We start from the raw sequence: 277,712 nt of genomic DNA on the forward strand, positions 1-277,712 counted from the left end.
TTGGAGGCAATTATAGTACACAGGCTCCTTCCTTTGCCACTGTTTCTCTGAATTCATAACATCCAGTACGTCTTTATTGCCATATTGGGCAAAGACACCACTGCGCCGTACTACAGTGCGATCTGTTCTTGCTGTGGTGTACCGTGGTACAGTTATATTATGCCAGCTCCACACTCCCGCAGGAGAGAAAACACTGTGGACAAAGCAGAGGTCTGCGTGTAGTGATACATAGTCCCAAGGAGGTCACTGCTCTGACAGAATCCCAGCTCAAGCTGCGTCTCATGTACACTAACCCTCTTTCAAGCTGGGCTGCTGAATTCCATGACAGTTCTTTTCTCCAGCTCCTCCTCGATTGCTGATGTCATGTGCAGCGCCTGGGTGAATAAAGCAATTGAGGATCAGTTCAGAACTTGGCGTAGTGGAAGGATCAAAGTCCTGGAGCAGCGTGGAATCCAGATGCTAAAGTTGGACACCTCTGGTCTAAGAGGATAACACAAGTCTAGCTACAGTATCACTCTCTCTTGCCCTGTTAAGTTATTGCTCTAAATGCTCTAACATATTTTGTCTACTGTAACATTAGTGGGGTGGCATGGTGCCGCAGTGTTGGGGCCCTGGTTTAAATTCCAGACTTGGGGTCCTATTTGTGTGGAGTTTGTGTGTTCTCCCCTTGTTTCCTCCCACAGTCCAGGAGTGGTAAGTGAATTTGCTTCTGTGAAAAGTGGCTCTGATCTGAGTGTGTGCACTGTGATGGTCCCATCCAGGGTGTACTCTGCCTCATGCCCATTGCTTGCTGGGATAGGCTCTGAACCCTGAACAACCCTGAACTGGAAGAAGCGGTAAGAAAATAAATGGATGGTATCACAACAATACAGTATTGAGCTGCTCTATGGCTGGTATTCTGTGTAGAGGATTTTATTAAAAGATGCTACACCATAATATCAAAGAAAATGATCGCTGTCTCTCTTAATGGGTATAGGTCTGAAATTGGTCTGGTTAAGTCTGGTGTTCTTCAGGGCTCAATACTGGGGCCTTTGCTTTTCAGCGTTTACATGTTTCCACTTGGTCAGCTTTTAAGTTCACATGGCCTCAGCTATCATTTCTATGCTGATGATACGCAAATATACATCCATACCAAAGCTGACACTGATGTGGCTGTCTCTATTCTATCTAATTGCATCTCTGACATAAAAACTTGGATGACTAAAAATATTCTTCATCTTAACTGTGCCAAGACTGAAGTCATGCTTATTGGGATCCCCCATCAACTTCGTAAAGCCAATCCTGTAACCCTATCTGTAGATGGTTCTGCACTTGAGCTTCAGTCTAAATTGAAAAACCTTGGGGTGATATTCTATTCTGGCTTAACATTCGACTCACGTGTGCAGCATATTGCCAAAACATATTTTTTTTTAACCTCAGAAATATCGCTAGACTACGCCCTATGTTATCACTACCCGTTGCTGAAAAGGTGATCAACACATTTGTGTTTTCCCGAATTGACTATTGTAATGCTCTACTCGTTGGGGTATCTAAATCTACTCTATGCAGTATGTCCAAAATTCAGCAGCCAGGATCCTGACCAGGTCTAGTGCAAGTGATCACATTACTCCAGTCCTGGATTCCTTGCACTGGCTTCCTGTCAAATTCCATATGGACTTTAAAATCCTCTTGCTCACCTGACAGGCTCTGCATGTCTTGGCACCTCAATACCTGTCTGAACTATTATCGCCCAACTCCCCACCTCACAGCCTTCGCTCTTCTAATTCTGGCCTCCTAACTGTCCCCCAAGCCCGTCTACAGTGTATGGGTGACAGGGCCTTCTCCTGTGATGCCCCCAAGCTCTGGAACTCTCTCCACAAGGATATCAGAGAGTCACCTTCGCTAAACTCCAGACTCAAAACCTTCTTCTTTAGAAGAGCCTTTACTTAACTGGTTCCATTCTTTACCCCTCTGCTCCTACTATACTTAGTACCACCATCCACAGTCTCCCCTGTGTGTTGTGTATGTGTTTTATCTTGTGTATTTTTTATTTATTGTTGTTGTTGTTCTTCTGTAAAGCGCTTTGAGAAGCCACCTTTAAAGGCGCTATATAAAATAAAGTTTATTAGTAGTAGTATAAAATTGGAACAGTTCCAAACGAGAGGAGGCCATTCAGCCCATTTAGTCTGTTTGGTAAGGGCAGGGAAGGCGAGGTGAGCCTCCGTCTCTGTCCTCACCTCTCCTGATCAGCACAGAGTTTCACAAGCCCTCACCCTGACACACCCTGAGTCCTATCTCATGGTCGCTGATACACCCTGCAGTTTTGCAAGAAAAGAAAGAAAAAATCGAGGAGAATGCTGTAAACCTCTGACCGCCTCACCCACACCCCTCCACCCCCAGCCCAGTGTCCCAGGAGCTATATAATCCTGCCTCACCCCCGGCCTCGTCCTCGTCTCCTGCTGACTGCCTGGCCGATTGGGATAGTCCTTGGGCATCATGCGCTGCTGTTACCGCGGGTTCCTGTTGTTTTTTGCCTGGATAGGCAGGATCCACACACTGGGACATGGGAGCCACAGGTAAGAGGAGCCAGTGGATGATTTCAGCCCCTTTTCTGCCTGGCTGGCAGCAGCGTCCTGCGGGATCTCTCCTTCTGCTAGTGTAGCCGTCACCTGGGTGCGACACGGGGCTCCTATCCCTCCTGGTCTGCGCCCCTGGGTCGCGGGTTCTTTTTAGGGCTGCTGCGTGTCTTCTCTGCTGCGGTTTTGGAAATGATTGCGTCCAGCTGGCGCAGTCCAGCTAACTGATTCCGGGATCCCATCCAGCTGTTTCTTGAAAGGAGCCAGGGAATCGGCTCCGACGACATGGCTGGATAGCTGATTCCACACTCCCACCACTCTTTTTGTAGAGTCGTGTCTCCTGTTCTTGGTTTTAAAGGCACTTCCACTAATTTTCACTTGTGCCCTCCGCTTTGTGTTAAACTGCTGATTCTGCAGACATGTGCTGAGTTTCTGCCATTGCTGGTGTACCAAGGTGCCCATTCACATTATAAGGGTTTACAGACGTGTCTGCTTTGGCTGTTGATTCAAGGACATTCTGCCATTGCTTGGTCTTTATTGAGGCAGCAGACAGGAGAGCTTTGAAACGGAATAAAGTGTCCCAAATGGTGAACTTGGGGCCCCAAAATCTGTTGGTTTGCCTTCTGGTTGTGGTTACTCTTACTTCATTGAACGTACAAGTTTGATGCAGTTTGGGAACATAAAGAGTAACAGGCTTGAATGAATTGCATGTTCAGGCATGTTGCTTGAGATTTGCAGCTTTTTCTATGTTTTGAGACAGGCAGGACATAAACTGATAATGGATTTGATTAAGGCTGTCATTCACAGAGGGCTCAGCTGCAATAAAGGCTGAAGAACTGTGGTAAACAGAAGAGTAAAAATGAGTACAAAATAGTAAAAATCCTTCCATTTCCAAAGGATTCCCCAAATTCTTCCCTTGTCCAGGAGAGGACACTTCATTCCACATCATGGTTCTGCCCCCCCTGGGCGCCACACAGATCCGGGGGGGTACTTCAGGGAGGACAACTGTCCCGCCAAGAGGGGGAGTTTGGGCTAGAAATTTGGGAATGTTGATGATATTTTCGTATAGGACTGTTAAAGACGCATAGCGGCCTCCCTGATTGGAGTGAGAAGCAAAGTTAGATCGAGACGGACCAGGCTGGCACCTGTTTGTCAGCGCCGAAGAATTTCCACTAAAAAGATGAAATCTTGAGCTGTGGAGCGAGGCACGTGCGCGTGAAATAACCTGACTTCGTTGTCTAAGGGTTGTGCGGGCTTTACTTTTCTGGAGCAAAACTGCGGAGTTAAAGCGTTGCGTTAATCGGGGCATATTAATATAAATCACACGGCCATGTCTGTTACGGGTTAGCCGAATGTGGATAATGTGCTGGTATATTAGTACGGGACAGCGCACAAGAGAAGACTATTTCAAATCGCTGTTTATAGGCATATTAACCACGTTTCACATCCATTATCTGCTTGAGTGTAGACGTTTTTTTAAATTTCACTACATTAAGTCCCTTGAAGTCTATTTTACTGATTGTTCCAGCAGAAAATCTGTGAACACTTTAATGAATATGAACCGTATTTTTCCAGTTTTATATGTTTACAAGTTCATACTAGTCATTGGTTATATTTGATACCTTTTGAAGCCAGTGTTGGTTTTCTTCACACATTTGGATACTGAAACATGCTGTATTCCCACCTCGTGTAATTCGTACATTTATCGGTTCCAAAACAAAACTATGGAACTACACTTGTAAAGTTTTGTAAATACGGATTTAACGTCACTCCAGACAGATTCTAAAACATGAAAAGTCTTAGCTATTTTTAATTTTTTAATCACTGGCCTGAAGTCTTTTTTTTTCGAATAACACCAATAAACAGACGGTTACATACTGTATAAATATTTTTTTATTTATATTAGCATTGATTCCTTTTGTTTTGATATCGCATACACTACATTAATTTGTCATTATCAGAGCGCATTGCTGAGCATACAATTACTCCTTATCTTTGAAGATAATGGTGTAATAATCTGAGAGATCACCTATAGTGCCCTGAAGCATTCTAAGAATGGATTCAAGATCACACTCGGCACATTGTCCGTAATTGAAATCACATGGTTACACGTGGATAACAAACAATTCACCCCGAGACATGACCTTTTCAACCTGAGATAAGAAATTGTAACTAAATTATTGCGACTGCCACAGGGCTCAGTGTGCTGAGCGAGTTTCAGAAGTGACGTCAGCCCACTGTCCCTGAGTGAGACTCTCTGTGCAACTCTGACTTTATTCCCCTCTTCTGTTACACAGAGAGGAGAAAGGCCGCTGTTCAGCTGGGGGTGGTGCAAGAAGAGAACGAGGGGAGCGTGGGGGTCCATTTTTATAGAGGGGCAGGGGAGAGAGTGAGCTTGATCAAAGGGGCAAAAGGTCAGAGTTGAGAGGGTGCCTGCCCGGACAGACCTCTATCAGGGAAGAATGCTACAGTATTCTGGGATAGGATTATTACTGGGTGGAGTGTCCAGAAGTGTGCCAAATATGTGTAAGGAATTATTATTATTATTAAACCTGTTAATAATACCTATAAGCAAGAAGTCTTACAATAGTTGTTGTATTGTTCTGTGGTAAAGGCAGAGGGATGGGCAGTGAAATCAAACCACAGCAATGCTAGACACATTGTAAAGTACTATTCCTGGCACAGTGACCTAAATGCACAGTCTTAAGCATGTTACTAGTCTTTTTTTCTCTCTACAGATATCAACTTTCAGTTTCTGACTATGGAGGAGGAACAGTACTGCACACCCCCAGGGACAACAGTAAGTGGACTTCTCGACAGAAGCTGCTATACTGTAGCTCCAATGCAGCATGGGCTGCATAGAGTACATATTGGTGGAATACATCTGGAAACTGCAGTAGTCCTGGCTCAAAGACAGTAGATGGTGGAAAAAGAGCCAAAATGGCGGCTCTATTCTGTTGTAACACCAAACAGGTATTGCGAACAGATAGTCTCTACATAACGCTGTTAAATAATTATTGCATCACCATAATTTAACCCAATTCTCTTAAATCAGATCTAAGATCAATAAAATAGATCATAGATGTTCCCTGTTTAATTAACAGTGGTGACAGCGACAAGGCGGTCAGTATGGGTAACAGCAGCGCAGCACTGTTGCTAAGCTGAAGTGTGTTGCTTGACCACCTGCTTTGTCCCAAGGTGTGCTGGGAATTGATAGATCAGGAGCTCACTTAGGTGGTGTGCTCTACAGAAGACACCAGATGAGTGTTATGACTTTATGGCTCTCTGGGCATGGAGGTGTGGTGCTTTGCCCCAGACTCTGTGATTGACTCCTGGTGGTGTGTCTCCCTGCAGCGGTGCTGACTTCCTGCGACTTCAACAACAACAGCTCCCCCTTCTGTGACTTCCGACAGGATGTGCAGGATCACAGCGACTGGATACGGCACCGTGGCGCCACGCCCACTGAAGGCACGGGGCCCAGCGGAGACTTCCCTGATGGGAGTGAGTACGGTGCATGCTTTTCTAGCACCATCGACTTGTTACTGGTCTACCCAGCATTATGGTATGCCTAATTACAGCGCTGTGGATGAGTCGTGCATGATTACAGCTCTACGGGTCAGTTGTGCACAATTACAGCCCTATGGCTCAATTGTGCACGATGACAACACTATAGCTCGGTTGTGCACAATTACAGCCCTATGGCTCAATTGTGCAGGATTCCAACACTATAGCTCAGTTGTGCACAATTACAGCTCTATGGCTCAATTGTGCACGATGACAACACTATAGCTCAGTTGTGCACAATTACAGCTCTATGGCTCAGTTGTGCACGATGACAACACTATAGCTCGGTTGTGTACAATTACAGCTCCATGACTCAGTTGAGTTGGCTCAGTTTTTCTAAAAGTATCCTGAATATCTTCTACTGCGCTAACTGCTTGTGTTTCTTATGTGCATATTCTGTAATTCGCTGTCCTTACAACTGGTTTTAGACTTACTTTAAAGCTCTTTGAGATGCTACTTTTAAAAGTGCAATATAAAATAATGTTTATTATTATCCTCTCATATTGTCAACCCCTCTTTCTCCCCCTCATTCCAATGCCTTTTCTCCTCTGCTCCTACTGTATCTCCTCGCTCCCTTTCCCAGACGGCTACTACATCTACCACGAGGCTGACAATGTGGTCAGCGGCCAGGGCGCACGGCTGCTGAGCCCGGTTCTGAGGCCGAGGGACAGCCAGCTGTGTGTGCAGTTCTGGTTCTACATGTACGGGCTGGAGTCTGATAATCGGCTGGCCCTGCTGGTCCAGAAGCCCGGCGCGGCGGAGCAGCTCCTGTGGGAGAGACAGGGAATCCAGAGCCGCTCCTGGCTGGGGGAGGCTGTCACAGTCTCTGCCTCTCCCGGGCAGGACCTCACTGTGAGTCTTGGTCAGCCAGGCCTGGGCTCAGCGCCTGCTGCTGAGGGTGTGCTGGGGGAACGAGGGGTGTGCCAGGGAGGAACGAGGGGTGTACCAGGGAGGAATGAGGGTTGTGCAAGGGGGAACAAGGGGCCTCCCAGGGGGTACCAACAGTGTGTCAAGGTAACAGGGCTGTGTCAGGGAGATAACAGGAAAGTGCCAGAGGCATGCCAATGGGTACCAGGAGTGTGCCCGGGGGGTGCAAGGAAGGTGCTAGGGGCATATCAGGAGGGCAACATGGGTTTGCTAGGGCGGTAACAGGATGTGTGCTGGGTGGGGGGGTGCCTGGGTGCTCTGGCGCTCTGGCACTTCTGTTAGTGATCATGAAGGGAGCACGCAGAATTCATTCAAGAGAAGCTCCGCAGTCTGTGTTCCATCCCAGGCAGGATTGTATTCCTGGTTTCCTAAGCTGCGGGCATGTTTTGCAGCAGGGCCGGCTGGATCATTGTCCTGCAACAGGGTGGAGCTGAAATTCCAACCTTTGTACAAAAACTCATTTTATAAACACGTCACAGCACAGCACCACTACAAATTTGATTAGTAATACACTGAAAGGGTTCAAGAAACAAACTGTTTGATTATCTTAACTATTATTTTAACTAGTACCGTGATCCATAACCCTGTATATACAGAACTGGTTCAGTACCTCCCTGTTAGAAGGCAATAGGTCCAGACAAGATGGAGACTTTTGCCTGGACTACACTCCCCACAGCCTTCTGCCTTTATGAGTTATATTCTTGTTGGGACTCTTTTAAATGCTGTGGAATAGCACACTTGTGTCTTGATATGTCTCTGTGATTAACAGTAAATCATTCTATAACTGTGCCATGACGTTACTAGTCCACAGTGTGCTGGACTGTAACAACACCGTGATTTGCCCTGTCCATTCAGTGAATCCTCTTGTGTGTCTGTGTGCCCAGGTGGTGTTCGAGGCCGTGCGGGGCTTCAGCGCATCCTGTGACACGGCGTTGGACAACATCACCATCAGCAGTGGCGCCTGTCCTGGTAGAGTTCATTTCCACTCAGACATGATCCGATCATCTGCAGGCACTCACTATACCACCAGGGCAATGCCAGTCAGAGAGTGCCTCAGTGTGCCAGGGGCGACAGTCAGTCACTGTGCCAGTTAGATGCCAGGTGTCATAACGCCTTTCAGTCACTGTGCCAGTGTGAGATAATGCCAGTGATTCTCTGTGCCAGTGTGTGATGATGCCAGTCAGAGAGTGTATCAGTGTGCCAGTTAGGCAATGGGCCAGTAAGGTACTGTGCCAATCGGTCTGTGTGTTAGCCAGTCAGCATGCCTATTAGTCTCCAGTGTGCGATCATGCCAGTCATGCCCTGTGCCAATAAGTGAGACAGCCAGTGTTTCAGTTCGCCAGTGTGCCAGTCACTTACATGGGCTGGCTGGTCAGAGTGTGGGGGAGTGATTACGTGTCAGTTAGAGCTGCGGCTGTGCTCGTCTCAGCTGACCTGTCTTTGTACGTGTCCCTCTGCAGGCTGCCTGTCTGGCTGTGATTTTGACACTGATATGGACCGGTGTGGCTGGACAACCCAGAGTGAGCCCAGTATTACGGGCTGGGAACAGTGGAACGGACAGACTGATACCGAGGGCACCGGGCCTGAGGACGACTTCTCCAAACCAGGCTGTGAGTCCGATAGGGCTCTCTGTGGGAATGTGTGTCTGACATTGACATGACATGACGTGACATGACCACGTGTGTGAAAGACAATGTTTCCCACATGGAATAAATTCACAAATAATTGGGCCTAGGGAATCATACAAAGCTGTATGTGACCTATACAGAACTACTCTATATAGCACTTTCAGTGAGTTAAGCTTAAAAGCTTTTCAAAGTTCACAATTCCAATTCTTAAAATCCAGAAACTCTGAGGTCTCTTGAATACCTGAACTGTAAGAGACAGCTGATCAAATAACCGGAGTGTGACAACACTGGCACATGCATTATGGGTGAGCTGGAAGTGATTCCTGAGTGGAATTAATCGATTTAATCGCTCAGCAATACTCTTCAGGCTCTTTGTCTTTAACAACTGATGAATTGCAGACAAATAGCGAACCTGTAGTATGTCAGATTTCCTGGACAGGAATTCGCTAACCTCTGTCTTGACTAGATAGCGCAGACACTCCTACATGGATCAGTATGCTACTAGCAGGTGAAGCAAAGCTCCTTCTTTGTATTTGTAAGGTGAGGAACTAACTCTGGGGGTGCCACTAGGAGGCTCTGTGTATAAGAAATGGTGATCACATGCCTACCACAGACAGCATTCTTTTAGATTTTTCTAAACTGAATATCATGGGAGCAACCATTTTGTCAAAAGAACAACAATAATTTATCTCTCACAACAACTTATCCAAACCAACGAATGAGCACATTACAAGGAGATAGGATGTTTTACACAGATTTAGAAGGACATAACTCTTACCTTCACAAAATTAAAGTTCTGTTCTGACCACTCAGAGGCAGAAGCACCAGTTGTGAAGACATGTCATTACCTCCATCACTCTTATATGGCGCCTCCTAGTGGCATCCCATAGTTAGTCCTCCAAGGGCTTGATAACGTTTTAAGGTTGGTAGCTTCTTACACTGTCTTGGCCTCTCTTGCCCATCATGACAGTTGGGAGATACATGCTGTTGGACTCCACGTTTGGTGTACCGGGTGCAAAATCAGAGCTGTGGAGTCCAGCTGTGAGCAATGGGGGCTGCCTCCAGCTCTCCTTCTACTACTACATGTACGGCACAGCCACCACCATGAGGCTCAGCGCCTATGCCGCTGCTGCTGGTAAGTCCCCTCGCATTCAAGTGAATACTCCATAATAATAAATGATACACTGAAAAAAAATAGATTTGAAAGTTTCCTTACCATAAGGCCTTTCTGATTAATAAGAAAGGAATTCGTTATTTTGCTCATATCCCTGATGGGAAAATTTGTCTTATATGCACACAGTACCATGCCTATGCAGTGTGACACAGTTGTCAGAACTCTAGACTCATAACTGCAGGGTTGCAGGTTCAAATCCAAGGTGGGAGACAGCATTTTTTTTTTTACCCTTGAGAGAGGTACCTCACTTGGATTGTACGTTTAAATCATCAAGCAGAATGAATAGATAGAAGATACTTTGGATACAAGTAGAAGACACTTTGGCTAATATCAGCTGTTGAACATGACATCTTCTCCATTAGCAAATTAATATCTTCCCCCTTCCTCAATTCTGGAGGCTCTTTGGGACCCCCCCTGTTCAAGCTGCAAGGCAACCAAGGGCAGGGCTGGAAGAAGGCAGAGGTTCGCTACACCGGCAACATACAGGACATACAGGTGAGGCCTGAGTGTGCTTTCCTCCGAAACAAGCTCTTTTAAGTAAGAGACGTGCTTTTTCTGTCCCTCGGGACCACACGGTGCCCACAAGACAGGAACGATCCAGCTCTTGCTGACAGGACTGACAGCAGGCTACTATCTAGTCCTAGGAGGCGCTGGTGCATGGCAAGCATGCGATACCCTAGCTGTCTCAAGCACCCCGGACACCTGATGTATGTGGCCAAGTGTGTATTCTCCAGGGAAACAGTTGTGCACACAGCCCCTTAATTGTGCATTGACAGTATCATCAGTGACATAGATGTGCACATTACCCCCTAGCTGTGCTTTGACAGTGTCTGCAGTGGAAGTCTATGTGGACTGTCCCCTAGCTGTGCTATGATAGTGTCTGCACTGAAAGGCTATGTGCGCTGCCCCCTAACTGTACTATGACAGTGTCTGCAGTGAAAGGCTATGTGCGCTGTCCCCTAGATGTGCTATGACAGTGTCTGCTGTGAAAGGCTATGTGCGCTGTCCCCTAGCTGTGCTATGACAGTGTCTGCAGTGAAAGGCTATGTGTGCTGTCCCCTAGCTGTGCTTTGACAGTGTCTGCAGTGAAAGGCTATTCACACTGCTCCCTAACTGTACTATGATAGTCTCAGCCGTGACCTAGATGTGCACAGTGTCCCCTAACTATTCTGTGATGGTTTTGCCACTGGTGTCTTTCAGTTTGTGATTGAGGGGGTGTACGGAGAGACGGACAAGACTGACATTGCTGTGGACAGCGTCTGCATCACTGCTTGTCAAGGTACAGCAGCATCAGGGGTCCCAGGGCTGCCCTGAAGTAGCCAAAAGTAAACACTAGTGGGGGACAGATACCAGCATCAACATTCTGTAATCATTTCACTCACTTGTCACAAGAGCTGTTCTGATTGGGAACCTCTGTTTGAAATGACTGGGGGTTGGCACTGGTTGGAGCAATTGCGTCTGTTTCTGAAAATCAAAAGTTTGCCTTTTGTGTGCTTCTGCTTTCCTTCAGGTGAGAAATGCATCAGGGAGGAAACAGCTTCTTTCTATGTTATTTTTGCAAGCGCCTCTGCGTCAAGAATCTCCAAAAATGGGCCATGTACCAAACAATGGCTCCAATGAGCCAAATCTCTAGAAAAGCATCATGCACAGAGGGGTTTGCTCCTTTTTTAACACTCTGTGTCATGTCCTGTGATTGTGATACAGAAGCTTGGATTCATGGCTAGGATTCTATACGGGAGAGTCACAGGTTCAAGACCCAGGGAGGACACAGTTGTTGTGCCCTTGAACAAGGGTCTGTGACTCCAGGTTTGACTCCAGTTCCGTTTGTCTTGTTTCTGCACTGAAGTCTGAAATCGATTGAAGGTCTTTAATTTTAATTTTCTGTGCTTTTAAGAACAATATAAATTCTTGTATCTCACAACTGCTTGTATTTTTTTTAACAGTTTCTCCAACTACAACAGCAAAGCCCACCACAAGCTCCACCACATCCACAACCAAGCCCACCACAAGCTCCACCACGTCCACAAACAAGCCCACCACAAGCTCCACAACCAAGCCCACCACAAGCTCCACCACGTCCACAACCAAGCCCACCACAAGCTCCACCACCAAGCCCACCACAAGCTCCACCATATCCACAACCAAGCACACCACAAGCTCCACCACCAAGCCCACCACAAGCTCCACCACCAAGCCCACCACAAGCTCCACCATATCCACAACCAAGCCCACCACAAGCTCCACCACCACATCCACAACCAAGCCCATCACAAGCTCCATCACCACATCCACAACCAAGCCCACCACAAGCTCCACCACCACATCCACAACCAAACCCATCACAAGCTCCACCACCAAGCCCACCACAAGCTCCACCACCACATCCACAACCAAGCCCACCACAAGCTCCACCACCACATCCACAACCAAGCCCATCACAAACTCCACCATGTCCACAACCAAGCCCACCACAAGCTCCACCACATCCACAACCAAGCCCATCACAAGCTCCACCACCACATCCACAACCAAGCCCATCACAAGCTCCACCACCACGTCCACAACCAAGCCCACCACAAGCTCCACCACCACGTCCACAACTAAGCCCACCACAAGCTCCACCACCACGTCCACAACCAAGCCAACCACAAGCTCCACCACGTCCACAACCAAACCCATCACAAGCTCCACCACGTCCACAACCAAGCCCACCACCACATCCACAACCAAGCCCACCACAAGCTCCACCACCACGTCCACAACTAAGCCCACCACAACTACCACCAGCAAGCCTCCAGGTAAATATTTTGTTGCATTTGGGAGCCAGGGGGTAAGCTGAGGCAGGGTGCAGAGAAGGTGAAGTGTGGAAGACGGTTAAATGAGCCGCCTGCAGAGGAGGTGGCGTTGGGAAAGAGGTTAGATAGTTAGGCAGAGCTACTTGCAGGGGAGGCAGAGTTTCATGTTGCCCATTGAAATGAAGAGGGTGGCCTTTGCCAAGCGCTCACTGTGGTCCTCTCTGTGTTTCAGTGGAGTGCCCCCCCAACTCCCACTACGTCGTGTGTGGGCCTGCCTGCATGCCCACCTGCCAGGCCCCCTCTTACAACTGCACGGGCTCCTGTATCACCGGCTGCTTCTGCGACCCCGGCTACGTGTACCGCGGGCGCCGCTGCGTGCCCCTGCACCAGTGCGGCTGCCTGGACGAGGAAAGGAACTACTACGAGGTGAGGAAGAAGCCCATGTGCCGCCCCCCCCGGGACAGGGCATCCACTTTACCTCGCTTCTCCACTCCTTCCTCAGGCCTGATCACGGTCCTACCTTATGGAATTATACTGTGATTTACTGTAGTAAAACAAGCAGTATCGCAGCTCCCTACAGCAGATAAGAGGAGGCCATGTGATCCATCCTCTGCATTCTGACTGTTTAGGGGCTCAAAGATCTTGTAAAGCACCAGTTTGACTCTGACCATCCTGAAGCAATCCAGTGAGTTGACTTCATCACTCCCCATATTGATTAATTTAAAATAGAGCTGCACAGCTCCAGTTTTTGCAGGTTTTCAGCTCTTAGCTACCTGCGTGATTGATACTGGACCAGTTTTATTTAACTCCGAGCACACAACTCAGACTGCAAGTGGCATTTTACATTACACATCTCACGTACAGAGTGATGTACAAATTATGGAGAGTCGCGCCTGGGCTGGCTGTTTTTGGCTGTTGTGGCGTCTCTTTCTAAACCTCCCCTTCACCTCCTTTATCTCGCGGTTTCTCTCAGCCTGGGCAGCTGGTGTTCGGAAACGGTTGCTCGAAGATGTGCCGTTGCCTTGGTAACTACACACTGGAGTGCGTCAGTAATAATAATAATAATAGCTTACACTTATATAGCGCTTTTCTGGACACTCCACTCAAAGCGCTTTACAGGTAATGGGGACTCCCCTCCACCACCACCAATGTGCAGCATCCACCTGGATGATGCGACGGCAGCCATAGTGCGCCAGAACGCTCACCACACATCAGCTATCAGTGGGGAGGAGAGCAGAGTAATGTAGCCAATTCATAGAGGGGGATTATTAGGAGGCCATGATTAGTAAGGGCCAATTGGAAATTTGGCCAGGACACCGGGGTACACCCCTACTCTTTTCGAGAAGAGCCCTGGGATTTTTAATGACCACAGAGAGTCAGGACCTCGGTTTTACGTCTCATCCGAAGGACGGCGCCTGTTTACAGTATAGTGTCCCCATCACTATTCTGGGGCATTAGGACCCACATGGACCACAGGGTGAGCGCCCCCTGCTGGCCCCACTAACACCTCTTCCAGCAGCAACCTTAGTTTTTCCCAGGAGGTCTCTCATCCAGGTACTGACCAGGCTCACACCTGCTTAGCTTCAGTGGGTTGCCAGTTGTGAGTTGCAGGGTGATATGGCTGCTGGCTTAATGCAGTAGCCCGTGCAGTAATGAGTGCCTGCCCACCGAGGAGTGCCGCGAGGTCAGTGGGGTGCCAGGCTGCTATCCCAAAGGTATGGAGTCCCCCGTCTCCTAGTCTCACTCTCTCATTGGTGCCGTGCCAAATGAGCTATAAACTCCGTCTCATCTTTATCAGGCTCAACACAGTGATAGTGTGACTGTGTTCACGCCCTGCCCTCCCTCTCTCTCTCTCAGACTCCTCCACCTGTATAGTGGCAGGCGACCCTCATTACTCCACATTCGACCGCCGGCACTACAGCTTCATGGGGAACTGCACCTACCTGCTGTCCAAGACCTGCAATTCCAGTCAGGTCCCCACCTTCGCCGTGTTCACCGACAACGAGCATCGCTTCGGCCTGCTCCACGTGACCTACATCAAGGCCGTGCACGTGCACGTGGGGGGCTTCCCCATCTCACTGATCAAGGGTGGCACAGTGATGGTGAGAGACTCTGTTTATTGGCCATCATCACTTTCACATCCAATCTGGAAATGCTAATTACTTTTCAACATGATCAAACCATTCTACAGGGAGAATGGGAACCTGTGAACAAGTTTGTTTGTTCCTCTTACAAACTCAGCCTATCCAAGCTATTTATCATTTGTTTTTTACTTTTATTGTCAAGTGACATGTCTCCCTTTAAACCATAATTGGTGTAGATGAGCAATCTATTTGTCCTAATTACATGAACAGTTGGTAATGCTGGCTGCTCTTTAGATCTTCAACCTAACAATTTGAAAAACTGCAATTCTGTAGTGCAGACAGCATACAGTTACACAGGTGCCATATGCTGGATTCACATTTGCCAGCAGATCTTGTTGTCAGCTCTGTTAGTGCAGACAGAAGGGGTGGGGCCTTTCTTAATGGCATCACTGCCAGCTTTCACACTTGGTTGTGCCTCCTCATTCTCTGCTCAGACCTGTGCAAATCCACCTATACAATGAGGAAGTCTGCAAGAATTTCATTGTTGCGTGCCTCTCTTTCTTGTGATCTGTGTTGGGCACACCCCAGTCATACGGAAATCTTACCTCCTGTGATCCCGTTTCCACTCTTTCCCTCTTCTTCAAGGTGAATGGGTCAAAGGTGAACATCCCAATAAGCCCTGCACCTGGAGTGTCCGTGTTTAAAGTGGGGACACACTTCACTGTATCAGCGGACTTTGGGGTGACAGTGCGATATGATGGCAACCACTACATGGATATCAAGGTCACCAGCGAGTGAGTGTCATGAGCATATTGAGTAAAGCCTGTTAGGGCTTATGTTTATCCGTATAGCAGAAAGCTCATTTATTTGAACTCCTTAATTACACTGTACAATTATTGGCTCGCTCTGGGACAGTTGGGGGATGTGAGCATCTAGTACATTACAGTACACATGTTGTAGTTCATCATTTAAATTGGAAAAGATCCCTTTGCCATATAAAGTAGTTCCTCTCGTGTCTGTCAGCTTTGGAGGTGTGGCGTAGGAATATGTTGGTACTTTGGTGACATCACAGATCCAGTACTGGATTGACCAATCAGAGGTCGGCATTCTGTCTTGCAACTGCAGCTGTAGAGACTGCAACACAAACTGAGCACTACAGGTGGTGCTCTGTGTGTTGAATGACGTCTACCCTTTCCAACAAGTTCCTACAGTTACGAAAAGGTGACAGCTTCAAATAAGAAATGTACATGTTGATCTTGGCTAGAGGCAACGAAGAAACAACATATAACTCTTCCCTCTGGGGACAAGGAAGGGGCTGCAGGTTTTAAATCAGGTGTAAATTCTAGCGCCTCCTGTTGGCTCCTCCCTGCAGTTACCAAGGCAAGCTCTGTGGACTGTGCGGGGACTACAACGGCAACGCCATGGATGACTTCCGCACGCCAGCCGGGGAGCTGGTCAGCACGCCCAACGACTTTGGAAACAGCTGGAACACAGACGCCAAGTAAGACACCTGATGAACACACACACAAACAGAAATATACACAAATATACACACATCCACACAACCTGTGACACTCCTAGCTGTGGGATGTCTTAAAATAGGGAAATTTAGCCGTCGGGTCAGGGCGAAACAGTAGACGTAAGGCATAAACCAGGTACCGTTTATTTACAGCAAAGGAGACTTTAAACCAATTTAGTTTTACAGTCAATCTCTGTGCCACTTGATTCCTCCAGATGTTACCAGACGTCCAATGAGACTATCCCACAATGCACTGATGAGGAACAGGATGTGTATGAAAGTCCCGCCTACTGTGGAATCCTGTTGAACCCCAAGGGACCCTTTGCTGTCTGTCATCCCCGAGTGAACCCCAATGTGAGTTTTTACTGGTAATATTATTGTCATATGGCTATGTCTTGTGATATCAGTGTTTCTCCACACTGGAAGCTCCTTTTAACTTGTTTTATTTCCACAGGTTTGAAAAGTTTAAACAAAACCAAGGCAAACTACAAAACAGAACCTGACTCCCTTTCTGGAGTCCTGCATATATTTTAGGTTGTCTCTTCTTCTTACTATAAGTTGGGTTACACCAGAAACGATACACGGTAGTGGGTTGTTCACTTTTTCCTCAAATATCTTCTATCTTCTCATGTCTTTTCCAAATCACAGTCCTACACTGCTTTATGGGGCTTATACACACCTTAGCTAAGCCTAATTATCCCTGTTGGCACCTGCGCTCAATAATTGGGCTGTTGGCAGCCATGTTAGCTCGATAACTCCTCTTGGCCCACTTAAGAGCCAAAATGTCTGCCTCCTATGGAAGCCGCCCAGGGACATCTCAGGTGACTCTTCCATTCAGGGATGTAACCTCCCTCGCAATAATAATTATCTACTGCGGCTGGTATAACTACTACAGCTTCCACTGATACTGCCGCTACTAATATTAGTAAGACTAACAACAACTCAGTCTGCCGGTGTCTGTCTGTCCTCTTAGAGTTTCTTCAGGGACTGTGTGTTCGACGTGTGTGAGCTGGACGGAGCCCAGACGTCACTCTGCGAGGCTCTGGAGTCCTATGTGAACGAATGCCAGGATCGCAACATCTCATTGGGACCCTGGAGGAACAGCACTTTTTGTCGTAAGTATGACCACACCCAGGGACCCAGGAGACCCGTAGACGGACAGCTACACACTGACAGGCCGAGGGAATCAATAACTGAGCATGACCAGCGTGGGACTCTCTCCCTGAGACTGCTGGAGACTTTACTGCCTTTCTGCTTCTTCATACAGAACGAGAGAATAGATGCTCAATCACATAGCTCTTTGAGTGCAGCATTAAGGCTGTGAAGAAGACTCTCTGAACCTCTTGAGGTCAAAGCTTGTTGCAGACTCTTACCCCTGTTTGTGTAAATACAATTTTGAATTGTGTTTTGTGTTTTGTTGACTGTTTACTGAAAACAGTTGACATTTTAGTGCTGTGGTGAATGCTGACACAATTCTCTCTGTCTCCTCCTCCAGCTCTCCTCTGCCCCTCCAATAGTCACTACGAGCCCTGTGTCCCCCCATGCCCGCTGTCTTGTGCCATGTCCAGTCATGGGCAGTGCCAGGGGCCTTGTGCAGAGGGCTGTGTGTGTGACTCAGGTTTTATTCAAAGTGCCGGAATCTGTGTCAGGCAAGAGAGCTGTGGTTGTCAGTATAATGGAAAATACTACCAGGTGGGGGTGCTATTTCTCCATTTTTTGTTAATGTACTGCAGTGTCCAGTCAGTGTGTCTGTATTAACCCTTCTCTTTCAGTGCAGTGTTAATGGACTGTAGTGTCCAGTCAGTGTGTCTGTATTAACCCCTCTCTCTCTCAGTGCAGTGTTAATGGACTGTAGTGTCCAGTGTGTCTGTATTAACCTCTCTCTCAGTGCAGTGTTAATGTACTGTAGTGTCCAGTCAGTGTGTCTGTATTAACCCCTCTCTCTCTCAGTGTAGTGTTAATGGACTGTAGTGTCCAGTCAGTGTGTCTGTATTAATCCCTTTCTCTCTCAGTGCAATGTTAATGGACTGTAGCGTCCAGTGTCTGTATAAAAGCTGTATTCCTCTCTATCTCAGTCGGGCGAGGAGTTCTTCACCCCTGGGTGCCAGTCAAAATGCCGCTGTGAGTTGGGGTTGCCAGTGTGCGTTCCCTGGAATTGTTCAGACCAAGAGTACTGTGGAGTTCAGGACGGGGTACTGAGCTGCCACCCCAAAGGTAAGAAGTCACTCTCACTGTTCCTTTGTCTCTCTCAGGACTGGACTGTTACAGCTGGGCTCCAGCCTGTGTCACAGCAGTTCTTTTGTTCGGTCTAGAGACACACTAAAGTCTTGCATGTTTCCCCATCTCTGGATCTCCTCACAGGCTTAGCATCCCATCTCTGGGTCTCTGGATCTCTGGGTCTCCTCACAGGCTCACTGCTCTCTCTGTCCATCCACAGGCTCGGCTCACTGCTATGTATCAGGAGATCCTCACTACATGACATTTGATGGGCGTCTCTACAGCTTCATGGGCACTTGTACCTACACCCTGGCCAGGACCTGCCGCAACAACAATGGTACTGGTGTCTGTCCCTCACACTGATTGCTAAAGGCCTTGTTCCAGTCTCATCTGGGAGCGTGCTGTGCGAATTTGTATACGTGGAACATAATCAGGGAAATCCTGTTGTTACCTTGCAAATTCACTTGGACGAAAAGTCTTTAAGGCTATAGCAGCTTTTAATTGTAATATAAGTCTACAAGAAAATCAGGATCAAAGACTTCCATGGATAAGTGTATGTTTGCACTAGGCTAAAAAGGTTCTTGAGGTGCTATCTGTTCATGTGCCAGATTTGATGTGCTGTCTCTCGGTACTAAGATGCTGCATTTTGTCTTGTCTAGGTCCCTGGTTTTCAGTAGAGGGAAAGAATGAGGAGAGAGGGATGCCGGGCGTCTCCTACCTGCGCAAAATCTACGTCACAGTCAATGGAGTTACTGTCACGTTGATGAAGAGCCGCCGGACCTTGGTCAGTGTAGACACAGTACAGTCTGTATGGTCAGTGTAGCCTGTGTGGTCAGTAAAGCTGTAGATGCAGTAAGACTATATGGTCAGTATAGACAGTTCTGCCTGTGCAGACAATGAAGCTGTAGACACAGTAGGGCGTGTATGATCAGTAAAGCGGTAGACGCAGAAGGGTCTATATGGTCAGTATAGACAGTTCTGCCTGTGTGGTCAGTAAAGCTGTAGACACAGTAGGGCCTGTACAGTCCGTATAGACAGTTCTGCCTGTGTGGTCAGTAAAGCTGTAGACACAGTAGGGCCTGTACAGTCCGTATAGACAGTTCTGCCTGTGTGGTCAGTAAAGCTGTAAATGCAGTAGGGACTGTACCGTCAGAAAAGACAGTTCTGTCTGTATGGTCAGTAAAGCTGTAGATGCAGTAGGGCCTGTACCGTCAGTAAGACAGTTCTGCCTGTATGGTCAGTAAAGCTGTAGATGCAGTAGGGCCTGTACCGTCAGTAAGACAGTTCTGCCTGTATGGTCAGTAAAGCTGTAGACACAGTAGGGCCTGTACAGTCCGTATAGACAGTTCTGCCTGTGTGGTCAGTAAACCTGTAGATGCAGTAGGGCCTGTACCGTCAGTAAGACAGTTCTGCCTGTATGGTCAGTAAAGCTGTAGATGCAGTAGGGCCTGTTCTGTCAGTAAGACAGTTCTGCCTGTATGGTCAGTAAAGCTGTAAATGCAGTAGGGACTGTACCGTCAGAAAAGACAGTTCTGTCTGTATGGTCAGTAAAGCTGTAGATGCAGTAGGGCCTGTACCGTCAGTAAGACAGTTCTGCCTGTATGGTCAGTAAAGCTGTAGATGCAGTAGGGCCTGTACCGTCAGTAAGACAGTTCTGCCTGTATGGTCAGTAAAGCTGTAGACACAGTAGGGCCTGTACAGTCCGTATAGACAGTTCTGCCTGTGTGGTCAGTAAACCTGTAGATGCAGTAGGGCCTGTACCGTCAGTAAGACAGTTCTGCCTGTATGGTCAGTAAAGCTGTAGATGCAGTAGGGCCTGTTCTGTCAGTAAGACAGTTCTGCCTGTATGGTCAGTAAAGCTGTAGATGCAGTAGGGCCTGTACTGTCAGTAAGACAGTTCTGCCTGTATGGTCAGTAAAGCTGTAAATGCAGTAGGGACTGTACCGTCAGAAAAGACAGTTCTGCCTGTATGGTCAGTAAAGCTGTAGATGCAGTAGGGCCTGTACCGTCAGTAAGACAGTTCTGCCTGTATGGTCAGTAAAGCTGTAGACTCAGTTGAACCTGCATGGTCAGTGTAACTAAAAACACAGTATATTGAGTGTAAGTTACAGTAAGTCTATGTATAGAAACAATCCAGTATACCAGCAGGTTCTGTAGAGTCTACAGTGCAATCTGTAAACACAGATAATGCAGTGAGCATCTGTGGTCCTATAAAGCAGCTGGAAACCGAATCCCTCTCACTGTCCCCTCAGGTAAATGGTCTGAGCGTGGCCCTGCCCCACTCCCCCTCCCCCTGGATGTCCCTCTTCCTGTCAGGGCAGTACGTCACTGTGAGCACCCCCTTCGGGCTGACAGTGCGCTGGGACGGCAACCACTACGCTCACATCACTGTGCCCAGGTGAGCCAGCGCGTCAGGGTGTGATCTGCTGTGCTGTGTTTCTCCATTGGGCAGGTCACAACAGGGCTCCTTAAAAAAAGACAATAAATATCACCACACAAATAAGCTTCCAGACCAGTGCTCATTAATTACAAAGCGAAGGAAATCAAAACCAGCCACCAAAAAGCAAAACAATATAAAGGAAAACCTGGCTCTGCTTCGAGCAGCTTACTAAACTTCTACCTGCTTCAACACACAACAGAGTCCCTGAGACCTAGTTCCCCATGGGATCCAGTCCCTTACTGAGACCTCTTCGCAAACTCTTCAAAATGAAACACTCACAATTTTCATGGTCCAATGTTCCTGAGTTTCAGGCCTCTGGTCAGACAGTCTGAAACAGAATATCTCCCTTCAGCTTCTAGCTAGATGCATTAACTAACACAGAAAGCTTCTGATTCCTGCTGTGTAAACATTCACCTGACCAATCACCTTCCTTGGACTGGTCAGGTGATTGAGGGCAGCGACAGTTAATTCCCCCCAAAGCCTTCTGGGGAATGTAGTCCAGACACTATGTGAGAGTGGGTAAGTGTGAGTGATTGTATGTCAGGGTGTAAAAGAGTGTGTGAGGTTTTGTTCAAGAATGTGAGTGTGTAAGATATGTGAGTCTAAGGGAGAGCGAGAGTGACTGTGGCTTCTATTTGAAAGCCTCACCCTCCTAATCTGGTGTCTGTTCCTCTGGAACGCCCCTCCCTCCCCTCAGCTCCTACTATGACCAGATGTGTGGCCTATGCGGTAACTATGACAACGATCCCGGAAACGACTTAACGCTGCCAGACGGCAGTCAGGCGATAAACTCGGATGACTTTGGCAACAGCTGGCAAACTGACAAAGACGAGGACAAAACGTGAGTACAAAGAGTTTGAGGGTGTCCGAACCGGAGACCACCATGGACTGCTGTGTGCATTTTATGCCACATTCCGATTTTCCAACTGGGAATTCTCAGTTACAATTCTACTCTCCAGTCTAAAATTCTCTACCAAAATCCCATTCTCCCTATACTGAAGAGTAGGGAATTCTTTTCCACAATCCCAAACTCATTTACCAAGTGCTCCAGGACCCAAGACCCGAGCCTCCCGTTATCCCACCCTGGGCTTGTGGTATTGCCTGTCCCACTTTCCTCTCAACCAGGCTGCTTTTCTTAGAGGCTGCAGCTGCAACATTCCCATTGCTTCCCTGCAGGGCCTTGAGGTGCCCTGTCATGAATGGCCCAGGGTACGATGTGTGTGACTTTTGAATTACAGGGATTGTGGGACAAGAGTCTCACTTCCACTTTCTGTTTCCCTCCACAGCTGTCGCCCTGGCAACGACACGAACCACCCCTGTGACGAACACCTGGGCGCAGAAGTGGCCAAACCGGAAAAATGTGGCAAACTGACCAACAAACAGGGTCCTTTCAGGTACTCTGAGGCACTGAAACACACACACAGTGGAACCCCTATATACACACTTACACAACGATAACATACAGAAACATCAACACACACACTGAGACAATGACATACATACACAGAGTTGTGCACTGTGGTATGATTGTGAAATACATGCACTGAGTCATGAGTCTGGTGTAATTGTGGATATTTGTGCTGAGTTGTGTGTCTGGTGTAATTGTGGGATATTCACACTGAGTTGTGCATCGTAGTATGATTGTGAGATACATGCGCTGAGTTGTGAGTCTGGTGTGATTGTGGATATTGGTGCTGAGTTGTGAGTCTGGTGTGATTGTGGATATCCGTGCTGAGTTGTGAGTATGGTGTGATTGTGGATATCTGTGTTGAGTTGTGAGTCTGGTGTGATTGTGGATATCCGTGCTGAGTTGTGAGTCTGGTGTGATTGTGGATATCCGTGCTGAGTTGTGAGTCTGGTGTGATTGTGGATATTGGTGCTGAGTTGTGAGTCTGGTGTGATTGTGGATATCCGTGCTGAGTTGTGAGTATGGTGTGATTGTGGATATCTGTGTTGAGTTGTGAGTCTGGTGTGATTGTGGATATCCGTGCTGAGTTGTGAGTCTGGTGTGATTTTGGATATCCGTGCTGAGTTGTGAGTATGGTGTGATTGTGGATATCTGTGTTGAGTTGTGAGTCTGGTGTGATTGTGGATATCCGTGCTGAGTTGTGAGTCTGGTGTGATTGTGGATATCCGTGCTGAGTTGTGAGTCTGGTGTGATTGTGGATATTGGTGCTGAGTTGTGAGTCTGGTGTGATTGTGGATATCCGTGCTGAGTTGTGAGTATGGTGTGATTGTGGATATCCGTGCTGAGTTGTGCGTCTGTTCTGCAGGGACTGTATCGCTGTGGTAGACCCCAACCCTTATTTCTGGAGCTGCGTGTACGACATGTGTCGCTACGAGGGGCTGCTGCAGACTCTGTGTGACCAGCTGCAGGCCTACACTGATGCCTGTCTGGCTGCAGGAGCCACTGTCCACCAGTGGAGGGCGCCAGACTTTTGTCGTGAGTGCCAGTACCCCTCTCTCCTTGTGTCACCTTTTCTCTCTCTCGCTTAGCTTTAGTGCACAGATCATGTACGGTGGTCTTCATCCATCCATGAGCCTGTCCTGGAACCATGGGACACAAGGCAGGACACACCCTCACTGGGCGGGACGCCAGTCCATCACAGGACACAAGGCAGGACTACACCCTAGATGTGGCCGCCACTTCGTCGCTGGTGCTCTCACATATATTGGGGACAGTTTAAAGTCTCCAAATAGCCCAGCCTGTCTGTCTCTGGCATGAGAGAGGAATCCAGAGCACTAAGAGAAAACCCATTCAAAGCAGTGATAGTGAAAGTGATAGTGATAGTGCTATAGTATTCAACATCCCTAGAAGAGTTCCCTTGTTTAACCATTTCCTGTCTTTCTTGCATCACACATGACCCGTGACTATGGCTGGGCATGGGTACACGTCTGTCACGGGACAGATGTGACACTGAGGTGAACAATGAGGTGCCAGTGTGTGTGGATTAATCCCCCTCCTCTCCCCTCTCTCCCCTCTCTCCCCAGCTCTGCTGTGCCCTCCCAACAGTCACTACACCCTGTGTGGCAGCCAGTGCCCCGAGACGTGTGTGTCCAGCCATCTGCCAGTGGGGGGGTGCAGCTCGCGGTGTGTGGAGGGATGCCAGTGTGACCCGGGCTTCGTGTTGAGCGACGAGAGCTGTGTGCCCTTGAGAGACTGCGGCTGTGTGGACCCCCAGGGCTCATACCACCCTGTGAGTGCCCCCCACTGCCCTCTGGGCTCTTCACTCAGATTTCATTTTGCCCGGCTCAGACTGTTGCTTTCCTGCATCAAGGGGTTATTAAAAGCCACATCACTCTTCAGCTCACAACTGACAACCCTCTGAGCCTGGTCAGTATCTGGACCAGAGACCTCCTAGGATAGCTAAGGTTGCTGCTGGCAGAGGTGTCAGTGGGCCAGCAAGGGGCTCTCACCCTGCGGTTATGTGGGTCCTAATATCCCAGTACAGTGACGGGGACACTATACTGTAAAATAGGCGCCATCCTTTGGATGAGATGTAATCAAAAATGGATCAAACTATTACCCTGCGTCCATCTGCTGTCAGTACTCAATCACACTACTCCTCTGTCTCAGTCTCAATATCTAATCATACTGCTCCCATGTCTCCATCTATAACCAATAAATCATTCTGTGATTCAATCTTTAATCAGTAACTCTTCATTGACAGTACTGCCTCTGCCTCCAACTATAAGTCAATAATGTATTAAATAATCTCCGTACACCAATCTGTAATCAATAACTAATCACACTATCATGCTGTCAGGTGATTGAGACTCTGCAGTCCTGTCTCTCACATCAGTCTATGACTCTGTGCTGCAGGTGAATGAGACTCCTGTCTCTGTTCATCAGTCTGTGACTCAGTGCTGCAGGTGATTGAGACTGAAATTCTGTCTCTGCACATCTCAGTCTGTCTGTGACTCTGTGCTGCAGGTGGATGAGAGCTGGTATCTGCCAGGCTGTACCCAGCGCTGTGTATGCCAGGGAGAGGGTGTAATCCACTGCGATAACAGCAGCTGTTCCCAGATGGAGATTTGTCAGCTGCAAAATGGGCAGTATGGCTGCCAGGGACTGGGTAAGATGTATTATACTCTCTTAAACTATATTGCATTAATCTGTAGTGTAACAGACCACACTGCCCTGTACTGTGCACTATTAATCTATACTGTATTGTACTAGACTGTACTGTGTTAGTGAGCACTGGTATATTGAATGGACAACCCCCTCTGTCTCAGACAGGGCCACGTGCTCGGCCACAGGTGACCCTCACTACACCACCTACGACGGGAAGGTCCACCACTTCCAGGGCTCCTGCTCCTACACGCTGTCCCAGCCGTGCAACGCCTCCTCCCACCTGCCATACTTCTCTGTGGTGACCGAAAACGAGCACCGTGGCAACAACAAGCATGTGTCCTACGTGAAGGCCGTGAGGGTCAGAGTTCACCAGCACACCATCGTCATGAGCAAAGGCCGCAGAGTGCAGGTCAGCCACACTTGAGAGGTCCCCCTGTAATTTGGTGTGACGTTTTTAGAGATGACAGTATAGGTTGGGTGCTACTGTCTCCCCAATCTATTAAACCTGTATCCAGTTCTAGGTGACACTAGAAGCATTTCTGACAGGCCAGAATAATGAGGAAGGAGAGGGCCTAATTCTTTTCCTCTTGAAGGAAAGGACCAGAATCAAGCTTCGAGAGGGATCTTTTATTTTTATTTTTAATCAATAATTAAATATATAATCAAAACATTAGTTTTTGTCATGTGCAACCGATGTGGAATGGGCTATTATGTGCTAAACATGTCTTGGTTGCAGTTCCAAAGCCCGTGACCGAACACGGGGAAGAAGGTGGAAGTCTGGGCCATTCCTCAGCCCAGCCCACCTTGCAGCCACTCATCTTTTGACACATCATAGGTAGCCCCTCTCCCTACTGGAGGATCAACTCTGATTGGAGGAGACGTGCGTCTTTCACTGACAGCACTGGGTGACTACAAGCTCCCAGGAGGCCACAGGAAGAGAGCCAGGAGAGAGTGGAGGCTGACTAATCCCCTTCCTTCCCTTGGTGAATGCTGGTCATGGTCAGTTATTGACATGACCCAGGCTTGAACTTGCGATCAAAGTGTTTAAGCCACGAAGGGAAACTCTCCACAGAGCAGCACTCAATTGCTGAATCAGATACAGGGCCTTGTAGCTGGGATGTAGCCCCTGGTAGTTTTTAGAACAACTTCACATCAGCACTTATAATTCTGTTCATCCTCCATGCCCCCTCCCTTTTGAGGGAGCCAACTATCACTTGGCTGGTCTCACTGTAGCCCCCTCTCATTCCATATGGCCTGGGTGAGGAGAGTGCTTCACCCTCCTCCTCTGACAAGGTGAGCTCACAGGCCTCACAGAGCCCCCTGGAGGGCGAGGACTGTCACTGACAACCCTTCCAGCCCTGTAGGGGTCAGCCTACACTCTGCAAGAGCACTGGAGATTGCCTGTATAAGCTGTGTTTGATGGAAAAAACAAGCTTTCTAAATTAAGTATTTTAAGTATTGCTCTATTGGTTAAGACTTATTGCTATATGCATGAAGAAGGAAAGAACCTGCATTCTTCAAGAATATCAGACCCTGTGCATGTGTGTCTCCCAGGTGGATGGGGTACAGATGACCCCTCCAGTGTTCCTGGATCAGGGGGTGACCGTGCGTCTGAGCGGGGTCTTTGTCACAGTGGAGACGGATTTTGGGCTACGTGTGCGTTTTGATGGAAACCACCATGCGGACGTCAGTGTGCTGTCCACCTATAGCGAGCAGCTTTGTGGGCTGTGCGGTGAGGGCCTTCTTCGTCGTCATCATCATCATCTTCCTTGCACTCATACCAAAGAGGCCTCTGGGACCTTCCTGGTTCAGACACAGATTCACTCTCCTTCACTGTCGTGGGTGCTAGGTGTGATCATGATCATAGCAGCTGTAAGTCTTCAGAATGGTCCACTGTGCCTTACAAGTACATTTATCAGGGCACCAGGGTGTGTTACGCTCTGACTGGGAGCAGCTTGTTTCCCGGCGTTGCCCTGGGCAACCCGAACATTTACAGGGGCTCTCAACCTCCCTCCGATCCTGTGTGATCCTTTGTGGTCAGGACACATTTCTCAAAAAGCTCATGTCTCAATCTCGATCCCAAAACCAATCGATTAATTAAGCAGGCTATTTAAGGCTTTCTTCCCCACTGATTCAGTGCTCTGACATTGAGATAGAGCTTTCGGTGCTAGCTCTCACTTCCACTTTATGCTTGCCCAAACTGACACCTTTTTCCCAAATCTCCGAGCACTGATTCAGCAGAGTCTCAGTGACAGTGTGTGTCCCGGCAACAGTGTGTGTCCCGGCGATAGTGTGTGTGTCTCAGAGACAGTGCGCGTATCCCAGCAACAGTGTGCGTATCTTTCATTGACAGTGTGTTTCCCCCAGTCACAGTGTATCTCAGTCTCTTTAACAATGTATCTCTCCTGCCCCACAGGCAACTATAATGGCAGACCCGGTGATGACAATCTGAGGCCAGATGGCAGGCCAGCAGACAGCTCCAGTGAGCTGGGCGAGAGTTGGCAGGTCCCAGACAACCGCACCGAGTGAGTCTGACTGCTGTGTATTACTCTGCATTATTCGGTCATGCATTCTCGGTGCAGATGACCTGCGTTGTGCCAGGTGCTCCTGTATGGCTGACCCAGTTAAGGTGCTCACTTCCAGCTCAGGTTGAGTCCTGTACTCTGTTGCTTGCCAGTTTGGAGGCCTGGACCATTGGCTAACAGTGGGTCCTGAATGGTGCCAGTCCCTGGACTTGAGGGTTCCTGAGCAGGAATGTCAGCCAGCAATGAGCCACTGCAGCAGCTCTCTCCTGCTCCACTGTGGAGCTGGCAGGTGCTTCACAGCAGTTCAGCTGATTCCTAGTGGGAGTGTGGGAGGAGAGCTTTCACAGCCCATGCTGGTATAGGAGTTGCAACACCATGAGGAAGTGATCAACTGTAGGCATCTCCACATTGGGAGAGTACAAAAATAGTGCAAACTGTCAGTCCCTCTCACCATGATGACAGGAAGGGTCATAGTGGAATGTAGTCTACATAGTGGAACCTAGGCATCTGCTGAGTCTTGATTTCAGAATCGCTCATGTCAAGAGTATCTCAGATGGGTTTTAGTTTCCTACAAGACACTTCATTCTCCTCCTGCCCACCACTTTCTGTCTCTCAGGTGTTCCCACGATGGAGGGGTGGATGTCTGTGACAAGAACATTGAGGCTGAAGCCAAGAAGCCCACCAGCTGTGGGATGATCATAGACCCCCAGGGTGAGTGCTGCCTCTGGGCGCCTGCCTTGTGCCAAACTGAACCCCACTTCACCATCACACACTGCCCCACACAACACCTCACATCCACTGACCCCACTCCATTCTCTCGCACTCCACTGTCACATACTGCTCCTCACAACATCTCACATCCACTATCCCCACTCCTACTCCACTCTCACTCAGTATCCATCACACTGACCACACTCCCACTCCACTCTCCCTCAGTATCCATCACACTGACCCCACTCCCACTCCACTCTCCCTCGAGCCATTAGAAACCAGATGAATGGATCAGAACCCAGGAATCATTGTCTCTCATTCCTGCATTGCCCAGCAGTTAGCAAGCCCCCATCCCTGTGTTTCTCCTGGCAGGAGTGTTCCAGCCCTGCCACAGCGTGGTGCCCCCGGAGGTGTTCCTGGAGAGCTGTGTGTACGACCAGTGTGGCACAGGGGGCGACACCGTGGCTCTGTGCCTCACCTTGCAGTCCTATGCTGCCCTCTGCGCCCAGGCCGGTGTGCCCATTGATTGGCGCAACAAAACCTTCTGCCGTGAGTACTTGTTCTGAGGCTGCTGCTGTGCGTGGTGTTGGTGGACCAGTAGGTGGCGCTCCTAGTGCAGTCACTAAGCTGCATGAGTGCCGTTCTTTAAATGAGATGCTAAAATGAGGTTCTGATATTCGCTCAACTAAGATCCCCCTGGCACTGGGTGCAGAGAACAGCCAAGTTAACATATAACCAAGTCCATCCCTATACTGTTGCATAATGTACTACAGTATATGGTATGTATGGTTAAAAGACATAAGCAACCATGATAATTTAAGGATGAATGCATTGGCTTGAAGTTGATTAAAATAACATTGAACAACTAAAAGAAGTAACAGTAATCACAAACTTAATCAGCTAAAATAAACAACATAGACTCTGCGTCTAGCTTGAATTTCTCTGTGATCATCACACCCCACACCCCAGTGAGCCTTTAAAGTCGTCCCCAGCCTGTGATTCCCCACACTGCTGACACAGAACCTGGAGCGTTCGTGACAATATGAGCACAAGACCATGCTGTGATGCGGATGCTGTGCAGGGGGTGCTTGGTCAGGGGGGCAGGGAGAGGCTCACTCACTAGATTCGTCTCATGATCCCAGTCTGTTATGCAGCTGATCTGAAAGTTGTGTTTAATAACCTTCTGCTCGGTTTCATCCCGCTCTGCTTTTTTTTTATCCAAGGCCCTGTTGTCCAGACCGATTACTAATAAGTGAAATCGTAAATGGTAAAATGACAGTTGTCAAGACCTACTGTAATCCCCATCTCACTCTCTCACTCTTTCCCTCTTGTTGGTAATCCCCTCTTACTCTGCCCCCTCTCTCAGTGTCTTTTTAAATTGTAGCACCCAGATTTGTCCGTATTAACCCCCCTTCTCTCCCCCCAGCTCTCACATGCCCGGTTGGCAGTCATTACTCCCCCTGTGGTAACGCCTGCCCTGCCAGCTGCACTGAACCCGGAGCCCCCAACTCCTGTGACCTCCCCTGCGTGGAGGGGTGCGTGTGTGACCCTGGCATGGTGCTCAGTGGGGACAAGTGTGTCCCCTTCAACCAGTGCGGCTGTGTGGACAAGGATGGCAGCTACCGCCCGGTATGCAGCACACATGATGGGTAGCTCTAGCCTCACAGGGTCACAGGGTCAAAGGGTCACAGGTCACAGGTCACAGTGTCCTGTGACCTTCATTTAATCACTTATCAAAGCTCCTTAATTAAGCTAATTAGCATAAGAAGTTACCTGAAATCTGTAGGTGTTAAGAGAGGCACCTGTAAGATCTGCAGGCTTGGATCAGATCAGAGCATTGTGTGTGAACAAGCTCACATTGCAAAAGCTGTTCTGAAAGTGACAGGTTTCCTCATAATCATCTTAACAATCTTTGAGAAGAGCAATGTGCATATCTGTTCCGGCAATCCTTTCTGTTTGTAATTTGTTTTTACTGCATTTCTGTGTGTATCTGGCTTGTGCTGTGTGTTTACCCATGTGTGTGTCCACCTCTGTGTATTTGCCTGTGTATCTTTACCTGTGTTCACCTATGTGTTCCCTGTATGTGTGCTCCAGATGGGGCACAGCTGGTTCCCTGTGTCTGACTGCTCCGAACGCTGTGTGTGTGTTTACCTGTGTTCACCTGTGTGTTCCCTGTGTGTGTGTGCTCCAGGTGGGGGACAGCTGGTTCCCTGTGTCTGACTGCTCCGACCACTGTGTGTGTGTTCCCTGTGTGTGTGTGCTCCAGGTGGGGGACAGCTGGTTCCCTGTGACTGACTGCTCCGAACGCTGTGTGTGTGTTTACCTGTGTTCACCTGTGTGTTCCCTGTGTGTGTGTGCTCCAGGTGGGGGACAGCTGGTTCCCTGTGTCTGACTGCTCCGAGCACTGTGTGTGTGTGTTCCCTGTGTGTGTGTGCTCCAGGTGGGGGACAGCTGGTTCCCTGTGTCTGACTGCTCCGAACGCTGTGTGTGTGTTTACCTGTGTTCACCTGTGTGTTCCCTGTGTGTGTGTGCTCCAGGTGGGGGACAGCTGGTTCCCTGTGTCTGACTGCTCCGAGCACTGTGTGTGTGTGTTCCCTGTGTGTGTGTGCTCCAGGTGGGGGACAGCTGGTTCCCTGTGTCTGACTGCTCCGAACGCTGTGTGTGTGTTTACCTGTGTTCACCTGTGTGTTCCCTGTGTGTGTGTGCTCCAGGTGGGGGACAGCTGGTTCCCTGTGTCTGACTGCTCTGAGCACTGTGTGTGTGTGTTCCCTGTGTGTGTGTGCTCCAGGTGGGGACAGCTGGTTCCCTGTGTCTGACTGCTCCGAGCACTGTGTGTGTGTGTTCCCTGTGTGTGTGTGCTCCAGGTGGGGGTTAGCTGGTTCCCTGTGTCTGACTGCTCCGAACGCTGTGTGTGTGTGTTTACCTGTGTTCACCTGTGTGTTCCCTGTGTGTGTGTGCTCCAGGTGGGGGACAGCTGGTTCCCTGTGTCTGACTGCTCCGAACGCTGTGTGTGTGTGTGTTTACCTGTGTTCACCTGTGTGTTCCCTGTGTGTGTGTGCTCCAGGTGGGGGACAGCTGGTTCCCTGTGTCTGACTGCTCTGAACGCTGTGTGTGCTCCTCCTCTAACAACATCACCTGTGAGCCCTGGCGGTGCAGCCCAGCAGAGGCCTGTAGTGTCCAGGAGGGGACATTGGGCTGCCACACTACAGGTGAGGCCTCATCACACACAGCCCTGATACGACACACTGAACACTTACAGCACTGATGCACTGGGACATCGAATACACACAGCATTGATGTACTGCCACACTGAACACACAGCACTGATGCACTGACGAACTGACTCAGCATTGATACTGACACACTAAACACTCATAGCACTGATACACTGACAGTCTGAACACAGGCAGCACTCATGCACTGACATACTGAACACTTACAACACCAACACACTGACCACATACAGCACTGATACTGACACACTGAACACTCAGCTCTGACACTGAACACATGCCGCTCTGACATGGACAGGTGATATAGTGTACAGATGCACAACACCACATAGATACACAGTAAGAAAATATTATTTTTCCCAAAGTAAATATTTAAATTTAAACAATATTTAAATATTTAAGCAATACAAATAATTGAAAAATATTTGTAAAAACAGTTCAAGTTGTTACTGTAACACTAACATTTGTGGGCTTCAGCTTTTCGTTTGTCTCATACACTGTGCAGCCTCATTATACTTCAGATCCATTCGCTGTGCAGTAGACTGAAAGGCAGCAGAGCTGAGCAGGAGCCTGTGCCCCGGTCCTCTGAGGTCCGAGCTCGGGGATAAGGCTGCGCTACCCCTGTATCCCACAGGTATGGGAGTGTGCCACATAGCTGGGGACCCTCACTACTACACCTTCGATGGCGTGATGCACACCTTCATGGGCACCTGCACCTACACCTTGGTGGATGTGTGCAACACCAGTCTGGTGACGCCCTTCACCATCGTAGCCAAGAACGAAGAGAGGGGTCAACCAGAAGCCTCCTACCTGCGCTCCGTCACCATCCAGCTGCAGGGAGCCACCGTGACTCTGAGCAAGAACAGGAGAGTGCTGGTGAGACAGAGGGAGAGAGAGGGAGCGGGCAGGGTGTCCACACAGGGCATGAGGGGGAGGGAAAGGTGTGCCTGAGTACTACAGCACAGTACCACAATCTGGCCCTACCTAGAACCCACTTAAGCACAGTACCACACTCTGGCCCTAGCTAGAGCCCACAACAGCACGGTACATCATTCTGACCCTACCTAGAACTCACTACAGCACAGTACCACAATCTGGCCCTACCTAGAACCCACTAAAGCACAGTACCACACTCTGGCCCTATCTAGAACCCACTACAGCACAGTACCACACTCTGGCCCTATCTAGAACCCACTAAAGCACAGTACCACACTCTGGCCCTATCTAGAACCCACTACAGCACAGTACCACACTCTGGCCCTATCTAGAACCCACTACAGCATAGTACCACACTCTGAAAAGCAACAGAAATGGTAAGTTTTGTACTATTGGACCCATTGATTGTATACACAATATAGTAAATAGAACAAAGTTAAGAAGGTACTGTAGTTCTGAGTAACTGTTGTAAAGAATGTGTGTTTCTGATATGTGTTAGTTGTGTCTAAACTTTTTCTCTGCATCTCTCTAGCTGGATGGTCGTAGGGTGTTGACTCCTCTGACCATTAGTGGGACAGGGGCAAGCCTGTCCACTAGTGGGGTGTACAGTGTCCTGGACACAGATTTTGGGCTGACTGTGAGGTTTGATGGGGTGCATCATCTGGAAATCACGCTTCCTGGAGCTTACTACAATAAGGTACTAAACTCTGACACAAAGCCTGAACACTACTACAGCAAAGTGCCACACACTGACACTACCTAGAACCCACTACAGCACAGTACACACAGTGACACTACCTAGAACCCACTACAGCACAGTACCACACAGTGACACTACCTAGAACCCACTACAGCACAGTACCACACAGTGACACTACCTAGAACCCACTACAGCACAGTACCACACAGTGACACTACCTAGAACCTACTACAGCACAGTACCACACAGTGACACTACCTAGAACCCACTACAGCACAGTACACACAGTGACACTACCTAGAACCTAGTACAGCTCAGTACACACAGTGACACTACCTAGAACCCACTACAGCACAGTACACACAGTGACACTACCTAGAACCCACTACAGTACAGTGCCCCAATCTGTGCCAGTGTGTGCCAGTATTAACGTCTTCTCTCTGCAGGTCTGTGGCATGTGTGGCAATTTCAATAACAACGGCAGTGATGACAACCTGATGCCAGACGGGCTCCCTGCCAAGGATGTGGTCCAGCTGGGCAACAGCTGGAAGGCAGAAGGCGACAGTGATGAGGGGTGAGAGATCTAACACTACCCCTGATCACAGGATAGAGCACTACTGAACACAGAGCAGCATCCTCAATCACAGAATACTGTCCCTGAACACAGGGCAGCGTCCTTGATCACAGAGTATTGTCTCTGAACACAGGATAGAGCACTACTGAACACAGGGCACTGTCCTCAATCACAAAGTACTGTCCCTTAACACAGAATAGAGCACTCCTGAACACAGGCAGGGCACTGTCCCTGAACACAGAGTACTGTCCCTGAACACAGCATAGAGCCTGCAGCGGGTACAGTGTGTCTTCCCTGGCTCTCTCAGGTGCCAGCCTGATGACAGGGAGGATCTGGACCCCAAGTGCACACAGGAGGAGGAGTCCCACTACACCGCCCTCTGCATGGAGCTGCTCTTCGACAAGCGCTTCCAGGAGTGCCATGCCCTCCTGCTGCAGGAGCCCTTCCTGCAGAACTGCGTGTACGACATGTGCGAGTACGAGGGCATGCTGGGAACACTGTGCGACAACGTGGGGGCCTACGCCCAGGCCTGCCAGAGTCTGGGGATCACTGTGTCCTGGAGAAACTCCACCTTCTGCCGTGAGTCTGACCGGCCCTCTGCGTTCTCCCTTAACAAACAACAATCAAAACCCAGATTGTTTGTGTAGTTTTTACTTTTTTAATGTTCAAAGGTGCTGTGCAGAGTCCCAGGGTGAGTGATCTGACAGGGGGTGTCAGAGAAGGGTGTGCACAGTCCTCATTCTCTCTTTGCAATAAAAAAGTTGGAGATGCAAAGTCGGGTTCTAAAAACCTGGTGAATCCAAATTTACAATATAAAAAAGTCTGTTTTTGTAGATTTGTTTAACATTTTTTTTGTTTTTAGTCATCACAATTACTACTCCATAATAAATCTTGTCTGATGTGCTAAAACTTGATGTTTTCTTCTAAAGAGCTTTTGAGTGAAATGAAACACAGAACAAACCGATCTCTTCCTCTCTCTCTCAGCCCTACCATGTCCCCCCAACAGCCAGTACTCCCCCTGCACGGCCCCCTGCCCCCCCACCTGCGCCAACCTGTATGCTGATGCCAGCTGCCCTCGCCCCCCCAGTGCCTGCGTGGAGGGCTGCCAGTGTAACCCTGGCTTCGTGCTGAGCGGCGACCAGTGTGTGGCGCTGTCGAGCTGTGGCTGTGTGGACAGCAAGGGGGAATACCACGATGTAAGTGTCCCCCATAAACTGGAGGGAAATTTCAGTCTAGTATTGATGGCAAACTTGAAATCATCACATTACTATTCTTTAACAAACAAGTCCTGCTTCAAGAGTGAAATACGAGTAGTGAGATAGTGAGAGAGACCCTGGAACACCCCCAGTTAAACAGTATGTTAGTGTTAAATAATACTGGAATACTCCATGTATCTCGGGTAAGCAGTAAAGGAGCAGTGTGCCGAGAGACAGGCTTTATTAAATGAAAATTGCATTTTTAATAACATGGCTGGCAAACAAGGATTGTGCTCACTTCTGATTAAACTCCAAGTAATAAAATTCAAACTGGGTTCCCTACCCTGCTTAGAGGCTAATTTGTGACATTCATGCAGAAAAAGACACTCATCACAGAACTGTGGCAACACATTATGTCATTGCAAATCTTATTTTCAGTCCATCCACGTTCTCTACACCCAACCTCAATAGACTTGACTAACAGTTCCTACAGCGGCTCTAGAACCTAGAGCAGCTCAGAGGCCCAGTTTAAAGCATGACAGTAAAAATATCTCAGCTCTGATGTCCTTTGTGTTCCTGGGCTTGATTTGATTGGGGCCTCCTTGATTTGTTGACTGAGCTGGGGGCTGTCTCCAAGGTCACTGGCGATGTGTGCCTTGGGGGCTGTAGCCCAGCTGATAACCAATTACTGAACCATAAAACAGAAGATAATTGGTAATCCAGTGTGGTCATACACCACCACTTGTATCACCTTCCCAGCCCCCAGGGTCCTAATGTCCCTGTCCACTTGACCACTATTTAAACTCCATTTCACCTCACTTAAACACACAGCAAGCAGAACAGGGTCCTGAACACAGTTACAGCACTACAGAGTGCATGAAACACATCTAAAACAACTGCTGTATTTCCATGAACAAGGGAATGGAGGGACCACTAATTTCCACAAAGTCAGTATTTATTTTCTGTCTCGCAAAGCTGTTAAAATAATCAGCAATTAGTATTTCATTCCTTTATTGGAAAGGATCTTATTCCTGATAGGACCTGCAACAACCTTGAGCTCTATCCAGACACTGCATGGGATGCCAGTGGATCACAGGGCACAAATACAGACAATGTAGTGACAGGAATCAACGTAGCCATTAGCAAAGCCTCATCTTTTTTGGGAGGAAACTGGAGCACCCCGAAAAATCCCACATTGATACAGGGAGGACATGCAAACTCCACACCGATACAGGTAGTATTAATCCCAGAACCCCCAGAGGTGTTAGGCAGCATCTCTGACCCACAGGAATGGATATTTTCAGTGAAAAGTTTGATGTTCCAGCTCCCTGATTACAGGGCTGGGGCTTTGTGGTAGGGGAAGATCTTTTGATCTGGGGGGCAGGTCTCTCTATTAGGAGGGCAGATCTCTTGATTTGGGGGACAGTTCTCTTGATTTGGGGGGCAGTGTTAGAGGCATGTCTGAAGTCAGAAATGGGAGGAGAATCTTAAAGAACCCTCTTGGAACACTAAATAATGGCACGCCAGAAATTCTGCATTGCCCCAGTTGTGGATTTATCACGGCTCCCTTTACGAGTGGAGATGTGGCGGATTCCCCTGTGGAGTCACTGGCTGGGCCTCGGCTTGACCACGCTCTGACCTCTCTCAGGTGGGAGACTCCTGGTTGAGCGATCACTGCGAGAGGAGGTGCTCATGCACGCCAGGCGGCGTCCTGAACTGCGTGGCGTTCCAGTGCAGCGAGAAGTCGGTCTGCGCCCTGGACAGCGAGGGGATCCGCTACTGCAAGCCAGCCAGTGAGTGGGCCATCTCCTCTCCGAGCCTCACCCGCACCTCCTGGTTTCACCACTCATTAGAGTTACAAGGGAACAAGTCATGATACACACCAGAGACAATGAGGGCTAGGAAACATCAGGGAGGTTGTTTGGCCCCGGGTCTAGGTCTCGGTCTAGCTCGTTTGATTAATGGGTGGACAGTAGTGCAGTAGAGGTTCTGGACCCAGACTGGAAGGGTGTGGGATTAGAACCTGAGTGGGAAGCTGCTGTTTCAGCCTTGAACAAAGTACTGCAGGGTCTCAACATTTGCTTGAGGAGAATTGCTCATTTAGATCAATGATCCAGACCCTTAAAGATGTGTTCTAAATTAGTGGGGCTGCCACTTGAGCAGAGCTTTCAATCTTCTTACATTAAGAGTGTGCTGAGGCTATCTGTTCATATCTCCTCTGATCCCTCATGTGTTCTGCATGACCAATACCAACTTATGCCGTCAAACAAAGGTTTTAGAGTTCCTCAATGCAAACGTAACAAAATGTAGAATTCCTTTGTCCCACACTCATTCAACTGCTCAATAAATGCATTGTCAATAAAGCAGTATTGGTTTATGGGCGAGTGCAATCAGTGGTTCGGTGCAAAACAAGGGGGTAATGCATAATTATAGGGGCTCGGGGTTATTGTTGGGGGAGTAAACTTACAGGTTATAGGAACCTTTGTGGATTCTTGTAGGAGTGATGCATAAGGACTTTGTATGGGTTGAGGTCTTTTATGGAATGTTATATTTTACATTTTTAATGTAATATTTAATGGTACTATTTGTATCTTTTTTGTAAGTCTCAATGTGTTAAAAACAGAGCTGATTGGATGCTTTTCAATCAGACTTTCCAACAGGATACTTTCTGAGAAATTATATAATCAAGGTTTATCATATCTAGATTCTGGTATAGGCAGTAAACTAGTCAACAAGTCGTGTATGCAGATGATAGCATAATAGGATCTGTGAACATTGTAGAAGCTGTGAAAGAAGTTCGAAAGATGTAGATGAGATTCAGTCTGGACACACTGTAATGTAGACGAGTGTCGAGTGTTGGTAGTGTGTATCCCAAGCCACTGTGACCACCAGCCTGCAGTGCCAGTTTTAACCAGGATCGTTGCTCCCTTTCCCTGCCTCCAGAGTTTGACAAGTGCAGCATTTCTGGGGATCCCCACTACCGCACCTTCGACCGGTTTGTTCACCACTACCAGGGCCCCAACACCTACATCCTGACCCAGACCCACGAGCTGCCCGCCTCTCTGGCGCCCTTCACGGTTCGGGGAAAGAACACGCGCAGAGGCATCAACCGGAGGGTGTCCTTCCCGAAGGAAGTCTATATTGACATATATGGGATCAACGTCCGCTTCTTGCAGCAGAGGAAAGTACTGGTGAGTCCAACGGACATACACTGTGTAGAGAAACTGTATAACGTGATATACATCTTATAATGGGATTACAAAGTAGCATTTGCAATGCACACTTGAATTATGGGTATGAATATTAATGTTATATGAGCCTGTTGTCCAATCACAGAGCTTCTGGAGACAACTTTGATCTGATTTCTTTGGAGTGTGGCCACTGTACAGAAACACAAAAGCATTGTTCAACTTTAAACAAATATGTGATAAAGCTCCAATCATATTCTGACTTTAGTAAACTTGCTCTTCCAGTCTGTCTTGTGTTTTTGGGCTGAATTAAATGTCTTTTGCCCAGTGCGTATAGACCATCCATTAAGCAGCAGCATATCATACCACTTTATGCCCAGTGCTTGAACCCCAGCCTCCTCTCTGTGACAGGTGCTGTGCATTAAAGGTTTGTTTCTGATCCCCATGTGCAGGTGAATGGGGAGAGAGTGAGACCCCCTTTCCAGCCCCTCCAGGGTCTGAGGTTGTCCCAGCGGTCACGCTTTGTTCAGCTGCACACTGACTTTGGCCTCTCGGTCAGCTTTGATGGGAAATACCATGCAGGTGAGATTCCACGCACTGACACAGGATAAAAAGGTCGGATGGTCCCATGCACTATGGGTGCAAATGCATGATTACACAAAAGAGACAGTCCCTCAGAGTGACTGAACCTGCGTGATGTCACAAAGGAGTCTGACTGACAGAGTGACTGAGCCTGTGTGATGTCACAAAGGAGACAGTCCCTCAGAGTGACTGAGCCTCCGTGATGTCACAAAGGAGTCTGACTGACAGAGTGACTGAGCCTGTGTGATGTCACAAAGGAGACAGTCCCTCAGAGTGACTGAGCCGGCGTGATGTCACAAAGGAGTCAGACTGATTAGATTTAAAAGACGTGTCCCATTTAGGATGTGGTCCTTCCTTGCACTCTGTGCTTCCAGGACAATCCAGGTCTCTTCCACCCTCAGCAGGAAAAGTGGTTTTCTGGCAAAGAATGAGTTGTGATCCTGCACTGGCAGCAATACATGTCCAAACAGACAGACCATACTCACAGGCACCCAAATTGACGCTGATGCTTTCTCAAACTTAGATTTGCTGTAAAAGTTCTGGGGATTTCAGGCTCAAAGTTTCTCCCTCCTGTCTCTTCTTCCTCTTTCTCTTCAACTTTTGAACATTTTCCTCCTCCTCCCCTCTGCCCTGCACTGGCCCCTGAAACAGAGGTGGTCCTGCCCAGCACCTACCAATCTCACGTGCGAGGCCTTTGTGGGAACTACGATGGCCGTTCCAACAACGAGTACATGAAACCTGATGGCAGTCTGACCCGCAATATCAACGAGTTTGGGAACAGCTGGCAAGTGAGTGACAGGGAGCTACCAGGACAGAAGACCCCTCCTTCTCACCCTGCAGCCTGGCGTCTCCACAGGTAAAGATAAGAGGTCCTGCACAGAACTCCAAGCAAAAAGATCCAAAGCACTTCACTAACAGGGGAGGACACACTTCCTCTGGAGTGAGCCTGAGTGACGCCACCACTGTCACCACTACATAGGAAACTGGCAAAATATTACTTCAGCAGGTGAACTGAGGGGGAAATTCAGACAGGCTAGAGCAGGCCTCAGCAAAGCTGTAGTGGAATTTAATCCAGCTGGAATCTTTCAAGAGCACAGGAAGTCAGGACATCTGTTTAATGTGTCACCTGAAGGACTGACCCTCCTACTTCAGTGTCTGCTGTCATCATACCAATTTGGGCAAAGTCAAACAGCGCCATCTGCTGGTCCTACACCTCGACTTCCATCAGAGGCCTGTTTTTCCTTAGATGTCAGCCATCCAAGTCTTGACCAGCCAAGCCTTGATTATTCTCCGACATCTTACCAGATCTGCAAGGCAAGGCTGCAAGGCGCTATAGCTTCTGGTTTTCTGTAGGGCGTGGAGGTCAGTTGTAGCCAACAACACAATTATCACCTGAATTGCTTTTGGCCAGTGCGCCATATGCATCAGAGTGAACCTTTTTGAATTTTTGTCCAAACTTTGATTCAGGCATGAAAACCTGGCGTCCTGTCCAGGTTGTAGACCCACATTGTAGCCTACAGGTCTGTAGTGTTTCCGGAAAGGGGGGCCAGGAACCTCATCATTAATGAGCAGGTTTCTGATGGTGGATGGATGGAAGCATTTCAAAGAACTGTCAAATCTGAGTATTTTTGTGTTTTGCGTTTGAAATGATATGCTGATTCTGTGGCAAGAGGAAGACTGTTGTGAGGTGTGAAGGTTCTTGCAGATTACCGTGTGCCAGTATGTCTGACTTCAGCCCTATGGCAACCCTACCCATATTGCAGGCGCGCCCTGGAAGAAAACCTGGAGACCGGGTTCGAGACAGGAGATTGCAGTGTGGACCAGCTGACCGTGGTGAATGGGTCTTCGCAATGTGGGGCTCTCGCCGACCCCCAGGGGCCCTTTGCACCTTGCCACCCCAGGCTGGACCCCGTGCAGTTCCAGGAGTGAGTGTGGCAAACTGGCAGTCCGATGTTAGTCCAGCCTGAGCGTCTACCTGTGTGTTTAACACAGGATGTGTGTGAGCTGTGTGTGTTTAACATGGGATGTGTGAGTGTCAGCTGTTTATTAATACTATTAGTAGTGTGTGTGTGTTAACTGTGTGTCTCTGTAGAAGCTACCTGGAGAAGCTCTGCTCAGGTGGGTAGCTGTGTCAGCATGCGTAGGCTGCAAAGGAACAAGTAATAGGTTTATTCCATGCTGAAAAAAAAGAAGAAAGAGAACACAACGTTTTGGCCGTGGAGCCTTCTTCAGGCTTGTTGTTTGTGTGTGAGACCTTGTATTAATGGTTTGTTCCTTGCCTGAGAATTTGTGTATCAATGTTGTGTATGTGGGTGCTACAGCTGTGTCTTAATGTGTTGCTGTGTCTGGCATGCTGTGTGCTGCAGGTGTGTATATCTGGTGGTCTGTCAGTCGCAGATGTGTATTACTGTGTTTCTGTGCCTCAGGAGCTGTGTGTTAATGTTTTTTCTAGCGGGGAGGGGGGGTTGCAGGAGTGTTTTAATGTTGTGTATCTGGAGGGTCACGGGTGTGTGTTAATGTGTTTCTGTGCCTCAGGAGCTGTGTGTTTGACCTGTGCGCCGAGCAGAATGATGCCACCCTGCTCTGTGCCAGCTATACAGTGTACGCACAGGCCTGCCAGGAGCTAGGAGTCACCCTGGGGCCGTGGAGACAGAAGCTGAATTGCGGTGAGACACTCAAGCGTGTGACACTGACTTAGAAACAGTATATCTTGCCCTCAGTAGTCCCAATCAGACAGAGGTTGGGTGCTCTCTCCAGCCCAACAGGGCACCTTGTACATTTCAAGACTCTGCACACACAAAGGAGTCACACACCCATACCCTGGTGCCCAGGATCACCAGGACATTAAAGATAACCTTTCCACTAAACTTCGGAGAGGTGAGATCTTCTGGTTTTAAGGACTTGCCCTACAACTTTGTGCAGTTTGGGCAGAGGGTTACCCAAAAATAATTTTGAGCACCAATCAAGAAGTTGTTTTGACATCTAGAGAGCATTTCAGGCCACAATTTAAGTACCCTTCAGCCCTCAAATGGAGTTTTTTTTAAATTTCTAATCAGTTTCTTCTGTTCTCGATCCTTAGAAAGTTTTCATTCTAACTGGACTCATAGCTCTGAGGTCCCGGACTGGGGAATCTACTGTGTGGAGTTTTTCCCTATACTTCTCCAGTGCTTCAGTTTCCACCCATTCTTAACAGACATGTTGGTTAGAAGCACTGTTGTCTCTAAATTGTGCCAGTGTGTGCACTGTGATAGACTGTGTGTCCAGGATGGGCTGTGGGTTGCTGTGAATAACTACCTTCTGATAATGGGTGGATGAAGTGGGTTGCAATACAAAGGAATACTACAGTGGTGTCTTGGCCCCCGTCTGCTGTATAACTGACACCGTCCTTGTTCTTCTTCCAGCTCTCAGCTGCCCACCCAACAGTGTGTACAATTCCTGCATATCAGCCTGCCCGGCGTCCTGTGCTGACCTGGCTGCCCCCTCAGAGTGCGACACCTCTGTGTGTGTGGAAGGATGTCACTGCAACCCAGGCTTCGTCCTGAGTGGGCTGGACTGTGTGCCTTATTCTCAGTGCGGTTGTACCTTCCAGGGGCATTACTATCTGGTTAGTCTGATTGTCTGAGCATGACTGTATGTCTCTATGGTCAGACTACAGATTCAGAGCACCCATCTCTGCCACCCATTAAGTGATAACTGTATTAATCCCTCTCTCTCAGCGCAGTGTTAATGTACTGTAGTGTCCAGTGTGACTGTGTTAACCCTTCTCTCTCAGTGCAGTGTTAATGGACTGTAATGTCCAGTGTGACTGTATTAATCCCTCTCTCTCAGCGCAGTGTTAATGTACTGTAGTGTCCAGTGTGACTGTGTTAACCCTTCTCTCTCAGTGCAGTGTTAATGGACTGTAATGTCCAGTGTGACTGTATTAACCCCTCTCTCTAAGTGCAGTGTTAATGTACTGTAGTGTTCAGTCTGTTCTGAGTCTGTCTTTGTCTTTCAGCTGAATGAGAAATTTGTGTCGGAGGACTGTAGTCAGAGTTGTCAGTGTACAGTCACAGGAGCCGCGTGTGAACCCAAGACCTGCCCAGTGGGCCACATCTGTACAGTGTACAACGACACACGCAACTGCTACAAAGGTGAGATACTGCGTGTGAGTAACTGCACAAGTACAACTTAGTCTGCAATACATGTTTTTCTGAAGTGCCCTTAAGAGATGTGTGGTACAGAGCATTAAAACTGTGAAAGTAGGGCAGTAAAAATGCAGTCATGCAGATGTTTTTCCTCAAGCATGATATGGAATGCATAACCTGTCTCTGTATAAGCAGTGGGGCTCTGAACTGACTCTCTAAAAACATAAACAGGCTACATGCTATATGCAACATGATTCCACCTAAGTGTAAGACCTAGTTTAAGAGCACCCACGTATCTCTGCCTTCATGGCCAGTCCCACTAATCTGTTCCATACATTAACAATTCTGTTGTATCCTAACAATGTCTTAAAAATGACCTTCCTTAAAAACTCCTTAATATGTAAAGTGGGGCCCAGAACTGTAGCAGTACTCCAGATGTGGTCTAATTAGCACTGCAGTTTCAGCATAACCTCTCTTGCCTTGTATTGTGTACTCTGTGATACATAGCCAAGCATGTTAGCCTTTTTTGTTGTTTGTGCGGACTGTCCAGACGCTGAGAACGTGGAGTCTAATCATCTAGTCTTTATTTCACTTTGTGTACTTTCCCATTCTGTGCCAAACCCTTGTCTCTCTTGCTATATATGTACGTCGCTACGGAGCGTGAAATGTCTTCCTCCCGACCTGATTCAGATCTCGCTGTAGTGTAAAAGATGTCTCTGTACTGTGTCAAGTGTCATGACTCTCTTCACCCTCAGGTCTCTCTCTATAGTGTGACAGGTGTCGCTGCAGGGAATCATCACACAGACCTGTCACACAGGAGAGACACCTGTGAGCAGTGGGTCATTTCTCCTGCATGTCTCTGCAGAAAGTCCGTGTCTGAGCATGCCATGCTGGAATGACGGAATCTGTCAAGAGCTGCCAGAAGGCATTGGCTTCAACTGTCAGTGTCTTGAGGGATTTGAAGGCCCACTTTGTGAAGGAGAGAAGCTTCCTCCCAGCAGCAACCAGCTCGGTTAGTTTCTGAAGCCACTCTTCAACCGTGTCTGATGAGGCTCTACTAACATGCCAGTCAGACTCCCAGTTTCTGTGTACAGTAGCGTACAGCACATAAGAATTATCCCTTACTCTCCCTCTCTCCAGACGAGAAGACAATCATCCTGATTGGAGTTCTCGTCCCTCTCGTGGTGATCCTCCTGGCAGTGCTGTTTGTTTGTGTGCACCAGCACAGAGTGAGGTAGTATGTCTGTCCTCTCTCTCCCTCCCTGCTGTCTCTGTCCAATCGTTTTCTCCCTGTCCTCAGTCTCTCTCTCTCTGGGCCTCCCTGGGGTCTCTGTCTAAGGGCTGCCAATACACAAGAGTGTACAATCCGAGCACTAACTTATGTATCTCTCTCTTCGGCTGTAGTAAGAAACGATGGAAATATGATACAAGCAAAGAGGACTTGGCTTACCTGGAAAGTAAGTGTATGACACCATGGAGAGTGTTTTAGATTTGGGCTTGCTCTCAGTCTGGAAACAGGCATGTCCCGGCAACTCCTGTTTGCTTTATAGCAGGATTTTAAATATCTGCTGCCACATTCCTTCTATTTCATCCAGGGCGATGGCTGAAAGTTGTTGGGGGGGATAGTAGTGTGCCTGTTGTTCTGGCCAACATAGGTGAACAGAGCCTTTCTCCTGTTCCTCCAACCCAACCACACCCAGTACCTAACACATGAAGTCTGTTCATGGGACTGGGAGGTTCCTTATATTTTAACCCGTGGCTGTGTTTAAAGAATTTTCACAGGACTGTCTTGTTTTAATCTTCTCGTCAGTACGTCAAAGTGCTAAACCCTTACCCCCAGCCTATTCTTGTTCTGTTCTTGCAGATAAGAATTACAAGCCAGAGAAAACCAAGGTGACAAAGTTTTGAAGACGTGGTCTCCTGGGCCCAGACCCCCCACAGCTCTCAACATCCAGAAGGACAGAAATCTCCACAGCCGTCTTAGTAGCAGAGTCCTCTTGCACAGAGACTGGAATGTGACAAAAAGCTGGACCATAGCAATGAATCCCTTATATAAAGCAGGCTATTTCTTCTGCAAAACCTCATTAAAAAGATTATCATGTTCAGCTCCAGGCCTGCACAGGCTTTTTCCTTGCTGGAATTGTCCTAATTAATTCCTGCTTTATTACTAAGGATACAATTCCCAGTGGTCTTCATGGAGCACTTATCCCAGCACTGTGTCCCTCTGCCACAGTTTTTAGAGATGGCTTGTTCTTCCCCCTCCTTCTATTCTGCTTCTGTCCTCTTGCCTCCTCTTTTTTCCCTGTTCCCTGTCTGTTCTCCTTCAATTGCGCATCCCAGAGATCATGTGACCTTTGCTGCCCTGATTGCCAAAGGTAGCATGACCTGTGCCGCTTCACAGAGGATATGAGACTTCTGCATCCTAGAGGTCACTTGACCCTTTCCCTCCCATTTCTTCTCCTCTTTCTGGCCTTTTAGATCTGAGGAAAACCCCACAAGACAAAGCCACAAAAACCGATTAAGACTTCCTTCTTAAAGAAAGACTGCAAGATAAATGAGGAAGAAAAGCAGAAACATCAGCTGGTTTTACTGCAGCTGCTGTTTCCAAGAACTGAAGACCTGCCTTTGAAAATGGTCTTGTCCCATGACCTTTGACCTGCCAAGGACTGGTGGAGTTGAGAGCTGTAACATTCCTGGATATTTTTATTATTAACTTATTTAAACCTTAATATTCCAAAACTTAATATCTCCATATTAAAGACTTACAGTGAAATTATGAACACTTTTTTTCATTGTTGCTGGTCTATCTATCATGACAAATGTGGAGTTGAAGGGGATAAAAACCCTCATGTTACCAGAAGGTCTGTTTGATTTAAGAATCCTGTTGCTTGTGATGCAGGCTCAGTTGTGGAGCAACAGTGTAACTACAAAATGAATTACATCATCCTCAACCGGGTCGCCAGCAGTCATATCACCCTGCAACTCACAACTGGCAACCCACAGAAGCTAAGCAGGTGTGAGCCTGGTCAGTACCTGGATGGGAGACCTCCTGGGAACTTAAGGTTGCTGCTGGAAGAGGTGTTAGTGGGGCCAGCAGGGGACACTCACCCTGCGGTCCATGTGGGTTCTAATGCCCCAGTATAGTGATGGGGACACTATACTGTAAACAGGCGCCGTCCTTCGGATAAGACGTAAAACCGAGGTCCTGACTCTCTGTGGTCATTAAAAATCCTAGGGCGTTTCTCGAAAAGAGTAGGGGTGTAACCCTGGCATCCTGGCCAAATTTCCCATTTGCCCTTTCTTTTACCAAAGGTACATTACATACTTCATTACCAAACTTCATTAGCCAGTAACACAGAGAGACAAAGAGTGACAAATCTGCAGGCTTCCCACCTGTTACCCAATCAGCTTTATTCATCTGGACAAGGGGCAAAGCAGTCAGCGACAGCTTTACAACCGTGCAAGCTTGGTGCCTGAGAGATTGTTCCAGTTTTAACATTCTTTTAAACAAAATCAGCAAAACGAAAACAGTTTTCAATAAGTTACATTTAAATAAAGTGCTTGAACACAGACAAACATGGTTTTGTTAAAAAACAAAAAATGCACAACATTAAAAAAAAGTTTTTTTTTAAAAAGAAGGGCCTTCTGTCATTTCCTGTGGAAATGTGGCACAGTCACAGTCTTGGTTAATGAGATTGTTAAAGGTGGGGCTCCGAATGAGGGTCAATGTGGGGGAGTCTGCATCCCTCCCAGTCACAACACATTTCTAACCCTGTTTTAAACACATTGTCTGCAAGTACCTTCTTGATTCTTTTGATTCCTGTGGGATGTCCAGTGGGCTACTGACCCAGTCCCTGACGTAAGCAAGTTGATCCTCTTAGTGCTGCAAACAGCACAACCCTACATGCTCAAGTCACGCTCCCTTTTCAGAAAGTGAACCAGCACAGAGGGCTCCTCCACTCTCTTTCAAACCATCCATCCATTTTCTAACTAATCCAATTCAGGATCACGGGGAAGTATCTCAGCAAGCAATGGGTACAAGGCAGGATAGGACGCCAGTGCAGTTGCAGGGCACACACAAATCCACACACACCAGGGTCAATTCTCCCAAAACCCAATACTCCAAACACTATGTCTTTGGACTGTGGGAGGAAACTGAAGAACCCAGAGGAAGCCCACACAAACACCGAACGCAGGGAGAACACACAAATTCCACGCTGACAGCACCCCGGGAATTCAACCCAAGGCCCCAGCATCTGTGAGGCTGCGATCCCAACAACTGCACCACCATGCCCATCTCCACTCTGTTTCATCAATTGAGCTTCTATGTGGAGACAGATGGCTGGGCTCTCTCTCAAGTCAGAACCTCTCTTCTATCATTAGAAACATCTAGCCAGGGGTTCCTACTGTCCATGTGATTATCTTCTTTCACAGACTGAGAGATGTGTGCAGCATGAGACTTATCTGGTTTTCAATTCAACAGAGCTCTGAATAGTCACTGCACAGGTTCAGTTGGAGAATTGGTCCATTTTCTCCTCAGACGGAGCGCAGCTGCTTGGGACTGGAGGGTCTCCAGCAGAGCCAGTCTCAAGGTGTCTATGAGCTTGAGTGTGCGGCTGTCTATCTGCATTAACCCCGACAGCATGGTCCCCACCTTCCTATGTACCTCTCGTTTTCCTCCTTTGGGAGACAGCCCAAAGAGCTTTTAGACCGAACCATCTACTGCAAGGAGGTTCCTCAACATCCTGTGTTCAGGTGCCGACTTGAATGGGCCCTGAACATCAATTACCCAGAATATCAATGCAGCCATTCATAATCCAACAACCCACTGACACAGCAAAAGCTGTGAAAAATCCCTAATATCACACCATTTTTGCCCCAGGTATAATGGCACATACAAGACAGAGAGAGATGCTTAAATCTCAAGTTTAAACTGACACGCCTCTTCCTACTTGTAAAAAAACAATGTTGTGTGGGGATTGTGCAAATTTACTAGAACATGTCCATGCTTGCAGGTTATCGAGTCAGTTACTAAAACAGACAAAACGACCTTTCACGAGAGCAGCATAAAGGACGAAAATACTGTTGGATGTTTACCGATCCAAGAATCCACCTATCATGAAAAAGTGATTCCTAAAGATACTAAACCAGCAGTACAGTGGCGGCACCAACCGTTTCTTTTAGGGAGACGATCCATGATGTGCCAGTAGAGACAGAGGCCTGATTTCAGTGGCCAAAGCATCAGATGAACAAAAGCAAAAGGAGTGTGTGAATAATTGTGTGCCTACTTCTCAACCACAAACTGATTTTCAAAATCATATTTCATGGGCAATCAAAAGGCCTGAGGGTTGGGTTGAGGGGGTAACTGACTGTACTCACAGGTGGAGAGATAGCAGCTCGGGCGCGAGACAGACAGATGGGATTGTGAGAAGTGAACGAGCAGACAGAGAAACTCAAAAACAGTGGCCCCCAGAACAGAAGCCATCTTGTAAACACACAGCCCCCAGGAGTGGTTATAATGGAAGATGGGAACCCAGCAGAAAAGAGCTGGCTGAGAGGTGAAACAGGGTCTCGCTGTACCCAAATTCACACACACACCCTCACACCACTCACCCAGACGACGGTGACAGCACTCATAATACAGCATTGGAATTTACAGTGATGACAAATAAAACTGTAATCATAACAATTATTGTTTTCGAGAAAAACGCATATAAAAAAAACATGTTTCAGATAAGTGTTTACACACCAGGTCTATTTACAGTAACTCCAGTGAATTTCTGAACGACATTGACAACAAAAAGTATTAACCATAAAATATTTCGTTTATACAACTCATTTCACCTTTTTCAGTAGTTTCAAGTATTTTACGAGCTTCGTCATTTAATACGATACATTTGTACTGTCCTAAAGAGCTGCGGTGTTATCGGCTATCGGGAGAGTTGATAAGGTTATGACCTCTGTCCTTTCATCTGTGGTCTCCATTTTTGCGGCGTGTGCGTGGTCACTGTGTCTTTGCGGTTAACTATCGCTCACCATTACATTTACACCAAACAATACAACCGCTGACTGGCTAGTGGAGGGACGAACACAAAAATATAACATTTTAATCGCCAAGACAACACACATACCGTTAACCCTCCCCCACAATGAACCAGCATAAAATACAGTAATATAAAATAAAGTAGTAAAAACTGCAACATATTTCAGTTTTCCAAGTCTGCGACGAATTTAAGGAGAAGAAGAAGAATACAAACCTTGTGGCATTTTGAGCATATCCCTGTCGGCATGCGTACCTGCTGTGCAGCGCGGGAGCGGGAATGCGCGCGAGCGGCGGAGCTGTTTCATGGAGTCATTCTGGAACCGGTGCGGTTTAACTGACAGACTCGAGGACCAATACTTTACACTCCCTCTTGGCAATCTTGTCCAATGAGAGGACGGCTTTGTCCTGGGGGTGGTACAGCGGGCGGCCAATGGGAGAGCCGACGGGAGGGGTGATGGCACGACGCTCCATAACACTGCCAGTCCTGCAATTCCACAAACACCAGTGGTCACTGTCTAACAGCATCCCAGCCTTTTGAAACTGGTGTACTAGGATGTAAATACTGTATATTCATACACGGTGTAAATGTATGTGAATGGCCTATCAACAGGCTAAAAGAACGTCTTGAATAAGGAGTATGAGGAGAACTGAGTCTAAGTATTCAAAATCCCCAAAGGCACTGACAAATTCAATCCAGGGGATTTCTGCAGAATCAGCAGTGAAACACAAACCAGAGGGCAGGGAAACTTCTGAGGTGCGTGCGTTCAAAACACCCGTTTCCACAAAGGGTTGTGGGGGCATGGAACGAGATACCCAGCTGTTCTGGCAAAGCAAATACCCTGGCTTCTTTCAAGACACAGCTGGACCAGATCCTCCAATCAGGACAGGGGGCATGGGTATACAGGTGGTGGGAGTTTGGAACAGTATAACCAGTTATATTTTGAAACTGATGCCTTGGCTTCTTTCACTAAACAGCTGGGGCAGTTCCTCCAAGGAGGCACATCTTTACACAAAGGGATGTAGGAGTCTGGAACAAGCTGCCCTGCCATGGCCACCTCGAATGGCCTCCTCTCGTTTCCGACCCGTCCTGTGCGCCGCCTTACACGCCAGGACAGCGTGCGAACAGGCTCAGCGCAGTGGTGGGCACCAACAGGACTCTAGATGGTGAGTGCAGGCAGTGCCCTGTACCCCCGTACCCCCCGTACCTCATGAGGTGTGACCGCGAGGGCTGCTGATGGGAGAAGGACTGCGACCTGCCCAGGCTGGCCTGGTGCCGATCCAGGATGTCCCTCACGGCCGGGCTGGAGGGGCTGTTCTTGCGGGACAGGGGCCGAGCGTCGGGCGGCGGGTTCGACACAGAGGCGGTGAACTGCAGCTTCAGCTTCATGTGCTGACTGAGCTGGAGGGAGGAGGGAGGGGGGAGAGAGGAGCAGTTCAGATGACGGGCCGGGACACAGAGAAACTCCCTGTGGGAGGGCGAGGAAATCTGGACCACATGGTGCGGAAATAAGGAAAAAATGGGATGATCCGCTCCCTGCACTCAGTCTGACAGGAGAGCCCACTTTACTGAGGATTAAAGGTCTGACGGACACCCTACCACACTTTAATTGGGACCTGTGACTTCATTCCCTCCCAGTGCTGACAGATCCCATTTTGTTAGTTTTCTAAAAAAATCTGGAGGAAACGTATGTGTGGAAAAACACTCCTCTCGCACAGCCTAGTACAGTAGGGTCTCTTGAATTTAACACTGGCACAGTCGCTTATTCACGATTCGGTCTGGCCGACTGGGTCTTCGATGGAAGAAGCTGTTGAACGCAACTTTAAAATTAGCGACGGCGATCATGAGATGAAACCAGTGAGCCTCTCTCTGCTGTCTGCCCAAGTCCCCCCGACTCAGCGTCCAAATCACAGCGAGCTCTTGTGTTCACAGTGTAACAGACGCTCCGGGTTCTGTCAGCAGCGGGGGGAATCACAGGCTGGAGAAGAGCTTACAGGCTCACTGCCAGTTTTATTGTGGCATTTCATTACAGTGGGGTATGGTGTTCATGGACACATAAGAAAGTGTAAGTGGTATACAGAGAAGGGATTCATGTTTATTTTAGCTGATTACTATGGGTTTCTGATTTTTGTTGTTTCTTTTAGTTGATCGATGTGATTTAAATTAACTTCAGGCCAATGCATTAGTACTTTAATAATCTTATAATGGAAGATTTCTTATGTCTTTTAGCCATCCTGGTTTAACCAGGACACAGGCTCCATTCTGGGCCAGGGCTACAATCTGCACCAGTGCTCAACCGGGACCTATATGCTGTAGGACATTACGTGACAACACAGGGCTGGACTTGGTTAGAAGTGAATCTGGCTGCTCTCTGCTCCCAACCCTCGCGAACGTCGAGACCCTGCTGTACTGACAGCTCGTATCCAGCTCAGCAGCTGCTGCAGTCAGTCCTCGCCGCAGTAGTGGATGCCAATGTCTTTGTCTCCCGCTAGGCCTGATCCCTGTGATCAGGACAGACGCAGTTCCAGGCAAAGGCACTGTGAGCGCATGGGTGTCCGGCCAGCCACAAGGGGGCAGTGTTGCACCGCAAACCTATCACAACCCTGAGTGCCGTAAACTCACCCACCCAGCCCCCGGAAATTTTCAGCCAGTTCTGCGCTGACTTCCTGGGGGAATCGCCATCTTAGCTGTTTAACAGCCGGGCCCACGAAGGTCGGACCTGTAAAGCCCATTTTGTGTTGCGCAAGTCCAAGGCAGGCGGCCGGTACCTCAAATAGTCCGGCGCGCAGTATCTGGAAGGCCACGGTGAAGGACAGGGTGCTGCCCTTGCGACAGTACCCCAGGTTGCTGAGGGGAGTGTGGCACACCACCGAGCTGACTGACTGGCACTCCTCCGCACACTGGCCTCGCCCTGGGGGCAGAAACAGAACACAGAGCTTAAAACCACATCAGCACGCAATGCAGTCCTCACACCTGCAGCTTGACCTCTCCTTCCCCTCTCCTCCATCCTCCTCGTTCCCTCCCTCTCAGCCCAGTCTCTGCCGGAGACAAGTGGAAACGAGACGAAGTGCTTTTAAAACTGGGAAATGGAACCAGTTCATTACACAAAGGGGGGGTGGGAGTGTGGAACAAGCCACCAAGCCTCGTTGTTGAAGCCAATACCCTGGTTTCTTTAAGGAATGGGTGGATAACACCTTGGGATCAATTAACAACAATCTAATAAATGGGCTAGAGAGGCACAGTGGCCTCTCGTTTGTGACCGGTCTTAGTTCTTATGCCTTACAGCACTGCAAGGCCTCAGCTCCTCTGCTTTCCAGGTGTGATGCTGTAGTCCCCGTGGGGCAGAGGCCAACACCAAACCAACACAGGCAAACCGCGGGCCCTCATGACAAGCCACAGGGAGTCCTGATCTGCGGCCAGGGGCGTCACTTCCTTCAGGAACAGCTAAAGGCTCTTCAAAAAGTCCAGTCCAGGTCCCACCACGTCGGGCCTGCCCAGTCACGAATTGGGAACAGCGGACCGAGGGAGGGGCCAGGACGGGCACACCTCTCTCCCCCCCAGGACTCTGCTTCAGTCCTGCTGTGGACAGGCAACACAGCTGCCTCTCGGGACAGTGCAAAGGTGACGAGCAATGAATGGGTGCTGGAACCCCCAGGAGCGGCTGGGATACATGGGCCCCCCAGGTTTGAGGTGTAAAGCACCCACTCACAAGCAGTCAGCTTCTCCTTAGACAGCAGCACTAAACACCTGCTAGAGGGCATCTAGAGTGTCACAAAGAAGGAGGAACTGCAAGCACTGATGTCTTACTGTGCATTGACACCTGCCAGCAAGCACCGACAAGCTCCTGAATACGTTCAGGGAAAAGATCCAGGTCTCCGTCCCGCCGGATCTCAATGGGTCAACATGGGAGCACGAGATGTTCTCACTGGATCAGATGTGGCCGGATAAGAGCTGGATTTTCAGGACAAACTCTTTCTCTACCTCAACCACGTGGGTTCTGTTCCTGTGGAACGCCATTCAAAAAATGACACTTGACCAGGTCACCTTTCAGGGTTCAGGTCTAAACAGGCCTCCAGTCCAGACTAGGGCTACAGACTAGGGCTACAAGCTGGATCAGGGCTACAATCTGGATAACAGTTCAACCTGGACCAGGGCTAAATCTAGATCACCACTCAGCCTGCACATAAGCTCCAGTCTGGATCAGTGCACAACCTGGACAAAGGCTCCACTTCTGGACCAAGACACAACCTGGACAAATGCTCCAGTCTGGACCAGGGCTTCAATCTGGGCATCAGGTTTCGATGGCTAACTCTATCAGAACACTGCTCTACCATTATCTACCATTATTATGCTGATTTCACTGAATGTTCTTTCTTCAGCCAGCAGTATAACATCTGGAGGATCTGGAGTCTGTCCCTCACCGCTGTGTGCTCCTTCAGGTGTCCACACCAGCCTGACCGCTAGGAAGTCCTGCAGGTTGTTCAGCAGGGTGTATCTGACCCGGAAACGCTCCCTGACCCTGACTGGAGACTCGCAACTCGCTGTCATCACGAACCGCGGTCGGTCCAGACGAATACTGGGCAACCTGAGAGAGAGAGGGGTTCCATTAACAGTGCTCTCACTGAGAGAAAAGGGTGAATTAATATATACTGGACACTACAGTCCACTGACACTGGACTGAGAGAGAAAGGGGTTAATACAGACACACTGATTGGACACTACAGCCCATTAACATGCACTGAGAGAGAGGGGTTAATACAGACACACTGACTGGACAGTACAGTATATTAACACTGCACTGAGAGTGAGGGGTTAATACAGATACAATGACTGGACACTTCAACACTTAAAGGGTAACACAAAAAGACAGAAGAGAAGAGAGTTAAAAGAGAGACACTGGACATTACAGTTGTGCTGAAGAGAGAAAAAGGAATTAATCTAGTCTGACCTGTAATGGGTGTAGATGCTGTTGGTAAAAGGCAGCTTGGGAGTGGACCACTGCAGAACAGCAACCAGGGGCACCTCCAGACCCTGAGACACACAGAGACACCATTACTGACACCCTGTCCCCTCCAGACCCTGAGACACACAGAGACACCGTTACTGATACCCTGTCCCCTCCAGACCCTGAGACACACAGAGACACCGTTACTGACATCCTGTCCCCTCCAGACCCTGAGACACACAGAGACACCCTTACTGACACCCTGTCCCCTCCAGACCCTGAGACACACAGAGACACCCTTACTGACACCCTGTCCCCTCCAGACCCTGAGACACACAGAGACACCCTTACTGACACCCTGTCCCCTCCAGACCCTGAGACAAACAGAGGCACCCTTACTGACACCCTATCCCCTCCAGACCCGGAGACAAACAGAGGCACCCTTACTGACACCCTATCCCCTCCAGACCCGGAGACAAACAGAGGCACCCTTACTGACACCCTGTCCCCTCCAGACCCTGAGACACACAGATACCGTTACTGACATCCTGTCCCCTCCAGACCCGGAGACACACAGAGACACCTTTACTGACACCCTGTCCCCTCCAGACCCTGAGACACACAGAGACACCCTTACTGACACCCTGTCCCCTCCAGACCCTGAGACACACAGAGACACCCTTACTGACACCCTGTCCTCTCCAGACCCTGAGACACACAGAGACACCGTTACTGACACCCTGTCCCCTCCAGACTCTGAGACACACAGACACACTGTTATTGACTAACTGTTTAAATTGTTCCTGCCCTCCATCCAGCTGGGTAGTGGTCTCACCTCTTTGGTATCTTCCTGTAACTGCTCATTGACCTGTAGCTGAAACAGGAAGTTGTGCTCCTCCAGGGCGCTCAGCATGCTGGGTAGGCGGCAGGAGAGGCTGTCCATTCTGTAGAATGATGCCATGGTAACCTCACCTGATTGGTGGCTGCATGGGATACGATAATCCAATTCAAACAAAATGGACCAGATAGCCTGGGGCAATTAACACTGTACACACAGTCAGCTGTCTGTTATCTAGCTGAACCTCTGGCTAGCCCTCATAGGACCTTCCTGAACTCAGTTTAAACCCTGCTGGGGAACCCTCTGACCGTGGACCAAGGATTAAGACGAAGAACTAAAACTATATTACTGCATTAGAGACAAATTGCGCATACCTGTGCAAAATTGTATGTGGTAGTTAGCACTCAATAGAATTCTCCCATAGTTTCTGTGGAATTTACTCTGGATGCTTCCACATCCCAAAGACACACAACTAGGTCGATTGCAGTTTCTAAATTGCATGTGCCGTTGTGCCCTGTGATGGACTGGTGTCTCTGTGTTTTTGCTCTGGGTTACTGTGGCCCTGACCAGGAAAGAGAGGCTTCCTGATCGTGGCTGGACGGCTTGATCTCCGTTTCTCCGTGCGGCTCGTCATACTCGCACTGAGAAATGGTGAGGGGCCAGGTGTTTCCTTTCAGAAGGACAAGACCATACTGAATGGGGACTGCATACAGAACGCTTATTTTGTGATCAGGTTTTTGACTTATTTACCCTGGAACAAAACAGATTGCAAAAGCAGAAATCAAGGTAGCGTCATCACTCTTTCTCCCCAAAAACCTTTACTACTCTACTTCCCCCATTCCCAAATGGGACCCTCCTCCCGGACTGACTCCAAAGCCACCCTGCCAGTCTGAATCAGAGAACGGAGCCGAGATCTTTTAGGGCTGCACAGTGCCCCCTACCGGCCCCTCAGATGTGAGCGCCAGACCATACAGCCTAACGCCAGCCAGCCTCACTCCTGCCTACACTCACTGAAGTAAGAGATACACTGACTGATGTGAAAAGAAATATGGACACAGAGACTGACCAGACGTTGTCAACAAGGAGCACCGAGCCATCGGGCATCATGGGAAGGTAGGAAGCGTTGAAGTTGGGCAGGATCCTGACATCACGAATACAGACCTCTTCCTGAGAGGATGCATTGAGGACTGAGGCAGAGGGGGAGAGAGAGTTAATACAGTGGATACCCCACACTGGATATCACAGTCTATTAACAGTGCTCTCAGCGAGAGAGAAGGGTTAATGATATAAGATATACTGGACACTACAGTCTATTAACACTGCACTGAGAGACTGGTTAATACAGACACACTGGACACTACAGTACATTAACACTGCACTGAGAGAGAGGTCAATACAGACACACTGACTGGACCGTACAGTCCATTCACACTACACTGAGAGAGAGGGGGGTTAATACATACTCACTGGACACTGTGTCAAATGCTATACTGAAAGGAAGGCAGAAAACATAGTGTCTTTCATGCTCATCAGTGAGGTGTTAAGACACTCGGACACAGGCAGCAGTAGAGCAGTAACCACTATATGCTCAGAGCTGCCGCCTACCTTTCAGCATGGTGAGGTGTTTCCCAGAGACTGTCATCTGCTGGCACTTCACTGAGGGGGGTGGGAGGACTGTCAGGGTTGTGCTCACTGGAGGAGGTCAAAGAGCAAAGGTCAGGCTAGCATGAACAATTGCACAGTTACAGAGCTCAACACCTGTAACAGACACTGCAGATGAAAGGCGATGGCTTTAACAAAGCTCTATTTAACCTGAACATCATCCGTTACTATGAGTTAAATGCAAGTATGCATGACTGGCCCACCCTGCGCTTTGAAGGTGTTCAGGTCGTCCCGGAATATGTGGGCAGGGCTGCGGTGCTGCAGGATGGTCAGATAGCCATGTTCCTGGACCTCTGCCTTCTCTACTTCCTGCTTCCACACCGTCACGATGACCTGCAGCCAGATGCTGGATTAACACACCCTGAGCACAGCAGCGCACCGGAATAACACACGCTGGACACTCTGGATTGTCACACCCTGAACACACCAGGACACTGGAACAAGACACACTGCACACTCTGGATTGTCACACCCTGAACACACCAGGACACTGGAACAAGACACACTGGACACTCTGGATTGTCACACCCTGAACACACCAGCACACTGGAACAAGACACACTGGACACTCTGGATTATCACACCCTGAACACACCAGCACACTGGAACAACACACCCTGAACACACTGGATTAGCACACATTAATGACCCGCAACCCACTCAGCACAATCTGTATGCCCGATACACTGGATTAATACACTTCATCGATGCGCACAGCGTCAGCATAGAGCACTCATCCAAATGCACCAGATGATCCCCCTGTCCTCCCCCACCATGGCTCTGACCTCACCTTGACCTTGAGAGTGCTGACCGGCAGCTTGTCCAGGGACACGGTCAGAGGGAAGATGACCTCATCGCTGAGCACCACCGGCTCGTCCAGAGGAGACTGCCGCACACAAACACAGACAGAGTGAGGCTTTAACATGCTGCTCCTTGCAGACAGGGCCACTGGCTTGCGTACAGCCCATCGACTGCACAGCATTGCCAAGCACTGCACCACAAGTCTCCTCCTTCAGAGTTCTTTTCATGGAAAGTAGACAGCAGGTACACTTTTTGCTACTATATACAGCAAAACAAAACTAATGTCGTACACAAGAGCTGCACTGCATACACAACTTTAAACTGTTAAGAATGAACAGCAGCATGCACAAGATCTTCAAAACCGCGCTGGTGCTGGTAAGTGTCCCGATTAAAGCATTTCACTTCAGAGAGACAGCCGCCGAGACGCCACGAGTGCCTGTTCTTTCCAGCCCAGACATCTGAACAGCCAGTGGTACGGTAATGTTCACAACCACTTTGCCCCCTCCCACCCCGCTGCACTGGCGAATACGCACACACGCACCCTGGCAGAGAGCCAGAGGAAACAGGCAGACAGCACACTGGTGTCTGCAAGCAGGGAGCTGTGAGCCTGCGCTGCGGAAACGCTCCACATTTCCCTGTGCAAATTTACTCAGAACACACCGATGAGCCTGAACCTTCCAGCTTCAAACCTTCTGCAAAGCTCCACTGTGAGGGCCAAAAAAACCCTGTATCTATCGGGACCTCCAGCCTGGTCCTGCAGAGCCACAATCCAGCTGCTTTTATTGGTCATTTCTAAATTGTTACATGCTAAACGTGTGGCACCGCTTAAATATGCAAGCAGCTGAACCGCTGAGATGTTGAATTCAATCATTTCGAAATCACTGGAACACAAACGGGTGGCATGGAGGCATTGCTACCTCGCGGCACTGAGACCCTGGGTTCAATTCCTGGCGTGCTATCTGCGGGGAGTTTGCATGTTGTCTTCCCGTTCCCGTGGGTCTTCTCCAGGTGCTCTGTTTTCCTTCTGCAGTCTAAAGACATGCTAGTAGCATAACCGGCTTCTGGGAAAAATGGCCCTTGTGCGAGCGTGTCTGTGTGTGTCCCGAGACTGACGGGCGGCCCATCCAGGATGTACCCTGCCTTGCTCCTTTGCTTGCTGGGATAGACTGCGGCTCTCCCGCGACCATGAATGGGATAAAGTGGTAACAAAAGGGAGGAATGGAACAAAAATCAGAAATCCTTTCGGATCTTAAGGATTTACAGGCGCTCCTAATCTTACAAATCTGTGCTTTACAGGTGAACTGTAAGGAAAGTTGGAATGGAGCTCTCCAAAATTAAGATTTGAGACCCAACAGTATTCCGTTCAGTAGTTTATAGAGAGATGTCTCATCCTAGCTACTGTTTGCACTCAGGTTATAATAGGGGTGAAAGTGTGCAGGGCTCTTTGTACAACTGGGAAGCTGTAGACAAAATACAAGCTATCTCCCGAGTCCAAATATTCTACACAAAGGTGAGCGTGCTCACACGAGGACAGGTGCTGCATTAACATTCTGGAAAAAAATAAAATAAAATAAAAGGCACAGTCAAAGTTAATCCTGGGCAACTGCTCAGGGTCAGCAGTGAAATATGAACCAAGAGGCACAAGTGGAAAATAAGGATAAGTGCAGTTAAAACTGAGAGCAGGATGCCCTTCTTTGCACAAAAGGTGGTGGGAGTGTGGAACAAGTTGCCCTTGCAAGATGTCAAAATTGTTACCCAGGACTGAAAGAGTGCACAGTGTAAAAACAAAAATCATTTCTACGTGTGCTTTAAGGCATAGAGTTGCCATATTTTCACAAGGGGATTTAAATCGATTAAATTAAGGCGTGGAAGAAGCCAGGATTCTGCTGGAGTGAGTTAAGCAGGATCTGAGTCACCATTAATAGTGCTGACATCACTTCTTAAGCACAAAGGTACACATAGGATCCGTGTGCTCCCGTGGTTTTTAATTACACAAAAGCCTGGGAATTTTTTCCAAGCCAAAGGGCTGATTTGATCCCTTTTCCCCTTAAAACCTTACCAAGTGACGCGCAAGATTCCGATCATCTCACGCAACAGAATGTGGATCAGCAGCAGGGCGTTGTTTGTTGTTTCTGATAATCTGGGCTGCCGAGTTCTGACCCGATTAAGCGGATCCTCTCGTTGCGATCCTTACACCACAACGCCTAAATATGCGTCCAAGGGAAGGGTGAATGATATTTTCTGTTCTGAGTATTACACAAGAAAAGCCCAATAAAGATGAAAAGCGATATCTCTGCTCGATATTTTCACAGCTTTCTCTGGCTCTCACGTCTTTGGCTCTACGGTGCTCTGCTACAGCCCACATGACGCTCACGACACCTCGCCCCTCTCCCTTCTCTTCCCGCCGGTAGGGGAGCGTGTACAAATTCCCTCACATCTCGCAAAGCGTCTGGGGACACGTTTAGGGCTGGCCTGCGAGAGCAGGAGCGGATACACCCCTCGAGGTGGGCCTGCAGTCCTGTTAGCTGAAACTAGCAATCAATACACTGAAGAGCACAAGTCTCAAGACATTTTGCATTTTTCCACTCTTTTCAGTCATTCTGTATTTTTTCTACTTTCAGAAACGCAATTCCATGGTGAATCTTCTCCTGACATTGGAGCCGCTCAATTTCACACTAATGGCCAACCCTGAAAGATTTTGCTATACTTTGGTAAACAAATAACGACCTTTTAACTCTGGGATTACTGGTGTGTAGAGAGGAACCCCCGCTGTCACTGATGTTTAGTTGATTAAAAGCGATGGATTATTCATTTGTGGATGACTTATCTTGGGCAGCTGTGGTTAAATCTTCGTGGATTCCGATCAGCGGGAATTGAAGTTGCTTAATGACAAGCTTCAGGGAGTCTTGTTGCCAAACTAAGATTGATTTATAAAGTTCAAAGTTGTTTAAATAGTGGCAAAAAACAGTAGTGGAGAACATAAGGAAACTGTCACTGCTCAGAATGTGATCTATTACCTCTGAATGCCCTTCAACTTTGACACAGCCACACAAATAGCACCCCCAGCTCTGAAACTGAACCCAGGACCCCAGCACTGCGAAGCAGCAATACTAACCCATGCCCCACCAGGCTGCCCTGCTTGCAGAGCCATTAGTGGTTATTTGGAAAGTCAGAGGGGAAGGGACAGGAGCACCTTTTTTGTTCTCCTCTCCCCACTTCTGCTTTCTCTCTTGCAAACAGGCCCTACTCAGTTTAAAAGACATAAGACCGGTAACAGACAAGAGAAAGTCATCTGGCCCATCCAGCCCATTTGGTTGTTAGTAACTAATTTAACCCACGAGCTCATGTAGGGGATTCTTGCATGCAGCCAGGGTATCAGTTCCAACAACACGTCTGACCAGCTTGTTCCACACTCCCGCCACCCTTTGCGTAAAGCAGTGCCTCCTGTTTCTGGTTATAAATGCAATTCACTTCTGTCCTGGGAATCACCAGGTAATGATGAGAAACGTGAGCTCTGGGGGGCTACAGTGCAGTAAGAGGGTGATTCTTTGGACTGGGCAGTGTATTCTACACTCCTACAGCATCTTCTGTGAAGAAGTGCTTCCTGTCCTGATTCGAAGATCTAATCCAAAGATTCTTGAGGATACTAGGATACTGGCTTCAACAACATGGCTGGGCATGTTCCACGCCCCCACCACCCTTTGTGTACAGAAGTGCTTCCTGCTCTCAGTTTTAAATATGCTCCCCCTTTTTTCCCCTCTTGTGTCCCCTGGTTCGTGCTCAGGTGCCCAGGACTGACTTTGATAGCGCCTTCTGTTGTATGCGTATCCAGAGCGTGAAAGCAGAGCCCGATCACTTGTGTATGTGCTCACCTCTCCACAGATTATATCTGAACTCAGGGGAAAACAAATAAGGAACTGGAAGGCTTCAGTCACGTCTCACTGGGCAAACACAGGGCGCCACCTGAGCAGCTGTCTGCAGAGCGTGCAGATTTCAACACCCGGCCCCCCGAGCAAGCTGAGACTGGCCCGCTGGGCGCCGCGGGGCTCAGAGAGGAGCCGAGGCAGGGCGGAGGGCTCATGCTGGGCTGGGAAACCGATCCACCCAGGAACCGCTCCCTGCAATCAGAGCAGCCCTGCGGTGGGCTACACGAGGAGGCCCGGCCGGGACGCTGAGAAATCCCAGCCTGGGCTCACACTGCCACACTGCTCTGCGGTGCGACCTCCCGGTCAGCACAGGGCAAAGGGGCAGAGAGAGCTTTGCAACAGGTGGGCCTGACACTGTTACTCACGCCTGGGGGGGTCAGCCAGTGTGGATGAGAGCAGATCTCCGACCTTTCGGTGAACTCAGAAGCCAAAGCAGACTCGGGGTCTGGCCCAGGCTGCTCCTGGCGCCCTGGCCGTTCACCCGATGCAGTGGAGAGCCCCTACTGTCCGCCCCAAAGCAGAAATCGCCCTGGTAGCGCTACTGCCGCCTGTACAATTAATACGAAGCGTAAAACAAGCGTCTAGCAACATGACTCTACAATTACCGATGAAGACGCGTTTAGAGAGTGACACTCCAACCACAAGCTGCAGCGTGACGCAGCGGTTCGGGACTGTACCGGTTTCGGTTGCTGGGCCAACGGGGTCCTAAAACAGCCGGTTATCAAAGCTAACGGGGCCATCTGGGCTCGAGGCTGTCCGGTGACACAGCGCCTCCGATCGCCGTCTGAAACGGTGACAGCAGCTGCCACGGAGGGAGATTCTGCAATTAGTCAGTCAATTAGCGAGGAATGCTTTTGAAAAGGGCTTCCCAGTGCAAATCGCACTGCATAGGAATTTTTCATCCCCTCCGAAGAAACCGAAATCTTCTCCTTTTTAATGTGCGGATAGACCGGGCACATTTAATGTAACCTGCACGGTGCTGTACATGTCAGTTGCACAAACAGGAAACGCAAACTTCCTAGTTTGCAAAGCAAATACTAACATTTAATAGCACCTATCTCAATACAAGTAAGGTTTAATCGCCAATTCAACATTTATTTGAAGCTGCGATCTTGATATGTTTCGCTGCCTTCACCTGCAAGGGCGCCCGCCGGTACTCCCTCCCGCCGCTGCCGGTGTTGTTGTGAATGAGCAGCGGCTTGCAGTCCCGGAACCCCCGGCACCGCGCGTCCGTCCTGCCCGGCGCAGGGTCCTCCTCCTCGGCCTCCGCCGCCCCTTCGTCCCCGCTGCTGTGGTAGTCGTGATGCGGCTGGGATCGCTGCCTGCCCTCGCCGGGGCTCACGCTGGCCACCGCGCACAGCGAGCCGGCCAGTTCCCTCCAAGCCCGGCTGCTAGGCGAGTCCGCCGCGGATCCGTCACCGCCGCTCCCCGCCGCGTCCCGGCAGCGCAGCACCAAAAGGAAGCGCACCGTCTCGCCGAGGTAGAGGTGACTCCGGCGGGGCAAAGAGCGGTACCTCGCCGGGTCCGATAAGTCTGAAATAGGCACGGCAGGGAAATACATGAAATACTCGCACTGGGATTCCATCATTAAAACCATTTCCCTCCAGTAAATTCAATGCAATGTGATTCCTATATTTTTATCTCCTTTTTAACGAAGGTTTTCTGCAGCCCTTTGCCGCAATCCATGAGCACTGTCATTGCGGAACAGCACAAACGCCCCGATTTGACACATTCACCCAAAAAACACACACAGGCGCAGTAGCCGAGCGCCGCGCGTCGCACGCACTAGGCTGCGGTAGAAGAAAGCCAGGGGAAAGCAATCCATCCTCGAAAATTCCACCTCGTGACCCAATTTCCTACTCTCAACACGTGAAAGGTAACATGTAAAAGGAGGCCTTTTGTCCAGTCTTGCCCGTTTGGTGGTAAGTAGATAATCGATCCGAGGACCTCATCCAGCCCTTGACGGAAGCCAGGGTATCAGCTTCAACTACTTTAAAGGGCAGCTTGTTCTCCACTCCCACCATCCTTTGAGTAGAGAGTGCTTCCTGTTCTCAGTTTGACATACACTTGAGTGACCTCTGGTTTTTGTTTCATTGTTCATTCTAGAGAAGCCCACTGGGCTGGCTTGACTTTTTTTCAATACCTTTGCAGATTTTAAGCGCTGCAATCAGGTCACCTCATGGACTTTCCTGTTCTGAACTAAAGATAATTAGTTCCTTTGCTTCAGTGATTCTTAGCCTACAGGCACCCTGTTGGTTCTCCAAATCTGTTCTCGCATCCCTGATCAAAAAATCGTTGACGTAGGTCAGTTCTTTAAACCTAAAATATATCATAACTATAGAATGAAAAAGATAGAATGAATTATTTAAATTTCACAGTAATTACACACGATTACACGAGGAATTACACGTTATTAAAGTTTCCTTTAAAATGCCTTGGTCTGCTGAAACCAAGTAGTTGTGTTTATGTGTCTGTCGTTTTAGACGATTTACTTTCTGAAATAATCTGGCCCGTGTCACGCCGCCAGGGGGCACACGCGCCCCGGTTAAGAGCCATGGCTCTAGTCTACCGGTTTAGGTAGGACATTCCTCTAAACCTGGAATTCCGGCCGCCGAAACGTTGTGTTTTCTTTCTTCCCCTTTCAGCATGGAATAAACCTATTTCTTGTTTCTTTGCAGCCTACGCATGCTGACGCAGCTACCCGCCTGAACTGATATATACCAGTATCTACATGTACATTGTGTTGCAGAGTATTTTTCCCGGTTGGGAAGTTCAGTATTAGTCCTCCAGATGAGTGCTGTGACCCCGGCCCCTGCTCCTCATATGGAAATCTGCCCTTGTAGTCGTGCGGGTCGGCGCCTCCTATGCAAACCGAGATTCAAATTCGGTTCGCATTTGAGTCAAACGTTCGCTACGGAACCTAAGCCCTCAATAATCACACAGCCCGCAGTTCGTCATACTCTCTATCACCTCTCACTGTGGCCATAAATATTGAAACCTCTTTCCCTCCTTTTCCAACCTTTCAAGTCTCGGTTTGGACCGAGCGCTTGGTGCAAAAGCAGATGGTTGAATGGCATTTTAGTGCAGTCATGCGGTACTTGCAGCGACCTGCGGAACCAACATCGCTATAATAGTTTTATTTCTTCTCTGCCTACGGGGCGATCTGCACGCAAAACTCAAATCTAATGTGTCTTGTTAATAACCTTGTTAATGCTTACCTCCAGGGAGCGATCTGTAATTAAAACATGAACGTAAAAACTAGATATTTTTAGTTTAAACCACAATACACGAAGCGCATCTTTCTCGGAATGGATAAATCTTAATCTGCATTACAAATATCACAATACGTAAAAGGCAGACATTTGAATGTAATATAATAATCTGTTTACGAAGTATGCACTGCAATAGCGTTCACCTTCGCAATTTCTTTGAAATTTGTCACGTGTGCCATTCCTGATTCCGATTTAAACTGGATCTATGTTATCGGTGATCGGCTTATATAAAGTAAATAGCTACGAGTCATATTGTTTCTTTGTGACATTTATCCAGCTACCGCTACTACTAATTTTAGATTAGACAGTGTAAGTCCGACAGGTACTGAGGCGCCAAGCCATGCAGAGCCTTATCGGTGAGCATGAGGATTTTTAAGTCAATACGAAACCTGACAGGAAGCCAGTGCAAAGACTCCAGGATAGGAGTAATGGGATCACTTGCACAAGAGAGGGTCAGGATTCTGGCTGCCGAGATCTGGACATTCTGAACTTTGTTTAGTGTGGATTTAGGTACCCCAGCAAGTAGGGCGTTACAGTAATCAATTCAAGAGAAAACAACAGTGTTGGCCATTTTTTCAGCTACAGTTAGTGACAACATATACATAGTCTGGCGATATTCCTGAGGCGGCAGAATAAGAATTCCTCGTTTCGAAAACGAGATTTGTAATTTCTGAGAACAAGGAATAAAATGTGTCAATGGAAGGTGCGCGGTGAGATTCGAACCCTCACCTCAATTGAGCTCAAAAGTTTGTAATTGGACATAAGTGGAGCCTTTTTCTTGCTCTCAGTAAGTGACCTAGAAAGCCTTTAGGACAGCAGTTGAGCAGCAGCTGGTCTGCTAGCTGCAGCCTGGATACGTGCAACAGTGACACATGACAGACGCCAGCCTTCCTTTACTACAAAGTTCCATTTATTTCAGCTCTGTACAGTGGTAATAATAATTAAAAAAACAGGAAATACACTAGCACTCAAGTTCGCCACCCGCATAATGAAATTTTCAAGTAAAAAGACACAAAAAAACCTCACGCCTCACACTTGCTCTGAGTTTGGGTTACCGTATTTAAATATTCAAAACAGAGGGTACTCCCGTCAAGAGTGGGGAGAGGGTAATTTAAACTGTCCATTCATTTTCTCACGGGTTTATTCAGAACAGCGTCGTGGGAGAGCCGGACTCGCAAACTCAATGTCACTCGCACTAAGGCCAGTTTTCCCAGAAGCCAATTAACCTCCCAGTGTGTCTTTGGACTGTGGAAGGAAACCAGAGCACTCAGAGGAAACTCACACAAATAAAGAGAGAACATGCAAACTCCACACAGATAGCACCACAGGAACTGAACCCAGGACCCCAGCAATAATGTTAACCACGGCACCAGCCGCTGGTAGTTTTAACAGTTTCTTCTTAAGTGTGTTGTATTAATGCAATACAACATGCTATTTAATAAATCTAACTTTTCTATCTGACATATACAGTATGACACAGCAAGGGTTGGTGCCGTGGCTGAGCCAGGGGTGGTGGCTGTGGAAAATCGGTACCTGCTCAGAATGGAAACTGACCGGGGTGGCGAACTAGACAAGCACACGACTATAATCAACACACTATCTCTCTCTCTTGAACAATCGACACCCTCTTCATCCCTACAGCCATTCACACTGATAATCCTTGGAGTAAGACAATAGGGGGAAAATCCAGATTGTTCTAAAATATTAGAAAATTAGAAGATGTACCTAATGAGATGACCATTGTCACCAATGTGCCTCATGACTGACTGCTTGTCTGAGATCCCACAAGAAATATATAGCCAACATCTTACTCCCAACACAGCCATTAAATCCACAACCCCAGTCATGAACATACTCCTCATTGGTGTCGTAAAACACAGGGATTAACAAATGCAAACACACATACAGACAACAAGAGATACAAAGTCTCTAGCAGCAGTTAAAGCTCTGTGTTGGAGTGTCGCATCCTTAAGGCACACCAGTGGCGCTGATCAAACCATTTTCTTTTTGGGATAGTTTTGTAAACAAAGAGGCTCTGTCTTGCTTGACGAAGTGCTTGTTATTAAAGAGTGGGTACACTGGTACATTACCTTATATTGCTATTTGACTGGAGAGTTCCAAAAGTTTTGGCCAGTGTGTGTCTAAGGGTTATTACTGTGTCTGAAACTCCAGGGGACATCAGCTCAAGGACATGATGTCCACAACCCAGCAGTCTGTCAGTCATCAGAACACCGATAAATTATTCCAGATGTGAAGGTAACATCACAAAATCCTTCCTCCAATAGGTCCGGTGGATGAGGATGGCAGGTCATTCCTCTGTGCTCTCTGGGGAATGTAGTTCAGACAAGATCTGCCATCTTGACTCCACCTACCACCCCCTTACATATGGAAACAGGAAAGTCATAAGAGAAATCTACTAAGTATTAAGCAAGTGGTATCTGGCACACTCAGAAACAGAAGACTGAACAGTATTATGAGAGGTATGGTTACAGAATTTCCCAGACCTTACGTGCAGCAGGACACATGACAGTGGGATTCAGCTACTGGAGATCACAGACCTCTCAGGCTGCTGTAGCACAGATGTGTCAAACTGTTCAGACTCAGAAGTTCTGTGAGACTGTGCTGAACCCTTCCTGATGTCGCCCAGAACTACACAAAATACTTCACAGCCCCAAAACAGCCTCAACACACCCACTTGTCCTCCAGGGCAAATTCTGAATGTGCTTGTGTATGGAATTGAAGCAAAGTTGCGTCACTTTTTTTACATTCCCACATGAGAGGAGAAAACAAAAACATCAAAGTGGAATGTGTTCGCATGACAGAACTTATTCACCTCAGTTGACATGTGGGACTTCTTTCCACAACTTGTTCAGGAGGGACACACAACTGTCCCCAGATTAACTGATTATCTTTTAAACCACTCCTGAAAAATGTTGCTTCAGCCCAGAATTAAGACCCCCACATTTCTTTAAGAAAACTCCCAAAAACCTGAGGAGAAACACAAAGCTGTTGTAAAGCTGACCTTCCCAGCATGCTCTGCAGGGATGCCAGTTTCCTGTACTTTCCAATGGGGCTTCAAATTCCAAACATTTTGTGACAACTTGGATTTTCAAACGCAACAATCTCAAGACTGTAACACTGGAGGCAGGGCTGGGGATCAGGGAGGGGGGGGGCAGTCTTAAATACAGCCTTTCTTGTTTAATTTCGCTGAGCTTTTTTTCTACTGTGGTAAGCAACATCTTTGTCAAAAGATTCCCCAACGTCATGCTCCCTGGGCGACGTGGTTTCTAGTGAGCGAGTCTTGCCCAACGTTTGAGGAGAATCTGTTGGATTGTCTGATTTTGGAAAAGGGGAAACTGGCGATGATTTTTAACCAGAACTCAGCCATCCAGAATGAATACGGTAAAAACGATTTGGGTCGGAGGCGCCATGGTTAATTATACAGCTAGTGATCACAGTTTGACTCATTCCAGACTTCACCACTGGGGTGGGGGGGGGTCTTGCCCAATGTGCAGACTGGTAAACAACAGTAAAACAGTAACACAACAAATTTTTGGGGTGTCTTGTGGGTTTCAGTGGCTTGTGGTTTTGCCCAGCTTTTCTCCCTCCAAGAATACAGCTGACATCTGTTCCAGACATCCGTCCTGCTCTGTTACAATGCAGATCTGCACTGAGAGGTTTTCCTGCTTTATGTTACAGATATTCCCTGCTTGGCAACAAAACTAACTTGTAGGATTTGCCAAAGCCTTTTTCCATTTACAAGCAAAATGCAAATAAGTATCTTGCATTTGAATACTGAGATAAAGTAGAATACAATTAACATTTTATGATGTCTTGCTGCCATCACTAAACATAACTATATTCATTTTTAGAACTACTGCATTATATATTACTTTTAGGTGAGTTTCTCATGGAAATTTGTAATCTCTATGCAGTTTCGACATTCTCCTTGTGAACACTAGCCTGATAAATTCTATGGGTCAATTTAGGTGCCCAAAATTCTAAGGAGCTGAGGTTCTATTTAAAGCAATGTATTGGTCTTGTACAATATATGTACAGCATCCAAATGATAAAAAAGGGATTTAGTATTTCTAGATCTCATCGCAGGTCTCTGAGGAACTGTATAGGGGTTACTACTAACCCTCTGTGTCTCTGTTGCAAATGCAGTAGACTACAGTCTTCAACAGGTATCAGCTGACTTCCTAAAAGAGAGAGTTGGGCCTCTAGTCTAGAGAGTCCAAGGTTCCTTGTTTGATGTTCACTCAGGAAGAGCAAGACACCTCGCCAGAGCTTGGATAAAGAAGTGACCCAGCATCAGTGCTTCAGCACTTGGAACACGAGTGACCAAGTCAGTACCTCAGCCCCTGGAATTATAGTGATCAGAACAGTGCTTCAGCACTTGGAACAGGAGTGACGAAGTCACTACCTCAGCTCCAGGAATAAGAGTGATCAGATCAGTGCCTCCGCATTTGGAAGGGGGTGATCGAGTCAGGGATTCCAGTACCTTTAATAGGAGTGACCACATCATTGCCAATCACCAAGGGGTGATCAGATTTTGGATTACAGTAGCTGGAATAGGAGTTTGCCAGCAGTTATCCTGCAACTTACAAATGACAGCCCACTGAAGCTCAGCAAGTGTGAGCCTGGTCAGCACCTGGATGGGAGACCTCCTGGGAAACACTGAGGTTGCTGCTGGAAGAGGTGTTAGTGGGGCCAGTAGGAGGTGCTCACCCTGCAGTCTGTGTGGGTTCTAATGCCCCAGTATAGTGATGGGGAGTGTAAAAAGACATAAAACCAAGGGCCTGACTCTCTGTGGTCATTCAAAGTCCCAGGGTGTTTCTTGAAAAGAGTAGGGGTGTTATCCCACCATCCTGGCCAAATTTCCCCATGGCCTTTACCAATCATGGCCTCCTAATAATTCCCATCTATGAACTGGCTTCATCACTCTGTTCTCCTCCCCACTAAGAGCTAGTGTGTGTTGAGCATACAGGCGCACTATGGCTTCTGTTGCATTATCAAGGTGAGGCTGAACACTGGTGGTGGTGGAGGGGAGTCCCCATTATTGTAAAAATAAGCAATTTGTGTGAAGTGTCCAGAAAAGCACTATATAAGTGTAAGGAATCATTATTATTAGGAGTGACCAGATCAGCACCTCATCTCTTGGAATAAGAGTGACCAGATCAGGGATTCCAGTACTTTGAAAAGGGGACCAGGTTGGGAATACGTCTATGCTAAAACTTACTGGAAAAAGGTGAAACGATCATGGAAATCTCCCATTGCTTACACATCACTATCAGGGCCAGGAACTACGGTACTTTTCCTTAGCAGCTTGTTAAGGCATGCCAAGAAAAAAAAGGTTATTTTGGAGCAGAAAAGAAGATATTCAGGTCAACTTTGCAGGTGGATGTGAAGGAAACCTGAAAACCACACTGGCCTGGCTTGTGTAGCATTATAGAAAACATGTCACGTCCCATAGATCTCTGTGTGGGCTGGAGACTGAGTCACAGGCAGTAGTGTCAGCACTTCCCCTGATCACGGTTTCCTCTTTCTTAAAACACTGCTGCATAATGAGGACGCTGTGTTGCAGAACGGGGCTGGTATCAGCGTGCTTGGGCAGTTGTGTTTTTCTTTAAGCAAAAACAACTGGTAATCCTCAGTTATTTTTCTTTTCCTAAAACCCGGGTGACACACAGAAGCCCCACTGCCCAGCGGATCCAGGGGTTGAAAACTTTAGGGAGGCCAGACTGTGTACCCCAGAATGGGATTTACCAGGACACTGGGGTTCACAATCCTATTCTGACAAACAACCAAGCAGCCATGAGCTTTGTGTCTCCATACAGCTCCGTGTCCCCATTCCCATTGATCTGGAAATCCTGGTCCAGTGAGAAGAGCGTCACCTACAGGCCCACAAACACCACTTACAGCAGTAGCCTGGTTTTCCTTAGAGGTCAGATGAGAAGGTGGTAACACAGCTGTCGAACACTATATTCAAATGGGAAGAAAAACACAATTTAAAGCTTTTTCAAGGTGCACGTTTAGCACATTTCCCCTGCTGCTGAGACTTTTGGAGGATGCTGAGCACACTTTCACTTTGGAGAGCAAAACTCCCAATAGTTATGCTGATCTTGTGGCCTGTTTTTGTTTGCGAGAGTCCCATGTTTAAGGCCTGTCCCCGGGTGCTCAACGTTTTAGATAAAATGAGGTCTCCAGATGTGTATGTACAGTCTGCTGTGCCTGCGTGTTGATCTGTTAATGCATATAAAACACAAACGCATGTTTTGGTATCTTCTGGGGCTTTTCAAGATAGTTCCACTTTCTGTGACACTTTTTCCATTTATGGCAATTTTGTTTTCAATTTTCCAGGGTTTTGGAGAGCGGAGGGGATCCTGTGAGCACAGCAGCTCCTTGGTATTGACAGAATAATCCTTCCTTTTCACCCTCACAGGAGGGAATACTGAGCCAGTCTGGCCCCAACTATTTGTGTTTACTATGCTACAGAGAACTGGAGCATCCTGCAACTCTGACCAGCCCTCTGTTCTTGGAGCGTTTGTTCCTTGGCTTTTTGATTATTGATTGCCTAAGCTTTAAAGTCCATTTCCGTAATAAGAAGACAGTGGAGCTTAAAGTGGTCAAATCTTTAAGACCGAGCAGGTCTGAGTGCACACAGCCAGGGCTGGGACAGGAGTGTTGAAGATGGAGTTATTCCACCAGCAGGTGGTGCTGTCTGTCCCAATCCCATGGGCTTGCTGTAATGTTTGGTGTTTCCTGTTCATTTTGCGGTGTGACAGACCAATCATGTCACTTTGTGTTTGTGCATGATCACGTTATTCTGTGTGTGTGTACTTCTCCTGTTTCTGTTGTGTCAAGTGACACTCTGATCACATCACTGTGTGCAAGAGCTTGCTGTTCAAATGGTTCTGTGACATTGTGCTTTTGTGCGCCTCTGCAAACATGACAGCTGTGCAGCACAATTGCCTCAGAGTTCCCCCATAGTGGGATTTTCCCTTTGTCATAGAGACCGTTTTGGAGGTTCCTTAAAAAAAAGACGCTCTTTTCTATAAAAGGAGATAAATAGCTGCAATAAAAAAATAAATAGATAATTTAAGCCACTGTGGTCAAGGTATGATCCTCAGTAGCCTGAGCAGGGAGGAGACGTCAGGGGTGAGGGCACAAGGGTTGCTTCTGAGCATACTCATTGAGTGCTTACATCACACAAGGGGCAGGTTCTACACAGCACGCCTACTGATGATGCTGGCGGCCGCTGGTTCCTAAAGTACAGGCAAACGTGCAGATCGCCTGACTGCAAACATAATACGGGACAATCTCAAGCCACAGGAAGCTAATCCAACAACGGCACAGCACAGCAAGAGAAATTATCCTGATGAGAGTTCAGCTGGGCATCGAGGCATCATCATGCCAGCCTGAGCTGTGAACATCCTTGCCTTCTGTACCCGCGTACCAAGGTCAGCAGGGACAGGGGAGAACAGTTTCTGATGGGCACCCCACTCCCCTTTCCCTCAAGAGCTGGGGATAGGCCAAAGGTGAGTCAGTGGACCATCTGCTGGGGGCGGAAGAGTTACAGGTGGCCCCTGGGATTTCTTAAGTGTGGCCATCCCTGGTCCCCCAGTCTTGTATCTCCAGACTCTGATCCATGAAGAGAGAACGCAGGGATACTCGGCCTCCCGCATGTGTCTGTGAATTCCTCAGTCATGTAGTAACCAGGTCACCTGCTGGGGCAGTGGGCAGGCTTTAGCTATCTTAGAAGGTTCCCTCCTTTCCCTGTCTCTGCTGTCTGGTTGATCTTCTGCTCCCTGATCTGGAGATCCTGTCGATCTCCCCCTTTCTCAAATTTGGGGGACTGTTTCTTCGGGGTTGCCGCTGGACCCGGAGGCCTTGGGAACTGTTTGGAATCCAGCACGTCCTTGTACTGGATTTCGGGGCGCACCAACCGGAGGCAGAAGTCGCGCGTGAGGTTGCTCAGGCCTGGTTGCAGCTCGTAGCCCAGGATCTTGACCAGTCCGCTTTGGAAGGGCCGGATGGCCTTGTCCTGGATGCGGCTGGCTTCTACGGGCTGCCCCCCGTCCCGCAGGCAGAGCTGGGCCAGTTCCTCCCGCCGGGACCTCAGCGCCCCCACTTCGCGGTCCATGCGCTCCCTGCCGAAACGCTCCACCTGGGCCCAGAAGGTCTGGTTGAAGGCGCGGTAGAGGTGCCAGTCCAGGGCGTTCCACTCGCGGAGCTTCTGCCTCTGCTCCTCGGACAGCACCGGCTGGGCACTCGAGCCCGCCCTCTGCTGCCGGGCATTCAGGCTGAAGGAGACGACGGCGTCCAGCGGCCAGCAGAGGGCGTGCCGCAGCAGCACCATGGACTGGTCGAAGTGCTCGGCCAGCAGCACCAGCTGGAAGCTGCGGCGCACCTCCGCCTCCCCGGCCCGCGCCAGCTCAGCGGTGAAGTTGGCGTCATGCGGCAGGCCGAAGTCGAACCACAGCAGGTTTCGGGCGTAGTGGTTGTTCCGCAGCCGCGGGTCATAGTGGCGCCAGGGGTCGTCGATAAAGTCCGCCAGCCCTTTTGCCCGCCGGAAGGCTGGAGCTACTGCCTTGTAGTAGGTGTAGGAGGACTCGGCCAGGAGGGCAGGGTCCCGCAGGATGGAGAAGTAGAAGGTGTCGGGGGGCATCACCTTCTCGACCTGTGGGCATAGTGGAGGAGGAAAGGGAAAAGAACGTCAATGCTCTGCACTGCAGCACAGTGCTCATTTCTTTTAGGGACCCCCTTCATTAACAGAACCACATTAATTAAAGTACAGAGTTCCAAGCATCAAAGAAACTAAACTTGACATCTCTGCGGAAAAGAAGTGACATAGTCATTAGCGGGGACTGCAGTTCTGCACCATGTGATGTGCTTTAAAGACTTTCTTCAAAAACGAAAGGAGTTTGAACAGCGTTCCTCTGCTCCCAGAAGACAGGCATCCCATCCAGGCTGTGGTCCTGCCTGCACTTTTGGGATCAGCTCTGGGCTGCCGAGACCCTTCAATTGCAGATGGATTTGCCTGTTTTCTCAGAGTTACTCTTACATTTCTGGGGCCCAGAGCTCCAGCTGAACTCTAGAGGGTTACAGTGTCGCTTCCTGCCTTCATGATTATTTATGAAGGGACTCTAGGTATGAACTAAAAAACAAACTAATAGTTCTGACCAGCCAGTAACAACATAATGACTGTGTTATGCAGTTTAGGTTAAAAACATAACACACCCCAAGTACAGCTCAGGAAACAGTGGTGTGTTAGCATCTTTAAACGAGACCCACTTCAGTCAAATTCCCTGACTGGTGCAAAAATCCCAGATCTCCTGACTGAACCAGGTGGAAGGCTAGCTCAATCCCCCTCACCTGAAGGCCATCTGTTCATTTACAACACTCTGTGAGGCGAAACAGTAAAGATGTTGGCCGATCTCGGTATCGCTTGGAAATGTTTTTGCTGTTCTATAAAGAGTACAGACAGAACTAAAGCTATTAACTTGCTGACTTCAAGAAAACAAGCGGAAGTAAAACCTCCTGAGTTTATGGGCTTGATAGTGATTTTTGTATTACATCTTCATTTCAAACCACTATCACAAACATTAGTCTAATTGTAATCTACCTTAGTAGTATCCACCTACAGAGGCAATGTGCAGGCTTTATGGTCTAAAATATAAGGCCCTTAATGTTCAGCGTAACCGTTCTATCGTGGGCAGAAGGGATGGAGGGGGCTGTCCTGTGATAGGGAGGGGGGCTGGGGAGAAGGGGTGAGAGGCACTGTTCACAATGATTTGCCCCAAAATCTGCCCCTTCCCTCCCCAGGGCAGCTCTGATCATTGGTGAAATAATTTGAATGATTATGAAATGCAACAGGAGTCCTGACGTGTATACTGAAAATTGGGTAGTCTTACGGATTTATAATATGGAATCCTGGGGTGAGAAAAATTCCCTTTGAACGCGCTAGTGGTGTGCTTTGTGTTAGGAATTGGCCCTTACTGTGAGCCAGTACTGCTGCAGTGCAGTGTGGTCCTCCGGCCACTAGGGGTCAGGCCAGAGCTGACTGCCATGATCGTGCCCGGCAGCAGACACCACTGTCGCTACTTGCCTCCTTCTTGTTGAAGCGCATGTGGTTTCCCATGATGCTGAACTCCACTGCCCCAGGCCCCCTGTAGCCCTTTACCCTGTGGGCGCTGAAGCGCATCGGGTAGCCGAACTGGTACCCCAGGGGCAGGGCGAAGCGCAGCCCCCTCTCCTCGCCGAAGCGGTACAGCATGTTGAGCACCGTGCTGCTGGCCGTCTTGTGGGTCTTCAGGAACATGACGTGGGTGTGCGGCCTGCAGGGGGCGCTGGCGTCTGCTAGAAGCCTAAGGGGCTGCCTGGGGTCGCCAGCTGAAAACGGAGCCGGGCGCTCTAGCTGCAGACTGTGGTTGGGAGAGGAAGAAGAGATCAATCCCAGGATTCCAAGAGAAGGGCACAGACACAGACGTACGGGCAGAGCATAATGTTGTCAATCGATTACTGTGAAGCCCAACTGGCTGGGGTATCTACTGTAAATCCGCCCTGGACAAGCTTCAGTATGTCCAGAATTCGACAGCCAGAATCCTGACCAGGTCACGTAAACGTGATCATGACTCCTATCCCGAAGTCAATCAGGCACTGGCTTCCTGTCAGGTTTCCTGTCGACTTAAAATACCATCTGCTCACTGACTTACCCTTGTCTTACTCCTCACCTCGCAACCTTTGCTCTTCTGATTCTGGTCTCCTGGTTTGTCCTCCAAGCCTGTCCATGTACAGGCTTGTGTCACAAAGCCTTTTCTACCCCAAAGCTCTGGAGCTCTATCCCTAACATATCGGAGAGTCACCTTCCCTGAGCTCTTTCATATCTGGGCTCAACACTTTCTTCTTTAGAAGGGCCTTTACTGAACTGGTTCTGTGCCTGGCCCATTACTTTCCTACTATATTCCAGTATTGAAATATCAATATGAATAAAACAATAATAGCAACAATAGTGGTGGGATCATTCAATAATAATAATAATAATAATAATAATAATAATAATAATAATAATAATAATAATAAGTATTATTATTATTATTATTATTATTATTATTATTTTGAATGATTCCACTGCATCACTCCAGTATCACACAGAAATTGATTTCTGACAAATTCCCAGTTTGTGCTACTCTTCCTGAATAAATCACGGACTGTGAAGCAAGCAGTCCTAATTCATCAGCACCTCTTATTGACTCCCAGCAGCTGCCCGGCAAAACCGATGGCCACGAAGAGGACCAGCGCTTTCCACAGCAGACCCAGGCGACAGCACCCCAGCCAGCGCATCCTCCTGGGACAGAGAGAGGCAGGGTTAGCGTACCTCCGCCTGGGTCCCGGTGCAGACAGCGTCCTGGCAGGGAGCCAGGAGCACAGCCCGACACTCCAGCCTGTTCTGGATTTATGAAAATCACAGTTTAAGTACATTTTTATCGAGTGTAGTAACATTCGGTGGCGAAAATATGCCAAACTCTGAGAATCTGAAAGGGTGTGAATACTTTTTCACGGAACTGTAAGCGTGCCTAGCACAAGTTAGTGTTCGACAAAATCACACGTACATTTTTCTTTGCCTGCATTTGCTTTAGGAATTGTATTAGAAATGACACCATGGTAGACTATAGTACTGACTTTGACAGCAGCTGAAGCCCGCAAAGCAGGATTCATTATCACCACAACACTGCTAATACGGCTGTCAGGAAACTGTGGTCTAAACGTATGAGAGAGGACATTCAGAAGCAGCAGACAGCAGATTTTCCCCTATCTTTGATCTCAGCAGCTTCCGAAAGACATCGCGGGTAAAATGCGAACACAGGTCTCTATAAACAGACTGCGGTTACTAGTCCGCTGTTCTCAACACCTGTGTTGACAAGACTGCTTGTGTTCAGATTTACCCCTTAGGAGATCTGCGCCCTTCGCATTCGTGCTCAAACAGGAACGCCACAATTTGGCATTCGAAACAGCAGCCGCCGGTACAAGGGCATGTTCAAGTGGAGAGAAGCCCCGATCATCCGTTACGACAGGCACTGCTGACACATTAGCACTGCAATTCTGAACATGTTTCAGTGTTGCTGCACTTAATGTATTCTTTAAACTACATCTACAGCAAACCTGTAGTAACAGCAAAAATACTTTGATACATTTCTGGTTTTCCGAAGAATACGCTGTTGCAAACCACCTTTCAGTACTTTCTACACCTGTCCACCCACCACATCGTCAGCAGACGAGGTGGCCGAGTGGTTAAGGCGATGGACTGCTAATCCATTGTGCTCTGCACGCGTGGGTTCGAATCCCATCCTCGTCGAGCGCTTTTTAGTCTGAATATCTTGCTCTACATTAATTCTAATAAAACTATGCGTTGCCCTGCTTTGAAATACGATGCAATCATCATGCGGAACACTTACGAGCCTCATTTTCATAAAACACGCATAAGGACTGCTCCAGCTGAACCGCTCTTTCAGACAGAACCATCCCCTTACCGGTACTAAACGCTAACGATTCCACTATCTTTGTTTTTGTTATACGCTAATAATAGCCAGCTATGTCTTTTTATGATGTCAGGATTGTGCAGCATTTGAATACCAAGGGGTCATAAACACGCGTTTTTTTGTAATGGCACCTCCAACACCAAATCGGTACCCCTACCAGACAAATAACAAACCCACCCCGCTGTCTCCGGGACTGTTTGTTTTGTAAGCAGCCTTGCCAGGCGCGATCAGATTCTGACAACGTTGCGAAACGCGAACAGATAAAACCGCACCATATCACCGCACATCGCAAGAGCGGCGAACGGTGGCAGCCTTCCCCGGCGCTGTCTCGCCACTGCCGGAGCCCGCTTGCCTACCTACCTCGCTGTCCGTCTGAACGCCATGGCAGTCGGGGGATGCTGTCCTGCGAGCGGCGCATCTCGGACAAGTGGCAGACAGTGGGAGGGGAGCGCACATTAGGATCTGGGAAGGCTACAGCAAGCCGGCTGCATTCGCCGCAGAGTCCGACTTCAGTCTTTGTTTACTGTTCCGCTGTCAGCTCCCTCGGTATCCCTCTCCTATTTCCCTGCGCTGACAAGCGGAGACGTTTTCCACAGTGGCTCTCGAAGGCTTGGGTAGCGCACTGACGTCAACGAGAGCCACAGTCTGTGGAGCTCCGCGACCAGCCCCGTGGGACTGAAATAAAATGAAGAAGCTGGCCGCGTTCGAAGTGGAGTCGCTTCAAGCACCGTATGCGTCAGGGAAATATAAAGTCTTTCAGTCTAGCCGAGACATCAATAGTCACATTGAGTAACCATACCCACTTCCTCCTACTCAACACAGCGCTTTCATCGGCGCTGCAGAGCACCGGAACATCGGAAGGCAAGTGAACCTATCGCATCCGCTAGTTCAGCCTCGTTTCGCAGTTGACAAAGCTGCGAAAATAAACCACCGAAGACCGCAGACTCAGTCGACCGTGTCCAAATCAGTGTCAGATTAACATTTCGTTGTCAGATCTGTAGAAGAGCAACGCTACAATAATAAGGTTAATTCTAGAAACGACTCCTTTGGATTATTGAACGAAAAAAATCACGTTATATTTGGAAGATGTCGTAAACAGCATGACAACAACAACAAAAACTGTTTTCGCGAATTCAACATTGTCTGCAGTCGAGAGTGGGTGGCTTCTGGACGTTGTTCCAGACATTAATATCTGTAAAATTAGGATAATGAAGAAGCAGTCAAAATAGCGCTCCTTTTCAGAACCGTTCTCAAAGTTGTATGGTCCGCGGACCACTTACACCACGTCACAGATGCGGTGGACCACCTATGCCTACATCCAATTCTTACCCTGTACAAATCATCACCTATCAATGTACTAAAAATAACCAATATTGAAATTTGATGAAAAGTACTAATATTTTTACAAACAAAGCTGCATATTTTGCAAATGTTTTTATTACATTAAAAGTTAATGTGAAGAATGGAGCTGCTTTTGTTGAGCAATCAGAGAAGTGATATCTGGATCCAAGCTGGACAAGTCTCATGTCCGGAGGCAGACGGAGACTTCACATCAAGCACTTCTCCTTCCTTGCACATCACAGTTGTCAAGCTGTTGGAATTGGAGTTACAGCACTGCTGGTATGGTTCACAAATGACCTCACTCGCTTTTTCACTTCCGTCCAGCGTCTTACTCGCACCTGCGCTGTCACTGTCGTGACTATATTTGCTTTTCAGAGTCCCAGATCTGAGCCAGTGATCCATAATGACCCTTCTACTTCGACTGCTTCTTTAAATTACACCTTGAACTTTCAAACTCAAAGTAAGATATTCAAAAGTAAGAGCGAAACGATACGAACAATAATTGCAACGGGCGAGGTACACCGGTGATGCACCGGTTGACTCGGGTTGATATACTGCATGACCAAAAGCAAAATATTGCAGAAAACCGATCATTTGTATCTTAACAAATGAATTTAAGTGATTTAAGTTTAGTGATTTTAAGGTTTAAAACTGACGTTTTTTTTTCCATATTTAAGCTCCAATTGGTTGTATCACAAGGCAAAGCGGGAGAAAACAGACAACAGTGTATTACAAAGAAAAAAAACATAATGGCAACCTCGTTAGAGCAGATCAGGACACAACTCCAGAACAGTGAGATACAAATAAAGAAGAGAGAGCGACAAAAGAGCCAGGTGGGAGAAGTTTGGCGAGCTTGTCAGCGCAACAGAAGGAAAAAGCACAGGTTATCTGCATCGATTGTGAAGCACTTTACAAAAATGACAGTCACAAGACTGCACACCTGAAGAGGGCTCCGCAGCCGAAACGTTGCGTTTCCTTTCTTCTCTTTTCAGCATGGAATAAACCCGTTACCTGGTACTTTGCAGCCTACGCATGCTGACGCAGCTCCCTACTTGAAATGTCTCAAGACTGGGCTACTTTAGGTGTTTAAAACAAGGAATCTGGATATGCTGCTTCTATAAATGTTGATCAGATGAATGTTCGAATACTGTTCGGTGTAATTTCTAATGGAGCGGCTTCGGACTGGCTTCGGGTCAGTACTTGTATCATTTTAAATCGGGTCGGGCAGGTGCGGGTCAAAAGAAAGCCGACCCGGGCATCACTAACCACAGTAGACTGCTGCAGGGCGGCAAGGACATCGCCGCCAAACTGACTGTCTCGTTTTCAGTGTGTGACATCGTTTCATTCGTGGTGCATAAAAGAAAAACACTGAAGCGATAGGCGCTGTTGGGGAGAATGAAGAGGCGAGGTGGTCCGCCATAACTCAAGCTTCATTAAAACACCAAGGCAACAGAAGGGTACAGCCCCTCAAGCCAGCCAAGACGACTAGGCTGGTTCTCGCCCCATTACTGACACACACAGTCCCCTTAACTGCTCGTGAAACCCCGATACCTAGAATCAACACACAAGTCCCTCCTTCTACTATTTACAGCTTGCAATTCTTAACATTGCTCCTAGGGGGGGCCCCTTCTTAGCGGACACTACAATATCCTTTCCTCTGACTTAGCGTAGACTTCCTTTAAGAATGGTTATTCGATTTTTTTTGCTTTGTTTCATGTTAAGTTTATTTTTATTTGCTTTGGCAAAACTGATTGTACTCATCGGTCGTGCCAATAAAGCATCTTGAATTGAAATTGATTAGATCAGCCTTTGAGAACCACTGGATAGAGTACCGTATCTACAGAGCAAAAGTGTATTCGCTCTGTTCGGAACATTTACTCCTTTCATTCATTCACTGGTTTAAGATAAAGAGTAAATCCATCTCCCTGTATATCTCACTTCTAACTTAATTAGGACTTTTTTAGAACCCTGAAGGGAAACTCCTAGTATCCGGTTTGCCATTAGAACGGAATATCCAGAAGAGCCGTTAGATGCAAACATGTTAGATGCATACCTGAACAAATCAGCGTACAGCGTTTTCCAAATGCGGTTAATTGCGTAATGTCAACTAAGCAGACAGGTTTTATTAGTATTAACCGAAAGTACGAACTCTTCAGTAAAAGCGATCCGACGAGGATGGGATTCGAACCCACGCGTGCAGAGCACAATGGATTAGCAATCCATCGCCTTAACCACTCGGCCACCTCGTCCGGTTCGACAAAGGGGTGCGCTCATAGATATATATATCTATTTGCTAATATGCGCGTTTAGCGTTTCTTATTTTGTAAAACTGATTCTGTTGAGCGTTACATTTCCCCTTGCTCTTATTTAATAACTTAAAATGTAAAATAAGTTTAAAACGTGCATCCAAACATACATTTTACCGGTAGTATAGTATTGTGAATGCATAAATGGTACGAACAATATTGACTGACGAAATTTAGCATTTTACACGCCGAAATGTTTTACCTGTAGTTTTATTTTGATTATGTGCACCCATGACGCAGACATATGTCGGGGCTCGTATTTTTTATATTGGTTTTGTTCTGTCATTGCATTCTGTCTTCACTTTAAGCTGCATTGCTTTTGTTTCCCTTTTTTAGTATGGGTTAGAGTCTATGATTCATCCCTGCATTGCAATTTCAGTTCCTTGTCTTGCATTTTGTCCTTAACTATATCACAGTTTTGAAGGTTTTCATTGCAAATCGGGCAGCACAGTGGTGCAGTGATTAGTATTGTTGCCTTGCAGCACTGGGGCCCTGGAATGTTATGGGGTGCACCTGGGGTGCTATCTGTGTGGAGTTTGTATGTTCTCCCTGTGTGTTTCCTCCCACAGTGCAGGTTAATTGGCTTTTGGGAAAGCTGACCCTGGGGCAAGTGTGCCGGTGTTTGCGTCTGTCTGTGTGTCTGCCTCACAATGGCCTGACATCCCATCCAGGGCGTACCCCCCTTGGGCCCGACAGGCTCCAGCTCTCCCGTGACCCTGAACTAGAAGAAGAGATTAGAAAATGGAAGGGTGGATGATTGCGAATCTGCTTCTTATCTGCACTGGTCAACACTGGGCACTGACATTGACGGGCATCACTGTGCAGTCTGCAGTCAAGCTCGGAGTATCTCTGCTGCACGGAGGGGTGGAGGCTCATGGTCACTTCTCAGATATTGCCTCTGGACTTCTTCCCTGTCTGGCCACGGCAAGCCTGCTTCCTCTGATGTGATCCTGATCTGGATAAGACTGCCTGGTCTCCAGCTGTTGGCCTGGCGACTTGACCTGTGAGCCATTAGTCTGGCCAGTCATGACCACACTCTGCGGCTAAGGCGGGGATTGGGTGATATGGCCGCACCTGATTGGCAGACTGACGTTCCTGATCAGTGCAGGAGTGGCAGGACACATTCCGCAGGAATTAATAACTACATTTCTTTTCAAGGACCAGGGTGATAATCGGAAGCTGTCAACTTCGGGCATGATCAGGCAGGACTTTCCAACCATCTGCCCTCGGGTTCTGTACATATTAGAAAACAAAACATTTTTCAGCAACTTGTATGGTGCTCATCAGCCTTTCAGAGGAGGTCTAGTCAGCAACAGGATATGTACAAAAACAGGCAACTCAATTTTGAGCATTAGCCTGCAAGAGCCCTGCTTTCAAGAACCTAAGGTGATAAATAAGAAGATCCATCTGGCCCATTCAGCCAATTTGGTTTTGATGGGTTAATTGATCTGAGCATCTCAATCAGCAGCTTTGGCTTCAAAGTGCCTGGGTAGCTTGTTCCACACTCCCACGACTATTTGTGTAAAGAAGTGCCTCCTGTCCTAATTAGACAATCTCAACCAGCTGTTCTCGAAAGAAGCCAGGGTATCAGCATCAGCAACATGGCTGGAAAGCTTGTTCCAGGCTCCCACCACTCATTGTGAACACCATATTCCAAATTTAGTTTAAAAAAATATATGAATGCAGTTTGGATTTCTCTCTTCTGGCTTGAAGATGAAGATGACAAGCTTTTTTTGTATGCAATGCCAGATCTCATATTTGTTCAGAAAAACAAAAATGATAGAATGAGTTGCTTGGAGTAGCTGGATGACTGGAATAGACAACATGACTGTATCCCTGAAAGAGATCCTTCCCAAGAACAGGGATCTAATTGGGTAAAAACCCTGTTGCACATTGTACCATTATTGGAAAATGCAGAGCAAGCAAACAGACACGCCGGCAGACAAAGAAAAAGGCCAGCTGTGCACATGTGATACTGCACACCCACAGAAATCAGAGCAGAGGAAAAAGGATCCTAATTGAGGCTTCCTTTACACAAGGCACCAGGCCGCCAGCAGTAAGCATCTCCTAATCACACAGCATCATTGCAAAGTCTTACAGCTCAGATTCTGATGAGCACTGCAGGAGCAAGGAAAGATAGGCACAGGGGTGAAATTACAAAATCCCCAAACATAAAGCCTTATTATGTAAGCACTTGCCAATGTGTTTCTTCTAATTCTAGACTTCTAACCATCTCCCGGAGCTCAGACATCTTGATTGCTTGCAACACAGACGCTTAAGTCAGTGTCTGCCTCAGGTGAGCGTTCGGTTTTCGTCACAGGGAGAGATCTGAGGATCATCCCTGACGTCAGCCACCCGGATCTGTGCGACAGGCCATCAGCTACCGTACATCTCTCACGTCGACAGCGAAATCAAAAGTCGGCCCGTCTCCAAAACCCCTTCAGATGAGCTCTGCCGTCCCTGTCAGATCTGCCGAATCCTGGAGAGAAATTCCGTCATCTGCCAAAACCGAACAATAGTGTAAAGAATCTCAAAGACTCAGAGACTCATCTGTCACTTCACATTAAAGCTCTCCCTCATATCTCCGCAGTTTCGCAAAGAAACTCCGAGATACTCCTCGGTCACCGCGAGTTTCCACTCTCATCACCATCCGATTTGTGAAACACAGCAGAAAAATGATCTCGGCTGTCTTCACCGATTAACGTCAAAGGAAAACTCTAGACTCTTGCTAGCTCTAGCTAGCCCTCCGCTGACTAGATCTGGGAGAGATCGGGTCTAGTGCACCAACACCCAACCTCACCTTGTCTCTGTGGGAAAGAAAAGCCGCACATCCAGGGGAAAGCAGGAATAAAACTAAGAGGCTTGAGCTCCTGGGGTGCCAGTTCTCTTGAGGAATAGAAGCCTGAATTCATTGAAGGCTGCAAAATCCTGTTGACATGAACATAAAAGACCCTGTGCGTCTCACAGCTGTGTTTGCCATGTGGCGCATTGCGAGACGCGTGGCTGTCACCATGCTTTGAGAGCTACAGTAAATGGTCACTTCAGTAATGTCCTTGACAATCGTGCAAGACGGCTGGTGAATAATTGCTAATCAGATCTTGCTTCCCTCACATGCTATATTTAGCTTTAATGCTGCTTAATCTTGTAACTGTCAGCCATGAAAGCCATCAATGACATGAAACGCATCCAGTTGCTGACCTGCTGATGACTGGAATCCGTAAGAAATAGTGGCGCTCAGTGATGCCAACTCTACCCAAGTGCCCAAAGCACATGGCACCCTAAATACTGGAAACAGGAACAAAGGGTGGGGGCAGCACTTCAGTGGAGGATGAAGTGGATCTCTTCCTGTATGTCAAGTGTGCTGGAATCCCTCCAGCATTTCCACCCGGGGGATGAAAATAACTATACAACTACAGACAATAATTTTCTTGAAATGGAATAGAATTAATTAGTGACAAAGGCTAGGAAACGAGACATTTGGTCCATCGGGCTCGTCACTGAGCGACTGAAGGTTTCGGATCCAGATGTGTCTCTGGAGAAGCCAGAGTACCAGCTTTAATAACATGGCGGGGCAATTTTGTTCCAGGCTCCCACCACTCTTTGTGGAAAGATGTTTCTTCTGTTCTCAGATTTAAAAACACTTCCCGTAGTTTCCACTCTGGTTCACTCTCAAGACGTCTGTTGGATTTGTCTTGTTTCCTGGATTGTCTTGAATCATGTTCAGGATCATTTATTCACCCCACTTTGTCCAATTCAGGATCGCGGGGGAGCTGGAGCTTATCCTGGCAAGCAATGGGCACAAGGCAGGACACACCCTGGATGGGACATAAGGGTCAATCTTCCCAGACGCTAATGCCTTAGGACCAGTATGCCTTTAGACTGTGTGAAGAAACTGGAGCACCCAGAGGAAAGCCACATACACATGAGGAAAACATGTAAACTCCACACAGATAGCTCCCTAGGTCCATTACTCAACTCAGGGCCCCAGCACTGCGAAGCAGTCAAACTAACCATCAAACCACTGTGCCACCCCAAAACTGTACACAATCACCTAAATGAGATCTAAGTGTATTGCTCAACAATTTTAACATAGCGTCACCTGACTTTAATCCTACGCATGCATTGAACCTACACCTTTTATACATTTAGTCAATCAGTGAAGGTCAAGGATAGATCTGCCCTATACCACTCCAGTTCACTCTGCTTTCACCTGGGTTTACCACAATAAACCCACAAACCACTGGCAGTTATGGCCATTAGCAGACAGGACGCCTCTTCTGCTGGCACTGCACTTTAATAGAGTTGCAGATGCGTGACCCCCTTTTAAGGATGAGTGTGTCACAGTGCACTTTGAAGAGGTTACATCTGACAAATAAAGTCCGACAACTAACAAATGAACTAACAGGATTTAACAGCAAGTCAGCTTGTTTTATACACGAGGACGGATGCTTCTGTCAGCCTGTCAGCTCAGTGCTGCCTCTGACAGGCTGTGGATGAACTGGTGGGCTGTCCCTAGACTCAGGGGTACGTTCTCTAATTGCCTTCTCTAACAGCAGATTTGCAGTCATGCTCCTTCTGAGGAATGAGCACAAGGAAGCCTAAATCTCTTGCTAGCTGCCTCCATTACATACTGTACAGAGAACTGGAGCTTGGCTCCTCTTGCAATCATGTGGCTTTGAGCCCAATAGCTCCATCCATGATCAGGTTAGTCCACTGGTAACCAGTGTCATTAAAAAATGGTTTTAGTTACATTCACATAAAAATTCCATAAAGCCTGGCCCACTTGAATTTGAAAGATCAGACACTTCCTTTCTGCTCTCTGTCCACATCCAGTTCAGCTTAAGACTACTTGAGACTGAGTCTAAAGGAAAAATACCTTTTGAGTGTGCTATCTTGTTGATTCAGGAATTGCAGCTGGAGTGTTCTTTAGACCAATTGCGTATTCTTGACTTTAATTTTCTAATGAACTCTGTGAAGCTACCCCACATGTACTACTGTATATAAAATGAACCTGCACAGTATTGTAAAGTTACCATCCCTTGCACAGTGGGTTGATTTAGTCTACCCAGATTCAAGTGCAATAGAACTAGCCTGCTTCATTTGTACAAATATTCATTTGTATATTTGAATTAATGAATTCTCTTTTTCATCATACATGTATGTCTGAGATTTGTTAACAGATTCACGTTGTGCTAAATATTGTGTATGATGTTGTCGTTTTAACTGCCTGCAAAGCAAATTTCCCATCTGGGACAATAAATGAAGGTAAACACGGTCTTGCTTTTATAGAAACAGGTGTTGCCAAAGGAAGAAGGAGTTGTGATTCTCAGACACAGCAACACTCCACAGCAGGAAGTCTTGGTGAATAAGCCCTCTGGGATGTTTAAAGGGATGGAGAATCAGCCCTGTAGGTGCGGGTGCAGATTTTCTCTTTCACTGCAGGTGCCCACTGCACGTTCACGTTCAGATGACAACACTACTAACCAGTGCGAAGAGCACCAACATTTGTGCTGGCATGCCGATGGGAACACATGTGATCATACACGCCACGTCACGCCTGCAAAATCTTGTGCTCCAAGATGTTCTTTCACTTCAGCAGGCAAGAACACAATAACAGGGCAAACCACAGGAAAGGGAACACATGACATGGCAATTTATCTGACGGGACAGAGGTCAGAGAATGGCATGTGATATACTGTAGCGAAGCAGGCAGATGCACTGCAACCATGACAATGCTGCATTTAGATCCACAGGATCTTACAATTTAGATGCAGGTCAACTCTTTCCATCCACCAGAAAGTTATATATAGATCTGTTTATACTTGTGGCTGAATCACCACTCCTACAGCTGGGCCAGAGAACTTGGCCTCTTCCCATATTAATGAGAGAGGATAAATCCCATTCCCATTTACTGCAAACTCGTTCTGCATCGCGATCCTCCTCTGGGAGAATTACAACTGTTCCCTGTTCCATCTTCTCCCAGTTGGCCATGGTAAACGAAGCCGCAGGTGGTAGTTTTGGATGATTGACAACAGTGTCTGGCTGGGGCTCCAGTGGGTTTAGTAAGGTGGCAGTGGATTCTGACACACTGAGGTCCATACTGCTGTTCTGTCCTGAACGATCTCTGGGAGCTTTAACTCTGGACAGTTTACAAAGGCTCTCTCTGCAGGCCAAAGCAGAAGGGATTTGACATTTTCTGCTGGTGTCTCTCCATTTTGATAAGTTTCATTTCGGGGGAGACAGATGCATTTGCACATTTCAAACCCATGGATCAGAGCAGGGATGCCACATCCTGGTCCTGGGCACCCAATTCATTACTGAACCCCTAATACACCTACAAAACAGGGCTCAAAACTTCTTTCGCGCTCCTCAATTGTTTTGAGTGTCCAACCTTTGAGTAGAATGTTGCAAAGGATCCAACCAAGCAACTTCCTGGTGCAGTCTAGGATCCCCAGCAATTTCTAGAGTTGAAGAATCAACTTTAAATGAAGTCATTTAGAGACCAATTAGGATTAAAATAAAAGCACACTTCAGCCCCCAAGAACGAAAGTTCTCTTAATTGAACAGACGCTCTAGGGCTAGTAACCCCTGTTCCAACTAGACTGGGGCTGGTGACCCCTGTAATAACTGGACTGTACTGGTGACCCCTGTTCCAACTGGACTGGAGCCGGTGACCCCTGTACTGACTGGACTGTACTGGTGAGCTTTGTAATAACTGGACTGTACTGGTGACCCCTGTTCCAACTGGACTGGAGCCGGTGACCCCTGTAATAACTGGGCCGTACTGGTGACCCCTGTACTGATTGGACTGGGGCTGGTGACCCCTGTAATAACTATACTGGGACTGGTGACCCCTGTACCAACTGTATCGGGCCTGGTGATCCCCGAACAAAATGAAATAGGGCATTCCAGGACCAGGCCAATTCAAATCCCACGGCCAGCAGAGGAATCTTACTCCACTGGGCCCTTGACCAAGGCCATTAACCCCAGCTGTTCTAGGGGTGCTGTGGAAATGGCTGACCCTGCGCTCTGACCTCAGAGCACCCCACTCCGTGTGTGTGTGTGTGTGTGTGTGTGTGTGTGTGTGTGTGTGTGTGTGTGTGTGTGTGTGTGTGTGTGTGTGTGTGTCTCACGGAGAGCAAGCTGGAGTATGTGAAAAGACAAATTCCTAATGCAAGAATTGTATTTGGCCAATAAAGTGATCTGATCTTAAGATCTATGTGTCAGTGAAATTTAACACATCTTTTTTGAGAGACCTTGAAGAATGTTCACTATCATTTTCAGAGCCAAATCACAATATTGACTATTCAATTTTGAAGCCTGGGGAAAACTGGGTTTTAATTCCTCATACACCTGGTTCCTCAATAGTAAGAGTGTTCCTCTTTAACAGGGACAAACAGAAAGACTATCCTTGTGTGGACATCACCTGACTGGAGTTCCCCTTCCTGGCGTGTCTGGACAGGTGCTAGTGTCAATCAGTCATGAGTCTGCACTAACGTCAGTGGACTGAAAAACTGAGCAATGGAGAGAGAAAGAGGAGAAGCTGAGTGAGAAAGAAGAAGAGAAAAGGATAAAAGAGTTAATACAGACACATTACAGTAAATTAGTTAATACTGGATACTGCAGTCCATTAACACTGCACTGAAAGAGAGGGGTTCATACAGACACACTGGACACTAAAGTACATTAACACTGCACTGAGAGAGAGGGGTTAATACAGACACACTGGACTCTACAGTCCATTAACACTGCACTGAGAGAGAGGGGTTAATACAGACACACTGACTCGACACTACAGTACATTAACACTGCACTGAGAGAGAGGGGTTAATACAGACACACTGGACACTACAGTACATTAACACTGCACCGAGAGAGAGGGGTTAATACAGAAACACTGGACTCTACAGTACATTAACACTGCACTGAGAGAGAGAGGTTAATACAGACACACTGGACACTATAGTACATTAACACTGCACTGAAAGAGAGGGGTTAATACAGACACACTGGACACTATAGTACATTAACACTGCACTGAGAGAGAGGGGTTAATACAGACACACTGGACACTACAGCACATTAACACTGCACTGAGAGATACAAAAGCGGAAGACACTATGACTTGCAAGTGAGGAAGGGGGTTAATCCACAGAAAAGAGCTCATTGAGCAGAGATCCTACAAGGCAGAAAGTCCATTGTGAAAAAAGTGAAGGAGTTCCTATTGATCATGCCCTGTACTTCTTGAATCCAGAGCCAGACTCATGCATGAGAGTAGTTCAATGGGAAAACGTGTGAGCAAACGTGCGAGTGATGGAGAGACTGAAAAAAAGACATGGAGACACTTGTCAGCCATAAGAATGACAAGCAGTGAATATGACCCCGTTTGAATCACACAAAGCCCACTTTAAGAGCATAAATATTTCATGGGCAATGAGACCACTTTGTAGAGCCGGTCGTGTATAATTCAACAACCCTGGATAGGTTACTGACTGCGGGGGAGATGGAGAGACTTACGGAGGGAATAGTACTGATACACTAAACAGAAGAGTGCATTGACACTGCTCTGAGGAGAGTGGGGTAAATAGTGGAATGAAGGGGAAAAGCTAATGAAGATAATGGTTTTATCAGGGGTTTCCAACCCTGGTCCTGCAGAGCCACAGTCAGGTAGGTTTTGTGGGTTACCATTCATCACCAATAGCTAAATTGGATCGGATTGGGGCTGGAGACCCTGTACTGACTGGACTGTTGCTGGTGACCCCTGTACTGACTGGAATAGGACTGGAGGTCCTGTACTGACTGGACCGGGGCTGGAGACCCCTGTACTGACTGGACCGGGGCTGGAGACCCCTGTACTGACTGCACTAGGACTGCAGACCCCTGTACTGACTGGACCAGGACTGGAGACCCCTGTACTGACTGGACTGCGGTGAAAAGGAATGTAGAAATGTGATTTTGAAGACAGCCTCTCCATCTTCCTTACTAGTCAAACTATAAAAAACAGTGATTATCATTATCAGAGGCACTTTCATTTTAAAAGACAGACATATGAATTAAACTTGAATTAAGGTAGACGCCAACAGCAATGTGATTGTCTGTTTCCACAAACTGCTTGGAAAGCTCACATGGGCAGCCTGTCTTTGTGTCTGCGCTTCTTAATGCCACAGGTCTGCTCATGAAATCAACACCGCTCTTTCACTTAATTACCCTCCAATCCCCTACAATTAAAAGAAAACTGTGAGGCTGGCATGATTTAGCTAAGGCCAATAAATCTTCCTTACTAATTAACATTCCTATCCCAACACACACACCAGCCCCGACTGCAGTAAACAGTAATGCGCAAAGTAACTCAACCCCTCAAGATCTGCCATTTACTGAACTTTTCTTACACAGCTAATATTCAAACCCTGCAGAAATGACTGGATGTCTCTGGACTGCAGAAGGAAGCTGTAGCACCTGGAGGAAACCCATGTGAACACAGGGCATGCAACTCGGGAGCTGAACCCAGGGCCCCAGCACTGCACTGCTCCACTGCACCACCTCACCACCCTATTTTCCACTCCACTTCTTCACAATTAAAGGCATCACTCGATCTTTACAAAACTAAAAACACTGCCTGACATTTCTGAGCTGCTGGGTCGCTGGAGGAACTCTGCCCAATAAGCTCCATGGAGCCACCGGACGGACTGATGTACAAGCACGACTCTGATCCCCGAATCCATCGACTGTGTGAGGGCAGAGCCCCACTCTGAGGGAACCTCCAGGCCTTTCCCTGTTACACAGCACAGCTGCCTCACTCATAATGTTGGTCTTCTTTCTGTTATATGTAACCTGCATGTTGGCTGTTATCCACCCATCCATTTTCTCCCCACTTCATCCATTTCAGGATCACGGGAGGGCCGGAGCCTATCCCCACAAGCACCCGGTGCAAGACGGGATACAAACCTGGATGGGACACCAGCCCATCTCAGATCCGGCTTAATCCCAGACCAAATATTTATATACATGTCAGACAGTAATGTACCACCACAGCTGCAGAGATACAATAAAGGCAGTCACAGCGCCAAGATGCAGAAGTAATTGTCTGTTTCTGCTCCTTGACAAGGAATGTATGGTCTGGGAAGTCACTCAAGGAAATTTGAGGACCAAACATTTTCCGTTTGGAAGCAACACAGAGAGACCAAAGCTCTGACGGGGACGCTGAGTTTAACAACCCTGCTAGCCCTTAATACAGCAACTGTCGATCTGCTGTAGATCCCATTTTGCAGGTTGGGAAAATTACGTTCGAAGTTTTCTTCCCTTGCCCTTCCCACACATACACAAACTAAATATTCAGCAAGGGGTTTGTTTCTTGTCCTCTACAGCACACAGCAGCAATAGGAGCAAAAGGCTGAAGCAGAGATCTTTCCCCGTGCTGTGCGTGTCAGCGCGGAGTCTTTACGGCGCAAAGCGGTCACGTTATCACATATGATCATAATTTTCCGGTGATCGTATAATGATTTTCTGTGATTTCGGCTCCACATCAAAACGAAAACAACAGCCCCGGAGCTGGGGCTGGTAGACGTGAATACGGCTGCGAAACGGCATGGACGCACAAAGACATCGCGGACTCTGCAATGCTGAGGCTGTAGTAGTTAAGGAACAGATTATCCGGTAAAGGAAATCCGACTGCGGGGTGGTCAGGGGAGGGAAATAATGTTTCAGAATTTGACTGTTATGCAATGTTACCCGAAGTGGCGCGCAGGTAAACAACTTTTGATGTGGTCACAGTTAACCAGCTGAACTCTTATGGTTTACAAAGTATGGGATGGATTGACAAGTGTAACACAGCAGTTGACAAAGTCACCCCGATTTACAGGTAATTGAAGTTACAGAATAGTTCTACAGTATCGCCAGCTCCCGCTAAATTCACTTCTCCGTAGCTCATTGCGTTTCCATGGATGTGTTTGTCGGACACGATCCCGGTTACATCCATTATGTTCTATGTCTTGGGTGCCAGCCGGATCGCAGCATTGGGATTCCGGACTCAGTAGCCTGCATCACTGGGGCTCGTTAAATACCCCGTTTGAGAAGAGGATGTCAGCGGGGGAGGCGGAAAGTGTTTATTAAGCACTCCTTCTCGGGAGTAGGTGGGTTCTTTCCACTCAACTGAACACGAGTGGGAGAGCGAGCAGGACGCGCTGTTTATTTAAGACTTCGTGTGCTGTGGCTGTTTGGCTAAGTATGTCAATCAATACAACAGAACTCAAAGCACCGAACGGCGCACGTCTTTCCTGCGATTAGCATTGTTAGCATGTGCTCCGTGTTCTTCCCCGCCCTTGATTCGCTCGGACTCACCTTAGACTTGGACTTTCAATCCGCGATGGTGTGGATTACCCCCGGTTTGCGTCTTTAATTCTCTCTCGCAGTCCGGCCGGTGCCTCTCTGCCCGCGGCGACTCCCCTGATAAACAACCCCCAACCCGCCGCGAACTCACAGCCGCTCCGCCTCGCCGCCGCTGAGAGAAACGCGGAGTTCGTGTCTCCCAGCTGGTAACCCTTGGCGGAGAAGAAACATAAGAACGGCGGAAAAAAAAGAAGTTTCCCTCCGTCTCCTACCCCCCTCCTCCTCTTCTCTGGGCTGTAGGGGGTCTCTGTCTGCTCCCTCTCCCTCTTTCGAGGCTATTAATACAGTGGGCTCTGCTTCCTCCCCTCTAGAACAATCATCTCTCCACCCTCCTCTCTGTCGGCCCTCTCAATCCCATTCCTCCTCTCTCCTCTCCTCTCTCTCCCTCCCTCTTTCTCCACTCTGTGGCTGAGCTGGCCGGCGTGCCTGCGCGCCGGAGAGGGTCTGTGAGCGCGCATGTCCCCCCCCTGCGTTGCGGACTGTGTCCGCAGCTCTATTAATATTCCAATTTGTGGAAAATAGGCCCGTATTAATATCACCAAGTAAATTAAGCACAGGCCTCGAAGGAAGGAATTTTAGGCACGCAATATAAGAAGGAATATATTTAGCTTAATCGAAAACTGGGATTCAGATCGCTGTTACCCCGAAGTATATAACTGAAGACGTTATGATGGATCCATTAAAATATTTTAAGAATTGTCCAATTCAATGAACACATGCATTACGATTTCTCAGCTATTGATCTTGGTACACACAATTAGAAGTGAAACTAGCTCATTATTACGAACTATTGATAAGTGAATAAATTCACCAACCAAGCCTCGAAAGTGAATGTGTTTCAGGGGAGGAGGGACGTTGTCTTTGTGGGTTATTGTCGTCTTGTTTCGTGGACTGCGCCGCAGTAGCCATACACACACGCAGCAGCTATGCCGTGGCACAGCTATGGTATGGAAACAATTTTGGAAGTTAAGTGCCTCCTTGCTCCGCTCGCATTCCACTTTCTCCCCTGGCTCGCTCGCTTCAACCCCGCTCTCCCTCCGCCTTTCCGAATAACAACACTCCCCTTCGCTTCGAAAAGTGCGCCTCTCCCCCTTCCCGGCCTCCCCTGCCTCCCGGCTCGCCTGCCCCGAAACGCTACAATCCCGAATACTTTAATAGGGATTAGAGCTGCATCGTTTCCACCCGCGCTCTCTCTCTTCCCATCTGTCCCCCACAGTTCTCAAGAACAAAAGTGCCATTCATCCTGCGCTCGTGACGGACAGGAAAAAGAGTATGGGCTCGCGGGAGCACATCAAGTCCACCGCTTTTGCGAGGTTTGGAAACTGCAACCGCGCCCAATACAGTGTTTTAACTCCACGGCACAGAAAATAATGTGCAGTACGTGGATCGGCGTCCACTAACTGCAGATTATATCAAATATATTGTACTTGGCGGCTTCACAATTAATAGTTTACTGACGTGTTCACGGTAGTCCGTACTTGCTGTTTGTGATATAAACGGAAGGTAAACGCATAGGTGGTTACTGTAAAATCTAAAAAAAAAATCAAATGATGAGTGGAATATCTACCGGATTATGAAGAACGGCGGTAATTTGCCTTTGTAGGGCAGCAGCTATATAACCCCGCAGCTCACTGAAGTTCAGCAGGTGTGAGCCTGGTCAGTACCTGGATAGAGACCTCCGGGAAAAAACTAAGGTTGCTGCTGGAAGAGGTGTTAGTGGGGCCAGTAGGGGGCACTCACCCTGTAGTCTGTGTGGGTCCTAATGCTTCACAATAGTGGTGGGAACACTATACTATAAAAAGCTGCTGTCCTTTGCATGGGACTTAAAACATGAGTTCCTGACTTTCTGTGGTCATTAAAAATCCCAGGCTGTTTCTCAGAAAGAGTAGGGGTGTTGCCCTGATATTGCCTTATCAATAATATTGCCTCTAATCCCCATCTCTGAACTGGCTTCATCACTGGGTTCTCTTCCCCACTGAGAGCTGGTGTGTGGTGAGTGTAGTGGTGCACTGTGGCTGCTGTTGTATCATCCAGGTGGGGCTGCACACTGGTGGTGGTGGAGGGGAGTCCCCATTACCTGTCAAGCGCTTTGAGTGGAGTGTCCAGAAAGCACTATATAAGTGTATTTGTGGGTGTGGTCCCGTAGAAGATTCCTGATTACTATAGTAACCTATATAGTAAATATAGTAAAACACTAATATAGTAACCTGGTCATCCCAAGAAGAACTGGGAATGACCCAAACATGCAGCAGTCACCATTTAAACCATCTTACCAGTGTCACTAATCACCCTCTCCTGCTGCCGACAGTGCCAGCACAGTGAATTAGAACCACCCTGCATCGCAAATACTGTATTCAGAACATTCAGAGTCCACTGGCTTGGGGGAAGAAAACCAGAGCTGGTGCATCAGTCTTATGGGTGGAACTGTTATACCCTGCAGGTTACTGCCTCATTACTGCCTCCAATAGAAGGCACCTGGCCAGAAGCTGGTAGAATCCTGATGGGATTAGGCTGTACATATGTCAGGGAGGCCCTGAGTTCAATTCCTGGGGTGCTGTGTGTGTGGAGCTTGCATGTTCTCCCTGGGTGTTCTGGTTTCCTCCCACAGCTCATGCTGGTAGCTGAATTGGCTTCTGGGAAAATTGGCCCTGGTTTGTGTCCATGTGTGTCCTGTGGCCATGAATTGGATCGACCTTTGATATGATGAGGTGAAAGTTCAGGTTCAGATTGTTCAAGTGGGGGTCTATTATTTTGGCCGGTGGGTGTACCACTACAACTACTACTCCTTTTGGTCATATCCAAGCGGCTTACATGTGCACACAGCATTGTGAAACACAGCAGGTGGACAAGATTGGAAGAAGATGAACCCCAATCTGTAGGAAAGAGAGGGAGAGGAAGCTGAAATTACACCTCAGAAACCGGGGAACAGTGCCCCTGTAGTGTCCGCTCTTATTTCCTTTCCACTAACGCAGGGTCAACCTGTAACTCTGCCTTCTGTCCCTCTGATTAATTCATGCAATTTCCCATAACTGTCTCAGGTAACTGTCGCCTCCGTCCTTGTATCTCTGAGAGGGCTTTGATTTCAGGTCTCTTGCTGACATTCATGAGGTATCAACTTGAGACCTACAGTACATCGCAAGGATCTGAGTCAAGCTGTTCTCATCCTGAATGGCTCTGAATAAGACCTAAATTAAATCTGGCTTAAAAAAAAAGGCAGTCTCTTTCACTTATTACTGAGCAGAATGAAATGATTGGGCGGGGGCAGAAACTAATTAGTCTGATTGAAGTGCACATTCTGTGGAACTCTTATCGGAAGGATCAGATTCTATCAGCAGTGCGTCTCATGTGACTTCATGGCTGTTCTGCCCCTGCAGAAAGGTTTCCCCATCGCTGATCTTGAGCCAGGAGAAATACAATGATCTCATTAAACCACTGGCCCCTTCTGTGTATGACCGCAGGCACTGAAATCAAAACAGCAGAACCACAAAACGAATGTCCAACTTTTATGCAAGGTGACTTTGAGAAAGACACAGCAAGGAAATGCAGAGCATTAGAAACACAACTACATGAAGGTATAGAATCACAAAATGCTACAATGTTCAGTCAGTTCCAATAGGTGTTACAAAAGACTACAAAGAGCACACAATCATATAGGAATACAGCAGCAAAATAGAGCTTTACTTCCCTACCAGGTAGTACTCCTTTAGTTGGCCACCACACATCAATTGATACTTAGATCTGCTACAGGTTGTGGAGATATGAGACCACTCAGCCAACAGCAGCTGATACATGCCTCTTGCGAGATCCCTTCCATCAACTTTCTTACCCATAATACAGCACAATGGCCCCGTCTGCTACTGCTTTACATTCCTCAGGAACCATGGGAGAAATTGTTTCTTGGGTAATATATAACCTTAGGGCTGGTTAATAGTTTTTCACAGGAAATAGCTGCCAGGATGGGGAGGAGACCCACAGATCTTGTCCTTGTGTCAAGCAATACAAGTAGGAAAGTAGGAAAAAGAAACTGACAGATACTGATCTTCAGTTTCTCAAATATGTGCCTTTATGTCACGAGACAGCTTTCTTCTTAAGCGTCAGACATAAACTTAAGTGCTGATTTTTTATAAGTGCATGCAAAATTTTTTCACTGTATTAAGACTCAATTTACATCTGACATTGTGAGTGTTGGGAGTTATTCTGTGATAATGCTCCCACTACATATGCAACTAGCAAGCTATAAGAATTTAATTTATATTCCACTTTTTCATGGTGACTACCACCTCTTGGTGCTTTACGTAGTTAGAGCACAATAGGATGAAGGGTGTGTACAGTACCAGAGGTAAGTACCACAAGCCATCGAGTTCTTGGTAACATTAAAATGTGGAAGAAAACAGGATTACCTTGAAAACTAACAAGTATTATAGCAAAGGTTCTCCAATATCGACAGGTACTGAAGCTAGGAAGAGAAGAAAGGGGTCAGTATGACATCAGATGCAAACTGACAGTGAGAAAATGTGAGGGGGAAGGGAATTGGAGTTGCACACAACTCTGAATCCCATTGGTACTGATTGTGCCTTAAAGCTTGTGCGGCATTTATGTTGTCCCCTTGCTACACCTCACCACATTCCTCCTGCAGGAACAAAAGCACTTCTGTGGCGTAGTGCCCGGGGAGAGGTGAGTGTTTTGCAGAGTACAGTAATGTGTGTGTAACCCTGCTTCTGGGTATGTGCGTCAGGAAGTGGGCGTGTGCCTGCGAAAAGCTGTGTGCGATTGTCTGGGCTTGACTCTCTACGGCCTGGGGGCAACAGAAAGTGGAGGGGGCTGGGGAAGCATCACATGCCTAACGAGCCCTGACCCAGACACCAGCACAGCTCACGCACAACCACTTGAGCCCTGACTGCGCTGTTTCCGCCTCAGTTCATTCAATTTCAATTCAAGGTGCTTTATTCGCATGACCGATGGGTACAACCAGTGTTGCCAAAGCAAATAAAAATAATGAAATTCACATGAAACAAAACAAAAAATAAAAGTAAAATAAAATCTACCGACATATTACAGACATTTACAACAAAGACATTTAATAAAATATTTACATATACTGTAAACATATTGAGCATTATTGGGAGACAGTCTCACTGTTCCTCAGGCTGTGACAGGAGATCACATACTGGGCTGCCAGTTCCACTGAGTTCCCTCCTCCCTCTCCCAGTAGGATTGGGACCCGTTGTGATTCTGGCAGGGGTGGGAACTCTGGGATTAGATTTCTGAATTTAGGGAAGACTGGTTTCTCTAATCCCAGAGTATCTGTCACAGTGCAGTCTCTCTCCAGCGTTTACTCCTCGCGGCTCTGCCCGGGTCAGAGGTCAAGAGACATGCCCTTCTGGACTTCCGACAGTCATCTGTGCGAGCGCGGCGACCTCATTAATTAATGGGGCACGATCGATAGACGGATCGAAATAAATGAATACAAGGTCGACGGCGTGGGCAACAGCGAGGGAGAGGACGTGTGGGCTGCTTTGGAATAAAATCGTTAATGTACATTCACAAGTGTGGCTGAAAGTGTTTGTCGCGTTCTTTTCCCTCCGTGGCTGACGTCCTGCGTGTAAATGAATTAAGATTTACTCGCCTAGTTGCCGTAGAACTGGTATATTATCCGCTCATTTCTAAACGTGCGCTATAAGCGTAAATAACATAACAACCCTCCCAAATTCTCCTTCTCAACGACAAAAGTCCGTGAACATGTTTCTCGTGGTTGGTATAATCGCAGTTGTAATTCATAGACTCCAGCGCGAGTGTTTATTCGGCTGCAGGGAGCGCTGGCGGGCGGCCGCTCGACCCCCAGCGCTGAGCGGTTTAGCGCTCACCCGGGAGGCCGGGACAGCGGATTAGGAGCGGGCGGTGGGGGCGGAGAAGAAGCGCTCCACACCACGAGGGGATGAACAGTCCGGCCTCTGGCTTTCTACTGCTTCTGCTGTTACGGCTACTCCTATAACTTTTGTTACTGCAACACCTAATACTGTCACTGCTACTCCTACCCCTCCTACTAGTATTGTTACTGCCAATACTACTGCTGCTCCTACTACTACTGCTTCTGCTGCTACTCCTACTACTGCAGCTAGAAAGACTACTCATAATCCTACCACTGCTGCTAATACTCCTCTTATTGCTGCTTCTATTATTACTGCTACTCCTACGGCTATTATTGCAGTTACTATTACTCCTACTACAGTTTCTACTACTGGAGTTCCTATTACTACTACTAGAACTAGTACAGCTACTGTTACGCCTACTACAGGTGATACAGCTACACAAGCTCAGAAATGTCTTGGTTTGCCGTATCTGAACATTTAAAAAAGAGGGGAGTCAGCACTTCATCCCAAGAGCCTCTTGCATCAAAAATCTCGGGGGAAAGAGAACAAGAGAAAAATCCCAGATGTGTTTAAGATATTTGAAAATTCCTCCCAGAGGGAGAGTTAAGGACCACAAAGGAGAACATGTGCAAGGAAAAAAAAAACAGATGTATGGTCCCCTTAGTTTTGCCATAATTCTAATTGTAAAATATTTTGTGGGTGGAGCATATCAAAATCAGGGTGTTTTATTCTCAAATGTCTGTGTCCCGTGTGCTCTAGCGAGTTCATTGTCAACAGAAAACAAGCTCCAGTTGTGCTCTCTACACTGTGAAGGAGAGCTTCTCTCTCATTTCTGAGTTGTTCTTAGCCTTCAAACAGTAATTGGACATTTCATTTTGGGACTATGATTACGGAAAGCCTCAAGATGCTTAGGAGGTAAACTGATTGGTGGTGCGATTAGATTCAGCAACATTACTTCAGTTGCCATTTGCAATGATCTTGTATCTGGTCTGTCCTTCTAAAAGCAACATTTTAAAAGCTGATCATTTTGCTTCTTGCAACTCCATCTAGATAAGAATGATAGAAATCTGCAGCTAAAGGCCAAAACAAGGGAGCTCAACGCCAGCGTTTCTTCCACCTGAGCCCTAATTGAATTCATTATTTGCTTAATTGGACTGGTTGGAGCATCTCCTTTCTCTTAAGGAGATGACGATTTAAAGAGACCTATTGAATCTGCTGGATAGTGCTGCACAGGGACAAACATTGGCTCTCCTGGTCAATTGACAGCATTAAACCATAATAATCAGTTTGTTTAGAGAAACAGATAAATCCATCAAGCCTGATGGGGCCATTGCAGTAGCTGGCTTGCAGAATGTGTGGATGCAGGTATCCAAGGGGACCACGTCTGTGAACGAAGTGGGTTGTGTGCTTTGAATCCCAGACGCATGGACCTGAGGAACAGCCGGTTGACCGGTCCACAGGAGGGAGGGAACAGAAGGGACTAGTCAGCATCCTGTGGAGATCTTGTGGGCACTCTTGCCAAGAGTAGCAAGAGGAGGAGGGGGGCAATCTTCAGAGCAGCCAGAGAGATTGCAGGACATACTGTGCACAGCCCACGGAGATGAGAGTTCCAGTTAGCCATGTCCTACTAGCTCCAGCCCTTGCTGGAGGTACTTGGAGAACCCAGTTATTCAGAGGTGAACGTGAGGGTCAAAGTGCTCCACCCCCCCTACTCCCCCTATAAGCAGAGAGTTAGTGATAGCAGGGGGCTTGTTTTGAAGTGATACAGTCTATGTGCATACTGCGTCCCAGGAGTCACACTAAGCCTTAAACCCTTCCTCCAGGTCTTCACTTTTGTGATGTAGAGCAGGTGAGAACTCAAGGTACGAGAGCATTTGAGGGACACTCTTAGAACAAGTGTCTTTGGACACCCTCGGATGACATCACTCATTGACTACAGCTCACAGTCTACATAAGGCAAACATGGCTACACCTCTATTTGTTTATTCAAAGCTTGGTACAATTAAGTGTTCCATCTTTCCATGTACAAAATACACCATAGGTAAACAAATATTCATCAGTTAAAATAACATAGGCAGTTAAAATAATAGCCTTATGTCAACAATTTGTACCTAGAATACTTAAATCTAAAGCAGCTTAATGAAATTGTTTATTTTACATACAATATAATGAGTTTTCAAATATTCAGGTGTTAGTAAAACTTAACTATTTTTGCTAACGAATATTTTCTTCTCCATGGCAACTTCACTCTGCTTTGATAGGCTAGACAGTGGACTTATGAGAAGAGTGCATGAAAGGCTTATTGAGGGCGCTCATGAGATTACATTCAAATGACATTATATTCAATAACTACTTCACTGATATCTTTACTCACGAAGAGGTCACACATCAGCCATGTGCATGTAGACGTGGATATCTTTGAAATAGCAGAAACTTATGTATTAGATAAAAACACTAGGCTATCAAGTCCCGATGATATATTTATACCCAAGATTTCCTAAAAACATCAGTGTAGTGATTTATAGAGCACTTACAGGTGTATTTTATCAGGCAATAAAACCTGGAGAATTTCCAAATGATTGGAAGATTGGTAATATAATACAGATGTATAAATCTGGGAAAACCAAGTTATTTTTATAGCTGAACCAAGTTATTATTATAAGCCAGTCAATTTAATGTGGATCATCTAAAATACTAGAGTGAAATATTTTGAACAGACCAGACTAGGCACAGTCCACATGGATGGCTCAGAAGGAAAGCTACCTAAATGGGTCTTTTAGTGTTTTTGTTGGAGCCACAATACATATGAACACTTGTGCTTATGACATTGTGTATGTGAACCTTCAGAAACATTAAACAAGGTTCTTACCAGCAGCTCAGGTCTAGTGCTAAGCTCAGAACTGTGGGAACTGGTACCATGTAGATTGATTCCAAGCTGTGCAGGACAAGGTGAGAACATAGATATGGCTAAAACTCAGGAAAACTGAATAGAACTCAGTGCTGCCAATTGTGAACATCAGTAAGAAACATTGGTGACCATAATTGTACGAGAATCGGAACGCCTGCAGAGGGAAAACAGTCCAGGGGTGTGTGGAGTCAGGGGGGAAAACACACAGACAAGGAAGAAGGCAAACACAAAGCTTGGCTGGAGAGTCTGGAGATGTTGCTTCAGTTACTGGACAGTTACAGTACTTGGAAACGGCATGGCAGTGGTCAGTCCACATCTGGAGCACTGCTGCAGTTCAGACTTTAACAAAGGGATGAGGGAATATTGGAAAAAATCCATAGAAGAGCACAAGACGCCTACCAGGGCTAAGGAAATGTGCTATATGAGAACAGCCTGAAGGAACTCACACTCTTCAGACTCAGTACATGATTTCTGAGAGGGGATCTGATTGTGCTCTTCAGCATTTTAACGGGAGTCAGTAACAGATGAGCACTTTTAGCAACAGACTGCTCCTGCTACCCTGTTCAAGGGAATGTTTCTGCAGGTCCTTCCTCCCAGCGGCTGTCAGGGTGTATACCACTGGCCTAGGCTAGGACTGCTAGCCCTTCATCAGCTCATCTACAGTATGGACAGCATGTTGCACTTCTTGGACACTGCATTAATATACTGTTTATACTGTGGTACTTTCAATCTGTATATACCTGTGCACATTTTGCACATATTTTATTGTTTTACAGTGACTATGAGCATATTTTGCACACACCTAACTCTATATATTTATTTCGTATTGCTTTACTTGTCTCGGGCTGGGCTGCTGTAACACCTCATTTTCCCTTCGGGATCAATCAAGTCTTATCTATCGTCTCTACCAGCGGCCATTTCAAGCTCAGTGAACAGAATCGCAGATGACTGGAAACGAGTTTAAAGACAATATTGCACTGATTTTGGAAAATACTTTTTTTTTTACGAAGAGTTATTACTGCGAGGGAGATGTGGCCGGGACAATAGGAAATGTAGGTTTTATTCTACTTGATTTATACTCCTCGTCGGCTTTTTTAGGCCCTTATCCGTTGAAACGAGCGGCACTTACAAGTTTCGTTACAGGGCTAAACGGGTCCAGGTACGTTTTAGTTCGGCTAATTTTTCTCTCCCCCCCTTCCTAGCCAGGTCTCGAAGAGTTGAACGGTGCGAGGCCAAGAAAACTCCGCACGGCAGCGGAATTTGGAGGAAACCGCTCTTTGTTTAACCGGACAGCGACGTCTAGTGAGAAAAGAGAGAAATGACTCTTCGGCACGGAGCCGCCTACTGTACGTCAATGTGTACACCGTTTGCAATGTGGTATACATTTAAATTTGGTTTTAAACAAGCCCGAACCTTGCAAAACTGTATTCTAGAGACACTGAAGAACGTTCCACTGACGACAGAATCCAGCACTGGGAAATAGTAAAGGGAAGAACATCGTTGCCGTACTTCGGATGAGATGTAAAACCGAGGTCCTGATTCTCTGTGGTCATTAAAAATCCCAGGGCGTTTCTCGAAAAGAGTAGGGGGGTAACCCCGGCGTCCTGGCCAAAGTTCCCATTGGCCTTTGCCAATCATGGCCTCCTAATAATCCCCATCTATGAATTGGCTTCATTACTCTGCTCTCCTCCCCACTAATAGCTGATGTGTGGTGAGTGTTCTGGCGCACTATGGCTGCCGTCGCATCATCCAGGTGGATGCTGCACATTGGTGGTGGTGGAGGGGAGTCCCCATTACCTGTAAAGCGCTTTGAGTGGAGTGTCTAGAAAAGCTCCATTGAATTATTAACATAACGTTGTACATGTATAGGACCGTACAAACTCTCCAGCGTCTGTTTTAATAGTCAATGTAACGTTTTCACCACAGCTCCGCAAGTTAGGGAAGGACATGGATTGTAGCAGTATAAAGAATAGTAATTTCTTTGTTATCACGACTTATAATTAAAAAAAACAATACATATGTTTTCGATAAATTGTTTTTGTTGAGAAAATGAACACTTTTGGTTTTTTTTCTGACGAAGGATAAACTGTTATTACCAAGTGCCCAGAATGAACAAAGAAATAACCGACAGACCAAATTGAGCGTTTCCTATCGTTTTTTTGAACGCAGGGTCGTTAAAATGACCCGTAGGAAACGAATAACTCGCCAAAGGAGCTCAATACGTAAGAATATAAAACACAATACATTCTGTAACACCGAGACTTGATCACCGGCATATATGGGCCTCATTCACTCACCCACCTGTTTTTACTGGTCGAAAGGAGACTTCATAAACCAAAGACTCTTGGTTCACCCCTGGAAAAGCGGTTAAGCGGCTCTCTGACAATAGACGGGTGCATTCAAACACAGCCCCTGTGTCTGTAGCCGTGCACTGAATTCTGACAGGTGTAAAGACTACCTGGATGAAAACGTGCAGGAAGCGGCATCGGCAGACGAGGTGGCCGAGTGGTTAAGGCGATGGACTGCTAATCCATTGTGCTCTGCACGCGTGGGTTCGAATCCCATCTTCGTCGGATGACCGTGGTGTTTTGTGAAATTAAACCTCTGAATTAAAAATCAATTCCCTAAATCACTGCTTTGAAATTTTAAGGTGAATCATTAAAAGCCTTTAACTCTTTTTTAAAACTGTTAATTTATAGATCCTCTCCAGTAACAGCTGGGACAGTAGCAGATTTTATCAGTATTCAGAATCTTGGCAGTGGTGTACTAGAGTATATTTGTGGACCAGACAAGAATGTATAAACCAATGCCCCAGTATAGTGTATATAGGTACTCTCCTATGGTTAAAATGTTAAACTGAGGTCCTGATTATTGGTCCGTTAAGGTTCCCAGGTCGATGTTTGTAAAAGGAGTTGGGTGTTAACCACAGTGTCCTGTCTAAATTTGAACAAAGCGTAGGCCTCTTCATTGGCCACCTTTTGCCTGAGACGTCCTTAGGGGAAACAAGCACTATCTAGACCAAAGGAACAAGTAAAGGTTTATTCCATGCTGAAAAGAGAAGAAAAGAAATACAAAGTTTCGGCTGGAGAGTCTTTTTCAGGTGTCTTCAGACTTAAATGGATTAATTATTTGTTAAATATTTTATATATATATACTATATCGGCAAGTATATGCCCATGTTATCAAAATAATTTTAAATATGGGAAAAAACAAGGATTCCTAAAATCTGTGGAAAATATAGGATTTATGTTAAGACTATATTTTTGTGGTGATTTTTTCTTACCAGTGCTGCCCCTGAGTAACACAGTCCACTTAACTCAATAAATCACAGATTTGATGCCTCCTGTCCTTCCTCCTGAAAAATATCCCACAAACCCCCCAAAATGACACAAGGTAGAAAAGCCAGAAAAGCTGAATGCAAGGGGAATCCCCAGAACTCCAAAAATGAGATCCCATATACCCCCAAGTCCTGCCCAGCCCCCACAGAAAAACTATCAAGCTCAGGGGAGTGGAGCTTGTCTGTGAAGCAAAGACCAAAATTGAAGTGGACAAACCAGAGTTCGCCACAAGAATCTTCAGAACATGAGCCTAAGAAAGAACTCATGAACATGCTGGTTGCATCACACCTCACCACCCAGCTTTTATTATTTAAAAGCAAAATCTACTACTTGGTGTAAGAAACTGAAGACCCACAATCCATCACCCTCTTGGTCAGAACATGCAAGGTACTTTTGTGGACATCAAAGCTTGGTGACAAAGAAACTCCAGGTGGCACCCTCTGTGCTGAAAATAATCCTAGTTTCTCTTCCACCCACGATCCTTGGACAATGACTTGTAATCTTCAGGAGGATCCATAACACTAATGAAAGTGCAAATGGAACACTGTGATCTCTATAGTCCGTTTGCATTCTTGTTGTGATTACTTGAATATTTTTCACTGGTCTTGCATCTCCTTAACATGGGGTAGAGGGAATGAGAACAGTCAGAGCTGACCAGCCAATACTGTCACTATGTCCTGAACTATCCTGAGTCACACACTGGAGGGAGGACAGCGATGGACTCAGATGGGCTTTCCTCTTGATCTTCCTGCTTAGTCTGGTTCATCTTCTGCCCAGTGATCTGGTCTCCTTTATCCTCTTTGTGTGCTTGGGGGAGGGCTGGGTGCTGCTACTTCTCTGATATTGCTGCTTCCGGGACCCATACTGCTCGGCATACAGCATATCTTTGTACTGGAGCTCAGGCCGCACCATCTTCAGGCAGATGTCCCGGGTGGCGTTGTCCAGCCCAGGACTGAGGTTATAGCCAAGGATTGGGTCCAGTCCACTTTGGAAGGGCTGGATGGCTTGATCTTTAATATGTCTGGCCTGTATCATCTTTCCGTTGTCCTGCAGGCAGAGCTGGGCCAGCTCCTCCCGCCGGGACCTCAGCGCCCCCACTTCGCGGTCCATGCGCTCCCTGCCGAAACGCTCCACCTGGGCCCAGAAGGTCTGGTTGAAGGCGCGGTAGAGGTGCCAGTCCAGGGCGTTCCACTCGCGGAGCTTCTGCCTCTGCTCCTCGGACAGCACCGGCTGGGCACTCGAGCCCGCCCTCTGCTGCCGGGCGTTCAGGCGGAAGGAGACAACGGCGTCCAGCGGCCAGCAGAGGGCGTGCTGCAGCAGCACCATGGACTGGTCGAAGTGCTCGGCCAGCAGCACCAGCTGGAAGCTGCGGCGCACCTCCGCCTCCCCGGCCCGCGCCAGCTCAGCGGTGAAGTTGGCGTCATGCGGCAGGCCGAAATCGAACCACAGCGAGTTTCGGGCGTAGTGGTTGTTCCGCAGCCGCGGGTCATAGTGGCGCCAGGGGTCGTCGATAAACTCTGACAGGTTCTGAACTTGCTTGAAGGCTGGAGCTACTGCCTTGTAGTAGGTGTAGGAGGACTCGGCCAGGAGGGCAGGGTCCCGCAGGATGGAGAAGTAGAAGGTGTCGGGGGGCATCACCTTCTCGACCTGTGGGCACAGGCGTGGAGAGGGAGAGAGAGATGAGATGCATCTGTGACACAGTGGTGGGATGGCAGGTACAATGAATCCTGTTGGGAATGATTTTAGTTTATTTGAAACCGATCGGTCCCGTTCTTTTATTTTTTTGACAAATAATTTCATGTCCATCAGCACACATGATTCCCACCCTTGAACACATGGTAGTGGACACTTATATAGGGCCTGCTTCTCCTTTCCCTCCTCCAGAAGCACTTTAGCCTGAACACATAATATCAAGTTACCTACAATGAGACAGGAGCTGCACAATGGATGTGTTACTGCATTGTGAAGGCAGTGGAATTGTACAGGACGACTTCTGCACAACAGGAGGGAAGGAGGGAAGCTGCCCTTACTGCTCCAGTAACATGGCCTTGGCAACAGGCACCCTACCCTACTACAGAGTAAACAGGTGTAGGGGTCTTGTCCAGGGGAAAGCTCTGAACTTTGAAGAAGAATGTCAACTACTCTACTGTGTAAAAAATCTATTTTAACACAGCTTTCAAATGACTCAAAAAGGGTCTGTTAGAGAGGTACTCCCTATCAGAGAAAAGTCACGCCGATTAAGAGGGCAAAACTTGCTTAGGAAGCAAATGTCTTTTGTTTTCTATTTCACTAACATCACAACAGCAGTCTTATTTAAGTAGATTCCTTACACACCTAACTCTCCAGCCAAATCAGGGAGGGTCACACAAGTGTCACAGTTGTTAGCTTGATGCTTTACTCTTGCACAGGTCTTGCCTGTTGACTGGGATCTAAACCCAGTTAGACTTTCATAGAAAGCCATCAAATGGTGAACACTGTCTTCATTGATTCCACCACATGGATAGAGCAACAGGAAATTGGTCCATCGTTCAAGGTGTAATGCCTGGAGAAATGGGGGAGGGACCAGTCACTTTTCTCTGAACGCCGAGGGTAATCTAAAGTGAGGTAATGAGTGAAAATCCTTTGGAATGCACACATTGCATGGCCTCTTGCAGGAAGGGTGGAGAGAGAAGGTGCGGTAGCAGCACAGAGCAGTGAGGAGAGGCGAGATTGAAGCACCCTGATCATCCCTGAAAGAAGGCCTGGAGATCTCTGTGTACCTCTGACTTGTTGAAGCGCATGTGATGTCCCATGATGCTGAACTCTTGTGTCCTGTTGGACTCGTTGTTGCCCTTCACCATTTTTGCTTTGAAAGGCAACGGGTAGCCGAACTGGTACCCCAGGGGCAGGGCGAAGCGCAGCCCCCTCTCCTCGCCGAAGCGGCACAGGATGTTGAGCACCGTGCTGCTGGCCGTCTTGTGGGTCTTCAGGAACATGACGTGGGTGTGCGGCCTGCAGGGGGCGCTGATGGGTTCCCAACTGCAAGAGAGGACAAAGGGTGAGGAAGATAAATTTAAAGCAGGGTTTTTCAGAGCTGGAATGTTACACAGAATCAAAGTCACAATCCCTGAAATGTCTTTACGCCGTAGCATGTACTGTATGCAAACAAAGACACTACAGTGTGAGTTGTATGTGTCAAAGTTCCTTGTGTCACACTGAGGCAGTGAGTGGTTTAATGACCAAGACTACAATTGTTACATTAGAAGTGACTCAGGCAAGCATGCAGTTTCATATGTGCCTGGTGAGTCTGGTCGGAACTCATTAAGAAAACCCTCTCTGATGTGCCAGTCTCACACTCACGTCATATTCCTGAATACCACAATAAAGTGACTCCTAGGGTCACTATTATTATATCAACAATATCGATGTGGCTCATGGGAATAAAAGCCTGTTACACTTTTAAGGGAGATGGTCATCAACCTTTCTTCAAAAACTGTGACACTTGCACAATCTTCACAAACTGGGGAACAAATTGACTGGAGCAAACACCACAGAGGATGCAGCTTTGGTGACTAGATCTTAGACTTTCTTTGCATTTGTCCACACAGCTGCAAACCTTTGGAAATAGGGCTCTTAATGCTGTTTGCGTGTCAAGGTTTTCTGATTAAACTGGCACACATTCTCAGTCAAGGGACAATATGAACTGTAGGCGAGGACATCACCTCTTACTGAAAATGAGGTCTCTGAGCTGTTTGGCAAACCAGATGGCGAAGATGAATATCACCACTTTGCCCTGATGCCCAAGTTGCCTCATCGTCAGGCAGTGTATCCTGTAAAGTGAAGAGAGAATTACACACCTCACTGCACCATAGGCACCCCACCTGGAGACACAAGAGCAATAGCGTGCACACTGGCTCATCCTCCTATGGCACAGAGCAAAGTTCTATTAATAAGAGGTACTTCTCACAGAGGGCAGCACTGGGGCCCTGGGTTCAATTCTGGACCTGGGGTACTATCTGTGTGGAGTTTGTATGATCTCCCCATGTTTGCATGCATTTCCTCTGAGTGCGCTGGTTTCCCCCCATAGCCTAATAACTTACCCGTACTGGTAAGTTAATTGGCTTCTGGGAAAAGTGGCCCTGGTGTGAGCATCTGTGTGTGCCCTGTGATGACAGGTATCTTGTCCAGCATGTACCTTACCATGTGCCTGCTGCTTGCTGGGATAGGATCCAGCTCCCCCATGAGCCCAAATTGGAAGAAGCGGTTGGAAATTGGATGGACGGATTGACTTCTCGTGGGACAGCAAACGTGAAATAAATATGCGCGACAGGGGTCTGTCAAGTGCTGGAGGGTGGAGAATATGGGTGTGACGTAGCCCTATTCTCAACCAGGGTTGTCCCAAGGGTCAGCAGGCATAAAAACTCCAGATGGCCCTGAAGCAATGACCAGATGGTATATTTTCCAGCCTTTTCAGACTCTACAAGAAAACATATTAGGACTTCCCAATCACCACTACTATAAATTTCAAAAGCTTTTCCAGTTTTCCAATAACTAAGGCAATCGTCCCTGGTGTGGCTATTTACAAGAAATTAGAGAATTGTATAGCACCTGTGTAAATAAATATAAAAAAGTTATCCTTACACTTAAGGCTCAAAAAATCTTTCCCACTCAAAGCATTGGTAATGATAATACGCCAGCACCAATGTGGAGCCCCCACCTGGATGATGCGACAGCTCCCAATGTGCACCAGGACACTCATCACACGATTTACCACAATTGGTAAAGGCCGGGTGGAAATTTGGCCAGGACACAGGGTGGGTAACACCCCTACTCTTTCAGAGAAACACACTGGGATGTTTCATGATCACTCCATACTGTTCCCACTAACACCTCTTCCAGCACCAACCTTTCCCAGGAGGTCTCCCATCAAGGTATTGGCCAGGCTCAGCCCCGCCGAGCTTTAGTGGGCTGTGGCTCTATCAGACCTCTGCAAACCTCTTTGGAGAAATATTACAATTATACAATCAAGCAGTGAGTTAAACCCACTGTTACCAAAAGCTAAGGTGGAACAAAACACAGAATATACCAAGTCCTGCAGGATCAGAGCCTTCCAGTCCTGCTCTAATCTCACCAGGATTTAGATTCACCTGCGTGAGAAGTTAGGACAGTGAGAGTTTCACACCCTTATGTACAGTACTGTTTCTTTCTGTATTTGTCCAGAGGGCTGACTAATTCAAAACTTGACCTTGACATTGGCTTTGAGTAACACACAGTTCTATAAAATTATTTTGCATCAAGCAGCAATAAGTATCTCAATAATGAGTAAAACTGGGTTTATGTATACATGTTGCACTTCATTTCATTTTCCTTTAATTGCATTTGATGTGTACAATTGCATTCGTTTTATAAAACAGCTTTATGTCTCATACTGCCCCAGGATCCCTTTTCTGAGACTTATGAAACCTCGGGCCAGGTATGATACCGTCGACACTGAATTGAACATTCAATTGCACGCACATCGAGCAATCGAAGATTAATTGCAAGATACGAATTGAACATTCCGTTGCACGAACATCGAGCAATCGAAGATTAATTGCAAGATACGAATTGAACATTCCGTTGCACGAACATCGAGCAATCGAAGATACAGTAAACCCCTAATTGGCAGGGCTTGGTAATGCAAGACAGAAAGTTCGAATTCGGATTCTGGCTGTATATGAAATACTTATTCAATAAATTGAAGTACTGTAGAAGCAAGAAACCTTCCACATCTAACCTGCACTTTCAGCAACGTTCGGCCAAGTTACAGTTAATCGTCAAAATACAACAAATGTCGACGGCAAGAGGTAATCTTGCAAAGGAACGGGTAACGGGTTGATTCTACGCTGAAAAGAGAAGAAAGGAATCACAACGTTTTAACTGGGGAGCCCTTTTCTGGTGTTTCATTTCGTCTCTTTTCAGCAGGGAATAAACATTTACTTCCTTGCAGCCTACGCGCGCTGACGGAGCTACCTACTTGAACTACTAAGAGGTGTTGTTGTAGCGTTTTTAAAAACAAGGATCTCACTTAATGCATACAGTATACTTGGCGGTGTGTAATTTTGTTTCAGCGCACAACCGTACAGGAGAATCAAAACTGATGCGATAACTCTGATTTAATACGATAGTCGAATCTTTTCTAATATTATATATTGAAATACTGATAGCAGGATAGAAAAGTGTATATGTATACTATAATATTCGTGTCTCCTTTCTCATGGATGTCCTAAAAAAACATGGTAAGTGTCGAACACCCAGATTATTTCGAACTGAACGAGTCTTTCCGCTAAAACGTGGTAGAGATATTTAAACATTCGCCCAGACTTGCTGTGTTTTTTAATTAATAAAAAGGTGAAGCTAAAATCGCATTTAGGAATTAAAAAACACATTTTATATATACATTAAGTTAAAATTCGTTTCTGAGCATGTTACGACACGCTACAGAAATGGGTTTCGTTCACAATACGAATGTGGAGTGCTGAAACGATTAATAAGGAATAACATATAAATAACGGGGGCAGCAGAGCAGAGCGGGGTTTAGGCGGCTTTACAGGTGGGACGGAGGGAATCTTTCTAAAAAAATCCGCTTCTTCTCCTTAGACGGATCTCACCTCATTCTGCAGCGCGCCGTGCCGATCGGGTTTGCCGATGCTGGGTGAGGTCAGACTGAGGATTAATGCTAGCGCATCCCGCGGTGCTCCACCTTCTGTGGAAGAACTTGTCTACAGGTGTGTCTCCTCGACTTTCTCTTAATTTGACCTTCTCACAGTCTCTCCCTGCACCCCTGTGTTTGTGTTAGTTGGTTTCAGTACTCGTCCAATGCTCTCTGCCTCCTTTTAGTCTCTCTTTTTCAGTAGCGTATTTATTATAATATAAAGTCTGTTCCAACACAGGAGATTTAACTTTTCTTTTCCCCCCTCTATCATCCTTGTCCCTCCCACTTCTTATTCTCCGACCTATCTCGTTCTCTTGTGTGTTGGGTATCGTCTTCGTCTATACCTTGGTTGAACACCGCAATAAAGTTAGCTCGAAGTTCGATATTCGTTTTGGAACTTCAATAGCGTTTTCACGAAACCACCTAGAGGTATGAAAACACTTGCAGTGTGCATAAAGTGTACTGTGGATGTTTTACAGCCGTCCGTTTGTCGTTTTTACGCCTTTTTTTTGTCCACACACAAATATTCTGTTGCCAATATCGTTGCAAAGGAAACACATAAAGTCTTCAAACCAAACGCAAAGACCTTTGCATTAAGTTAGCAGTCAACTAATTGTCTCTTCAGAAACCTTAGCTTTTTGATTGATGCGCAGTTACGTACTATCTGGAACATTGCTGGACCGCTTTGTACATAAGTTCACAATGCAAGAAATACTGGTCAGTAGGTGTTCGGGAGACCCACCTGCATACTCTATGACTATAGGAAGCAGAACACCAAAGAGACAAACTCAAAGTAGTTTTCAAGTTTCACAAATCAAAGCAAGGTTGTAAAAAGTCAGAGGGCCTGCCTAGTGTGAAATACGCTTGGTTACAGCGTTGTGAGTTTTGTGGTGAAAAAGCTATTGACTCGTGAAGAGCACCCCCCTATCCCAGTGTATTGCCTGTCTAATGGTGCCATATACAAAAAAATCCTCCAAAAATAAAGTTTCACAAAGCAAAGCTGTGAAAAGTCAGTCTTCTGTGTAAAATATTTGGTTTGAACATCATGAGTGCTGTTTTTAAAAAGCTGTTGAGCACAGAAAAGGATGTTTCCTGCTGACAGCAGTATTGCACATGTAGTTGACCCTTACCTGAATGAAAACAGGACATTAAAAAAAGGGTTTCAGAAATAAAACAAACTTTAACCGCAGTCCTTACAGGCTGGATAATTGGAGACTACTTTGAGTTTGTCTCCATGCTGTTCTGCTTCCTATAGTCATACAGAATGGAGGTGGGTCTCATGAACACCTATTGAGCAGTAATTTTTACATTGTAATTGTGCATCAGTCAAAAAGCTAAGGTTTATAAGAAGACAATTTGCTGACTGCTAAGCATATTGCAACACTCCAGGGTTCACATGGGTATATGCCCTTACCTCTGCCACCTCAGGTCGGCCCCCCACCGTCAGGGACTCGAACCCAGGACTCCAGTGTCACTCACCAGGGACCCAGCCACTTGAGCCGAAGGGAAATCTCCCATCAGCCTGGCGGCTGCGGTCCCTGCTATTCACAGGGACACACGGCAGCTATCCATATCTTTCTTCCAATCACCAGGCCAGTCTCTGTTTGATTCTGTCAGCTACCGTTTTCATAACCTCGATTTCATAACCAGTTCTCGAACTGTATGTCGTCATATAATATTTATTACATAATTATATTTTATGAAAAATCGAAAAGAAGGTTTTCTGCCTTTCGAGTTACACAGGACGATCACACGGTATTTATTTAAGATGCTTCTTAAGGAACGTTTCTGGGAGCAGTGTAGCATTGCTGTATTTATTTGATTTTGGTTGCTTGTATTTCTCGCCAACAGTAAAGCCAGCTGGTTTTATTGGCGAAGATTAATTTGGTTTAAGCATATTTACCATTGTTATTTTACATTCTGAAAGACAGTTTCCACTTTAAAGGTTGAATATTACCCCTGGATCATGGATGACAGCCAGTGTTATAAAACAATTTGCATACTGTGTGCTTGCCCTTGATCAACAAAGATTTCAACAATAATCCAGGATATGCATACTGCATGTTTAATTTTGGATCAAGGCTTGGTTTTCTTAAAATGAATGTTCCATTATTGCTACCTTTGTCTTGGATTAGCATACAGTAGTTTTAATTCATTTGTTTGTATATAAATATATACTGAGGGACTTTAAAAAGGCAACAACAAATGATTTTGGCTCCCAATGCATTTTTAGTCTTTCCTAGTTTACAGTGCTTTGCAGATTTATTAATGCTTCCAATGAAAAAGGAACAAAACATACAATCTACCTGAAAAAAAAAACAGATTAAATAATGTGTCTTGCTTAACACAAAGATGTTATACTGTAGTCTTAATAGCATTCCACAGAACTTAACATGTCATAACATTTGTTTACAGTACATCTCTAAGTATATGTTTAACTAAACTCTAATAAAAACAAATCTACCGTAACATTCTCCTCTTTGGAAGTGTATATTGGCCTCCCAAAGTGTCTTTTTTCCCTGGGGCATTTGGAAGCAACACACAGAAGACAGTGAAAGGTGTCTTTGCTTTTCTAAACTGTTGTCCTTCATGATCACAGTTGTGATATAGGATGAGACCCCTCACTGTCATGCCAAGCTCTGTAATTGGGTTTGGCTGTCTCAAACCCACCACCTTTATTGGAAAAAAACCTCACCGAGTTGCTGAATCTCAGTGACTTTGTCCCTCAGGGTTGAGTGTAGGTCTTTGGTCACAATGTTATCTTCCAGCTCAGCTGCTTCGAGCACCATAGAGGGACAATGTCCCCAATTCCAAGCTCCCTAATTTCCTCCTTTGTGCTTTTTTGGGATGCACCCACTTCTGATAGAAGCTCTTCCAGCTGCATAGTCAAAACTCTGAGCCACAAATGGCAAGTGGTCGCACCAATCTCATTTGCTCAAGACAGCTGCCTTTACCTTGATGTAGTTCAGGGTCTCATTTGCAACCATAGCAAACACATGTACTGTGCGTTTTCCCAGTTTGGTAAGTGGCTCACTCTGCTTTGTCCTATGTACAGTACATGTTGTGTCAGCTCTCTCAAAGAGTGAGACTCCTCCAGTTTCAACAAGCTTTGGTCTTCTCCGCCCTCCCTTCAAAGGCACTGCCATTTGGTTTGGTTCATCCCCGACACTCTCACTGGTGTGGAGACTTTGCCTGCTCCCCCTGCTGCTTCTGACTGTTCTCTTCATCGCTGCTCATCAGGCAACATGAAGAAGATGTTGGCCAACACCATCACACTGGGCTGGGACTTCACCAAATCCCCTGGTCACTTCTTCTTGGCCCAACTCCAGATAGGAGAAGTGCACCCTGCGTGGTCAACACGAATCCCCCAGTGGAAACCAGGAACAAACATAGGAACTGGCGAACAAGAAGACAGGAGAGGGCTTTGGATGGGGGAGGAAACCACAGATCCAAAATATGAACAAACAAAAACAGGAACATGTAGAACAAACTGTAGGAGATAAAACAATGCTGGAGGTGGAGAATAAGCTAGAGAAGGGGATAAAAGGCAACACAAATCTTTAAGCAGGAATTCAAACATAGCTTTGATAGCACTTCACCAAAGTTAATTTTCCGTTGAGCCATAGAATTGAGACTGCTCTCATGAGGGAGACATTCAATCACAGCATGCAAGATTGAGGGCAGAGCACTCAGAGAATGCAGACAAGTACTCATTAACAACATCAAGGTTCTGAATGGTTGAACATATCAATAATTTTGTAAAAGAATAAACCCTTTACTGCAGTAATGCATCTGGTATCTTATGATCTTTTATGTAACTTGGCAACTGCTATGGTACACAGTATTCAAAAGGAGTTGCTAATAATGTAAACATGTTTAACATATCCTGTCCTGTTTTGTTTGCCTCTTCAATTTATCTACACATTGCCTGGAGATGAAAAGGATGTCAACAAAAACACCCTTTTCTATACTTGTCTACTTTTAAGTCATGTGTCAGATGTGTGCCCAGCCTAAGCCAGCTTGTGAAACAGACTGTTTTTTATATACCAGAACCCAGATAATTGATGTAAATTAGTAGTGTAACAGATCCCTGTTGTACTCTACTAAATAGGACATCCCAATTGGAGTATTATACTGGTCCTCTGTTTCCTCTCTATTAAACAATTCAAGCACACACATTACCTTGAAAGCCTGCTGTGTGAGATAATTCTATAATTTCATCAAGTCTTCTGCACCTCTTTAAGTCACAAACCATACGTTCTGTTTGTTTCCATTGTTGTGGTAGATTTTTTAAAGAAAAAGTTAAGCAAGACTACATTTTTAAGTCTGTATTAAGTAAACCCCTAGGATCTTGCTGTCACAGAGTGGGTCCTCTAGATTAGACTTAATTTAATGATATTAGTCTGTGGCTACTTATTACTTGGAACTGACACCTGTTCTATGGAAGGGCAATATAGCAGCACTTTTCCAGTTCATATGTACTTACCATTGTCTCAGGTGACTGTTGTGCTAACAGGCCATGAATAACATTTCATTTAAGTACTAAAGTCACACTAGGGACTTGGGTATTTGCTGAACTGCTTCAAATACCTGTAACCTTTTAATCACTTCTCTGATAATATTGACATTCCAGATCCATCCTGGCTACACACAAGAGCTAAATATTAATTTACCACATCAGCCATTTCACTTGTTAATATCTTGGTTGCCCATTTTTATCTCCGAGACACTACTTTATTTAAGCAGCTCATTAGACATTTCTTTAACTAGAACCCATCAAGCCCATGCCGATTTGGTCTCCCTACTGAAGATGCACCAGAAAAGTAGCAATAAAAGACAAAGGTATCGCCTTGGCAGGAGCCATACTCCCTTCCCTGCAAACAAAGCCTGTATTGACTGTGGGAACGGACCCCTGTTGGAAAATAAAGTGAGCTCACAGAAAAACCCAATTTGCCCCCAGAAGGTTTGTTTGTTGCTCATGTTAATAGAGAGAAGTGTGGATAGAAAAGATAACAGCTTTTTTTGTAAACTACTGAACATGAGAAGAAACCAAATAGAAGTACTACATGGACATGATAATCCTTGTCCTTTGCTTTAATATTAAGAGATTTTTTTGTATATACCCAACATCCCCAAGGTCCAGGTCCTTCTGTGAACTTCCCTGTGGAATTTGCATGTTCTCACCATATCAAGAACAGTTCTCTCTGGGTGCCCTCTGTTCCCACCACAACACACACTAATCAGTCTTAGTTTAGATCTTTAAACCACACCCTCAAAGCATGTCTGTGAGCCTTGTGACCAAGTGGTGTCCTCTCTAAATTAGGATCCCACCCAACACCTTGTACCTACTAAGCTAGGCTCACTACAGCCCTTTCAGTAATGCAAACGAAAATATATGGAATTAACCCCCCCCCCACCCCCCATCTATATGCACTTTCCCTTCTCAAAACATTAACTGAAGCACTGGGAAGATAAGAGCTGTGGGCAGTACAGGACTTCTGTTGACAAAGGTACCAAGGACTAGTTAGGTAGCCATCTTGGTTTGCACAGAATCTCCAGCTCTTACAAGAGGCCACTGTTGAAAAGAACTTTGCCAACAGCAATTCACCAGGATTATAGTGGCTCTCCTACATCCAGTCCTAGAATCTGGAAAACGCACTGTCTGCATAGTCATAAAATTAATCTGTTAAACAATTTTTGCCACCATTCCGTCTAGAATGTGTGCAGCCATAAGCATCTTGGACATTAAGAAAGTGAAAAAGAAAAAGGCTGAGGAGGACCAGAGTTCACTTCTCCCTTTATTATGCTCCAGTTACAGCTTTGTTCTGTGTACAAGGTCTGAATCTCCACACAGCTACCAGCAGCAGAGCAGAGACCACAAGCACAGTGGAGGCAGCTACTGCCAGCAAGCCATAGCTGAAGACCTGGGGCACTGAGGAGAGAGCAGGCAGCAGTCAGTACACAGCCAGAGCAACACGCCAACACCGCTCACACAGTGGAGCCTCTCACCTTCAGACCAGAGCCGATGCGCTTCACCCTGGGCTGGGAGCTCAGAGGCAGTCAGGATCACCTCTCCACTAGAGACCACTGCAGTGTCTTTGGAGGAGCCCCCGCGTGCTGCAGCAGCTGCCCTTCCTGGAAGAGGAACAGAAGAACTGCTGGGAGGACTGACGACCAGGATTCAGCAGCCAACAGGTACCCCTCAGCTGGAGCACTGGAGCCGACATGCGACAGGTACTCACTCCTCCTGCTGCAGGTTGGGACACAGCGGTCAGTAGCAGTCGGCTGGCACACTGCTGCACTGCAGTGGATGTAGACCTGGAGAGAGCAGAGCAGGGGTGAGAGAAGGTCAGCTGCCCTCAGGGATCAAGCTGGTGCCTCCCAGCCATGGCTCCTTACCGTCTCCTTCAGGGGGAGCTGGGAGGCAGGGTCCACAAAAGTGAACATCCGGACCATGAAGCGCTGGTAGTGCGTTGGGTACAGCAGCCCTGAGGAGCCGCCCACAGGGATCAGAGTGGTCTGGTAGTTGTCATCTCTGTATGGGCACCTGCAGCAGGAGGAGAAGGGTGAGAGCTCTGCCAGCAGGGGTCAGCAGTGGGGAATCCAGCAAGAGCTACAGGAGGACAGGTTACCCAGCAACCAGGAGGCTCCACTGGGGCTGGCTCAGAGGGCTTGGGGTGGAAGTGGCCCAGCAGTCTCCCAGCGTCAGGACAATATTGGGATCCGTCCTCTGCAAGATGTGAACCTCCACATACACAGGATCCTGCAGGACCTTGGTCACAGGGTAGTCACCCTCACTGTAGTAGGAGTCATACTGCTCTCCTGAGGAGGAGGAGGAGGGAGCTTTAGCACTATTTCACCCTGCAGGGCAGCCGAGCAGAGCTGAAGGCTCAGCACAGGTACCTCTTGCCAGTTGGAGCTCCACACGGAGAGGTCCTGGGGACACTGCTGGAGGGGGTGGAGAGACTGTATAGACCACTGCCTGCAGAGGAACCAGCTCATCTGCATACCTGCACTGGAAGAACAGCCTGCAGGAAGAAGCCAGCCATCAGGAACTGGCACAGGCCGAGGAAGGAGAAGGCAACCTGCCCACCTGTAGGCACTGTCCCTCGTGATGGAGCCATCAGGTCCCAGCCTCACCTCGAAGCTGGAGTTCATCAGGTTCTCATACACTACAGCACCAGCCTCCACCTGGAACAGGGGTGGGGACATGACACGCACAGCCTGCACACACTGGCACTCTGGGAACCAGACACTGGCTGCAACTCACCCTCATCCTGGTGCCACAGGCACTGACTGGGAACTTGAACATGGCAAAGCCAGCAGTGGTGCCAACAGGGCCACAGGCTGCACTGCCACCCCCCAGCAGACTGACCGAGTCCAGGCTCAGCGGAGGGCTGGTGGCATTCCTGGACACCACAACCACAAACTGACCATCCCTGGTGCACTGCACAGTCACTGAGGGGATACAAAGGCTGGATTCAGTCCCATTATAAAAAAAGGAGTCCTGCTCTGAAGTGCTCAGGTTACACAAACCCACCATCATTCCCATAGTAGCAGTGCCTCTGGCTTGTCTGATCAAAGCAACAGTTTCCTGCTTCACAGTCGGCTCTCGTGACGGTCGGGTCTCCACACACCACCTTGTCATTATCGCTCACCAGACATTTCTGATTCTGGCTAGAGCCACATCCAGCAACACAAAAAGCAAAGCACACAGACTCCACACTTTCCCACTAACCCCAGACTTCTCCATGGCGGAACTCGGAGAGGAACTAGAGGAAAGCCGCGCTCAGCGCCTTAAGTTCTCTCTGCGCGCTGATTGGCTGAGCTCGGCGATTGGACAGCAGCAGGCTGAAGCGGGCGCACGAGGACGTCAGACGCTCTGCGCGTCTCCAGGGTCAGGAATTGAGTCCAGGTGCGCAGATCGCTCTGCTGGTTCCCTCCAGCGTCATTCTTAAGAATTGTCTTCATCCGTGATGTGGAAACAAGTGAGGAAACAGAACCTCAGCGGTGATTCTTAAATCCAATTAAAATCAGCACTGCTTAAAATTTCACATCATTGGGCTGCTAATATATTTGGATGTTTAAACCAGGAATCGTTTGATCTTGCTTTTTGCTGGTTTAACGAAACACGACTCGAAACACTGATTCGCAACTGCTTCGATTCATTTGGAGCATAGCGTTACCATACTGTCCACTGCTCCGAAGTCCGTATCAGAAGGCGCGTGACCAGACTGAACGCGACTTCATGGCGTCACACTGTTTCGAAATGCTTCAAATGTTTTGCCGGGATTAGGGATAGGAAAAATTAAGAGCAAGCTGGTGATCTGGGATCACAACGTTTTGACCCAATACACATACTGTAAATGGAAAGTACACAAATATCTCTCTGTTCCCCGATTTGTGATTGGGTGCTACCTGTCATCACGTTATTTGCCACACCCTCGAAAAGTTTGTAACTTTATATAAAGCCTGTCTAAGCCTCGTTTTTTTCGCGAAGTCTTGCCTCAACCTCCTGAGTGCCTTGTACTGAGCCGTGTTCTTCCAGTGAGCCTGTTTTCCTGCCTCCACCTAGTTTCTTTCTTTGACTCCGAGCCTGCCTTGTCCACAGTACCCTGGGAGCTCCTGTTTGAACCTTCGCCTGTACACTGACCTTGATGTGTGAGAATTCATAACAAATAGGATCTCCGCTTCGTAAGAATGATAGCAAATCATAACTTAAAAAGTACTGCACTGAAACCTTTGTGGAAAGCAATTGCAGAAATAAAGATGAAGGTAAAACGCCTAAATCGAGAGCCATCAGTAGCAAGGGAGGTGAGATCAGCAAAGCTGTGAAGATGGGAAAGTTTGATCAAAAACGTTCTAGAACTGTGCCTGGGTTGTGGACCTCAGGTATGCTTTAATCCGCTTGAGCTCTGACGAGAGCGGCTACAGGTTGAATTCACACCTCCATTTAGTAAAATACGGGAGAAGCCGCACGGAAAGCAATGCGTTTTAATGCCGGTTGTAATCGCTGAACTGCGCTTTCACGCTATTGTCTGGGTAGGGCCGATTTGTAGACGTACGGCATGTGTACAATTGCGGCCAACGAGAATCTGCTAACTTCTAGCAAGAAAAACCTATAATAGTCAACGTCTCTAGCTTGACAATGGGCCATGTCTACTGTTTGTTAGTTACATGGATGTAACGGACCCCAAACAAAATGAAATACAAATGATTACATTTTATGCATTTTTACAATGGCTGGTTTCGGCGTTCCCCTCTTTCGAGATCTCTTATCCCGATTTTCTTTTCTACGCTTCAGAAACAAATTACGATCTCAGTGCTAATGGGCCATTTTCGGACCTTAGTATAATCCTCAGCTGCAACAGAAAGAGGTAGCAGAAGGAATTTTCCACTCGCATCATGTCTGAGAGACACAGGAAGCTGGAGCGGCGGTTTTCAGCCTTCGTTTACATCTCTTCTGCTCATGCAAGCTAATATTGTTTAGGCTCTTGTCTTAGACTGTACTGTGTATTAGAACGAAAGCTTAAGTACAATAATGTTTAGAAAAATCTAAACTCCATCCACACACTTAGTTTGATCATACTGTAGAGCCATGCGCACGCAAGGCGGGCTAGGAAGAGCGCTTGGGGGCGGGACTAGGGGACTGGATATAGTGGGAAGGAGGCTGGAAACAGGCTCTTCCCTTAGTGTCTGGCTGGTAGTGTACAGTAGGAGTAGCGCTGTAATCCCTGTCCCTGTGTGTGTGTGTGTGCCTTTCCCCGCTTCTGATTAACCTCTTTTCCGGAGTCCTACACCCGCTCCAATCGGTACCGAGCTCCGCGGTCGTAACAAGACATTTTCACCTCATAACGAAGTAAAAAAAAAGTCAGATCCCTTAAAGCGTGTAACTCCATAACAAAGAAAACGAGAACCACATCAGGCGTCTCAGTGACAGTAAAAAGCCTCACATGGCAACACTAGAAACGTGGCTGCCTTGTGGCTCTCCTCTACCCTTCATAAAGGATGCTGTCTCAACTAGAACCTGAATTAGAAGCAAAATCAACCGTCCATGTGCTGCTGGCAGGGACCTGTAACATCCTGAAGTCCAGGCTGCTCCCGTGAGTACTACAGCAGCAATGAACAGTGAAGCAGCCATCATCAGCTGCAGAGAAGCTCCCCACCCATAGCATCTACTCTACAGAGTGGAGCTCCAGTTTAATGCTTAGCATCTGCGCAAGAAAGGCAGACAGACTAGCTGACAGCCACTGCAGTAACAGCCCAAGCCCACCCTCTGCCCACAGTGCTTGTGGCAAAGACACTGAACAGGGTAGCATGATGAGGACATGAGAGGTCAGCGCAATAAGCAGGTGTCAAGGTCTATTGCACTGGATTAAGAATGTAACAAGTATCACACAGAGAGACAGTTTCCAATCCCTCCTTTATTTCTCCACAGTCAGCTCAGTGGATTTACTCTGCAGTCTCCTGTAAAGGACAGGCCCCAGCACAGCCACACAGACCAGCCCCACCACTGCCCCCAGAGCAGCCAGGATCACAGGCTCAGCAGACACTCCTGGAAAGAGAGGACAGGTTAGCTCACACTGCTCTACCATAGAGATGCTTTTAGACCAGTTCAGTCCCACTGAGACTCCAGTCAGTATACAGGTTGGGTACTAAAGGCTTCCTCTACCTGTTACATCACCTTCCTCCTGTGCTCTCAGCAGAGACCTCTGACCTTTCACCTCTGCTGGGCGGTCAACAGCCTGCTCTCCCAGCACATACAGAGGACCAACTGTGGCATCACCTTCCCACTCAGCAGCTGCAAATGGAAAGAATTCTGGATTTAAATACCTACAGCGCTGCAGAAGACAGCATTCACTTTCACATAAGCCTGACCAGGACTTAAGGAGCATGTTGGAGGGAAGGACACCCTTTGTAACGCCCCTTTTCATGTAGCAATCCAGAGAACAGTTGCATTTCAACATTTTGCCTACATTCCCCAAGAATAAGAGCAGGAGGGACTGTGTACAGCATACAGTGCCATGGTTTTCTATGAAGACTTCTGCTCACAATCTTGTAGATGGTAGTGTTCCACTCCAGTAGTATGAACATGTACCAATGTTCATACTACTGGAGTGGAACACTAGCATCTACAAGAACTAGAATCCCCTCTTCTCATTTTGAGAAACCACAAGCAAGAGAGTTTCACCCTCTTTAGATCCCAGATCCCTCTTCATTCTCATCCAGTGCCTGGATTTGGTATTAGGGCAGCTGGAGTCACAGCAGCTGCACACCGGATCACTCCCATCCAAAGACTACCACCTACAGCAGGACAGGCGTCACTGCAGACACCCGCATCAGAGCACATTGCGGGCAACACCCTCCTCCTCACTTACACATTCCCAGTAGTGTAGCAGGCCTTGTTCAGGGAGTCCACACTCTGGGAAGCAGCAGTCACCTTCAGAAGGCAGGTGATGTAGATCTGGAACAGCACACCTTCAGTCAGAGGCTCCACTGCAGCTAAGCCTCCTCACAGCCCAGAGGCCACAGGAAGACACTCACTGAGCTCCTGGCATCTTGATAGAACCTGAAGGCATCCAGCTTCATCCTCAGCTTGCCGTCCTGGGGTCTTGGCATGAACTGAGAACTGGAGCCTGTAGTTTTGGCATCAGTCAGGCACCTGGGGGAGAGGGGAGGTCATTGCAAGTGCACCGTCTGCACAGCAGTTCCTCCATCAGAAGGCACAGGACTCACCCATGATTCTCAATGAAGGTATATCTGGGGGTAGAGGTCTGGTCAGGCACCAGGGTGGCCACACAGCTGTCCACAAAGAGCCGGAGGGGCTGGTGGTCGGCCTGGCTGACGGAGGCTTCAATATTCAGGACGTCCCCCAGGTAGAACACGTTGGAGGTCCTTGGGGAGCTCCAGTCATCTAGCATTGGAGAGGAGCCATTACAGGAAAATAGCAGAGAACCAGATGAACAGATCCCTTCAAAGAGCTCCGGTTACTGGGAGCAAACCTTCATAGACCCCCAGTCAACTAATTCAACAAAGCAATCTTCTCTAGCAGACATCCCCAGTGCGAAAGGGAGTCTTGCTGCACCTCTCCCCTACAAGAGCACATACCAGCCATGAGCACCAGGGAGAAATCCAGGACATCCTCCGCAGACTTGGTGGAAGTGTAGGGGACCCAGGTGGGCTTCAGGGCGCTGCTGCTCACATTGTGAAACCTGGGAAAGAGACTCCAGCAGAGTGACACGGTCCTTATTCAGCCCTGGAGCTCTGTGGACCCTGCAGGACAGCAGATGCCTCCCTCACCTCATGTATCGACACTCAATACCGACAACGGCGCCATTCGTTCTCACGATGGGGGTGTTGGCAATCGCCCGCGGGGTGTAGTTGAGAGAGAAGTTGTACACTAGCTCCTCCGGTGCGCTCTAGGAGAGAAGCGACGGGTGAAGCCGGCACACTACTAAAATATGAAGCTAGGATGTCAAAGCCGGACACCCTACCGTCAGCGAACTACGACACGCCTGCAGCTCGGACTCGAAGATCAGGACCTGCGCCGCGTCGTCTTGCCTTGTGGCCGCACAGCCTCCCAGACTGACGTCCGAGGAGTTGATCAGCTGACCGGTACCGAACAGGTCTCTCCTGACTTGCACCACGATTTGACTCTCCCCGCACGCTACCGACACAGCCCGCACGAGCGGCGTATCCTGCTGTGGAAACCGAGGAACGTCGTAAAACACAGCCCCCTTGTGCGTGATACCGGTTCGCCGTCCGGGAGCTGAGCGCCATGTAGCGGCGCCACAGAAACGCCCGAACACCAAGAAGCTGAAGAGAGAAATGCCCGAAACCCACATTTTGCTTCCTACAGAGAACAAATCCATGATACCTACTGTTTGCCAAGTACGTCTTTTTAAAGGCACACAGATATTCTCTCTTAATGGGGTTCAGGTCTGCCGACAGAGAAAGCAGACTCTCACGGAACAAACTCCGTGTCCGCTCGTACTGAGGAGCCCGGATAGAGCGCGAGAGTCGGGGAAGACCAGAGCAGCGATCAGGATACAGCGCTGACTCTGTTGAAATAGGAACCGGTGATGTTCTTTTATTTCATGTTTCCATTTTCTCCGGCTGAGTCAGTACGTTCTGTTGTAATTACGCATTATGACCCAATTTCTAACTTAAATGGCGTCCTGTCGTCCCAGTGCTGGCTGTGAAGGATTTTGAGAAAATAGAAATGTAGAACTACAGCAAAATCCAGTCCACCTCAGGCTAGGACTAAATCGCTGCTGATAACGTATTCTTAGTCAAATGTGGTTTTGCCTTACTGTTAAATCACATAGGGCATTATGCCATTTTAGAAAATGTAGGCAGGCCTTTCAATCTGTCGTTTTCTTATTTTACATTTCGTTTAACAGGAATCCTAAATCCACTCAAATTACGTCTTAATTTGCGCTACACGTGATTTCAGATCAATGAACTGATTAGTCGTGTTGCAGAGACAAACCCGCTACATTAGAGCACCAGAAAGCGAATGAGACAGTGTCGCGTAAGCAGGCGTGTGATCGAGAAGCCTGCGATGTTGGCGCTAATGAAGGAGCTGCAGCCAGATGAGAGAACACGTGTACTCTGTGCCTGCGGGCTGAAATCGCACACATTAAGAAAGTAAGTTTGCACTTCGACATTTAAAGTACTGCTTTAAAATAATTACCACGTACGCTGGTGGTTTAAAATACAAGTTGAAAGAAGTCAGTCTTATTGCACGTTCAGCAAGGTTTAACTTTTAAAGATTAATGCCTCGTTTTTCTTTCAGACGAGGGCTTCCGAGTCACATAGTGAATGAAGATTGGTTAAAAATCCCCAAAGGTTACTCTTCAAGCTTTTAACAGGAAGAGGAATCTCTCGAATTGTAATCGAAGCGAATATTTTTGAATGACTTTCCAATGTCACTTTTGTGATATTTACGAGTGAATATCGAACTACTTTATTGATATAAGTGTTTGTGGATTAGTATCTCCCAAATGAACTCCCAGGTACCTCATGCCCAATCCCGCCACCTCCATTTCTCTTCAGAGAGAAAGCCAAGACCACAGATTATTCCGCTCTAAAGCCACTTCCTGGATTGCGTGACATCAGTCACGTGTGAGGAGCAGGCAGTATTGCCACAGTAAGTGGAGGTACGAAGTCAGTTCCCCTACAGTCACTGCAAGGGGAACAGCACTGCCCCCGACTCCAAGCAGCACCTGCAGTATTAATTACCTTCCTCAGTGGTCAGATTACCAAGACGAAGGAGAGGGAGCAGACTGTGGTTCTGGAAGAGGTTTCAGAGCTGGATGCAGAAAAGCCCTCTTACTGCAATAATCATTACATTGAGCTGTTAAGCAGTGTTTTGCCACCATTCCTTCTAGAAAGAAGCAGCTGTAAGCGTCTTAGTCATCATTAAGAAAGTGAAAAAGAAAAAGGCTGAGGAGGACCAGAGTTCACTTCTCCCTTTATTATGCTCCAGTTACAGCTTTGTTCTGTGTACAAGGTCTGAATCTCCACACAGCTACCAGCAGCAGAGCAGAGACCACAAGCACAGTGGAGGCAGCTACTGCCAGCAAGCCATAGCTGAAGACCTGGGGCACTGAGGAGAGAGCAGGCAGCCGTCAGTACACAGCCAGAGCAACACGCCAACACCGCTCACACAGTGGAGCCTCTCACCTTCAGACCAGAGCCGATGCGCTTCACCCTGGGCTGGGAGCTCAGAGGCAGTCAGGATCACCTCTCCACTAGAGACCACTGCAGTGTCTTTGGAGGAGCCCCCGCGTGCTGCAGCAGCTGCCCTTCCTGGAAGAGGAACAGAAGAACTGCTGGGAGGACTGACGACCAGGATTCAGCAGCCAACAGGTACCCCTCAGCTGGAGCACTGGAGCCGACATGCGACAGGTACTCACTCCTCCTGCTGCAGGTTGGGACACAGCGGTCAGTAGCAGTCGGCTGGCACACTGCTGCACTGCAGTGGATGTAGACCTGGAGAGAGCAGAGCAGGGGTGAGAGAAGGTCAGCTGCCCTCGGGGATCAAGCTGGTGCCTCCCAGCCATGGCTCCTTACCGTCTCCTTCAGGGGGAGCTGGGAGGCAGGGTCCACAAAAGTGAACATCCGGACCATGAAGCGCTGGTAGTGCGTTGGGTACAGCAGCCCTGAGGAGCCGCCCACAGGGATCAGAGTGGTCTGGTAGTTGTCATCTCTGTATGGGCACCTGCAGCAGGAGGAGAAGGGTGAGAGCTCTGCCAGCAGGGGTCAGCAGTGGGGAATCCAGCAAGAGCTACAGGAGGACAGGTTACCCAGCAACCAGGAGGCTCCACTGGGGCTGGCTCAGAGGGCTTGGGGTGGAAGTGGCCCAGCATTCTCCCAGCGTCAGGACAATATTGGGATCCGTCCTCTGCAAGATGTGAACCTCCACATACACAGGATCCTGCAGGACCTTGGTCACAGGGTAGTCACCCTCACTGTAGTAGGAGTCATACTGCTCTCCTGAGGAGGAGGAGGAGGGAGCTTTAGCACTATTTCACCCTGCAGGGCAGCCGAGCAGAGCTGAAGGCTCAGCACAGGTACCTCTTGCCAGTTGGAGCTCCACACGGAGAGGTCCTGGGGACACTGCTGGAGGGGGTGGAGAGACCGTATAGACCACTGCCTGCAGAGGAACCAGCTCATCATCTGCATACCTGCACTGGAAGAACAGCCTGCAGGAAGAAGCCAGCCATCAGGAACTGGCACAGGCCGAGGGGAGCCGAGGAAGGAGAAGGCAACCTGCCCACCTGTAGGCACTGTCCCTCGTGATGGAGCCATCAGGTCCCGGCCTCACCTCGAAGCTGGAGTTCATCAGGTTCTCATACACTACAGCACCAGCCTCCACCTGGAACAGGGGTGGGGACATGACAGGCACAGCCTGCACACACTGGCACTCTGGGAACAAGACACTGGCTGCAACTCACCCTCATCCTGGTGCCACAGGCACTGACTGGGAACTTGAACATGGCAAAGCCAGCAGTGGTGCCAACAGGGCCACAGGCTGCACTGCCACCCCCCAGCAGACTGACCGAGTCCAGGCTCAGCGGAGGGCTGGTGGCATTCCTGGACACCACAACCACAAACTGACCATCCCTGGTGCACTGCACAGTCACTGAGGGGATACAAAGGCTGGATTCAGTCCCATTATAAAAAAAGGAGTCCTGCTCTGAAGTGCTCAGGTTACACAAACCCACCATCATTCCCATAGTAGCAGCGCCTCTGGCTTGTCTGATCAAAGCAACAGTTTCCTGCTTCACAGTCGGCTCTCGTGATGGTCGGGTCTCCACACACCACCTTGTCATTATCGCTCACCAGACATTTCTGATTCTGGGCTAGAGCCACATCCAGCAACACAAAAAGCCAGGCACACAGACTCCACACTTTCCCACTAACCCCAGACTTCTCCATGGCGGAACTCGGAGAGGAACTAGAGGAAAGCCGCGCTCAGCGCCTTAAGTTCTCTCTGCGCGCTGATTGGCTGAGCTCGGCGATTGGACAGCAGTAGGCTGAAGCGGGCGCACGAGGACGTCAGACGCTCTTCGCGTCTTCAGGGTCAGGAATTGAGTCCAGGTGCGCAGATCGCTCTGCTGATTTTCCCCAGTGTCATTTTTAATACTCTTCGCTGCTGTTTGGCTGTGGGGTGTAGGGTCGTTTGTCTTAGTACGCAGCTCTTTATTTTATACCAATTCTCAACGAATTTGGCGGTAGAAAGGAATCTCCAGTTCCGATGCCACAGAAAGATACAGTCTGTAGACAGTGGTTCTCAAACTTTGGTAATGGAAACGGGGAAAAATGGAAGCTTACGGATTGTTAATGCAGGTAAACCCCACAGTACTTGTGAAGAACTTTGTTTACCGTTGCCAAAAAGCTGACACGTATTATGTGTGGAGAAAAAAAGGTGCTGAACAGCTCGACCTGCTGCCCCCTCCGAAAGACACAGTCACTCATAGAATTATTGATATGGCGGATGATATCAAAAGTACGCTGATAGAGCGCGTTAAGATGAGCAGATGCTTCTCGCTGCAATTAGATGAGTCTGTAAATCTCGTTGATTTTATCGTTTACGTTCGATACGAGTTTGAGGCCATGTCCCATGAAGACTTTCTGTTCTGTACACCGCTACCAACAGGAACTACAGGAGAGCACAAATTTCAGCTTCTGAATCAATTTTTCGAAGAGAGTGGCATCGACTGGATAAAATGCGTCTGAGTTTGTACAGATGGTGCAAGAGCGACGACAAGCCGACATAGCGGTGTAGTTGCACGAAATAGAGAGGTTGCTCCCGATATGAACTGCAGCATCCACCGCGAGGCCTTGGCCGTCAAGAAAATGCCTGACGATTTAAAATCTGTTAAGACTCTGTTGTGAATTGTATCAAGGCTCAACCTATGAATTCACATCTGCTTTGCTCGACTAAACAGGCTCACCCCTCTCACTGAAATGGTGCTTTTTATTGTTTATTTTTGATTGTTCTTGTTCCTTTTGCCATTCTGTAAAGCACTTTGAGAAACCACCTTTAAAGGCGCTATATCAAATAAAGTTTATTTTATAATATTTATTATATGCGTATGTGAGTGTTTGCGCTCATGTTGGTTATTGAGAATTTCTGGGGTTCTGGGTTTCATGAGAAGATGATTTGTAGGTGGTACTTGGATGCTTCGGTTTGATCAGGGGTGTTACCTGGTCCAAAAAGTTTGAGAGCTACTGCTCTAGGATACTCAAGTACGGGATTAAGTCAGTATAACTCTTAGTGTTTTCGTACCGTACTAAGCGGAACACGGGATCGCAAGGGAAAGTTTCGAATGGAGCAGCCGTTAATTACTGAAGTCATATTTTTAATATGTAAATACGTAAAGTCATATTTTTAATACGTAAAGCTTTTAAGCTTCCGTCGCTGCGAATTTTGTTGTATATTCAACTAACATTGTATCCTAACTGCAATATAATAGACCTACAGTACTCCTCATGTTTAAAGTAAAGAAAGGACTCGTCAGTATTACACCTACTAATAAACATATTAGTCTGTGCTAGAGAGCTGTTAGATATGCTGGTTACTGAGATAAGTTAATGTGAAGAAGTGAACTGAAATCTTGGTAAATACATATAACTAAATTGGACATATACTGTACATGAAATCAAAGTCACGTACTTCATATAATACATATCTGTATTAAACATGTCTGTATTAACATGACATACCGGACATATTCCATATACTTCATTTACTGTAATACATGTATTGTAATCTTTACTACACGTACTATAACACCTGGGTGTCACTTGAGTATTTGTTTCGCTGTTCATTGCGCGGGGTCTCCACAGTGTTAGTTATTAGGGTGAAGCGAAGGTATTGAGGGTCAGGGGTACAGTGGGTACAATGTGGTACTTTATGTAGTTAAAGTGAAAGGGTTATACTGTATAAAGAAAGATACCTTGGATCGCAGTCTATGCTATAATAGAATAATCTTCGGAAACTCGTGGTGATTATCAAAACTATCGAGACCCAACTAGCCCGAACGGTCTGATTTCGTACACGTAGACGAAGCTCAAGCCTGTCATAAAAAATGAGTTAAGCGTTAAGCTGTGTTGCTGTTAAGCGCCTCAGCATGTCTCTTTATCATATATATATACAAATATAAATACTGTATACTGTTAACCCACTGTGTCGCCGCATGATCTAATTCAAACAGCATCCGTTTACTTTTATTGAATATCGCATCGGTCTGTAAGAGCCCCATCTGGAATATTTTAGTATACTTACATTTATTAAAACCTTACGTAAAATTATCACGATCATTCAGCAATGAATACGACAAAATATCACCTGAAGAAGGCTTCACAACCGAAACGTTGTGTTTCTTTTCTTCTCTTTTCAGCATGGAATAAACCTTTACTTGTTCCTTTGCAGCCTATGCAGGCTGACGCAGCTACAGTACCTACTTGAACTACATATTATCTCACTGGTACGAATGATTCGATATTCCGAATCAGAGCACCCTTTAGTTTCTGCTTGGGAAAACAAACAAAAACAATCATATTACCGCACTAAGCACTGGCTCGATGGTCTCCTGCTTTATTCCGTTTGTTCGTTACAATTAGGTTGGAGATTTACAATTAAGATGTCGCATTTGCTCCCAATGCATTAACAAGTCGTGAATAATTTTCTCTGGATTTACAAGATTTACAGCACGTAGCACTCAAAATTAGAAGTTCGTGGCTGGAGAGTCAAATTTAAATGCAACGCAAATACTTTATTACAACACGCTGCTCTATTTGACCTGCAAAGTAATGGATCCTGAAGGCGCAGACATTCAGGCACGAACCTGAGTGAGCGTGGTGAATTACCCCATCTCCTCCATTTTCAGCCAAGTCGATATCACCGTGGAAGACCAGGTGATCAGTCAGAGTGAAAACTTTTATCCTTATAGTGCCTTTATAGAGTGCATGCTCAATTACAATGAAGAGATTCTGAAGACCCAATTTTCCACAGGGTTCTTTTACAGAGTTAGACAGGCCAAACCTGGGTTTCAATAAGAGAGCCACCTATATGTTAATCTGGAAACTGGAGTTCCTGGGTCAAATTCACACGGATCCGTTTTTCAGGACAAACTCCTGCTGAACAACATAGACCTTATAAATAACACTCACATGAAGCAGAGATGCTTTCTGCTTAAGGACTGGCAGTAACTCATGCTGGCTAATCATATTTTTTAATTGCAACAAAACACACATTCCTTGATGTTTGAATGTTGTCAGTAATCTGCACGTTAAGTGTTGAGCAACCTTTATCATTGATAATTACTGAATAGATTCCCACAATGTCCAACACACACATTTCTATTAATTTATTGTATTCTATTATGTAAGGATGGTGTTATGGGGCGGCTAGCTGAAGCTGATAGTTGCGTCTTACAGACATTTTGGGAAAGTGATCTCCAGAGGCTGGAGGAGAAAGCTGAAGGACTGATGCTTGGGATCTACTGGATACAGCTGAGGAGGAACGGAGACGGAGCAGGACCGTGGGGTTTGAGAACAGGACTGAGTTAGGCAAGCGCAGTCTCCTGGACCGAATCAGGCTGGGAGACTGCGTTACTGTGAGGGAATCTGGAGGTGGTATGGAGCCGAGTTACGGGGCTGAGGTCACAGGTTCTGGACTGGTTTTGGAAATCTTCTGACAGGTTTGTGCTGAATGAATACTTCTTAGACACAGGTCAGTACTAAGCTGATGTTAGTACCGACTTCAGAAGCTGAAGCTCTAGCTTCTTTCATGGAAAAATACTAGCTACCAAACAGGCTACCTACAGCTCATAGCCTCTTAAGTGGTTTAATTGTTTGATTAATGATTTTTTTATTAGTGCTACTCTGCAGTCCTTGTTAATGCTTAAAGATGCTTTTGATAATAAAATGATAAAATAAAAAGTTATTATATCAGCACACCAGGGTTAATATTCCATCTCTTTCAAAGAGCCACGGGCTCCTTCATTGCCAAGTAGTAAGACCTCAGTTTAATGTCTCTGCTGAACAACAGCGCCTCCTACAGAACAGTGTCTCCTGTGTCACTATATTGGGTGGTAAAATTGCAAATTCTGGGCCAGAGGGAAGAGCTCCACTTACTGGTTTACCAACATCCCATACAGCAGCAGCTTGGTTTTCCTTAGAGGTGTCCCACCCCACTACAGCCCCGCCCTGCTGAGCTCCTGGGAACTGATGAGCTCAGGTCACACAGTGGGAACACTGCTCACAGCTGCACTGGAAATCAGCCTGCCACACATCTCTAATACCTGGATCATGGAGTCTGTACAACTGTTGACAAGTTCTGAGAAGAACATGTTACATTTTAGCATTCACAATTCATCTTGAACCTGAGACCCTAAGTTAACTATTTTATAATTGACCTTGTGCAGACACAGTTTCATAACCCTCTGAGCTGGTGATTAATCCAAATCTTAAATCATTTGTATTATCATGTATACTGGTTCTTCTGTTCTTGCAATATGAGAATTATTATTCAATAAACAGCTTAATTTAAGAGCTCAGGTGTGACATGTGCAGGCTCTGTGTCACGATCCAAAGACTTTGATTGACCTGTAAAAGAGTTACAGTAAATTTAGATTGGTGTGTATCTCACTGCCGAGAATTTGTTCTGCCTTCTAGTTTCTTGTGATCCTCCATCCGGCTAGCACAGCATAGGAGGCAAAACTGCTCCCCGGACGGCAGACTAGTCCAGTGCAGGGACCCCCCTGACACGCACATACCCACCCAATTTAGTAACGTCAATTAAAACAGCATTCCTCAGTGAAGAAATCGTAGCACCCAGAGAATTAGCATGGATTCACAAGGGGATCATGCAAACTCTAAACATTCATTCCACAATCAGCCCCCAGACCTAAGTGCTAAGAAGCAGATATCCTAAGCACAATGCCATTCCTCTATGTGAGAATGAAAATAACATTCTTAATGTTCCTGACATGCCCCATTCTCATTGCCTCATCCCTTCTTCTCTTCCATCAGTCTGGCACTGCTCTTGGTGTGAAGACCAGAAGGGCACTGGTGCCTGACTCCAGACAGGGGTTACTGAAGTATGACGAGCTGAGGTTTCCTCATGGTCACGTGCACCTCCCGAGCTAACCCCAGCTACTCCCCAGGAAGCCCCAGCTACAGTGATGTAGTGGCAAAGCCTGGACTCAAAACTGCAACCCATCCAGCTCTCTGAGCAGAAGATTTCACTGACTCACAATGGTAGTCTTGGGTTTGTATTGAAATAATTTGTTCAGTATTTCTTGATCATTGGAACCAATCAATCAATCAATCAATCAATCAAAGTTTATTTATCAAATGCACAACAGTACAGCATGCACCAGTAGTTGCTGGCAATGAAATGTCTTTTCTATGAGCTCACCAGGGGGGGGGGGGGGGGGCTGGTCTGCCCATGCCTTCAGAACACAGCCAGGAATGCATCATGGCCAGGAGCCTGGTGTGGATTGCTCTTTTTAGAAACTTTACACACATCCGCTCTGGATATGATCAGTGGGTTTCTGTCTTGGATTTCAGGAATCCTCCTGGCTTGATCAGCGTTACTGACCTCAAACCGAGCATAGAATGAGTTGAGGTCATCAGGAAGAGAGGCAGACTGTTGTGCGATATAGCTGGATTGCGTTTTGTAGTCTGTAATGGTGCGTATACAGTACCACTCCACATGTTCCGTGTGTTGCAGCCATGATAATATGACTCTAATTTAACTCTATAGTTGTATTAGCTATTTTGATGGCTTTCCTGATGTCATATCTGGATTTTTTGTATCTATCCATATTGGCAGAATTGAAAGCAGCTGTCCGAGCTTTAAGTTTGGCGCGTATCTCACCATTTATCCATGGTTTCCGATTTGGATACGCGCGAACAGTAATCTTGGGAACCACATCTTCAATGTATTTACTGATGTAGCCAGTAACATAGTCCACATATTGATTGATATTATCTGTAATAATTATCAGCCTGTATGCGGACAGATTATGATAAATATTATAATAATTATAATATTATAATCATTATCTGATATTATTATATTGATATTGATATTATTTAATCCAATACAATGGAAGCCTTGGGTTCCAAGGATCGCCTCCTAGTCTGTTACAGTGGATTCCCAAGTTGTCTTAGAACAAGTCGGTCTCCCTCTGAACCTTCTTAAGCACAGCAAGCGCTGGGAGCACGCCCCCCTGGATATATTTCTCGAATGTTTTGAGCATCTCCTTAAATTGAACCTCATTGTAAGGGACTGTACGGGATTTTTCTTCAGGTAAGACCACATGAGTCTCACAGACGTTTCCAAACACCCCCATCTGGAACTGCAGCTTGAACCTGAACTTCGCAACAAAGTCTGTATTATTTATCATCAGGATTTTCTCCCCTTCCCCAATCTCTATGATCCTTCGCTTTCTGGTTTCAGGATCTTCAAACACCAGACAGTGCTTAGCCACCAGACAGGGGCAAAGTTTGTGCTCCTTAAAGTTTATGATTGAGATCCTTGCTCGAATTAACCCCATCTTCTCCTCCTCACTGATGCTTTCTTTCAGGTGAGGGACTTGGTCCCTCCCCCACTTCTCCAGCATTGACCTTTTCCTGTGATGGTTATTCTGCTTCTTCTGAGATATCTTTCCTGTCCCTTTGTTGATGCCTCCCTGTTCCTCTGCCTTTGTCACCGCACAGAGACCATTGGTTGAACATGACTTACCCTCTGGAAATGGGCTTTTCCTGGTGTACTCTCCTGGCTGGTACCCGACATCTACAGCAGACTCACTTGCTGTCTCTTCCACACATTTTCCAGAGAGCTTGCCAGGGCTGATGCCACAGGGCGCTTTTGGCACAGACTCTCCTGGAATGCAAAACCTGTCAGAGTTTTTGAGAGATGGGTCATCTTGCTGGTTCTGCCTCACCCGAAAAAACTTGGGAATTTTGGGAAATTTAACCTGGCGGCCATCCAGGAATTTCTTCAGCTCCTGATTGGAATCCAGCACATAGGCGGTGCTCCAGTTTAAAATGAAGCCATTTTTTGTCTGCATGTGTCTCAGCTTGTTTTCCAGTTTCTCCATCTCTCCCTCCTCCAGCTTTTCCCTCAGTTTCTTTATTAATTCTTCACCATTCCCTGGCCTGTCCACATATTCCTCCATCTTCGAGAGGGTGTAACCACCTGGAAGAGCAACAAAGAAACAGATAAGAAGTAAAAAATGCAGGTACTCTTCCTAAATGGTTCTTGAATAGAACTCCCACTTGACTGGTTAACTGAATCTTCATTTCTGCGATGCCACTTTTACAGACTTAAATGCAGGATTCTCTATTTCTTTTAAAAAACATGAAAATGTGACTCGTTTGTCTGTTCCTATCTGCCGCAGGTGCATATGAATGGTATTTGTAACATGGAAGCTCGAACATAAAAAATGGGAAAGCCATTCAGCCCGTCTAGGTAATTTGTTTGCTAGTAGGTAATTTATGTAAGGATCTGCCGTTTCACAGTAGCTGTTAAAAGTTGTTCCGTACATTATGTATTATTTTACAGATGCAGTTTAATGAAGTTTAATACAAGGTGTCTGGAGGCTTGATTCTTTCATTCTCACACAACCATCAAGAGCTGCTGGAATTCTGAACATACAGTGTTTCTTTTACCCCAGGATATTACAGCCCCACTAACTCCACCCACTAACTCCTTCTCTCTCCTTCCCAGTGCTTCATCTGTACTGTAAATCACAAGGTGCTTGCTGTGAATGGGAGAGAACGGGTCTCCGAGAGAAAACTGAGTAACTGGAGCACTGTGGAAAAGCAGATGACCCACCAGAGGGCGGCATTGAGACAGTACCAGGAATACATTCTCTGCATTCTCAGAAGGCAATTAGGGAACCGTCTGTACCTGGGGAAGTCTGTCTAACCAGACTCTCACAGTCATTCAGGAGATGCAGCTCATTCCCCTTCCCCAGGTTTATTAAACACTCCAGTGCCTTAGATTTTCAGAAATAACAGGAATCATTGTTATGTTTTCTCTGAAAACAAAAGGGTGAATATTTGGCAGTCATTTGCAGAAAACACATTTTTGTGCTTGCAGTAAGTATTTAGGACATGTGACTGCAGGTTTTGGTGGGAACTCCAGGAGATTGGTCATCAAAGAGAAATATCAGGAATTCAAATCTGGAGATCAAATACATGTCTAGCAAATTGAGGTTTGTAGTCAAGGTGTTACAGAAGCACTGACCTGGCCCTTATTCCCAAATGATGTGCTGTGCTACACTGGTGTCTGTTTGCCCATGTAGAAACATTAAGTGCTGAAGAAACACAGGTCTCTTTCAATATCTCTGCAGACTTACTCAGGCCAAGAGCTGAGTCCACATCTTCTTCTCCCTGAGCCTGAGCCAAACTTGATCCAGGGGATTTCCTCTCTGCAAGAAACACACAGAAAGTTCTCCATCCACAATAAGATACCTGCCTTTAAGATGATCTCATTAAGAAATATGTACAGTACATGCACAACACAAGACAAGCAGATAGGTCACAGATAGCAGTTACATCACCCTAATGAAATATAAAAAATCCATCATGTCCAAAATAGTGGAAATATGCCAGCATGTAGTATGTCTAGTAATTTCTGAAGTCTGTAAAATAATAGCAAACCGGACCTTTTTCTCGCTGTGCTGTGGGAAAGAAGGCTTATGCAAGAGACTGCTGAAAGGAAGCCAGACACAGAGATTCCACAACACTGTCACCCTTCATCTCATACATGTGACTTCACCTCTTATATGTGATACCATGATTGTACAGTTTTTATGTCTCAATTTCCTTTTCCCACAAACATCTCATTCAGTGTCAGGTTTTGAAAAGGTTCTGCAAGCCTGAGTTGCAGCAGTGAAATCAGGAACATCACCTCAAACATCAACGATGAACCCTTTTTTTCCCCATTTTTCCTAGCCAATGTGTCTTTCAAAGGCAGTAAGAAACAAGAGCTCCAGGAGAAAATGCAATGCACTTTGAGACGCTCTGTTCAAATATAGAACATGACTTTAATTTTTACTGTTTTAGTTGCTCACTTGCTGGGACGTCATCTATGCTGCTGGATCCCTTTCTTCTCCTCGGTTCTGCAAAAGATTGAAAGAGGAATCAGCATTTTTCAGTCCTGATTGCTTGATTGTTCACATTGCAGTGCAATCAGCCACGCACCTGTGCCGCCTCATTCTGAGTGCAGTTCGCCAGACAGGAGTGTTTGGTGTGTGTATATAAATAAACTAAAGAATATAAGGTCATAGTTATCATTAGATCTATCCACATGTTGATTTTCCTGCAGCCTTTTGTATGGAAGTGACGACCCCTGACTCATTACTTTATTTAATATTTCACATTTTCACATCAGAGAACATTAATAAAACAGATAATTAGAATTAAGGTCACTAAGCTTATTTTTAACATAAAGCAGGCTGAGCAAACCTGCACAGAGGGTGAGGGACTGAGAACGCAAATAAAAACGGTGAAGGGCAATCTGTTTTATTGGACTGACCTTGTGAGCTGATGGATTGGTCTTTTAGCAGAGCTTTTCTTTTTAGGTCACGAGCTGAAAATGAAGACACACATGCCTAAGTTATAGTCACATTAATAAGAAACAAATGACCCTTCTCACAGCAGGCTGTCAAGATGAGCCAAATAAGCAGCGAGAGTTTGGCATCAGAAGACTGAATGAAATCCTCATGTTTCAATATGCACCCAAGATGTGAGGAATTATAGAGGTATACAGTATTTGTGTTAGTCAGTTCTTGATATTTAACATATTAAATATTACCATAAACGTACTGAGTTTGTGCATCCTAGTTTGGCAGAAAATATTCACTTAAAGGAAATATGCAAATATAATTTAGAATTAAAAAAATAGGACATCAGTGGAATAGGGTGAATACTGTATGTATTAGAATCTATATATGTAAATAGCATTATTGTCATGCCTGGGCTGGGACCGGCTGTTGTAAGGGGTCACCTGAACATTCACACAAACTCTCAGGCTTCCTCCAAGCCCGTGCAAACAAGGTAGGGATGTCTCTCAATTACACCCAGTATCTTTCAATCTGGCAGTCAGTCAGATTGTCCCAATCTACCCAATTAGTTGCCTAATGAGCTCCTAGCTAACTCTTAGCTATGAGTCACCCATGCAAGCACACATGTCACTCTTCAAGCAATATTTTCCTGACATGGTCACCTACAGATTCTTCTGGAGCATTGACTAAACAAAGTTTGAATTTTTTCCCAGTCTCTGCCAGCTCATGTATTATTCCTCTGTGGGACAATAGGTTCTTTTCAGTGGCTGTGACTGTCCTCAGGGAGCTTCACATCAAACCCACAGCTCTCTCCTGCCTTCCCAGCTCAAACTATTTCACTCCAGCACTCTCCCTGCAGGTTATGGGCAGGCGTTCTCCCACTGGAGCATTCTAGCACACTATCCATCTGCCTGCACCCCCTCTCTCCGTTCACACCCTCCCACCCACACTCTGCCTCTGAAAAACCAACTGTAGTTGATTTTTAAAATAATTCCTCCCCAAGTTCTTGTTAATTGTAAAAAGTAATATTTCACATAAGTAGCTGGCTATTGTAATGCATTTCTTACTATAGGTAAGTTTCTAGGGTGTGTATGAGGGAGTCTGCCCTGACCTGGACCTGCCTAGAGTACCCAAAGGGGGAGGGGACTATAATACTCCTATGAAGTGCTGCTGTAAATTGGGACTTGTAAACTGGCCACCAGAATGCCTCAACCAGGCTGGGATCTATTGTTATAAGTTTTAGGTTGAATCATGTAACTAACCGACTGCGACTGGGATTCCTTGATTGACTGCCTGCTCCTGAGGACATACTGAGCATTTTCAGAGAATAGGAGGGAGGAAGGGGGTGCACCCTCCCCCTGTTCTGGGTCCGGGGGTCTCGTGCTGGGCAGAGCTGTTCATTGTTTTGGAGTGTTATTAACAACATTATTAAGAAAATAAGGGCAATCGGTTTCCAGAATGGGAGCGAGTATTATTGGTCCTCACACCATCTGGAATCTATCAAAATATTTAAACTGCATCAGACAGAAGAGAAGTTGAAGTCCTCCAGACCTGGAGGGGGCACACTGTTGTGCTACACGCCTGGTCTTGATGACCTAATTGAGTTGATCATTGGTTTAACACTTTGTGAAAAACCTATTGAAATCTGGCCCTCAGGTACCGGAGTTGCATACCTACGAGATAGACTATAATTATAATTATAATTGCTTACACTTATACAGCACTTTTCTGGACACTCCACTCTGCGCTTTACAGGGTTTACTTTATAGACTATGTCCTTATATAGACACTAAGGCAGATGCTCACATGACACCAATGATACCACTTACCGTTTTCCATGACTTGCTCATACACAGGAGGATTTTTCTTTTTTAGGGTTTTTAAGAACAATTGCTGGACTTTATTTGGTTTCTTTAGGATCATTAACATGAAATTCCGTAGATCATCTTTCTGTGCCAACACTTCAAGTTCTGATTTGTTTATTTGCCCTGCTGACAGCAGGGTGTCAGCGACCTGTTTTATATCTTCCAGATTCCTATACTCGATGATGGATGCAAATGCCTCTTGTAGGTTAATTTCGCTGCAGCTGTCTTTCTGGAAATCTGAAACAAAAACCATTTCAGGTTATAGAAGAGTCAGCATAAGAGTCACAGCTGTATGTTTCACTATACCTCTGACTGGCACTTAAAATATCATTTTAGACAGAATACCTTGCCTTCTGAAAGACTGAAAAAAAACCTCTCCTCCTAACAAATTCTCATACTCCAATCCTTGGAGTCAGGTCCACGGTCCTGAACTATACAAGTGAAAAGGGTGTCTGTGTGCATCTCAGTATTGGGTTTGGGCTCAGGCAGTAATGGGACTCTGCTGAGGAAGGAAGGCGGTTGATCGTATGTCTTCTACCTCAAATAATGAAACAGAAATGACTTAAAGTTCAATAATTCCTGTCAGTATTGATTTTATGCAGAATTGATATTGCCTTAGAAAGGGATGGCATGCTTTAAAATGTTACTAATAGAGTTAAGCCCCAAATCATTAATGACCCCTGAATACCATCACAAGTAAAGATTAATACTACTCTGCTTACAAGAGGACTATACTGTACTTTCAAAACCTGTTTAATCAGGACAAACTAAGGGTTTCAATCTATGTATGCTATCTGTACAATCTATATTTGATTACTACAAGAGCACTCTGGGAAATTGAGCATTTCAATCTATGTGTGCATTAGTTAGCAACAACGATGAGTCAACAAACAGGGAGGAGGTGGAGCAACTAGTGGACTGGTACACAAACAACAACCTATCTCTTAATGTAAACAAAACAAAAGAGATAATCATTGACTTCAGGAGGGCCCACGCTGATCACTCCCCACTGTACACCAATTACTCCCCTGTGGAGACAGTTAGAAGCACCAAGTTTCTTGGTGTACACATTACTGATGACCTCACTTGGTCCCTCAATACCACCTTCCTAGCCAAGAAAGCACAGCAGCATCTCTATTTCCTGCAGTGACTGAGGAGGTCAAACCTTCCCCTGCCCATTCTTCCCACTCTCTACAGAAGCACCATTGAGAGCACCTTGACCAGCTGGATCACTGTTTGGTTTGGGAATTGCAACACTTCAGACTGCAAGACCCTGCAACGAATTGTGGACACAGCTGAAAAGATCATTGGAGCCTACCTCCCTTCCATTTCTGTCACCTATCACAAACACTGCTTACACAAGGCCTCCAGTATAGTAGATGACCCCTCCCACTCCTCCCACAAACTCTTTGCCCTCCTACCGTCTGGGAAAAGATATCGCAGTGTGCAGGCCAGCTCCACCAGACTCTGTAACAGCTTCTTCCTGCAAGCTGTCAGGCTCCTCAACACCCTGGAATCTACTTGCACCCACCCCAATTCCAGAAACAGGGTCTAAATCCCCCCAGTGGGTTGTGTATATTGTATTATGTATTTACCTTGTAATTTGCACTATCTGCACTTTGCACTATGTGTATCCTGTCTACAATGTCTATGTCAGTGTCCTGTCTATCCCGTCTGTGTTTGCACTGTGGACTAGGAGGAACGATATTTCATTCCACTGTATACTTGTATATGGCTGGAATGAAAAATAAACGTGAACTTGATTTGTGGCTTGCTGTCACTCCTCACAAAGTGTGTACTCAGGGGATTGCCTTGTCAGCCCTTGAACATTTTTTAACTGACAGCATTTATAACTGAGTAGGGCAATCATAGTCCAGTTGAGTTGAGGTGAAAATCTGAAGATACATCAGTCCTCCAGTCGTTGAATGGACAGCAAGCCATGATTGGCCACCCCTGACAGAAAAGAAGCACTGTTTCAGTGCCTTGTCACACATTGATTGCCTACCTGTGTTTATTGAATTATATGTGCTGACACTGTGTGACCTATATACTTCTATGACAGATTAATTTTGCACACTACAGTTTTTTTACACAAAAATTATCTGCCGTAGTCTGCAACTCTGTACCAGAGAAAGGAAGTTCCTGTAGTGCTCGCAGGGACATTTATGGAGTCTGTTAATAAGATATGTAATTTCTGACCCAAATGTGTTTTTTTTTCTAAAAATTAGTCGCTTTCAAAACTTCCAATCAGTTTGGAAAGATCACTAGTTAACTGGATGCTCCATGGTTATGTAACACACTGACGCCTGTAGATCTACAGTCTACTGTTCACCTCCTTTACACTCCTAATCACACTGACACCTGGAGATCTACAGTCTACTGATCACCTCCCAAACACTCTTGTTAGCCCTGACACTAAGGGATCTACATTCTACTGATCACCTACCACCTCCTTACTCCTGTGATCACACTGACACCAGGAGATCTACAGTCTACTGATCACCTCCTCCACACTCCGCTGATCAAACTGACAGCTGTACTTCTACAGCTTGCTGATCACCTTCCCCACAGTCCCCTGATCGCATTGACACCTGTAGATCTACTGTCTATTAATCACCTCCTCAACAATCCTGTTCATACTAACACCTGTAGATCTACATTCTGCTGATCACCTCCTCAACACTTCTGATCACACTGATGTCTACAGATCTACAGTCTACTGTTCATCTCCTCTCCACATTGACCGCTTCACACATTGTAATTTTAACTGCTACAACACAGTAGTAAATTGGTCGATTGATCTCAGATATGCACCGAATGACTTACCTTTAGGGCTGTCCTGATCCATTTCAAGATAATTACAGGTTAACTGAAAAAGAGAAATTGAAAAGAAAATCAGTGTGGGCATACCCAATCAACTTACCATACCCCTTACAGTAAAATAGTTTGTGTTCTCGGCACTGGATTTTTGTTGGAGACAAGCACATTAACTTAGAATAGAAAATAATACCAAAAGAAACAAACATACAGTACATTTCAGGTATTCTCTGTCTCAATAAATTCAGAACTTAAAGGTCTAATGTACTGTACTTAACCCATCTGTACCAATATCTAATTTGTTCATTGAAACTTAAGTGAAAATGTTACTATTGCCATTAGAAATACTTTTATTAAATCAATCCAGACATTCTTTCTGTTGGTGAATCAGAGGCAGCCAGCTTTTCTACAACTTTATGCCTAAAGTGATTTTGAATCTCCTTGGTCTTTTTGATTGAATCTTTGCTTGAAATTCACATTGACTAAGGCTGTGACAAAAACAGCTAAACTACCCCTGCTGTGACTAACAGTCTATAACACCTGCGTGCTAACTACGTTCCGCAGGCCGCATCCGACCTGCCAGCCAGTTTTAACCGGCCCTTAAAGGAAAAAAAAATAAATTAGTCAATATTCGCCGTATTCCACTTTGTTTGGTGCCGTTTTTCCTTAAATGTCATTATTCGTGCCACAAGATGGCGCACGAACGTTTTACCACAGTGAATCCAAACTGTGCATCGCGTCACCTAGGGGTGCTATTGTCGGTCAGGGGCGTCATAGGTATCGGGTCGAGGTAATCGGTTAAGACTTAGCTTGTGAGGTCACGTTTTATAGAATTTTATTTTTTTTATATTTAAAATATTTTTTTTTTCTCTCAGGTTATCGTTAACCTTGAACTAATAAGCCTATGTTGGATTCTAAACTTATATAGGGCATAGGCTATCTAAAACAGCAGCCTGAAGTGCTCCACTTTATAGTTTCAAACGTATGTGGCCCTTGGGACAAAAAAGTTTGCCCACTCCTGGTCTATAAGGACTCCCGCAATACACTTTGTTTGAGCGAATACATTTCCCCAAGAATACAAAAAAAAGGCGGACACTGCCCGAATTTTGTAAAAAGTGTGCGGTAATGTCATTCGTGTACCGTATTTCCGTTCGGAGGCTTTAACACAAGAAAGGTCACAAATAAGAGATCATCAGCACGTTTGATAGTTTTCAATTGATCTCAGAATCTCATCCCGCCTTTTCCTGAAAGAATCCAGGGTATGAGCTTCAACGCGGTTTCTACTCGTGTCGATCGTGTATTACTGTTAATATTCTTTTCATTCTGAAATAACATGTATTCATCGACTTAACTGTATATGCTCCTTTATACCTTAAAGATGATTAAGGGTACAAAACTGTTTCTGCACTTTGTTTCTCTTTTCGATTCAAAGAAACATGCTAGTTGTGTAGTGCTAGCGCTCTACTATGGAAGCCCTTTTCCGCCAGGGAATAAAAAAAAAAACCGCGCTGTGGTATCTCGCAACTGCGACTTTGTATCTCAGAATGCCGACTTTATATCTCACATTTGCGACTTCGAAATGGCCCACATTTCATTGTCTGTCCTTTTGTTATTGTAATGGATTTGGGTTATAGAAGTAGTTCGTGCCTCACTGCATTGGCTCGAACCCAGGTCTTGCCGGCTGAGCTAAAGAAGACTTTCTTTAGCTTTTTTTTTACCCCCTGGCGGAAACGGGCTTCCATACTCTTCAGCCGTCAGCTGGTGATTTAACTGGAGATCTTTGTAAACACAACTCTGTATGTTCAATGTCTGCGAGTAAAAAAGTCCCAAATACTATACCGAGTGCTGTGCTAGAAAAAAAAATCATACTGTACCGTTCTCCTCCTTTCTGAACTCACGTCTAAATATGGCACTCACATGTATTATTGGAAGGGAGAGCGGGAGAAGTTAACATTACTCTGGGTGTAGGAGAACGCGTAGAATAAAATAAGCTACTCCCTGATCAGTTTCGATTCCGCTGTATCCGCTGTATCTGGCTGTATATTTTGCACAAGCGCAGACTTTCCTACCTCTGACGCTACCTGTGTGAGGATTTCTGTTGGCTAATTAAACTGCAGCACTCTCGCGCCAAGAAAAAAAAGTCGGACAGATCCGTGATTTCCAGGGAAACTGAAGAGAGAACATTGTTTCTCCGAAACAAAAAAAAAAAAGATTTGCGAGTGCTCAGAGAAATGAGCGATGCATTCTTTCAATTCTTTATTTAGCGATATTTAGAATTGGGTTTTAGGATTCCCAAATAGGAACACGTGTGCTCATATGTTGAATGGAGCTGGAGGACTTAAAGTTGAGATACTGCTGTTCTACCCCTGAACAAAGTATGTCATACAGATCACTCCAGTAAATGGTTTGATACTTCATGTGTAAAATTGCTAAATAATGCTGAAATTGTGAATGCATACTGAGTGCTTCTGGGGTAGTGACTGGAACTGTCTGACTCCTGTGTGGATTTTGCTTGCTCTCCCATGTTCATATGGAGTTTTCTCTGACAAAGTCCTTCTCTTCGCTCCTCATTACCACAGTCATGGCTTGGTTGATTGCGGTATCTAAATTGTCCCTGCGAGTGTGTGGGCATCCTGTCCAGGGAGTGGTCCAGTCTTGTACTCTGTGGTTCTGGGAGAGCAGCTTTCCTATCATAGATGTTCAATGGAATATATCCGCAATACTTGGTTCTCCATTTGTGAAGTGAATAAATCCCTTTCTTAAAGCCATTGTTTTGTATGTCTTCACTAAAGGCTTCACTAAAGGGAAAACAAGTTTCTTTCTTGGAGGCACTAGGAGGGGTGGTCGATGAAAATCACACTTGACTCCACAGACAATCACAATCTGCCAGACATTTATAACTTTGCAAAACTTTATTAGTCACCAGCACTTGACATGATTCAAGACTCTTAAGAACAGAATCAAGTGTTTTAAGAGACAAGGTACAGTAGAAAAGCAGAAAGGAATCTTTCTCAGGGAAAGGGTTTAAAGAAGCAGAATAATATAATTTACAAGCGGCTCTTCCTCTTCTCTTGGGTCTGTTCTTAGCTGACAATTACTGCTCAGCTGGGCTCACTGGCTTTACCCTATGTGCCAGCCTGCGAGTGGCACACCTACGGGCCCAAGTGCCAACCAACCATGTGTTTCTTTGAACTATTCTCACACTGGAGGCAGGACTGGCACCACTCTCGGTGTGAAGACCAGAAGGGCACTGGTGCCTGACCCCAGACAGGGGGCACTGAAGTGTAATGATCATGAAAAGGATTCCCCGAGTTCACTCTCCTGGCCGACCCTAGCTACACTCCAGGAGGCCCCAGCCAGCTCTGGGAGCTCCCTGCCACAGTGATGTGGATTCGGACCTAATGATCCAGCTCACTGAGTCGACAATTTCACTGGAGAGCCCAATCCATGCATGTTGGCAGTTTCTATGAAAAGAAGCGAAAGAGCCGTTCAGTATTCCTGTCCAAGGAACATCTCTCAGTCCATTACAGTGGATTCCCAAGTTGGCTTAGTACAAGTCGGTCTCCCTCTGAACCTTCTTAAACACAGCAAGAGCTGGAAGCACGGCCTCGTAGATAGATTTCAAGAATGTTTTGAGCACCTTCTCAAAAAGAAGCTCATCATAAGCAATTGTTCTTATTTTTCCAGGTAAGACCACATCAGTCTCACAGATGTCTGCAAACACCCCCATTTGGAACTGCAGCTTGAAACCAAACTCTTCAGTTAACTCCCCTTTCTTCTTGGTCAGGGTTTTCCCCACTTCCCCAAACTCAATGATCCTTCTCTTACTAGTTTCGGGGTCTTCAAACACCAGGCACTGCTCAGCCACCAGGCAGGGGTACCGCTTGTGCTCTTTGAGGTTTATGATTGAGATCCCTGCTCGGACTGCTCCCATCTTCTCCTCCTCACTGGTGCCTCCTTTCAAGCAAAATACTTTTTTACTTGCCCATTCCTTCAGCATGGACCTTTTCTTTTGCTGATCATTCTGCTGATCATTCTGCTTTTTCTGTGACGTCCTTGATCCCTTTTGGGTACGGATCTGTTCCTTTGTCTCATTGTTCCGTGTGGTTGATCTGGCTGACTCTGCAGAAGGAGCCCTTGTTGTAGGCCGGGTCTTCTGGAGAACCAGACCATCATCATCTAGCCCGATCTCTGAGTCCAATGATGCCCTTTCGCTAGAAGAAGAGGTCACTTCGCTTGCCCTCCTTGCTATTGTGTTGGTGCCAAAGTAATTGGACTGTGCTTCCTCAGAGAGAGATGAGCATGCTTTAGCCTTTGACAGAGAGAAGCATTCTTTCCCCAAATCTTCCTCTTTCTGCTTGCCAACCTCATCTGAGACATGTAGATCCTTCTGAAACAGTGTAGGGCTTTGACTCGAATAGGTGTCATTCATAATTCTCTCAGGCACTTGGTTTGACCCTTTAAGCAGAATATTCACTTTTCTTCCAGTATCATTTCCCGTGTTTGTTCCAGAGAGACATCCAGAACCTCTTGGTCCAGATGGGCCTTTAACCTCACTGTTGAAGGTCCTTGTGCCATCCTCACATGTTCCAGAGCGCTCGCCAGGGCTGATGCCACAGGGTGCTCTTGGCACAGACTCTTCTGGAATGCATGACGAGTCAGAATTCGGAATTGTTCCAAATGTCTTCTCTGAAATGGAGCCGTAACCACTGCTGTTGAGACTGGGGCTACAGTTGTTCTCCTCTTTGCCTTTCAGGTCCTCTACACTTTGATTCTTGTCAGAGCCATGGGCAGATGCTAGAGTAGACTGATCCACAGAAGATAGAAGTTTCGGGTAAATCTGCTCAACCATAGCTGAAGAAGAAACACTGTCCAGAAAAGGGATGACTAGATTCCTGCATGTTGGGTGGGTACTTTCATAAGCTGTCTGTTTCTTATCAGTGCTTTCCTTCAGCCTCGCCCGAAAGAACTGATTCAGGACAATGGTGGGAAATATCCTCTGGTTACCACCAATCAGGAAATTCCTCAGGTCCCGATTGGAAGTCAGCTTCCTCGCAGTGCTCCAGTTTAAAATGAAGCCATTTTTTGTCTGCATGTGTCTCAGCTTGTTTTCCAGTTTCTCCATCTCTCCCTCCTCCAGCTTTTCCCTCAGTTTCTTTATTAATTCTTCACCATTCCCTGGCCTGTCCACGTATTCCTCCATCTTCGACAGGGTGTACCCACCTGGAAGAGCAACAGAGTTAGTCTGGGGATAATTAACCATTGTAAAGGGTTGATATTATCTGACATGTCTGTCTATGTGTATCTCCTATTAGCTTTTGCAGTTTTGCAGCAGGATAAGAACACTCAATTTCTAACTACAGTACAGTATAAGGACTATGGGGCTCCTCGAGTGAGACAGTAAAAGCACTAGCCTGATCATTCGAGTCTTGATTCTGTTGCCCCCCAGCTATGACGGGGATTAATCAGACTGTGGTGCGTGATTGGCTGAGCACTACAAAGAGCAGGGTGGTGTCAGCTGGGTTTCTCAGTATCACAGTGACTCTGCAACACATGGTACTCCAATCCTCCATCGGGGAGCTGTGCTCCCTGTGACATATCACAAGACAAGTGGCTTGAAGGTGCACAGGTGCATTTTGAGAAATCAATAATAATATTCTGGGAACAAGGAGGAACCCCCACTGTGCAAGGGAACCAGAATACCCAATCATAGCCCTGGAAAGCCAGTGTGTCTACAGATTTTCTGTCCAACTGGGCATTCAATGACCTGAATTAGCTCATTTAATTGGACCAGTTAAACACCTTCTCTCAGCTCTTCAGTAGCTCTTTGGGAGTTCTCTAAAGAGAACTGGATTCCCTATAGGCACACTGACAGAACTTCCAGGACCAGGGCTGGACACCTTGCAGACACACTAATCCCCAAGACCAGGACTGGACACCCTGCAGACACACTGGTTTTTCAGGATCAGGACTAGGGACCTCTGCCTTAGTGAGAGTACACCCTGGGACATCAGTCTATCACATGACACATTTGTGGGACAGTTTAGAGATGACAATTAAGCATTTCAGGACAGCATGGCTCTGGACAGTGGATGGAAATGATATCTGGAAAAACCCGGCTCCAACACAGGCAAAATATAAACACTCCACGCAAATAGTGCCAGATTTGAACCCAAGAGCCCAGAGTTTTCTAGCAAGAGTGCTCCACACTGATCCCCTTGTGCTCCAAATACACATCTACACAAGTGTCTCTACACAAAAGACTCACTCAGGCCACGAGCAGAGTCCACCTCGTCGTCTCCATGAATGCCAACCATGTGTTTGTGGTGAAAAGCACTTGATTTGAAGGGCTTTCTCTCTGCAGGGAAACACAGACATCATGCTGTCAGATCCACAGGTTCTCCATCTGCTTTCGACCACAATTCAGAGGCATCCAGTGGTGCCTCTGTCAGCATTGCTCCCTAAATGTGTATGTGCAGCTCGTGACGACAAGGCTGTTATTACACAGAGGCTCCAATTCAAGTGCTGCACAGAAGGGATACCAGCTGAGTTGAGGCACTAACAGAATAAATCTCAAAGTTACTATTTGTTATTTTTGCTGATCTTTAAGAAGAGTCCCCATTCCTGGTTTGCAGCTCTACTATATTGTTTTAATGCTGACTTACCCAGCTGACTGGCTGGACTCACATAGGAATGCTCTGGAGTTGAGCTGTTGTCTGCTGTCCTAAGACAGCTAAGACCTCGTCTCTCAGTGTCCTCTAGTGGCCAGTTTGTGTAATCACTCCCTCTCAAGTGAACATGATCCTGCCTCACTCTGAGGAGATGCTCTGCCCCAACATGGAACATGACTTAAAGTTTTGCTGTTTTATTTGCTTACTTGCTGGGACTTCATCCATGGTTTCTGATCCCTTTCTTCTCCTTGGTTCTGCAAAAGATAAAAAGGAGGAATTGGTATTTTCCTGTCCTCTGATTGACTGATTGACTGAGTGCAATTAGTATGTACCTTGCCCCATTCTGAGTATAGTTCGCCAGGTAGGAGTGTTTATAGTACAGCTCCTGTGTGTGGGATGTCCTAACAACATACAAAGGTAGCAGGTTGGGAAGACAAAGACCAGCACTCTGGCTTTCTGAACGATAACCAGCAGATTGTGCCCTACAGTCAAGGGTTTCAAGAAGGCTCTCCAACTCACAGGACCCCTATCCCCAGAACAAGTTACTAAACCTCCCTGCACCCTAAGTCAGAGCCCCTAATTCAGTTCAATTCAAAATACTTTATTCATCCCAGGAGAGCAATTTGATTTGTTGCAATGTTCTTAATTTACTGCAATGTGCTTATCCCAGACCTCAGCACTTCCTGTCGTGTTGGGCACACTACTGCACATCAGGAAAAAAAACATCCCTCAATAAAATGAGGGCTGTGCACCTCAATATCTGATGACCACAGTGCGTTCCTGGTGCTTGAATGACCACAAGGATATCTGGGATGTATTCCAGCTTGACTTTCTAATGGCTTAGTGGAATCAGTCATCGACCCTGGTTGTGGAGGGGCTTAAGTAACCTCACACCCCACAGGGTCACACTGTATTGCAGGACCACAAGGTCTAAGCAGTCCTGGACTGTCCGGTATCCACCCAGGATGACTCTCAGCCTTCCGGAAACCAGAGGCAGGAAAGAGAATCAGAGAGCGAGGACAAGCCACTGTTGCACTGACCTTGAGGGTGGGCTGGGGAGCCTGGCTGCCGACACGACAAGCAGTTTTTCATCTCGCATGCTGCCACAAAGAGAGACATACAGTACCTGTGTTAGAGTCTGCGGATTTCCGTAAGCCTCAGTTAGAAACTGCTAGCCACTGACCACAAACACAAACAAACAAAGATGGTTGATGCAGACCCCCTGAGGAGCCCCTCCAGTACCTGCCTGCGGAGCCCCTGAGGAGCCCCTCTAGTACCTGCCTGCGGCGCCCCTGAGGAGCCCCTCCGGTACCTGCCTGCGGAGCCCCTGAGGAGCCCCTCCAGTTTGAGGAGGCCCTCTGAGAAACTGGGAAAGTCTGGAAGACTGGACTCTCTTCTGTTGCTCCAAGACCGTGGAAGCATATATCAGAACCGTCCTCAGCCTATATCAGAACCAACAGTAGGTCGGCACTTTAAATCTGGTCTTAAGACTCAGTCTTATACTTTAACATTTAAATCTGTTTAAAGTGTGTTTACTGGTCTCTTACACTATATAGGCACTATGCAAGAAAGGAATTATTAGTTTTATTACCTTCTTTCATTGCCTGCTTGTACAAGCACCAGTTCTTCTCCTGCAGGGTCTTTAAGAATAACTCCTGGTCTCGTTTCGGCTTTTTCAGCATCATGAGCAGGAACTGCCGGACGTCCTTGCTGCATTTCAGCTCCAGGTATTCCGACAGGTTGATCTTCTGTTTGCTCAGCAGGATGTCAGCCATTTCAACCGCTGTCTGGAATTCAAGGAGCCGGGCGAGGGAGGCAAAGGTGTCCAGCAGTTTGTTCTTGCACGCGTCCTCACAAACATCTGTGAGAAAATGATAACATGGGCTTACTTTACACAACGGGTGGTAGGAGTATGGAACATGTTATGCTGCTGAAGCTGATTCCCTGGATTCCTTCAAGATACAGCTGGATAAGATCTTCCAATCAGGACAGGAAGCACTTCTTTACTAAAGGGTAGTGGGGGTGTGGAACAAGTTGCCCTACCAGGTTGTTAAAGCTGATACCCTGGCTTCTTTCAAGAATCAACTGGATGAGATCCTAGGGTCAATTATGTACTAAATTCCTACTTCAACCTTTCTTATGTTCTTATGGCTCACCCTGTTCTCATCTCTAAACTGCCAATGACATGCTTGTAGGCATTTTTTAAATTGCATTTCCATCCCACTGTGGTGGAGCTCTGGCACCTTCCTCCACGATGACATCACGCTTTCTTCTGAAAAGCTGAGCACCGGAATCTACAGCTTTATCAGACCGCATGCAGGTCACACCCACATGCACAGACACACACACATGCACAGACATACAGGTCACACACTCAAATGCACACACAGGCACATATACACACTGAAATGCACACATATGCACAGACATACACACACTCAAATGCACACACAAGCAGAGACATAGACGCTCTCTAAGAAACACATTCAAACATGCCCAAGTGCACAGGCATACTCACATACATACCGTACACTACATAAACATACCTTCTGAGCTGCAGCGTCTCATTTTTAATTTTGTTTGATGGGAGCTGAAAAAAAGGAAATAAAAAATGTGCATTTCTTTAAAAACAAGCGATCGTTTCTTAAAATTGATTACTCATTCTCCCACTACAGTTAATTAGCCCTTCTCCTGACAGACTTAAGAGCAAAGGTTCCTATATTCCAGACATAACAAAGCCCTAGATGGTATTTTGCAGACTAAAGCAGGAGAATAAATACACCACCTCTTTGGTTCACAGTGCATTGGGGTCGAGTCTCAGACAGCTACTGTAAAAAAAAAGGTTTGTGGTATAACTGTGCAAAGCACTGTGGGTGGAGACACCACTCCTTTGTGAGTGGTCTACCAGGGGTTTCATGGATCATTCTGTATCAAAGCAGGTTTGGATGTGCAGAGTATTGGAGATGAGAACAGGCAGCAGCACAGGTTATGCTCGTGCTGAAGGCTAGGTAGTCCACTGTTCGCTGCACCTGAAGTAATTATCATGCTGGAGGAAAGGTGGAAGGTATTACTTCTACCTGAAGTAATAACAGACCCCTCTGTATCACTAAGCAGGATTGGAGAAAACACTCTTGTTACTGTTGATGAAAATTCTTCAGTGGGAATAGGGAGGACCATTGCTTAAATTGATTCTTGTCAATTTTCCATCCATAAACAGGAGATACTGCTGCTCTAGAATCTGTCTAGAGAACAGCAACCAGCAACATTCCCAGGCTGTAAGGAGTGTCCTACGCTGGCAGGCTGTAGGAACTGCATCTCTTCAGTGTCGAGCAGAGACAACAGAGAGCGAACCTGATTCATTTCATACTGCTCAAAAGCCACTGACAGGGTTAACCCAGTGGACTTCATCGGGTTCGACGGTGAAACACGAAGTGGAAATTAAAAGGAAATGCACTCAAAACTGAGAACTGGAGGCAGTTCCTCAAACAAAGTCATGCAGAATGGTCGTGGGAGTCTGGGACGAGCTGCCCAGCCGTGCTGTTGAAGCCAGCACCTGCTATGCTTCATGAAACAGCTGGATGATCCTGGAATCAACCACCAAACGGGCTGCGTGGGCTGAACCATTCTGATGCTCTTCATTTATGAGAAAGACACCTTCACCAGGTTCAGTCTTTTAGAGTCGTTAGCAGAGTTTCCTGTTACAGTATCCGGTGGTCGGACAGAAGCAGCTGTCTTATCAGTTTTCTTGCAGGAAGAGTTTTAATATTCTCTTTAACCCCTTCGTTCTTACCTTTACTTCATTGAAGCACAATTAGTGCAGTTGATAATATGAATTAAATCAGCAGGCCATTTGATTTGTATGCCTTATGTTTTATTTGCCTTATGTTCCTGGTGCTAAATTCTGTTTTAAGACTTTAATGTAAGATCCTACCCGAAAACGGAGGCTTTTTTATTTGTTTGTGCTGAATCACTTGGTAAAAATATCTGCTTTAGCTTTTTTACTTAAATCTGCAGCTTTCTCAGTCTTCGCAGATTTGTACAGGACATATATTCACAAGTGTGTAGATTATTATAAATAATAATTCCTTGCATTTATTATCATTTTAGTAATGTCTGAGCTCCTTCCACATAGAGGAGGTATCCCACTCACCCACACCACTGCATTGTACTCCAGATTGTACAGACCACAGAGGGGAGTTTATCCGGCGCATTAAGACTAACACCTATTACTAGTGCCCCTGCTCTCTACGCCATTCAATCAAGTGAAATAATGAAATTGATCACAGCATCACTGCAGAATCACAGCGCACAAACTGCACACACACGCGCACGGGTCTAAAATCTACACCAGCCCCTCTTCTCTCCAAAACGCAACAGTTTCGCCGTAACGTTTAACGAACGCTCGTCGCTTCTATCAGGAAGTTTTTTTAACCACTTTAGGAACATTTAATCGTGCAAAACATTTGCAGAAAGTGTTGGTGTTTTCTGTGGTAGTGATCGAAAAATGATTCAGAAGTCTGTTTTAGATAGTAACCGAGTATCTTCACTCAACTGACGGAGAGTTCGGCAAGCGGGTGGTGTCACATTTTCCATAAATCCTATGACAACTGCCAAGAGCCGAGTTCTCACCTGTCCTCTGCCTCTGAATGTCGTGCTGCTCTGATTTTTCTTTTTCACCTCGCGGCAAACACTGTCTTCAGACTGAAACTGGAAGTGCCGTTCAGGTCTGTTATAGTGAGGGGAGGGGAGAGTGCGCTGTGTTCAGGTCTGTCGTAGTGAGGGGAAGGGAGAGTGCGCTGCGTTCAGGTCTATTATTGAGTGGTGTGTGTGTGCTGTGTTCGGATCTATTATTGAAGAGGGGAGTGTGTGCTATGTTCAGGTCTATTATTGAGTACTTCAGGTGGGTAGCTGCGACAGCATGCGTAGGCTGCAAAGGAACAAGTAATAGGTTTATTCCATGCTGAAAAAAAGAAGAGAGAAAACACAACGTTTCGGCCGTGGAGCCTTCTTCAGCTCCATCACATGGAATCTGTTTTTTGCTTTCCATTTTGGATATGAGGATAAAGGGAATTCATTGTCTCTTGCCTTTGACTAAAACTGATTTTTATTCCTTATGAGCTGTAAGGTTTATTTCACTAGAAATAATAACACCCAAGAATTGAGCAAATAGAAAGGTTTATTGGTGTTTTAGTCACAGTAATTTAGACTTATTCTGCCTGGCTGAGGACTAGCCTCCTGGCCATACTGTAGGAAGAGGAGACTAGAACCCCCAATAAGAACCAAGCAGGACCTCAGACAACCCATGCAGTATGAATGGAAAACAGAGAGAACTTGAGAGAAATATCCTATGATGTATGGCCTGACAGATACAGAGTGTTAGCTGTGGCTATCTAGTGCTTTCTCCCATAGGCTCAGTACACAGTGATCAAGAAATGTAGAACTAAGTTAAATCTTCCCTTTTAACATCTAAAGCAAAGCTCTACTTTCATGTTATGACTAGAACTATGGAACATCCTGGCACTATGGCACATTACTATAGTGAGTATGAATGTAATATATGTGTTTATTTATATAAAAAAAGAACAATTATTTTAGTTTTATGAGGTATTATGTTATGAACTTTAAACTGAATTTTGCTAACTGGTGATTTCAGCGCAATGAAATCATTTGCTTGTGTCTGTTATCCTGTATTTTGCATCAAATATTCAAACCAGAACTGTGGTCTTTCTCACTCTCGAAAGCGATGTACAGTAGAGGAAGAAAAAAGGCTGGTGCCTGAAAAAAAAGGTAGAAAAGCCTCTGAAAGCTGGGATAGTCAAATGGCTGAGCTTGTGCTTGCCTGTACAACTGGTTTTTTCAGGAAATGGCAGGTGGTGCTTGTATAATTTATGTCACAGTAGGTGTTTCCAAACTTAAAAGGAACGTGAGGTCAGCCTGCATGAAGTCTGTCTTATGATTGACCCTTTTCTAAATAACTCACCTGTTTTCTTATTTTCTTCTGAAAATGTGAGTATTACTATTGGTATTCTGAGCACATCTACTTCTAAAAAATAATGAGTCTCAATACATAAATGCATTAATCATATGAATTAAGAGTAGAATAATACCCTTATTCTCTACATACACAACAACCAATGTGAATGGAGAAAAGAAAACCCATTGAGCAAAGGGCAACATGGTATAGAACAGAACTTTGAAAGGATTGAGTTATTCCTTAATTTCCTAGAAACACATGTGGTACACATTTTTATGAAGTGCCCATTAAGGGGGGCTTATGTGCTCCCTCGAACAACTAAAAAAGACAGAAAAAAAAATGTAGTTCCATTCGAAACGCTTATCTACACAACACCTCAATACAAACACAAATACAACCGAGAAGGCAGAAAGCCTCAGCTCTCCTTGATGAGCTCAATCACAGTCAGCTGTATTTGTCTACCTATTTGTCCTCTGTGTACAAAATAGGATATTTTGTTTCTGTGAGGTTACTTTAATTGTATGAATTATGTGAATCGTTGTTCAAGGTTGAGTGCTTCACCTGTTCGTTCCCTTACTGTCAGCTATCACGCACATCAATTTTCAAACTAGACTTTCAATTTCAATCTCTTGTTGGTCAACTGGAAAGGGCTGTATTACTGCCCAGCCTCAGTCACCAGTGGTGGGTCTCTGTGTGCAGTCTGCTGTGCAGTTAGAGCATTTCCTGAGGATTGTTCTTCCAGAATTCCGAGTAACATCAGGGACTGTGTTTATGCTGTGTTATAATATGATATAATATAATTAATAACTACTGTAATATAAACTAATATAATAAATATATAATGATCGTCCTCTGATCACATAGATTTTACCGTTGTATCACTCTGATTAGCAAAGCAGTTATCAATATCATTGCCTTTATTTCGGCTTCTAGATTTTTTAAAATACTTTTCATTTGATTTGAAAAACATCTGAACATCTAGATAGATAGATTCTTTATTGATCCCTTGAGGGAAATCGCACCTACATAAGAGTACTTATATGTACTTATCTACATAAGAGTACTCATATTTTTAAATCAATGTCATTCAAGGATATGTTGCTTTTTTTACTTTTTAAACCAGAAAATTCAATTCTGGCAGCTAGTTTGCTACAAAGCAGGAGGTTAAGAAAATGAGACAGATATCAACAATAGACAAAGTAGGATAATCAGTAATGTAAAAAAATGGTAACTCCCAAATTGTGCAAAATATGCCAAGGATATTCCGCAGTAGTTGGTATAATTAGAGGCACTTGAGATCTTTGTTCTCTAGTACAGCTTTTGAGGAACAAATCAGAGGCAAATTGGGATAATCAAGTGTTTATTAATGAATACAATACCACACACTAAAGTAAACAACACAACATGCAACAACATAAAACATACCAGTTACTCCATCTACAAACAAGGCGTTTCAGAAGCCTACGTCCTGACCAACAAGAACCTGCCCCCAAGTATAAATTATATAGTTTAAAATCCTATATAATACCTACAAAGGTCAAGAAGAGTGATAAACCTGCCTACTAAACCAAGCGTTAAGCATTACAGTTAAATCCCTCCTCGTCCTATAAATTCAGATAGTACAATGGAACCCTATTTCCCTATTCTAAATGTTGCATCCAACCAGGAGAGACCATTTTAAATCTAAGGATTCTTTATAAAAGACATAAATAACAGAATGGGAAGTGCTCTTAACAAGTTTCAAATACTTAATTAGAATCTGGTCTTTAAGACCCTCTCACCTGGACCTCCATTTTCTCTCCCTGTATCCTTCTTTCATTCTGCCTGTTCTGTATCCTTCTGTACCTTGCATCTTCTGCTATTCCCTTCTCTACCTCTCTTTTTATCCTGTTTTCCTGGCTTGTTAATTAAGTAGGGTAAGCCATGGAAAAAAAAACATATTTCCTTTTCATTAATCTGTCTCAGATCCACAACATTAATTTGCAAAATAGACCGCAGCAAACACCTCTAGATCCTGAGACACCTCAAATAGCCACTTCAATAGATTAAACAGTACCCTTATATGATAATTGAAGTACTAATGCATTGGTTTAAAGTTGTTATAAATAATATTCATCAACTAAAAGAATCAAAAGAATCAATAGTAATCAGCTAAAATAACAACATGAATTTCCTCCTCTCTTCCAGTCTGCACTTTCTCTGCCCCTGTGAACATCATGAGCCACCGTAATGAAATAGGCAATAAAACTGTCAGTGAGCCTGTAAAGTCATCCCCAGCCTGTGATTCCCCACACTGCTGACACAGAACCTGGAGCGTTCATTACACTATGAACACAAGACCTTGCTGAGATGTAGATGCTAATTAGGGGGCACTGGAGGCAGGGAGAGGCTCATTCACTCTCTCGATAGATTCGTCTTATCTGTGGTGCCGCTAATATGAAAGTGGTTTTTAACAGCCTTTAGCTCGGTTTCATCCTGCTTTGTTCTTCTTTAATCCAAGACCCCATTGGCCAGACTGAATTGCGAATAAGCGAATTCTCGAATGTTAAATTTGTGTGTGCCTGGCTTTCCTTGGGTTGTCCACTCCGATATCAGCGACAGGGTGGTGAGCCCTTTTTCCTCTCCCATTCTAATTGCAGGATATCACCTTCCTGACATCCGTGCCTGTGAGCAGGCTGCGGCCTGGCTTTCCTCGGGTTGTCCACTCTGATATCAGTGATATAATGTGAACGTGCCTATTGCCCTGTCTGCTGTATTTTTCCCGGGTTTTTGTGTTTTTATTTTTGTTTTTTGCTTGGTGTTTTGATTTTTCACTTCCTGGTTTCCCCTTCTCTCTGGTCCCCCTGACCCCTGTGTTGTGGAGCTCTTGGTTCCTATCTGTGTAGTGTGGTTTGTTACCCTGATCTCCCAGGTTTATTTCGGTCATTGTTTGTGCTTGTGTACTTGTCTTTTTTTTGTTTTAAGTCTCCGGAGCTCTACCTGACCCCCCCTTCCTCTACCCAATAAAGGTTTATACCCTGGAGGAGGGGGCAGCTCTCAGCCGTGGACTCCCGGAGGTTTCCTTTCAGTTAAATGAGGTTTTTCCTCCCCCCAGTGCTGTGCAGCTCACTTATTTGTATGGGAGTCAAGAGCCGCACATGGAGGGGGGGGGGTACTGTCACGCCCTCCGCAGGCTGTTATTTTCAGGTTTCATCTGTTCCTTCCTTTTAACATGAGGTATTCAGTAGTCTTCAGGAGCTTCTTCAATTATGGCACTTCTTCCTGGAAAACTAGAAAGGGCAGTTTTTCTTCTGTGATGAAATGTTGTTATTGCCAGAGGATTAGGTCTCAGGTCAGTGGTTTGGGGGAAACTGGCCTGGTGAGCTTTCATCTACAACTCCTTCTCAGAAACCCCCAGCTTCCAAATTGTAACTAAGCACCATTGCCACATTCCTCTGAAGTCATAGCTGGAAACAACAGTGTGGTCTCATCCACTCAAATAACTGTATTTTGGTACACATTACCAGTAAAGGAATTTTTTCTTATAAGTACATCGTGAAATTCCTCTCTCATCTCATCTGGCTTCCCATTGCTGATCGATTCTTAACTGATGCACCCAGTTCTGAGGGTACTTAAATACTGCCTCTGATGCTCTCTCTTGTTTTCAGCTTCAGAAATTGAGAACCTTGGCCCCAGATGTAAGTCTTAATCTTCATCCAATTCCTCTCTATTAGAATCTTATAGTATATTCCTGTGAATCTTTACGTTTGACATTACCTTCAGAGGGCCTATGTTACTTTTTTGGGAAGTGCACTTTGCTCACTTACAGTAGCTCTTTTTTGACTGCACAGAAGTGTTTTGGATCATTTCCTCTCTCTCACCACACTAACTTCCCATCTTTTGATATCTTACAGCTTTCTATACAATCTCCCAAAGCAATGCATCCTCATCTTCTGTCTCTGCTTCTGCACTGATGGCTTTGGGATTAGTTTCAGGTTAGTCTCCTTTGTTGGGGGGTTGGAGGCGCCTTGACCCCAGGCCAGGGGGCTGCCCCTTAACCAAGCAAGTTTTGACTAAAACTATCCCGCCACAAAATACTCAAACTCAAACAGTTCTGGAGGGATAACAACAAGTCAATGCCACCCAGCTGGTCCTTAAGATAATAATTATGGAAACTAGCTATACATTTCTAACATAAACACCTCACCTCATTCACATTTGTCTCCTGCATCCCTCCTCCACCTGTCACAACTGTAGTCCCTCCCCCCTTAAGGGCGCTCCGGCCCTTTCACTTTCATTTTGTGCACCTGTCTCCTGTTCCCAGTCCACCTTAAAAGCCAGGTGCTGACGTTAATCCCGGCTCTGCATCTGATCTCCGTATCGTGCGAGTCCGGCACTTGGAAGCGCCTGGTACTGTTAAGGTTGTAGTCTCTGTTCCCATTCCCATTCCCGGTTCCGACCCGGTTCTAGTTTTTATCTTGTCTGGTTTTGGATGGACCTCCCGAGTTTGGACTTTGCTTTGTTTTGGTTTCCTCCTTTGGATTTCTACTGGATTGTTTGATCCCCGTTTCCTGCATGGCTTTTCCCCCAGTGTTTCCTCACTATTCCGAATTGTCGCCCGCATAGAGTCTGGAAAGAACTGTTCGTTACACCACCCCTCCTCTACCTTGCACTCTTCCTTGGTTAGCTCCTTGCCTGCTTGTTCTCTGATGTCCAGGGGCTGCCCGTCAACCAAGATGGTTAAGACACAATGATCCTACAAAGAAATACTCAAACTTTCACAAAGCATCCGATTCTTGGATATTTTCCCCCTTGTGAATGTTGTATATCGATTTTGATAGTTTTTATTTTTGTGTCTCTACCTCCTTTCAAGAAAACAACACATTTTGTATTTTTATTTGTCATTCTTTGCTGCTGCCTGTAAGGTTAATTTTTTGTGATCCAACAGTAGGTGTGCGAACGAACAATAAGTCATGGTTTAGCAGTCTTACTCATTTACAGGAAGCAACTGACCAAGTGACTCTCAGAGAGAGATGCAGTTTCATGGTGAGTCTCGGAGAAAGCCTTGTATTTGTGTGTTGTTTGGGAAGCCAGTAAGCAGCTAAGCCTCTCTGCTGCAGATAGTGAATAAGCTAGTTAGCACTCAAATTACAGCTTAGGTTTGGTGTGTGGAGTTACTGTCTTGTCCTTGAAAACCAATATGTTTCCTTAAAGTCTATAAAACTACTGTATTATATTAATTCTACTAATAATCATCATAGTCCCAGCTGCCTCAGCATGTGTAGACTGCATAGGAACAAGTAAAGGTTAATTCCACGCTGAAAAGAGAAGAAAAGAAACAACATTTCGCTGTGGACTCAGCTGTGTACACCCGAAGAAGGCTCTACAACCGAAAGGTTGTGTTTCTGTTTTTCTCTTTTCAGCATTTTAATTAACCTTTCCATCATAATCATTATCACCTTATTACTCCGAAGTGCTAAAATCAGAGACACTCTGATGTTTGCTTAATTTTCTGTAAGAGGTAGTTTTGAAATGTGTTTTTCTATTTCTAGTTGAAATCAGTCATAGTAACGTCAGAACACCAAATGTCACTTTCATTACTGCCTACCGATGGAGACAGTCCAGAAGAAAAGGAAAGGCAAATAATTACTTGATTTCAGCATCTCCTTTTGTTTCCCAGATCGTTTGGTTTACAGGAAGTTTCTGTAAGTGCAATTCTTATAGCTCCAGAGTTCAGCAGCGCTTGTGAGTTTTACGGAAATAAAACTCCACTTTAATCCACGCTTTTATTGATAACATTATTATATGGTATAACAGTGTGATTTGGTAATTTTATCAGTCCAGTTAAGATACAATTTCACCCATCTTGTCCAAACAGCAATGAAGGTTAGGGGATTGAAACTTGCAGATATTATTTGACCAATCCATGACTGGACAGGTGAAAAAAATCATATCAGATATTTTTCATATTCTTAATTCAGAATATTAACTTCCTTCTTCTGGTAAATTAGGGTTCCCAGATGTTGATCAAATAGATACCAATATTCATATGTTCTCCTATCTTTTAAAGCATCTAATACAAACAAATGGCAAAGCTAAATGCAATTAAGTCAGTATAAACAATTTATGCTATACCAAACTGTGGACTGTATGTGTAATATGTCATGACTTTTTTTTTAATGAGTTAAGCATGGGGATAAGTTTTGATGGTTAAGTTTTTGGTGATGTATTCAGATGTACAGAACAAATCTGAGTCCTTACAAATTTGCCCTAAGGGACAATACAATTCATATTTTATCTTATCTTAAGGATATTTTCATTTAATTTGGATATGCCCCCTCCCCCACAGTTGAGTGAAATAGAAAGTAACAAGAGCCTCTCAAACGTGTATGTGTGAGCATGTGCATTTACACAATCGTTTTTACGAGAACAATGCAAGGACCGCCTGTATGAGGAATGTAGTCATACTGTAGCTCGTCTTTCAGACTGAAAGAAAATCAGGAATCAACCTGTGGAACTTTCTTCTTACGAATAACTACTCTGAGTAACACCTGTTTTCCTCAGAAAATGTGAGTATTATTTGTGTAATATGGATGTATGGTACATTTAGAAAAATATAAGACTTTTGTTAACATGCCTTTGCTAATTGTGCATAAATATATTAAATGTATTCTTCATACACATTTAGTTTTTTAATTAATAAATATGGTACAATAAGGTGTGATTATGGAAAGTTGTTCCAGCAATTGTTAAAAAAATATGATTAATAACAGTGCTGTCCCAGAGGTGTAACTGAGTAACAGAGGTAATCATTATCTGATTTAGTTCAGTTTCCGCCAGCAAAGCATTAGATGTGCATTGGTTTGGGTGTGGATGTTTACGTAAGTAATGTGCGCCAGCCGTATGTGTAAGTTTTTTCCCAAGCAGAAACTAAAGGGTGCTCTGATTCGGAATATTGAATCATTCGCACCAGTGAGATAATATGTACTGTAGTTCAAGTAGGTACTGTAGCTGCGTCAGCATGCGTAGGCTGCAAAGGAACAAGTGAAAACGGAAACAAATAACCCAACTTAAACTAGAAGCATAACCCACGGTGCACTTCTACATAACACGCTAACATCTTACCTCTTCGTTAGCCAAGCTGTAGGTCGGGTGAAGTACATCTGCGAGACGAATTTGTGCAAGTGGGTACCGGCTTTCACTCTCCTGTCGCCCGTCGTATCGACTTCAGTATGCCGTGGAAATCTGTATCCCCTTTCAAAGTGCACATGTGTGCCTCGGGACCCGCTGGCCCGATTCGGCCCAGAGGTGCTGTGAGGGTGTGGGGAACCAGAGGTCTGCTGGCTGTGTGAGCTGGGGTTTTTGAGAGGCAGCAGCCACGAAATTTGCAGGGGATACCAGATTCCACACTCGCACACTGCAGAGAAGCCTATCCCTGGGGTATCACGAGTGAGTGTGGCTTCTGCGGGGGACAGACATATCTAAGGGGATACTATTGTGTGCAGATAACATGGCTAAAGTGAATATTTCTGCCTGCCGATAAAATATTTCAGGCAAAGGAAAAAACCAAAGCAAACTCTTTTCATGTTTATTTCGGTTCCTCTCGTTGAGTTAGTTTGTGTAATGCATATTAAGACAAAATTCATAGGAAGACGTCATTGGTGATTAACCCATTTCTCATAAGTTAGAGTCACAGGTGAACCCTATGGGCGAGGAATGTTCCTGCCTCGTGTACAACTACGCCACTTAGCAATACAAACTGGGTGCTAGTGGGCAAAAGACGTATAATATACGTCTATTAAACCCATACCTCAGACGTCTAAATGTGGTCCGCAATTCGTCTGGAATGAAATTCTAATATACGTCTATTGTTATACGTCAATTATACGTCTATGATTAGATGTTCATTATACGTAAATGGTTGGAGTTCTATTATACGGATAAATTTAGAGTACTATTATACATATATGGTTGGAGTTCCGGATAACTTTAGAGGACTATTATACGTATATGGTTAGAGGTCTATTATACGGATAACTTTAGAGGACTATTATACGTATATGGGTAGAGGTCTATTATACATCAAAGATAGGTTTTACAGGTGTAGAAACTAGTAAATCAAGCCAATGATTTGGTTTAGAAATTAATTCTGAAAATACACATTCACACCTGAAAAATATGTATTTCAAATTATACATTGTATACAATCAATCAACAATCAACATATGGGCAATAATCATAAAAAACACAACTAGTCTTAAACTTCAGCTACAAATTCTGGTAACATGGCAATATACAGTATAGTAATGACAAACACTAATTACATTAACACACTAACTCAAAACCACTCTGCACAGTGTACGAAGTAAATTATTCACGCAGTAATTAATTTATTATATTTATTACTATAGTTATTATACACGTGTAAATAAATTTATTACTGCGAGAATAATTTACTTTGTACACTGTGCAGAGTACCGTATACTCCTAGTTGCGGCACACACGATACATACAGTAAAAAGCTTCAGGCACTGTGTTAGATGTGTTTTCGACATTATATATGCGTTTATTAATGTCGTCGATTTTACGGTTGCAATTCGACGTTGATTATACGTCGCGGCGACGTCTATATACGTATAGCCGTATTTTCGCCGTGAATATACGTATATTCGACGAATCACTGCCCACTGGGGGGCCCCTCTACATTACCACAGGTTCTGTTATCTCCCAGAATCACCAATGCACATACAGACCAGCCACAAGCATTTGTATTGTGTAAGTGCCCTTTTATTTTCTAACTACATTCACATTCACTATCACCCAAAAACACAATGAAAACAGCATTCGCAGCAGCAAAAGGTCCTTCCCAGGGTCATAATGAATACAGAGTGGCAGCAGTCTTCCCTGTAAAATACTGAAGAGGGCCACTCAAACGTTTCTACTTAGTACCTGTAGTCTCTGATGGCCCACTTGAAAGAGAGGGGTATCGCCCAGTCCTGTTTTCCCAGTCTCCGTTCAGGTAACAATAGAAATCTTCTGCGGGCTGTATCACATTCCCCTTAGTTTGAATCGGCTAGCTGTGCCAGTTTCCTTGTTCCTTGCCTTCAGGTGTTAAAGTCTTAAAGTACAGTACCTCTGTTCCAATGCCAATGTCTCCCGTGGTCGTCAGTTACTGAACCAGTAGTTCCTTGCCTCCAAGTATTAGAAGTCTCTGCACAGTACCTCTGTGGTCTCGCACTCTGCAGCTTCCCTTGTGCTGCTTGTGTCGTCTCCAGGGGTCCAGTGGGAATTCCAAAACCCCTCTGTCCTGTCTCGGGTGTTTTTATCCCTCTCCTTAGCCAATCCCTTTCAGGGGGTTTTCCACTGTCCCTGGCAGAACCGGGCTTGCCCAGTATTTGTCCAGGAGGAAGCTTGTGTTGATTGAGGACTGTGGGGGTGCCGAGCTAGGTGTCATGGGACCTTATCAGTTTATCGTTCACTCTCCGGCTCTCCCTCTTCCTCCCTTGGTCTGGCTAAAACTGGCTCAGCAACTCCTCACACCTCCAAGTCTCAATACCTAACTGTTCCTGCTAGATGGCATTCAGTGGGACAACTGCAGTCGCTCCCCTTGAGTGAGAGGCAACATTGACACCATCCTGGAAATCAACATAACCTAATCAATCCCAGCGACATTAGTGCCGGTAAATAGGTCTTTAATAACTACTGAGAAATGTGACCCCTCTACTGTATATCATTAGGCATTGTTCCAATGCCCGTTACAGAAGTAAGAAAATACAACTACAGTAGGTGGTCGGTGGAGAGATAGATATTAAAATTATTCAATATACTAACCTAATAGTCATTACAGTGACACAACAACAGGAGAAGAAAGTGATCTCAAAGTTGTATGGTCCGCGGACCACTTACACCATGTCACAGATGCGGTGGACCACCTACTGTATGCCTACGTCCACTTCTTACCCTGTACAAATCATTGCCTGTAAATGTACTAAAAATAACTAATATTTAATTAAATTTGATGAAAAGTACTAATATTTTTACAAACAAAGCTGCGCAATAGAAGGAAAAAGCAGAGGTTATCTGCATCGATTGTGAAGCACTTTACAAAAATGACAGTCTGTACACCTGAAGAGGGCTCCACAGCCGAAAGGTTGTGTTTCCTTTCTTCTCTTTTCAGCATGGAATAAACCCGTTACCTGGTACTTTGCAGCTGATGCAGCTCCCTACTTGAAATGTCACAAGACTGGGCTACTTTAGTCGTTTAAAACAAGGAATCTGGATATGCTTCTATATTTCTAATGGAGCGGGTTCGGACTGGCTTCGGGTCAGTACTTGTATCATTTTAAATCGGTTCGGGCAGGTGCGGGTCAAAAGAAAGCCGACCCGGGCATCACTAACCACAGTAGGCTGCTGCAGGGCGGCAAGGACATCGCCGCCAAACTGACTGTCTCGTTTTCAGTGTGTGACATCGTTTCATTCGTGGTGCATAAAAGAAAAACACTGAAGCGATAGTCGCTGTTGGGGAAAATGAAGAGGCGTAGTGGTCCGCCATAACTCAAGCTTCATTAAAACACCAAAGCAACAGAAGGGTACAGTCAAGAAGAATGAATGGAAACTTTTCCCTTTCGGCAGCCCCTCAAGCCAGCCAAGACGACTAGGCTGGTGCTCGCCCCAAACATGACACACACAGTCCCCTTAACGGCTGGTGAGACCCCGATACCTAGAATCAACACACGAGTCCCTCCTTCTACTATTTACAGTTTGCAGTTCTTAACAGTGCTCCTAGGGGGAGCCCCTTCGTAGCGGACACTACAATATCCTTTCCTCTGACTTAAACAGCATAGACTTGCTTTTTAAGAAAGATGATTAGGTCAGACCGCGGACCACCTGGCGCATGCTCCCAGACCAGTGGTGGTCCGCAGACCACACTTTGTGAACCACTGCTCTAGAGTGTAACTGTTGATCAGTGAAAAGAAAGAAGAAAGAAGAAAGAGGAGAAGTAGAAGAAAGGGCAAGACATAGTGTGAGAGACACAGCGTGTGAAAACAGTATGTAATACTGAACCTGAATTACCCCTTTTTTTCTACAGACGTAGACGTTTTTTACATTGTTTTTGTTGCAATAATCATGATTCTTTCTGTTTTCATACATAATTGAGAAGGCTGAATTTGTCAGTGTTCTTTTTTTGTAGATTTTGGATAATTGAAGCAGGTCCTGTCTTGGTCTTCCCTGCTCGAGCCTAAAAAGATTCTATTCATTTAACAGGTCAGAGTTGGAAAGTCCTTTTACCTCAGGGTTTATTATTATGAAGCTCAAGCTGAGAACGCTATTGACTTCACATTTGCTTGGAATGGCCAGGGATGATGTGTTTCTCTCCTTGTTCTTTGAGCTTAACCCCATATTAAAGGTCCCCTCACATACCTTACAAGGCAACATGTTTTTTAGATACTTTATCTCAGGGCGGCCCTAGCTTTTTGGGGGCCCTAGGCGAGATCTTGGAAAGGGGCTCTTCCATATCACGATATACACATACACTAGTATTATCCCATCCCACCCTTATTTGACTATTTAGAAGAGTTAAATCCATTAATTGTATAACTAGAAAACCTATTATCCCATACTGTAATAAATAAGTTACTAACAAGAACAATGAGCACAAATTGTATAATGATTTTATAATATAAAGTATTTATACATTGAAAGTAATAAACAGGAACAGTAATAACAATAACAATAAGAAAGACCTCTGTTGCTTCAAAATTATAGCAAATCATAGCTTACAAATGATCGCATTTAACCCTTTGTAGAAAGGAACTGTAGAAATGAATATGTAATTAAGAAATACATGCACTCAATAACAAGGGAGGTGAGGTCAGTAAGACCTAAAACAAAATGTTGGAAAAATCAATTCACCTAGAATTTGGGGAGGCAGAATCATCAATGATAGCTTCATACTGTCACAGACGTCCAAAGGGACTAACCGTGGGGAGCAGGAGAGCGGAAAAAGACCCATATGCGTAGCGGCGAGACGGGAAAAAGGCCCGGGCTCATTAGTGCAAAGAGTTCAGGAATGCCGTATAGAAACCTATGCCCTCAGGGAGCGGACATGGGGCACCCTGGTGCTAGGCGGGTCTCAGGACATCCGAACGTCAATGCTGAGCGAGGACAGAGTGCAAGACCCGGAAATATATAGCCCAAGGGAAAGAGAGGGACAGGAAGGACAGAAGACCGGAAACTAGGGACAGGACAGAGAAGGAGCGCCCTCTGGCTGCAGAGGGCGTGACACATACGATAGTAGTCGACCCACTGCATGATTGATGCTCATGATGGCCAGTTAACTGAGACGGTGTTGTGCCAGGGATGATCTCGGGTCTGTTTTAATCTTGAGCTTTGAAAAGCTCCTCTCTGCTCCTGCCGCTGTCACTGGGAGACTGACTAAAATCGGAAGGGCTACAGGTTGGGTTCACTATACCATTTTATGAAATACAGGAGAAACCGCATTTTACTGCTAGTTACACATAATCTCTGAACAGTCTTTTGTACAGCACATTCGCTTTCACGCTTTTGTCTGGCCAGCCAGCACCGAGTTTTAGCCAGTTGACCCACGCGGCTTGGGTACAAATATTGGAAACGTGAACTTTCGTTAACTTCTAGTAAAATACCTCCAGTGGTCTACGTGTCTATCTTGAAAATCTGTCTTGTCTATTGTTCGCCAGCTGATCTAGTGGATCCGACAGACTCTAAACAAAATGAAATACAAATTACATTATCATGCATATTATACATTATTCAAATGATTTTGGCGTACCTGTGTTTTGAGATCTCTTATCCCGCTATTCTTTTCTGTGGTTCAGAAACATTATGTATTGATAAGGATAGGTTATTGTTTTAACCGGGTTTCCATTAGGATGATCCAGAGCAGCTGCAGAAAGAGCCACTATATGGAAATTTTCACTTACATTTAAATGTCAGGTTTTACAATGTGTTGTGTTGTACATTGAGGGGGACCCCTGGTGGCCTCAGGGTCCTAGGCAGGCACTGATTTATCTAGGATTTATTTATCTCTTTGAATGAGTGCAATTCAATTGAATTCAATCAACTTTAAGACTTTAAGTAATAACTTTAAACATTCTTACTTACTTGTTAACTCCACATGCAGACACGTAGGAACATTTTTGTGCGGTATGATGTCTGCTGCACAACCTGTACTTATTCAATCATGCATCGTGCTGATTCTTGTCAAGAAACTTGTTGATGGAACCACCATCAGTGCCCATGTTTATTACCCATCTGTTGGCTAGTTTGATATCCCTTGCAATAATAAATCTATATAATATCCTTTGACTTTCTGCTTATCCGATCTTCTATTTTGTGTGAGACCACCATGTTCTGCTCAGCCAAATGCTGGACAGAGATGCATCATTTAAAATATATATGAGAAAGCCAAAAAATGATTAATGTTGTTTGTAAACCACGTTCCCTTTTTTGCTTACAGTGACTAGTGAGCACTGTGGCGAGACCAGAGGTTTACGACAACATGGTCACCGTGCAGTACAACACTTTCACAAAGTGCACAATTTTGTGGTTAATTCGGAATTTGTCAAATTTTACCATAACATTAATGAATGTATTTTGTTACCGAGATTTCATATCCAGTCTGAGAAATTGGGACTGTGGTTCCCCTTTAACTGGATACAATTTCCAACTTGCTTCATGTAATGGAAAAGGCAGAATTTTGTCAATATATTTCCTGAAGTTATCTGGCTAACTGAGAAATCTCACTTTGTGAAACAGCCTCCTAATGTTCTCTAACCTGCACATCTCTACAAATGCAGTGGATGCTCACAGACGCATGAGTTATCTGTGTTCCTTCATTGACACTGGTTTACTGGCCTGTATATAGTATAAAATGTTAAATGCCTATGTTGTATTCCATATTGGTATAATTAGTATAAATCATAGCACTTGGATGTTTCTCTTTTGATAGGCACACACAAACAATTAAGAGTTTTACCATTCTGATTGAGTTTAATAAAAAATATATTACATGAAGAGATGGTATAATATTTAATCTGTAACAATATAATTTTGGCATTGAATACTTTACCCTATGCCCTTGTCATACCATATTCATGGGTAACTACTTTCCGTCATGTTATATGGATTGACATCACATCCTGTATTATTAGTTGTGCATGCCTGTTGTAACTTTCCTTCTCCTTTCTTTATAGGTTTAGTCAGATCAGGGGGAAGATTTCTAACAACCTCCAAGGAATCATTTTAGCGGTCATCCTTGTGGTAACAGTTGTCATTGTGCAGGTAACAATGCTGAGGTACCAGAATCTCGTTCCTGAGAATAATTACCAGGACAGACAGAAAGACAGTAAGAGTATGTCCTCCCGGGGACGGGGAGCCTTCTGGATGGAGTATGACAATGGATCGCTCATTGACAACAGCTTGGTCCAAGGATGGGACGTTACAACTGCCAACTGCTCTGCCAACTCCAGCATGGTCAGCATGCCGTGGTTTGCTGGAGTGGGGGAACGTATCCAGCGGTTCCTGTTGTACCGGCACTGTAGGTACTTCCCCATGATCTTTAACCATCCAGAGAAATGCGGAGAAGACATCTATCTCCTGATGGTGGTCAAGTCCGTGATCACACAGTACAAGCGCAGGGAGGCCATCCGCAGGACCTGGGGACAGGAGAAGGAGATCAGGGGAAAGAAGATCAGACTCGTGTTCCTGCTGGGGACAGACTCCAAAGGAGAAGAGCAGGCTCACCACCAGAAGCTCCTGGAATACGAGGACAGGGTGTTTGGGGACATTCTTCAGTGGGACTTTGAAGACAGTTTCTACAACCTCACCCTCAAGGAGGTTGGCTTCCTAAAGTGGTTTTCCATCTATTGTCAAAGCGTGCCGTACATCTTCAAGGGAGACGATGATGTCTTTGTAAACACTGACAATATAGTTGAATTTTTGGAACATAGTAACAAGGAAGACTTTATCATTGGAGAGATCTTTAAAAATGCTGCTCCAATCAGAAATGAGAAGAGCAAATACTTCATCCCAGAAGTGATGTTCAGGGAGACATTTTACCCACCATATTTAGGAGGAGGAGGGTTCCTCATGGGAGGCCCCTTGGCTATGAGGATGTATGGTGTTTCTAATGAGCTGGAAATCTTCCCTATTGATGATGCGTTTATAGGGATGTGTCTCAAAGTGCTCCAGGTCAGCCCCATGCATCACAAGGGCATCAAGACTCGTGGCAAAATAGATTATATTAAAGAAAAGCTGATGAGCAAAGACCCCTGTTTGTATCACAACTTGCTGCTCTTCCATAAGTTGACTCCTGAAAAGCTGATTGTAATGTGGAAATGGGTGAAAAGCAACCTCATCTGCCCAAACACAAACCAGAATACAACAGCCTGAAGGGAGAATGAGTTACTTACCCAGCTTTTGGGCAGTAAATATACAAAATAGAACAATTATTCCTATGGTGTACAATTTTAGCAAATTAAAAATGTTGTATACACGTTTTTTAAGCTTAATGCTTTATATTGCCTGAATACCTCAGAGGGCTAGATATCTTGCAATAAATGTCAGCTAATAGTAAAGAGAAAAACTAAAATACTATATGTTGATTGTACAAGTATTCGGACAATGTGGCCTCAATAACTTAAAGCTGCCACCATAATGTTACAATGTTGCACCATGCTCAAAGAGATATTATTTAATAATAATAATAATTGCTTACACTTATATAGCACTTTTCTGGACACTCCACTCAAAGCGCTTTACAGGTAATGTGGACTCCACTCCTCCACCACCAATGTGCAGCCCCACCTGGATGATGCGACGGCAGCCACAGTGCACCAGAGCGCTCCCCACACACCAGCTATCAGTGGGGAGGAGAACAGAGTAATGAAGCCAATTCATAGATGGGGATTATGAGGAGGCACTGATTGGTAAGGGCCAATGGGAAATTTGGCCAGGATGCTGGGGTTACACCCCCTACTCTACATCTCATCCGAAGGAAGGTGCCTGTTTACAGTATAATGTCCCCGTCACTATACTGGGGCATTAGGACCCACATGGACCACAGGGTGAGTGCCCCCTGCTGGCCCCACTAACACCTCTTCCAGCAGCAACCTTAGTTGTTCCCAGGAGCTCTCCTATCCAGGTACTGACCAGGCTCACACCTGCTCAGCTTCAGGGGGTTGCCAGTTGTGAGTTGCAGAGTATATAGCTGCTGGCTAAGGGTCTTTGAAATATTTTATTCTTTTAATTCTGTTCTCCTAATCTGTGCTTTCATACAACTTTCATCTAAGGTAAATAAAAAGTGCTTTAAAAAAGCACCTTAGTCTTCATGGTTGAAGTCATAATGTATTTAAAATGATACAGCGATTTGTAACAGAAACAGTGAAGAATCAAAAATAACCAGTTTTTCTTTAAAGTCTGTAAAGCTAGAATAAAGAAAATAGAAAAGATGACATATTCTGTATGGCACTTACAGTATGAATAAATAAACATATTGTTTCAGCTTTAGGTGACTGAGAAGTGTCTCTTAGATTTCAGATAAAGTCTGTGACACTTGGAAGGGTAAACACCTCAAACTTCAAAGGAGAGAGAATGTTTACTGAGGTCTGGGGGTCCCTTGAGCAGAAACAATTGTAAGGTGTACAGTACCTTAGTAGACCTACTGTAGGTAAGTTGTGGATTAATGATTGCAAAGGAGCAGGACAGAAACAGGCAAGATCACCTTAAGAGCACAAAGAGAGAGGGGTTATATATTTAGTCTTTCCCAATTTTTCCAGAAGCTCATAAATCCGGGGCATAGGATATGCATCAAACTGGGACACTTCATTTAACTTCCTGAAATCGTTGCAAAAATGCCAGGATCTGTTGGGTTTGGGAATCAGAACGATGGGGGTGGACTGGGGGCTAGTACTTTCTTCAACCACATCACAGTCACAGTATTCTCCACAGAAACCTTACAGGTACAGGACAGTAAGGTAGAAGCGCCCTCGTCGGGTGTGTACTCACGCCACGGTTTTAGGCGGTTTACGTGATGGTCAAGGTGAGAGATTTGATCAATTACAGGTCCCATCTGTTCACGAACTTCACAGGGACCCTGCCTTTTAGTGTAAAGCTTGCACCCTGGAGCGGGCAGTAGTGGCATTACGCAGTCTCCTGGCTGAAAGGTACGAAGTTAAGCGGTGCGATTCGAATATTTTTGTTGTCTGTCCCGTGCCTCTCTAAGAAATTGGTCGACGAGAGGTTTTAACTAGAACAGTCTCTCTTGGAAGTTATTTACATGGTCCAGGATGTCAAAGGAATCAGTCTCCCGGGATTCTCGGCAATGTTGAGGTTCTTCAATAGCGGGAAGGAGCTGTAACGGCACGTGTAAGTGGGGCTTCGGGGCTTGAGCAGACAGTCAGGGAAGTTAGTGTAGTAGCGCCTGATGTCAGTGTATATGCCTGGCCACAAGAATCTGTTAAAGATCCTTTCTCGCGTCTTGTCTACCCCGAGATGTCCTCCCAGCAAATGGGAGTGAGCCAGCCACAGTATGAACTGTCGGTGCTTCATGGGGACTAGAGGTCTGATCCGGTTTGGTCCGTTACATGGGTAAAGGAGATCATTCTTAACGATGAAGGTACTTGAACGCTTCTGGTGGCCATCGACGGGTCATCCGGTCAGTCCTACTACCTGGACTCTGGCGTGGGTGAGGGTAGGATCTTCGGCTTGGTCTCGGTGGAATTGAGCTGTCAAAATCCCCATTTCCCAGCTGTCAAGACGATTGGTGCAGATCTAGGAGGGGAAGAATAAGAGGCTTCAGCATTAGGGACGGTGTGAGATGAGGAGGCAGACTCCTGAAGCGTTGACAGCTGTGCCTGTAATTTGCGCCTGCCGCTGTACCTTGTTGGTTTCCCTCTGGACACTCACAGACACAGTGAGGGCTTGGGTCTTCCTCCAACAGACTCAACCTGTCTGCCATAGCGACCACAGTTTAAAGGCAGCCTAACATTGGGTGCCAAATGTAACAGTGTCATGGGTTAGTGGGTCGATACCTTGAGAGGAGGAAGAGAGCCAGTGTATAGTTGACCCTTACACCCAGAGAAGGCTCCACAACCGAAACTTTGTGTTTCCTTTCTTCTCTTTTCAGCATGGAATAAACATTTCCTTGCTCCTTTGCAGGCTGAGTTGCTGGTTTATGGGACCCTCTAGTGTGTGTCACACAAGATGATAATAAAGTGAAAGAGGTCTGCTATGTTGTGTGACATTATCTGAAATTGAATTGATTAATTAGAAGACAAGGTAATTTAACTTGAATGAGACAAGATGGAAGTTTTGTCTTAAGTTTCAGTTTAAGAAACCAGAATTGAGGAGTTAGGGAGCATACTGATTTGAAAGAGAATTAATTAAACTTTAATATGTAAGACAATATATTAACAATGAATTGAGAGCTTAATATATTTACTTCTGACAGTACATTAGAGGTAAAAAGAGGGCTGATATCCTTCAAGCATAATAAGTGGTAAATTACTTTTTTTACAGAAGTTCTAACTTGTTTAAAGCAGCTGTCAAAATGTAAAACAGTGTACAGAATTTGCACACTTGTGGCACCAGGGTTACATTGCATTACAGAGAGGGGCAAAACCTCTCTGTATTTTTTAGTTTTACAGGTTTATAGGCCTCCAGACATATTGGAGGAGGCATGAAAATCATTTTGTGTTCTTTCATGTGCTACATCTTGAAGAATTTACTTCTTTATGTTCTTAAATGTTTTGAAATCAAAGGAAAAATTCAATACCCTCCATACTTCTCTTTTCAGCATGGAATAAACCTATTACTTGTTCCTTTATAATTACAGAGTATTTATGATTTTTTTTCATGGCAGAATTGCTAAGAGAGCACTAGTGGTAAGAGACTATGTTTTGGTGAATATAGGACAGGATTTAACCAAGCATATCAATGCATTTTTTTCTGTATTCAACAGAAGAGTCTGATAATAGATCAGTGTCCACTACAACAGTCCAGCATTCGTTTAGGGGAATAAAGCCACTTCACATAACAATATTAAGATCTGAGTCTTTTATAAATGGGAAAATTCACAAATCGTGAATAAAAAGGAGGAATAAAAAAACAGTCTTCAATCTTGACTGGGTTCTCAAACACAGAGAACAGTTTTATAACTCAGTTCCTGAAACAGGCACCACAAGTCAAGAAACCCTACAGTATACTTACTAACCAGTCACAAATGTACTAAATTTCCCCACAGGTCTGCACACATTCCTCACACTGCGTATAGCCTCTCCCACACCTCTTACAAATTTGTCTTACCTACACATTGCCTTTACACTCCTAGAACCTTAATGACAACAACTGTTTATTACAGTAAATTACACACTGTAATACACAGTGTTTCTGCTATAAACAGAAACTCTTACGTCTGTGATTTCTGGAGTCCCGCCTTAAACAGACATAAAAAATACAGACCTCTATACTTTAGACACTAAAACACATTAAAAAGCAAAAAGTGAACCTGTATCCTATTGAACAAAAGTACATCCATCCATCTTCTAACCGTTTGATCTAATACAGGGTCTCGGGGGAGCCACAGTGTGTCGCAGCAAGCAATGGGTACATGGCAGGATACACCCTGATGGATGGAGTCCATCACAGGGCACACAAAGACACAGATACACACACTCTAACACCAATGGCAATTTTCCAAGACCCCAAATTTCCAGTGTTTAGTCACCACTGATTGAAAGGGGGAAATGAACATGGGTACAAAAGCGCTACTGGATGTTCACAATGCAGATATTTGAAAAGACAGGAGTCATGGCACAAAGGAGAGGAAATCTTGGACATCTGGATGAAGAACCTTGAAAGAGAGGGTTTTGTTTTAGAGGGGAGTAGAGAAAGGGTGAAATGGGAGTTTGGGGTGTGAGGCATGTCACAGATTCAAAGACCCATTGTGGGAAAAAAAGAAGTAGAAGGGATGGTAAATTCTGCAGATCTTAAGGATCCTTAAAGGGCATGAGTGTGTCTTCACAGGGGTTGAAACAACCTTGTCTCAGGATAGAAACAAGAATGTAGAGGATGCCACTAGAACCAGACATTCCTGAGGGGATTGTTGGGGGCACCAATTTCTGGATTCCATGGTGGTTTGACTGCAGGTATAGGAAACAGATTAGGGCAGTTAAAAGATTGAATCCTGAAACTGAATTGAATACTCTAGGTCTAGGATGTGATAGAGCCTAACAAACCCTGTGTAATGAAAATTCTCAAACATCAACTTGCTTTTACATTGGTGGACACAGAGCTCATCAGGATAGCGCAGAAGAAGGAGAAAGGTATATAAACAAAGCTAAAAATCAGTAAAAGAACAAAATAAAGTACAGGGGGTGGGCAAAATAATGAAAACACCAAGCAATATATGAATATTAATTAACTAATTAGGAGCTGGGCTGTCCTTTGCCTTCAGAACAGTTGCATTCATTCTTGATATACTGTTACTCAAGTTTGGAACCATCTCTAGTGGGATATTGGACTATTCTTCCATAAGGAAAGTCTCCAGATTTTTGAGAGTTGAAGAAAGTGCAAATCTGCGCCACCGTCTACATTCCAGAACTTCCCATAAAGGTTCCATGATGTAGAGATCTGGTGATTGGGGAGGCCATGGAAGGTATTTGACTTCATCCTGGTGTTCATGAAACCACTGTTGAATACATTTAGCAGTGTGCATTACCACCTTGGAATATGGGAGCATCTTGAAGAAACAATGTTGGCACCATAGGGTGCATGTGGTTGCCTAAAATGGTTTTGTATTTTGTGGCCTTATTTCTACCATGCAGAGTAATAATCATACCCAATGATTCCCAATGGAATAACTGTCCATACCGTTACAGATCCATTGATATGTTAGGAAGGAAGGTCTGTTCATCTCCCAGAACTACCAATGCACACACAGACCAGTGACAAGCATTAATATAATTAAAAGTGCCCTTTTAATTTACTACGTACGATAACATTTACTATCAGCCCAAGACACAACGAAAACAGCATTTGCAACAAGGAAAGGATCCTAACCCTCATCCTGAGGGTCTGCTGTAGTTGTAGGTGATGAGGAGAGGGTGTTAGAAAGTCTTGGTGTTACAGAGAAGGACAGCAATGCATAGAAGAGGAATGCCACACAGTCCAACTTGCCCAGTCTTGGTTTGGGCTATATTGGGAGTCCTCCTTCAGACTGCACCACATTCCCCTTGGGTCAGTATCGACTCACCAGGCCAGTTTCTTTGCTCCTTGCCTTCAAGTATTAAATGTCTCTATGCAGTGCCTCTGTTCCTCTGCCAAAGTCTCCCTCGGTCTGCAGTTCCTGGGTCGATCTCCTCTGTGGTCTCATAGGCTGTGTCTGCATCAGGCTATTGTTTTGTGGTTTTTAGAAACTTTCCTCTTCTGTCTATCACGATTGATAAATTTGACTTTTTGACAACCACTCCTCTTCTTTCCTGATGCTGTCTTCCCTTGTTTGGCGTATGCTGTCATGATTTGTTCCCCTTGACATATTTTAATAATTTAGCTGTTTCTTTGACTGAAGCACCTGCAATTCCGACACCAGCTATTTTACTTCTTTCAAAATCTGTTTGAGCTCTCACTTTGAAACTCAAATATGAAAGTTTTGATTTTAAGACACCTTTCACAGTAAAAATATATAGATATTTACCTGTACCAAGATAGAAAATAATTTTAACAGATTGAAAGGTTACTGAAGGACCAGAGGATCCTTCATGTGATCGATCATGTAGTCATGGAACTTTTTCACAGACCACGTGCCCGGTCCACAAGAGACTTCCGGCTCCCTCTACCACACGTTAATAAAGTTTATTATAACCCCAGAGGAGGGGGTTGCTCTCAGCTGTGGATTCCCGGAGGTTTCCTGACAGTTAAATTATGTTTTTCCTCCCCCCTGTGCTGTTCAGCTTATCCTACGTGTGGTACTTTCTTGGTCAATATCCATCCCCTAGAGGGCGCTCCACTTCTTTCCTGTTCCTAGTTCCGTGTGATTATTCATGTTCTTCCAGTGTGTCTCGTTTCCATTTCCTATGTAGTCAGGCCTCATCCCCTGAGGGCACAGGCCAACATCGTCTCTACTGCTCTTCTGTTCATTCCACGGCAGACTTTTCCAGCATCCGTGACACCAAGAAGTTGTGGACAAACCAGTTTTTTAACTTGCATTCCATTGGTTAATCTGTCCTGTCTGAAAGCTCTCTCGATCTTTTCCTGCCTCTTTTCACATGGTACTGGTAGCATTTAACGACATTCCTCTTCTTTTTCTTACGCACATGGGTTACAAAACAACCAGAAAAACAGGGTTTTAGCACAAACTACAGTAAAGGTTTGTCACTAATTATAAAAGTTTAAACATGTAATTTTAGTATATCTACTGTATAATCTAATAAAATTTCTACTTTAATGTGTTACGTTTTTTTATTTAAAAGGTATTTAATATGTAATATATTTAAAAAATAGAAAACATCATTTGTCATTTGTTTACTATAATTAGAAAGAGGGTATGAGAGTATATTTTGCAAGGTGTTCATTGGTGGTGGCTCTTAACCAGGGAGTGAAGGCCAATAAATGACTGTTAGAAAATTAGCAAGAACAAATATATGATCTCCCTCCTTTCAACTTTGGTCTCATGCTCTGTTTATTGTATTGCATTAAAAAACTATGTTTTTTGTCTTTATGAATATTGATTATCAGTTAAACCATAAAACTGATCACCATAAAATTATAATTTGAGTCTGTTTTCCAATTATTTATTGTATCTGTAGGTATGATGTTTATTACAGTAAATTATCTTATTATAGAAACAGGTAATAGGTTTATTCCATGCTGAAAGAGAACAACATTTTGAAGAAGGCTCAGGTGAAAGTTCAGACTCAGGCTTCAGGGTGACACCCGAAGAAGGCTGGTGACGCAGCTACCCACCTGAACTACTCTTATCTTATTATATATTGGGAAATATATGACTTTTATTTATATGTCAAGTAGCTTGGAAGTGCAAAATATGATGTCTGGTTTCAGATTTGGTAATTTATTTGAAATGAAGCTGGGTACCAACAATGTTTCAAAGACACTGCAAATGGCATTATACTTGTGGGAACCAGAAGTAGGATTTACCTATGACACAGGATTAACAACCAAAATCATGAAAATTACAAACTATGAAGAGTGTCATGGGACCTTTAATAGTAATCAGTAGCTCAGTTCAACATTTTCTGTAAAATAGTGACCCTTCCTCCAACACAGGTCAAAGAAATGCATAGTTGTGGTATTTAGGCAATTGTCATAAAGAAGTTTAAATTTCCCATACTTGTCACTTACAAAACTGCACATACTGTACATACTGTAGCAAATTTGTTGTTAAATAGGCTTTGCGCTTGGCTGAACATGGTTCTTCATGTCTCTTAGCACCCTCACCCAAGCATAGGCTGTTCTGTGTTTTTATCCGCTTCACCAGGAATTATGTTGCATTTGGAGATTCCTGAGTAAGCAGATAAGGAAAGAGACATTTCACTAATGATCATTAGAACTTCCTGTGGGATTTTTTTTTGTTTCTATACCAAAAAGTGGCATTTGAGGAAAAAAGGAATTCTTTCTCTTCCTCCTTCAAATCATGGTCTTTTCCTTACTGCTGACTGACAGTTTCTGTTTGTCTTCTGTAAGTTTTTTTCCTGTTTTTTTTTTTGGTGTGCCCGGGTGCTGAAATGTAGTATAACATATTGGATCAAGTGTGCTTGAGAGAATTCTTGGAGAGAGTCTCAGTTTCATGGTTAGTCTCAGGGAAAGAATTTCAAATTGTTTGGGAGCAGCTTAACCTCTCAGCCAGGAATCTTGCAGGGGGATTGAAGTTGTAAATCAGAAACTTTAGATTCTAAAAGATTAGATTCTAAATTTGTTTTTTTTAATTTTCTTGCACTTGAAATAAAAAAGTACCTTGCTTTCTGGGTCCGTGCTACAAAGGGTTGAATGACAACCTCTTTGCTCTGATACCCTTCAAATACCACCCAGTCAAAGGTCAACCATAAGATTGCCTAGGTGTGTTCCTAACAGGCTGATCCAGACGTGGACCACCTGGTCAGAGAAGAAAGATAAGGACAATGTACCTGAATACCTGCATATAGGCAACTGAAGGACTGCAAGAAGTTTCATTACTTTCTTTAAAGAAATAGGAGGTGCACCTTCTATTCACCTCATTCAGCGGAGTGGTGCTGGTGGGCTTTTACCTTCATGGAGTTCATAAGTTTGTGTGTTTAATTACTTTGTGGATATTTTTTCCTTGTTCTTTTATTTAGTAGAAAGTGATAAAATAGTGGGGCTCTAGAAACATAAAAACTGGATGTGAGTGCTATACATGTCTTGTACTGGTCTGCGGGGGAACCGGAGGCTTCAGGGAATATGGCAGCCTGCTTGGAGAGAAAGGTCCTAACATCTTTAAAACTGCTTGGTGGTGTAGTTGGCTTCTGTTTATGTCCCTGCTATGACATAAACAAAGCACTTTCTCGATTTAAAGTGTGCAAACACTGCAGCTAATAAACCCTGAAAGGTAGTAGTTACATTTCCATCTGTGTCTATGAGATCTTCTTCTGCAAAACTACTGAACAGTCTACTAGATAAAAAGAGCAAAGTTGATAACTGAGAGGTACGAGTTTCCCAGGATCACATTTCCTGAGACTCTACAGGAGAATGTTTTGATGGGAAAGACAAAGACGATTGATATATACCACTTCATTTCCCTTTAACATATCCATAATACCCACCAACAAAAAGGAAACAGAAATAGGTCATTCCATGTCAAATCACACACCATAACATCCACAGTCTCAAATTGCTCTGAAATGATTTGTTTAGTTAGAGAGATATAAGATAAGCATTCCTGTAATGTTATTTTGTAAAAATATAGTTTGGTCTGTGAAAAATGAAGCTAAATGATTGCACCCAAAATGGACACTGATCAGGTTGGAGTCACAAAATATTCCATAAAAATATCCAATGTGTACCAGACTCTGAAAATGATTAGGACATGAGGAAATCAACAAACTTCACCCATGCCCCCCATCCCATTCTAAGCCCAACCCAATAAACAACATGTAACATCAGCATGGACAAGTAGCATGACGCTATGGCTTCGGGTATTCTTTCTCCAACATTTCTAATGTATTCCTAGAGAAAATGTTTTTTCTCCAGTAAAGGTTAATGAAACATTAAAGTGTTTTGTGTAATGTCACATAATATTGTCATAATGCCAGTTTCTGACCACCAGGTCCTTCTAGGTGAGAATAAGTGAAAGAACAAAAATGTCCTAAATTTTTTATATCTTTAACTTCAAGAGATAACAAGTCGCCACATACAGTTCAGAGTATTTCTAACTCAAATGGAAGATGCCCTGAAGAGAAAAAAAGTAAAAAGCAGAGCTGACATGAACAAAAGATTCAGTTTTCCTTGCTAGATGACCTAATACAATTTCTGTTTATTTCTGTTAATCCTATGTTTAGCATTACAGGTGTGTCTCATCCTACCTGAATGCATTGTTTCTTTTTCAATTGCTTCCTTTGAGCCACCACATGCAGTAGAAATGAGGACAAGTATGGATTTGGTGTCTGGCCCCTAGCCATACCCAGAGAGTGCCTCCAGAGTTATGTACAGTAGAGGGAGGACAAAAGAACAGGTGGGTGACACAAAGGGAACAACAGCCTATGAAAACCTTAGCTATTCAAATGTCTGCATGTGTCTGGGTGTACAATTGGTTTACAAGACGACTGCAAGGACTGCCTGTATGACGAATATATATTAAGCCAGAGATGGTTTTCCACACTGAAAGGGATTGTGGAGTCTGTCTGTAGGGAGTCTCTGTTGTGACTTTCCACTCTAAATAACTCACCTGCTTTCTTCTTTTCTGCAGACATGTGAGTATTAGTATATTGTTGGTATATTGTGCTAATTAAAAATATGATTATGTTCATTAACTATGTTAATTGTGCAGACATTTGTTAAACATAATTCATATAAATTATGTTATTTATTACATAAATGTATCATTAAAACATATACAGTAAATTGTATAATTTCATGTCATTGAGGATTGTAAAGCTAAGGTTTCCTGTAATTGCAAAAAATCTTTTCATGAATAACAGAGCTGTCTCACAGGTGCAACTGTTAAAATAGTAACCATTATCTGATTCAATTTAATTAAAACTTTGAAGAACATTTACTACCTTTTCTAGGGTCTAATAAAACTCCAAAATCATGGGATCAGCTTAATTGATCATCAACAAGTGTAGATGACTACTTGACAACACACAAACTTCTCATACTGTGCATCAGTTGCAGTACAAATAATATCTAGCCAGGTGTAAATCTGTATTATGTCTAAATCTTCATTATTGTCATCATTCTCCCACCGATCTATCTGTAGGTGAATAACTGAATGGTGTAAATGAATTAGATCACTGTTATAATATTTATAAAAGTGTTATAAATATCACTTTTTATATATTTTTATTACAATTATAGTGTTTATTACGATTATAAATGCATCACTACTGTGCAGCAAAAGAGTTTATTCAGGAAACAATCTTATTCACTCTCAAGACTAATCTGGGTTCTGAAAGGAGTTCTGGTTCAAATCAAGGAATGATTTATCTTTCCTTTGCATTAGTCAATGGCCTCCTGAGACTTGTTTCCCAATTCTATTAGATAGACAGAGAATGTTCTCTTCAAGGGAGATGTCTACAGTGTATATACTGTATATCATGAAACATTTAAGACTGGGTTTCTCAGTGAGAGGTATTCGGTTCTTCCAAGGCTTGACCCGAGACTAGAAGCAAGAATGATATGAATTATTTTCCTTTTCTCAGTCTCATTTTACAAAAGAGTTATATGTAGATAGGAGCTGTTTCTAACAAATGCCTTTCACAAGTTCACTACTAAAATTAGTTTTTTCTTTTATAGGTGTGACAGTATATTCCTTTGACAACCACATTTCTCAGATTCCTCTGGTGTCCTCTGTCACCTCACCTGTTGCTGGAAGACAGTTTGTCTATTGACTATTTAAAAATCAGGAAGAGAAAGCTAGTTAAGTGGCAGAGAAGAGCAGTTCATTTCGCCAGAGTAATCTGTGGAATGTGGTCCTCACAGGGCTCCATTCTTGTAAAAGGTACACACAGACATTAAAGAGTTTCACGATTTGGATTACAGATTTGAATATTATAAAGAAATGAAAAGAAATGTTTTTAACAAAATAAATTTAGCTTTGAACACTTTAACTTGTTCCTTCACACCAGTCATACAGTGCCTATGTGAAACTGTTTACTATCATGTTTTAGAGATTGTTCTCACCTTACTGGCTGTGCATGCCAGTTGTAACTACCTTCTGCTTCTCCCTCCCTTGTAGGTCTCTCAGTAGGATTAGGCGGAAGATTAGTAACAAATTCCAAAGAATCATTTTAGTGGTCATCCTTCTGGTAATAGGTGTCATTGTGCAGGTAGCAGTGCTGAGGTACCAGAACTCTGATCTTGAGAAGAATTACCAGGACATACAGAAAGACAGTAAGAGTAAGAGTATGGCTTTCCCAGGACTTGGTTCCTTCTGGATGGAGTATGAGAATGGATCATTCATTGACAACAGCTTGGTCCAAGGATGGGATGTTACAAATGCCAACTGCTCTGCCAACTCCAGCATGGTCAGCATGCCGTGGTTTGCTGGAGTGGGGGAACGTATCCAGCGGTTCCTGTTGTACCGGCACTGTAGGTACTTCCCCATGATCTTTAACCATCCAGAGAAATGCGGAGAAGACATCTATCTCCTGATGGTGGTCAAGTCCGTGATCACACAGTACAAGCGCAGGGAGGCCATCCGCAGGACCTGGGGGCAGGAGAAGGAGATCAGGGGCAAGAAGATCAGACTTGTGTTCCTTCTGGGGACAGACTCCAAAGGAGAAGAGCAGGCTCACCACCAGAAGCTCCTGGAATACGAGGACAGGGTGTTTGGGGACATTCTCCAGTGGGACTTTGAAGACAGTTTCTACAACCTCACCCTCAAGGAGGTTGGCTTCCTAAAGTGGTTTTCCATCTATTGTCAAAGCGTGCCGTACATCTTCAAGGGAGACGATGATGTCTTTGTAAACACTGTCAATGTAGTAGAATTTCTGGAAAGTAACAAGAACACAACAGACTTGATCACTGGGGATGTCCTTACAACCTCTGCTCCAAGCAGAGAGAGGAATAGCAAATACTTCATCCCAGAAGTGATGTTCAGTGAGACTTTTTACCCTCCATATGTAGGAGGAGGAGGGTTCCTCATGGGAGGCCCCTTGGCTATGAGGATGTACGGTGCTTCTAATGAGCTGGAAATCTTCCCTATTGATGATGCGTTTATAGGCATGTGTCTCAAAGTGCTCCAGGTCAGCCCCAAGGAGCACAGTGGCATTAAGACACTGGGCATCAAAGTTAAAAGCAGAGAAAATGGGATGAGTAAAAACCCCTGTTGGTACCGTGACTTGCTGCTGGTCCATAAGTTGGCTCCTGATGAGCTGATTCAAATGTGGGAACAGTTGAACAGCAACCTCACCTGCACACAGACAAAGTATATAGAATAGAGAGGTCTGAAGGTAGGGTGAGATAAGGTACAGACTAATCCAGTTGTGCATAGTAAATGTATGTAAAAAATGTATAATCTGAAATAATAATCTTCCCACAGGTCAATAAGATCAGATAAAAATCTATGTACAGTGCTTTGCTTATGTACAAAATGTAAGAGATGTTTTGCTATTCATATGGTTGTAGTGTGGTTGGTGTAAATTTCAGGGTTCTTTGTTTTCTGTAGGAGAAGAGTAAAATGAAAATGAATGTGTATATATGTTGCAGTATGTAGGATTTAATTGTACTGCTTGTATGGTTTAAGTTTCTGTTTAAATTTAAGTTTAAGTTTAGGTTTCTATGGGATAAGTTTCTGTGTGGTAACACGTACATAATTTGATGCCAGATCAATGTCTGAGAAATCACTATGTCATCTTATAGTATAATATAATGCTTAAATGACCTGTTTTAAAAAAATCAAACTTTATCCTGTGAGACCTCAAAACATTTTGTCACATGTTTGCAGTATCAGATAGGTAGTTTGATTCAAACACATGCAGGAATATTTTTCCAGTTCCATTCAAGCTCCTTTGTGGATGAACTGGGATATTGTTGTCCCATTGACATTTTTTGTTCCATCTGAGCCATTGAACTCTTTCAAAGTTGGCATTGGCCTTAATGGTGTCATCACTAAGGAGTATTCACCATGCCCTGCTGCTTAGTTTGGACTGACAATTAAATCTAGGCATTATTTGGTTAGCAATATATTCTGTTCCTTCCAGTTCTTTATGATCAACCTCACCATGTTTAAAGGGATGTTCAGTCATCTGAACACATATACAACATTATCAGAGTTCTGAAAGCTTGTTGGCTTTTCTTCAAATACTCTACTGGACTGAAGGATCATGCAGGAATAGGTATATTTATAATGAGATCATGTGAGACGCTATCATTGCAAAGGTTCCTTGTGTGGGTTGTTAAGATAATTTTGTACACCTCAATTAATCTAGGTTTGCCACAGCATAAGGCTTATGCAATCAAGACTTTTCAATTTTTATTTTTAATTATCTATTGACTTTCTTCTTTCATATTTCTTCTGCGATAGACTGGGGTCCATTAATATATTAATTAACAAATATTAATTGCTTAATCAAAGCATCACGATTTCAAGTTTTTAACCAGCACAATGTGAGAATTGTACAAAAACAAGAGTACTTTTGCAAGGCACTTAAATTTTATATTCAGATATAACATTTATTCATGCATTTTTCAACTCCTTTCAGTTCAGGGTTAAAGGGGAGCCAGAGCTATCCCAGAAAGAAACATGTATAAGGCAGGACACATCCTGGACAAGACACAGTCCATCACAGGGCACACAACAAACACTCATACCAGGGATAATATTCCCAGAAGCCAATTAGCCTACCATATGTCTTACTGTATGTCATATGTCAAACTGGCGCACCTGGGGAAAACCCACATAAAGATGAGGATAACAGATAGACTACACAGATAGCAGCCCAGGTCTGGAATTGAACCCAGGACTCTAGCACCACAAAGCAATAGTGCTAGCTACTGTGCCACCCTCACATATAACATCATAGATTATATTTAATATGTATATTATTTTTAAAAAAAGGTGATTTCAAATAAATTTTATTTTATATGAAGCTGTCTGTGTAACAGGAAAAACAAAAGTTAGTACATGTTCATAAAAATCATCAGATATCTAAAATAGTACATTTTAACAGAAGAAATTGACACATTTCTTTTAGTGGCTATGAAGTTATAATGAAGGAAATAGAAACATTCAAATAGATATATAAACACAGAAATTGATGAGAATGTTAATGAGCTCAAAAGCAATAGATAATGGAAATGTGACAGAAATTTGACAGTTATGCTATTGAATTAATGGGAATTGCTGTTTAAAGTAAGCATTTTAATAGTTAATTAGACGACACTGTAATTTAACTTAAATGAAACTAGATTAAAGTCTTAAATTAAGTTTGATTTTCAGGCAGTTACTAAATCTACTGAATTCATGGAGAATTAATACAATTAATTAATTCTCCACCTATAAGGCTCTGCATGGCTTGGTACCTCAGTACCTGTCTGAACTTTTATCACCCTACTCCCCACCTCCCAACCTTCCTTCTTCTAATTCTGGTCTCCTTACTGTCCCCCAAGCCCGTTCATTCTATGGGTGACAGGGCCTTCTCCTGTGATGCCCCCAAGCTCTGGAACTCTCTGCCCAAGGATATCTGAGAGTCACCTTCTCTAAACTCCTCCAAGTCCAGACTCAAAACCTTCTTCTTTAGAAGAGCCTGTACTTAACTGGTTCCATTCTTTACCCCTCTGCTTTTCCTAGTACCACCATCCACGGTCTCCTCTGTGTATTGTCATTGTGTTTTATCTTGTGTATTCTTCTTATTTATTGTTGTTGTCATCCTGTAAAGCGCTTTGAGAAGCCACCTTTAAAGGCGCTATATAAAATAAAGTTTATTATTATATTATTATTATTAAAATATGCAACAGCACGCAAGAGACTATCTGAAAAATACATACAATAAAATGTTGAAACCTGCTTACATTCCAACTCATTTTGACCGAATGTCTAAAGGTATAGACATTCTGGAAAACCAGTTCAGCAGACTTGTAACCAAAGGATTCCATATCATTAAGAGATGGACAGAAAAAAAACTTGAAGCACAACTTTTCAACATTTTCTAAAGTGAAAAAAGTGGTGTTGTTATGTCGTAGAACTAGTTGGGATTTCTATCCCAATAAAGTGTTACACAAAGAAGCTTTATTTATACATTGTTTACCAAAGTAATGAATATGTGTATACTGTATAAAGGATGTTGGCAATATTTATGATAAATTGTTTGTTTTTTTAAGGTTTATATTTTGCAAAACGTGAGAAAGTCTACAATAAAGCCTCCTGGACTTTACATTGTTGGCCACACTGAGAGTGTTTTGGTGTGCAGACACTGGATCCAATAATTTCCATTATTAGCACATCTATCTGAAATACCTGAAAATTCATGTTTACCATTGTATTTTGTTGAATATTCTTAGAAAAGAGCCTGCATGATGATTTATCAAAATGCTAAAACCCATATGATTTAAAACCTTTTTCTCAGAATGGTAATGTAGCGGCAATGCTTGTTAATAAGACAGAATTAAGCGTTGGTATGCTCCTAAAGGAGGCCCCATCTCACCCTCCATCTCTGTGGTGCAGCCACAGAGAAAGAATTCATGTAGGCTGATTTAAGATGTTTTCTTTTGATAAGAAACAAGCTCCCAGACGGGGATGCAATTAGCTAAGCCTGGCTATCATGATCAATGGTCATCCATTGGCGCCTATCAGTCTAGGGAGTGCTGAATGGACATCTGGACTGCATTCCTAAGTGTCAAGAGTAAGTGACTTATATCTCACCTTGACCAACCAATCAGGGACTGGCAGGGCGTGGTAATACCACGTGGGTCTCCAATGCCCGCCAAACTCTCAACCAATCAGCACACATCTGGGTCTTGATCAAAAAGGGAGCGCAAGCTCAGTTCTGAGCTCTCCTTGGACATTTTCGCGCATCCTCAGAGACAATCACGTGACAACTGCTGTTGTCTGCAAAGGGACTTGGACTTTGTTCTAAGAGCGAGGCCGAGGATCCCGTACGTACTCAGAATTCTACCAACGTGAATGCTCCGCTTGATCAACGGCAGCCTACAGTTGGACCCTCGTCGACAACCTGAATAGCTTATTCAGAAGCAGCGCTGGACCGGGAACGAACCAGTTTCTTCCCAGGCAAAAGAGTGACTTGTGAGGACTCGCGGTCACACTCTGTGCATAGAGACTTTCTACTAGCCAGCCGGACTGCTGGTAGATCCCCTCGGAGCAACGACTGCCCTGCGCGCCGCAGTTAGATTCCTCCGCTCGTCCTACTCCGAGCTGCACCTCGACTGGTTGGCCGGTAGCCAGAGGACGCCGACACAACGCCCATTGGACAACCGCTGGAACAGAGGCTGCAACAGAGCTTGTCAGCTGGTTTGGTGTTCGTGCCGGGAAATTCCAAATCCAAACACAGTGGATAAGTAAACCCCATGTTCTACATTGCGTCTCGAGAATTTAATTGTACCTCAACACAAGTTGTTATCAATTTAATTCATGAGTAATGTATTTACTTCCGAGCTTAGAGTAACAGTGGGTAATAACACTGGTTAGCGATTTGGTAACCGAACGATATATATTGACATATATTCTCTGTTGTGTATCTCTTTGTGTTTGCATCTCTTCGAGATTATATACCTTGTATATTGATAACCCTCACAGTAAGGTCTGCCGCTCGTATCCAGGCAGACTAGTATATGTTTGGTGCACAGTTTATATTAATAAATGTATCTCGTGTATTGAACCAGTGTGTGTGCGTTGTTAGTTGTTTTGACGATTGATTTTCTAAAAGCCACAACGAACAACCTCGTGATTACTGCTACAATTAATAATTGTCTCAGTAAACCCATCAAACCAGTACAGTAATACTGTATAAACAAGAACATATTTTTAAGAAAACATTTCTAAATGCATTCAATTCTGAATAGATTTTCATACCAACAATTTACCTAGCAAAGTATAATGATGTCAGAAGTAAAAAAAGATTTTTTTGTTTGAACTTTATTAATGTTATTGAGAAACACGTTATATCTCACTTTTTAATGATAGAGCCCTTTCTCAAAATGGAAAACCCTTTTTCATGACAAGCCTGTGTAACCATAGCAGGCATGTACAGTATGTATAGTAGTTGCATCACCACTTAGTAATTTTACATGTGAAAAGCCAAATGGAGGCCTTTTACATTTCTAACAGATTTGGACTAATGGAATGGGTGGGGTTTTCAAAGGTTTTTCAAACTGTGCAATGAACCCCAAGAGGTAAACTGTATTTTTAAAAACCTGTTTGTTCACATTAAGAATCACCCAATCCCCTGAAAATGGTATTTCGTGTGACCTTCTGTGTTTCGAATACTGTGTTCAAGAAATCCATTACCTTTCATCTGCCACGTAGATTCAACAAGAAAGTAATTCAAATAATACACAAACAGGTTTTCTCCAAGTGCTCCTGTTTCCTCCCGTAGTCCGAAGTCGTGCTAGCTTCTGTAACAAAATGGCCCTGGTGGGTGTGTGTATGTCTGTGTCTGTGTGTACACTGCCATGGACTGGTGTTCTGTCCAGAGCGTATCCCTCCTTGTGCCCACTGTTTCCCGGGATAGCCTCTGAATCACCATGACCCTGAATGGGATAAGAGGTTACTGAAAGTACTCAAGTGAGGATTAAATATATTAACCTGGTATCATTGACACACTATGATATCAAACTCTTGAGTGTTAAATAATCCTTGTATGCAGAAAATATCTGTCACGCCCTCTGCAGCCAGAGCAGCCAGAGGGCGCTCCTTCTCTGTCCTGTCCCTAGTTTCCTGCCTGCTGGCCTTCCGGTCCCTCTCTTTCCCTTGGGCTATATATTCCCAGGTCTTGCACTCTGCCCTCGCTCAGCATTGACGTTCGGATGTCCTGAGACCCGCCTAGCACCAGGGTGCCCCACGTCCGCTCCCTGAGGGCATAGGTTTCTATACGGCATTCCTGAACTCTTTGCACTAATGAGCCCGAGTCTTTTTCCGTCTCGCCGCTACGCATATGGGTCTTTTTCCGGTCTCCTGCTCCCCGCGGTTAGTCCCTTTGGACGTCCGTGACAATATCTAGCTTCCATGGGCAAGGGGCATGGGCAAGTCAAACATTAGTGAGGGAGAGGAGCATGACCTCAGAGGACCAAGACCAAGGCATGAAAGGTATATCACAGGGAGTTGGGAGGTGCCACCAAAGGAGATGTTACGTGGTGTATGGTTCATTGAGCCTGGGATAGTGTGAGTGGAAGGGGAAGATTTCCAATTTGTTCAGACAGACTGAGGGAAAGATATTCTGAGGCTTCCCTGATGGAACACTGGACACCTCAAGCCCTAGCGCTTACACTCATGAGGGGACACATACTGTAACACCTACACTCTCGGAGGAGAGGAGAAAAAAAAAAGCTCCACACTCTGTGTAGGGGCATGCTGTTGGCGTGGCCCCATCTGGATAGCAATGTTACACTCTCTCTTCCTGGATGGAGATAGTTGAACAGAAATCAGATGCAACAAATTCACTAGATCTTGCAATAGTCAAATACAATACAATTTAAAAACCTTACATGGGATATGCTACAGAGGAAATAACTTGTTTAATATGGGGATGTTAGAAATAGATATATGCTATCAATGCTCAGGAAATACTACTGACAGTTATGTCCATGAATTTTTCTTCTGCCCACCAATTTAGCAATTGTGTGTCCTAATCCTAAAACCCTGTCAAAGATTCTAGGCTACATCATTCCACCTTCACTAACTTTAGGTTTATTCGGTGACCCCTGATCTCTCACCCCACCTATTAAAAATCAGATCCTGTTACTATTATCCCTTATCATGGAAGTAAAGTAATGTTAAAGTAGTTCAGGTGGGTAGCTGGGAACACCTGAAGACACCCGAAGAAGAATCCATAGCCGAAACGTTGTGTTTACTTTCTTCTCTTTTCAACATGGATTAAACCTATTACTTGTTCCTGTGAAATTATGTTGTTAATTTTATGATGTTAAATTATTATTTATTATGTTAAAATTATGAACTGGAAGAATGGAAGCTGCCATTAATCCATCCATTTTCTAACCACCTTCCAATTCAGGGTTGCAGGGGAGCCGGAGGCTATCCCTGCAAGTAGCGGGCGCAAGACAGGCTACACCCTGGACAGGACACCAGTTCATCACAGGGCACACACAGATACACACTCTCACACACCGTGGACAGGACACCAGTCCATCACAGGGCACACGCACTCACACCGGGGCCAGTTTTCCCAGAAGACCATTACCCGACCTGCATGTGTCAGACTTGTAGATTAACGTACACTTTGCCCACTGGGCCCTTTTGAGACTTCATCACTCAACCAATCTGATCACATTACAATTCAATTTGATATTCTTCGAACGTTTCTGTGCCAGCAAAGACAAAGAATTAAAATTCTTAGATATTGTGCATAGTTACGACACAAAAACCCTGAATCAAGGACTTTGATGATGTTTCACTGAATAGTAATGTTGACCTCTAACTACACCACAATGATTCTAATTTATTTACTGACTTGGCTAATTCTTTTGTCCAGAATCACTTTCATTTACCGCATATCCATTTATACAGTTGCGTGTTCTACAGGAGCGATTTGACTGACATATTGTACTTTGACTGTACAATAAAAAACAGATTTCACCTTGGATTTGAGCCATTCTCAAATCCAAGCCAAGAAAAACATTCTTCCACCATCTTCACAGTTGTACCATTACTGTACCTAGTTCAATTTCATGCAATAATAAGCATAACTGTCCATCACCTTTGATCCACCAATTGGACGAACTCTCACACAATAATATACAAATATACTGGGACAGTGCCAGCTGAAGACGTGCACACTCCAGCAACAGATCCTGTCCAGCTCCGGCACTCACTGGGATTTTCAAACTTCCCCAGCAATCAACCTGGCCAGCATGATGTTCAGTTCAATGTTCACAGCTGACGTCTCTGAATTAAACTCTCTTTGACAGAGTTTAGTTTATGACAGTAACTGACTATTGTTGTTTTTTTAGGAAAACGTTGCTTAATTGGCAAGGATAAACTATTAGACACAGAGTCACCATCTGTTTTTCAGTGTTCGATACGCTGCTCAAAATTTAGTAATATGTGCAGATACTGTATGTGCAAACAGTGACTTAGTATGTACAGTAGCACAAATCCTACTTCAGGCCCCTGGTTAAGTAATTTAGATTTATTCATCCTAATTTCATTTCATTATTGTCAGTGGCATCAGGAAACAAAATCTGAATAACTCACATATTACCTTTTGTCATTAAGGTAAAATGGTATAAGAAGAAAAATAATAAAAAAAAACAATGCATAACATTTTTCCTCGTCATTAGGATAAGAAACACGAAAAAATAGTGTATTTTAACTTCTTTATACTACTTAATGAGTACACCTGTTACTTTAAAAGTTTCAATTTCATTAATTTGTTCCCTCATGTACCTTGTTTCCGTTCCAATGTACAATATTTACACATCTTAAATGACATCAAAGCTGCTGTTTCACCACAGTGCGACATTTGACGTTGTGTCATATTTGAAAAAACAGAGGCTCACGCGCTTGGCTGAAAATCAACCTCGCTCGCGCTATCTGCTGGCCAATTAAGTAACACAGCTGTCGATTCATATTGAAGCACATTGCTGCCATCAAGAGGGGAAAAAAATCGAATTTCTCGTAATTACGAGATCATTTCAGTGTATGAGCAACATGATACAATGACAGCACCTACAAGCTACCGATAGCTTTGCTGGAAGTGTGGGTTTAATGTTCTGACAATGTGCAACGCGGCAAAATAAGCACGGATTTATTTTCCCCTGGGGTTTATTTATAATGAAATGTTCAAGTTTGCTCCTTATGTTAACAGTTTCAACCATGAGGACACTCACACAAGACCGAGGAGTGAGCCCTGGAATCGATTCCACTACTTAAAACTGATGATCACGTAGGTATTATATGACAATTGCGCTAACGCGTGACGTTCACATACAGCACGCGAGAATATACCGCCGTTTCAAGATAGCCGATGATTCTTTCTTTGACGTCAGCAATGAGCTTCCGTAGACTGACATACACAAAATATAATAATGTCAATGGAAACTGAACACGACAGTTAAATAAAAAATGGTTTGTAGCATTGCGCAGTACATAAGCACTTTTTTATTTTATCTTATAAGTATTCTTGTGTTTTTTTTTCTTTGCCTATTAAAACCTTAATGGGGGGTTGTCACACATAGCAACGGACAGGGCGATAGGATGTGGACAAGGGGAAGAGCGCACTCTTGTGGCCGTTTGTGGAAGTTCAAAGGAACTTTATCAAGGGAGGGGAATAGCTGAGCTACTGTAGCTACAGAAGACCTCCCTCAACCCAGCTGGCCAACATCTCTGTTATGCACAGGGGCATATTCGTGACCATATTTACAGTAGAAGAAAAGTAAAAACAAATGTTAGGTGCAGGGAACATGGCGAAAAGCCAGAATTACAAAGTACATGAATAAAAGTACATGAATAAGACTGAATAATAAGAATAGCCTACTTCCCATTTCATTAAACAACCACTGTTATACTGTAGGTACTGTATAATTAATAATAATTGCTTACACTTATATAGTGCTTTTCTGGACACTCCACTCAAAGCACTTTTACAGGTAATCGGGACTCCCATCCACCTGGATGATGCGACGGCAGTAATGCACCAGAACACTCATCACACATCAGCTATCAGCTTTTTAAAAATGCAACATCTTTACTTTTCCGTCATTTGATGGCACTTCACTCTAATTTCAGATACTAATGGAAATCGATGAGTTAATAATTAAAATTAGCTGTGTATGAAAGGTTGAAATGAATATATCTTCTATAAAAAGAAGAAGACAAAGGAACTTGGTATCTTTAGTTCCAAAATTTAAAAAGAGGCAAAACCCATGGGTTGCCCCACCATTTTCACACAGAATCTCTCTTACAAAACTCCTGCTTTTAGGTCTGTGAATCACAGTCAAAGCTGTTGAAATCCTGTTTACAAATGAAAGCTGAGGTTAAAGAGAGATGATTCACTCAACCAAGCAAAAAATAAATGAATAAGCTCATACCTAACCATCCACTTCGTTAAACAAGAACAACACATTCCACACAAAAAACTTAAAAGCCATGGAAAATGAAAAGTAAAAATGCTGTATGTTACTGTAACTAGCACAGAGATCATACCTCTTTCAGAAGAGCTTGATGATGATGTTGCTTTGTCTTGTTGATATCACAATTCCAGCTGAGAGATTTCACAGCTGGCAGGCCACAAGACCATGAGTGAAGTATACATTTTGACAATATGTATAAAAGCCATAAGATGGAGTAAGATAAATTAGAATTTGTTAGATTTCCATAAAAAAGATTTCCAGGGCTATTTGCAGGTAAATGTAAAGCAGGCTGATGACAGGCAGGGACAGATAGAAACAGGTGACAGGAGGAACCACACTACCGGACCGGTGCTGACAGCTAATGATGGACAGGGCACTGAGGATTGCTTCCTGTTCCAGGTTTCATGCTCTTCAGGTTTCAGATGTATAGTGTAGGTTTCTTTATAATTCTAGCAGGGCTGGTTACAGCACTACCTCGGGAGGCTCAATGTCAGAGCACTTTTCCAGTGGTGATCAGGGAATTACTAGGGTGTTGAATTAAATGATTGTGTGCCTGATTGGCACACTGACAGGCGGTCCAATCGCATCCTAACTGCCTCAGGGATTGGTTTATTCATGTATTTGTTTATTGTGTTGAGTGAATCATTTCTCCTTAACCTCACCTTTTAATTTGTAAACAGGATTTCCACAGCAGTCATCACCAGGTTTGATCCATGTGCAGATGTTTTTTGTATGTTGTATGAAAGACTGTGTGAAAATAGTGGGGGTAACCCATGCTTTTTAAAATCCTTTAAAACGTTTTAAGTCAAAGATACAAGGTTCCTTTCATTTTCCATCTTAGATGAGATATTCATTTCAACTAACTAATAAGCTTTCATGCACAGCAAGTTACAATGGATAACTCCTGGCTTTCCAAAAGAATCTGATACTAGAAGTTATTGTCATTAGATGAAGGCAAAATGAATGTGTTGCTTCTTTAGAAAATAAGACAATAAATAATTTGCTTAATTGTACATCTTTTCTTGATTTGGAAATAATATTTTAATTCTTTTTTATGGAAAATGTAATTTTTTTTTATCTTGGTGCTCCATTTTATGGGTTTTGCAATTCAAAATCTCGGTTCAGCAACAGCCACATGGAGCAGACAAGAGCCGCCCTTCAACCCTTCCCTGTGAGTGTGCTGATGGCATTGGTGGAGTTAGGGTTAGGACGCCCTTTAACCCCTGCCCAAGACACCTAGGGGCAACAGGTTCTGACCTACAGTAGGTGCTAGTGGCAAAGGCAAAGGACCACGTCATGCCCTGCTAGACCAGGAGGCTGGAACCATGAGCAGGCGAGGGCTTCTTCTGTCAGTTTGGTGATCTCTCTGATCATACCAGAGAAAGAACTGAAAGTCCAGGTTCTTAACAGCCAAAGCCTGGGGATCCAGAAGACCCAGACACCCCGACTGCATCCACAAGCACATCAGCCCTGCTCAAGCTAGGGAGATGGCATTTGACAACCACTAGTACAGTAAATGCATATTTACTTGTATCTGAGGATATGAATCTGGTGTAATTATATGACTCATAAAACCTAAGGTAGACTAAGGATGTATTTTAACTCTGAAGTTATTAACTCTTATCTTTGTAATCCCTGAATGAATGTTCAGCCTTTCATTATTACAGAAGAGCATTTCACAAATGCATTTTCTTGCGCTAGATGTTTGTTATGTATGATATATTTAGGATCTGAGTGTGAGACTGCAAATTATTATGTTTGATTGATTCATAACAGCCATCAGAGAACACACACAATTTACTGTTCCAAATTCTCGTTATTACAGTTAATTAGTGTAAAACCCTCACATTACTCCACAAATACTGAAACAAGCCCAGTAATCTATTAAGCATTATCTAAAAGACTGGACCCAACAACACTAAAAACCAGTTCAGAACAAAAACTAAAGACCATTTAATAGATAGGTAGGTCAGTCCCTTTTCAGGCCATAAAGGCCCATGGGGCATGGGGGCCACCATTCTACTTGACCATCCAACACTGGAGGTTGGGTCGTGGTCAGTATCACACTCCAGCCAGCCTATTACCTCTGGAAGGATTAACCACCAGTACTCATTTGGAAAGTAGGCTGAGCGGACCTGGGAGCCGTCTAGAAGGAATTAGAGCAAGCTCCATCGCTTGCCCCTACATGGGATTAAATCCAGGGCCTTCTGGTCAGGAGCTAAATGCCCTTGCCATTTGACCTACCACAGCTCCTCCTTATAATAGAGAGGTGTTCTAATGGAAAATAATGATTAAAGACCTTAATACATAGTAAGTGCATAACAGGAACCAATGCAGCTGGAATACCCAGAGGTTTATCATGTAAATGACTTTACATTACTTTACACACATTCAGATTTCACATTAGGTTCAGAAAGCTAATGCTACTACTGCAGAACTGCAGAGTTCTATTCCAACTGTGGTTTAAACTCTGTAGATACTGCAAGAGAGATATCGGTTGTTTGGAATGTTTACAGAGATCGTGCCATTTCAGAGCAATTGGAAAGTGCTATCAAAAACACTACTGTAGCTATGAAAACCTTTGTGTGGGTCCTAAATACATTTATGCTCCGAAACATGACGTTTATGGGAACTGAGAGACATGTTCTGAAGTATGAAAACTGCATGTTAACATCTGGTTACAGAGCACTGTGGGAAAATGTACTTTTATGTGTTCCTGGTTTCTGGAAATAAGTCTGGCTCTTGGGGGGCCCTAGGCAAGATCTTGGAAAGAAGCCATTCCAGATCACACACAATACTATTATCAGCTCCCAGGACAACCTTATTTTACTATTTAGAAGAGTTTAAATAAATTCATTATATTAAAATGTAATAACCAGCTTTGAAGGACATATAATAAATAAGTTACAAACAAGAACAAGAAGCACACCTTTTACCAGGATATAATGAATTTTAATACTGAAATTCATAAATAGGAACATTAATAACAATAAATACCAATACAATAAATTGGATCTCTGTTATTTCAAATTATAGCAAATCATAACATACAAATTTCTGATTTGAAGCAAATGTAGAAAGGAATTGTAGAAATAAGTATGTAATTAAGAAATAAGTCGCCTACAGTAGTTCGCCTGATGACAGCTCGTATAGTGAAGTGGAAACCAGGCTGCAAGAACGATGTTAAAACAGAACAAAACTAGCCTAAACTTGAGTAAATGGCATTAAAACAAGTTGTTACAGTACGCTCTTAAGAGGCAGAAAGCTAAAAAGCAGATGGTGGATTCTAAGAGGTAAGATGTAGCTGTTTAATGTGTCACTTTAGCAAGAACGAATGATTTTAATTGTAACGTATACGTAGATAAATATAATGTAACGGGGTTCGGTATCGAATGGAGCAGGCGTAGGACTCAGGAAAAGGGGTTGAAAAGGGGTTGAAAAGGGAAGAGACCATCTCCCGCCTCCCCGCCCTGTTTTATACAGTTAGGCTCCCCCAAGCCCCGCCCCTCAGGCGCTGTTCCCAGCCCGCCTTGGCCGCATGGCTTAATGGGACGGAGCAGCGGTTAAGCACCCCGTGTAGGCGCTACAATATTAACGATATAGTACATTTTTAAAAATAATTATTATATATATAGTACTGTACATACTGTATATTTCTTGTAAATATCTGCTACACTCTTATCCTAAGTAATTATATCATTGATGTTTGTAAGTAAAGCTGAGACTGAAAATCAGCAATACCAGAGTCAAATTAAAAGTTAAAAGTATTAACCCTATTTGCAAAACAATCAAATATACAGCTTCAAATCTAACATGTAAAATATAACAAGTGTTAACTAAAACGAATATTTCTAATAAACGTGTCTGAGACTGAGACCGTAAGTGTTGATGGAGTTTCATTTATAATAGTGCAGTCGTTACCGAGGAACGTTGCTGAGGTTTTGCACTGCCTCCGGCGTGCGGAGGGGAGGAGGTTCAGTCTTCAGTATTTCAGCAGTCGGCAGTAACAGCTTGTCATCAGTCTTCCAGGTGAACTGAGCAGAGCTTCATCGCCGCACCCATAATGGAAACGCGCTACCTAGCCCTCCTCTGCCTGCTAGCAGCCACAGGTGAGTGAACTGGACATCCGCAGGGATATTGTTGCTTTTACTAAGCTTGCATTTACCAACTGTAATTTTTCTGAAGTACTGATAGACTACAAACTGTGCAGTAAAAATTGCCAGCGGAATTCTCCTAGTCTTGACAGGCGGTGTCAATGCATTTTTGTCACTGTAACATCCTATTATAACTATCACCCTATAAGTGATTCATTCAGTATAACGGAAAAATAAGTCGAGGGAATAATTTAGCACTGTTGCTAATCAGATTTCCTACATTACCACATGAAGTATGAACGGACCATTTTTGAAACATCAGAATAAATCTGAGACTTTTAAAATTGTGATAGTTATTACTATTGATTTTAATTGTAGTAGAAGTCATACCCGTATTAAGTGAAATTTATATTAAAAAAAACATAAATTAGAAAAAGTTATTTATTTTGCAAGTTAAACTTTCCCGCTCTCTAAAATGGCTGTTCCTTCATGAAAGGTATTTCATCTAGAGTGCAGTACACAGGTACAGGTAGGCATGACCGGGTGTGGTTTGCAATGAGACTGAGCCCTAGAATGTCCGGTAAGGGTAATCAGTCTACTGTACATACTGTATACATGCTCAAATTTAAGAAGTAATTTCTTTACAATGTCACTTAAACGTTTATTCAATGCAATTAGGAGTCTGCTTCTTCTCCACTGTTGGACTTAACTCATTGCTGTCCAGGCTTCTCATCTCTTCCTGATTTTGGTGGCTTTCCGTCACCCACACATGGAAGTATTCAACTGGTATTTTCTTCCTTAAGAAAAGTTATTTCTCTTGGCTCTTCAACGTGGAGCACCAGTATAACCAATGTGTTAACCCTTGTTTTTCCTAGGAAGTTACGCACAGAAGGTGCTAGTCCCCAACAAACGAGTAACTGGAGTGGTAGGAGGCAGCGTGGTGCTTAAAGTATCCGTTGAACCTCCAGAAACACAAAAGGCCGCAATTAGCTGGGCATTCAACAGCGGCTCTGGACTACAGGATGTGATTGGCTTTGCTGATGAAATTAATGAAGGAGATGAGTACCAAGGGAGAGTAAGTTTGAACATTTCAACTGGCTCTCTAGAGCTGAGACAGCTGACACTGAACGATTCTGGATCTTACGACATCACCATTGTGACAAAAAAGGGCATGACGCTGCCTGCAGAAATTGAACTGAAGGTATATGGTGAGTAATTATCAATTCAATATATCTGTAGTCATTTTGACAAAAGAAGGAAGTAAAAATAATTAGAAATAGTATTTTCTGTTTTCCTATAGTTTACCTATCCATATTAACAACCACTTCAAAACGTCAGATTGTAGACTTTGGCATGTTTTGTGGTTTATTTTGCACTCAGTGTCTGATTTCCAGTATTCTATGCATTGTCATTTCCCCAATTTTTCTCAAGTGGAACAAATGAAATACATTGTGTAAAACACATTATTATTTGAAGTGTGTCAGTTCTTTCTCTTAACTGAGAGCCCAGGTGGAACAAAAAGATAAAGCAGTTGTTGAAATTTGGATGGACAAGTGGACTAATACACTCAGTAGCTTTCAATAACTTGAGCAATAGTATTTTTAGTAGTCCTGCTCAACAACCAGCATATCAGTACTGGAATTCACACAAGCTTAGCAATGGATGCCATGCCTGATTGCAGACTAAGCTTCTTCAAAGAAGAAAAATGGAAGCTAGGCAGATAACTTGTTGCTTCTTCTATTTATAAAGTGCAAATTTTTCATCTTTACAAGTGTGTCTGTTAGATTAATTTTGATCTGAATGTTAATACTTGTGCACAATTGGAATAAGATAACTTGCCCTAGAGCTCTGCTTAAGATCCAACTGTACACATTCTTGTGTGTATTTGACTCTTTGTCAGATGTCTTTGTCTCCTCCGACTGACTCTTTATAGGAAGAGAAGAAAGAGATGTGAAAGATTTGCTTGCTTTTACTATGGGTTTTGTCTGATGATTTAAACATTATTCACCTCTACAATGATGAAAGAAAAGAAACCTTCAGTCCTTGAGCTCTATAAGCCCAGTCAAAGTTGGAAAGTCTTGAAAATCATGCTAGTAAACGTAGCAGAATTTCTGATTCAACAAAAGCCACTTCCAGCTTTGTTAGGCCTATTGTACGTACATTGTGCAATCCATATTTTGCATGTATTAAATCTTTTTTTTCTATTTTTCTTAATTTCCTGATCCTATTTATTGCATAAAATTGCTTACCTTATAATGCCTATGCAGGAAACAGATCTTGCAGAATATGTCATTATTATTTCTGTCCTATCTTGACAATTTTAATTGTTCTGTATCTAATCTTGATTATCCAGCAGGTTTAATAATTTTAAGGTGATTATTAGATGCCATGTTTTACCTGGTGACTGAATCCTATTTATTTTCCAGAATTATGCAATGTGTTGTGTACATTTTCAGAGAGTATCCTTAGAGTCACTGATCAATATTTAGAGAGAAAGAGTCTTTATTTGTCCCAAGGGGCAAGACATTAGCCCATAAGAAATGGGAGGCCATATTTCCTCGCCCAGTGAAATTCACCAACAGTACTGGTAGCTTCACTGCTGATGATCTCATCCCCCTCCCTGTTGTAGACAGCCCAGACGTTTGCAACACCTTAGGACAGCTAAATCATACTTCACCATACTCATGAGGAAACACCTCATTCAAGATCAACTTCTTCAGCACACCTCCTGTGTCCATGACCAACTGAAGAGTCAAATGTTGCAAGACTAGCAAGTCTCTCATCATGTGTTTGGGCTCTAGTAGAGATATAAGGTCCCTTATTGGCACCATGGCCCTCTTCACTTCAGACAAGTCAATGATGCTAAAATAGAAGGAAAAAAAAACTGAAAACGGAAGAAGAAGTAAAAACTGAAACAGCTACTCCAATTAAATCCACAACAATGCCAACCACCACAGAGGTGTCCTATGAAATGAAAACCATGAGCCTCTGTCAGAAGAGTCTGATCTGCTGGCGTACTGGAAAAGAAAGAGAGCCCACTTGGCTCAGCTAGCCTGTGATCACCTACAGTAACTCTACCTGCTCTGTGTCCACCTGCAGAGAGTGCCACGATTGTAGTCCCTCCTCCTTAAGGTTGTCCGGCTCTTCCACTTCGGACCTGATTCTGTGCACCTGCCCCTTGTTCCAGCCTCCTTCCCGTCCCCCTTAAAAGCCAGACACTTGCTCAGTTCGGGGCTCTGCATCTGATTCCCATATCATGCAAGCCCGGGTCCTGATACGCCTAGCTCCATTATGTTTTTAACTTTCTGTTCCTGTTCCCCCTGCCGGTTCTAACCCGGTTCCTGGTTTTAACCTGTCTGTTCTTGATGGACCGCCCGGCTTTGGACTTTGCCCATTTTTTGGATTCTCCTTTGGACTTCTTCTTTGGATTGTTTGCCTCGGCCACACCTTCCAACGAACACCAGCGCACCAAGGACATGCCCCCTGTCTTTATTCCCGTCCTGTATGACTTCTCCCCCCGTGTTTTCTCACTCAACCCCGGATTGTGTCGTCCACATAGGGTCCGGAAAGAACTGTTCGTTACGGAGAGACTCTTCACTGTTACAGGCCTGAGCAGTGCAGCCTAAATGATGCAAACTTTGAAGAGCTAGTGATGATCAGTGATCGGATGTAATAAATGATAGAAGACCTTACATGATGTATTATGGCATACCTTCATGTCTTCTTGATTTGATTTTGAGGCACTGTATATAATCAGTACAACAGTTTGTCTGATTTCTGTTCTTTTTTAGTTTTAAGACGTACCCATTACATTTATAATAAATGTAAATCTAGTCAGCCATTCATTTTGTAACCACTTTTTTTTTCCAGCACAGGGTTGTGAGTAATAAGTTGAAAGGTAAAGAAATATTGTTGTTAAAATATGTTTACTGTTAAAAGTGATAACAAATAGTGAAAAAAAACAATTGTGAGTATATGTTGGCGCTCATCAGTCCACAATTATCATGAATCTTGACATAATGAATATGGACCTAGGCATTCTATGTAAGCACCTGCAATAAGCTGTCAGAACACAGTATCATGCTTCTTAAGGAAATTTTCTTTCTGTTTACAGAAGCAATAAGTGATGTCAGTGTTAAACCTACCACTGGAATGCAGCCCATAATGAATGAGAATCTGACTCTAGTCTGTAATGTGAAGGGGCCTGTAGACTTCAGACAATGGCAGAAGAACAGCAGTCCCCTGATCCCCACTGTCAATGTTACCTTCTCCAGAGACAACAGCACAGTGTCCTTCTTCCCCTTGCAGCTGAGTGACCAAGGCATCTATGAGTGTACAGCATTTAATATAGCGAGCAACCGAACTGCGGCATACAAACTGTTGCCCAGCTGTAAGTACCCAACCCGCTTTCGATGCGTGCCTCCTCTTTTGTTTTTCTGGCTGATCACTGCACTGATACTGCACTGCACTATGCTGCTCACTCTACAAAAGAGACATTAAGTTAAAAGTTGAAAGTAAGAAAAAACAAAGGTGAAATGTAGCTAAACAAATGCAAAATCCTTGTCTTTTGATGTAATGATACAATTAGAAACAAAATAAAAATGAATCACTTTGCTGTGTAATTCTGCTTAATAAACAGTGTTTGGCCCAGTGTTTTCTGAGCTCACATCTGTGGTGATGCTGGTCAAATGTTTCTCAGTGGAAAATGGAGTGCACAGCCTCTATGAGGCTGAGGGCACAGATATGCAGGGAGAGTGCTTCTAGCTATGTTCTTTACATTTACTCTCTATTTGTATTGTTTTAGATGGACCAGAGAAGGCAGTTATCACAGGACCTGATGCAGTAAACGCAACTTCATCTCTGAAATTGACCTGCTTTGCCGTTTCTGTGCCTGAATGCACATACACCTGGCACTTCAATGGCTTGGAAGTTTACAGAGGTTCAGAATACATAATAAGTAGAGCATCCTCTGCTCATGGAGGCAACTACACCTGTGTTGCCCACAATGGAGTGACTATGAAGTCTGCATCAGTGGTAAAACAGCTGACTGTGACAGGTGAGTCCATTCGCCCTGTGTGTTCTGGTGTATAACCATTTTCCTTGTTAAACAACAAGAAGTAAAGGAGAGAATACCTTCACACAGATAGAGACGATTCCAAGCTAGAGAGAAGAGGAGAGGTTCGTGTTAGTAGTTGTCAGGCTCTGTTCTGATTGCTCTCCTTTGTCACAGACTGTCACACAGTACATGATGACTATTTACCCAAGTATTTGAAGGGTCTGTCTCAGGAGAGGGTTTAAAATTAAGCCATGAGGGCAGCGGACTACAAATGTGGGGTTGGGGGGATGTGTTGCACAGATAAAGGCTTTTCTCTTGACTGTAGGATCTAGTCATGTTCTATAAAAGACTCTCAAGTTTGAACTATCACTATTATTATTAAGCAGACAACCAACAAGCACTTGGAGTTCCTGGCACACCATCTTTTCCTATCAAGAAGTTGTTCCAGTGTGCATCCAGCTGTTGCTTGTTTGAACTTATCCCTGCTGTCCTTTATTGTAACTCGGCCCTGCTCTCTCACTCTCTCAGGTGTGCATGTTGAGAAATCCGATTCTCTGAATAATGGACAGATTGCTGGGATTGTGATTGCCTCTGTGATTGGTGCAGGACTTGTCACTGCTGCACTGTGTTTCGTCCTAAAGAAAAAAGGGTAAGTTCACAGGGTTTTGCTGTTACCTTTATTTTAAAAGGGAGTCAGTGTGCTAATATGTGATGCGTCTTTTGTGGAGTTTACTGCAGCTGTTTATAATACTGATGTAGTAAAAGTGTTAAAATTTCCCCTTCTACTACTTTGCATAATATTTGTCCTCTGACAATATTTTCCTATGTTTCATTTAGTAACTATAGAAACCTATGGAAGAAGTGGTAGTAAACTCTGCTACCTTACAACTGCTTGGTGGCTTGTATGTAAGGAGCCTGCATGTTGTCCCAGGTGCCTTGGTTACCTCCCACCTCTCAGATACGTGCAGGTTAGGTTTGATTGGATGCTGTAAATTTTCCCTTGCTGGGTGGACTGGGGGGGTTCAGTGGGATTCAGGACCTGGAGGGTTAGTTTCCAGTACAATTAGTTTTGTCAATGAGACTCAAGAGAAATGGAACTATGCGATGACAAACCTCTTCTCGTATGTGCCTGTTATGATGTTCTGAACAGTCAAGACCCATTAATCATCAGTATGTATAGTGCACTTTGCATTTACAGTGCGTTTAACTAAAAAGTCAAAAGGACTGCAAGATTTCCTTTTGAAGGTTCTGCTGAAAATGATAGTCGTAAGTCTGCCTCCTTAGGGTTTCCTTTTGCCTTATATTATATCGTTGCTCACTTTATTAAAATAATCTTAGAAATTGTCAGTCACAAAATGTTGTTACTGTTGTTGTTATTATTATTAACATTACCTTTTGAGCTCTGTTTACCTGAGTCATTCAAAGAGGTTTTCTTTCAGATCTCAATTTTTGCTGAATTACAGTACAGTACGTTGTATTACAAACATTTCATTCCAAACCTAGAGTTGTTATGTTACTGCTAGACGTTTGAGATGGACATGTATAAACGTTCATAGTAAATAAAAGGCTTAATTCTATTAGTAAAAGAAACTACAGAGTACATATTCCACTGCTTTGCCTCACTGAAATACATATACAGCCAAAAATATTTGCAGTGTTTATTGTACAGTTAAAGTCTTGTACTCGAGGCCTCTGTAAAAACCGTTCTGTTCAGTGCTTGACACACCCAAGAATGAATTTCTACACAGTGCAGTTTAAAAAATCAACAAAAGAACAGAGCAATACTGTAGACTAAACAGACAGACATGGAGGGAGGAGTCTCCTCGTCGTAGAGAAACACCACCAGCTGTTTTTGTTTGGTGTCCAGGGCATTTTCATTTGGATTAAGAGAAAAAAGCTCAAAGACACTTAAGAATCTGTTTTTTCTCTTAATATAGTGCATTACAAGAGTCCAGATTTGTGAGATGCAGAAAAACCAGAGAGCATGGCTACAAAGTCACATCAAAAGACAGCATATATTTCATATTTCATCACTTGACACAAGAGTTAGTCCAATCTGCATAGTTGTCACTATTCTGTGACATAATATCAACCTTATTGACCATATCCACTGTTCTCTAAAACTAAATATATTGTGTCATCATTTAAGTTTATCCAAAGTCCTTGTTGCTTCTTCAAAGAACTCTAGCAAATTAGTTAGACGAGACCTCCACAAATGTTCCATGTTTTCTAAGTATTCTTCTAATGTAGCTCTTACTTTCATTTCTGTTACTTTATCAGTCACAGACGTACGATTGTAGTCGGAGTACTCACTCCTGATCTGTATTCTGTTTTCTATCCATTTACCAATTCTCAAGCCAAACACAGGTATTCCTTTGCATATCTACCACTTGTAATTTAATTATTTATGCATTACAAAGAACATTCCTCAAATAGTTCTGAAAATCAAAATTATTGCTGATTATCCCATACAATCCTGGTGCTATGTCATTCATCCACTAATCAGAGTTTTTTTTAAGAGAGGTTAAAAAGGGTTGATGGGTCAAAAAACGTTGCACTAAATAACCAGAAAGTTGCTATGTCAATGTCAGTAATGGATATTGGACAATGCCTAAAGCACCTTTACTTGTAGTAGTGACTCATCCTACATGTTGAAAATAGCTAGACTTTTAGGTTCCCCTGTTTGTTTGTGTTTCTGAGCTTGATCTGAAGTTTAATAACAGCAAAATCATAATTATATCATGTAACAGTGATGAAAAAATCATTGCATTTTCAGACCCATTTAAGTACATTTTTCTAGCTGTTTATCTCTTTAGATTACAGCGTAACCTAAAACAAATTTGTTTTCAGGTTATGTTATTTCTTGTTGTATTAGCTCTAGTTTCTTTGTTGAATACAGGGCGCCACTTACTCAGCAAGAATCTGCAAGTGTTTGTGTGGGAAAAAAAAAGTTTTTTTTATCAATGTAAGGTAGATAGGACATGTAAAACCTGTCCTATGATTATCCTGATACTAGGTGGCACTGAATGAAGATCTGAGGACTAGAATCAAACTGCTCCTGAATTTCTGAAGCTACAGACCATCTGGAGTAGCAGCCAATCGGATACTCCATTGCTTAAAATGTCACATCTAAAATTCAGATTCCTCTTGTGTGGGGAGCACTTTGTATGGGGCTGAGCTCCAGCAGCATTCTCATTTGGTTGAAATATAGAATGTGAAAAATGCAGCTGTCTTGTCTTTACTTGTCCGTTACTCCACGGAATTACCCTGCAGGAACTCTTGCTAACATTCTTCTCCACAGCAGCCTCCGTCAGTATTCCAAATTCCTTTGTTAGTCATATTGTCTTGAGAAGTGTGTTTGTGTTTCTTTCTTGCCCGTGCCTGTGTGTTCGAGCAGAAGTGTAGTCCACAACAGCTCGGGACTTGAAGTGTGATGGTTCAGTAGCCACAGCAGTGTCAATGCGGGTGCCAGACTGGGAGACACTAAAAGTACAATGAAATCAACAGCCTTGTTTGCTAAAAAAAGGGCAGCAGCTAAAGAACATGTCAAGAGACCAGGTGTACTTTCCCAGCAGGACTTGTACACAAACACAGGAATGAATCTATTGTAGCACAGTTTCTTTCTAATCTCTCTCAATGATAGTATAGAAAACAGTATAGACAGTTGTACTGTATGTAATAATGTGCAAGGACTTTTAAAGTTGGCCCATGTGATACATTTATGATTTAATGCTGAAATGAATTTGAATTTGGGTAAACTGTGTATTTCTGCTTCTCTATCACAAATTTAACATATTTTCCATTATTTTGTTTCAGAACAAACGGAACCTACTAAGAAAGATCTTGAGGTAAATGTATTTCTTGCTTTTTAAAAGCATTGCTATTTATTTGGTCAACGTTTGCAATTAGTAATAAATGTTTCTTGCTTTTCAAGTGCATTGCTATTTATTTTGCCTACATTTTGCACAGCTATGAACTGCTACTTTGAGTCTTAAGTGGTATTTAAGCCTAGATTCTTTATCACATTAGCCACACAAACTTTACATACATACTTGCACACACGTTCGCACACAGACATGTGCTTACACATACTGTCCTGTACCCACACACCCACACACTCACACACACTCACATACCCATACAAACACTACCAGAGGTCAGGCCTATTCTATGCACAGACTGCACCCAGCATTCACATTACAGTACTTAATCAGCAGTCAGAATGCTGGCTATAATAATTTACAGAAAATATGTATTTAAGCCCAAGCTAATCTCAGACCTAACGTGAAAAACACTGTGACACTTGGTTGCATATTTCTCCACTTTGTTCAGACTCCCAGATCTTGCGTAACTGAGGCCAATGTGTTCCTTTTTATTTTTTTCCTATTGTACACACTGGCGCTGACAACGTACTTACATAGTGATAGTGTATAGTGATACAATATTCCTTGGTGAATGTTCACATGGTTCTTGCCCATCTTTGAGGGATGTTTAACTACTGCTCTATGTTTATTCTGTAAAAAGTCAGACAGGAATCACGGAGGCATTCATTTAAGGTGATCAGAGTTGACCTACAACTTGATCTTTTGTAGGCAATGAGTGGATTTTTCTTTTTTGTACCTTAAAAGTCTGCATGACTTCCACTCCTCCCATATAAGGGCTGTAGGTTTATAAACTATAGAATGTGTGCTTGTGAATTCAGTGCCGATTAAGAAAACAGCCAATGGACAGTTCTAAGAATGTTGATTGATGCAGTTCCCTTGAGTTTTTCTTATTAAATGACAGTCCTAGCACGTATGCATCTCCTTATTCTAATAGTTTCAGAGCGTTCTTCTTAAATATTTAGGATTTAAATTCTTAGAGATCTCCCACACACATTCATTACAAGATCTTCTGTAAATTGAAGTGGTATGAGTTCTGAGATGAGTCTTCAGAAAATACCAGTTTCTCAATAATTTACTGTGTTTCCTTTTCTAGGGTAGCCTACATTCTGACCATCTTTTGGATGCCTGCTCATGAGTCCGCATGGGAATCCCCAACGCGACCTGCGTGTAACACAAGTAGAAAAGATGTCCTTTGGATCTATGGGTAGCATTGAAGGAAGAGTCACTCCAGGAAACTGACCTTCTGCAGTGTTGTCAAAGTATGATTTTAAGTGTAAAAGTAAACTTTTTGTCTTTATGTTCTTTTTAAAATACTAACGTCCATCTGCAAAATGTTCGAAACAAAACCAAAAAAGCAGGCAGCTAAATTAACAGGTGTGCACAGGTGTTGTTAGTCATTTAGCTATAGAATTTTTGAACGGAGTGTTTGGATTCGATCAATGTTAGAGTACCTCCAGTCTGTCTGCTTGCATTGGAATCAACTGGATTGTATGTAGATTGAAACTGCAACTGCCTTTCTAGAACACAATACTCTTTGGTGTTTTTTTAAATGTATTGCTTGAAGGAAAATATGTATAGTACATTGTGTAGTATGTGGTTTAGACTTTCATTTAAAGATCATTTTGGATGTTTAACAGCACATTTGAAATTGGCCGAGATTGACAATGCACCCATTATGACAAACAAATTGTCTTTTTGTGTGTAAGTTTTTTTTTTTAAATTAAAACAAGCTGCATTGATTCAATTAGAGTTGTTTAAAGTACTGCACCAATGTAGTCAATTCCAAATTATATTATATTACTGTACAAATAGGTTAGTTTCTGGTTTCAGAACTGTTTTATAAAAATCTTAAGTAAAAAACTGTGGACACTTTACCTGCTGTATTTTGTAGGCATTTACACCAGCTTGTTTTCTTAGTATTCTCCAGTTCATGCTTTTCTCATCAGTTCTTGAGTTGTGATGCAGCTTGGCTTGTCTCCAAGGTGACTTTACATGTGTGTAGCCAAAGAGATTCGAAAGAGAAATGTCACTTTCAGAAATACTACAGTGCTAAAGGTTCCTACAATGTTCACGTTCTGTGTGTTGCATTTTATCTGTATAGAAGAAAATCTTGAACATTTAAAAACATACTGGTTTTTATATTCTTTACTATTTTACTGTACAAAAAATGCAATGCACAAAGTAAAATGTGTATCATAACCTTTATTTTAGAGTCTTTACTGAGACTTTGATGCAAGTGTTTTTTTCTTTTGTAATAATTATGAATCTGCTGTTATTTAGCTTTTTATCTCCTATTTAGCAATCTAAAACACTGTGAATGTGTTCAGTTCTCAGGTTCAAGAAATTAATTTACTGGAAAAATCACTACCTTAGAGGGAAAAAGTAAGCAGAACTTTTTGCTGGTGTTTAAATCAAATATGACTCATAAAAAGTCCTTCTATATTTTCGCAAAAAGATGCATTTATACTAGAAATTGTTGTAGTACATTTTGTAGTCCTAATCATCTCCCGCATTTGGTTACAATCTTCTCTTCAGTCTCCTGTAAAGCACATCCTATAGCATTTCAACTGAGCTTAAGGATGAGTTAAGGGGTGAAAAACACGTTCTTTTCTTTCTGATTGGGGTTTAGTACCGTTGTGTTTCATGGTAGTGTTGTCGGCTGAGTTTCATTTTCATTCCAGTTTTCCTCTTACAATATTTTCCTTTGTAAATGTGGTTTCAGACATATTGTGCATATTCTTCTTTACAGACATGGGTGCTTATTATAGGTCACTCTTGTTTCAAGAATGTCTGGAAGCTATTCTGTACTGTGCTCCCCTTCCTGGATTCTGCAGTACAGTATGTACAATTTAGAGGTGCCAACATGAATGTGGCATGATTATGTAACAAAATAAAACATTTACACTTTACAAACAATTTACACTAGAAGGATGTGTTCATGCACTGGAAGTGACTTGTATTAGATGTGACTATCAAATGACAAAAATGAAACCAAGTGTACAATATTCATAAAACAGGATTAAAACATTATGTTCTTACTGACTGCATTTTTGGTGTTCTTTCTATCTGTAAACTAAGCCTTTCTTCTGGGCAGACTCGGAGAGAAAGGTAGTTCTTACTGGCTATGTGCTTCTACCAACTGGATAAAAATGTGCCATGTAGTCCAACATTCTCTCTGAACTGCAGATTGATCTTTCCAAAATGGAATTAATCAGTTACAAATGTTATTCTCACAGAGCTGATTATGAGTCCAGAGAAACGAATGACCAGGTCTGAGCGGTAGAGCTGTTATTTACAGAGACTGAGGTGGCAAACTGGCCACCACGCCAAATGCATCAGTTTCATTTTCTTTCTTGTTCCAAATATGTAAACACATTTTTATTTAAGGAAATGTATCCAGTTTATAACTACAGACAGACTGTGACACTGCAGGCGCTGTGGTGATCTGACAGGCCGGAACCCAAGTGCAGGACGTTGTGTGGCTCTGGGAGACTCTGGTAGAGAGCAGCGAGACGGGTGACCGCTACTGGGAGTTGAAGAGGCAGGCTGGATATCAGGGTTTGTTAAAAGGCCGCCTGAAAGCTGGGCAAGGGCTATCTGGAGGGAGGTTATTGAGGCCTGCAGGAGGAGGGCTGTCCGGATTGCCAGGCGACGGGAGTGCTGAGTGGAGACAGCTGGTTCCAGTAGGCACAAGGCTGCCAGAAAACAAAAAACTCTCTCCGCCGGATCAGCGCTTTTGAAGCTCGTCTTGTTGCGTTTGGCCAATTAACAAGCAGACTGATTGGCTGTTTGGTTGAAAGGCAGCTGGTCGAACAGACAAGCTGCCCAATCTCTCTCTCACAGAGACGAGACTGAGGCTGAATGCTCAAGCGCTTGTTACAGTCTCCCATGACAACGGGTCCCGGCCAGGGCGTAAGAGACCTCAGCTTTTCTACAGAGGTATTGAAAGTGGGGCAGTCTTCATTCTGCAGTTTTGGTAGCAGAGCAGAAAATACAACGTAAGGAGATGCGAGGACAGAGAATGGTCGAAAGGTCTCTGATAAATTAGAATTGTATTTACAAATTCTGTACAAACAATACATAACTCATAGAATAGCCAAGTCAGTAGCTGTGAGATTAAAAAAAGCCAGCTCTAAAATCAAAGTCATGCGCTGTGCTTTAACACCGCTGGATAACCTGAACACGTGATTGGAAACATCTTACTTTGGTCAGAATGAGCTAATCAATGAAAACTAGTTCCATCTTAAAAGCCTAGTGATGCTACCTCATCACTGACGAAGATTTATTGTGTAGATATATTAATTTTTGTGGTATTTGATTATTGAAATAGATAATTGATATTGAATTAAATAGATTTTTTTGGCACAGAGTCCTCTTCTTCAACACCTAGCTTGCAGCAAGGCATTAAGAAATTAAGAAACGTTGATTGCAGCAAGGTTAAGAAATTGATAAAAATTTAAAAATAATAGCAGAAAGGGGCAGTTTCAAGTCCATTCCCAGGGAAAAGGCAAAAACATAATTAAAAGTTTCAACTAACCCTAAAGATCCTAGCTTTATACAGTACTTCTCTGTAAAAGGAAACTTTGTAAGGAATGGATTCTTAGAACATGAAGCAGAACAGGACTGTTGTGAAGGCTCATGTTGTAGAAAAAGCACTGGATGGTGAGGACTGGAAGCAGGTAGATAAAAGGGATTTCTGAGTAATCTCCTCGAGAAACACATTTTAAGCTCTGGGATACCATTGAAAACAGGTAAAAACTTGTCCATTGCATGATGATGTTCTTTCTTTAGAAACATCTAATGCCATTCATATATATGGAATCTTCTGTGCCTTTTTAGGCTAGTTTCTCCTAATTGTGTGCATGTGTTGTTATCCCAAAAGGGGCTTAACTGTAAATTCTCTTTGTTTTGCAATGGACACTGAATTAACACACTGGCATCCAGACACACAATTAATGTATTCATGTGCAAATACCAATCAGGCAAACCATAATTAATCACCTAACAGCATTCGGTGTGATTAGAAAACAAACAGGGTTAAGTCTGGTATTGCATTCACATACAGCTTGAGCCATATTAAGTAAAGACAAAGTGTAATGAATATTCAAGACTGTTAGAAAGCACTTTGTTTTCAGTATAAATTACAGATACGTAAAAAATGTTCAGATTAAAATGAAAATGAATGAAGAGAAGAATCAAAGAGAGTCTTTCTTAGTTCTTCTGTGTTGCCCATTGGTAGAAACATGGCTAACCAGAAGCTGAGTGAGGAAGGGTGTGCACATGTCTGAGAGATTTCGTAATAGCAAAACGTGAAGGTGGGAAAATGCATCCAAAGTAAAGAAAACTAAAAAAAAAAACTATTGACTGATCTGCAGTAGTGCTACTGTGATGAGAAACATTTTTTTTCTAATAACTTCGGATGTAATGACTCATACTAAAATAAGTTCTGTTGTATTTTCACAGGATACTCCCAATAGAGAAGCATGTGTATTGGGAAATATTTGACAGGACAGGGCAGGTTTGACACAGACATGTTGCTGCTCTCAGAAAAACCCAGTCTGGCAGAGAGGCTGAGTGTGTACAGTATGTGTTGGAGACAGAAGATTAGGTTGGGAGTGCTTGCAAGAGAGGGGAGGGGCATTTTTACTAGAACAAGAGTCTGAGAAAAGCACAAAATATAGATGTGTGAGTCACACATCTGCAGTGAAAGCTATACAATAGAAAAAGCAACACAGAATTAATTCTGGTTTTATCTAAAGTAATATTCAACCATTACTGCAGCTCGATTCACTTGTCTTCATTCATGTTGAATAAGCATTTTCATTGAATTTAAAATGCTTCTCGTCACAGGGATGTGTTATACTGCTAGCTGAGAGTTATTCCATTTGAACTTCCTGCAGGTGTCAGTTCATATTGAATGTGGGTTCAAAGGCACTACTTTGTCTCCTGCTTCCTATTTACTTCACCCCATGCTAAATAAGCCTCGCATGGCTCTCGACTGTTTTCACTGTTCAGACTGCTCTTTGTCCCACTAACTACCCTTAAAAGGAAAAAAACTCCTTTTCAAAATTCATTAGCATTAGAGAGGACAATTAAAGGGGGAGGCAGTGATGTCACAGAACTTTGAATTTACTTTACTGAAGTCACAGAACTAAAGCTTAATACAGTTTGTAGCTTATTTCTATTAATTTGCTTCTTTTGTAGGCTCACTTTCTTGCAATCATACAAAATCCCTTCATTGTCTCTTTTTTAGTAATACTGGCATTTTGTTATTGCTATGATTAAAATTATTATAATAATTCCTTACACTTATTTAATGATCTTCTTGACACTCCACTAAAAGTGCCTTACAGGTAATGGGGACTCCTGTCCACCATCACCCATGATGATGGTGGATGATGCAACGACAGCCATAGTGCACCAGTACGCTTACCACACACCAGCTCCGTGGGGAGGAGAACAGAGTGATGAAGCCAGTCCAGAGATGGGGATTATTAGGAGGCCATGATTGGTAAAGGCCAGCAGGAAATTTGGGCAGGACACCTCTACTCTTTTCTAGAAATACCCTTGGATTTTTAATGACCGTGGAGAGTCAGGACCTCGGTTTTATGTCTCATTCTTAGGACGGCACCCTTTTTACAGTCTAGTGTCCCAATCACTGCACTGGGGCTTTAGAATCCACATGAACCGCAGGGTGAGCACAGTTTTGCAAAATTCTGCCTTTTCAACACCGTATTAAAAAATACCACATCTTGTCAGTTACCAGAATATATAAAGCAGATGAGTCAGTCATTCAGTAAATAACTTGTTGCTGCATGTTACTCAGAAAGCATTAGGTACTCCTATTCTGTGGAGAAGAAAATAAAATGTCATGAATATCTGCTGTAAAATGTAGTATTAATGTCTTAGTGCATGACTTACTGTATGCCTTCAACATAGTTGCACCTGAATGTTACCGTTTACATAATAACCATAAGCAGGGCCAGTCCTAGCTTTTTGGGGGCCCTTGGCAAGATCTTGGTAAAGAGGCCCCTCCAGATCATGATTTGCGCATTCGCTACTATGATCAGCTCCCAGCCCATCCTTGTCGTACTATTTAGAACAATTAAATAAATGAATTATATACTGTAACTAGAAAGTTGTCACGATTGTCATCCCTCCTCTAGTATTTTAGTTTCATTATCACGTACACCTGCCCCTTGTTCCTGCCCCTATTATTTAAACCTTGTGCCTCTGAAGCTCAGGGCTTTGCATTGGAATATGGATGTCCGGAGGCCCACCTAGCATCAAGTCGCCCTACGTCCGTGGCTTGAAGGCTTAGGCTTCTGAACAGTGTCCTGAACAGCTGAGTCCGGTGCTCAGAGTGCCTGACCTCGTCGCTCCATTTTTTAACTTCCTTGTCCCTGATCCTGTTCCTGTTTTTATTCTTGTCATGTCTTGTGTTGGATGGATCAGGTTTTGGATTTTGAACTGCTCCCTGATTTGCCCTTTGAACTTTTTGGGACTTGTTCGCCTGCGCTCGCCCCATGCACCTGGATCACTGTCTGCACTGCCCCCTGTTCACCATCCCTTCTATTCCTCACCGCAATGTCCCTGTAGCCCTTCTCCAGTCACTTCCGGATTATACCGTCTGCACAGGGTCCTAAACCACGCAGTTCACGGGAGTCGTGACCGGCTCCCGTTACAAAAAATCTTTTTTTAACCAGCTGAACACATGATAACTTACAAATGAAAACAAGAAGTACACAGTTTACAAAGACAGCATGTATTTTAACATGGAAAGTAATTTGCTTTGTTGAGAGGTCTCTGTGAACTCTGTACACACTTGTTCTGCTGAAGCTGCAATATTTTATAAGGTGGACATTCAGAACAGGTTTGAACTGGATTGGAAGAATGCTGGACACAAGGGCTACTATGTAATTCTATACTGTTATACAGGAATGTGTGCTACGAACCTAAGTAACCAATTGCATTAAAAGAAGTTATCTTTAGCAAATAGGGAATTAAGAAGATGTGCGTGATTTTGGAACACTGCCAATCTGATGAGTACAGGGAAGCGTGATAGATGACAAGTATTTAAGGACTGTTCTAGTTTAAGTACTTAGAGAAATATACACAGATCATCTCTGTGTGTTTCACTCTCATGCAGATGAAATAAAAACTTATTTAAAACTTAGAGGAAGCGGGAAAAATGTCTCCAACACCTGAACTGTAACTTCTAGTAAAAAACATCAAGTAGTCTGCAATGGAACAAGTAATAGGATTATTCCATGCTGAAAAGGGAAGAAAGAAAACACAACGTTTCAACTGTGGAGCCTTCTTCAGGTGTCTTACTCGTCTTGTCCCACCTGAACTACTTCAACCTCAAGTAGTCTATGTGTCTGTCTAGAAAATCTGGCTTGTCTACCGTTCGTTAGTTACATGGATCTGATCGACGCAAAACCAAATGAAATGCAAACGAATTATCACAGTGATTTGATCTGTTGCTCCTCAGTTTATCCTGTTCTTTTCTTCACTTCCTTTACTCAGCGCCTGATATACGCAATTTTGGACGTGTGGTACCATTTGCAACCACATAATTTTAATTATAAACCATTACAACACAGAATGCAATGCAAGTTAAAAAAATCACTTGTAATGTTTCATTACATGTTAGATGTAGATGCCATGACAGATTAATAAACTGATCATCACAGTATTTACTACTTTCAAAAATGAAATTCAGAATAGCATTCGGTTTAGAAGCAGCTGAAACCACACCGATACTCATCTTACAACAAAGAGTAATTTACTACATAGTGAAATAAACTGCTACACTTACATTCACAACTAATAATATTGTAATGACCGTGGGATTTGATACAGAATATAGCAGGCATAGGACTCGGGAAGGGGTCTAACAACACATTTATTAACCAGAAGCGGGGAAAGATACCCACACAGGGGACAGAGGTTACAGCACTACACCACCACTAAAAGACACGAAGGGAAGAGGCTGTCTGCCAGCCTCCGTCACACTACAGTATATACAGTCCCCTAGTCCCGCCCCCAGGTGCTATTCTCAGCCTGCCTTGCGTGAGCATGGCTAAAGTGACCCCTGCGGCGCTACAATATTATAATTTATAAAAAACTTTAACAGTCTAGATTAGCAAAGCAGCAACAGAAAGAGCCACTGGAGGGAAAATTTGTTTCATATTTACGAAAGGTTCCGATTTAAAAATATTTTGTGTTGCACATTAAGAGGGGCCCCGGGCAGACATCTAGTTTGTCGTTAAGCCAGCAGCTAAATCACCCTGCAGCTCAAAATGGACAACCCACTGAAGTTCAGCAGGTGTGACCCAGGTGGTCAGTACCTGAATGGGAGACCTCCTGGGTAAACCTAAGGAGGCTTCTGGAAGAGGTGTTAGTGGGGCCAGCAGGGGGCGCTCACCCTGCGGTCCATGTGGGTCCTAATGCCCCAGTATAGTGACGGGGACACTTGACTGTAAACATTATGCCTTCCTTTGGAAGGGACGTAAAACCGAGCTCCTGACTCTCTGTGGTCATGAAAAACCCCAGGGGGTGTCTCAAAAAAAAGCAGGTGTATAACCCCAGTGTCCTGGCCAAAATTCCCCTTGGCCTTTACTAATCAGGGCCTCCTAATAATCCCCATCTATGAACTGGCTTCATTTCTCTGCTCTCCTCCCTACTGAGAGCTGATGTGCAGTGAGCGTTCTGGCACGCTGCAGTCACCTCAGAAAAAGAAAGAGGACAATGTTTCGGCCATGGAGCCTTCTTGAAGGCAGAATAGCTTGGCCTCTTTCTGTCCCCTGCTCCCGCCTTTGTTCTCCCGCGACATTACCTTTGCTTACTGCTTTGTCTCTCACCCCTGAAGAAGGCTCCACAGCCAAAAAGTTTTCCTTGCAGCATGGAATGAATCCATTACTTGTTCCAACATTTAGTAATACTCCCCACTGCCCCTCTCCAATTCCCCTTGAAATCATGTCATTTATGTGATCATGAATGTCAGTATTTACAAGTGAGAAACTCAAGCTACTTTATTTCTATAGTTGTTTATGGACCAGTGTCTTCCAAATGAACTCCCAAGTCCAATCCCGCCACCTCCCTCTCTCCCTCCAGAGAGCAGAAGCCAAGACCACAGATTATCCCGCTCTAAAGCCACTTCCTGGATTGCGTGACATCAGTCCTGTGTGAGGAGCAGGTAGTATTGCCGCAGTAAGTGGAGGTACGAAGTCAGTTCCCCTACAGTCGCTGCAAGGGGAACAGCACTGCCCCCGACTCCAAGCAGCACCTGCAGTATTAATTACCTTCCTCAGTGGTCAGATTACCAAGACGAAGGAGAGGGAGCAGACTGTGGTTCTGGAAGAGGTTTCAGAGCTGGATGCAGAAAAGCCCTCTTACTGCAATAATCATTACATTGAGCTGTTAAGCAGTGTTTTGCCACCATTCCTTCTAGAAAGAAGCAGCTGTAAGCGTCTTAGACATCATTAAGAGAGTGAATAAGAAAAAGGCTGAGGAGGACCAGAGTTCACTTCTCCCTTTATTATGCTCCAGTTACAGCTTTGTTCTGTGTACAAGGTCTGAATCTCCACCCAGCTACCAGCAGCAGCGCAGAGACCACAAGCACAGTGGAGGCAGCTACTGCCAGCAAGCCATAGCTGAAGACCTGGGGCACTGAGGAGAGAGCAGGCAGCAGTCAGTACACAGCCAGAGCAACACGCCAACACCGCTCACACAGTGGAGCCTCTCACCTTCGGACCAGAGCCGATGCGCTTCACCCTGGGCTGGGAGCTCAGAGGCAGTCAGGATCACCTCTCCACTAGAGACCACTGCAGTGTCTTTGGAGGAGCCCCCGCGTGCTGCAGCAGCTGCCCTTCCTGGAAGAGGAACAGAAGAACTGCTGGGAGGACTGACGACCAGGATTCAGCAGCCAACAGGGACCCCTCAGCTGGAGCACTGGAGCCGACATGCGACAGGTACTCACTCCTCCTGCTGCAGGTTGGGACACAGCGGTCAGTAGCAGTCGGCTGGCACACTGCTGCACTGCAGTGGATGTAGACCTGGAGAGAGCAGAGCAGGGGTGAGAGAAGGTCAGCTGCCCTCGGGGATCAAGCTGGTGCCTCCCAGCCACGGCTCCTTACCGTCTCCTTCAGGGGGAGCTGGGAGGCAGGGTCCACAAAAGTGAACATCCGGACCATGAAGCGCTGGTAGTGCGTTGGGTACAGCAGCCCTGAGGAGCCGCCCACAGGGATCAGAGTGGTCTGGTAGTTGTCATCTCTGTATGGGCACCTGCAGCAGGAGGAGAAGGGTGAGAGCTCTGCCAGCAGGGGTCAGCAGTGGGGAATCCAGCAAGAGCTACAGGAGGACAGGTTACCCAGCAACCAGGAGGCTCCACTGGGGCTGGCTCAGAGGGCTTGGGGTGGAAGTGGCCCAGCAGTCTCCCAGCGTCAGGACAATATTGGGATCCGTCCTCTGCAAGATGTGAACCTCCACATACACAGGATCCTGCAGGACCTTGGTCACAGGGTAGTCACCCTCACTGTAGTAGGAGTCATACTGCTCTCCTGAGGAGGAGGAAGGAGCTTGAGCACTATTTCACCCTGCAGGGCAGCCGAGCAGAGCTGAAGGCTCAGCACAGGTACCTCTTGCCAGTTGGAGCTCCACACGGAGGGGTCCTGGGGCCACTGCTGGAGGGGGTGGAGAGACCGTATAGACCACTGCCTGCAGAGGAACCAGCTCATCATCTGCATACCTGCACTGGAAGAACAGCCTGCAGGAAGAAGCCAGCCATCAGGAACTGGCACAGGCCGAGGGGAGCCGAGGAAGGAGAAGGCAACCTGCCCACCTGTAGGCACTGTCCCTCGTGATGGAGCCATCAGGTCCCGGCCTCACCTCGAAGCTGGAGTTCATCAGGTTCTCATACACTACAGCACCAGCCTCCACCTGGAACAGGGGTGGGGACATGACAGGCACAGCCTGCACACACTGGCACTCTGGGAACAAGACACTGGCTGCAACTCACCCTCATCCTGGTGCCACAGGCACTGACTGGGAACTTGAACATGGCAAAGCCAGCAGTGGTGCCAACAGGGCCACAGGCTGCACTGCCACCCCCCAGCAGACTGACCGAGTCCAGGCTCAGCGGAGGGCTGGTGGCATTCCTGGACACCACAACCACAAACTGACCATCCCTGGTGCACTGCACAGTCACTGAGGGGATACAAAGGCTGGATTCAGTCCCATTATAAAAAAAGGAGTCCTGCTCTGAAGTGCTCAGGTTACACAAACCCACCATCATTCCCATAGTAGCAGCGCCTCTGGCTTGTCTGATCAAAGCAACAGTTTCCTGCTTCACAGTCGGCTCTCGTGACGGTTGGGTCTCCACACACCACCTTGTCATTATCGCTCACCAGACATTTCTGATTCTGGGCTAGAGCCACATCCAGCAACACAAAAAGCCAGGCACACAGACTCCACACTTTCCCACTAACCCCAGACTTCTCCATGGCGGAACTCGGAGAGGAACTAGAGGAAAGCCGCGCTCAGCGCCTTAAGTTCTCTCTGCGCGCTGATTGGCTGAGCTCGGCGATTGGACAGCAGCAGGCTGAAGCGGGCGCACGAGGACGTCAGACGCTCTGCGCGTCTCCAGGGTCAGGAATTGAGTCCAGGTGCGCAGATCGCTCTGCTGGTTCCCTCCAGCGTCATTCTTAAGAATTGTCTTCCTCCGTGATGTGGAAACAAGTGAGGAAACAGAACCTCAGCGGTGATTTTTAAATCCAATTAAAATCAGCACTGCTTACAATTTCACATCATTGGGCTGCTAATATATTTGGATGTTTGAGCCAGGAATCGTTTGATCTTGCTTTTTGCTGGTTTAACGAAACACGACTCGAAACACTGATTCGCAACTGCTTCGATTCCTTTGGAGCATAGCGTTACCATACTGTCCACTGCTCCGAAGTCCGTATGAAAAGGCGCGTGACCAGGCTGAACGCGACTTCATGGCGTCACACTGTTTCGAAATGCTTCAAATGTTTTGCCGGGATTCGGCATAGGAAAAATTAAGAGCAAGCTGGTGATCTGGGATCACAGCGTTTTGACCCAATACACATACTGTAAATGGAAAGTACAAAAATATCTCTCTGTTCCCCGATTTGTGATTGGGTGCTACCTGTCATCACCTTATTTGCCACACCCTCGAAAAGTTTGTAACGTTATATAAAGCCTGTCTAAGCCTCGTTTTTTTCGCGAAGTCTTGCCTCAACCTCCTGAGTGCCTTGTACTGAGCCGTGTTCTTCCAGTGAGCCTGTTTTCCTGCCTCCACCTAGTTTCTTTCTTTGACTCCGAGCCTGCCTTGTCCACAGTACCCTGGGAGCTCCTGTTTGAACCTTCGCCTGTACACTGACCTTGATGTGTGAGAATTCATAACAAATAGGATCTCCGCTTTGTAAGAATGATAGCAAATCATAACTTAAAAAGAACTGCACTGAAACCTTTGTGGAAAGCAATTGCAGAAATAAAGATGAAGGTAAAACGCCTAAATCGAGAGCCATCAGTAGCAAGGGAGGTGAGATCAGCAAAGCTGTGAAGATGGGAAGGTTTGATAAAAAACGTTCTAGAACTGTGCCTGGGTTGTGGACCTCAGGTATGCTTTAATCCGCTTGAGCTCTGACGAGAGCGGCTACAGGTTGAATGCACACCTCCATTTAGTAAAATACTGGAGAAGCCGCACGGAAACCAATGCGTTTTAATGCCGGTTATAATCGCTGAACTGTGCTTTCACGCTTTTGTCTGGGTAGGGCCGATTTGCAGACATACGGCATGTGTACAATTGCGGCAAACGAGAATCTGCTCACTTCTAGCAAGAAAAACCTCGAATAGTCGACGGCTCTAGCTTGACAATGGGCCATGTCTACCGTTTGTTAGTTAATTGGATGTAACGGAGCCCAAACCAAATGAAATACATAGGATTACATTTTATGCATTTTTACAATGGCTGGTTTCGGCGTTGCGCTCTTTCGAGATCTCTTATCCCGATTTTCTTTTCTACGCTTCAGAACAAATTACGATCTCAATGCTAATGGGCCATTTTCGGACATTAGTAAACTCCTCAGCTGCAACAGAAATTTTCCACTCGCATCCTGTTTGAGAGACACAGGAAGCTGGAGCGGCGGTTTTCAGCCTTCGTTTACATCTCTTCTGCTCATGCAAGCCAATTTTGTTTAGGCTCTTGTCTTAGCCTGTACTGGCTATTAGAACGAAATCCTAAGTACAATTCTCTAAAGAGAGATCTAAACTCCATCCACACACTTAGTTTGATAATACTGTAGAGCCATGCGCACGCAGGGCGGGCTGGAAAGAGCGCTTGGGGGGCGGGACTAGGGGACTGTACTGTATATAGGGGGATAGAGGCTGGAAACGGGCTCTTCCCTTCGTGTCTGTTAGTGTAGGTGTAGCGCTGTAATCCCTGTCCCCGCTTCTGATCAACCTCTTCTCCCGAGTCCTACGCCCGCTCCATTCGGTACCGAACGCCGCGGTCGTACCAAAACATTTTCACCTCAGAACGAAGTAAAAAAGTCAGACCCCTTAAAACGTGTTACTCCATAAAATCAAAGAAAACGAGAACCATATGAGGCGTCTCAGTGACAGTAAAGAGCCCCACATGGCAACACCAGAAACGTGGCTGCCCTCTACCCTTCATAAAGGATGCCATGTCAACTAGAACCTGAATTAGAAGCACAATCAACCGTCCATGTGCTGCTGGCAGGGACCTGTAACAGGCTGGAGTCCAGGCTGCTCCCGCGAGTACTACAGCAGCCATCATCAGCTGCAGAGAAGCTCCCCACCCATAGCATCTACTCTACAGAGTGGAGCTGCAGTTTAATGCTTAGCATCTGCACAAGAAAGGCTGTCAGACTAGCTGACAGCCAGTGCAGTAACAGCCCAAGCCCACCCTCTGCCCACAGTGCTTGTGGCAAAGACACTGAACAGGGTAGCATGAGGACACAAGAGGTCAGCGCAATAAGCAGGTGTCAAGATCTATTGCACTGGATTAAGAAAGGAACAAGTATCACACAGAGAGACAGTTTCCAATCCCTCCTTTATTTCTCCACAGTCAGCTCAGTGGATTTACTCTGCAGTCTCCTGTAAAGGACAGTCCCCAGCACAGCCACACAGACCAGCCCCACCACTGCCCCCAGAGCAGCCAGGATCACAGGCTCAGCAGACACTCCTGGAAAGAGAGGACAGGTTAGCTCACACTGCTCTACCATAGAGATGCTTTCAGACCAGTTCAGTCCCACTGAGACCCCAGTCAGTAAACAGGTTGGGTACTAAAGGCTTCCTCTACCTGTTGCATCACCTTCCTCCTGTGCTCTCAGCTGAGACCTCTGACCTTTCACCTCTGCTGGGCGGTCAACAGCCTGCTCTCCCAGCACAAACAGAGGACCAACTGTGGCATCGCCTTCCCACTCAGCAGCTGCAACTGGAAGGAATTCTGGATTGAAATACCTACAGCGCTGCAGAAGACAGCATTCACTTTCACATAAGCCTGACCAGGATTTAAGGAGCATGCTGGAGGGAAGGACACCCTTTGGAACGTTCCTTTTCATGTAGCAATCCAGAGAACAGTTGCCTACATTCCCCAAGAATAAGAGCAGGAGGGATTGTGTACAGCATACAGTGCCATGGTTTTCTATGAAGACTTCTGCTCCCAATCCCTCAATGTACTAATGTCCATACTACTGGAGTGGAACACTAGCATCTACAAGAACTAGAATCCCCTCTCCTCATTTTGAGAAGCCACAAGCAAGAGAGTCTCACCCTCTTTAGATCCCAGATCCCTCTTCATTCTCATCCAGTGCCTGGATTTGGTAGTAGGACAGCTGGAGTCACAGCAGCTGCACACCTGATCACTCCCATCCACAGACGTCCACCTACAGCAGGACAGGCATCACTGCAGACACCTGCATCAGAGCACATTGCGGGCAACAGCCTCCTCCTCACTTACACATTCCCAGTAGTGTAGCAGGCCTTGTTCAGGGAGTCCACACTCTGGGAAGCAGCAGTCACCTTCAGAAGGCAGGTGATGTAGATCTGGAACAGTACACCTTCAGTCAGAGGCTCCACTGCAGCTAAACCTCCTCACAGCCCAGAGGCCACAGGAAGACACTCACTGAGCTCCTGGCATCTTGATAGAACCTGAAGGCATCCAGCTTCATCCTCAGCTTGCCGTCCTGGGGTCTTGGCATGAACTGAGAACTGGAGCCTGTAGTTTTGGCATCAGTCAGGCACCTGGGGAAGAGGGGAGGTCATTGCAAGTGCACCGTCTGCACAGCAGTTCCTCCATCAGAAGGCACAGGACTCACCCATGATTCTCAATGAAGGCATATCTGGGGGTAGAGGTCTGGTCAGGCACCAGGGTGGCCACACAGCTGTCCACAAAGAGCCGGAGGGGCTGGTGGTCGGCCTGGCTGACGGAGGCTTCAATATTCAGGACGTCCCCCAGGTAGAACACGTTGGAGGTCCTTGGGGAGCTCCAGTCATCTAGCATTGGAGAGGAGCCATTACAGGAAAATAGCAGAGAACCAGATGAACAGATCCCTTCAAAGAGCTCCGGTTACTGGGAGCAAACCTTCATAGACCCCCAGTCAACTAATTCAACAAAGCAATCTTGTCTAGTAGACATCCCCAGTGCGAAAGGGAGTCTTGCTGCACCTCTCCCCTACAAGAGCACATACCAGCCATGAGCACCAGGGAGAAATCCAGGACATCCTCCGCAGACTTGGTGGAAGTGTAGGGGACCCAGGTGGGCTTCAGGGCGCTGCTGCTCACATTGTGAAACCTGGGAAAGAGACTCCAGCAGAGTGACACGGTCCTTATTCAGCCCTGGAGCTCCGTGGACCCTGCAGGACAGCAGATGCCTCCCTCACCTCATGTAGCGACACTCAATACCGACAACGGCGCCATTCGTTCTCACGATGGGGGTGTTGGCAATCGCCCGCGGGGTGTAGTTGAGAGAGAAGTTGTACACTAGCTCCTCTGGTGCGCTCTAGGAGAGAAGCGACGGGTGAAGCCGGCACACCACTAAAATATGAAGCTACTGTATGATGTCAAAGCCGGACACCCTACCGTCAGCGAACTACGACACGCCTGCAGCTCGGACTCGAAGATCAGGACCTGCGCCGCGTCGTCTTGCCTTGTAGCCGCACAGCCTCCCAGACTGACGTCCGAGGAGTTGATCAGCTGACCGGTACCGAACAGGTCTCTCCTGACTTGCACCACGATTTGACTCTCCCCGCACGCTACCGACACAGCCCGCACGAGCGGCGTATCCTGCTGTGGAAACCGAGGAACGTCGTAAAACACAGCCCCCTTGTGCGTGATACCGGTTCGCCGTCCGGGCGCCGAGCGCCATGTAGCGGCGTCACAGAAACGCCCGAACACCAAGAAGCTGAAGAGAGAAATGCCCGAAACCCACATTTTGCTTCCCACAGAGAACAAATCCATGATACCTACTGTTTGCCAAGTACGTCTTTTTAAAGGCACACAGATATTCTCTCTTAATGGGGTTCAGGTTTGCCGACAGAGAAAGCAGATTCTCACGTGAACAAACCCCGTGTCCGCTCGTACTGAGGAGCCCGGATAGAGCGCGAGAGTCGGGGAAGATCAGAGCAGCGATCAGGAAACAGCGCCGAGTCTGTTGAAAACTGTCCGAATAGGAACCGGTGATGTTTTACGTATTCTTTTATTTCATGTTTCCATTTTCTCCGGCTGAGTCAGTACGTTCTGCTGTAATTACGCATTACGAGCCAATTTCTACCTTAAATGGCGTCATGTCGTCCCAGTGCTGGCTGGTAACCTTTCTGGAGGATTTTGAGAAAATAGAAATGTAAAACCACAGCAAAATCCAGTCCACCTCAGGCTAGGACTAAATCGCTGCTGATAACGTATTCTTAGTCAAATATGGTTTTGCCTTACTGTTAAATCACATAGGGCATTATGAAATTTTAGAAAATGTAGGCAGGCCTTTCAATCTGTAGTTTTCTTATTTTACATTTCGTTTAACAGGAATCCTAAATCCACTCAAATTACGTCTTAACTTGCGCTACACGTGTGATTTCAGATCAATGAACTGATTAGTCGTGTTGCAGAGACAAACCCGCTACATTAGAGCACCAGAAAGTGAACGAGACAGTGTCGCGTAAGCAGGCGTGTGATCGAGAAGCCTGCGATGTTGGTGCTAATGAAGGAGCTGCAGACAGATGAGAGAACACTAAAGCTGAGCAGGTGTGAGCCTGGTCAGTACCTGGATGGGAGAGCTCCTGGGAACAACCAAGGTTGCTGCTGGAAGAGGTGTTAGTGGGGCCAGCAGGGGGCGCTCACCCTGCGGTCCATGTGGGTCCTAATGCCCCAGTATAGTGACGGGGACACTTGACTGTAAACACTATGCCTTCCTTCGGAAGGGACGTAAAACCGAGCTCCTGACTCTCTGTGGTCATGAAAAATCCCAGGGGGTGTCTCGAAAGAAGTAGGGGTATAACCCCGGTGTCCTGGCCAAAATTCTCCTTGGCCTTTACTAATCAGGGCCTCCTAATAATCCCCATCTATGAACTGGCTTCATTACTCTGCTCTCCTCCCTACTGAGAGCTGATGTGCAGTGAGCGTTCTGGCACGCAGCAGTCGCCTCAGAAAAAGAAAGAGGACAACGGTTCGGCCATGGAGCCTTCTTGAAGGCAGAATAGGTGTGAAATGAAACCTCCAGTTCATTTCACACCTCTTGCTTGGCCTCTTTCTGTCCCCTGCTCCCGCGACATTACCTTTGCTTACTGCTTTGTCTCTCACCCCTGAAGAAGGCTCCACAGCCAAAATGTTTTCCTTGCAGCATGGAATGAATCCATTACTTGTTCCAACATTTAGTAATACTCCCCACTGCCCCTCTCCAATTCCCCTTGAAATCATGTCATTTATGTGATCATGAATGTCAGTATTTACAAGTGAGAAACTCAAGCTACTTTATTTCTATAGTTGTTTATGGACCAGTGTCTTCCAAATGAACTCCCAAGTCCAATCCCGCCACCTCCCTCTCTCCCTCCAGAGAGCAGAAGCCAAGACCACAGATTATCCCGCTCTAAAGCCACTTCCTGGATTGCGTGACATCAGTCCTGTGTGAGGAGCAGGTAGTATTGCCGCAGTAAGTGGAGGTACGAAGTCAGTTCCCCTACAGTCGCTGCAAGGGGAACAGCACTGCCCCCGACTCCAAGCAGCACCTGCAGTATTAATTACCTTCCTCAGTGGTCAGATTACCAAGACGAAGGAGAGGGAGCAGACTGTGGTTCTGGAAGAGGTTTCAGAGCTGGATGCAGAAAAGCCCTCTTACTGCAATAATCATTACATTGAGCTGTTAAGCAGTGTTTTGCCACCATTCCTTCTAGAAAGAAGCAGCTGTAAGCGTCTTAGACATCATTAAGAGAGTGAATAAGAAAAAGGCTGAGGAGGACCAGAGTTCACTTCTCCCTTTATTATGCTCCAGTTACAGCTTTGTTCTGTGTACAAGGTCTGAATCTCCACACAGCTACCAGCAGCAGCGCAGAGACCACAAGCACAGTGGAGGCAGCTACTGCCAGCAAGCCATAGCTGAAGACCTGGGGCACTGAGGAGAGAGCAGGCAGCAGTCAGTACACAGCCAGAGCAACACGCCAACACCGCTCACACAGTGGAGCCTCTCACCTTCAGACCAGAGCCGATGCGCTTCACCCTGGGCTGGGAGCTCAGAGGCAGTCAGGATCACCTCTCCACTAGAGACCACTGCAGTGTCTTTGGAGGAGCCCCCGCGTGCTGCAGCAGCTGCCCTTCCTGGAAGAGGAACAGAAGAACTGCTGGGAGGACTGACGACCAGGATTCAGCAGCCAACAGGGACCCCTCAGCTGGAGCACTGGAGCCGACATGCGACAGGTACTCACTCCTCCTGCTGCAGGTTGGGACACAGCGGTCAGTAGCAGTCGGCTGGCACACTGCTGCACTGCAGTGGATGTAGACCTGGAGAGAGCAGAGCAGGGGTGAGAGAAGGTCAGCTGCCCTCGGGGATCAAGCTGGTGCCTCCCAGCCACGGCTCCTTACCGTCTCCTTCAGGGGGAGCTGGGAGGCAGGGTCCACAAAAGTGAACATCCGGACCATGAAGCGCTGGTAGTGCGTTGGGTACAGCAGCCCTGAGGAGCCGCCCACAGGGATCAGAGTGGTCTGGTAGTTGTCATCTCTGTATGGGCACCTGCAGCAGGAGGAGAAGGGTGAGAGCTCTGCCAGCAGGGGTCAGCAGTGGGGAATCCAGCAAGAGCTACAGGAGGACAGGTTACCCAGCAACCAGGAGGCTCCACTGGGGCTGGCTCAGAGGGCTTGGGGTGGAAGTGGCCCAGCAGTCTCCCAGCGTCAGGACAATATTGGGATCCGTCCTCTGCAAGATGTGAACCTCCACATACACAGGATCCTGCAGGACCTTGGTCACAGGGTAGTCACCCTCACTGTAGTAGGAGTCATACTGCTCTCCTGAGGAGGAGGAAGGAGCTTGAGCACTATTTCACCCTGCAGGGCAGCCGAGCAGAGCTGAAGGCTCAGCACAGGTACCTCTTGCCAGTTGGAGCTCCACACGGAGGGGTCCTGGGGCCACTGCTGGAGGGGGTGGAGAGACCGTATAGACCACTGCCTGCAGAGGAACCAGCTCATCATCTGCATACCTGCACTGGAAGAACAGCCTGCAGGAAGAAGCCAGCCATCAGGAACTGGCACAGGCCGAGGGGAGCCGAGGAAGGAGAAGGCAACCTGCCCACCTGTAGGCACTGTCCCTCGTGATGGAGCCATCAGGTCCCGGCCTCACCTCGAAGCTGGAGTTCATCAGGTTCTCATACACTACAGCACCAGCCTCCACCTGGAACAGGGGTGGGGACATGACAGGCACAGCCTGCACACACTGGCACTCTGGGAACAAGACACTGGCTGCAACTCACCCTCATCCTGGTGCCACAGGCACTGACTGGGAACTTGAACATGGCAAAGCCAGCAGTGGTGCCAACAGGGCCACAGGCTGCACTGCCACCCCCCAGCAGACTGACCGAGTCCAGGCTCAGCGGAGGGCTGGTGGCATTCCTGGACACCACAACCACAAACTGACCATCCCTGGTGCACTGCACAGTCACTGAGGGGATACAAAGGCTGGATTCAGTCCCATTATAAAAAAAGGAGTCCTGCTCTGAAGTGCTCAGGTTACACAAACCCACCATCATTCCCATAGTAGCAGCGCCTCTGGCTTGTCTGATCAAAGCAACAGTTTCCTGCTTCACAGTCGGCTCTCGTGACGGTTGGGTCTCCACACACCACCTTGTCATTATCGCTCACCAGACATTTCTGATTCTGGGCTAGAGCCACATCCAGCAACACAAAAAGCCAGGCACACAGACTCCACACTTTCCCACTAACCCCAGACTTCTCCATGGCGGAACTCGGAGAGGAACTAGAGGAAAGCCGCGCTCAGCGCCTTAAGTTCTCTCTGCGCGCTGATTGGCTGAGCTCGGCGATTGGACAGCAGCAGGCTGAAGCGGGCGCACGAGGACGTCAGACGCTCTGCGCGTCTCCAGGGTCAGGAATTGAGTCCAGGTGCGCAGATCGCTCTGCTGGTTCCCTCCAGCGTCATTCTTAAGAATTGTCTTCCTCCGTGATGTGGAAACAAGTGAGGAAACAGAACCTCAGCGGTGATTTTTAAATCCAATTAAAATCAGCACTGCTTACAATTTCACATCATTGGGCTGCTAATATATTTGGATGTTTGAGCCAGGAATCGTTTGATCTTGCTTTTTGCTGGTTTAACGAAACACGACTCGAAACACTGATTCGCAACTGCTTCGATTCCTTTGGAGCATAGCGTTACCATACTGTCCACTGCTCCGAAGTCCGTATGAAAAGGCGCGTGACCAGGCTGAACGCGACTTCATGGCGTCACACTGTTTCGAAATGCTTCAAATGTTTTGCCGGGATTCGGCATAGGAAAAATTAAGAGCAAGCTGGTGATCTGGGATCACAGCGTTTTGACCCAATACACATACTGTAAATGGAAAGTACAAAAATATCTCTCTGTTCCCCGATTTGTGATTGGGTGCTACCTGTCATCACCTTATTTGCCACACCCTCGAAAAGTTTGTAACGTTATATAAAGCCTGTCTAAGCCTCGTTTTTTTCGCGAAGTCTTGCCTCAACCTCCTGAGTGCCTTGTACTGAGCCGTGTTCTTCCAGTGAGCCTGTTTTCCTGCCTCCACCTAGTTTCTTTCTTTGACTCCGAGCCTGCCTTGTCCACAGTACCCTGGGAGCTCCTGTTTGAACCTTCGCCTGTACACTGACCTTGATGTGTGAGAATTCATAACAAATAGGATCTCCGCTTTGTAAGAATGATAGCAAATCATAACTTAAAAAGAACTGCACTGAAACCTTTGTGGAAAGCAATTGCAGAAATAAAGATGAAGGTAAAACGCCTAAATCGAGAGCCATCAGTAGCAAGGGAGGTGAGATCAGCAAAGCTGTGAAGATGGGAAGGTTTGATAAAAAACGTTCTAGAACTGTGCCTGGGTTGTGGACCTCAGGTATGCTTTAATCCGCTTGAGCTCTGACGAGAGCGGCTACAGGTTGAATGCACACCTCCATTTAGTAAAATACTGGAGAAGCCGCACGGAAACCAATGCGTTTTAATGCCGGTTATAATCGCTGAACTGTGCTTTCACGCTTTTGTCTGGGTAGGGCCGATTTGCAGACATACGGCATGTGTACAATTGCGGCAAACGAGAATCTGCTCACTTCTAGCAAGAAAAACCTCGAATAGTCGACGGCTCTAGCTTGACAATGGGCCATGTCTACCGTTTGTTAGTTAATTGGATGTAACGGAGCCCAAACCAAATGAAATACATAGGATTACATTTTATGCATTTTTACAATGGCTGGTTTCGGCGTTGCGCTCTTTCGAGATCTCTTATCCCGATTTTCTTTTCTACGCTTCAGAACAAATTACGATCTCAATGCTAATGGGCCATTTTCGGACATTAGTAAACTCCTCAGCTGCAACAGAAATTTTCCACTCGCATCCTGTTTGAGAGACACAGGAAGCTGGAGCGGCGGTTTTCAGCCTTCGTTTACATCTCTTCTGCTCATGCAAGCCAATTTTGTTTAGGCTCTTGTCTTAGCCTGTACTGGCTATTAGAACGAAATCCTAAGTACAATTCTCTAAAGAGAGATCTAAACTCCATCCACACACTTAGTTTGATAATACTGTAGAGCCATGCGCACGCAGGGCGGGCTGGAAAGAGCGCTTGGGGGGCGGGACTAGGGGACTGTACTGTATATAGGGGGATAGAGGCTGGAAACGGGCTCTTCCCTTCGTGTCTGTTAGTGTAGGTGTAGCGCTGTAATCCCTGTCCCCGCTTCTGATCAACCTCTTCTCCCGAGTCCTACGCCCGCTCCATTCGGTACCGAACGCCGCGGTCGTACCAAAACATTTTCACCTCAGAACGAAGTAAAAAAGTCAGACCCCTTAAAACGTGTTACTCCATAAAATCAAAGAAAACGAGAACCATATGAGGCGTCTCAGTGACAGTAAAGAGCCCCACATGGCAACACCAGAAACGTGGCTGCCCTCTACCCTTCATAAAGGATGCCATGTCAACTAGAACCTGAATTAGAAGCACAATCAACCGTCCATGTGCTGCTGGCAGGGACCTGTAACAGGCTGGAGTCCAGGCTGCTCCCGCGAGTACTACAGCAGCCATCATCAGCTGCAGAGAAGCTCCCCACCCATAGCATCTACTCTACAGAGTGGAGCTGCAGTTTAATGCTTAGCATCTGCACAAGAAAGGCTGTCAGACTAGCTGACAGCCAGTGCAGTAACAGCCCAAGCCCACCCTCTGCCCACAGTGCTTGTGGCAAAGACACTGAACAGGGTAGCATGAGGACACAAGAGGTCAGCGCAATAAGCAGGTGTCAAGATCTATTGCACTGGATTAAGAAAGGAACAAGTATCACACAGAGAGACAGTTTCCAATCCCTCCTTTATTTCTCCACAGTCAGCTCAGTGGATTTACTCTGCAGTCTCCTGTAAAGGACAGTCCCCAGCACAGCCACACAGACCAGCCCCACCACTGCCCCCAGAGCAGCCAGGATCACAGGCTCAGCAGACACTCCTGGAAAGAGAGGACAGGTTAGCTCACACTGCTCTACCATAGAGATGCTTTCAGACCAGTTCAGTCCCACTGAGACCCCAGTCAGTAAACAGGTTGGGTACTAAAGGCTTCCTCTACCTGTTGCATCACCTTCCTCCTGTGCTCTCAGCTGAGACCTCTGACCTTTCACCTCTGCTGGGCGGTCAACAGCCTGCTCTCCCAGCACAAACAGAGGACCAACTGTGGCATCGCCTTCCCACTCAGCAGCTGCAACTGGAAGGAATTCTGGATTGAAATACCTACAGCGCTGCAGAAGACAGCATTCACTTTCACATAAGCCTGACCAGGATTTAAGGAGCATGCTGGAGGGAAGGACACCCTTTGGAACGTTCCTTTTCATGTAGCAATCCAGAGAACAGTTGCCTACATTCCCCAAGAATAAGAGCAGGAGGGATTGTGTACAGCATACAGTGCCATGGTTTTCTATGAAGACTTCTGCTCCCAATCCCTCAATGTACTAATGTCCATACTACTGGAGTGGAACACTAGCATCTACAAGAACTAGAATCCCCTCTCCTCATTTTGAGAAGCCACAAGCAAGAGAGTCTCACCCTCTTTAGATCCCAGATCCCTCTTCATTCTCATCCAGTGCCTGGATTTGGTAGTAGGACAGCTGGAGTCACAGCAGCTGCACACCTGATCACTCCCATCCACAGACGTCCACCTACAGCAGGACAGGCATCACTGCAGACACCTGCATCAGAGCACATTGCGGGCAACAGCCTCCTCCTCACTTACACATTCCCAGTAGTGTAGCAGGCCTTGTTCAGGGAGTCCACACTCTGGGAAGCAGCAGTCACCTTCAGAAGGCAGGTGATGTAGATCTGGAACAGTACACCTTCAGTCAGAGGCTCCACTGCAGCTAAACCTCCTCACAGCCCAGAGGCCACAGGAAGACACTCACTGAGCTCCTGGCATCTTGATAGAACCTGAAGGCATCCAGCTTCATCCTCAGCTTGCCGTCCTGGGGTCTTGGCATGAACTGAGAACTGGAGCCTGTAGTTTTGGCATCAGTCAGGCACCTGGGGAAGAGGGGAGGTCATTGCAAGTGCACCGTCTGCACAGCAGTTCCTCCATCAGAAGGCACAGGACTCACCCATGATTCTCAATGAAGGCATATCTGGGGGTAGAGGTCTGGTCAGGCACCAGGGTGGCCACACAGCTGTCCACAAAGAGCCGGAGGGGCTGGTGGTCGGCCTGGCTGACGGAGGCTTCAATATTCAGGACGTCCCCCAGGTAGAACACGTTGGAGGTCCTTGGGGAGCTCCAGTCATCTAGCATTGGAGAGGAGCCATTACAGGAAAATAGCAGAGAACCAGATGAACAGATCCCTTCAAAGAGCTCCGGTTACTGGGAGCAAACCTTCATAGACCCCCAGTCAACTAATTCAACAAAGCAATCTTGTCTAGTAGACATCCCCAGTGCGAAAGGGAGTCTTGCTGCACCTCTCCCCTACAAGAGCACATACCAGCCATGAGCACCAGGGAGAAATCCAGGACATCCTCCGCAGACTTGGTGGAAGTGTAGGGGACCCAGGTGGGCTTCAGGGCGCTGCTGCTCACATTGTGAAACCTGGGAAAGAGACTCCAGCAGAGTGACACGGTCCTTATTCAGCCCTGGAGCTCCGTGGACCCTGCAGGACAGCAGATGCCTCCCTCACCTCATGTAGCGACACTCAATACCGACAACGGCGCCATTCGTTCTCACGATGGGGGTGTTGGCAATCGCCCGCGGGGTGTAGTTGAGAGAGAAGTTGTACACTAGCTCCTCTGGTGCGCTCTAGGAGAGAAGCGACGGGTGAAGCCGGCACACCACTAAAATATGAAGCTACTGTATGATGTCAAAGCCGGACACCCTACCGTCAGCGAACTACGACACGCCTGCAGCTCGGACTCGAAGATCAGGACCTGCGCCGCGTCGTCTTGCCTTGTAGCCGCACAGCCTCCCAGACTGACGTCCGAGGAGTTGATCAGCTGACCGGTACCGAACAGGTCTCTCCTGACTTGCACCACGATTTGACTCTCCCCGCACGCTACCGACACAGCCCGCACGAGCGGCGTATCCTGCTGTGGAAACCGAGGAACGTCGTAAAACACAGCCCCCTTGTGCGTGATACCGGTTCGCCGTCCGGGCGCCGAGCGCCATGTAGCGGCGTCACAGAAACGCCCGAACACCAAGAAGCTGAAGAGAGAAATGCCCGAAACCCACATTTTGCTTCCCACAGAGAACAAATCCATGATACCTACTGTTTGCCAAGTACGTCTTTTTAAAGGCACACAGATATTCTCTCTTAATGGGGTTCAGGTTTGCCGACAGAGAAAGCAGATTCTCACGTGAACAAACCCCGTGTCCGCTCGTACTGAGGAGCCCGGATAGAGCGCGAGAGTCGGGGAAGATCAGAGCAGCGATCAGGAAACAGCGCCGAGTCTGTTGAAAACTGTCCGAATAGGAACCGGTGATGTTTTACGTATTCTTTTATTTCATGTTTCCATTTTCTCCGGCTGAGTCAGTACGTTCTGCTGTAATTACGCATTACGAGCCAATTTCTACCTTAAATGGCGTCATGTCGTCCCAGTGCTGGCTGGTAACCTTTCTGGAGGATTTTGAGAAAATAGAAATGTAAAACCACAGCAAAATCCAGTCCACCTCAGGCTAGGACTAAATCGCTGCTGATAACGTATTCTTAGTCAAATATGGTTTTGCCTTACTGTTAAATCACATAGGGCATTATGAAATTTTAGAAAATGTAGGCAGGCCTTTCAATCTGTAGTTTTCTTATTTTACATTTCGTTTAACAGGAATCCTAAATCCACTCAAATTACGTCTTAACTTGCGCTACACGTGTGATTTCAGATCAATGAACTGATTAGTCGTGTTGCAGAGACAAACCCGCTACATTAGAGCACCAGAAAGTGAACGAGACAGTGTCGCGTAAGCAGGCGTGTGATCGAGAAGCCTGCGATGTTGGTGCTAATGAAGGAGCTGCAGACAGATGAGAGAACACTAAAGCTGAGCAGGTGTGAGCCTGGTCAGTACCTGGATGGGAGAGCTCCTGGGAACAACCAAGGTTGCTGCTGGAAGAGGTGTTAGTGGGGCCAGCAGGGGGCGCTCACCCTGCGGTCCATGTGGGTCCTAATGCCCCAGTATAGTGACGGGGACACTTGACTGTAAACACTATGCCTTCCTTCGGAAGGGACGTAAAACCGAGCTCCTGACTCTCTGTGGTCATGAAAAATCCCAGGGGGTGTCTCGAAAGAAGTAGGGGTATAACCCCGGTGTCCTGGCCAAAATTCTCCTTGGCCTTTACTAATCAGGGCCTCCTAATAATCCCCATCTATGAACTGGCTTCATTACTCTGCTCTCCTCCCTACTGAGAGCTGATGTGCAGTGAGCGTTCTGGCACGCAGCAGTCGCCTCAGAAAAAGAAAGAGGACAACGGTTCGGCCATGGAGCCTTCTTGAAGGCAGAATAGGTGTGAAATGAAACCTCCAGTTCATTTCACACCTCTTGCTTGGCCTCTTTCTGTCCCCTGCTCCCGCGACATTACCTTTGCTTACTGCTTTGTCTCTCACCCCTGAAGAAGGCTCCACAGCCAAAATGTTTTCCTTGCAGCATGGAATGAATCCATTACTTGTTCCAACATTTAGTAATACTCCCCACTGCCCCTCTCCAATTCCCCTTGAAATCATGTCATTTATGTGATCATGAATGTCAGTATTTACAAGTGAGAAACTCAAGCTACTTTATTTCTATAGTTGTTTATGGACCAGTGTCTTCCAAATGAACTCCCAAGTCCAATCCCGCCACCTCCCTCTCTCCCTCCAGAGAGCAGAAGCCAAGACCACAGATTATCCCGCTCTAAAGCCACTTCCTGGATTGCGTGACATCAGTCCTGTGTGAGGAGCAGGTAGTATTGCCGCAGTAAGTGGAGGTACGAAGTCAGTTCCCCTACAGTCGCTGCAAGGGGAACAGCACTGCCCCCGACTCCAAGCAGCACCTGCAGTATTAATTACCTTCCTCAGTGGTCAGATTACCAAGACGAAGGAGAGGGAGCAGACTGTGGTTCTGGAAGAGGTTTCAGAGCTGGATGCAGAAAAGCCCTCTTACTGCAATAATCATTACATTGAGCTGTTAAGCAGTGTTTTGCCACCATTCCTTCTAGAAAGAAGCAGCTGTAAGCGTCTTAGACATCATTAAGAGAGTGAATAAGAAAAAGGCTGAGGAGGACCAGAGTTCACTTCTCCCTTTATTATGCTCCAGTTACAGCTTTGTTCTGTGTACAAGGTCTGAATCTCCACACAGCTACCAGCAGCAGCGCAGAGACCACAAGCACAGTGGAGGCAGCTACTGCCAGCAAGCCATAGCTGAAGACCTGGGGCACTGAGGAGAGAGCAGGCAGCAGTCAGTACACAGCCAGAGCAACACGCCAACACCGCTCACACAGTGGAGCCTCTCACCTTCAGACCAGAGCCGATGCGCTTCACCCTGGGCTGGGAGCTCAGAGGCAGTCAGGATCACCTCTCCACTAGAGACCACTGCAGTGTCTTTGGAGGAGCCCCCGCGTGCTGCAGCAGCTGCCCTTCCTGGAAGAGGAACAGAAGAACTGCTGGGAGGACTGACGACCAGGATTCAGCAGCCAACAGGGACCCCTCAGCTGGAGCACTGGAGCCGACATGCGACAGGTACTCACTCCTCCTGCTGCAGGTTGGGACACAGCGGTCAGTAGCAGTCGGCTGGCACACTGCTGCACTGCAGTGGATGTAGACCTGGAGAGAGCAGAGCAGGGGTGAGAGAAGGTCAGCTGCCCTCGGGGATCAAGCTGGTGCCTCCCAGCCACGGCTCCTTACCGTCTCCTTCAGGGGGAGCTGGGAGGCAGGGTCCACAAAAGTGAACATCCGGACCATGAAGCGCTGGTAGTGCGTTGGGTACAGCAGCCCTGAGGAGCCGCCCACAGGGATCAGAGTGGTCTGGTAGTTGTCATCTCTGTATGGGCACCTGCAGCAGGAGGAGAAGGGTGAGAGCTCTGCCAGCAGGGGTCAGCAGTGGGGAATCCAGCAAGAGCTACAGGAGGACAGGTTACCCAGCAACCAGGAGGCTCCACTGGGGCTGGCTCAGAGGGCTTGGGGTGGAAGTGGCCCAGCAGTCTCCCAGCGTCAGGACAATATTGGGATCCGTCCTCTGCAAGATGTGAACCTCCACATACACAGGATCCTGCAGGACCTTGGTCACAGGGTAGTCACCCTCACTGTAGTAGGAGTCATACTGCTCTCCTGAGGAGGAGGAAGGAGCTTGAGCACTATTTCACCCTGCAGGGCAGCCGAGCAGAGCTGAAGGCTCAGCACAGGTACCTCTTGCCAGTTGGAGCTCCACACGGAGGGGTCCTGGGGCCACTGCTGGAGGGGGTGGAGAGACCGTATAGACCACTGCCTGCAGAGGAACCAGCTCATCATCTGCATACCTGCACTGGAAGAACAGCCTGCAGGAAGAAGCCAGCCATCAGGAACTGGCACAGGCCGAGGGGAGCCGAGGAAGGAGAAGGCAACCTGCCCACCTGTAGGCACTGTCCCTCGTGATGGAGCCATCAGGTCCCGGCCTCACCTCGAAGCTGGAGTTCATCAGGTTCTCATACACTACAGCACCAGCCTCCACCTGGAACAGGGGTGGGGACATGACAGGCACAGCCTGCACACACTGGCACTCTGGGAACAAGACACTGGCTGCAACTCACCCTCATCCTGGTGCCACAGGCACTGACTGGGAACTTGAACATGGCAAAGCCAGCAGTGGTGCCAACAGGGCCACAGGCTGCACTGCCACCCCCCAGCAGACTGACCGAGTCCAGGCTCAGCGGAGGGCTGGTGGCATTCCTGGACACCACAACCACAAACTGACCATCCCTGGTGCACTGCACAGTCACTGAGGGGATACAAAGGCTGGATTCAGTCCCATTATAAAAAAAGGAGTCCTGCTCTGAAGTGCTCAGGTTACACAAACCCACCATCATTCCCATAGTAGCAGCGCCTCTGGCTTGTCTGATCAAAGCAACAGTTTCCTGCTTCACAGTCGGCTCTCGTGACGGTTGGGTCTCCACACACCACCTTGTCATTATCGCTCACCAGACATTTCTGATTCTGGGCTAGAGCCACATCCAGCAACACAAAAAGCCAGGCACACAGACTCCACACTTTCCCACTAACCCCAGACTTCTCCATGGCGGAACTCGGAGAGGAACTAGAGGAAAGCCGCGCTCAGCGCCTTAAGTTCTCTCTGCGCGCTGATTGGCTGAGCTCGGCGATTGGACAGCAGCAGGCTGAAGCGGGCGCACGAGGACGTCAGACGCTCTGCGCGTCTCCAGGGTCAGGAATTGAGTCCAGGTGCGCAGATCGCTCTGCTGGTTCCCTCCAGCGTCATTCTTAAGAATTGTCTTCCTCCGTGATGTGGAAACAAGTGAGGAAACAGAACCTCAGCGGTGATTTTTAAATCCAATTAAAATCAGCACTGCTTACAATTTCACATCATTGGGCTGCTAATATATTTGGATGTTTGAGCCAGGAATCGTTTGATCTTGCTTTTTGCTGGTTTAACGAAACACGACTCGAAACACTGATTCGCAACTGCTTCGATTCCTTTGGAGCATAGCGTTACCATACTGTCCACTGCTCCGAAGTCCGTATGAAAAGGCGCGTGACCAGGCTGAACGCGACTTCATGGCGTCACACTGTTTCGAAATGCTTCAAATGTTTTGCCGGGATTCGGCATAGGAAAAATTAAGAGCAAGCTGGTGATCTGGGATCACAGCGTTTTGACCCAATACACATACTGTAAATGGAAAGTACAAAAATATCTCTCTGTTCCCCGATTTGTGATTGGGTGCTACCTGTCATCACCTTATTTGCCACACCCTCGAAAAGTTTGTAACGTTATATAAAGCCTGTCTAAGCCTCGTTTTTTTCGCGAAGTCTTGCCTCAACCTCCTGAGTGCCTTGTACTGAGCCGTGTTCTTCCAGTGAGCCTGTTTTCCTGCCTCCACCTAGTTTCTTTCTTTGACTCCGAGCCTGCCTTGTCCACAGTACCCTGGGAGCTCCTGTTTGAACCTTCGCCTGTACACTGACCTTGATGTGTGAGAATTCATAACAAATAGGATCTCCGCTTTGTAAGAATGATAGCAAATCATAACTTAAAAAGAACTGCACTGAAACCTTTGTGGAAAGCAATTGCAGAAATAAAGATGAAGGTAAAACGCCTAAATCGAGAGCCATCAGTAGCAAGGGAGGTGAGATCAGCAAAGCTGTGAAGATGGGAAGGTTTGATAAAAAACGTTCTAGAACTGTGCCTGGGTTGTGGACCTCAGGTATGCTTTAATCCGCTTGAGCTCTGACGAGAGCGGCTACAGGTTGAATGCACACCTCCATTTAGTAAAATACTGGAGAAGCCGCACGGAAACCAATGCGTTTTAATGCCGGTTATAATCGCTGAACTGTGCTTTCACGCTTTTGTCTGGGTAGGGCCGATTTGCAGACATACGGCATGTGTACAATTGCGGCAAACGAGAATCTGCTCACTTCTAGCAAGAAAAACCTCGAATAGTCGACGGCTCTAGCTTGACAATGGGCCATGTCTACCGTTTGTTAGTTAATTGGATGTAACGGAGCCCAAACCAAATGAAATACATAGGATTACATTTTATGCATTTTTACAATGGCTGGTTTCGGCGTTGCGCTCTTTCGAGATCTCTTATCCCGATTTTCTTTTCTACGCTTCAGAACAAATTACGATCTCAATGCTAATGGGCCATTTTCGGACATTAGTAAACTCCTCAGCTGCAACAGAAATTTTCCACTCGCATCCTGTTTGAGAGACACAGGAAGCTGGAGCGGCGGTTTTCAGCCTTCGTTTACATCTCTTCTGCTCATGCAAGCCAATTTTGTTTAGGCTCTTGTCTTAGCCTGTACTGGCTATTAGAACGAAATCCTAAGTACAATTCTCTAAAGAGAGATCTAAACTCCATCCACACACTTAGTTTGATAATACTGTAGAGCCATGCGCACGCAGGGCGGGCTGGAAAGAGCGCTTGGGGGGCGGGACTAGGGGACTGTACTGTATATAGGGGGATAGAGGCTGGAAACGGGCTCTTCCCTTCGTGTCTGTTAGTGTAGGTGTAGCGCTGTAATCCCTGTCCCCGCTTCTGATCAACCTCTTCTCCCGAGTCCTACGCCCGCTCCATTCGGTACCGAACGCCGCGGTCGTACCAAAACATTTTCACCTCAGAACGAAGTAAAAAAGTCAGACCCCTTAAAACGTGTTACTCCATAAAATCAAAGAAAACGAGAACCATATGAGGCGTCTCAGTGACAGTAAAGAGCCCCACATGGCAACACCAGAAACGTGGCTGCCCTCTACCCTTCATAAAGGATGCCATGTCAACTAGAACCTGAATTAGAAGCACAATCAACCGTCCATGTGCTGCTGGCAGGGACCTGTAACAGGCTGGAGTCCAGGCTGCTCCCGCGAGTACTACAGCAGCCATCATCAGCTGCAGAGAAGCTCCCCACCCATAGCATCTACTCTACAGAGTGGAGCTGCAGTTTAATGCTTAGCATCTGCACAAGAAAGGCTGTCAGACTAGCTGACAGCCAGTGCAGTAACAGCCCAAGCCCACCCTCTGCCCACAGTGCTTGTGGCAAAGACACTGAACAGGGTAGCATGAGGACACAAGAGGTCAGCGCAATAAGCAGGTGTCAAGATCTATTGCACTGGATTAAGAAAGGAACAAGTATCACACAGAGAGACAGTTTCCAATCCCTCCTTTATTTCTCCACAGTCAGCTCAGTGGATTTACTCTGCAGTCTCCTGTAAAGGACAGTCCCCAGCACAGCCACACAGACCAGCCCCACCACTGCCCCCAGAGCAGCCAGGATCACAGGCTCAGCAGACACTCCTGGAAAGAGAGGACAGGTTAGCTCACACTGCTCTACCATAGAGATGCTTTCAGACCAGTTCAGTCCCACTGAGACCCCAGTCAGTAAACAGGTTGGGTACTAAAGGCTTCCTCTACCTGTTGCATCACCTTCCTCCTGTGCTCTCAGCTGAGACCTCTGACCTTTCACCTCTGCTGGGCGGTCAACAGCCTGCTCTCCCAGCACAAACAGAGGACCAACTGTGGCATCGCCTTCCCACTCAGCAGCTGCAACTGGAAGGAATTCTGGATTGAAATACCTACAGCGCTGCAGAAGACAGCATTCACTTTCACATAAGCCTGACCAGGATTTAAGGAGCATGCTGGAGGGAAGGACACCCTTTGGAACGTTCCTTTTCATGTAGCAATCCAGAGAACAGTTGCCTACATTCCCCAAGAATAAGAGCAGGAGGGATTGTGTACAGCATACAGTGCCATGGTTTTCTATGAAGACTTCTGCTCCCAATCCCTCAATGTACTAATGTCCATACTACTGGAGTGGAACACTAGCATCTACAAGAACTAGAATCCCCTCTCCTCATTTTGAGAAGCCACAAGCAAGAGAGTCTCACCCTCTTTAGATCCCAGATCCCTCTTCATTCTCATCCAGTGCCTGGATTTGGTAGTAGGACAGCTGGAGTCACAGCAGCTGCACACCTGATCACTCCCATCCACAGACGTCCACCTACAGCAGGACAGGCATCACTGCAGACACCTGCATCAGAGCACATTGCGGGCAACAGCCTCCTCCTCACTTACACATTCCCAGTAGTGTAGCAGGCCTTGTTCAGGGAGTCCACACTCTGGGAAGCAGCAGTCACCTTCAGAAGGCAGGTGATGTAGATCTGGAACAGTACACCTTCAGTCAGAGGCTCCACTGCAGCTAAACCTCCTCACAGCCCAGAGGCCACAGGAAGACACTCACTGAGCTCCTGGCATCTTGATAGAACCTGAAGGCATCCAGCTTCATCCTCAGCTTGCCGTCCTGGGGTCTTGGCATGAACTGAGAACTGGAGCCTGTAGTTTTGGCATCAGTCAGGCACCTGGGGAAGAGGGGAGGTCATTGCAAGTGCACCGTCTGCACAGCAGTTCCTCCATCAGAAGGCACAGGACTCACCCATGATTCTCAATGAAGGCATATCTGGGGGTAGAGGTCTGGTCAGGCACCAGGGTGGCCACACAGCTGTCCACAAAGAGCCGGAGGGGCTGGTGGTCGGCCTGGCTGACGGAGGCTTCAATATTCAGGACGTCCCCCAGGTAGAACACGTTGGAGGTCCTTGGGGAGCTCCAGTCATCTAGCATTGGAGAGGAGCCATTACAGGAAAATAGCAGAGAACCAGATGAACAGATCCCTTCAAAGAGCTCCGGTTACTGGGAGCAAACCTTCATAGACCCCCAGTCAACTAATTCAACAAAGCAATCTTGTCTAGTAGACATCCCCAGTGCGAAAGGGAGTCTTGCTGCACCTCTCCCCTACAAGAGCACATACCAGCCATGAGCACCAGGGAGAAATCCAGGACATCCTCCGCAGACTTGGTGGAAGTGTAGGGGACCCAGGTGGGCTTCAGGGCGCTGCTGCTCACATTGTGAAACCTGGGAAAGAGACTCCAGCAGAGTGACACGGTCCTTATTCAGCCCTGGAGCTCCGTGGACCCTGCAGGACAGCAGATGCCTCCCTCACCTCATGTAGCGACACTCAATACCGACAACGGCGCCATTCGTTCTCACGATGGGGGTGTTGGCAATCGCCCGCGGGGTGTAGTTGAGAGAGAAGTTGTACACTAGCTCCTCTGGTGCGCTCTAGGAGAGAAGCGACGGGTGAAGCCGGCACACCACTAAAATATGAAGCTACTGTATGATGTCAAAGCCGGACACCCTACCGTCAGCGAACTACGACACGCCTGCAGCTCGGACTCGAAGATCAGGACCTGCGCCGCGTCGTCTTGCCTTGTAGCCGCACAGCCTCCCAGACTGACGTCCGAGGAGTTGATCAGCTGACCGGTACCGAACAGGTCTCTCCTGACTTGCACCACGATTTGACTCTCCCCGCACGCTACCGACACAGCCCGCACGAGCGGCGTATCCTGCTGTGGAAACCGAGGAACGTCGTAAAACACAGCCCCCTTGTGCGTGATACCGGTTCGCCGTCCGGGCGCCGAGCGCCATGTAGCGGCGTCACAGAAACGCCCGAACACCAAGAAGCTGAAGAGAGAAATGCCCGAAACCCACATTTTGCTTCCCACAGAGAACAAATCCATGATACCTACTGTTTGCCAAGTACGTCTTTTTAAAGGCACACAGATATTCTCTCTTAATGGGGTTCAGGTTTGCCGACAGAGAAAGCAGATTCTCACGTGAACAAACCCCGTGTCCGCTCGTACTGAGGAGCCCGGATAGAGCGCGAGAGTCGGGGAAGATCAGAGCAGCGATCAGGAAACAGCGCCGAGTCTGTTGAAAACTGTCCGAATAGGAACCGGTGATGTTTTACGTATTCTTTTATTTCATGTTTCCATTTTCTCCGGCTGAGTCAGTACGTTCTGCTGTAATTACGCATTACGAGCCAATTTCTACCTTAAATGGCGTCATGTCGTCCCAGTGCTGGCTGGTAACCTTTCTGGAGGATTTTGAGAAAATAGAAATGTAAAACCACAGCAAAATCCAGTCCACCTCAGGCTAGGACTAAATCGCTGCTGATAACGTATTCTTAGTCAAATATGGTTTTGCCTTACTGTTAAATCACATAGGGCATTATGAAATTTTAGAAAATGTAGGCAGGCCTTTCAATCTGTAGTTTTCTTATTTTACATTTCGTTTAACAGGAATCCTAAATCCACTCAAATTACGTCTTAACTTGCGCTACACGTGTGATTTCAGATCAATGAACTGATTAGTCGTGTTGCAGAGACAAACCCGCTACATTAGAGCACCAGAAAGTGAACGAGACAGTGTCGCGTAAGCAGGCGTGTGATCGAGAAGCCTGCGATGTTGGTGCTAATGAAGGAGCTGCAGACAGATGAGAGAACACTAAAGCTGAGCAGGTGTGAGCCTGGTCAGTACCTGGATGGGAGAGCTCCTGGGAACAACCAAGGTTGCTGCTGGAAGAGGTGTTAGTGGGGCCAGCAGGGGGCGCTCACCCTGCGGTCCATGTGGGTCCTAATGCCCCAGTATAGTGACGGGGACACTTGACTGTAAACACTATGCCTTCCTTCGGAAGGGACGTAAAACCGAGCTCCTGACTCTCTGTGGTCATGAAAAATCCCAGGGGGTGTCTCGAAAGAAGTAGGGGTATAACCCCGGTGTCCTGGCCAAAATTCTCCTTGGCCTTTACTAATCAGGGCCTCCTAATAATCCCCATCTATGAACTGGCTTCATTACTCTGCTCTCCTCCCTACTGAGAGCTGATGTGCAGTGAGCGTTCTGGCACGCAGCAGTCGCCTCAGAAAAAGAAAGAGGACAACGGTTCGGCCATGGAGCCTTCTTGAAGGCAGAATAGGTGTGAAATGAAACCTCCAGTTCATTTCACACCTCTTGCTTGGCCTCTTTCTGTCCCCTGCTCCCGCGACATTACCTTTGCTTACTGCTTTGTCTCTCACCCCTGAAGAAGGCTCCACAGCCAAAATGTTTTCCTTGCAGCATGGAATGAATCCATTACTTGTTCCAACATTTAGTAATACTCCCCACTGCCCCTCTCCAATTCCCCTTGAAATCATGTCATTTATGTGATCATGAATGTCAGTATTTACAAGTGAGAAACTCAAGCTACTTTATTTCTATAGTTGTTTATGGACCAGTGTCTTCCAAATGAACTCCCAAGTCCAATCCCGCCACCTCCCTCTCTCCCTCCAGAGAGCAGAAGCCAAGACCACAGATTATCCCGCTCTAAAGCCACTTCCTGGATTGCGTGACATCAGTCCTGTGTGAGGAGCAGGTAGTATTGCCGCAGTAAGTGGAGGTACGAAGTCAGTTCCCCTACAGTCGCTGCAAGGGGAACAGCACTGCCCCCGACTCCAAGCAGCACCTGCAGTATTAATTACCTTCCTCAGTGGTCAGATTACCAAGACGAAGGAGAGGGAGCAGACTGTGGTTCTGGAAGAGGTTTCAGAGCTGGATGCAGAAAAGCCCTCTTACTGCAATAATCATTACATTGAGCTGTTAAGCAGTGTTTTGCCACCATTCCTTCTAGAAAGAAGCAGCTGTAAGCGTCTTAGACATCATTAAGAGAGTGAATAAGAAAAAGGCTGAGGAGGACCAGAGTTCACTTCTCCCTTTATTATGCTCCAGTTACAGCTTTGTTCTGTGTACAAGGTCTGAATCTCCACACAGCTACCAGCAGCAGCGCAGAGACCACAAGCACAGTGGAGGCAGCTACTGCCAGCAAGCCATAGCTGAAGACCTGGGGCACTGAGGAGAGAGCAGGCAGCAGTCAGTACACAGCCAGAGCAACACGCCAACACCGCTCACACAGTGGAGCCTCTCACCTTCAGACCAGAGCCGATGCGCTTCACCCTGGGCTGGGAGCTCAGAGGCAGTCAGGATCACCTCTCCACTAGAGACCACTGCAGTGTCTTTGGAGGAGCCCCCGCGTGCTGCAGCAGCTGCCCTTCCTGGAAGAGGAACAGAAGAACTGCTGGGAGGACTGACGACCAGGATTCAGCAGCCAACAGGGACCCCTCAGCTGGAGCACTGGAGCCGACATGCGACAGGTACTCACTCCTCCTGCTGCAGGTTGGGACACAGCGGTCAGTAGCAGTCGGCTGGCACACTGCTGCACTGCAGTGGATGTAGACCTGGAGAGAGCAGAGCAGGGGTGAGAGAAGGTCAGCTGCCCTCGGGGATCAAGCTGGTGCCTCCCAGCCACGGCTCCTTACCGTCTCCTTCAGGGGGAGCTGGGAGGCAGGGTCCACAAAAGTGAACATCCGGACCATGAAGCGCTGGTAGTGCGTTGGGTACAGCAGCCCTGAGGAGCCGCCCACAGGGATCAGAGTGGTCTGGTAGTTGTCATCTCTGTATGGGCACCTGCAGCAGGAGGAGAAGGGTGAGAGCTCTGCCAGCAGGGGTCAGCAGTGGGGAATCCAGCAAGAGCTACAGGAGGACAGGTTACCCAGCAACCAGGAGGCTCCACTGGGGCTGGCTCAGAGGGCTTGGGGTGGAAGTGGCCCAGCAGTCTCCCAGCGTCAGGACAATATTGGGATCCGTCCTCTGCAAGATGTGAACCTCCACATACACAGGATCCTGCAGGACCTTGGTCACAGGGTAGTCACCCTCACTGTAGTAGGAGTCATACTGCTCTCCTGAGGAGGAGGAAGGAGCTTGAGCACTATTTCACCCTGCAGGGCAGCCGAGCAGAGCTGAAGGCTCAGCACAGGTACCTCTTGCCAGTTGGAGCTCCACACGGAGGGGTCCTGGGGCCACTGCTGGAGGGGGTGGAGAGACCGTATAGACCACTGCCTGCAGAGGAACCAGCTCATCATCTGCATACCTGCACTGGAAGAACAGCCTGCAGGAAGAAGCCAGCCATCAGGAACTGGCACAGGCCGAGGGGAGCCGAGGAAGGAGAAGGCAACCTGCCCACCTGTAGGCACTGTCCCTCGTGATGGAGCCATCAGGTCCCGGCCTCACCTCGAAGCTGGAGTTCATCAGGTTCTCATACACTACAGCACCAGCCTCCACCTGGAACAGGGGTGGGGACATGACAGGCACAGCCTGCACACACTGGCACTCTGGGAACAAGACACTGGCTGCAACTCACCCTCATCCTGGTGCCACAGGCACTGACTGGGAACTTGAACATGGCAAAGCCAGCAGTGGTGCCAACAGGGCCACAGGCTGCACTGCCACCCCCCAGCAGACTGACCGAGTCCAGGCTCAGCGGAGGGCTGGTGGCATTCCTGGACACCACAACCACAAACTGACCATCCCTGGTGCACTGCACAGTCACTGAGGGGATACAAAGGCTGGATTCAGTCCCATTATAAAAAAAGGAGTCCTGCTCTGAAGTGCTCAGGTTACACAAACCCACCATCATTCCCATAGTAGCAGCGCCTCTGGCTTGTCTGATCAAAGCAACAGTTTCCTGCTTCACAGTCGGCTCTCGTGACGGTTGGGTCTCCACACACCACCTTGTCATTATCGCTCACCAGACATTTCTGATTCTGGGCTAGAGCCACATCCAGCAACACAAAAAGCCAGGCACACAGACTCCACACTTTCCCACTAACCCCAGACTTCTCCATGGCGGAACTCGGAGAGGAACTAGAGGAAAGCCGCGCTCAGCGCCTTAAGTTCTCTCTGCGCGCTGATTGGCTGAGCTCGGCGATTGGACAGCAGCAGGCTGAAGCGGGCGCACGAGGACGTCAGACGCTCTGCGCGTCTCCAGGGTCAGGAATTGAGTCCAGGTGCGCAGATCGCTCTGCTGGTTCCCTCCAGCGTCATTCTTAAGAATTGTCTTCCTCCGTGATGTGGAAACAAGTGAGGAAACAGAACCTCAGCGGTGATTTTTAAATCCAATTAAAATCAGCACTGCTTACAATTTCACATCATTGGGCTGCTAATATATTTGGATGTTTGAGCCAGGAATCGTTTGATCTTGCTTTTTGCTGGTTTAACGAAACACGACTCGAAACACTGATTCGCAACTGCTTCGATTCCTTTGGAGCATAGCGTTACCATACTGTCCACTGCTCCGAAGTCCGTATGAAAAGGCGCGTGACCAGGCTGAACGCGACTTCATGGCGTCACACTGTTTCGAAATGCTTCAAATGTTTTGCCGGGATTCGGCATAGGAAAAATTAAGAGCAAGCTGGTGATCTGGGATCACAGCGTTTTGACCCAATACACATACTGTAAATGGAAAGTACAAAAATATCTCTCTGTTCCCCGATTTGTGATTGGGTGCTACCTGTCATCACCTTATTTGCCACACCCTCGAAAAGTTTGTAACGTTATATAAAGCCTGTCTAAGCCTCGTTTTTTTCGCGAAGTCTTGCCTCAACCTCCTGAGTGCCTTGTACTGAGCCGTGTTCTTCCAGTGAGCCTGTTTTCCTGCCTCCACCTAGTTTCTTTCTTTGACTCCGAGCCTGCCTTGTCCACAGTACCCTGGGAGCTCCTGTTTGAACCTTCGCCTGTACACTGACCTTGATGTGTGAGAATTCATAACAAATAGGATCTCCGCTTTGTAAGAATGATAGCAAATCATAACTTAAAAAGAACTGCACTGAAACCTTTGTGGAAAGCAATTGCAGAAATAAAGATGAAGGTAAAACGCCTAAATCGAGAGCCATCAGTAGCAAGGGAGGTGAGATCAGCAAAGCTGTGAAGATGGGAAGGTTTGATAAAAAACGTTCTAGAACTGTGCCTGGGTTGTGGACCTCAGGTATGCTTTAATCCGCTTGAGCTCTGACGAGAGCGGCTACAGGTTGAATGCACACCTCCATTTAGTAAAATACTGGAGAAGCCGCACGGAAACCAATGCGTTTTAATGCCGGTTATAATCGCTGAACTGTGCTTTCACGCTTTTGTCTGGGTAGGGCCGATTTGCAGACATACGGCATGTGTACAATTGCGGCAAACGAGAATCTGCTCACTTCTAGCAAGAAAAACCTCGAATAGTCGACGGCTCTAGCTTGACAATGGGCCATGTCTACCGTTTGTTAGTTAATTGGATGTAACGGAGCCCAAACCAAATGAAATACATAGGATTACATTTTATGCATTTTTACAATGGCTGGTTTCGGCGTTGCGCTCTTTCGAGATCTCTTATCCCGATTTTCTTTTCTACGCTTCAGAACAAATTACGATCTCAATGCTAATGGGCCATTTTCGGACATTAGTAAACTCCTCAGCTGCAACAGAAATTTTCCACTCGCATCCTGTTTGAGAGACACAGGAAGCTGGAGCGGCGGTTTTCAGCCTTCGTTTACATCTCTTCTGCTCATGCAAGCCAATTTTGTTTAGGCTCTTGTCTTAGCCTGTACTGGCTATTAGAACGAAATCCTAAGTACAATTCTCTAAAGAGAGATCTAAACTCCATCCACACACTTAGTTTGATAATACTGTAGAGCCATGCGCACGCAGGGCGGGCTGGAAAGAGCGCTTGGGGGGCGGGACTAGGGGACTGTACTGTATATAGGGGGATAGAGGCTGGAAACGGGCTCTTCCCTTCGTGTCTGTTAGTGTAGGTGTAGCGCTGTAATCCCTGTCCCCGCTTCTGATCAACCTCTTCTCCCGAGTCCTACGCCCGCTCCATTCGGTACCGAACGCCGCGGTCGTACCAAAACATTTTCACCTCAGAACGAAGTAAAAAAGTCAGACCCCTTAAAACGTGTTACTCCATAAAATCAAAGAAAACGAGAACCATATGAGGCGTCTCAGTGACAGTAAAGAGCCCCACATGGCAACACCAGAAACGTGGCTGCCCTCTACCCTTCATAAAGGATGCCATGTCAACTAGAACCTGAATTAGAAGCACAATCAACCGTCCATGTGCTGCTGGCAGGGACCTGTAACAGGCTGGAGTCCAGGCTGCTCCCGCGAGTACTACAGCAGCCATCATCAGCTGCAGAGAAGCTCCCCACCCATAGCATCTACTCTACAGAGTGGAGCTGCAGTTTAATGCTTAGCATCTGCACAAGAAAGGCTGTCAGACTAGCTGACAGCCAGTGCAGTAACAGCCCAAGCCCACCCTCTGCCCACAGTGCTTGTGGCAAAGACACTGAACAGGGTAGCATGAGGACACAAGAGGTCAGCGCAATAAGCAGGTGTCAAGATCTATTGCACTGGATTAAGAAAGGAACAAGTATCACACAGAGAGACAGTTTCCAATCCCTCCTTTATTTCTCCACAGTCAGCTCAGTGGATTTACTCTGCAGTCTCCTGTAAAGGACAGTCCCCAGCACAGCCACACAGACCAGCCCCACCACTGCCCCCAGAGCAGCCAGGATCACAGGCTCAGCAGACACTCCTGGAAAGAGAGGACAGGTTAGCTCACACTGCTCTACCATAGAGATGCTTTCAGACCAGTTCAGTCCCACTGAGACCCCAGTCAGTAAACAGGTTGGGTACTAAAGGCTTCCTCTACCTGTTGCATCACCTTCCTCCTGTGCTCTCAGCTGAGACCTCTGACCTTTCACCTCTGCTGGGCGGTCAACAGCCTGCTCTCCCAGCACAAACAGAGGACCAACTGTGGCATCGCCTTCCCACTCAGCAGCTGCAACTGGAAGGAATTCTGGATTGAAATACCTACAGCGCTGCAGAAGACAGCATTCACTTTCACATAAGCCTGACCAGGATTTAAGGAGCATGCTGGAGGGAAGGACACCCTTTGGAACGTTCCTTTTCATGTAGCAATCCAGAGAACAGTTGCCTACATTCCCCAAGAATAAGAGCAGGAGGGATTGTGTACAGCATACAGTGCCATGGTTTTCTATGAAGACTTCTGCTCCCAATCCCTCAATGTACTAATGTCCATACTACTGGAGTGGAACACTAGCATCTACAAGAACTAGAATCCCCTCTCCTCATTTTGAGAAGCCACAAGCAAGAGAGTCTCACCCTCTTTAGATCCCAGATCCCTCTTCATTCTCATCCAGTGCCTGGATTTGGTAGTAGGACAGCTGGAGTCACAGCAGCTGCACACCTGATCACTCCCATCCACAGACGTCCACCTACAGCAGGACAGGCATCACTGCAGACACCTGCATCAGAGCACATTGCGGGCAACAGCCTCCTCCTCACTTACACATTCCCAGTAGTGTAGCAGGCCTTGTTCAGGGAGTCCACACTCTGGGAAGCAGCAGTCACCTTCAGAAGGCAGGTGATGTAGATCTGGAACAGTACACCTTCAGTCAGAGGCTCCACTGCAGCTAAACCTCCTCACAGCCCAGAGGCCACAGGAAGACACTCACTGAGCTCCTGGCATCTTGATAGAACCTGAAGGCATCCAGCTTCATCCTCAGCTTGCCGTCCTGGGGTCTTGGCATGAACTGAGAACTGGAGCCTGTAGTTTTGGCATCAGTCAGGCACCTGGGGAAGAGGGGAGGTCATTGCAAGTGCACCGTCTGCACAGCAGTTCCTCCATCAGAAGGCACAGGACTCACCCATGATTCTCAATGAAGGCATATCTGGGGGTAGAGGTCTGGTCAGGCACCAGGGTGGCCACACAGCTGTCCACAAAGAGCCGGAGGGGCTGGTGGTCGGCCTGGCTGACGGAGGCTTCAATATTCAGGACGTCCCCCAGGTAGAACACGTTGGAGGTCCTTGGGGAGCTCCAGTCATCTAGCATTGGAGAGGAGCCATTACAGGAAAATAGCAGAGAACCAGATGAACAGATCCCTTCAAAGAGCTCCGGTTACTGGGAGCAAACCTTCATAGACCCCCAGTCAACTAATTCAACAAAGCAATCTTGTCTAGTAGACATCCCCAGTGCGAAAGGGAGTCTTGCTGCACCTCTCCCCTACAAGAGCACATACCAGCCATGAGCACCAGGGAGAAATCCAGGACATCCTCCGCAGACTTGGTGGAAGTGTAGGGGACCCAGGTGGGCTTCAGGGCGCTGCTGCTCACATTGTGAAACCTGGGAAAGAGACTCCAGCAGAGTGACACGGTCCTTATTCAGCCCTGGAGCTCCGTGGACCCTGCAGGACAGCAGATGCCTCCCTCACCTCATGTAGCGACACTCAATACCGACAACGGCGCCATTCGTTCTCACGATGGGGGTGTTGGCAATCGCCCGCGGGGTGTAGTTGAGAGAGAAGTTGTACACTAGCTCCTCTGGTGCGCTCTAGGAGAGAAGCGACGGGTGAAGCCGGCACACCACTAAAATATGAAGCTACTGTATGATGTCAAAGCCGGACACCCTACCGTCAGCGAACTACGACACGCCTGCAGCTCGGACTCGAAGATCAGGACCTGCGCCGCGTCGTCTTGCCTTGTAGCCGCACAGCCTCCCAGACTGACGTCCGAGGAGTTGATCAGCTGACCGGTACCGAACAGGTCTCTCCTGACTTGCACCACGATTTGACTCTCCCCGCACGCTACCGACACAGCCCGCACGAGCGGCGTATCCTGCTGTGGAAACCGAGGAACGTCGTAAAACACAGCCCCCTTGTGCGTGATACCGGTTCGCCGTCCGGGCGCCGAGCGCCATGTAGCGGCGTCACAGAAACGCCCGAACACCAAGAAGCTGAAGAGAGAAATGCCCGAAACCCACATTTTGCTTCCCACAGAGAACAAATCCATGATACCTACTGTTTGCCAAGTACGTCTTTTTAAAGGCACACAGATATTCTCTCTTAATGGGGTTCAGGTTTGCCGACAGAGAAAGCAGATTCTCACGTGAACAAACCCCGTGTCCGCTCGTACTGAGGAGCCCGGATAGAGCGCGAGAGTCGGGGAAGATCAGAGCAGCGATCAGGAAACAGCGCCGAGTCTGTTGAAAACTGTCCGAATAGGAACCGGTGATGTTTTACGTATTCTTTTATTTCATGTTTCCATTTTCTCCGGCTGAGTCAGTACGTTCTGCTGTAATTACGCATTACGAGCCAATTTCTACCTTAAATGGCGTCATGTCGTCCCAGTGCTGGCTGGTAACCTTTCTGGAGGATTTTGAGAAAATAGAAATGTAAAACCACAGCAAAATCCAGTCCACCTCAGGCTAGGACTAAATCGCTGCTGATAACGTATTCTTAGTCAAATATGGTTTTGCCTTACTGTTAAATCACATAGGGCATTATGAAATTTTAGAAAATGTAGGCAGGCCTTTCAATCTGTAGTTTTCTTATTTTACATTTCGTTTAACAGGAATCCTAAATCCACTCAAATTACGTCTTAACTTGCGCTACACGTGTGATTTCAGATCAATGAACTGATTAGTCGTGTTGCAGAGACAAACCCGCTACATTAGAGCACCAGAAAGTGAACGAGACAGTGTCGCGTAAGCAGGCGTGTGATCGAGAAGCCTGCGATGTTGGTGCTAATGAAGGAGCTGCAGACAGATGAGAGAACACTAAAGCTGAGCAGGTGTGAGCCTGGTCAGTACCTGGATGGGAGAGCTCCTGGGAACAACCAAGGTTGCTGCTGGAAGAGGTGTTAGTGGGGCCAGCAGGGGGCGCTCACCCTGCGGTCCATGTGGGTCCTAATGCCCCAGTATAGTGACGGGGACACTTGACTGTAAACACTATGCCTTCCTTCGGAAGGGACGTAAAACCGAGCTCCTGACTCTCTGTGGTCATGAAAAATCCCAGGGGGTGTCTCGAAAGAAGTAGGGGTATAACCCCGGTGTCCTGGCCAAAATTCTCCTTGGCCTTTACTAATCAGGGCCTCCTAATAATCCCCATCTATGAACTGGCTTCATTACTCTGCTCTCCTCCCTACTGAGAGCTGATGTGCAGTGAGCGTTCTGGCACGCAGCAGTCGCCTCAGAAAAAGAAAGAGGACAACGGTTCGGCCATGGAGCCTTCTTGAAGGCAGAATAGGTGTGAAATGAAACCTCCAGTTCATTTCACACCTCTTGCTTGGCCTCTTTCTGTCCCCTGCTCCCGCGACATTACCTTTGCTTACTGCTTTGTCTCTCACCCCTGAAGAAGGCTCCACAGCCAAAATGTTTTCCTTGCAGCATGGAATGAATCCATTACTTGTTCCAACATTTAGTAATACTCCCCACTGCCCCTCTCCAATTCCCCTTGAAATCATGTCATTTATGTGATCATGAATGTCAGTATTTACAAGTGAGAAACTCAAGCTACTTTATTTCTATAGTTGTTTATGGACCAGTGTCTTCCAAATGAACTCCCAAGTCCAATCCCGCCACCTCCCTCTCTCCCTCCAGAGAGCAGAAGCCAAGACCACAGATTATCCCGCTCTAAAGCCACTTCCTGGATTGCGTGACATCAGTCCTGTGTGAGGAGCAGGTAGTATTGCCGCAGTAAGTGGAGGTACGAAGTCAGTTCCCCTACAGTCGCTGCAAGGGGAACAGCACTGCCCCCGACTCCAAGCAGCACCTGCAGTATTAATTACCTTCCTCAGTGGTCAGATTACCAAGACGAAGGAGAGGGAGCAGACTGTGGTTCTGGAAGAGGTTTCAGAGCTGGATGCAGAAAAGCCCTCTTACTGCAATAATCATTACATTGAGCTGTTAAGCAGTGTTTTGCCACCATTCCTTCTAGAAAGAAGCAGCTGTAAGCGTCTTAGACATCATTAAGAGAGTGAATAAGAAAAAGGCTGAGGAGGACCAGAGTTCACTTCTCCCTTTATTATGCTCCAGTTACAGCTTTGTTCTGTGTACAAGGTCTGAATCTCCACCCAGCTACCAGCAGCAGCGCAGAGACCACAAGCACAGTGGAGGCAGCTACTGCCAGCAAGCCATAGCTGAAGACCTGGGGCACTGAGGAGAGAGCAGGCAGCAGTCAGTACACAGCCAGAGCAACACGCCAACACCGCTCACACAGTGGAGCCTCTCACCTTCAGACCAGAGCCGATGCGCTTCACCCTGGGCTGGGAGCTCAGAGGCAGTCAGGATCACCTCTCCACTAGAGACCACTGCAGTGTCTTTGGAGGAGCCCCCGCGTGCTGCAGCAGCTGCCCTTCCTGGAAGAGGAACAGAAGAACTGCTGGGAGGACTGACGACCAGGATTCAGCAGCCAACAGGTACCCCTCAGCTGGAGCACTGGAGCCGACATGCGACAGGTACTCACTCCTCCTGCTGCAGGTTGGGACACAGCGGTCAGTAGCAGTCGGCTGGCACACTGCTGCACTGCAGTGGATGTAGACCTGGAGAGAGCAGAGCAGGGGTGAGAGAAGGTCAGCTGCCCTCGGGGATCAAGCTGGTGCCTCCCAGCCATGGCTCCTTACCGTCTCCTTCAGGGGGAGCTGGGAGGCAGGGTCCACAAAAGTGAACATCCGGACCATGAAGCGCTGGTAGTGCGTTGGGTACAGCAGCCCTGAGGAGCCGCCCACAGGGATCAGAGTGGTCTGGTAGTCGTCATCTCTGTATGGGCACCTGCAGCAGGAGGAGAAGGGTGAGAGCTCTGCCAGCAGGGGTCAGCAGTGGGGAATCCAGCAAGAGCTACAGGAGGACAGGTTACCCAGCAACCAGGAGGCTCCACTGGGGCTGGCTCAGAGGGCTTGGGGTGGAAGTGGCCCAGCAGTCTCCCAGCGTCAGGACAATATTGGGATCCGTCCTCTGCAAGATGTGAACCTCCACATACACAGGATCCTGCAGGACCTTGGTCACAGGGTAGTCACCCTCACTGTAGTAGGAGTCATACTGCTCTCCTGAGGAGGAGGAAGGAGCTTGAGCACTATTTCACCCTGCAGGGCAGCCGAGCAGAGCTGAAGGCTCAGCACAGGTACCTCTTGCCAGTTGGAGCTCCACACGGAGGGGTCCTGGGGCCACTGCTGGAGGGGGTGGAGAGACCGTATAGACCACTGCCTGCAGAGGAACCAGCTCATCATCTGCATACCTGCACTGGAAGAACAGCCTGCAGGAAGAAGCCAGCCATCAGGAACTGGCACAGGCCGAGGGGAGCCGAGGAAGGAGAAGGCAACCTGCCCACCTGTAGGCACTGTCCCTCGTGATGGAGCCATCAGGTCCCGGCCTCACCTCGAAGCTGGAGTTCATCAGGTTCTCATACACTACAGCACCAGCCTCCACCTGGAACAGGGGTGGGGACATGACAGGCACAGCCTGCACACACTGGCACTCTGGGAACAAGACACTGGCTGCAACTCACCCTCATCCTGGTGCCACAGGCACTGACTGGGAACTTGAACATGGCAAAGCCAGCAGTGGTGCCAACAGGGCCACAGGCTGCACTGCCACCCCCCAGCAGACTGACCGAGTCCAGGCTCAGCGGAGGGCTGGTGGCATTCCTGGACACCACAACCACAAACTGACCATCCCTGGTGCACTGCACAGTCACTGAGGGGATACAAAGGCTGGATTCAGTCCCATTATAAAAAAAGGAGTCCTGCTCTGAAGTGCTCAGGTTACACAAACCCACCATCATTCCCATAGTAGCAGCGCCTCTGGCTTGTCTGATCAAAGCAACAGTTTCCTGCTTCACAGTCGGCTCTCGTGACGGTTGGGTCTCCACACACCACCTTGTCATTATCGCTCACCAGACATTTCTGATTCTGGGCTAGAGCCACATCCAGCAACACAAAAAGCCAGGCACACAGACTCCACACTTTCCCACTAACCCCAGACTTCTCCATGGCGGAACTCGGAGAGGAACTAGAGGAAAGCCGCGCTCAGCGCCTTAAGTTCTCTCTGCGCGCTGATTGGCTGAGCTCGGCGATTGGACAGCAGCAGGCTGAAGCGGGCGCACGAGGACGTCAGACGCTCTGCGCGTCTCCAGGGTCAGGAATTGAGTCCAGGTGCGCAGATCGCTCTGCTGGTTCCCTCCAGCGTCATTCTTAAGAATTGTCTTCCTCCGTGATGTGGAAACAAGTGAGGAAACAGAACCTCAGCGGTGATTTTTAAATCCAATTAAAATCAGCACTGCTTACAATTTCACATCATTGGGCTGCTAATATATTTGGATGTTTGAGCCAGGAATCGTTTGATCTTGCTTTTTGCTGGTTTAACGAAACACGACTCGAAACACTGATTCGCAACTGCTTCGATTCCTTTGGAGCATAGCGTTACCATACTGTCCACTGCTCCGAAGTCCGTATGAAAAGGCGCGTGACCAGGCTGAACGCGACTTCATGGCGTCACACTGTTTCGAAATGCTTCAAATGTTTTGCCGGGATTCGGCATAGGAAAAATTAAGAGCAAGCTGGTGATCTGGGATCACAGCGTTTTGACCCAATACACATACTGTAAATGGAAAGTACAAAAATATCTCTCTGTTCCCCGATTTGTGATTGGGTGCTACCTGTCATCACCTTATTTGCCACACCCTCGAAAAGTTTGTAACGTTATATAAAGCCTGTCTAAGCCTCGTTTTTTTCGCGAAGTCTTGCCTCAACCTCCTGAGTGCCTTGTACTGAGCCGTGTTCTTCCAGTGAGCCTGTTTTCCTGCCTCCACCTAGTTTCTTTCTTTGACTCCGAGCCTGCCTTGTCCACAGTACCCTGGGAGCTCCTGTTTGAACCTTCGCCTGTACACTGACCTTGATGTGTGAGAATTCATAACAAATAGGATCTCCGCTTTGTAAGAATGATAGCAAATCATAACTTAAAAAGAACTGCACTGAAACCTTTGTGGAAAGCAATTGCAGAAATAAAGATGAAGGTAAAACGCCTAAATCGAGAGCCACCAGTAGCAAGGGAGGTGAGATCAGCAAAGCTGTGAAGATGGGAAGGTTTGATAAAAAACGTTCTAGAACTGTGCCTGGGTTGTGGACCTCAGGTATGCTTTAATCCGCTTGAGCTCTGACGAGAGCGGCTACAGGTTGAATGCACACCTCCATTTAGTAAAATACTGGAGAAGCCGCACGGAAACCAATGCGTTTTAATGCCGGTTATAATCGCTGAACTGTGCTTTCACGCTTTTGTCTGGGTAGGGCCGATTTGCAGACATACGGCATGTGTACAATTGCGGCAAACGAGAATCTGCTCACTTCTAGCAAGAAAAACCTCGAATAGTCGACGGCTCTAGCTTGACAATGGGCCATGTCTACCGTTTGTTAGTTAATTGGATGTAACGGAGCCCAAACCAAATGAAATACATAGGATTACATTTTATGCACTATTACAATGGCTGGTTTCGGCGTTGCGCTCTTTCGAGATCTCTTATCCCGATTTTCTTTTCTACGCTTCAGAACAAATTACGATCTCAATGCTAATGGGCCATTTTCGGACATTAGTAAACTCCTCAGCTGCAACAGAAATTTTCCACTCGCATCCTGTTTGAGAGACACAGGAAGCTGGAGCGGCGGTTTTCAGCCTTCGTTTACATCTCTTCTGCTCATGCAAGCCAATTTTGTTTAGGCTCTTGTCTTAGCCTGTACTGGCTATTAGAACGAAATCCTAAGTACAATTCTCTAAAGAGAGATCTAAACTCCATCCACACACTTAGTTTGATAATACTGTAGAGCCATGCGCACGCAGGGCGGGCTGGAAAGAGCGCTTGGGGGGCGGGACTAGGGGACTGTACTGTATATAGGGGGATAGAGGCTGGAAACGGGCTCTTCCCTTCGTGTCTGTTAGTGTAGGTGTAGCGCTGTAATCCCTGTCCCCGCTTCTGATCAACCTCTTCTCCCGAGTCCTACGCCCGCTCCATTCGGTACCGAACGCCGCGGTCGTACCAAAACATTTTCACCTCAGAACGAAGTAAAAAAGTCAGACCCCTTAAAACGTGTTACTCCATAAAATCAAAGAAAACGAGAACCATATGAGGCGTCTCAGTGACAGTAAAGAGCCCCACATGGCAACACCAGAAACGTGGCTGCCCTCTACCCTTCATAAAGGATGCCATGTCAACTAGAACCTGAATTAGAAGCACAATCAACCGTCCATGTGCTGCTGGCAGGGACCTGTAACAGGCTGGAGTCCAGGCTGCTCCCGCGAGTACTACAGCAGCCATCATCAGCTGCAGAGAAGCTCCCCACCCATAGCATCTACTCTACAGAGTGGAGCTGCAGTTTAATGCTTAGCATCTGCACAAGAAAGGCTGTCAGACTAGCTGACAGCCAGTGCAGTAACAGCCCAAGCCCACCCTCTGCCCACAGTGCTTGTGGCAAAGACACTGAACAGGGTAGCATGAGGACACAAGAGGTCAGCGCAATAAGCAGGTGTCAAGATCTATTGCACTGGATTAAGAAAGGAACAAGTATCACACAGAGAGACAGTTTCCAATCCCTCCTTTATTTCTCCACAGTCAGCTCAGTGGATTTACTCTGCAGTCTCCTGTAAAGGACAGTCCCCAGCACAGCCACACAGACCAGCCCCACCACTGCCCCCAGAGCAGCCAGGATCACAGGCTCAGCAGACACTCCTGGAAAGAGAGGACAGGTTAGCTCACACTGCTCTACCATAGAGATGCTTTCAGACCAGTTCAGTCCCACTGAGACCCCAGTCAGTAAACAGGTTGGGTACTAAAGGCTTCCTCTACCTGTTGCATCACCTTCCTCCTGTGCTCTCAGCTGAGACCTCTGACCTTTCACCTCTGCTGGGCGGTCAACAGCCTGCTCTCCCAGCACAAACAGAGGACCAACTGTGGCATCGCCTTCCCACTCAGCAGCTGCAACTGGAAGGAATTCTGGATTGAAATACCTACAGCGCTGCAGAAGACAGCATTCACTTTCACATAAGCCTGACCAGGATTTAAGGAGCATGCTGGAGGGAAGGACACCCTTTGGAACGTTCCTTTTCATGTAGCAATCCAGAGAACAGTTGCCTACATTCCCCAAGAATAAGAGCAGGAGGGATTGTGTACAGCATACAGTGCCATGGTTTTCTATGAAGACTTCTGCTCCCAATCCCTCAATGTACTAATGTCCATACTACTGGAGTGGAACACTAGCATCTACAAGAACTAGAATCCCCTCTCCTCATTTTGAGAAGCCACAAGCAAGAGAGTCTCACCCTCTTTAGATCCCAGATCCCTCTTCATTCTCATCCAGTGCCTGGATTTGGTAGTAGGACAGCTGGAGTCACAGCAGCTGCACACCTGATCACTCCCATCCACAGACGTCCACCTACAGCAGGACAGGCATCACTGCAGACACCTGCATCAGAGCACATTGCGGGCAACAGCCTCCTCCTCACTTACACATTCCCAGTAGTGTAGCAGGCCTTGTTCAGGGAGTCCACACTCTGGGAAGCAGCAGTCACCTTCAGAAGGCAGGTGATGTAGATCTGGAACAGTACACCTTCAGTCAGAGGCTCCACTGCAGCTAAACCTCCTCACAGCCCAGAGGCCACAGGAAGACACTCACTGAGCTCCTGGCATCTTGATAGAACCTGAAGGCATCCAGCTTCATCCTCAGCTTGCCGTCCTGGGGTCTTGGCATGAACTGAGAACTGGAGCCTGTAGTTTTGGCATCAGTCAGGCACCTGGGGAAGAGGGGAGGTCATTGCAAGTGCACCGTCTGCACAGCAGTTCCTCCATCAGAAGGCACAGGACTCACCCATGATTCTCAATGAAGGCATATCTGGGGGTAGAGGTCTGGTCAGGCACCAGGGTGGCCACACAGCTGTCCACAAAGAGCCGGAGGGGCTGGTGGTCGGCCTGGCTGACGGAGGCTTCAATATTCAGGACGTCCCCCAGGTAGAACACGTTGGAGGTCCTTGGGGAGCTCCAGTCATCTAGCATTGGAGAGGAGCCATTACAGGAAAATAGCAGAGAACCAGATGAACAGATCCCTTCAAAGAGCTCCGGTTACTGGGAGCAAACCTTCATAGACCCCCAGTCAACTAATTCAACAAAGCAATCTTGTCTAGTAGACATCCCCAGTGCGAAAGGGAGTCTTGCTGCACCTCTCCCCTACAAGAGCACATACCAGCCATGAGCACCAGGGAGAAATCCAGGACATCCTCCGCAGACTTGGTGGAAGTGTAGGGGACCCAGGTGGGCTTCAGGGCGCTGCTGCTCACATTGTGAAACCTGGGAAAGAGACTCCAGCAGAGTGACACGGTCCTTATTCAGCCCTGGAGCTCCGTGGACCCTGCAGGACAGCAGATGCCTCCCTCACCTCATGTAGCGACACTCAATACCGACAACGGCGCCATTCGTTCTCACGATGGGGGTGTTGGCAATCGCCCGCGGGGTGTAGTTGAGAGAGAAGTTGTACACTAGCTCCTCTGGTGCGCTCTAGGAGAGAAGCGACGGGTGAAGCCGGCACACCACTAAAATATGAAGCTACTGTATGATGTCAAAGCCGGACACCCTACCGTCAGCGAACTACGACACGCCTGCAGCTCGGACTCGAAGATCAGGACCTGCGCCGCGTCGTCTTGCCTTGTAGCCGCACAGCCTCCCAGACTGACGTCCGAGGAGTTGATCAGCTGACCGGTACCGAACAGGTCTCTCCTGACTTGCACCACGATTTGACTCTCCCCGCACGCTACCGACACAGCCCGCACGAGCGGCGTATCCTGCTGTGGAAACCGAGGAACGTCGTAAAACACAGCCCCCTTGTGCGTGATACCGGTTCGCCGTCCGGGCGCCGAGCGCCATGTAGCGGCGTCACAGAAACGCCCGAACACCAAGAAGCTGAAGAGAGAAATGCCCGAAACCCACATTTTGCTTCCCACAGAGAACAAATCCATGATACCTACTGTTTGCCAAGTACGTCTTTTTAAAGGCACACAGATATTCTCTCTTAATGGGGTTCAGGTTTGCCGACAGAGAAAGCAGATTCTCACGTGAACAAACCCCGTGTCCGCTCGTACTGAGGAGCCCGGATAGAGCGCGAGAGTCGGGGAAGATCAGAGCAGCGATCAGGAAACAGCGCCGAGTCTGTTGAAAACTGTCCGAATAGGAACCGGTGATGTTTTACGTATTCTTTTATTTCATGTTTCCATTTTCTCCGGCTGAGTCAGTACGTTCTGCTGTAATTACGCATTACGAGCCAATTTCTACCTTAAATGGCGTCATGTCGTCCCAGTTCTGGCTGTGAAGACGTCCAGGGGGTGCACTTGGTAACCTTTCTGGAGGATTTTGAAAAAATAGAAATGTAAAACCACAGCAAAATCCAGTCCACCTCAGGCTAGGACTAAATCGCTGCTGATAACGTATTCTTAGTCAAATATGGTTTTGCCTTACTGTTAAATCACATAGGGCATTATGAAATTTTAGAAAATGTAGGCAGGCCTTTCAATCTGTAGTTTTCTTATTTTACATTTCGTTTAACAGGAATCCTAAATCCACTCAAATTACGTCTTAACTTGCGCTACACGTGTGATTTCAGATCAATGAACTGATTAGTCGTGTTGCAGAGACAAACCCGCTACATTAGAGCACCAGAAAGCGAACGAGACAGTGTCGCGTAAGCAGGCGTGTGATCGAGAAGCCTGCGATGTTGGCGCTAATGAAGGAGCTGCAGACAGACGAGAGAACACGTGTACTCTGTGCCTGCGGGCTGAAATCGCACACATTAAGAAAATAAGTTTGATATTTTCGACATTCGGAACAGCCAGCAGCTCACAACTGGCAGCCCACTAAAGCTGAGCAGGTGTGAGCCTGGTCAGTACCTGGATGGGAGAGCTCCTGGGAACAACCAAGGTTGCTGCTGGAAGAGGTGTTAGTGGGGCCAGCAGGGGGCGCTCACCCTGCGGTCCATGTGGGTCCTAATGCCCCAGTATAGTGACGGGGACACTTGACTGTAAACACTATGCCTGTTAGTGGGGCCAGCAGGGGGCACTCATGCTGTGGCCTGTCTTGGTCCTGAAGCCCCAGTATAGTGACAGGGACTGTTATTATTATTAGTTTGCTCATGTTCATCTGACTGTGGGACAAGTCAATAAGAAAAAAATTCAGCAAGAGCACGAATTGGGCTCTGTAATCCAGACTGTACGAGTTCCATTTTGGGCCATGTCTAAAAGCCATGTAGTGATCCGAGACCACTAAGGAAAATTGTGTTGTTGCTGATTGTAGTTATACATCAGATACTGCTGCTTCATGTGTTGTGTATCATTACCAATCTTTTTTCGAAGGCTTCAACTTCAACGTCTTCTCAGTTCTTGCACAACCTGTTTCAAAATGGAGTAGGTACATTACCTGCTAATTTTTCACAAGATACTCGTGCGAAAGCTAAATTATTATGATGTATTTACCAAGTGGAAAAAGCAAAAGAAGAAATGAGCCATGCCTTGCGCAAACATGATGCAACTTTCCCAAAAGAGTGATTGGTACAGATGCTTGAATTTCTTTCCCTGCAATAAGTGAATAGGAACTGGATGTTTATAGTGAAATACTACACGGACTGATATACAGGTAGGGCTTAGTTTCCTTGTTGATTGGTTATACAATATCAGTGTGGCAGGCAGAAGTTTTAAACACTTTAAGTTTTTAAAATATGTGAACATAAGTAAGTATATTTTAGGTGTCAGTTGATTCATTTTTCATATTTTAACCGTTTCATAGAGGCTTCGAGAACAAGACAGTTATTTTCTGTAGTTAAACTGAGATATCTGAATAGTTTGCCAATTCAGTTGTATCAGTTTTGCAGGAATACGACTGAATTACATTTTGTTTGTGTAAAATCAGACAGCGTGGACCTTCTTCAACACCAGTTTAATTAATGTTATCATTCTGTGAGAGTCACTAAATATTCCTAAAGTTGTTTTTTTTTCTGGATCTGATTTTTTTTTATTGTGCTTTATTGAAAGAGAAATACAGTGTGCGCCACGTACCTGGTGCTAAACAGGTTCGTGGACTTGCTGGACATTTGCGTCTTAAAACGTTCTCTCGTCTTCTAGACTAAACTTTAAATTAGAGCTATAAATGACCGATTGCAACTATAATCTGTGAAATACAAAACAAGTCTAGTTTACATTATTTTTTCTTCTGTGTGTGAGGATAAAAGTGGGTTAGGGGTGCAATACTGAAATACCTGAAAAATATCGCAATATTCTCATTTTACGATTTCTAAACAAAATTACTTGTGACGGGTTCAATGCTAAACCTGATGAAAAGCTGGTTGAAAGGAGGCAGGCAGTGCAAAAAGCGAGACAAGAAGAATGTCGTTCTGGTAGGGCAGAGTACGCCTTTTTATCACAGTGGGCGTACTACTCACGAAGGCAGAGAGGCAAGGTGGTGAGGAAGAAACAGATGCTGCTCCGGAATAAATCCCCAACAGGAGAGGGAGAGCAGGAGTCCTTGGTCCTTTTATGGTGGAGGCAGGAAAGGGGCAGCCAGAGGGGAAAGAGCAGGGACACGGGAGCATTCCTGATTGCTGTACAGCATGTATAAACGCTGCGTGATACTAAGTTATGTGGCCTTCGTGTCTTTCTTAAGTTAAAATCTTGGTGTAAGTTTTACTACTTTTATCATTTGAAGTGCATATTTGGAATTTTTATTAAATGTGTAACATTGCTTGTTTAAGCCGCATTCTAGGGCTGTCTGGTGTTGAAATATTTCATCTTTATTTAAGATGTGCTTAGTGTAACCCTGCGGCTTATGTAGGCTGATGTGCATACAGAAGCACTCTACATCAGTACATAACCTCTGTGCTGCTTGTTAAGGCACAGAGTAGCCTAACTCCAGGTTATTAACCAGTGATTAACCTCAGATCTCCCGACTCAGACCTTCTCGCTAAGGCAAAGATTAGGCTCCACACTATAGCTTACGGAGCCTTCCTGATTGTAGCACCAGTTATGTGAAACTGCCAACTTTCATCATTTAAAAAAACTTTTAAAGACCAGACTTTTCTTTTACAACTTTTCATGCGTCATTTAGTTTTAGGCCTGGTTTCACAAAGTGAATTTGCTGTTTTTCTTTTGTCTGTGTTGTGTGTTATAGTGCAAGGCTCTGACCTTCTTGAAAAGCATATAGAAATAAAATTGTTTCTTGTACAATGGAGTTTGAAAATAAAGATATATTGAAAAAATAATAAATGTACTGGCAACTGAAACAGACAGCTGACAGAATGAAACCATCGACCATCAGAAACCTCCTGAAATTTATTAATTATGCTGCTGATACAAATAACGCCAACCAAACAGTAGCTCAGTGCAAAACATGACATTTACAACAATGAAACATATTTCACAATTAAGATTTGTTCGACTTTATGGTTATAAATTGACTCAAAATAAAAAGCCACATCATTAAAATGACAAAAAATACTTAAGAAGTACCTGATCTTTGCCTAAATGAATCACCTATATAAATATTTATCTGTAACACAACTACTTAGTAAAATACTTAATAAAAATGTAACATAAAATAAGTAAAATAATATTATTTGCAAAGCTGTTTTTCCTTGGTTTTCTATAGAGGCTTTTAAGTTAGACCTGCAAAGACAAAGCTACAAATATTGAGAATGGTAGAGAAGAAGAAAATCTGATTTTTCAGCATACTGTATAACGTGGAAATATTTAAAACCACATTGTAATAATCAATGCAGTACTTCCAAGGTCAAAGATATACAGTACAATAGGCAGGAATATTTTAAGTTATACAGTGCAACATAAAAAGTACAGCAAGCTTACCATATACAGTACAAGCATCCTCGGACCAGCACCTGAGCTCTAAAAGACTGGAATGTTTCAGTTCTTAGTTATGAGCTTCATTATGAGTTTCAGTTCATAGCGGTCAGTTCTTGATAGTGCAGGAAAGGTGTAATAGCCAGGATACTGTGGTCGGGAGGCCCAGGTGGTGGAGGAAAACTCCAAGATATGCTGTAAGTGCATGGATGGACTTGGGCATGCAAAACAGTCTATAGCAGTAGCTGTGTGATCGTCCTCTATTTTGTGTTTTAACTTAACTGTTTGCTGACTTTACAAAAAGTGACCTAAAGGATTAATCATGCACATCTTATAGTGTACATGAAAAAAATATTTTATCTGGCTCTCAGAATGGTATTTGTTTTTAACAGGGGCTGCAAGTGATTAGTTGGTGAGTCAGCATATAATAAATACCAGACTGATGTTTCCAAATGAGCAAAATAAAATGCATTACAAAGCTTAATCCAGTGCTACATGGAGGCCTCCACATGATTCTTACACAGATCTGTCTTCAGTTATTCTCAGCCAACTTTCACCTGCAATTTTACTGTTTACAGCTTGTGGGACGTCTTTTGGAATCCAACTCAGAGATGTTTTTCTTGGTCCAAGAAGATCCAGTCTTCTTGCTGTATTATCTGTACTGTATGTTTATTCTAAATGGATAAGAGCCAAAAATAATGCAATTTATGTCTGTGATGCCCCAGAGTTTCCAAGAGATTGGATAGACTCAATGTCAAAAGCCAGTGGCCCATTCATGGAAAAGCCAACGTAGAAGGAAACTCTAGTGCTGTTCCCTCTCCCTATCAACTGGCTCTTGTAAACTGGAGTCACTGGTATCTTCACACCTGGGTTTGGGGTCTCTGCTAAAATACTGTTGTTTTGAACTTCTCCAATTACGCGGCATAGAAGCTGCTGTTTCCTCTCTTCCTCTTCCTTCCTGTTCCTGCCATTTGCCCCCAAGGAGTTTACTCCCACCTGACTGGGGTGAATGCACATTTCTATTTGATCCCTGGGGACTAACCGGTCATAACCTTGCTTCTTTCCCAAATAGAAATGGACAGTCGGCTTCTTGGAATGCCAAACAGAATGCATCTGACTCCAAAATGAGGTCCGCATTTGAGAGATGTAGTTCCCCAGCTTCTCACCTCCTGCCAGAAGGTTTCTATCTGGCCACAAAAGTGCAGTAGCTATGAAATACAGTGCCAGGCTGTCACTGTCCTGGATGGGACACCCAAGAACATGAACTAGCTTAATTATGAGGTTAGGATATCGGCAGATTAACTGCGAGGCAGGCTTTATGCAATGAAGCACAATATTTGCGTAGATGTAATTTACCTTGCATTTCACTGTCTTGTTTCTGGAGTTCTTAAGTATAAAATCATATCGTTCAACTATTTCCTCCATATCCTTTCCTGGAGTATTTTTTGAGAGGCTTTCAAGTAGTCTAGAGTAGGTGTCTGCTTTTCTCATCTCTAGTTCCTGTATTGCTTTATGAATGTTCAACATGTGCATCAGGTTTTGCATTCCTGTTGGTTCTGGAGCATTTGACTTGCAAAAGACATCAACATAGCGACAAAAGCACCTGAGTAGCTCCTCTCGGGTCCTGTCTTCTCTCTGGTCCTTCTCAGCATACCTTGGACCCAGGTTGATGAAATAGAAGTCTAGGAAATCAAACAGTCTCTTCATGCTGTTCTTCAGATTGCTGAGCAGTTCATTGTATTCCTGAAGGACGCAGAAATAAGATGCATACAAACGCTGCGTGACGTTTCTGGCAATATCCTGAATCCTAATACTTCCTGAAAGGTACTTAGCCATGATACTATGGCGAACTGGGTCACAGGGGTTGAAAACAGGGACCTTGTCCAGGATGTCAAAGATAATCACTGACACTTGGATCTCTCCCAGACATCCTGCTGTGTTGAAAGATCTGTTGTCTCTCCTGTTTACTGGCCTGGCACGAAATTCTGATTCCTTTCTTGCAATTTCCTGTGTTTCTCTAAAGGCTTCAATAGCAGCATGGGCTTTTCTTAGGCATTCTCTAAGTCTTTCTGGTGTGATGAGAGACTTCTCATCCTTAAAACTGCTCAAAATATACTTTAACTCATGCTTAATAACCTGTGCTGAGGTGTCAGCGATGTATGAGTTGTCAATGGCTAGCTCTTTAGCCTTCTTGGCCCAGTCTCTTGCTATTCGGAAGTCTCTTTTTTTCAGATAGTGGTATCTAGCCAGGAGCTGGGAGATGACAGGGTGTTTGGGGAAGCGCTTTGCTGCATTTGACAGCACACTCTCCTCTGCACCAGAGGTCTCTTTCATGATGGCCAGGATCAAAGGAGAAAAGCGACTTTCATCTCCTGCTTTCCCATGTCTCCTCTTGACAAGCATGCCACGAATATCCTGCAATAAGTTTTCCTTTCCCTGCACACTCGTATAAAATATGTCTTCTGTGAGCAGAAGGTTAGCAATCTCACTCTTGCTCACTTTGTAGGTGGTAGTAAGCTCTTGCAGGCAGTATTCGGCCACATGGGGATGGATTGTTCGTACAGCTTCATAGGACATCTTGACTTCCACAGTGCAGCGGGTTACCAGGGTGGAGAATTTCCCAAACTCATCCTCCACTTTTTGAGAGGCACAGTAAGATTTGGTCTGCATTCCCAGGAACTCTTCACAGAGTGAAACAGAAAGTAGAGAGCCCTGCCCATACACATGCAGTAATGCCAGGACAGCGATCAGCTGGTCTTGCTTGTGGTGAAGGCTAAAGCCCTTGAGCGTGTTCCGGGCAACACCCTGGATGTACTCCGGCAGGAAATTTTTCTTCATAATCATGAAGCCATAGAAGGTCTCAGCATTCTTATGGGTCTTCTCGATGTCTTCAAGCTTCTTCTGGAACTGGTCCTGTTCACCCTTGGAAAGGTTATTTCCAAGGAAAACTGTGTCCTGACCAAGCTGCTCAGCTACCTCTATCCTCATGCAGTTTAGCACAACAACCAAAGGGCCTTGGGAGCCAAGTTCCTTTTTAACAATTTCTTTCTCAATTTGCTGCTCCAAATCATACACAGCCTCCACTTCCTCAAAGTCATCCACCATTAGCAACACAGGCAAGTGAGTGGCATGTTCTGCAACCCCATATGTTAGTAACCACACTACCTGGGCTGCGACCACAGCAAAATCCATGGCTTTATCCTTCAGCACTGCACAGCGAAACTTGTCCCTCAGTGACCACAGTATATGCATGGCCAGCGTTGTGCCCCCACAGCCAGGGAGATGGCACAAGCTGAAAGAGACACAGGCCTTCCGAAAGTAGAGCAGCTCAGGGATGATGGTGTCCCTTATTAAACTGAACTTGTCTCTCTTGATGAATGGCATGGAGCCAGGCTCTTCTGAGAAATAGAAATTCCACCATGATACTTTTCCACCTTTGTAGAACCGCTCTTCAACCGTCTGTCTATCTTCTGCACCGCCGCCCTCACATTGGTTTGCACAGAGGATGCTCAGGGCATCCATACCATCCTTGTCCTTCTTTCGCAGGAGCACCCTGCCACCACCAGTGCAAGGCAAAAAGCTGCTAGAGCTGCGGTTAACAGACCACAGGCTCAGAACGGTGCCATTGACTTCAGGAAGGCTGAGCTCATAAATCGACCTAGAGGTGATATTAACCCCATACTGGGCATCAATCAGGTCCCGCCAGCTTGTGAACATAGCCTTGTTCTCACAGACACAAAGAATCTGCTCAGTGCCCCCAAGCTCCTCCCAGAAGGTGTTGAAAGTCTTCAACAATGGGTCCATTTTGTCTGTTACACTTGATAAAAGCAGGAAAACCACTAAGAACCTCTTTGGTGGGAGAATATCCTTCCTGCACAAGAAGGATATGACATCCCGCACTGATGCCCCTTTGTCTGTTGGCCATGTCTCTGGATCTGATGGCTCAACTAATCCCACCTCTTCTGTCAAACAGCCATTGCAGAACACCCAGCTTGTGTTCTTGGTCAATTTCAGCTTGCTTGCAATGTCTTCCACAGCCTCTGTGATTTTATAGTCCCTGGGAAAGTGGGCATTTGTTTTCCTCTGGTCTTCATAGTACCGGTAAAGGCCAGTCTTCGCTGACTCTGGGTCAAAATCCAGCACTGCGATCAGGTTCAATTCTAGCAGAAACTCCAGAGAGTCCAACTGTGTAAAGTGTGATTTGTTGGTTACTAGTACATACCACTCAAAATGGGACTTGTCCAAGGACCAGGTATGTCCTGTTATCATCTCCCTCAGCTTGGAGCCCTGGACACTGCTCTTCACAGCAGCTAGGCGTTTGTCTTCTGCTTCTTTCCTCATCAGTGCCAGCTCCTTCACGGTGCTCTCGATGAACCTGTTGTACTCCTCCAGAGGCTTGCTTTTGGAGGTCTCTGCCAAGAGGTCTCGGCTTGAGGCACCATCACGCACATAGAACGGTTTTCCCATCTCGTCTTTGCCTTTAATCTTTTTTTTCCCCTTCTTTCTCTCCACATTGTAGACATGGTAAACATTTTCTTGGCACATCAGGTAAGCTGGCACAATGTCCACCTCAATTACGTACTTGTCTGAGGAGGTCATGTCAGGGTTCAATACTTCCACAAAGCGAGGGGGCTTGATGCATTTCTTAGCTGTCTCTACATGCTTGTGCTCAAAGTGCCCCTCGATAGCCCGAGGCAACTCATTGACATAGGCTTCCTTGTCAGGCACACGCACCCCCAGGATTTGTCCATGGGCAAATTCGGGTCGGTCACCTACCCCAAAATGGATGGTGCCATTGGTGCGACTGTTCATGCAGGCTGCTGAAAAACGGACTGTTTCCTCAGTGAACTTCTGCATCTGGTCCTCAGTGCTTCCCTCTTGTGTGTGGATGAAAGCTTTGAACTCATGGCAGGGGTCAATGAGGTTGGATGGCCCTGTTTCTGGAATGTCTAGTGTCCTGTTTTCTGTGTAACGGTAGGCATCATGGAAGCATTGGAAAGGGTAGGGCTTGCATGGCCGGCTGGAGGGTATTCCTTGTGTGCTTGGCTGCTCCTTTTTAAGCCGAACAAGTTCATCTTTCTTATGAACAATCAGCTTAGCTGGCCCATACTTTATGCCCATATTCAGTAAGTCAGACCTGTCTAGCAAAAGAAGGCTGGGTCCGTTGATGTCTTGGTCATACAGAATCTGGGCACATGAGTCATCCAGGTCAGGTTCTTGAAGAATCCATTGTTTAACATGATGCTTGTCCCATTCCTTAATGGCTTTGGGTAAAGATGGCTGACTGGATAAGGCCTCTGACTGCTTTACCTGCAAAAACAAAATTGATAAAAAGTTAATTTGGCTGACAAATGTACCCATTTATAACAAAATAATTATGCGTCCAAATTCTGATGTCTCTTTCAGGCAGGCTGTTTCATCTAAGCTGGAACAAATGGGGAAAGTGTCTACTATAGTGGCTTGATGTCACAGCTCTCTAGATGACAGAGCCCCAACAACTAATCATCATAAACATCTCAAACTTACAAAGAACATCTCAAATCAGAAAAGGAAATTACTTTAATAATAACAATGGGGCAAACGGGTTGTGAAAACAAATACAGAAGTAGCTATTTTGATGGTTTATAAACTGCAAAGGTCAGACACTTTTATGTTTCAGATGTTGCTGTCAGCTGTGAGAAATTTCCTTGGTAGCCTTTTAATTTCACAGTATTTTACTTTATTTTAGGTAAGGTGACTATATATAATATATGTTGACTATATACATTATAAGCTTTTGACTTCAGGTTTGTTAAAGATACCTCTTCCAGATTGGCTTCTGCTGCTCCAGGGAGCTCCATTTTCTCTTCCCAACCTTGCACTAACGTAATGAGAACAACAGGAGAGAAAACAAGACAGTTACGGGCAAAAGTGAGGGTTTTCCATTTCAATCCCCAAAACTACCTGCTGAGTAAAGGACTGAACTCTGCTTGTGTCATGTACTGTAAACATTTCCAATTGCTATGCAGAGTTTTCTTACAGGAACAGCTATTTTAAGCAGTAGAATATAAGGAGCTCAAAGCCATAATACTTCAGTTATTTTAATCACTTTACTCCTTTACTTATTCTTTTCATATGCATTATTTAAATACATCAGGATCAGTATTCATCATCTCTTTAGGAGAGTTATCAAATTAGTTTTATCACTACTATCAGTATAATAGTAATACGACTCCATCAAATATCTGATGGAACAACTAATATACAGTAGGAATATTAAATATGTGAAATCTTAAGATTTAAAAGGGACTGGTGTATTAAAACATGCTTTAAATCTAATCAAAACAGATGCCTACCGATTATTGCTTTTACTATAGTTGTTAGTGCACTGTGATCATCTTGTACTTCTCTTACAAATGCATGCAGTGATGATAAATTACTGTTAATAAGTTAAAAACAGTTTTATCCGCGGTGCGACCTGAGCGAAAGTTGTGTCTGTAGGTTCAGTGCAACTCCGAAGCCCGCGCGAAACTCTTGTAGGCGCAGGGAAAACAGGACTGGAGTGGAAGAGATTAGTGCGTATGAAGGAATGGGTTCCAGACAAAACAATGAACTGATTGTTAATGGTGCAACTGACTGAGGACAGGACTTTTCACTGGCTGCCTAGCCTTCCGTCTCTCCCTGCGAAGTATAGCACTGTACGTGTGCTGGGCATGCGGAAATTATGATCGGCCATTACAACATTGGGTACACCTTTCTCTCACTGATGCATTTACCATAACCTATGCCGATAATTGTCTCCAGAAATTAGTAGAAATATAAATTTTCCATTCTACATTCTAAATATTCAAGCATTCTTTCGAGTGACTGCCGCTAATGTAGATTTTTACTCAAGATGTACGTTCCACTAAGCAAACTCTTGACAGCGGTCGTTTAATTGCAATCATCTTCGGGGCTTGTGCAATTAGTCCCTTTTCCTCTCTCCTTTTTATTTCGTGAAAACTCCTACTGACTGTATTTTTTTCATTTTTTAAAATACAAATAGCTACTGTTAACAAGTGATTTCTAAGTACAGTACATATTTGACCAGCCTTTTTCGCCCAGTTCAATTTTTGCAAGGAGCAGCACCCTTAGGAGAGGAGAACAGGTACTGCAACATCATCAACAAGGAGGGGGTATATTTTACCGAGGAGTTTTAAAACGCGATGTAATTCGGCTTCGATGTTTCCGTATTATTAATTTTCCTATCACTATAACACAAAATAATGCAAGTGCCCTTACCTTAATGTGTAACTTTGTCCATTCCACAGAGCTCTCGCTCACTATTTCTCACTCCACTCCGGAAATAAAAGTAGCAACCCTGTCGTCCCCGATTATAAATTGTCACCTAGCACAAATAAGAATAAAACGCTACGTACCAAATTTATGAAAACCCTCAGGTCTGCCTGAGACAAAAATGCGTTAGGCGATTGGGGTGTGAGACTGTTTACGCCTGTAATTCGATCCTCCTCGTTTGTGCGCACAAAGGAGTCTGTGTTATTTTAAGTTTCAGTTTCGTTTCTTTCTCAGCCCTTTCCTGATTCTGTTAAGAGCCAGCCCTTGTCAGGCTTTGCCTCCTTTTGTCATTCGACTTCAACGCATAGAACGCATTCAGAATAAACTGTGAAACCCGAACTAGAGCACAAAAGTGGGGAACTACTTGGAAGTGCGTTTAGAGCCAAGAACAGGAGACACTTCTTTACTCAAAGGGTTGTGGGAGTATGGAACAAGCTACCCAGCTCTGTGATTGAAAACTGTATAAGCTGGCTATCTTCAAGAAATGGAGTGAAGGTGCTTATATATGTAACTGATTGAAACGCGGATTCTTTATTTGCATAGTATGCCTACATGTACTGTAACTTTAGTATCTATAGTTGTTCCTGGTTGATCTCGAAGTGTAGTATATCATGTTTGTAAAGTTTCATGTATTTTAGTTTTGAACCATCTACTGTATATTGTATCGTATATTGTATATTATATCTACTGAATAACACATGTGAGTTCTGCTCAAGTAGAGTTTGTTTACTCTGCTGGTAATCTAAGTTGGTTGTGTCTCCGAAGCTCGCTTCTGATCCGCTGCCTTGTATGTTCAAATGAGTGTGCAGTGAAAGTGGTGGGAATGGGGCTGCCTAGCACAGCTGCAAGCCTCATATACAGTACTTCTGAGACTGAGCTAGAGGGCTCTCATTGTTTGGATGTCATGTTAGCATGGTATGATGAAAGAACAAAATTGCGTTTTATAAATGTTTTATTCAATCATAGATGCATAACGTGCATAGATGCGTATAAATAGACCTTATGCATTAGATGCTGTTGGAGAATTTTTTCCGTTTCCCCTTAAAGACAGGAGTCTGTCTCAGGCCTTAAAATAAGTTTTTATTTCATGCGCATGGGAGAGAAACGCAGAGAGTCACATGCTTGGTGTATTTTTTCTCAGAGTGATTAAACTGTAGCAGTGCTTAAATATTTTTCTGTTTTCTATGACGCTTCCCTGTGCTTATTGGATTGGCAGCATTCCAAGATCATGCTCAACTTCCTCTTCCCTATTTGTCAAAGAGAACAATGTCAATTAATGCAATTGGTTACTTAGGTTCGTAGCAGCATAGAATTAGATAGTAGCCTTTGTGTCCAGCATTCTTCCAATCCAGTTCAAACCCGTTCTGTACATCCACCTTATAAATTACTGCAGCATCAGCAGAAAAAAGTATGTACTGTACAACATTCACAAAGACCCTCTCAACAATGTTCAGCTCCTTAAAAGTAAATAATTTAGGATGACTGATGTCACTGCCAACCTAGAAGTGGCAGGAAGAATGATGACATAATTCCATATTTACTGCTCTTTTTCTAGTACATTATGCATTTCTTTGATTTTGTGCATGCTTTGCTTTTGTAACGAAGAGTAGTTTAGGACCCTGTGCAGACGGTATAATCCGGAAATGACTGGAGAAGGGCTAGAGGGAAAACACAGTTAGGAAAGGAAGGAATGGCAAACAGGGGGCGGTGCTGACAGTGGTCTGGTGCAAGCGAGGAGCGCAGGCGAACAAGTCCGGGGAAGTCGGTTCTGGACCACTGGGTTTAAATAAAGAACGGAAGAAGGGGGCAGGTGAATGTGATAGTGAATTTAACAGAAAAGGGTTGGAGCGCCCCCTAGAGGAGGGATGACGATCGTGACAGTTTTTTCTTGGTCACATGCCTTTTTTGTGTGTGTAATGCTATTGTTCTGCACTTACTTTCTCTTGTGCATGCACTGGTTTTTCTTTGGAGTGTGGAGATTTATTTATTTATTTATTTATTTATTTATTTATTTATTTATTTATTTATTTTTATTGCCTGAAGTTCCTCTCTGGCCTTGACCAGTTCAGCCAGCCTCTGCAACAGCTGCTCCGCCAGCCTACGGGTCTTGAGGGCAGCTTTGGACTCAGACTTCTTCTTCGACCGCGGCACCTCCTGCGTCTGCAAGCAGATGTCTATGCCCATGGAGAAGGCGGACAGGTCGCTCGAAATCATGTTGGTAATTTGAAGAGCATTGGATACAGGACTAGCAGCCTGGATGGTACGCTCAATCTTTGCTCTGTCCCAGTAGCTGGAGACACCCTTCTTGCAGCTGTTATACTTCTTCAGTTTCTCCATTCCGTCAGTAACGAATATGAGACACTTCCTGATGTCCTTGACCCTCTCCTGGTAGTCACATATGATCTTGTCCACCTTCTTGCGGTCGACGGAGTTATTGACCTTGTCTGTGATGGCAGCAGAGGCTCCTGTCACTCCACCGGCTGTGGCCACCCCCACGCCCACTGCCGTCATTGCTAGAGACGCCCCCAGAGTCACGGGGGCCAGGACCAGCCCGGCGATGGCGGCCACGCCCCCGACAGCAGCGCCAGTGCCCCCCGTGATGGCGGCGATCCGGGCCTTCTTGTGGAATTTGCTCAGGTCGTCTGCAATGCACAGCAGGCTGGTGGTGTACTGGTGCAGCTGCACGGTGTGCTCCATGCAGAGACTGTCAAAGACACGCAGCCCCTTCTGCACATAATCAACTGTCTTGTTGATTGCCCTGAGAAGGATAAAGGACAAGTCAATCAAAGAGAGAGAGGAAGGACATATGAGATAACTTAAATACATTGTAATTTGTTCTTGTTTTTTCAATTTCCTATAATCTTAACTGCATAATTTCAGAATTCAATGTACCTCTACACTCTGCTCTTTTTACTTGGTTACCTCTTAGCTATTGTCGTGTATGTTTATTGTTCTGTACTATCTGATGTATTGTATGTTGTTGTGTATGATGGTCAGCTGTGACTGTCATTGTTTATTATTGACTGTTTTATAATGTGCTGTGTGTATTGTGTGGTGTTGCACATTGTACAGGGAATGTTCTGAGAGAATGGCATAAATCAAACATTCATGTGGCCAATAAACTCCTCTCACTCTCTCTCGGAGTACCATTTCCAAGTAAGGAATTCTGCAGCTATGAACTTCATTTACTGTAGGTCACATTCAAAGAAAGGGTACTAGACTAAGTTTGACTACACCTACATATATTGTTGAACAGTTTGTTCCCATGCGATCCCTAGTACAGCTCAACAAGTACACCGGTAGACAATTTAGACAAGTTATTTTTCAAAATCTTCCATTATTTCACTTACTTATCTTTCTCCTTTTCATTTAAATCTTCATTATCAGGTGTCATTGCATCCCATTCTGCATTAGGAATTCAAAAAAGAATTGACAGATAACAGTGGAAGTACTGATACCTACAGTCACATGTGCACATAATTGGTGTTTAATTAATGAACAATGAGCTAATTAGTGAGCAGTGCATATAGCCAATGGGAGCCAGTCTAAAATGATATTATTCATAAACTTTCTACATGTGGGGGGGGGGATCAATTTGGATAAATATAGTGCATGTAATGTATTTAAAATTCTGTAGAATCTTAAAATCCTCATAATAATGACCTATTTTCATAATGTGAAAGATTAGATTTATAATACCATATTTGAAATATATTTAAGCATATAATCGAAGTTATAAAAGTAAAACATCTGTCATATGGCTTATCTACTGTATGTCAATATATGTACAGTATTCTCTAGAATCAAAGCACAGGCATTATAGGTGGACTCACGATTCACTGTGTTCCACCACTCCATAAGGTTCTCGGAGGTCTGCTGAAGACAGGGATAATAAAAATACATGATTTATGTTAACATTTAATTTATGAAGACATTATCACCGTTTTGTTAGCTATAGCAGTATTCATGATTGTTCATATTAAATGTGTTTCTTACGAGGCAATGTAATTATCCTAGTTTGTATCCATAATTTACTGCAGTAGCATCAGTAAAAAATATAGTAAATTTGAGCATTTTTCACTTATTATGTAACAGTATTCTGATGGAAACTTTGAGGAAGAATAGAAAACTCAGTTCTACAGACAATGCAGTCTAGCAACATACTGTGTTTATGTTACTAGAGGGAGCTGTTGGTGCGTAATTTAGACAAAACAAGAAACAAGATGAAAGGCAGAGAAACAGTCTGTGTATAATGTCTGTCAGCAGATGTTATGCAATTTAAATGTAATCTGGCTACATCAGTGTGAGTTATGACAAAATAAGACACTGTTCCACTGTATCCCGACCCCAGCCTCTCATTAAAATAGGCAGTGCATACTCTCCAGCTTTACTGATATTGGCAGCATGGTTCTTCATGTATAAATATGGTGGAAATTCCTTCAAATCTGTTTTGTTTAACACATTTTACATTTAATTTGATTTGCTCTCTTATTATTTTTTCTGTGCACAGCCTTATCCGAATATTAAAGACGCAATATAAGTGTACCAATTTTCATTTCTGAAATATGAGGTTATAGGAGTATATTATCGATTTCAATGAACTTAGTCAGTATCCTGTAATAGCTTACTGCCACTGCCTTGTACTGGTTTCATAAAACTCGTCCCTCACCTCTCCTTCGCACCCCGCACTGAAGCTGCTCATGTACCCTGTATAAGACATAGTCTTTTCCAGCTGGGGCCCGCCATATGGTGGAGGTAGAGGTGGAGGTAGTAACTGGAATGGTAGAATTTTGCCTTTGGAGCCCTGGGAACAATAACAATCAAGAAATGCATTCAGTGCCTGTGTTTGAAATAGGACAGGAATCAGAGTTAAGATGGCTGCCGCCAGCAGGGATGTGGGGCCAGACTGTGACGCTGAATCACTAGACTCCCAGGATCCATCTGCCATACCCCCCAAAAAATGCTAAAACAGTAATGATCATTTTCATAACTTGAAGACAGAAAAATCCATCCTTTAACATAACCCTTCTCCATAAAAGTTAAAAGAACACAGAATGCCTTTTCAATCCAGGCTAATGATTAACAGGGTTCAGGAGTGAGTAATACAGTAGGTATAAAACTGTTTTTCATTTTCTCACCTCTGTTCCTTGGATCGATTGCTGCTGATAAAAGACACTGGGGTATCCCACCCCAAGGCCTTGGGGCCACATCATGGTACCCATGGGCAGAGACTGCTCTAAGGTTTCAGTGTAGGATGGGGGTGGGAGTAGGTCCTGTAAGGGGCCCGACCGCTGTACCCCAGTCTTTGACTCCTACAGTATACAGTCAAAAATCAATTAAGATATAAATGCGTTTAAACCATTTTTTCTGAAACATTGTTCTTTTTAATCATGTTAAATACATCTCTGAATGATGTCTGCCTCCAGTGCAGTGTTGAATTTACTTCACAGCTCTGTTTTCCCCAACCACGCAGATCCACTCCCAGTTGTGGGTCTGCTAGGAATGCCAGGGGTAATGCACACTGATCTGTTGATGGTTATGCCCTAGTCACTCAGCTGAATTTCCTTTCTTAGCCAGTAGGCATTTGTCTGTGGACACTTTTATTTACTTTATTACTGGTGTGTGTTTAGGAGGATATGTGTAGTTGTGTTGGGTGGATACTGTCTATTACTGGCTCTATGTTTTAAATGTGTATATTTGTATGTCTTTTAATTGCATGAGCTCACCAAACCAAATACTGTACCATGCAACTGGTTGTATGTCAGTAAAGAATTGAACTAGTGACATACAGTAATAGGAACCAGCAACATCTAGGGCAAAGGGATCAACCTGTGCTGGTTGAGTCACTTTGGAGCCCCATGTTTAAATGAGTACATAGCCAAAGAGAGGATTGACTCATGTCAGTAAGACTATTATGCTTTTGATTCATATTTGGGCCTCTGCATTTAGAACACATTGTATTCTCTCATTCTCTTACCGGGGCTCCACTGAGCACTTCCTCCAGATTCCTGTAAATTGAGTTCTCGGTGGTAGACTTGGGCAGAACCTGTGCCGGCAAGGGCCGGCTGGGCCTTGAGGGTAGGGTGGGCGGCAGCACTCCAGCCTTCAAGTCCTAAGAGGACAGATAGTTCAGAGAGCAAAGATTGCTCATGATGATATTGGTCAGTCATTATACAGTGTATACTGTAGCTTTCCCAGCCTACAAACCAGTACTACTTTTTCTCCTTCATGGCTTCCATGACTCATGAACCTGGGCCAGCTCATTGCTGCACCATGGAAGGGCAGAGATTAAGGCACTGTGCTCTCTCTCCAGGTTACTTTCATTTTAAAAGGATTGGGGAGATGAACAGCTGAACATATTTTAAATATTACATATATATTTTTTATTGAATATTTTTAATCTGATACTTTAAATGCTGCACTAAAACAGTGGTTAAAACATGCCAAAATAATTATTTTAGCCATATCAAATAGCAAATTAATAGAGGGCTATTGCACCGCTACTGTAGTATAGTCTTTTTTGCTGTTCATTTTCCAATTTTAATGAAATACATAGCTATTAATGACTAATGAGTAAACAGTCATTGTAATTGGAATGAAGTTACATCATAATGTTAAAGAATTTGTCTTGCAGTAGCAGGAAAATTCATATGTTTGGATGAGGTTTGTTTTCTGTGAAGTTCAAAAGTCTTCATTCAGTTAGACAAACCAATCAGTTCTTCTGCAGGGAAGTCAAAATTGTTTCACCCATGAATTGCAGTAAATTGCAGTAAAAAAAGCTGCGACTGTGTCTTTTCTACTGAATAGTCTTCACAGGTTTTGCTTAACCAGTCTGTTACGGCTTCAAGCAGAGGATATAGACAGTAGCTATTGAAAACAGTCCCAGTCTTTTTTAAAAGTAGTAATTACTAGTACAGCTAAAATATGTATTGCACCTTTTATCACAGCCCCTGGATTCAGAGGAGTGCAGCTGAGCAGTGAGCTGCTGAAGTGTGCCCTTGTAAAGTGTGTAAGAAATTGTTTTGTGTGCAAAATGACGTGATGTTACAATTTCAAAATGATAAACCTAATCTTTTGAATCTGTTGCTATTTGTCCAAGCACTGCACCAGTCAGGGACTCCTGAACTGTAGCCAGAAACTAAACATCTGGATTCAGAGCCTGTCACACTGATGCCCTCTGCCTACTCAATGCGCTTATTGAGACTTCAGTAAATAACACAATGCAGACAAAACATTTCAATTAACCTTATTCACAGCTTTGAAGAATTGTAACTGCAGCAGGAATCTGATTATAATTAAAAGGATTGCTAAGAATCTGTCATATGCACTTTTGAAGTATTATTAAAAGAACTAGTCCTTCACCATGTCACAATACCAGTTTTAAATGAACACAGGGACATTAGTGCTTGTTACTGCAATAAGATGAGCTTTTTAATTGTTTTCTCTTCTGCATGTTTTCATACATTACCTCTGTCCCACTGTCCTCCAGACTCCAGTTGGAAACTGTTGCTTGAACCTGTGCCAGTGGAGGCCTCCTGTTCTTTGGGGGTCGGGGGGGAGGCTGGGAGGAGTGAGA

At 45.7% G+C, this 277,712-nt stretch overlaps 24 protein-coding genes, 3 long non-coding RNA genes and 3 other non-coding genes across 44 annotated transcripts in view; 8 read left to right on the forward strand and 22 right to left on the reverse strand.

Moving 5' to 3' along the window:
• Positions 1-2,443: 2,443 nt before the first annotated feature.
• Positions 2,444-45,530, forward strand: zanl (zonadhesin, like). The gene is made up of 52 exons (XM_088628558.1): positions 2,444-2,555; positions 5,294-5,355; positions 5,910-6,056; positions 6,703-6,971; positions 7,931-8,015; positions 8,507-8,656; positions 9,645-9,809; positions 10,246-10,343; positions 11,049-11,127; positions 11,792-12,646; positions 12,876-13,069; positions 13,617-13,690; positions 14,291-14,358; positions 14,501-14,745; positions 15,373-15,521; positions 16,100-16,228; positions 16,462-16,600; positions 17,220-17,361; positions 17,742-17,938; positions 18,322-18,460; positions 18,684-18,800; positions 19,123-19,247; positions 20,716-20,861; positions 21,601-21,744; positions 22,190-22,297; positions 23,177-23,346; positions 23,895-24,100; positions 24,838-24,979; positions 25,140-25,387; positions 26,533-26,710; positions 27,395-27,503; positions 28,120-28,214; positions 28,587-28,763; positions 29,641-29,843; positions 31,279-31,423; positions 32,082-32,323; positions 32,916-33,080; positions 33,530-33,657; positions 33,965-34,236; positions 34,642-34,853; positions 36,502-36,646; positions 37,797-38,044; positions 38,494-38,623; positions 39,275-39,479; positions 40,387-40,548; positions 41,159-41,289; positions 42,025-42,227; positions 42,621-42,756; positions 43,616-43,762; positions 43,891-43,984; positions 44,155-44,207; positions 44,615-45,530. The coding sequence occupies exons 1-52, from the start codon at positions 2,476-2,478 to the stop codon at positions 44,656-44,658; spliced, it is 8,496 nt and encodes a 2,831-aa protein (XP_088484684.1). The 5' UTR covers positions 2,444-2,475; the 3' UTR covers positions 44,659-45,530.
• Positions 35,078-62,763, reverse strand: trappc14 (trafficking protein particle complex subunit 14). Of its 3 annotated transcripts, none has more exons than XR_015935860.1 (12): positions 62,099-62,763; positions 57,027-57,122; positions 56,440-56,569; positions 56,180-56,266; positions 55,641-55,761; positions 54,572-54,719; positions 53,740-53,822; positions 53,213-53,376; positions 51,560-51,702; positions 49,999-50,192; positions 49,008-49,277; positions 35,078-36,686 (listed from the first exon to the last, which is right to left on the reverse strand). XR_015935860.1 is itself a non-coding variant. In XM_088628556.1 (11 exons), exons 1-11 carry the CDS (start codon positions 62,558-62,560, stop codon positions 49,124-49,126), a joined length of 1,782 nt encoding a protein of 593 aa, XP_088484682.1. In that variant the 5' UTR covers positions 62,561-62,763; the 3' UTR covers positions 46,143-49,123. The 3 variants fall into 3 exon arrangements, 1 of the variants encoding a protein (XP_088484682.1); XR_015935859.1 differs by having other exon boundaries at positions 35,078-36,698; XM_088628556.1 differs by lacking the exon at positions 35,078-36,686 and having other exon boundaries at positions 46,143-49,277.
• A 2,360-nt stretch (positions 62,764-65,123) lies between these two features.
• gal3st4 (galactose-3-O-sulfotransferase 4) lies at positions 65,124-92,181 on the reverse strand. 3 transcript variants are annotated; one of them, XR_015935861.1, is made up of 5 exons: positions 77,138-77,184; positions 75,481-75,585; positions 74,347-74,662; positions 68,662-72,918; positions 65,124-68,591 (listed from the first exon to the last, which is right to left on the reverse strand). XR_015935861.1 is itself a non-coding variant. In XM_088628560.1 (4 exons), exons 2-4 carry the CDS (start codon positions 75,579-75,581, stop codon positions 71,989-71,991), a joined length of 1,347 nt encoding a protein of 448 aa, XP_088484686.1. In that variant the 5' UTR covers positions 75,582-75,585; positions 91,762-92,181; the 3' UTR covers positions 65,124-71,988. The 3 variants fall into 3 exon arrangements, 2 of the variants coding, with proteins under 2 accessions (XP_088484686.1, XP_088484685.1); XM_088628560.1 differs by lacking the exon at positions 77,138-77,184 and adding an exon at positions 91,762-92,181 and having other exon boundaries at positions 65,124-72,918; XM_088628559.1 differs by having other exon boundaries at positions 65,124-72,918.
• trnas-gcu (transfer RNA serine (anticodon GCU)) lies at positions 76,512-76,593 on the forward strand. The gene has a single exon. It is a non-coding gene; the product is annotated as a tRNA-Ser (tRNA).
• Positions 80,286-80,367, reverse strand: trnas-gcu (transfer RNA serine (anticodon GCU)). Its single transcript has one exon. It is a non-coding gene; the product is annotated as a tRNA-Ser (tRNA).
• A 10,897-nt stretch (positions 92,182-103,078) lies between the features above and the next one.
• On the forward strand, positions 103,079-103,160 carry trnas-gcu (transfer RNA serine (anticodon GCU)). The gene has a single exon. It is a non-coding gene; the product is annotated as a tRNA-Ser (tRNA).
• A 452-nt stretch (positions 103,161-103,612) lies between these two features.
• Positions 103,613-113,739, reverse strand: LOC148672718 (galactose-3-O-sulfotransferase 2-like). 5 transcript variants are annotated; one of them, XM_088628561.1, is made up of 5 exons: positions 110,555-110,686; positions 108,811-108,901; positions 107,634-107,734; positions 106,685-106,943; positions 103,613-105,572 (listed from the first exon to the last, which is right to left on the reverse strand). In XM_088628561.1, the coding sequence occupies exons 2-5, from the start codon at positions 108,829-108,831 to the stop codon at positions 104,688-104,690; spliced, it is 1,266 nt and encodes a 421-aa protein (XP_088484687.1). In that variant the 5' UTR covers positions 108,832-108,901; positions 110,555-110,686; the 3' UTR covers positions 103,613-104,687. The 5 variants fall into 5 exon arrangements, with proteins under 5 accessions (XP_088484687.1, XP_088484689.1, XP_088484691.1 ...); XM_088628563.1 differs by having other exon boundaries at positions 107,627-107,734; positions 110,555-110,590; XM_088628565.1 differs by lacking the exons at positions 108,811-108,901; positions 110,555-110,686 and adding an exon at positions 113,294-113,739 and having other exon boundaries at positions 107,627-107,734.
• On the forward strand, positions 109,972-114,385 carry LOC148672719 (uncharacterized). The gene is made up of 4 exons (XR_015935862.1): positions 109,972-110,182; positions 110,544-110,671; positions 113,735-113,936; positions 114,278-114,385. It is a non-coding gene; the product is annotated as an uncharacterized LOC148672719 (long non-coding RNA).
• Positions 114,386-116,383: 1,998 nt separating this feature from the next.
• On the reverse strand, positions 116,384-118,373 carry LOC148672720 (zona pellucida sperm-binding protein 4-like). The gene is made up of 9 exons (XM_088628566.1): positions 118,139-118,373; positions 117,869-118,056; positions 117,692-117,789; positions 117,502-117,626; positions 117,231-117,420; positions 116,998-117,145; positions 116,841-116,916; positions 116,608-116,733; positions 116,384-116,530 (listed from the first exon to the last, which is right to left on the reverse strand). The coding sequence occupies exons 2-9, from the start codon at positions 117,908-117,910 to the stop codon at positions 116,400-116,402; spliced, it is 936 nt and encodes a 311-aa protein (XP_088484692.1). The 5' UTR covers positions 117,911-118,056; positions 118,139-118,373; the 3' UTR covers positions 116,384-116,399.
• Positions 118,374-121,002: 2,629 nt separating this feature from the next.
• Positions 121,003-121,881, reverse strand: LOC148672721 (uncharacterized). The gene is made up of 3 exons (XR_015935863.1): positions 121,790-121,881; positions 121,271-121,399; positions 121,003-121,153 (listed from the first exon to the last, which is right to left on the reverse strand). It is a non-coding gene; the product is annotated as an uncharacterized LOC148672721 (long non-coding RNA).
• A 32-nt stretch (positions 121,882-121,913) lies between these two features.
• LOC148672722 (zona pellucida sperm-binding protein 3-like) lies at positions 121,914-123,476 on the reverse strand. The gene is made up of 6 exons (XM_088628567.1): positions 123,093-123,476; positions 122,899-123,017; positions 122,707-122,810; positions 122,335-122,512; positions 122,143-122,260; positions 121,914-122,062 (listed from the first exon to the last, which is right to left on the reverse strand). The coding sequence occupies exons 1-6, from the start codon at positions 123,468-123,470 to the stop codon at positions 121,973-121,975; spliced, it is 987 nt and encodes a 328-aa protein (XP_088484693.1). The 5' UTR covers positions 123,471-123,476; the 3' UTR covers positions 121,914-121,972.
• A 1,586-nt stretch (positions 123,477-125,062) lies between these two features.
• On the reverse strand, positions 125,063-127,067 carry LOC148672723 (zona pellucida sperm-binding protein 4-like). Its single transcript, XM_088628569.1, has 9 exons — positions 126,831-127,067; positions 126,561-126,748; positions 126,384-126,481; positions 126,181-126,308; positions 125,910-126,099; positions 125,677-125,824; positions 125,520-125,595; positions 125,287-125,412; positions 125,063-125,209 (listed from the first exon to the last, which is right to left on the reverse strand). The coding sequence occupies exons 1-9, from the start codon at positions 127,042-127,044 to the stop codon at positions 125,079-125,081; spliced, it is 1,299 nt and encodes a 432-aa protein (XP_088484695.1). The 5' UTR covers positions 127,045-127,067; the 3' UTR covers positions 125,063-125,078.
• A 5,377-nt stretch (positions 127,068-132,444) lies between these two features.
• LOC148672724 (uncharacterized) lies at positions 132,445-143,648 on the reverse strand. 2 transcript variants are annotated; one of them, XM_088628571.1, is made up of 7 exons: positions 143,254-143,648; positions 141,389-141,431; positions 138,527-138,799; positions 136,670-136,723; positions 136,206-136,253; positions 135,489-135,560; positions 132,445-134,323 (listed from the first exon to the last, which is right to left on the reverse strand). In XM_088628571.1, the coding sequence occupies exons 2-7, from the start codon at positions 141,408-141,410 to the stop codon at positions 133,290-133,292; spliced, it is 1,503 nt and encodes a 500-aa protein (XP_088484697.1). In that variant the 5' UTR covers positions 141,411-141,431; positions 143,254-143,648; the 3' UTR covers positions 132,445-133,289. The 2 variants fall into 2 exon arrangements, with proteins under 2 accessions (XP_088484697.1, XP_088484698.1); XM_088628572.1 differs by lacking the exon at positions 136,670-136,723.
• A 624-nt stretch (positions 143,649-144,272) lies between these two features.
• Positions 144,273-152,789, reverse strand: LOC148672725 (uncharacterized). Its single transcript, XM_088628570.1, has 7 exons — positions 152,680-152,789; positions 150,597-150,640; positions 149,642-149,911; positions 149,091-149,150; positions 148,257-148,304; positions 147,648-147,737; positions 144,273-146,602 (listed from the first exon to the last, which is right to left on the reverse strand). The coding sequence occupies exons 2-7, from the start codon at positions 150,616-150,618 to the stop codon at positions 144,927-144,929; spliced, it is 2,166 nt and encodes a 721-aa protein (XP_088484696.1). The 5' UTR covers positions 150,619-150,640; positions 152,680-152,789; the 3' UTR covers positions 144,273-144,926.
• A 5,585-nt stretch (positions 152,790-158,374) lies between these two features.
• On the forward strand, positions 158,375-169,538 carry LOC148672726 (UDP-GlcNAc:betaGal beta-1,3-N-acetylglucosaminyltransferase 7-like). Of its 2 annotated transcripts, none has more exons than XM_088628574.1 (2): positions 158,375-159,049; positions 168,235-169,538. In XM_088628574.1, exon 2 carries the CDS (start codon positions 168,329-168,331, stop codon positions 169,430-169,432), a length of 1,104 nt encoding a protein of 367 aa, XP_088484700.1. In that variant the 5' UTR covers positions 158,375-159,049; positions 168,235-168,328; the 3' UTR covers positions 169,433-169,538. The 2 variants fall into 2 exon arrangements, with proteins under 2 accessions (XP_088484700.1, XP_088484699.1); XM_088628573.1 differs by lacking the exon at positions 158,375-159,049 and adding an exon at positions 160,394-160,572.
• Positions 169,539-179,830: 10,292 nt separating this feature from the next.
• Positions 179,831-185,604, forward strand: LOC148672727 (UDP-GlcNAc:betaGal beta-1,3-N-acetylglucosaminyltransferase 7-like). Its single transcript, XM_088628575.1, has 2 exons — positions 179,831-179,979; positions 181,467-185,604. Coding segments are annotated over exons 1-2 (1,206 nt in total). The 5' UTR covers positions 179,831-179,977; the 3' UTR covers positions 182,671-185,604.
• Positions 185,605-196,292: 10,688 nt separating this feature from the next.
• Positions 196,293-208,569, forward strand: LOC148672728 (cell adhesion molecule CEACAM1-like). Its single transcript, XM_088628576.1, has 7 exons — positions 196,293-196,602; positions 197,463-197,795; positions 200,702-200,977; positions 201,392-201,643; positions 202,172-202,292; positions 205,460-205,491; positions 206,621-208,569. The coding sequence occupies exons 1-6, from the start codon at positions 196,557-196,559 to the stop codon at positions 205,476-205,478; spliced, it is 1,047 nt and encodes a 348-aa protein (XP_088484702.1). The 5' UTR covers positions 196,293-196,556; the 3' UTR covers positions 205,479-205,491; positions 206,621-208,569.
• A 7,485-nt stretch (positions 208,570-216,054) lies between these two features.
• Positions 216,055-218,058, reverse strand: LOC148672729 (zona pellucida sperm-binding protein 4-like). Its single transcript, XM_088628578.1, has 9 exons — positions 217,820-218,058; positions 217,550-217,737; positions 217,373-217,470; positions 217,170-217,297; positions 216,902-217,091; positions 216,669-216,816; positions 216,512-216,587; positions 216,279-216,404; positions 216,055-216,201 (listed from the first exon to the last, which is right to left on the reverse strand). The coding sequence occupies exons 1-9, from the start codon at positions 218,031-218,033 to the stop codon at positions 216,071-216,073; spliced, it is 1,299 nt and encodes a 432-aa protein (XP_088484704.1). The 5' UTR covers positions 218,034-218,058; the 3' UTR covers positions 216,055-216,070.
• A 2,550-nt stretch (positions 218,059-220,608) lies between these two features.
• On the reverse strand, positions 220,609-223,050 carry LOC148672730 (zona pellucida sperm-binding protein 3-like). Its single transcript, XM_088628605.1, has 9 exons — positions 222,658-223,050; positions 222,459-222,577; positions 222,267-222,370; positions 221,895-222,072; positions 221,703-221,820; positions 221,537-221,622; positions 221,350-221,462; positions 220,877-221,011; positions 220,609-220,759 (listed from the first exon to the last, which is right to left on the reverse strand). Exons 1-9 carry the CDS (start codon positions 223,033-223,035, stop codon positions 220,629-220,631), a joined length of 1,362 nt encoding a protein of 453 aa, XP_088484731.1. The 5' UTR covers positions 223,036-223,050; the 3' UTR covers positions 220,609-220,628.
• A 1,981-nt stretch (positions 223,051-225,031) lies between these two features.
• On the reverse strand, positions 225,032-227,035 carry LOC148672731 (zona pellucida sperm-binding protein 4-like). Its single transcript, XM_088628609.1, has 9 exons — positions 226,797-227,035; positions 226,527-226,714; positions 226,350-226,447; positions 226,147-226,274; positions 225,879-226,068; positions 225,646-225,793; positions 225,489-225,564; positions 225,256-225,381; positions 225,032-225,178 (listed from the first exon to the last, which is right to left on the reverse strand). Exons 1-9 carry the CDS (start codon positions 227,008-227,010, stop codon positions 225,048-225,050), a joined length of 1,299 nt encoding a protein of 432 aa, XP_088484735.1. The 5' UTR covers positions 227,011-227,035; the 3' UTR covers positions 225,032-225,047.
• Positions 227,036-229,585: 2,550 nt separating this feature from the next.
• On the reverse strand, positions 229,586-232,027 carry LOC148672732 (zona pellucida sperm-binding protein 3-like). The gene is made up of 9 exons (XM_088628604.1): positions 231,635-232,027; positions 231,436-231,554; positions 231,244-231,347; positions 230,872-231,049; positions 230,680-230,797; positions 230,514-230,599; positions 230,327-230,439; positions 229,854-229,988; positions 229,586-229,736 (listed from the first exon to the last, which is right to left on the reverse strand). The coding sequence occupies exons 1-9, from the start codon at positions 232,010-232,012 to the stop codon at positions 229,606-229,608; spliced, it is 1,362 nt and encodes a 453-aa protein (XP_088484730.1). The 5' UTR covers positions 232,013-232,027; the 3' UTR covers positions 229,586-229,605.
• Positions 232,028-234,008: 1,981 nt separating this feature from the next.
• On the reverse strand, positions 234,009-236,012 carry LOC148672733 (zona pellucida sperm-binding protein 4-like). Its single transcript, XM_088628610.1, has 9 exons — positions 235,774-236,012; positions 235,504-235,691; positions 235,327-235,424; positions 235,124-235,251; positions 234,856-235,045; positions 234,623-234,770; positions 234,466-234,541; positions 234,233-234,358; positions 234,009-234,155 (listed from the first exon to the last, which is right to left on the reverse strand). The coding sequence occupies exons 1-9, from the start codon at positions 235,985-235,987 to the stop codon at positions 234,025-234,027; spliced, it is 1,299 nt and encodes a 432-aa protein (XP_088484736.1). The 5' UTR covers positions 235,988-236,012; the 3' UTR covers positions 234,009-234,024.
• A 2,550-nt stretch (positions 236,013-238,562) lies between these two features.
• LOC148672734 (zona pellucida sperm-binding protein 3-like) lies at positions 238,563-241,004 on the reverse strand. Its single transcript, XM_088628602.1, has 9 exons — positions 240,612-241,004; positions 240,413-240,531; positions 240,221-240,324; positions 239,849-240,026; positions 239,657-239,774; positions 239,491-239,576; positions 239,304-239,416; positions 238,831-238,965; positions 238,563-238,713 (listed from the first exon to the last, which is right to left on the reverse strand). The coding sequence occupies exons 1-9, from the start codon at positions 240,987-240,989 to the stop codon at positions 238,583-238,585; spliced, it is 1,362 nt and encodes a 453-aa protein (XP_088484728.1). The 5' UTR covers positions 240,990-241,004; the 3' UTR covers positions 238,563-238,582.
• Positions 241,005-242,985: 1,981 nt separating this feature from the next.
• On the reverse strand, positions 242,986-244,989 carry LOC148672735 (zona pellucida sperm-binding protein 4-like). The gene is made up of 9 exons (XM_088628608.1): positions 244,751-244,989; positions 244,481-244,668; positions 244,304-244,401; positions 244,101-244,228; positions 243,833-244,022; positions 243,600-243,747; positions 243,443-243,518; positions 243,210-243,335; positions 242,986-243,132 (listed from the first exon to the last, which is right to left on the reverse strand). Exons 1-9 carry the CDS (start codon positions 244,962-244,964, stop codon positions 243,002-243,004), a joined length of 1,299 nt encoding a protein of 432 aa, XP_088484734.1. The 5' UTR covers positions 244,965-244,989; the 3' UTR covers positions 242,986-243,001.
• A 2,550-nt stretch (positions 244,990-247,539) lies between these two features.
• LOC148672736 (zona pellucida sperm-binding protein 3-like) lies at positions 247,540-249,981 on the reverse strand. Its single transcript, XM_088628603.1, has 9 exons — positions 249,589-249,981; positions 249,390-249,508; positions 249,198-249,301; positions 248,826-249,003; positions 248,634-248,751; positions 248,468-248,553; positions 248,281-248,393; positions 247,808-247,942; positions 247,540-247,690 (listed from the first exon to the last, which is right to left on the reverse strand). Exons 1-9 carry the CDS (start codon positions 249,964-249,966, stop codon positions 247,560-247,562), a joined length of 1,362 nt encoding a protein of 453 aa, XP_088484729.1. The 5' UTR covers positions 249,967-249,981; the 3' UTR covers positions 247,540-247,559.
• A 1,981-nt stretch (positions 249,982-251,962) lies between these two features.
• On the reverse strand, positions 251,963-253,970 carry LOC148672737 (zona pellucida sperm-binding protein 4-like). Its single transcript, XM_088628606.1, has 9 exons — positions 253,728-253,970; positions 253,458-253,645; positions 253,281-253,378; positions 253,078-253,205; positions 252,810-252,999; positions 252,577-252,724; positions 252,420-252,495; positions 252,187-252,312; positions 251,963-252,109 (listed from the first exon to the last, which is right to left on the reverse strand). Exons 1-9 carry the CDS (start codon positions 253,939-253,941, stop codon positions 251,979-251,981), a joined length of 1,299 nt encoding a protein of 432 aa, XP_088484732.1. The 5' UTR covers positions 253,942-253,970; the 3' UTR covers positions 251,963-251,978.
• A 2,546-nt stretch (positions 253,971-256,516) lies between these two features.
• LOC148672738 (zona pellucida sperm-binding protein 3-like) lies at positions 256,517-258,958 on the reverse strand. Its single transcript, XM_088628585.1, has 9 exons — positions 258,566-258,958; positions 258,367-258,485; positions 258,175-258,278; positions 257,803-257,980; positions 257,611-257,728; positions 257,445-257,530; positions 257,258-257,370; positions 256,785-256,919; positions 256,517-256,667 (listed from the first exon to the last, which is right to left on the reverse strand). Exons 1-9 carry the CDS (start codon positions 258,941-258,943, stop codon positions 256,537-256,539), a joined length of 1,362 nt encoding a protein of 453 aa, XP_088484711.1. The 5' UTR covers positions 258,944-258,958; the 3' UTR covers positions 256,517-256,536.
• A 3,316-nt stretch (positions 258,959-262,274) lies between these two features.
• Positions 262,275-270,414, reverse strand: LOC148672739 (sterile alpha motif domain-containing protein 9-like). Of its 2 annotated transcripts, none has more exons than XM_088628580.1 (3): positions 270,220-270,414; positions 268,624-268,682; positions 262,275-268,132 (listed from the first exon to the last, which is right to left on the reverse strand). In XM_088628580.1, the coding sequence occupies exons 2-3, from the start codon at positions 268,660-268,662 to the stop codon at positions 263,528-263,530; spliced, it is 4,644 nt and encodes a 1,547-aa protein (XP_088484706.1). In that variant the 5' UTR covers positions 268,663-268,682; positions 270,220-270,414; the 3' UTR covers positions 262,275-263,527. The 2 variants fall into 2 exon arrangements, with proteins under 2 accessions (XP_088484706.1, XP_088484705.1); XM_088628579.1 differs by having other exon boundaries at positions 270,083-270,414.
• A 3-nt stretch (positions 270,415-270,417) lies between these two features.
• Positions 270,418-273,272, forward strand: LOC148672740 (uncharacterized). The gene is made up of 2 exons (XR_015935864.1): positions 270,418-270,631; positions 272,180-273,272. It is a non-coding gene; the product is annotated as an uncharacterized LOC148672740 (long non-coding RNA).
• Positions 271,197-277,712, reverse strand: part of LOC148672741 (uncharacterized) — a 10,249-nt gene continuing 3,733 nt past the window's right edge. For 2 of the 4 annotated variants that reach the window (XM_088628582.1, XM_088628581.1), the window contains exons 5-11: positions 277,605-277,712; positions 276,114-276,248; positions 275,275-275,448; positions 274,806-274,940; positions 273,970-274,012; positions 273,487-273,541; positions 271,197-272,894 (exon numbers count right to left, since the gene is read on the reverse strand). The exon at positions 277,605-277,712 is cut by the window's right edge and continues 15 nt beyond it. In XM_088628582.1, coding sequence (XP_088484708.1) covers positions 272,153-272,894; positions 273,487-273,541; positions 273,970-274,012; positions 274,806-274,940; positions 275,275-275,448; positions 276,114-276,248; positions 277,605-277,712 — 1,392 coding nt within the window. In that variant the 3' untranslated portion in view covers positions 271,197-272,152. The remainder of the gene's footprint in view (positions 272,895-273,486; positions 273,542-273,969; positions 274,013-274,805; positions 274,941-275,274; positions 275,449-276,113; positions 276,249-277,604) is intronic. The other 2 variants (XM_088628583.1, XM_088628584.1) reach the window with 2 other exon arrangements.

The sequence above is a fragment of the Lepisosteus platostomus genome, chromosome 4, assembly GCF_059453375.1.
Source record: "Lepisosteus platostomus isolate fLepPlt1 chromosome 4, fLepPlt1.hap1, whole genome shotgun sequence".
Lineage (NCBI taxonomy): Eukaryota > Metazoa > Chordata > Actinopteri > Semionotiformes > Lepisosteidae > Lepisosteus > Lepisosteus platostomus.

Coding starts and splice junctions, on each gene's coding strand:
- LOC148672725 (XM_088628570.1), bottom strand. CDS start 150,618: ATGAGACGCTGCAGCTCAGAAG. Junction 148,305..149,090: donor CTCCCCAGCCCACCCTCAAG/GTCAGTGCAACA, acceptor TATCTTTTGCAG/AACCAAGGAGAAGAAAGGGA. Junction 147,738..148,256: donor CATGGATGAAGTCCCAGCAA/GTAAGCAAATAA, acceptor GTTTCCCTGCAG/AGAGAAAGCCCTTCAAATCA.
- gal3st4 (XM_088628559.1), bottom strand. CDS start 77,160: ATGGCGTTCAGACGGACAGCGAG. Junction 75,586..77,137: donor GCGTTCAGACGGACAGCGAG/GTAGGTAGGCAA, acceptor TCTCTGTCCCAG/GAGGATGCGCTGGCTGGGGT. Junction 74,663..75,480: donor CTGCTGGGAGTCAATAAGAG/GTGCTGATGAAT, acceptor TCCCAACCACAG/TCTGCAGCTAGAGCGCCCGG.
- trappc14 (XM_088628556.1), bottom strand. CDS start 62,560: ATGGTTTTAATGATGGAATCCCAGTGCGAGTATTTCATGTATTTCCCT. Junction 54,720..55,640: donor CTCCTTGTTGACAACGTCTG/GTCAGTCTCTGT, acceptor TATCCCATGCAG/CCACCAATCAGGTGAGGTTA. Junction 49,278..49,998: donor TCGCGGTCACACCTCATGAG/GTACGGGGGGTA, acceptor GTGGAATTGCAG/GACTGGCAGTGTTATGGAGC.
- LOC148672734 (XM_088628602.1), bottom strand. CDS start 240,989: ATGGATTTGTTCTCTGTGGGAAGCAAAATGTGGGTTTCGGGCATTTCT. Junction 240,532..240,611: donor CGTGTCGTAGTTCGCTGACG/GTAGGGTGTCCG, acceptor CTTCTCTCCTAG/AGCGCACCAGAGGAGCTAGT. Junction 239,775..239,848: donor GCCTTCATTGAGAATCATGG/GTGAGTCCTGTG, acceptor CCTCTTCCCCAG/GTGCCTGACTGATGCCAAAA.
- LOC148672724 (XM_088628571.1), bottom strand. CDS start 141,410: ATGGATCAGGACAGCCCTAAAG. Junction 135,561..136,205: donor CATAGATGACGTCCCAGCAA/GTGAGCAACTAA, acceptor TGTTTCTTGCAG/AGAGGAAATCCCCTGGATCA. Junction 134,324..135,488: donor GGACTCAGCTCTTGGCCTGA/GTAAGTCTGCAG, acceptor TTGCTCTTCCAG/GTGGTTACACCCTCTCGAAG.
- LOC148672722 (XM_088628567.1), bottom strand. CDS start 123,470: ATGGATTTGTTCTCTGTAGGAAGCAAAATGTGGGTTTCGGGCATTTCT. Junction 122,513..122,706: donor CTCCCTGGTGCTCATGGCTG/GTATGTGCTCTT, acceptor CTCCAATGCTAG/ATGACTGGAGCTCCCCAAGG. Junction 122,063..122,142: donor ATCAAGATGCCAGGAGCTCA/GTGAGTGTCTTC, acceptor GTGCTGTTCCAG/ATCTACATCACCTGCCTTCT.
- LOC148672731 (XM_088628609.1), bottom strand. CDS start 227,010: ATGGAGAAGTCTGGGGTTAGTGGGAAAGTGTGGAGTCTGTGTGCCTGG. Junction 226,448..226,526: donor CCTGTGGCACCAGGATGAGG/GTGAGTTGCAGC, acceptor CCCCTGTTCCAG/GTGGAGGCTGGTGCTGTAGT. Junction 225,565..225,645: donor AGCTCCCCCTGAAGGAGACG/GTAAGGAGCCGT, acceptor TGCTCTCTCCAG/GTCTACATCCACTGCAGTGC.
- LOC148672735 (XM_088628608.1), bottom strand. CDS start 244,964: ATGGAGAAGTCTGGGGTTAGTGGGAAAGTGTGGAGTCTGTGTGCCTGG. Junction 244,669..244,750: donor CTGCTACTATGGGAATGATG/GTGGGTTTGTGT, acceptor GTATCCCCTCAG/TGACTGTGCAGTGCACCAGG. Junction 243,336..243,442: donor CCCAACCTGCAGCAGGAGGA/GTGAGTACCTGT, acceptor TTCCTCTTCCAG/GAAGGGCAGCTGCTGCAGCA.
- LOC148672736 (XM_088628603.1), bottom strand. CDS start 249,966: ATGGATTTGTTCTCTGTGGGAAGCAAAATGTGGGTTTCGGGCATTTCT. Junction 249,509..249,588: donor CGTGTCGTAGTTCGCTGACG/GTAGGGTGTCCG, acceptor CTTCTCTCCTAG/AGCGCACCAGAGGAGCTAGT. Junction 249,004..249,197: donor CTCCCTGGTGCTCATGGCTG/GTATGTGCTCTT, acceptor CTCCAATGCTAG/ATGACTGGAGCTCCCCAAGG.
- LOC148672733 (XM_088628610.1), bottom strand. CDS start 235,987: ATGGAGAAGTCTGGGGTTAGTGGGAAAGTGTGGAGTCTGTGTGCCTGG. Junction 234,771..234,855: donor TGGAGCCTCCTGGTTGCTGG/GTAACCTGTCCT, acceptor CTCCTGCTGCAG/GTGCCCATACAGAGATGACA. Junction 234,156..234,232: donor GCATCGGCTCTGGTCTGAAG/GTGAGAGGCTCC, acceptor CTCTCTCCTCAG/TGCCCCAGGTCTTCAGCTAT.
- LOC148672723 (XM_088628569.1), bottom strand. CDS start 127,044: ATGGAGAAGTCTGGGGTTAGTGGGAAAGTGTGGAGTCTGTGTGCCTGG. Junction 126,749..126,830: donor CTGCTACTATGGGAATGATG/GTGGGTTTGTGT, acceptor GTATCCCCTCAG/TGACTGTGCAGTGCACCAGG. Junction 125,210..125,286: donor GCATCGGCTCTGGTCTGAAG/GTGAGAGGCTCC, acceptor CTCTCTCCTCAG/TGCCCCAGGTCTTCAGCTAT.
- LOC148672720 (XM_088628566.1), bottom strand. CDS start 117,910: ATGTTCAAGTTCCCAGTCAGTGCCTGTGGCACCAGGATGAGG. Junction 117,627..117,691: donor ACGAGGGACAGTGCCTACAG/GTGGGCAGGTTG, acceptor TTCTTCCTGCAG/GCTGTTCTTCCAGTGCAGGT. Junction 116,734..116,840: donor CCCAACCTGCAGCAGGAGGA/GTGAGTACCTGT, acceptor TTCCTCTTCCAG/GAAGGGCAGCTGCTGCAGCA.
- LOC148672728 (XM_088628576.1), top strand. CDS start 196,557: ATGGAAACGCGCTACCTAGCCCTCCTCTGCCTGCTAGCAGCCACAG. Junction 200,978..201,391: donor ATACAAACTGTTGCCCAGCT/GTAAGTACCCAA, acceptor GTATTGTTTTAG/ATGGACCAGAGAAGGCAGTT. Junction 201,644..202,171: donor AAAACAGCTGACTGTGACAG/GTGAGTCCATTC, acceptor TCACTCTCTCAG/GTGTGCATGTTGAGAAATCC.
- LOC148672730 (XM_088628605.1), bottom strand. CDS start 223,035: ATGGATTTGTTCTCTGTGGGAAGCAAAATGTGGGTTTCGGGCATTTCT. Junction 222,578..222,657: donor CGTGTCGTAGTTCGCTGACG/GTAGGGTGTCCG, acceptor CTTCTCTCCTAG/AGCGCACCAGAGGAGCTAGT. Junction 221,012..221,349: donor GGATCTGGGATCTAAAGAGG/GTGAGACTCTCT, acceptor AATTCCTTCCAG/TTGCAGCTGCTGAGTGGGAA.
- LOC148672739 (XM_088628580.1), bottom strand. CDS start 268,662: ATGGAGCTCCCTGGAGCAGCAGAAGCCAATCTGGAAGAG. Junction 268,133..268,623: donor CAGAAGCCAATCTGGAAGAG/GTATCTTTAACA, acceptor TTGTTTTTGCAG/GTAAAGCAGTCAGAGGCCTT.
- LOC148672718 (XM_088628561.1), bottom strand. CDS start 108,831: ATGGGAGACCTCCTGGGAAAG. Junction 107,735..108,810: donor TGGGAGACCTCCTGGGAAAG/GTTGGTGCTGGA, acceptor TTCACTTTACAG/GATACACTGCCTGACGATGA. Junction 106,944..107,633: donor GCTCAGAGACCTCATTTTCA/GTAAGAGGTGAT, acceptor CCTCTCTTGCAG/TTGGGAACCCATCAGCGCCC.
- LOC148672729 (XM_088628578.1), bottom strand. CDS start 218,033: ATGGAGAAGTCTGGGGTTAGTGGGAAAGTGTGGAGTCTGTGTGCCTGG. Junction 217,471..217,549: donor CCTGTGGCACCAGGATGAGG/GTGAGTTGCAGC, acceptor CCCCTGTTCCAG/GTGGAGGCTGGTGCTGTAGT. Junction 216,588..216,668: donor AGCTCCCCCTGAAGGAGACG/GTAAGGAGCCGT, acceptor TGCTCTCTCCAG/GTCTACATCCACTGCAGTGC.
- LOC148672732 (XM_088628604.1), bottom strand. CDS start 232,012: ATGGATTTGTTCTCTGTGGGAAGCAAAATGTGGGTTTCGGGCATTTCT. Junction 231,050..231,243: donor CTCCCTGGTGCTCATGGCTG/GTATGTGCTCTT, acceptor CTCCAATGCTAG/ATGACTGGAGCTCCCCAAGG. Junction 230,600..230,679: donor ATCAAGATGCCAGGAGCTCA/GTGAGTGTCTTC, acceptor GTACTGTTCCAG/ATCTACATCACCTGCCTTCT.
- zanl (XM_088628558.1), top strand. CDS start 2,476: ATGCGCTGCTGTTACCGCGGGTTCCTGTTGTTTTTTGCCTGGATAGGC. Junction 6,057..6,702: donor CGGAGACTTCCCTGATGGGA/GTGAGTACGGTG, acceptor TCCCTTTCCCAG/ACGGCTACTACATCTACCAC. Junction 11,128..11,791: donor CTGCATCACTGCTTGTCAAG/GTACAGCAGCAT, acceptor TTTTTTTAACAG/TTTCTCCAACTACAACAGCA.
- LOC148672737 (XM_088628606.1), bottom strand. CDS start 253,941: ATGGAGAAGTCTGGGGTTAGTGGGAAAGTGTGGAGTCTGTGTGCCTGG. Junction 253,206..253,280: donor ACGAGGGACAGTGCCTACAG/GTGGGCAGGTTG, acceptor TTCTTCCTGCAG/GCTGTTCTTCCAGTGCAGGT. Junction 253,000..253,077: donor GGAGCTCCAACTGGCAAGAG/GTACCTGTGCTG, acceptor CCTCCTCCTCAG/GAGAGCAGTATGACTCCTAC.
- LOC148672738 (XM_088628585.1), bottom strand. CDS start 258,943: ATGGATTTGTTCTCTGTGGGAAGCAAAATGTGGGTTTCGGGCATTTCT. Junction 258,486..258,565: donor CGTGTCGTAGTTCGCTGACG/GTAGGGTGTCCG, acceptor CTTCTCTCCTAG/AGCGCACCAGAGGAGCTAGT. Junction 256,668..256,784: donor GGAGGAAGGTGATGCAACAG/GTAGAGGAAGCC, acceptor CTCTCTTTCCAG/GAGTGTCTGCTGAGCCTGTG.